General features: G+C 38.0%; 3 protein-coding genes and 1 long non-coding RNA gene across 12 annotated transcripts in view; 2 read left to right on the forward strand and 2 right to left on the reverse strand.

Moving 5' to 3' along the window:
- Nucleotides 1–4,340: 4,340 nt before the first annotated feature.
- On the reverse strand, nucleotides 4,341–90,525 carry cep170aa (centrosomal protein 170Aa). 7 transcript variants are annotated; one of them, XM_049481357.1, is made up of 21 exons: nucleotides 90,377–90,525; nucleotides 67,623–67,767; nucleotides 62,704–62,793; nucleotides 57,341–57,422; nucleotides 56,698–56,753; nucleotides 56,255–56,432; nucleotides 44,326–44,463; nucleotides 38,771–39,226; nucleotides 31,399–31,949; nucleotides 27,251–27,346; nucleotides 24,724–24,859; nucleotides 22,102–23,198; nucleotides 21,301–21,715; nucleotides 17,447–17,512; nucleotides 13,752–13,992; nucleotides 11,298–11,457; nucleotides 9,911–10,087; nucleotides 9,617–9,705; nucleotides 9,440–9,533; nucleotides 9,267–9,318; nucleotides 4,341–8,634 (listed from the first exon to the last, which is right to left on the reverse strand). In XM_049481357.1, exons 2-21 carry the CDS (start codon nucleotides 67,725–67,727, stop codon nucleotides 8,405–8,407), a joined length of 4,509 nt encoding a protein of 1,502 aa, XP_049337314.1. In that variant the 5' UTR covers nucleotides 67,728–67,767; nucleotides 90,377–90,525; the 3' UTR covers nucleotides 4,341–8,404. The 7 variants fall into 7 exon arrangements, with proteins under 7 accessions (XP_049337314.1, XP_049337313.1, XP_049337312.1 ...); XM_049481356.1 differs by having other exon boundaries at nucleotides 9,920–10,087; nucleotides 11,298–11,478; XM_049481355.1 differs by having other exon boundaries at nucleotides 11,298–11,478.
- LOC111196016 (uncharacterized) lies at nucleotides 75,025–77,103 on the forward strand. The gene is made up of 2 exons (XR_002651958.2): nucleotides 75,025–75,337; nucleotides 76,381–77,103. It is a non-coding gene; the product is annotated as an uncharacterized LOC111196016 (long non-coding RNA).
- Nucleotides 90,526–92,438: 1,913 nt separating the features above from the next.
- On the forward strand, nucleotides 92,439–194,437 carry sdccag8 (SHH signaling and ciliogenesis regulator sdccag8). Of its 2 annotated transcripts, none has more exons than XM_022684945.2 (18): nucleotides 92,439–92,752; nucleotides 93,765–93,902; nucleotides 94,400–94,488; nucleotides 95,623–95,739; nucleotides 95,873–95,998; nucleotides 96,531–96,635; nucleotides 98,203–98,267; nucleotides 98,413–98,604; nucleotides 99,840–99,978; nucleotides 101,702–101,854; nucleotides 104,654–104,788; nucleotides 106,326–106,442; nucleotides 109,282–109,424; nucleotides 144,787–144,914; nucleotides 147,737–147,845; nucleotides 153,640–153,771; nucleotides 185,503–185,629; nucleotides 193,050–194,437. In XM_022684945.2, the coding sequence occupies exons 1-18, from the start codon at nucleotides 92,689–92,691 to the stop codon at nucleotides 193,083–193,085; spliced, it is 2,115 nt and encodes a 704-aa protein (XP_022540666.1). In that variant the 5' UTR covers nucleotides 92,439–92,688; the 3' UTR covers nucleotides 193,086–194,437. The 2 variants fall into 2 exon arrangements, with proteins under 2 accessions (XP_022540666.1, XP_049337507.1); XM_049481550.1 differs by having other exon boundaries at nucleotides 92,441–92,752; nucleotides 95,626–95,739.
- Nucleotides 194,438–201,915: 7,478 nt separating this feature from the next.
- The window catches only part of akt3a (v-akt murine thymoma viral oncogene homolog 3a), a 179,187-nt gene continuing 92,744 nt past the window's right edge, over nucleotides 201,916–288,358 (reverse strand). For both annotated transcript variants that reach the window (XM_007234678.4, XM_049481156.1), the window contains exons 3-14: nucleotides 245,411–245,536; nucleotides 235,212–235,323; nucleotides 230,577–230,721; nucleotides 229,667–229,798; nucleotides 227,381–227,446; nucleotides 226,723–226,791; nucleotides 221,263–221,385; nucleotides 220,593–220,721; nucleotides 208,359–208,573; nucleotides 207,285–207,372; nucleotides 205,681–205,783; nucleotides 201,916–204,064 (exon numbers count right to left, since the gene is read on the reverse strand). In XM_007234678.4, the coding sequence (XP_007234740.1) occupies nucleotides 203,979–204,064; nucleotides 205,681–205,783; nucleotides 207,285–207,372; nucleotides 208,359–208,573; nucleotides 220,593–220,721; nucleotides 221,263–221,385; nucleotides 226,723–226,791; nucleotides 227,381–227,446; nucleotides 229,667–229,798; nucleotides 230,577–230,721; nucleotides 235,212–235,323; nucleotides 245,411–245,536 (1,394 nt within the window). In that variant the 3' untranslated portion in view covers nucleotides 201,916–203,978. The remainder of the gene's footprint in view (nucleotides 204,065–205,680; nucleotides 205,784–207,284; nucleotides 207,373–208,358; nucleotides 208,574–220,592; nucleotides 220,722–221,262; nucleotides 221,386–226,722; nucleotides 226,792–227,380; nucleotides 227,447–229,666; nucleotides 229,799–230,576; nucleotides 230,722–235,211; nucleotides 235,324–245,410; nucleotides 245,537–288,358) is intronic.

Consider the following 288,358-nt stretch of genomic DNA (forward strand, 5'->3'; position numbering starts at 1 on the left):
TTTATTCTTATTAAAATATTATAATTATACAGTATAATTATAATATATTATATATATATTATATTATATAAAATTATATATTATAATTATATATTATTATTATTATTATTATTATTATTATTATTATTATTATTATTATTATTATTATAAGATGTAAATTATTCTTAATTTACTATGAATATTATTGTTTTGTTTTTGTTTAAGCATAATATTATTAATATTAGTTTTTATGCTTCGGCAGATCCGGTAATTTTTCTATTTCCATAAGGAAACAAGTAATGTCATTTACAGACATAGACTTACAAGTTACATATTTATTATATTTATATTTATTATTATATTATATTTACTTCAGTCGCTTAGAAACCTTCAAATTTTCTTCAAAAATTTAATTATTAATCTGGCTCTTTACTTTGGAAAATCTATTCAATATCCAAACTCATTGGCAAGCCCCACGCACATTATGAGTGTCAACTTATCTCATCATATTCTATTATTATGTAACATCAATTAGCTGATACACATACAGGCAGTACAATACACTGTATTTATTATAAACACACAAACTGACCAACAGCACCACAGCTAGCCTAACTCACTCCAGTCTAAATGCTGGACAGCCTGGATCATTAGCTTAAAAAAGCGCTGTTTAATTTTGCGTGCGTGTATGCATTTTTCTTGACGCGGCTCCGAGACAAAGTGGATCAGATCTTTCGCGCTGCGTGGGGAGATTGATTTTGTTACTAAAATTCTTTAATTGTAGTATACTTTAAGATTTGAATATTTTTAACATATTAGAGAGACACTTCTGTAAAAACAATTAAAACATCCCTAAAAAGGGGCTATAGCGACGTTCCTGTGTATAGACACCTATTCACGGTTTGCGGATGTCTTATCAAGTCTTGTCATTTATTTGCCCTAAAAAAGGCCTTTAAATCTTACTGTAAATCCTTTGAATTTAACATTGTTGTTGTGTACTTTTTGCAATTTTCATATTTTCATAATTTTGTCTCTGGTGGTCATTTATTTGCACAAACAGGGGCAAATCAGCCTGGCATTGATTATATATATATATATATATATATATATATATATATATATATATATATATATATATATATATATATATATATTTTTATTCTTATTAATTCTATTTTCTTACTCAATGTTGTCAGTCCCTTTTAAATTGTAAATGCTCGGCTACACTGGAAATTATGTACTCCCGAGAGGAAAAAAAGGTTTATTGATTGAATGATTGAATGATCGGTAAGTTGAGCTATCCAGTGATTGAGAGTTTTCTTCGTGGAGTATAAATTTAGCCGTCATCCTTCTCTCTACCAACACCTCCGTGTCCTTGAATATTCAGCTGTCGGGGTGTTTTTTTTTAAAGTGTTTTTTGGTTTATCACTGTATATCTTATAAACATTTACGTTTCCTTACATTTTATGATTACTAACACTCCTGTTATTTAGATCCTTCAAATAATATAAATACTGATACAGTACCTGGCCAAATATTTAAGAGCTAATAAACCAAGAAACTCTTGTAATACAGCAGAATGACCCTATTCGCTATCATTTACCAAACGTAGCCTAAAAAGAAACACACTATTAATTAATAAAATTCATGGGGCGTCCCTACTACTATTAATTTTATTTAAAATACATTGAACAGCATAAATATTAGACTAATAAAAGGCATGAGCACCAGCGGGAATGTCTTAAGAAGGTATATTGTAAATTTGTATTTAAAAACTGAAGAGCTCTGGTTCAGGAGCTCGGATCTGCAGTGAATTGCTTTAGACTGAGTCTCTCTGTAAGAGCATTGGCTGAACAGAGTTTAAATGTATTGGTTTTCAAAACTGGAAGGTGGAGCTCATTATCTTATTATTAAACGCCGCTTTTTACGCCGCTTATTACGGCGTCAAGAGAGACACTAAAACGCCGCTTTTTACGGCGTCTCATTGCACTGAGACGGCGCTCTGTACGGCGCGCCAAAAGGGTCGAAAAACGCCGTGGGAAACGGCGTCTTCTGTGCTTTTAGCGGCGTTTTTAACGCCGTTGTGAAATCATACGGCGTATATTATGGCGTCTTGAAATCATACGGCGTATATTATGGCGTCTTGAAATCATACGGCGTATATTACGGTGTAAAACCCACACAGAACGGCGTATTTTACGCCGTTCTTTTCTATAAAAGGCGTCTGGTCCCGGTGTTTTTTGGGCCTTTTGGCGTTCCATATTCTTTTCGATAAAAGGCGTCTGGTCCAGGCGTTTTTTGGGCCTTTTGGCGTTCCATAAACAAGCCTTGTTCTTGGTCTGTTATTGGTCCCGCCCATAACCAGCCCTTTTATAATAACCACACCTTTTTTTAATAGAGCTGAATAACGTTTTTAAAAACGAATTCTGTGGGAATATAAAAATTAACAATATAAGTAGAGGTTACACTAGCTGTTACATTTAAATAAAGGAGGTAGAATTATAGTATATTAAAAAAAATCGTTGTCTGTTTTGCCATTGAAACCTATGGGAATGGGTGGGGTTACACAGCTTTCTGAAACCGAATAGCAGGGGGCGCCCGACCTGTGACCTGTGGTGGCTTCACTTTTGAGAGGAAGCTCTGTCCAGCTATGCACAGTCTATGGCTGTGACCGAAATGGTTCCCTATTTACTAGCTAGGGCACTATAAAGTATGTCATACATTTTTCTTTGAGTGTCCGAATCATAAGGGGGAATTGTAACATGATTTTGAGGGCACTAAAAACTCCCATAATGCATCATGATTTATAGTAAACATCGCTGCTTACTAAGCCAGCTAAATGTGTCCCAAAATGCATTGCGGGTCTCGCTACTAAGCAACAGACAGCCGAACAAACGGAGCGGACAGCGAGCCATCAGGGTTGCCAGATTGTTACAGTGGGATTCAGATAAAACCAATTCACTGGGTAAAACATGTTTCAAATCCGCCAGAAAACTGAGAAAACCACCCAAACAGCTGATGTTCATCATATTAACAATATTACAGGGTTTATTCCAACATGAGCTTAAATAGAATAACTTAAATATTTTAAATATCACTAATTGCAAAAACAATATTCAAATAAATGTATTTTCATGTTTGTATTGTGTTTTGTGCATTGTATTATAGGACACACAAACCAAAGAAAAGTAAATACAGTACATAAAAAAGCTGGTAAGCAATGAAAGAAAGAAATACTCATATCCAATAACAAAGAAAAACACAGCTTATTCAAGTTTCCATCAACAGGTCTAAAATCTCTGTATCTCCCAGGTTAGATATCTAACTACAACACTGATGAGTTCAATTTCCAAACTCCTAACACATAGTTTTGTTCACCCGTCAAATCACAGCGTTTCCTCCAGACAATTTCAGACACAACTTGATATTTGGCATGAAACCACACAATCTGGCAAAACTGTGAGCCGGTGTACGCTGTTAATATCAGGTTTTCTTCATGCAGTTCAATAATGTGAGGATTATCTTTTAAACAGTGTAAATATACAGGCAGAGAAATTACTCCTGATCAGCTCAGAGCTTCACTAACTGTAATTCAGAGATCAGTTCAGTGTGTTTATGGAGTTTTAAACACGGCTCAAACCTCTCACCCGTATGTGTTTATGCGACCGGTGCTGGCGCATGATAATGATGAGTGAGTGTACTAAATAATATCTACCTACATAGCGCAACACTAATGAGGGAGTAGGGAGCCATTTCGGTCACAGCCTATGATTAAACATCACTGAGAGGCGCTGCATTCAATGGACCCTTGTAATTCCGCAGGTCTCGCCGCTGGGGGGCGCCGAAGTAAACAAAACTTTAATTCTTAAAAAAAACATTGGATGATTTATTGTGCAACGGCTCCCCCCTGTGGACTGTGATGTAACTGTGCCTCAAATATTGCAGACCAAAAGTTCACCTAATGCAAATATTACCATTTTATGTACCTTTGATCCTAAACTGAATAAAACACCTGATATCAGTGATTTTGAAATATGCCCCATATAGAATCTTTACATGTAAACTATTAATGAGACATACACTGGTACGATTCAGTATTGCAAAACAAAGTATCTCAAACCTATGTATGGCAGAGCTCAACATGATGTATCTTTCTTCAGTTATTCTGTTGAGGAATAGATTAACATTAAAATAAAACAGTAAAAATTAATATTCACCTAGAGATACAGAATGCTGGTGATTCTAATGTTTTTGAATATTGCACTCAGTATTACAGCCTGTTTCTTAAATTAAAAAAAATAATCAGTTGTTCTAACTGACTGTAGTATAAAGACAGAAATTAAAATCCAATAACGATCCAGAAATATTTCCTCTTTTATTGAGAGTACGGAAAAGATTCCATAAAAAAAGAGACAAGCAAAACTGTAATGCAACCATTCAATGCATTGAACAAAAAATAAATAAAAAGTAGTATTTATCAAAAACATAAAAATAAAAAAAATATGATACAGAAATGTCAAAAAATTAAAAAGACAAAAAGCTTAAACAAAACCAACAATCAAAACAAAAAACATAAAAAACTGTACCAAACACATTGCTGTTTTCCCATCCTGTAAAACATGTACAGTGTTAATGGGTCTGTTTTAGTGTATGAGGGGATCCTCTCAATGTATATGTGTCTTGTAATGAGAGAACGTTAGAATGTACTATTATGATTTTGGTATTTTGTCCTTTTATACCCTGTCTGGGCTTTAACACATGAAAAATCATTAACCTACATCAGTCCAGGATGTGCAAAATGACACTTCAGCACGCTACATTATGATTTCCGTTCCTAACAGGCCCAAGAACTACGTTTTCCATTACCGGGCACTTAGTGACATCATACATTTACCAAACATGAAAAAAGAAAAGGGTGTTTAGTCCTGTACCTATCTTTACTATTGGTTTACTATTGAACTTATACTCTCTACGACACACAGGTTCACAAAGAAAGGCCAGGTAGGTTAAGTGGTTCAGCTACACCCCCCTCCCTCCCCATTAACGTAAATACAGCCAAGCAGCAAGAGGAAACGGGATTAAGATAATACAGTACACACATTGTATGCTGGAACACTTTCTTTCATAAAAAAAAAAAGACTTTCAGAATATTTTGGAAATGTTGACAGGCTGACCAACAGTAAATACGGGGTCTCTTTTTACCCCTAAGCGTACATTACTTCACTTCTGAAGTCCTGCTGTCATTCTGTAGTCGACACTTTGTCCATGTAAGGAACTTGGATTTTTCTCCAAGTGAAAATTAATGGTGTTTTTGGAAATCAAAAGGAGCTGAAAGCACTCCCTGTGTTACACAATACCGTTCTAAACTGAATATACAGTTCTGGAAAAAATAAGAGACCACTTAAAAATTATGAGTTTCTTTTAAAATTTTACCAAATTGGAAACCTCTGTAATATAATCAAGAAGAAGGTGGAGGATCACAAGCCATCAAACCAAAATGAACTGCTTGAATTTTTGCACCAGGAGTGGCATAAAGTTATCCAAAAGCAGTGTGTAAGACTGGTGAAGGAGAACATGCCAAGATGCATGAAAACTGTAATTAAAAAACAGTTATCCACCAAATATTGATTTCAGCCATTTCTTATTTTCTGCAAACAAATGCTTTAAAAAAAGTTTTGCTTTTGACAAAAATTTTATTTGGGAGAAATGTTTTTAGTAGTTTATAGAATAAAACAACAATATTCATTTTACTCAAACATATACCTATAAATAGCAAAATCAGAGAAACTGATTCAGAAACTGAAGTGTTCTCTTATTTTTTCTGTATGTGTTATACAGTATGTGAGCTGTATGTGTTATACATTTTCCCCTGACTTTCACTGGATCCTCGGAATTACAGGCTCATTTATGTAGCGTTAAACATTATAATCAACATTACTTCACGCAAACTAATGCTGCTCTGTCTCAGTCTGATCCCATACAAACACTCACTGAAAGATGCAGCAAGTGCTATGGTTAATTAAAGCTAACTAAGCTAACTCTGGCAGTTTTAAGCTACAGTTTGAGGTGCTGCTGTTCTTACATCTTTATCAAAATGCACAAACTAGCATTGTATCTTAAGGCTAAAATGTTAACCTGTGGCTAGATTGTTAGATCAGGAAACCATAAAATACAGTTTTTTTTTTTTTTTTATCATTGTACTTTTGTAATGCTGGATTTTTGAATAAACTGTTAGCATTAGTATTAGCTTTAGCATAAGGCACATTTTCAGGCACCTATTCTTAAAGTTGTATTTAAATATGAAGCTTTCGGATCAAATAAGTGTTCTGTATGAATAACATATGAATTTTACCAACCAATAGAACTCTGTACTTGAATAAAAATAACCATTGACTTACTTTTATTTATCATTTCGACAAAAGGAGTGCATTGCTGCGTTCCATTTGAAAGTTTTTATTGATATGCCCCTAGAATCTAAAATATCACGGCTGAGTAGCGCTGCTAACCGGGGCTTGCTAATAACAATGCTAACCTGATACAACTCTAAACTGGAACAATGCTAACCTGAAACATTGCTAACCTGGCACAATTCTATCCTGGCACAATTCTAAACTGGAACAATGCTAACCTGGAACTATTCTAAAATGGAACAGTGCTAACCTGGCACAATGCTAATTTGGAACAATGCTAATCTGGATTTGAAAAGTGAGTTATATTTTGTCTTGATTCACCACAAAGCAATGATAAATATTTATTACTCAGCTGTGGTAAACTTTTAAGTCTTTATCTAACTATGTTGTGAAAATGTTTTAGAATAGTCTAACACATTCTGAAACATTCTCTGCTCTCATATTCTTCTTCTTAACTTCTGAGGTAAATGGAAAACAGCATTAACTTGTTGTAGCATGAATGTATATATCATCTGTAATTCAGAGGAACCCATTGACATTAGAAGAAGAAAATATAAAAATGTATACCACACAAAGTGTTTCAGGTTTAGAATAATTTTGTTTACACAGGCTGTGATTGCAGCAAATGTAAAAAAGTGGCATTCTGCATTTTTCCCACAGTAAAAAAAGTATTTCCTTATGCCGACTACAGAGAGACACTCGATTTCAGATGCCTATTACAGAGAATGTTAGTTTACTGAGTTTCTGTTGTTAAAAAAAGCTTCATTTATGTATATTTGAAAGACTGCAACTTTTTTAAACATATGCAAGCATAATGTGAAAGCCTGCTCGTCATAAGGCTCAGGTAAGGTCTCAACAGCATAAACCAGAGAGAACTTAGATCATTAGTGAACACAGCTGTAGAACATTTCACCAATGCCTTGTCTAATACTGCTTCTTCTTCTGAATACCTTCTCCTTAAACATGAGAGAAAACTGAACGTGATATGATATGTGCTCTATCATTAGCAAACTTTAATTGATATTAAAACCTTTTGACATCTTTGTACTCTAGAACTGTACCTATATTTTAGTCCAAAAGGTTCAACTTATTCAGTGTATGCAGATCGAGGGATTTTTGTATAGTCATTTTTTGCTATAGCCGAAATCTCTGAGTAGATGTATGCTAACTTTCATAGTGTAAATGCACTTTGTGTAATCAAGAAAATGGCAATCAGAATCCTCACTGGATATAATTTAAAGTTACTCTGTTTTGCCATAGTGATGTTCTTGCTTTGGTAAACTGGTTCATGTTTAGCTTCACAATCTTTTCAACACTTTTATAGTTGAAAAGTAAAATAGTATTTTACTTTTGCTTTTATGAACCATTTTTGATCTCATATTTTTTTTAACGCTCATTTTTAATTTTTCAACATCTAAACAGTAATTCTCCCACATGGTTGCAACGCCTTAGTCTTGGTCTTTGGTCTCTAGGACTTTTTAATGGGACAAGACCAACCTTACACAGACATCAGACTCAGTATGTGAAGAACGCACCCCCTCCCTTCCAACATGTCTGAGGCAGAAATCACGATCATTTTATAAGTACATGACATTAGTAGAAGGGTTTGCTTACAGGGGAGAGCAGACAGGCACTGGAGTTGCTTTATTGTGAAAGTTGAAAGTTGAGTTCACGACAAAGTCAGACTTGCATGTCGGCATGCCTCGACAGGAGCATTCACACTTGCAGCACGCACAGTTGCTTCTGACACCAAGGATGATGTGTAGTGGCAGCTCCAGGACCTCTCGCCTCCTGTCGCCAGCAGCTGTGTCTGCGTCTGCTTGCTTTGCTGCCCTCTTTGTTGAGGTCCGAATCCACAGGTCTGACCTTCACTGTGCACTTGAGGATGGAAAAATGGACTTTTTCCATGTTGCAATCTTGGAGGGCACAGAGAGTAAAATACATACAGTATGTACAAGCAAAGGTCGGTCCGTTTAAGGACAGTCAGGTATCAGGCATTAGAAGTTCATTTCCATTCATTTGTTGGTGACGGCGCCCCCCTCCGCCCTGGGCTGGGTTTGGCTCAGGTCCAGTCCTAGGCTGGGTAGCTCTCGGCTGGGTGAGGTGGTGGAGGTGGGTTTGGAAGCTCCGTTACCAGTCTGAGGCTCCCAGGGGCTGCTCTTGGGTTTGGCTGTGGTGGGGCTGCCCAGGCCAAGGCTGGTCAGAGCGTCTAGGGTTCCGTCAGGGTCCACCATGACATTTATAACTGCAGGACAAAAAGAAAAGATTAAAATGCTTGTGCCAAGTGTGTTTGTGCCATGAAACATTCCTATCTGGCTTTAAAAATGTGAAAAATTTAAATTTTACATCAGCATTCAGCTTTTGATTTGGAGTTTTACTTTTTGATTGTTAGCTTTATTGGTATTTCTATATGTTAATGTTTATATGATCAATTATATTAGGTTAAACTTTGTTGTCATTAACACAATATGAAACACGTCTATTGTGTTTATTTGTTTGTGTATGTTTGTTCACATATATAACAGTGAACAGTATTTCAGCCACTCATCCTCCAATACCTGTGACTCCATACACACAGTGTGGACTAAAGCAGGTGAAAAAAAAGTATATAATTCTTGTTATATATAATATAGTATAATTATAATAAATGATTAATTCAAAATTTGTCATCTTTAAAAAGTGTATAATTGTTTTTTATGTTATGCTGTTTTCATTATGCCAGTGGCATTTAATAGTCTTAAAATGACAAAAATATTGTGTATCGCAATCATTTTTGGGGCAAAATATATCTTCCACAAAAAAATTCTTATCGTGACAGGCCTAAAGAGTATTCTTTTAAATGTATTCATTTAAATCTGTTTTACAGTCAGTCTTTACCTTGAAGCTGCTTTTCCACCCTCTTCAGCTCTGTTAGAATTAATGATATTTCCTAGAGAAGATTAAAATATTATTAGTAAATGCCTCATGCTTTGATTGATTGGAATAAATAATATAAATAACACCACTTAAAAAAACACTTAGGTTGAGATGGTTACAATTATCAAACATACCTTGTTAGTGGTTTTGAGAAGTGGCACATCAGTTTCTGAACTAAGTTTGGTCTCAATGTCGTCCCAGTTCCTGTCCTTGTCTTTAAACAATATCCTTGAAGATGAACAATAACCATTAGAACTTTATTGCTATACCATATTTAAAAAAACGTCTCACATTAAAGAAATTTGACTCACCTGATTTTTCCCACTGTTTTGTCCATAGAGTGGCGAATTTTAGAGGACAACTGAGAGACTGAAGTCAACAGCAAAGTGTCCAACACCGCCTGCAAGAACACACATAAAAATCAGCAGGCTTGTCAGCATTTCACAAATAGTAAGATCTGATTTAAAGTGTGGACCACATGCATCCAGTTTCAGGGGTTAATACACTTACAGAGTGCTTCACACACATCTACATGCATACATGCATATGAGAGTGATTTATTTCAGCGTGTATATCTAATCTGCAAAAGGGGATCAGGCTCATACCGGCCTAACCTCGTCTCGGTTCCATGTGCGCCTGCGCAGTGCAGCCTGGGGATCCATACTGTCAGGAGCTCGAGGTCGGAGCTCTACCGAGCGCCCGTTTATCTCTGGAGCCTTCGTCTGCACCACTGGAGGGATCTTACGAAAGTTCAGACCTCCATCAAAGACTTGATCTACCAGCTGCAACAACAATGACAAAACAAAGAAAGAAGTCAAGGGAAAGAATGCATGATAAAAAGCCATAATTGCAATAATGAGTCTCTTATAATGAAACTAAGTAAGAAAACTGTTTTTGTTCTTATTGAACTGTTACACTGAAATAAATTCAGATAAACATAACTACAGAACAAATTAGCATGATTTGTTTTTCACGGGCTACTGATTTTAATATAAACAGAATGCACAATAAACAAAAAATAGTTATATATAGTCCTGAAATTGTTCTTTATATGTATTGTTTTATATATACTCATAGCAATTGTTAAACTAGTTTATTGTTTTAAAGAACACTTATTTGAAATGCTTTATAAATAACCAATCAACAATAGGCTTTTCTAGTATATGAAGAACTAGGCAACCATTTAGCCATTAAATGGGTTTTGAATGATCATGGTTGTAAACCAATTGCCTTACTAAGGAACCATTGAAGAACACCCTCAAAGTCTCCAGAAGAACTGATTGGATCACCCTCTTCTCCTTTAATTAACATATTAACTTCTGGTTGCCTTGAAAAAGGGTAAAGGTGGGTCTCTGAATATGTCTGTCATTTGCTAACCCAATGGTGGATGTTGACAAAAAATTATGTTTTAGAGGTGGCCAAAAATCGTAACACACTTTGAAGATGGCCAAAAATAAGTAGATGTTTGAGAGGTGGTGGAAAATCTGAAGACATTTTTAATAGGTATCCAAAAATCAGATGTTTTAGAGATGACCAAAAACCAATGTTTCAGAGCTGTCCAAAAATTAGAGATTTTATAGATGTTTAAAAATCTGATGTTTTAGAGATGACCAAAAATCAGATATTTTAGAGATGACCAAAAATCTGAAGTTTTAAATGTGACCAAAAAAATTTGATGTTTTAGAGGTGTCCAAAGATTATTGTCGGGTCATTATAAGTCAGGTCTCACTAAAATATGATATAATTTAATGGAAAAAATACATCTTCTGTAATATTTTATTAAAATTTTATGCATTTTGGTCACCTCTAAAGCATCTGGTTTGAGGCCACCTCTGAAACCTCTGATTTTTGGACACTTATAAAACACCAGAAGTAAACTTGCATCAACATTACCAATAACAGCAGAAATAACTCTTGAATGTACAGCAGATTTTTTCGAGCTGCCTGCACAGCAGCAGTGTGGTGTGAGATGTTCAGTGAAGCGTACTGTACCTCCTCCCTTGTGTCGATGGCAGAGCCGGGCGTGGTGGCCGCTGTGCTGACTGTGGTGCTTGGCGCCGTGCCAGAGGAGCTGACCGAGTCGATCTCGCCCGCCACGTCATGGATCTCCCGCGCCAGGATAGCCAGGTCCTTGGCCAGGTCCTGACTGATCCTGCGCACACAGGGAAATAACCTATTAACCATCAGACGGGTGTCGGGAACTAGGGGGGGTTCACATACATGCAAAACAGCAAATAATAATAAAACAAAAACACAAACATTAGGTGGGCCCTACAGCACATGGCTCAAGCACATGCACACAAACACAGTGCCAAACACAGTCACACGATTACATAAAAGAACAGAATGGTTTCCTGAGCACCAGTTAAACTCAGTCACTGCCCAAAAAGAATGAAGAATGACTATTAATATTGTTTTTGAGTACTATAATAGGCAAATCTGTGCCTGAGATCATGTATTCAAAAATTTTACTTTTAATAACAAAATTACATATCATGATATGGTACTGAGATGGCACGCCTCTCATAAAGTGCCCTCAAGAATTACTGGTGCCCACATTAAAACATAAAGTAATCATACATGTTCAGTGAATTTTATTACAAAAATGATAAATCTGCATCTAACTCTGTTTACCCAAACATTTTATGGTTTTTGGACTCTTCAGCTAAGGACACATGTTCAGTGGGAACTGGTTGACTGAGGCTGGCATAGGTACTCAATCACTGAAACATTACAGCTTTAAAACGTGCATCATTTTCAGTGTAGAAATAAAGTTTAACAACATAGTTATAACATAAATATTTTTGGCTTTTTATCAAAAGTGCCAGTAATTCTGGAGGGCACAGTACATCCTATTCCCAGACTCTGCATTAGTCAAGCATATACTCCCTACTCTGATTTTAAATCAATATGTCCCACTCCACTCTGTTCTAAAGTACATTCAGCAAACTTCATGTTCAATTAATCATAACAACTACAGCAAGTATTTCTGTCTTTCTGTAGAGAAAAGTGGGATCTAAAAAGGAGTGCTACTCTGAGGGCACTGGTGAGTTAAAGCAAAAATCCTACATATTTACTTTTGTTGAAGTAATAGTAAATAGTAGAGTCTTTGGAGCATTGCTCCGAGGATCTGATTGCATTCAGCAACCCCATGAGCATCAGTGAGGTCAGGATATTAAATGATCACTACCTCACTCCACCTAATCCCCAACTCCCCATCTCATACCGAAAACATAAAATGAATCACCAGCATTCCAGACAACACAATTCCCCTGCTCCACCCCTCAGTGCTTTGGTCTCAAAGCATGATAAGCATGATTCCAGAAGGTTAGGTTCATGTTTATATATCTGCTCCAGAGAGTCCTGTTTTATTTACTGTATTTCTCTACAGGGAGGCTACATGCATTTGTAGGTAAGGGTGTGCACAAACATATAGGACATATAGGGTCAGTTTCCCAGGCAAATATCTGAGCTCAGATTTTGGAATTTCCTAGTTTCAAGTTAGAAATTTTGACTGAAATGCTTATACAGGTTGGATTATTCCAGTGTTCAGATAAAATGCACATATACAGCTCTGAAAAAATAAGAGATCACTTCTGTTTCTAAATCAGTTTCTCTGATTTTGCTATTTATAGGTATATTTTTGAGTAAAATGAACATTGTTGTTTTATTCTCTAAACTACGCACAACATTTCTCCCAAATTCCAAATAAAAATATTGTCATTTAGAGCATTTTTTTGCAGAAAATGAGAAATGGCTGAAATAACAAAAAACCTCAGACCTCAAATAATGCAAAGAAAACAAGTTTATATTCATAAAGTTTCAAGAGAAATCACAGTTTTCTTGCATCTTGGCATGTTCTCCTCCACCAGGCCACCACACTGCTTTTGGAAAAAATTATGCCACTCCTGGTGCAAAAATTTAAGCAGTTCAGCTTAATTTGATGGTTGTGATCATCCATCTTACTCTTGATTTTATTTCAGAGGTTTTCAATTTAGTAAAATAAAAAAAACTCATAACTGTTAAGTGGTCTCTTTTTTTTTTCCAGAGCTGTATAAAATTAATTAGCACTTCTAAGAGATTGTGTCTCATAAAATCAGTCATACACAAAGCATTGCCCAACTTTTATCTATGGACATTGTATCCATGATGTTGGGATACACTAAATACTGCATAATGTATTAATGTATTGTTATCAACTGAAATTTGCATGATTACTGGAATGCAGCCAACTTAGTGTGACATCATTCCCAGCTACGACATCGGAGGTACATGAAATGCAGTAAAAGCTTTGTTGTAGACTATATTTTCTTTTCAATGAAAAATCTCCATTCAAAACGCTTAGAAATCCAAGACTAGGCTTAATCCCTGTCTGGGAAACTGTCCCATATGTATTTGTGTGTGTGTGTGTGTTACTGACTTTATAAACACAGATTTGATTGGTACCTGGCAATCTCTTCACTGTGGGCGGTCCAGTCTCGGATGTACTCCTCCTGCTCCCTCATCCTGTGCTTCATGGCGATGCCACCAGGGCTGGTTGTGGCTGTGAGCGTAGCGCTCACCTTGCTGGTGCGCAGTGCGGTGCCCGGCCGCAGACGCCCGTGTTTGGGGGAGTTCCGGTTGGAGCCAAATTCGTCCTCAGAGGTTGAGGCATATTCTGGAGGCAGGCGTCTCCACCTGCTTGAGGCTGCAGAGAGACAGTGGCTTGTGGTTAGTGGTTGGTACAGAGCATACAGTATAAGCTTATTTTATCCTTCTATTTCAACCTCAGAGCCAGCCAGTCCTATGTCATCTACTGCAAGCAGCTGCATGGGATTATGGGATATTGGGGTTGTGTGCTAGGAAATAAAACTGGGTTCTAATGGGGAAAAAAATAAAAAAGCAGGGGGAGGAGATGAGTGTTGAGAAATGGGGTCAGAAGCCTTAGGGATTTGTTGTCAATACTTGAGCACCAGACTCTTGTCAGTATTGGACACAGACACAGGAAGATCTTAGAGGATGTTGTTAGAGGATGAGAAAAACACCAAACCCGCACACCAGATTCACCAAACACTGTAATTGCAGCCCTTTTCCATCAAAGATACAAGGTTTGAATGATGTACAATTTGTGTTTATTTCTATTAATAAATGAATCAGTAGTATTTATATTATTATTTAATATACATTAAAGCAGTGGTTCTCAAACTGTGGTACGTGTAGAACACCAAGGTGGCACATCACCAAATAAATGGTTAACTAATTCTCTTAATTAATCATGGGGGTGTTTTGGGTGTAACATGAAATAAACCAGCAAGTGATCAGCATGTCACTTGCCATTCCCTTTAAGAACCAGGTGCACTCTGACCTCTGACCTACAGTGCATTGTGCTTCTGCTCTTCGCAGCAGAGGAAACTGACCTGCGTGTTGACACTGTAAAGGTGCATGGTAAAGGTTGTCATTTACAGGAACAACAATATTATTTTATTAAGTATTCTGTTTATTGTTGGTGTAAAAGTTTGATTTGCACACTGCGGCGTGTCCATGTGTGTGTTTAACGAGCGGTGGTCTACGCTTGCTAAGAGGTTGGAGCACCTGCATAGCTAAAATAGGCATGTATATCTGATGGTTGTCAGGGTTTTAATCAGTCAGTGGCTCATCTTTGTTTTTCTCCGCCAAGATAGCAACACGCTAGAAATTTACCTGAACACCCCTCACTTCTAGACCACCGTACTAATTGGCATAGATATATTCACCGTTTTAGCAGCGCAAGGTGTGAAAATAAACTGATGGCAGGGTGTAAGTATCGCAATGTGCCTTGCGCATGACTTTTTCACCAAATTTTTGCTGTGGTTTAGCAGCATTTCTATTGAGAATTGAAGTATACATTTCTATATAATTAATTAATTGTGTTTCACAGTGACATCAGGATATGCACATAGTTACTACACATTGCATTTTTTTGACCATATCGTTCACCCCTAGTTAGCTTGCATATATTTTTATGGATAACGTTTAGGTGGCACTTGGACTTTTTAACTTAAGTTGGGGTGGTAGACGGTCTAAAATGTTTTGCGAACCACTGCATTAAAGCATTAAAGAATAGTAATCCAAAATTTAAAAAATGATATTGTTACTATAAAAACAAACCTTGTTTCAAATGGTTACAGGGAATATTTACAAAAGTTTCCATAAAATGTCATGTGGGAAGCACGCAAAAGATTCCAAAAAGCAAATATATGAATAAATAAATCAATTACGGCTCAAAGGCAATGCGCTGTAGCTTCCACCAAGCAGAAACCAAACCACCAGACCTGATTACTATAAATGGGTCACAGTCATAACCATCATAACAGTAACTTCTAAGACACAACATATTCTTCAGATCAGTAAAATGTGCTAAAAATTAAGTTTTCTAACAGAATAATTTCAATTCCTGCTTCTCTCTCCTGCAAAAAAATAATGCATATCTAACTGCATAGTTTCATAGTTTCTAGTATCTTTGCTCTTGTGTATTTGTATATTTAGACAAATGTAAAACTATATGTCCTAATACTTGTGTCATGTCCTTTACAAACTTCCCCACTGTTATAAATTATATATATAATTATATAATATTGTTTTATTATTATTTTTTTTACCTGTGATTTAAAAAAAAGCCCAGCTAAAATCACTTTTTTAAATTTAGTACTGAAGTCAGTAGAAACGTATAAGCTTTACAGAGCTACTGAAGCTGTAATTACTCTTCAGCCAGTAGAAAGAAGATGGCATGGTTTTAGTAAGCCTGTTCAGATTGATGCTATGACTCACTGCCATCATCAGGGGGAGCCTATGCAGCGTCAGCTGTGGGCCTATTTGAACTGAAGCTTTTGACATTAATTGCTGAGTGCTTGCATCAGCAAAATAGCTAATCTGGAGCCTATTCCTATTGAAAAATCTGTCTTAAGTGCTACAAACTGCAACCTCACTGATGTAAATCAACTAAAAATAAAATTTTTAAATCTTTTTTTATATATTGTAGCTGTCAAGCAAAGAAAAAAATACAATATACAGGAGACGAAAAAGGAGATGAAAAAACTATTTCAGATTTTTTTTTTAAGAAGCCAATTTAAATAGATTTTAGCCTTTTGGAGCATTTCTATTGGTCATTTCATCATGCATTTTTAAAACAATGTAAAGAATTTAAATATGCCAAATTTAATAAAAAATGTGAAAAACAGCAAAAAATTGGTAAATTTAAAATATATTATGGTAAAAAAAAATATGTTTTTACTCTGTTTACAAATGAATAAATGTATTTTTATGAGTTACTTAAGTAAAACCTTTACAAACACATTTTATAGAAGTACCGAAATAATAAGTTGTATATTGTGATAATGTTACTGTAAGTGTATGTATCTAGTTGACCTACTTGGTTTCACTGATCTATTTTTAGGCATGTATTTCACTGCCTAAAATAAATATTTTCACTGCCTGAACGTACATAGTTGCATTTATTTGTTAGATTTTTTTTTTAAATTCTAATATTGATCTAAGGGAGAATTTGAATTTCACACAGGGTTCTTGCACTATTTTAAAGCTAGCTCACCCAAGTAACATTAGTGAACATTATCTGCTATCTGCCAGTAACATTAGTTAACTCGTTGCTAAAGTTAGTATGTTAGCTATCTCTTCACTAATGTTAGCTAGCTCATTGCTAACCTTAGTTATCTCCACAGATTAGATGTTTACACTGGGGCACTGTTTTACCACAGACATTAAACTCAAATTTAATACCTATAGCAAATTTACAGGGCAAAAGACAGCTGAGATTATTTTTTGCTTGCCAGTGACAATAAATATCATTATTTTTGAATGCCTATTAATGCTAATAAAACGGGCTACCTAATAGCTATTGTTACAACACAATTCTTACTATTATTAAAGACTGAACTGAAACAGAATCACTATGCACAAAAAAGGAGCCCAATTACGTCTACATTTGCAGAATTCAAGGCCTTTTTTCAGGGACTATTAAATGTTCTTTTTTTTTTATTACATTCTTTAGAACTTCAACTGCATATGCGAAGGAGGTCCGACATGCACCAGATAGCTGAACAATGACACAGACACACACACACACACACACAATGAAAGGCACACACAGCCCAAAGGTGGTACAGTACCCATGGGCTCCTCGTCTGCTAGGCCATCTTCAGGTTCTGGAAGAGTCATCTCTGCATAAAAGCTCTCTTTATAAACAATACGAGCATGCGGGGACACCAGAACACGAACAGTCAAACCACAGATACAGACGGCAGACAATGAAAATAAGGCACAGTGAGACAGTGAGACAAAACTGAAATACAGATAACTGAATGATGATAAAGGCTGAATTATTCTCTACATGAGAAACGTAAAAAATGACAGACTGATAGTTATTGAGATGTCCAGCTGCATTTTTGTTTAGCTGAAGCTACAGAAAACGTTTTCTCTGTTGATAAATATTTGACTGCTTATAAACTTATTGTGACGTATATTAGGCAACCCACATTATTTGGCTGAAAATAGCAAAAAAAAATGCAAAATTGCTAATAATTGGTATGTCTACTATGAAATTTTCAGTCGTTAATAAATACACGTGAATAGTAGTTTTGTAAATGCAAAAATATATTTTCGCTATTTCATTTATGCAGTTGAGAAAAAAGTGTCAAAATTACTTCAAATGTATTTAGAATAAAATATATTTTGTTGCATCCCTAGTAATTAAGCATCACTTAGATCACCAGTTGGGACATTTTATAGTGCTAATAAAAACAAGAAACTGTGATTAGTTCTTGAAAGGTTTATTTTGCATTTAAGACGAGACGTAATAAGAATAAAAAATTCATAATAAGTAGATTAATTAGTAGCAGGAGAAGCTATCAAGGCTGGGTATTAAAGAAAGATCCACCCAAAGGGTCAGTCTAGGGCAAGATGGTTTGTTGCTCAAAACTTTGTGAGGGAAGTGTCACTCAGTTCACAGCCTGCGTTATATAATACTGTATTGCTGTAAAAAGTTTTAGGGAGTCCAAAAAATCTCAGTTCACGCAGACCAAGGCCGGAAGCCACAGTTAAATGTGCATGACCTTCAGCCCTCAGACAGCTCTGCATGAGAAACTGTCATGCTACTGTGACCAAAATAGCCGCAAGCGCTTCAGAGCACTGTGAAAAAAAAGGCTGTCACTTAATGAAGTCCTCCCTGCTTTAAGAAACTCTGTCAAGAAAGGAGAAAGCCATTCATAATTTCTATACTATATAACATAAAACATACCAATATTTCTGATCCTAGCTTTACCCTCCTGGTGTTGGGGCATCATTAGTGATAGGAGGAGTCTTAATAAGTGGGTTGGGTAATTGGCAAAGTATGCTGCATCATGAAGAAAAGAATCAACCAGCAAAAATTCAACCAGCAAAACCGCACCAATTAGTTTCCCCAGCTCCTTCAGAAAAAGTCAAGTAGCACAGCAGTAAACATACCTCTGTCACACTATGGGTCTTGCAGGAATCAAATTCTACATTTTATTATATTTACAAAACAAAAATCTGTTGTTCAGATAAAACACTACAACTTTTGTGACAAAGGTTCAAGAGAACAAAACCTGTTTTTTGCAGCATCTTAGAAAATGTCCCAACATTTCAGAAAAGGGAGTTTGTAGCATTTATTAAAATATCACAGGTAATAAAAGACAAATCAATCAATCGTGTCAGGTGTGTACTGGAAGTACATCACAGAAGACATTACGACTCACAGTAAAAAGCACTGTGGGTGATAATGATCTTTACCAGCAGAGTTTAGCAAAATTGTTCGTTTGAACAGGTAAGTTATTAACGTAAAAAAAATATGCTGGCCCCATGCAGGGTATAAGACCTATTTTGTATGTAGGTTTATGGCTAAATATATTAAAATATTTTGATGATATAAGCATAGCATATCAAACGTTTGGAGACTTTTGAGGGCATAATATTTAAGTATACTATAAGTTTGGAGACAAGACTTACAGTTGTGGTCAAAAGTTTACATACACTTGTAAAAAAACATAATGTTATGGCTGTCTTGAGTTTTCAATAAGTTCTACAACTCTTATTTTTCTGTGATAGAGTGATCGGAACACATACATGTTTGTCACAAAAAACAGTCATAAAATTTGGTTCTTTCATAAATTTATTATGGGTCTGCTGAAAATGTCACCAAATCTGCTGGGTCAAAAATATACAAACAGCAACAAAATTTGTCAATTTTGGTGATGTAGCGAGTTGTGTCAATCAAATTAGCTTCATGTCATGGCCTCTTCACTTCTTGTAAGTGATTCTGATTGACTACAGCTGTTGACTTCTCATGAGCCCATTTAAATAGGGCTCATTTGACCCAGTGATTAGACTCAGCTACAAAAGCTACAATGGGAAAGTCAAAGGAACTCAGTGTGGATCTGAAAAAGCGAATTATTGACTTGAACAAGTCAGGGAAGTCACTTGGAGCCATTTCAAAGCAGCTACAGGTCCCAAGAGCAACTGTGCAGACAATTATACGCAAGTATAAAGTGCATGGAACAGTTGTGCCACTGCCACGATCAGGAAGAAAACGCAAGCTATCACATGCTGCCGAGAGGAGATTGGTCAGGATGGTCAAGAGTCAACCAAGAATCACCAAGAAGCAGGTCTGCAAGGATTTGGAAGCTGATGGAACACAGGTGTCAGTCTCCACAGTCAAGCGTGTTTTACATCGCCATGGACTGAGAGGCTGCCGTGCAAGAAAGAAGCCCTTGCTCCAGAAAAGGCACCTTAAGACTCGGCTGAAGTTTGCTGCTGATCACATGGACAAAGATAAAACCTTCTGGAGGAAAGTTCTCTGGTCAGACGAAACAAAAATTGAGCTGTTTGGCCACAACACCCAGCAATATGTTTGGAGGAGAAAAGGTGAGGCCTTTAATCCCAGGAACACCATGCCTACTGTCAAGCATGGTGGTGGTAGTATTATGCTCTGGGGATGTTTTGCTGCCAGTGGAACTGGTTCTTTGCAGAAAGTAAATGGGATAATGAAGAAGGAGGATTACCTCCAAATTCTGCAGGAAAACTTAAAACCATCAGCCCGAAGGTGGGGTCTTGGGCGCAGTTGGGTGTTCCAACAAGACAATGACCCAAAACACACATCAAAAGTGGTAAAGGAATGGCTAAACCAGGCTAGAATTAAGGTTTTAGAATGGCCTTCCCAAAGTCCTGACTTAAACCCCATTGAGAACATGTGGACAGTGCTAAAGAAACGGGTTCATGCAAGAAAACCATCACATTTAGCTGAACTGCACCAATTCTGTCAAGAAGAGTGGTCAAACATTCGACCTGAAGCTTGCCAGGAGCTTGTGGATGGCTACCAAAAGCGCCTAGTTGCCGTGAAAATGGCCAAGGGACATGTAACCAAATACTAATGTTGCTGTATGTATATTTTTGACCCAGCAGATTTGGTGACATTTTCAGCAGACCCATAATAAATTTATGAAAGAACCAAATTTTATGACTGTTTTTTGTGACAAACATGTATGTGTTCCGATCACTCTATCACAGAAAAATAAGAGTTGTAGAACTTATTGAAAACTCAAGACAGCCATAACATTATGTTTTTTTACAAGTGTATGTAAACTTTTGACCACAACTGTATATATTATAAACTTTTTTTATTTATTTTGTAACACTCAACTTAAGGCTCATTAAATATCTTTCTTTATTTTTGAAATGCAGGCTTTGTTTAACTATGCTTAAAAGCACATAATCCTTTGACCCTTGTTTGTTATTTAAACAAAAAAAGGTAGAGTATAGATAAGTGCTAACATTAAAACAAAGATTAATAAAAATAGTGCATGCTAATTAATAATAACTATTTGAAAATGATGCATCTCCTAAGTTCTTTTGTTTATAATCCAGTCATTATCCATTTTAACATATTAAAATGTGCTACAGATACAGAACAGACAGTAGAACAGTGAGGTAAAGAGTGCTGTGTACTCACCTGCAGGGGATCCAGAGACAGGGGGTGCCACTTTTGTCTTGGTGTCTGTTAGCTTGGAGACGCTGTTGGCCCGCATGCGTGGGTTCAGCTTGCTGTCCGCTGGGTTGGTGGCGCGCAGACCCAGACGCAGGGCCGTCTCAGCTGACACCCGTGACGCTGTGCTGCGACTGACCGTGGCCTCTGAGTCGCTGCGTGCTGAGATGGAGCCCAGTCTGGTGCGTCTGGGCTGGGCCAGCATGTCGATGCGGGACGGGGCTTTTCTGCCTGACGGGGGCTTGGAGGTTGAGCTGGTAGTGGAGACTTCAGAGGCTACAGACACTCTGTCTGCGTCCGCAAGGTCAGTGTCCGATGTGTCGCCGAGCCGAGCGCGTCGTAGCAAGGATGCTCTGGTGGGTCGAGGCTGAGGAAGCCCTGCCTGTTGTTGACCAAGAGACAAATAAATAAATAAAAACCATATTTGACCCACTTTCACATGGCCGCTGCCGAGTCTCTTCTAATGCTGCCATATATCATCCGAACTTGGGTCAATAGGTAAGCACAAAAATAGGATTTTTAAATTAACAACCAAGATTTACAACTAATCATCAATGATCATTCAATCAATAAAGAGACCAGTGGCTAACACAGATACCAATAACTAAAAGTTGATCAAAAACATTTGCTGCCTCCTATCCCTTAGAGCCATATTCTCAATGTAGGGTTCAGGAATCCCGAGAGGTCCAGGTTTTCCTACATGAGGAAAATAATAAAGCAATAACTGAATTATTTTCTGAAAAGATAGACAATTAACAACGGGTTTACCTGTTTCCCCACAGGTGGAGCGCTGGCCTGGGAAGTCCTGCTGGACTTGCTGGTGTGCTTGGTGCCTTTGGAGGAGTCCAGCTTGGACAGTAAAAGGTCGTCAGTAGATGTGAAAGGCCCACGACCGCCATGAGAGCGGCTAGAGTAGGTCTCCTGGTCAGAGGAGAGCACGTCTGAGATGGGCAGTGAAGATGTCTGTTCGTCATCTGTCAGGTCCATCGAGGGCTGACGGGCTCGTGAGATAGTTTGGGTGGTGCGGCGGACGTCTGCACGGCCGTCTGGAGCCTTTGTCTTGGCTTTTCTCTCCAGGCGTTCTCGTGCGCTTGCTGCACTCTTGCCAGCAGAGCTCAGGTTGCTCTTCTCTTTGTGCAGGCTGCTCAGGGAGCGCCGCTTCTGTACACCCTTGCGCTCTGCCTCGCTGACCGCGCTGGCTGTGTCCACATCCGACTCTGGGGACAGGGATCGCCCTGTAGCTTGGGTAGGGGACGTTGTAGTGTCCAGCTTTTTCTCGTCACGGAGCTTGGCCTCCAGAAAAGCCATAACGGCCTCTGTGTCTTTCAGCAGGGTGGCTGTGTCCATGCTTCCCGCAGAGTCGCTGCGCTCTCGGCCTCCCACCTGCCGGTTGATGCGCGGGATGAGTTCAATGGGAACGTTCCCGCTTGGCTTCTCGATGGTGAAGCTTCCCTGACGCACCAGGGGCTTCCCACTCCTTTCCCCATCGCTACTTTTGCTCTTGTCCTCAGTGCGCCTCCTGCGGGACTCCTCACTCTGCTTCTCTGAGGGACGTGTGGGAGGCTTGGAAGAGGATGTCTGCATTCCACCTGTCCTGCCCTGTTGGGAGCTTTTTCCGCTTACGGTGTCCTGTGTAGAAGGGGCACATTCACCATCCCCTTTGTGCTCACTGTGGCGTTCCTTCTCCTGGGGCTCAGTGTCCTGTTTTTCGCCGATCTCAGATCGCAGGCCAAGGGTGGAGGAGGTCTTGCCTGGTTTACTTTTGTCGTCAATGGGGAGCTGAGGCAGAGTCCTTCTCTTCCGTTCACACTGGCTGGAGGTGGCAGAGCCTGAACTTTTTAAAGATGGGTCCAAGGCATCAACATCTAAAAGACACATGCTTTGTTTGATTTGGGTTGATTTGGGACTTTAGGAAGCTAACGTAATACAAAAAAGTTTAAAATACATGCTTAAAATCACAATTTGCATTATAACATTTAACATTGCAAATATTATAGACCAAACGTGCCCATGTCTAACCCTGGATAATCAAATGGCACCAAAGTTCAGTTAATGTCAGTTAATGGGACATTAGCTAGTATTGTGATCCATATCTTCTGCCATGTCCCATCAAAGCTGAAAAACACTGCATTGGCCTGTGGGTACTGCAGTGAATGTGGATATGAGCTCTGCTGTTTGCACAGACAATTCTAGGCAGACACCTCCAGACACTATCGTTAACACCCACTGCACTGTCCAATGTTGTAATGAATTTTATGACATATTCTTGTTTATATTACACTGTGAATCAAGGAAAGTTAAATGTTTGTACAGGCAGGCCTTGCTTAATTTTACAACGCCTTGCCATGAGCACACTGGCAATGAGCACATCAATGTTCAACCTCTCTCACAAGATAACATGTAGAAACTAACACGACTAATGATTAATTAACATACTGCTATCCCATGACTTTTACATGCAAGAAACCTTTAAATTGGTGAATAACATTTTCCTTGATTCCGAATCTAAAAATGATTCTTTATGGAAAGAAGAATGGTTCTCCTATGGCACCATTCAATGAACCCTTTGTAGCACATTTATTTTAAAGGGCATATCCCTTAGTAGGGCACTTTGTGTGTCACAAAATATAATTTAATGCACAATCTGGGTGTTAAACCCACAATTTCCTGAAAAATGTTGTGCACTATAAAGGTAGTAGGAAACTGTATGACTCTCATCCAACAATTTAAGCATTTAAATGGTTCACAAGTTCCTAAACTAGCAATTTGGTTTAAATTGCCATGGGTTCATTTAGACAGAAGTACCATTTACAAACTAGACACACAGAAATTCAGACTAAATTATCTCTCCTCTTCTACTTTTGAGATGGCGACAAAAAATGTTAGCATCAATATCACCTTATTTTGTGAGTTTATTAGCTGGTTGCATAGCAAAAATCTGATAACTGATCAATTTATGTAAGCTTACGCGTTTTCCAATTATGTAATTACCTACGTTTATGTAAACTAATTTACTTAAACAGATTACTGACAAACTCTGTTGTTCTACAGTAACTGGATTATGAAGTGCATGTAAATGCACTAAGTTATTATGTGTATCAAATTTGTTTTTGTTTGCTCCAGGAATAAACATACTTTCAAAGGGTTTACTGAGGAGTTTAAAGTGTTTAAATACGCAATTTTCTCAACTGGACTTTGCCCTCCCTCCCAGGACCCCCAGGGACACTCTTGATGTACAAAAACAAACTCATTAATTAAGCATACATTCCACATTAGCATTGCCTGGTTTTCACATCAGAAGTTTTTTTAACACAAAATGTACCACATCAGTTCAGAGAGAGAGAGAGAGAGAAACAGTACTACAGTATTCAGTGACATGAAGATATGTACCTCGTTCCTGATGGACAAAGACTGTGGGTTCTGCCCCGGAACCCTCGGGATCAGTTCTAGTGTGATTAGCTGCTAAACTGGCCCACTGGGAAACCCATCGCGGGCTGCCGATGGCGACAGACTCGTCCACAAGGCCCTACAAATGAAGCACATGTGTTAGGCTCAATAGTAGTCAATAAATACACTCGTACTAGTGACTCAGATGGTGTGATGACCAAGATGTCCACTGAGACCGATGAGTAATTATGAGTGGATAATGTAGCAAGACACTCATCTGATGAGAAAAAAATAATTTCTTTAATTAAATGTGCCTCTTTTTATATATTCACAATGGATATGGCATTAATTTTGAGAAAATCCAACTTGAAACACATTTTTTGAACTCCAATTGTGTGCATAATCTAGTTTTTGGCTTTGGGTTTGACTTAGCATATTCAGTTTCAAAAGGTTTATTGAAATGTTTATTGTTCTTAAACACAAGACCACTACTCTACGAAGACTCAGCACAATGGCTGCATGGTTCCATTAAATTTGTCCCTGTGTGTGTATATGTGTGTGTGTGTTTGAGTGTGTGTGTGCCTTGAGGGGAGAGGGAGCACTACTCCTCCTTTTCATTCTAAACTGGGTCAGTCAGTGAGTGGCCTACTCTGTGTGTAACAAGGAAGTGGTCAAATAAGGGAATGCCTGACATTGATTAAAAGCTACTGAAGTATGCCTTTAAAAACAGTAATTTGCATGCAGCAGAACGCTGCACTATTCATCACATGATCTGGGAGCACTTTTAAACAACCTAGTTTTTACTCCAAAGCAAAATTACCATTATAGGGGAAGTGTGGGGGAGTTGTGCTCCTTAAGTAGAGTGTTCATTTACTGTACAGCTAAACATGTCTGTGCATGGGTTCAGCATATATAGGATGACAATGATGCATAAACCTATGGGAAATAAACTGGAACAGCAGATATGTTTGTGTTTATAGCACAATTAACAGTATATATATTTAATATACAGCATACGTACAACACATTTGTCACATGTCTAAATGTATTTGTGAGTTGTGTGTTAAAACTAAAAGAGCCTAAACTGTAAAAATACTATATGGATTTATTTTTTCATGTGAAAAAAAATAAATGGGGGAGGGGATCTCTTCCCTCATGCTACTGTGCTACAATGCTTCCCTCATGTTACTATGTGGGACAAAATACTTTGAATCTCCAAAAAGACACTTTATATATGTGTTTAAACAGATTGACTGATCACTTTATTAAAATCTCCTTCTTTTAAATACCCATCCAACACCCATTTGTTCTTTTAGCTCCACTTGCCATACAGAAGGACTTTGTAATTCTATAATCACGCACTGTGGTCCATCTGTTTGTTATTTGGATGGTGGGTCATTCTCAGCACTGCAGTGGCACTGACATAGTGTGGATGTGTTGGTGCACTGGTACAAATAGATTAGAAACTGCTGAAGGTTTTAAACACCTTAGTGTAACTGATAGACTAAGAATAATCCACTAACCATGAATACTCAGTCAACAGTGTCCTGTGTTCAGCATCCTGTGTGCTCTGATGAAGGACTGGATAGTGAACAACACATTTTTGTTTTGTGCCCTATTTTAGCAGTCTAGGTGAGCTTGATTTAGGGTGTGTCAGTGTGTCTTTGCTATCATAACAATGAAAAAAGTATGCCTTGCCCGAGTGTGTTTTGGGCATAAAGTGAAATAGACCAAACAGCAAGACACTTGCCATTCCCTTTAAGAGACATTTGCGTACAGACTTTGGTGGATTGTTTTTTTTAACGGTGCAGTCCTTATGCAGCAGAAACTGACATACACGTTCACGATGAAAAGGAGCGTGAGCAGGTCGTTTACAGGAACAGCAATTTTACTTTATTGTGTATTCTGTTTATTGATGATGTAAATCAATGTGTCTTTAGCCCTATCCGGATGGTATTAGTTTCTCAGGGGGACGTCTGAAGCAGCTAGGAACGACCGTCTAACAGAGTGGACAGTGAGTGGATACAGTGTTTAAAAACTCCAGCAGCACTGCTGTTTCTGATCCACATATCTCACTGCCAGTATCACTGCAGTGCTATGGTTGTGACTGTTGAGAAACAGGGCAAATGGAGGATAATGAAGTATACAGAAAAAGATAAAAAAGAGAGAAGGACTACAATCAGTTATTATAGAACTACAAAGTGCTCCTATATGGTGTGCGCAGTGAATACAGTTTAATGATCGAACAACACATTCTAATCACTATTATTTTACACTGTAAATAGCATTATATATATATTTATTTCATTTTTTTACAGGGATAAGCACACAGATTTCAATTAATTTCACTTTTATTGTAAAAAATCAAATATTTATTTATCAACCTGGATTACATTAACATCAGTCGCACTCAAAATCCCCTGAATAGCTATATCACTGTAAAAAACCCACTCACATAATTTACATGATCATTGAGTGTGCTGTAAATAGTCATACAATCAACAATAAAGCTGTGAGATCTTGACATTACCTCAGCTTTAGTGGTGCTGGTCTTCTTACTGTCTTTTCCAACACCTTGCTTCTTCTCAGGGCAGCCGGGTTCCTGAGAGTTCTCCACCCCAAACACCTACGCAAATACACAAAGCAGCACAGAAAACCAGGAGGAATGAGACCAGAGAGCTGCGAGACACCTGACAGCAGCTTAAAGCTCGGAGACTGCAGAGCACATGTGCAGAAACCTCAGCTCCATGGCAACCGTTTGAGAAAACGAGGCCTAAAACAAGTGAAGCATGAAAAGGAGAGTGTTAATTAGAGCGGCTGCTTAATGCACACACCTCCAAAAACTGTGAAGCCTGAAGAAACCTTGAGCTCTTGCTGATGCTAATGATGGTTAGCATATGCAAGCTGATCTTTTCGTTTATTCATATGTTCATGCAGTTTTATTTTTTTGTTTTAGCAAGGATAAAATTGTATTATTTTCAGGATATATATGAGATTTAACGATACATTTATTAAGAGAATTGTCACAATATGCAACGAATAACATCAAACCTAAATTGCTTAATCCACATGCAGAAACAGAGGGAGCTCTTTGTGCTGCACATTGTAATTATGTGACATAACTAAACTGGAGGCAGAGCGAGGCAGTGTGATGTTGAGTGTGGCTTGCAAAATATTCATACCCCTTGAACTTTTTAAAATTTTGTCACTGTACAACCACAAACTTAAGTGAGAATTCTATTCTATTGAGAATTTAAGTGATAGACCAACACAAGCAGCACATAATTGTGAAGTGGAAAGAAAATGATACATGGTTTTCAAATTCTAATCAAATACAAATATAAAAAGTATTCAGCCCCTTTTTATCTGAAACCCCTAAATAAAATCCAGTGCAATAAATTATTTTCAGAATCACATAATTAGTTAAGAGTCCAGCTGTGTGTAATTTAGTCTCAGTATAAATATACCTGTTCTGTGAAGGCCTCAGTGTTTTGTTTGAGAACCATAGTGAACAAACAGCATCACGATGACCAAGGAACTCTGACCAGACAGGTCAGAGATAAAGTTGTGGAGAAGTTTAAACTAGGTTATAAAGACATATCCCAAGCTTTAAGCATCTGCAGGATCACTGTCCAATCCATAATCCAAAAATGGAAAAATAATTTTACAACTGTATATCTACTAAGACATGGCCATGGTCCAAACTGACAGATGAAGCAAGGAAAGAACTGCTCACAGAAGCAGCCAAGAGGCCCATGGTCACTCTGGATGAGCTGCAAAAATGCACAGCTCCACAGGACAACTATAAGCCGTGCACTCCATGAATCTGGCCTTTACAGAAAAGTAGCAATAAACATGCTACTGTTGAAAGAAAGACATAAGAAGTGCAGTTTGCAGTTTTCCACAAGCCATGTAGGGACAAAGCAAACATATGGAACAAGGTTCTGTGGTCAGATGACACCAAAGTTGAACTTTTTGACTGCAAAGTGCTTTGTGTGGCAGAAAAGTAATATTGCTCATCACTCTAAACACACCATCCCCACTGTGAAACATGGTGGTGGCAGTATCATGTTCTGGTGATTATTTTTTACAGCAGCAACAGGGAAGCTGGTCAGAGTTATACACATAGAAATCATGAAAGAAATTTCACTCCACTTTCATTCCATTTCAAAATGATGTGCTGATATATATTACTATCTATCAGTCTATCACTTTAAATCTCATTTAAATACATTTAAGTTAAAGGTTGTAAGATGACAAAATGTAAAAAAAATGGAAGGACTATAAATAATTTTGAAATCTACTATACTTTTTAGCCTGGGACAATTAGTGCAGCTAAGCCATGTGCCAAAAACCCTTTTAGGAGCTTTAAATTAATTAAATTAATCTTTATTTTCAAATCAAAATCAGGATATCCAGCAATATTATTACACATCAGAATATTTTGCCTATATCATACAGCCCTTAGTGGGCAAAAAGACAGAATAAGTAGCAGGGTTACCATCCAGTGTAAAACAAACACTTCCAGTGTGAAGAGTTGCTGTGTGATTGACTGTACAGACAGCTTCAGAAAAAATCTGAGCAATCCTTTTACAGACTTCTGAAAGCCACCAAAGTGTGCTTAAGTTTTAGGTTTTGCTTAGAGCAGTAGTTCTCAGTCCTGGCCCTGAGGTACCACTACCCTGTCTGTTTAGAATAAGTATAAACTCTAAAACCTGAGGAGGTGTGGTCCCAGGATCAGGATTAAAAAACGTCTGACTTTGCAATCAGGTATATAAAAACGTCAGCAGGCATGATTTCTGTCCACAAATAAACATCAATTGATCATTTTGTTCTTGGTAATAAATAAAATGGATAGCTGTTAAGCCAAATTGCCTTTAATTTCATCTTTTAATCACTTATTTCATTTATGGTTTGGCTGTTTTCTCTAAGAAACAAAGCTATGTATTCGTTCACTACACAGCTTTTTCCCTCTAAATGATAGAACCACTATGAAAATGGAAGCAAGCAAAAGAACACAGCAGATGTGAAGTTAAAACACAAAGCTTTAGTGCTCCCTGAAGGTAAAGATAATAAAGCACCACAACTGCATGGTTAGACACAGAAGACCATTACAAACCCATTAGATATACATTCACAGTGTGGAGGCACCCGCAATTCAGGCAGATCTCCAGGCAAAGCAAGCACCATGCAAAATTGCATGAAAATAGTCCTGTCCTTTTAATCTGTTATAAATCTTGACAATAATTCATCGCCTATTACGGAAGTGAACAAACTGAAGTGTCAATTCAGGAATTGCTATTTTAATGTGGCAAGAATGAAAATAACTGTCGATAAGATTAAACATATTTCCATATACAGCTCTGAAAAAAAACTAAGAGAACACTTCAGTTTCTAAATCAGTTTCTCTGATTTTGCTATTTATAGGTATATGTTTAAATATAATTAACACTATTGTTTTATTCTATAAACTATAGACAACATTTTTCCCAAATTCCAAATAAAAAAATTGTCATTTACAGCATTTATTTGCAGAAAATGAGAAATGGCTGAAAAAAACGATGCAGAGCTTTCAGACCTCAAATAATGCAAAGAAAACAAGTTCATATTCATACAGTTTTAAGAGTTCAGAAATCAATATTTGGTGGAATAACCCTGTTTTTTAATTACAATTTTCTGCATCTTGGCATATTCTCCTCCACCAGTCTTACACACTGCTTTCAGATAACTTTATGCCACTCCTGGTGCAAAAATTCAAGGAGTTCAGATGGTTTGTGATCATCCATCTTCCTCTTGATTATATTCCAGAGGTTTTCAATTTGGTAAAATCAAAGAAACCCATAAATCTTAAGGGGTCTCTTATTTTTTATCCAGAGTTGTATATTGCCAGCTTCTGCTACACGATCTAATTTAATGCTATATGATGTGTGATAATCAACTACCCCTAAAGTTGTGGTCATATTCAATGTCGATGGATGAACATTAGCTCAGTAATACACTAAAGCAGATCTCCACACAAAGGGACCAATGAGGGATTTCCCATCCAGCCCCCTGACCCTCATCTGCTCACAGCTAAACAGCAATCTGACAGACTCTTTTTGTTGAAGGGCGGGACTTTATGACACTGACTTCATGTTGAATGTTAAACAAATTCCCAGTCCCAATGCAACCAGGAGCAGGTCTCCTCCTTAATAATGCCCCAAAATGTATAACACCAATGCATTATAGGTATTACAAAATTATTTACATGCATGCAATTTATATATATTGCATATGCTTAATAGGCTGATAACTTTCATTATTGTGATACTTACTTTAATTAAGTATTAATAATTAATTAATAATGTTAAGAATAAATGGCTAAAACGATCACACAATCGTTTCCCCTTGCTTCAAACTATAAATGTTTGCATCTTTTGGTTTGCACTGGAGCTATTATGCTAAATAAAGCACTGGTCAAACTGGATGTTATCATGAAATCTGATTTACACACAAAAATTCTCCTGCGTTTTGCTACACCTCATTACATGCTATAACATAAATATCTATCAAATAAACTATTGTCTTTACCTTTATTTGATTTTTATAAATGTATTGTTACTTATAAAAAAATACTTTAGATTAGATTAGTTCAGAAATTTTACCAATTTAAAACATACAACACCACATTTTGCGTACCTTATCAATCATGCGGCGGGCCTCCTCCTCCTCAGGGTTGCGGTTTTCCAGCTCGATGGTATAAGTGCCTTTGTCGCTCTGGTCATCGTCTTGCTTCTGCGGCTCATCTCCTGGGCTGGGCTGTCCCGTGCTGACAGAGCTACGCACCAGGCCGGGGTCCTCAGACCTCTGCTTCTGCAGCAGCCGCGCTGCCGTGGGGGCCACTGCCGCCAGCGCTGAACCCACTGCCCTGCTTCCGTCTCCAGTCGCAGACGTGACCTTAGGACGGGAGGGCGGAGCCGGGCAAAGCCCTTCCCCTGCCAAGCCTGCCAACAGGGGCGCGGTCTGAGAGAAGGAGTAGGAACGGCGTTTGCGTGGGTTGTCCTCGTCGAAGAACTCGATCATGAAGGCAGTGCGGCTGCTGCCAGATGCACCCTCGGCCCCGTTGGCTTTGGCACGGGCCAGTCCGGCCGCTTTCAGGCGCTCCTCCAGGGCTGCATGGCGTCTGCTGCCGAAGCGCAGGCCCAGGCCGTTCTCCGAGTCACTCTGGGTACCGTCCTCATGCTTGCTGCCTGTGGAGAAAATAAAGGAAAGAAAGAAATTATCAGTTTAGAGTTTTATGGTTAAAAACTATTGTTTAAGCTAGGCTAGCTATAACTACAGCACAGTGTATTAAATGTGTAAATGTGCTCATTTAGGTTAAAACAATAGCTTTTAAACTCCGAATAACACCCAGAAAAATAGTTTATGATAAAATGCACAAAATAAGATGTACAAGACTTTGAATTTTTTATTCTATTGTAGTACATATTGTGTGCCATTTGCATTTTAAATTTATTTATTTATTTTCCCAAAATTTTTCCCATTTTCTCCCCAATTTACACAGCCAATTACCAAACCCACTCGTTAGCACATCCCCTATGACTAGTAATGCCCCAGCACCAGGAAGGTGAAGACTAGCACATGCCTACTCCAATAAATGTGAATTTAGACACCGCCTCTTTTAGAACTGCTGCTGATTCAGCATTGCCGAGTAGCATCGGAGGACAGAGCAGTGACTCAGTTCCGATACATCAGCTCACAGAGGCCTCGTGCTGATCGACATCCCCATGGGAGTGATGAGGGGAGAGAGTGCCATCTACCCACCCAGAGAGAGCTCTTTAGCCCGCTGGACAACTTGGAGCCACTGCCATTTGCATTTTAACCCCTTATACCTTTACACTTATAACTACATCATTATAATGTTTAACATCAATTTCATTAACCCTAAAATACAACCCTGTGGAATTAAACAAGCTATTTAAACCACACAATTACCAAATAATTCACAAACGTTTCTGAATTATATTTTCATTTACCAATAAATTCTAGACTGATTAATTACATTTCAAACTATGTCACTATGTCAAGCTATGTAACGAGACAATTGCATTTAAACAGCACAACAAAAAACAGCAATAACTCGCCTACTATGGGTTAACTCTGGCATTAATATTAATATGCAGTATTGCAGGCTTGCCCAGCTTGGCTCCTGAAGGGCTGGACTCCAGCACAGTTATCCTCTCTCAAAACACACCTAGTACACTTGGCCCGTTACTGCAGGTCCAGCAGGAGAAGAGCACGTTAGCAGCCAACAAGTGTGCAGCCTCCAAGACACACCTGAGCACAGCTAGAACAAAATCCCCCATAAGAGCCTCATTGTGTAGAGGGCGAGCAGAGAGAGACTGGCGGCTCGGGTTGCAGGGGGGCTGCACACCAGTGATTCGGTATAAAAACGAACTGCTAGAGGGGAAGAAAATCAAAAAGGAGTGCAGGAGGAGGAGGAGGAGCTGGAGGAGGAGGAGTAGGGGGGTGCCTATTCTTCAGCTCCTGCAGCTCAGGAAATAGCATGCAGCCAGAGCTGACAGCCAGGCTCTAGGAGGCAGGGAGAGCCACCCCACACTAGACACTAGCCTCGCATGCATCAGCCTGCAGACAAAGAGGCTCTTCTGTGCCACACAGCACACTCTTTCAGCCATCAGAGCTGGCCTCATCAGTCCTCTATGAGTCATGTACTCCATCTAGTATAACCACACACAAACAAACAAAACAATCGAGAACGCCCACTTTTCAGACAACAAATAGACAGAGGTGTATAAAATGTACACGCTTTCGGTATTATTCAGTGGAGTGTAAACTAATTATTATTAGTAGACAGAAACTAAATTAAAGCTGAATCAACTTAATCCATGTTAAAAGCTTTATAAATGCACTCTTTAAGTCCTAAACACCTAAAAATAAGGAAAGTCCTCACAGCAGGGGAAAGGTTGTTACCAGATAGACAAATATTCACAGTTTGCTGTTTCTATGACAGTTCAGAGGATCTGAGAGAAATGCTAGTAAGCTGGTAAGACCGGCAAATCAAAAACCTAGGTATATCACTAAACACATCACAACCATAAAATGTATGCTTTGAGGAAAATGGAACTGTATTTCATGAAAAGAATACCATGCCAACTATGCTTTTAAGAGTCGTATGAGTTACTGCCAGTGACACTAACCATGTTGTACAAGTGAAAAATAAGAATAAAACAGGATATTGATCCAAAATATATCATAATCCATCATAGACAACATCAAAAAAGGCAAACAAAGGCTTATAGAATGGCTTGTACTTTGAACATCATAGAAAATTGGTAAATAAACCTTAAACACGCAGGGCATCTACAGTTTTCTGCTGAAAATAATAAACTGCAATAATTAGTAGAATGAGGCAGCCACTTGTAAATTCCTATTAACTCATTTATGCTTATTACATAAATGGTTAAATTGCGTTTTTTTTTTTACACTGTTTACACTGCATTGTTTACACCACTGGCTTTTCAATATTTTTTCCAATGGTAAGAACATTATTATAACCTTCTCCACTGGCATGTTTGCTGTTGTCCCAAAGTTTTGACAATGAACTGGCTTCATAAGTATAAATGGCCCAGTTGGCACACAACCGAACGTTGAAATATACGTTGTTTAATGTTAAAGAAAATTTTGACGTTGAGTCGACATAATGTCCTTACCCTTCTCCCTTTTGAATTAGCATTTTATATTTTATCGTCATACAATTTAAAAAAACAGTTAGACAGAGGGATGAAAAGTGGTTTTACTTACATTGCAGTACTTGCTTTTTAATTTGCTGTATCTCTTAGAACCCTAGGCCAATTCTTAGTAGTTGTTGTAGCTTTATTCACTTCAAAATGACAAAGAATCAACTGAAGTGGGTCACACATGCCAGAAGTTATTCTCAGGCGATTCTAGGCTACTCAAATATGTCTTAACGTGTAACTAAGACATTTTTTTTTACAATAATAGCGAAATATATTGCGCTGTCATAATAAATTATAACTCTGCATAAAATGACTACAAATTAGATTAACAGATTATTAACAGAATTTTGATTTGCTCGAAGGTTTCCGTCGATTGGATGTCCAAATGAGATAAAATAGCTCAAAGAAAATTAAGAACTGGATGTTTTTTTTTTTTTTTTTAGTTTACAGTACTTTTCATTTACACAATCTTGCCTGAGGACTCAAGACTCTTATTATGACGCAAAAGTGACAATTAGCAACAACTGAGCAGCCTAACAGCGAACGAACATGCTAACTGTTTTCTGAGCTGAATTAAACACTGATTTTGATAACAGATTGATATAACCATGCTATTTAAAATAGTTTGTTCTATGGTTTGATTTGATATGTATATTGTGGTTATAGTTCATTCAAGTCCTTAGTAATTACCCTCAAAACCCCAGCGTGTATGTATCAGTTCAATTCTAGCTAACAGCCAAACTCAGTAGTAGGCTTGGAGTGTGTTAGCCATGATGCTAACTGTTTTCAGAACTGAATTATTAACAAGAAGGTGCTAGTTCTGATCCAGCATTTCAGTATTGGTACATCCTTACAGCTTCATGATATACAGCTCTGAAAAAAGTAGAGACCACTTGAAAATGAGGATGTTTGTTTGATTTTACCAATCTGAAAACCTCTGGAATATAATCAAGAGGAAGATGGATGATCACAAACCATCAAACCAAGCTGAACTGCTTGAATTTTTGCACCAGGTGTAGCATAAATTTATCCAAAAGCAGTGTGTAAGACTGGTGGAGGAGAACATGCCAAGTTGCCTGAAAACTATGATTAAAAACCAGGGTTATTTCACAAATATTGATTTCTGATCTCTTAACTTTATAAACTTGTTTTTTCTCATTTTTTGCAAATAATTTTTTTATTTGGTATTTGGGAGAAATGTTGTCCGTAGTTTATAGAATAAAACAACAATGTTCATTTTACTCAAACATATACCTATAAATAGCAAAATCAGAGAAACAGATTCAGAAACTGAAGTGGTCCCTTAATTTTTTCCAGAGTTGTATATTCTATACAAGCATCCTGCTAAACACTCACCTGAGCTCATCAATATTAACGCACCGATCCTGAATTCACTTCTGCAGTCTTCTTATCTCCCAGCTCTGCTCATCTCACACTTCAAACACACGCGAGTGTCCAAACAAATCGAGGAAGAAAAAGCCTGAATCTCCAGCCTTGTTAGCATGACTGCAACCTTGAATCAGAGAGTCTTATGTAACAAAACACATAAGAGCGAACTGACACACCACGTCCACCACGAGAAACACTGAGCCACGCCTAGTACTGGATTGACTGCAGAGACTCACAGCCCTCATCAATCACCTGCCCTCTACACACAATCACACACACCCACCCACACACACCACCCCCTCAGAGCTCCACTGGCCCCAAAAGCACACGGTCATCATAAATTAGCACCCATTTAATTAGGAAAGCCTGCTGAATGAGAGGGCTGTACTGTCACAAAGCATGAGCCTGCAGTAGCTGAGAGTAAAGAGACACGAAAGAACAATCCTACCAGACAGAAGCATTCCAAAAGATCCACTGATCAGAAAGATGCTGTAACTGCTCCTTTTCTATATATACCGTACTGTACATCCTAACACGAGGAGTTGCTCACCAGCAATGCCACTGATGCACTGCAGCATGCTACTGCATGTGCAGCATAATATGACTGCCTTTAGCGAGGAAACTGCAGAATGTACACTGCTAAACCAAGCTTCATTGCCAAGCTCTGTCAATGAGTGCTATAAGAGGAAGATTTAGAAAGTGCTAGGTAGCAGCAAATCCCTGGAAATCTGACATTTCATGGTTTCACAGTTGCAGACTAGGCTTCTGCTATAATAATGACTGTATTCCTCTGACAGCAAGTCAGAAATGCTCAAGCAGAACAGCAATTTTAACTATCTGAACAAGATACAGCATATCAAAACTGTATATTCTTTTTCTATCCCTGAATTTAGAATACACATATAACTGCAAATGCGACACAGCTACCAGCACATACAGCACATTCCAATTACCTAACCTTTCAATATGCAAAATATTCAATTAAACAGTACTGCAAATATTGCTGCAACCAGAGCTTTAGCCCCTGGAGAGCAGTCTTCCACGGTTTATTCTGAATACTGCTAAAGTAAGCACTACACACAATAGGCTTTATCTTACACCCTGTGCACAAGTAGCGTCGCAATGCTCATTGCTATCTTACACCCCGCCAACATTTTGTGCATTTTTTAGGCCTTTTGCCTGTGTCGTTTAAATAGGAAATAAGGTGCTTGTGAATATATCTACGCCGATGGGCGTGGTGGTCTCGAAATGAGGTATGGTCAAGTAAGTCTGGTGTATAGCTATCTTGGCAACACAAACACAAGTGCACCACTGACTGAAAGCCCAAAATATTTAGACAATAGTCAACAGTAAGATGTTCATTGCTACCTTGACAGTTCATTTTTTTGCTTGTTACGCACACATGGACACGCAGCAGTGCACAAACTCATAGTGTTTTCCAGTTGCCAGCTACACAAACCTTTCATCAACAATAAACAGAGCAATGAACAAGAGAGCAAAAAAGCAGACAGTGAGCAGAGAAAAGGAAAGCAAGCCTCAAGACATCAACAGCAGATACTGCAAAGTGTGAGGTAGAGCCACAGGAGCTTAGACATGTGTTACAGTTCTAGCACATCCCACTAATGTTCAATTGGATTTGTATCTATCTGGAGAACCTAACATCACAGCCATTGGGGAGTGCAGTGTATTCCTCCATTCCTAAGTGAATAATGCCACATGCCTGTGGCATGCCTGAGAGTATCATACTCTCTGCACTGTACTGTCTTCTACCCACAACGCATCCTGTTAGTCCACACACATCCCTGACCATCCATGTGAAATTAAACAAGTCTCACTGCTTCTCCAAGGCCCGATTCCAATACTCCCATGCCCGTTTTAGGCACTTTCCATACACTAGTGTACACTGGTCAGCTTGGGAAAAGCAGCACTAATGAGCTTTTGCTGTCCAATATCATTTGGAACACCAAAGCCAACCAACCATATGTCTTGCTGTAAAGATTTGGTCCTAGTCAAAGTCACTCAGGTTTTCACACCTGTCCACTTCTTTAGTATCATCATTGTTAAAAACAGTAACCAGCATCTTGCTCACCAAGATGTAGGCCAATATCCTGTTGTTATAAGAAATCCACATTATTTATACTTCATGTGTGGTCATGCTGTTTTGGCTCATGGATGAATACATATTAGTTAATATTAGTTAATTAGTTAGCTTAGTAGTTTAGAAGAAATTATAGGGTCATTGGTATTAGTATTGGTCAGTAGTTAGCAGGTTTTAGCCTCATAGTTGGAATTAGAAAAATAAACGTTGGTATTGTACAACAACTACAGGGGTTGGACAATGAAACTAAAACACCTGGTTTTAGAGCGCAATAATTTATTGTCCCGACAGACTTGAGGTGCACATTGAATTCTGCCGTGATTTGGGCAGCCGTGGTTTTATGTTTTTTGGATACTATCCGGGTTGGCACCGGAACATCACTTTCAGACAGCTTTCTCCTGCGTCCACAGTTAATCCTGTTGGATGTGGTTTGTGCTTCTTGGTGGTATGCTGACATTACCCTGGATACTGTGGTTCTTGAAACATCACAAAGACTTGCTGTCTTGGTCACAGATGCTCCAGCAAGACGTGCACCAACAATTTGTCCTCTTTTGAACTCTGGTATGTCACCTATAATGTTGTGTGCATTGCAATATTTTGAGCAAACCAGTGCTCTTACCCTGCTAAGTGAACCTTTACACTCTGCTCTTACTGGTGCAATGTGCAATTAATGAAGATTGGCCACCAGGTTGGTCCAATTTAGCCATGAAACCTCCCACACTAAAATGACAGGTGTTTCAGTTTCATTGTCCAACCCCTGTACTTGCAATATCTACATATTTACTGATCCATTCATAAGCAAAACATCTAGAATGTGCCAACTCACCTTTCAACCTCTTGAGGTGGACAGGCACGTCACTCTTAATACTCTTGCTGTCTTCTTCAGTGGACTCGCGCCTCACCAGAGGAGGGTCATTCTGGGCAAGCCAGTCGGCCACCTTGGTCTCCGAGGCCATGATAGCAGCCTGCAGGGTGCTGAGCTCTTTGCCACCTTGCTGAGATTTCTTGGGCCTCAGACGGGACACGTGATCCTTAATGGTCACCTTCCCCGGGGAGGTGTTGTCAAACTCGATGGTGAACGAGGTGTTGGCCTGTGCGGTAGCACTGCCCGCTGCGGACTTTGCGGCTGCATCGCCCTCTGTGTCCTTGGTCGGGACCTCGTGGATGCTGTTCTCTGCCATTTGGCCCTCTTTACTGGGGATCTCAAAGTAGCTAGGCTCAGGCCCCAAAGAGCTCAGGCCATTCTCCTTGGACTTCTCCGTCCTCTTGGCCTCTTTGCTCTCTGTGGGGCCACAGAAAAGGGGACATGGAAAATTAGCATCTCAGGGGTAGGGGGTCATGACCTCATGCAGAAGAGTCAACACAGCAGGATTTCAGCATCTGAGCATTCCATCTGCGGGAGGCACTTTATGATAAATGGGGCAGGGCTCTAAGTGTGCAGTCATAACTTGATTTGTCACATCTGCCATGAATTAGCGGGACAGCTAATGACAGCCAGTTAAGCTATTCCATTATTAATGATTATGTAACTAAATTTGCTGATAACAGATGCTCGAGGGGTCGAGGCCCACTGTTACTGCCAGGCGGCAAATTGTGCAAATGTGGTAAGACACATGCGTTCCACTGATTCCCAATCCAAATATCTGCGATCTATGTTTTGCATATTCCATAACATAAGAATAAATGAGCGTAACATACAGTATTTCTCAGTGGCAAGATAACACTATTCTTAGAAGGGTGAAAAAAAGTTCACCCTTTAGAGTCTCAGGGCCCCATTTTAGCGATCTACAGGCGAGCCATCAGCCATAAACCATACAGATTGATTTTTGGCAGTAATTGCACACATACTTGTGTGTGTGTGTAATGAGCGGGGGTGTACATGCACTGAGCATGCGCAACACACATTGCCAAGATAGCAATGAACAGATGACAATTGACTGTTTTAAGGTTTCTAATCACTCAGTGGTGCAGCTGTGTTTTCTGCTGCAAAGATTGCAATACAGCAGAAATTTCCATACCACCACAGCGCAAGCGCAAGACGTGAATGGCAATCCCTGGCCAAAACAAAGACGTAAACTCAACATGAGTAGTTGCATGAATGTTATAGTTAAATCACTTTGTAATCAGATGATACAGGACAAATCCGAGCATCTGTAAACAGAATAGGGTTATCCCCATAACAGTTTACTGGATAAAAGCATGTGGGCTATACAAGAGAACTTGGCTATCGCTGCAGGGCCCGTTGTAGCGATGTTCACAATGCAGATTATGTTCACGATGCATTATGAAATGCATTTTGACACATTTTTGAACGCTGCTATGTGTAAAAAATATGACCTGTGCAGCATTACGTATGATTTGGGCCTCAGGCTTAACCACTGTGTTACTAACATTTGCATCTGACCGAAATACGTAGTATATTTGTAAAAGCCAATGAAATACACAGTAACAGTCAAAGGTTTGGGCACACCTCTGTTTTCTTTTTTTTTATGATTTTTTTAAACAGGAAATTTAAAATTTAATTTAGAAGACATTAAGGCTATACAGGAACACATGCTGATTTATTTTGTAAACAAAAAGTGTTAAACACTCTTGGTATTTTCTCAGTAGAGGGTTACCACTGAGAATAATAGCATCTGACTGACACGTAAAAAAGAAAAAGGGAAGTGATTAAAACTGAAAGCAATTTAAATTTTAATTCCCAGTGCTAGATGGAGAATTTGTCTCTAACATGCTGAACCTGATTCTATTTAATCTATTACACTTCATATTTATTATTTGGCTACTACTATGTGAGGATTAATGTCCAGCTAAAACACTATTATGTAACATAAACTTCTTAAAATAAAAGTTTCAGAATCATTTTGACAGATTTATTCACATCTGAATAAATATGACTGCAACTGCATTTCAGACAACCAACAAAAATGTAAAAATGCTAAACTTTTTTTTTTGTCCAGACTACCAAACCTTATTCATCTGAATGAATTAGATTTGGGCTATGAAATAGCCCAAGGTAATCCAATACAGGCCCTGAAGGACCTGCTGTCATACATTGTGCCCTCAAATCAACATGAGTTAAACATTAATGTTAGATTTTTATCTTTATTAAAAGACATCCTTAAACTTTTCTAGAGCTTCTGAAATTAGAATCTAGTCATAACGGTGATGACACTTCCTGTTCAAAGAATATTCTTGTACTTCCTCTGAAACCAAGCATACAGCTCAAAGTTAAAAAACTGAAAAAATACCTAACTCTCCAACATTGTAATGATCTTCCTATTTCTCATAAACAACTTGATTACTGTAATAACTAAGCATGGCACTAGAGAGGATTTGCAAAGCAATTGTTGAAAATTCTTTTAAACGTAGTAAAACACTAAAACAGATTTGATTTGAAGTCCTAGTTGGTCTATTAATCATAAAGTTGGTCCACTGATCACATTAAAATGTTCTTGTGAAAAAATGTAAAGTGAATCATTTTTTCATGTGATCAATAAAAATAACTGCAACTACAACAGCAACAACATGCACCAACAAACTATAGGACAAACTGAATACATGTATTCAGTTAGTGCACTAACAACCTCTTCTGACCAAAGTCAACAATGTCTACATGATAGCCACTAAAATTGACATTTAAAACATTAAATACACAAAACTCAACAGCAATACTCACAAAAAGCAAATCATCTAAGACTTCATCTGTAAGAGGTGCGGCAGTTTGATGACACAGAGTCAAATGCAGAAACTCTTTGGTGACAATACCCAGCAAGGGGGTTGGGCCTGGCCACAAACAAGCCTATTCACAGCTCCTCTCCATTCCGTCCCTCTTCCCCTCCTAGATACACTAGAGCTGCTACCTTTTACTGAGGCAGAGCAGACTTCACCACACACTATAAATAGCAGAGGTGCTTTGATGTGGGGAGCTGCAGCATGAAGGTTTGCCTCTGGTTTTCTCTGGCACAACTGTGATAATATGTGTTTAAAGAAAACAGTACTGATTCATAAAGAGCTACTGGACCTGAGTCACACCCACTCTTTGAGGTGGTGAAAGAATGTAAGATCTATCTAAATCATGTCCTTGAGTGTCCTCTGTTTCCCCTGAAGAGGACATTTGCTGGGCATTAGCTCAGTAAGGTGCAGGGCTGTTGGACTGAGGCTATATTTGCTCCTTCCTTAACAGAGATGATTCTGTATTGAATTTAGATGCAGCCACAGGCATGAACGCCTTCACATTTCTGGGCCTTGAATGAAAGAACAGTCAGTCTGTACTGTGTGACCTGAACTATGGTATAATCCTCTAAACGTATCCTTATCTTTAGCCACAATTATCAAAAGCAATATCATTGCTATCTTATGAAAAACATGCATCTCCAAAAAAGCAACTTAACAGGAGAGAGATGCTGTAAAATCTTCTTAACTTTCAATGGAGTTTGTTTCTGGTCATTTTAATAAAAGTTTTCACTTTTAATAAAGTTATCATCCCATACGAACTCATTCTGCACCCTGCACTTTATTCATTGTTACAACGCACCTAGTAAACTGCCCTATACACACACCTGTAAATAGCAATATAACATCTATATATTCACAGCTATGTACAGTATTATACCTCTATGTTCATCAGTGCAATATTATATTTTCATAGTGTAAATTAACGTGTATAGCGTAAGTTAAGTGTGTATTTTCTATTTTTATTTTATGCTGTACATTTTGTATTTTTTTGCATACTAAATGAGATTGTATACATTTTCAAGTTTTTATACTCAAGTGTATTACGTTATGTGACAATAAACCTGATTTAATTTGATTTGTCTGTGATTTGATTTGATTTTGTCAGTAATCCTGTGTTAATCGCTGCTTGCATATTTTCAATACTGTGGTTAAATGATTTTTAGACTTTACAGTGATCTAAGAAATCGGGAGAATGCAGTTCATGATTACTTGAACAATCTGATCAAATCAAGCAGCAGTAATTTGATTTTGAACTAAGTGTAAACTCACTCATTGTTTCCTCTAGGAATTTTAAAGGCAGTGGCAAAAGTCCCACATTTTTAAAACCAAAAATCAACCAAAACTATTATTAAAATTGATTATAGTAGGTCTAAAATGAATCTAATAAAAAAAATGCTGACACACAATTTTTAATAATAAAATGTGTGTCAGATTCTTAGAGCTCCATTGTGTCAGGCTAAATTACTGAATTAACTCTGTGCTGAGGTATTTGTTAGCTCAAAATAGATTTTCTCAGTCGATAAACAAAAACACAAAGATTTGTAGACAAAATTGCCATGAGTTTTCCAAACCTTTCTGGGTACTTTTATTTTTTAAAAACTTGTCCAGGCCTGGACATTGCTATCTTCATCACTGTACAAACCCTGCAATACAAACCTAAAGTCAATGTCGTGTAAATGTATGGATTGCTGCTCTCTTTCTCTATTGCAGTGCCTTCTAGTGTGGGTTCCCTTTGTCCAGTATCTGTAGCTCACACACAGTGAAGCATCCTGCTGCTTGGTAATCTCAATCCTATTAATCCTGCATGGCACAAGTTAATGGGATTGCAGACCCCTAGACCAAACACATCACAACCAAGTGCGTCTAGTTCGGTGCCTGCTCTCCTTGGATTACTCTAGCAGCATTAAATCTTCTTTTTGACCAATGTACCCAGTTTTATAGATTTATGCTTGTCATTTTCCCCTTCAAGCAAATAGTACGATTTATTTATACATTCTTATAAGCCTCATATTCATCTTTGTTTCACGTCAGAGAGTCAGGTAGATATGCTGCTGCCTCAAATCAGGAAATACAGCAGGACATATCTGAACATATCTGGTTTTAATGTAAATTTTTACTGTTCAACAAAAAATCATCCTTTACTTCGTCTGCAGTGTAAAAATACATTACTGGATGGTTAAGACCTTCGAACAAATTGCAAGAAGTTTAGGCTGGCTATTCTCATGTACACATATAATGCAGCAGTATGGGTGTAAAAGCTTACGCTTGTGAATCCTCTATCTACCGTAACTGTAGAACAAGAAAAATACATTATACACCTGCATGAAGCACATGCTCGAATAAGGAGTCGGATTTAGCACAACACCTGAAAAAGAAGCTCTGTAAAAACTCAACATTCTACAGCCCAATCAGTGTTGAGACAGCCCACATAGATGAGGATGACAGAATGTTAAATTCTTTAAACCGCTCACTAAACTGCAGTGTAAAACCAACACTAACTGGACTATAACAAACACAAGAACCTTGGTTTGCACTGGACTTTCATGTGAGAAAACACCTTTAAAAACAAATATTTTAACCACATAACAAATAACATAATATAATAACAAGTGAATTTTAAGAAAACTGAAGAGTTAGTATTACCTGTCCCAGAAGTTTCCTGTTTTTTCCCAGATGCTTTATTCTCCTGTTTAAACGAATTCTCGTCGTCCGCATCTCCATCACCCCACCAGGATGGCTGTCCATACAAAGGAGTTCCCCTGTGCAGTGCTGCAACGTCTCCTACAACAAATAAGAGAAAGATTAGTTTACCACTCATTCAGTACTGGCTTGGCTCTCTATAACTTTTAATACACTTCAGTTGGCTTAAAATAAACCTTTTTTTTTCTCCTGCTTTTTATTTATGGTTGTAACTGACCTCTATCTGGCCACCAAAATAAAAGGTTTGCTGTGCCAGACAGAGAAAAGCAGGCCATTCATCAATCGTGAATCTTAATGCCATAAACGACTAACAAGATAATCTTAATTTCTATTACCGTATATTTTTGTCCTGCAGGGAGGTGGACTCATGCCATTTCCCGTTGGTGATTAGCACTTCAAAGCAGCTGTAGTGGAATTCAGGTTTGTTTTTGTTATTTTGATTTTCTAGTACAGTTACTATGGAAGGTAAATCTCGCCAAAAACACGTGTGAAAATATTATAACAAAATTTAAAATAAAATTAAATAACTTAATTTGCAATTTAATTTTTCACTTAAGCATGGGTCATATATGACAAAAACAAAAATTTTATTTAAAAAAAACTTTTTGCCATTTCATTTTCATTATCATACAGGTATTTTACAGTCAAATCTAAAATGAAAAAGCTAATTGTGAAATTAAAAATAAAAGCTTCATTTTGGTCTCGCATTTTCTTGATGAACTGCATAATAAATGTCAAAAATAAAATAAAAATGAAAAGATAATGTTGTTATTTATTAGTCCTTGCAATGTGCTGCATGTCTGACAAAATAAAAATGAAAAACAAAATGGAAAAATTTATAGCAAAGTGACAGTTTGTGATTCAGTGTTTGGCGACGACGGCGGTTTAAAGGTACATTCTGTAGGAACTGAGAGCGAGTGTGTGAAATGGCTACAGCAGTCCAATTTCAAAACATCACCGAGAGTAGTCCCCGCCCACGAAGCTTATTTGGGTTGCCAAATTCAGGAGGCTGAATCTACACAAAGTTCAGAGTAGTAGGAGAGGCAGACAACTTAGAGTACGAGCTCGAAATACAGCAATTCCAAAACTCTTCTAAAACCCGTATCTAGCGTTATATTGACTGTATGTTACACGAGGGAGAGCTAAATGTGCTCCGCGATGTGCTGGACAGCGCGAGCAAAAGTAACGTTACCTGACTAAATTAGCTAGCCAGTTAACGTTAGCTTACCTGTTCAGGAGAAAAGTAGCAGCTCTGGGTCAGTCTTGTAGTCTATTTGAGCTTTCAGTATTCAACTTTCAAAATCACTGTCAATATTAATCCGTGTATCATTCGTTCATTTGATATTCAATTGAGAATCAAAATCGGAAAATTAAAAAAACAATTCGTTTTTTCGTTTTTGAATATAATACCAAAAAACGAATAACGGCTTGTATTTTGTATTTTTATTTGGTTATCCAAACAAAAATTGGAAATTTAAAAAACGGACCAGGAGCCGAATTTGATTTTGATTTTGAACTTGACCCATTTGTGTGCCCCGGAAGTTACTGATTTGTTTATTCTTGGTGGGTTTCTGTTGCGCGGGAGTTCACTGCAGTGTTATCTACACAGTCTGTATTGCTGTAGGCTTTGGATGGAGTTGAGGATGGAGAGTTTTATCTTGTTCAGAGGAACTAAACGCGTTGCAGTGAAAGAAGACGATATGACAACAGAAAAAATCGGCAGGATCTTTCAGGTGTTTGTCTAACGTTCCGTAGCTAAATGTCATATTTAGTTAATGTTATTCTGTGAATTGCCGCCTACTAAATATGACATTTAGCTACGGAACGTTAGACAAACACCTGAAAGATCCTGCCGATTTTTTCTGTTGTCATATCGTCTTCTTTCACTGCAACGCGTTTAGTTCCTCTGAACAAGATAAAACTCTCCATCCTCAACGGCCCTCTCCAATTCTGTGTTCGATACATGTCTTTTTCGCTTAAGGTCGTGTTGAACACAGAACCTTCTAACACTCATTGCAGAACATCGCTGGATCCCCATTTGCTGCAACGTGCACGAAATCTCTTCATGCGTCTTACCACCTTCAAAAAGATCTTTAATTAGGCCAGAATGTGGTTCCAGTCCGGCCATGCTGCCTACAGCAATACAGACTGTGTAGATAACACTGCAGTGAACTCCCGCGCAACAGAAACCCACCAAGAATAAACAAATCAGTAACTTCCGGGGCACACAAATGGGTCAAGTTCAAAATCAAAATCAAATTCGGCTCCTGGTCCATTTTTTAAATTTCCAATTTTTGTTTGGATAACCAAATAAAAATACAAAATACAAGCCGTTATTCGTTTTTTGGTATTATATTCAAAAACGAAAAAACGAAAAAACGAATTGGTTTTTTAATTTTCCGATTTTGATTCTCAATTGAATATCAAATGAACGAATGATACACGGATTAATATTCACTCTTGTTATATTCCTTCTTTGGTTTTTGGTTTTGCATTTTTTGAGACATGCTGAGGCTTTTTAAGCTGTGTAGCACCTGGGGTTTAACTGAACCAGCTCTGCTAGCACCTTTGCTGTGCTGCAATCGCTGTATGTGCTGGCAATCTCGGGGGGTGGAGTTAGTGTTGGGGAACGAGCAGCAGGCGGAGTCAGAGGACAAAACTGACACAAACCCCGGGATGGAGTGCACATTTAAAGGAACGTACTGCTGAAGCCCTGCTGACAAGAGCTGCCAGTACTTTCACTCAACCTGTTTCCTTAATATCTGATGATGCATCCTGATTATTGTATCATTTACTACTGAAAATTAGTTACAAAATTGTCATTTAAGTACCAAAATTAAAATGCAAACGCAAAGTGAGATTAGCTCACTCTGCTGGTGTTTTATTTTTCCACTTCGCTTTTTCATTTTTAACTTCACCAGCATGCAAATACATGTAAATTAACAGTAGGCGGGGCTACAACTACTGACCCTCCCGCGAGGCTCCTGGCTAGTGGGCTGCAGCGAGCAGTGCCACAGATTGAACCGCGGCCTCAACAGCTCCCAGCCGCGTTCGGGAGCCTCGCAGCTCCAAGAACCTCCGAACCGTGGGTACTTGACTCCGGTGCAAGACACTAGGCTACAGCAGCCTCTGGGGCGAGAGAGACTGTTTGGGAATAGGTGGCTTGTTAGTTAGTTAGCTAAGCTAGCTAGCACCGGCTAACTAACAGCCGATCTACTGTGATCGGTCTCTCTCGCCACGGAAGCGGCTGCAGTTCAACTGCTGTAGCCTAGTGCCTTACACCGGAGTCAAGCCCCCGCGGTTCAGATATTCACGGTCAAGTATTCACGCTGTAAATTTAGATGCCTGTATACTCACGATGTTACCGTAAACAGACGCGCAGGCTGATAGCACACTAAAATAGCCCAGAAAAGGGGAGACGGACACGTTTCAATCGCTTATATTATTTACACGTACATTGCTCCCAAAAACAAGAAGAAATCAGAATAAAATCACTCACCGCAATGTAGATTTTGTTCAGTACAATATCTATTTGATAACAATCCCACCAGTGTGTGAAAGATTATTTTTTTATATTACCAGTGCATTCAGAAGTGCAATTTAATTTATTTAATTACTCAGCATTTTCTTATAATGCCAAAAGACTTAGTGTTTTTAGATAAGAGATGTTGTCCTTGGCATTCACTAGTGCCTTTTTGTTTTTCATGTTTATTAGCAATTTTATAAATCCATGCCTAGCACTTGTGTGGTGTTGATACCTTTGTCCCTCAATAGGTGTTTGTGGGTTTGATAGGCCTGCTGCATTTTGTTAATTGAAAATGTGTTCAGATATATGTTCTTAGAAGAAGATACATGTTCTTAATTATTCTATACAATTAAATATATATATATATACTTGGTACAAAATGAAACAGACCCATAGACCCAAACACCATACAAAAGTTAAAATTAAATTTGGCATGATTTTTCCATAAGGCCACAACAGATCCACTATAATGTGAAAGAGGTAGGCTGGCCTATTTTAGAGTACTATTATCCTGCACGTCTGTTTACGGTAATATCGTGCGTATACGGGCATCTAAATTTACAGCGTGGATGACCTGACCGTGAACATCTGAACCGCGGGTACTTGACTCCGGTGCCAGGCGCTGGGCTACAATAGTGAACCGCAGCCGCTTCCGTGGAGAGAGAGACTGTTTAGAGCAGGGGTCTCAAACTCATTTTTGCCGAGGGCCACATTGGCATATTGGCTGTCCTCTGAGGGCCAGATGTAACTTATAAATATAAGAAAATGTAACCAGATGTAATACAAAATGAATGTAATTACTCCTTAATGTTAAATAACTCTCAATATACTATTTATTCAATCAAATATTACAGTTGCATGGAAAAATGGTTGCTTGTTGCTCTATTAACATAAATCCTTTTAATTTATAAGTTATATTAACTTTGATCAAAACGTTTGATACTGAAATAAGGCTTAATAAATATAAAATCAAAAATTGTGAGCTGTGACAGATTTAGCATTTCCTCAGATTTAGCAGTTCCTCATCCAACCACTAGTCGGAGCTGCAGCTGCAGCACCACAAGCCCGCAGTCTTTGCTTAGTCAGAGCTACAGCCCAGCCACGGGCTACAGGAGCGTTTTTAAAAAATTGTAAGTTCTTCTGTGTATGAAATAAAATAACCCCACTAACCGGATAATACAGCTCTCTACAGTTCATCTTTCAGCCCAAGCAGCTAACAGCAGCAGTTTAGAGCAGCGTCACGGAGGCACTGCTCGGATTACATTATAAACAGGTCAGTTAGCGCGCTGCTAAACTCATGATGTTTATAACTACGGAGTTTAGTGGACACACCACGGCTGCAGGGTTAGACTGTTGAAGGCTACTGAAGACTACTAAAGCAGGCAACGCAGCGTAAGCAAAAAAAAAAAAAAAAAACCACACACACACACCAAAATACAAGTTAAGATAAAATATGAAAACGAACATAATAAAGCATAAATAATTAAATTGAATTGCGGGCCAGATGTATGTTTATTTTGTTAACCCGTGAGGGGCCGTATGAAACCGCGTCGCGGGCCGCATGTGGCCCGCGGGCCGCTACTTTGAGACCCCTGGTTTAGAGCATAGACTGTGTATAGCTGGACAGAGCATCGTCTCTTAAAAGTGAAGCCACCACAGGTCGGGCGCCCCCTGCTGTTCGGCTGCAGAAAGCTGTGTAACTCCACCCATCCCCATAGGTTTCAATGGCAAAACAGACAACTCTCAATCACGTTTTTTTCTAATATACTGTAATTCTACCTCCATTATTTAAATGCAACAGCTAGTGTAACCTCTGTTATATTGTCAAATTTTTATATCCCCACAGAATTCGTTTTTTAAAAATTTATTCGGCTCTATTCAAAAAAGGTGTGGTTATTGTAAAAGAGCTGGTTACAGCAGTCTGTGACCGCGAGGCAGCCCTCAGGGGCGGGGTTATTTAAATGAGTAGGCGGTCTCTTCACAGCCTTTCTCCCTCCTCTGGTCTCTACTGTGCAGACTCTGGTCTCTGAATCGCCAAAATGGCGGAAGATTTTGGCTTCATTTTCATCCCGGAGTCAGGTTCGGTTCGGAGATGCTTGGCTCGAGCCGCGAGGCTCCCGAACGCGACTGGGGCTGTTGAGGCCGCGGTCCAGCAGCAGTGAGCCTCGGTTTAATCTGTAGCCCAGAGCCTCGCTCTCGCTCACGGGAGGGTCAGTAGTTGTAGCCCCGCCTACTGTTAATTTACATGTATTTTGCATGCTGGTGAAGTTGAAAATGAAAAGTGGAAAAAGAAAATAATTTAAATCACCAGCAGAGAGCGCTAATCTTCCTTTGCGTTAGCATTTTAATTTTGGTACTTAAAGCGCCGTCCTTGCCAAACACTGAATCACAAACTGTCACTTTGCTATTGATTGTTCCATTTTCATTTTGTCAGACATGCAGCCCATTGCAAGGACCAATAAATAAATAAATATATATATATATATATATATATATATATATATATATTTGTTATATATATATATAACAAATATAAGGACTAATAATTATTTTTCTTTTCACAATTAGCTTTTTCATTTTAGATTTAAGTGTAAAATACCTGTATGGTAACGAAAATAAAATGGCAAAAAGCCTTTTTGTCACATATGAACTGTGCTTAAGTGAAAAATTTAATTGCAATTTAATTGATTTTTTTTTATTTTGTCATAATATTTTTACACATGTTTAAAAAAAATAAAGTGCAAAACAGTATTTGCATTTTCAATTCAGTGTTTTCATTCCCGTTTTATTTTTGTCAGGATTTACCTCCCATACAGTTACAATATTGATGTGGTAAATTCTAATCACTGGGCCTTTACTGCAGAAATCCATATGTACCACATCATTTGAGCTTAAAATGCTGTTACCACCATATAATGATCATACTGTATATTTTATAAATTTTGTTTCTTTTTAGAAAAATAAGTAAAAAATTATCCAAGCTGAAATGATCAACTGATTACAGAAATTTACCCAAAAGTTTAAATTCTGTATCTATTAGGTCAACTGAAAAGCTCAAAAACATTGGCAAATGTGATTAAGCTAAAATCACACAATTAATGTGGGTTTTATTCTGTGTTCCTCCTCCTCTGTGTTTTTTTTTACTGTAATTTAGAACTTCTCCTATCTCCTATAACATGGGTGCAGGGTTTCCCAGAACACGGAGAGCTGTGGTGATGACAGGATTTAAACTTATGATCTCCAGTCATGTGAAAAGCAGGCAGTTAGACAGTGTGTGCCACTCAAAATATATGAAGCCCTGGTCATTTCTGTGAAAACTGTATTATTTAGTGTTTAATTTTACAACTCTACAGTGGTCTAGACAACAGGCTGCTCAATAAATATGAGGAGATCATAAGTTCAGATCTCAGCAAGAGCCCAGTGCCCCATTCTCAAATGTTTCAATGAGTCAACAATTATTTTAATTTTCCTATGTTTTAAGGTTTATTGTAATGCGTATTGTTGACCAAACTGACATGAAGAACTAAAGGAATGTTGACCTACATATTTTACGTATTATAAGGTGCACTGATCAATGAACTTCCATTTCTTATTATAAGGTGCAGTGAATTATAAGGCATTTTATGCAAGAATAGTGAGGAACAATGGTGAAGCCTTGTTTCCCCTGTAACTGAGCAGGTTTTGCCACTTGGGAAACAAAACTGTTTAATTAAAAAAAACATCTTTCTTCTCCATTTTTCTCAAAAAGTCAAAACGTGCTGGATGTTAATTTACACAGATGTCTCTCCTAAAAAGTTTATTTAGGTAAGTAAAGCACTTCCATTTATTTAAAGTAAGCTTAGATTTCCAGTATTTTAGCATGTGTAGCATCAGCATTAGCATGTGGTTAGCAACGCTTAGCGCTAGTAACTGCTGCCCCCCCCGCACTACATTGAGAAACCCTGAGTGTTACGGAAAGACAGGGCGATGTTAGCTATCCGGTTCACCCCACATAGCTTGTTTTAACACGGTAAACACACAGACTACAGTCCAATATACTAATCTTTGTACGAAGAGCTAGTGCTGCAGTTTGCGGCTAATGCTAATACTGCCTTGGTGCTTGAAACTTTACTGAGACTCCTGTATAAAGCTGTACTTCAGTATAGGATTATAAGGCACACTGTCGATTTTTCGGTAAATTATATGACTTAAGTTAACACAAAAACACCATAATTTAGGTTGTCCTGACTTTGGCCTGACTTTTTTGTGCAGTTTATACTGCATCATTTTATAAAACTCATTGGGGTGTGGCCATATATATATATATATCTTATATCTTCTATCGTCAAACAAATTTAAACATTTGGCGAAGGCTGAATACTAAGCATGTTTTTTGACACAGAATAAATATATTTTTGTCACAGAATATGCAATTATAAAACTACACAATATAAGCATGAAGCCACCATAAGCACATTTTAACTAATACTAATACACTTTATGTCTGCGATGGGATTAAAATGGGATTTAATTGCACATAATGGGTGGATTTTATCTGATATTTCAAGTTGGATTACTCGCTGATATTTGACAACAGGTTGAGATCACCATGCTGGTTAGATAGTGTAATTATTGCTGTTGGATATGAAATGTGTATCACATCTACTGTATATGTTACTCTGAACCTGAGTGTGAAATCAGGCATCTGCCTGTTCAAACGAATGAGTCACTGTCAGGTATAAAATAATTGGGTTTTGTTTTCATTTTCAGCTGAATAGTTTCCATTGCTGATAATTTGGTGCATCCATTGCTTTATAATTTTGAAATAATACGTTTCTCAGTGTACATTTCATGAGTAAGGGAACTCAGTTCAGGGGTTCTGCTTTGAGCTAGAAGGACAAAACCTCCTTTTACAAAAGAAGCCAAGTGTAAATTATAAGTGACTAAAAAAAGAAAAAGAGAGTAAAAAGAAGAAATTGTGTGACTGAAGGGTGTAGAACTTTAGCATGGGATGTTTAAATGATCTTAGCTTGAGAGAAGTTTGAAACTAAGATGCCCAAGTACATTTTCAGCAAAGACAGTGTAAAAAAAAATAAATCCATGCCCTCCAATGTACGGTAAAATGTAAATCATAGTGCAGAACATACCGTGTGAAACTGAAAGTTATCTCATTTTCAGGGGTGTAAACAGAGGTAAACGTTTATGCCAGTGTGGATTGCATAACTCTGTTACATGTCTACAAGCTGCTACAATTTTCTCATTAATCTAGTGAGCATTTAAGCCTTTTTAGGATAGATTTAGAGCACTGTAAGCATGGAGGATGCTGCTGGAGCACTGGGAGCACTCAGAGCACTCGGAGCATTCTAGCATGAGACTCACAATTATCCGGATAAAATAAGCAGGTGGCAACGAGATAAGAACGCATGGAAAACACTAACTGCCTTTTCCTTTCTGATGACCGGAAAAAAACTGAGCTCTGGGTGTGGGGTCTGTCACTCCCCTATAATTACAAAGCCAGCGCTTTACTGCAGACCCATGCTATGCTCATAATTACACACAGTTCAGCATAAAGTGCTGGTTAATGAAACTAGATGAGCAGGATATGGTCAGAAGTAGCTCAGCTACAGCTGCGTGAAATGATGTACACTACTGTTACACACTAGGTTTGCCCCCTCATTTGCATTTGACGCTTTTAAGCGTGAAAAAAAACAGCACTACATACATTATTACATATGTCAACCCAGTTTACACGCTCCCCAGTTTCCTGGAGTGGGATTATACCTAGCCCTTCACTGCAGTGCATTTGAAAACTTTTGATTTTCTATTGAAAAAAAAAAAATACATAGTCCTATACTTGGCTTAATTTCAGGAAGCCAATCTGAATAGGTTCAACTTAAACCCAATTAAAACAGGAAAAAATTGAGATGCTCAGATGCTTCTTATCTGATGTGACACTCCAATTTCAGTTCTTAATGGGATTTAAATGTCATCAATGTTCTGCAAGCCAAACCTCTGCTTGTTGTTAGAGAGTGTCACATATCACACATCGTGTCACATATCAGGGCTAAGAACTGCCTACTTTGAATGGTTTGACAGGAAAGGTTGTGCCAAATGTCTCTTGCTGCAACGATAACGTGCACTTGTAGAATGTAAAATCAGATCCCATCTTGTCACACTAGGGATGCATTTTATTGACAAGATCCAGATACTAGGGGTTGGCATTATGGCTCTAAAGTAATATCACAATATTTCATGGTATTTATGTCATAACAATTCTCTTGGCGATGTGACAAAACACTGAATAAAAAAATAAAAAAAACTAAGAAGACACTACTGCAACAAAATGAAAATTACATTTTATTATTGCCTACGTTATGAAATGGCACACCCCTAACTGAGATATTAAAAAATACAAGAATTTTATCAGATTTGTAACAGAGGTCAATGACACAGAATGTCATGATATTAATAATGCACTCCAACTATCTCCTTATATCCAGGATTAAAGTAAAATAAATGATACTGGACAGATATAATCTGTCTCTAGTAGATATATAATGGGTATATCCAGATACACAACATATGTTAAAACCCTGGCCTCTATTTAGCAATCTATAGACAAGCCATCAATTGTGGACCATACAGCTTGATTTAGGGCGTGTAAGTATGTCTTCGCTATCGTAACAACAGGAAATGTATGCCTCGACACAAGCAAAAGGCATGTACGAATCCTCGTACTAAATTATGAATGTGCATTGGATGTAACTTGAAATAAACTAATCAGCGCGCCTTTGAGTGTTTATTTCTGTTAAGACTGAACATAAACACTAGAACACACAGACATTGAAATAAAGATGTTTTCTGGTCTCAAAAAAATATTTAAAATTATTTAGTTTAATACAGCTCTGAAAAAAATAAGAGACCACTTTAAATGACGAGTTTATTCGTTACCAAATTGAAACCTCTGGAATATAATTAAGAGGAAGATAGATGATCACAAGCCATCAAACCAAGATGAACTACTTGAATTTTGACAATAGGAATGGTAGAAAGTAACCCAAAAGCAGTGTGTAAGACTGGTGGAAGAGAACATGCCAAGATGCATGAAAACTGTGATTAAAAAACAGGGTTTTTCCACCAAATATTGATTTAAGAACTCTATGAAACTCTATGAAACTTGAATATGAACTATTTTTCTTTGCATTATTTGAGGCCTGAAAGCTCTGCATCTTTTTTGTTATAGCAAATATGCAGTAAAAATGTCCCTTGTTTTTACTGTAATATGGACTGAACTGTCTCTGTAGATGCTCTGTAGATACACAAGATTTTAATGCATAATATATTACACACTACATCATTTAGAACTGTGGTCAGATATTTTAAGTTTAAAGATGTCTAGTATGGGATGGCAGAGGGTCACATATAGTTGCCACTGGTCAGTGTTGTAGTTTAATATAGATCATAATGATCACTCCCAAGCTTTGCTGACAGAGAGGAAACTCCTAGTCAGACCACAAGCATTCATGAGTGGATACAGCAGCTCTAATTCAGCTCAATTTCAGTAATTATTATAATGACCTTCTAACATACGCTACAAGCAAAATGTGAGGATGCACGGAAAATCCAGACAGGGGAACATGTATGAAATTAGGAAATTGATTTAAAATTAAATAGATTTAAAAGAAATTTATGGATTGCTTTTTTTTGTGCTAAAATGTGTGACACCTTTTTTGCAGAACAAGTGGAAGAAATCCAATCTGCATTAGGAGCACAGTATGTAAGAGGTGCAGATTGGTGCTATTAGAAAGTTAGAACATTGCTGAATCTCCCTTTACCAATACAATTTCATGGTACATTTGTTAAATGGTAATCAGTTGAATGCAAAGAGTTTGCGAAACAAAACAGCAGTAAGAACAAACAGAGAAGTGCACTTTAACTGAAATTACTGGTAGAGAGGGTGAACGTAAGTGTGGAAATGTTATAACGAGAGATATACTGTTAGTGCTTTCTAGGTCTTTATAGCCTACTGTAGGAGGTTGTTTTCACTAAAAGTTGCAGTTTGTGACACTATAGCAATTTGCAAATTGTACACATGGGTATTCGCCGATTTATTTTACATCCAGTAGTAAACACTAACAATTATTATTAAAATATTAATTCTATATCTGCTAATAAATCTATTTGACAATACTTCTTTATGTGCTCATTTTAATTTTATGTGTTCGTTTGTGGCTTTGCCCCCTCATTATCTGTCCATTATTTGTACCTGGCGTGTCTGCAGCATACAAATAATTTAAATGCCTAGAACCATCTTTTGATCTCTAATACACACAATATAACAAGTAAAAAAAAATGTATTCTATTTACCTGGCATTTTCTCATCTGCTTTGCTGGGTTCTGCAGGTTTGACAGAAGGTTCTGCGACAGGCTCTGCTGCCTTGCTCTCTGCACCTTTGGCTGGAGGAGACTTGGGTGTCTTGTGGCTTGGTGGCTCTGCACAGGCGGGCTTCTTTCCCAGCTGGAGCTGGCTGGTGAACTTCTCATGCTGACAGAGAGACAGAAGAATGAACGTGGTCAGAGACAGAAAATGTCACCTGTCATCAGATGTTAAAGTGCAAACAAAAGAGCTGTTTTTTTTTCTCAAGTGTGAGAAGAACACCAGTAATGTGACCCTCAGCCTAATTTGAAGGACAGATGTAGCAGCTTAATGCTCAAATGTTATCATATGCCTTATAATAAGACATTTTCACAGTAAACGCAGCTGTTGCATTTTTACATATTTACATGAAAACAGAGTTAGTGTATATTACCTTCAGAGCTTCCTCTGGAACATGAAGCTCTCCTCGGACCACCGTAAACAAGTTGGTATGTGAGACAGGTTAAGGAGGGAGAGGGACAACACACTGGTCTGTACAACATGTTAAATCAATGCCTAAAGAGCACAGATACTGTACAAACAAATTGTACAATAAAAAAGGGACACTAATATTAGCAATAACACCATTACATATAGAATTGTGAATGTGAGACACCTCTCGAAATGTTATGTTAACAATAAAAATAATCAACAATGCAACAAACTATCATAACTGTCATAAATATATTTGCAAAAAAAAAAAAACATAAAAAAGAATGTCCTATATCTATAATGTCCTGTTCTATATCTTAATTTGCTTAAATTAAATCAGTCAGTAATATTTCATTAACAATTTTGTTTTAAATACATATAATATATGTATTTATATAATATATATTATATAATATATAATTATATATTATTATATAATATATAATTAAATAAGTATATTCCAATCCCTTCAATGATCTCCATGGGCTGCTTCTACAAACATTAGTGAAAGCGAGCCCCTTGTGATACACATAAAAGCTGTACAAGACATCATTAACTGTGACACATAATGCGGACAAGGAGTGACATCAGGTCTTATGAAAGGATATCATATCCAAACCTCAGCTTGTCATCAATCTTCAGAGTGATGTACATCTGCTCCTGGATGCGGACATCATTCACAAATGTCTGAAAGCAAATATTATTATTATTATTATATATTATCTTATCAACCATATATAATGCCTACGAGTTCTTAATGAGATCGTGATGAAAGGAACTTTCAGAGAGGTCACATAAAGCATGGAATGTCTTAGGATATGAGGAGACGTATTTGCAGGATTACACTCTGAGGATGTTTACTGAATTCATTTCAATATCCCTGGATTCTGGCTTCTTTAATCTGATGTAAAACCAAATCCACTACCTTACAGCACAAGTTTGGAAATAATCGTTTGTGTTGTTGGGGCTTACAGCTCCAAATCTCTGAGCACAGAGGGAGTCTAACTCTGAATCCCATTACTGCAGAGCAGTCCTCCTTCAGCTTCTCTTCATGGCTCATAAAACACACCGTTCCATCATTAAATTCAACTTCAAATGGATACTCCTTCTGCAGGGCATTTATAGACCTGCTGTCACAACGAGCACGACCTCATAAAGTCATTGATCCTTCTGAAAGTGTATCATTGTGTGTTTCTGTCACGCTCTCAAGCCTCCTCTCTCCACTCCATAAACCCCATAGACTCCACTTCCCATAATACACCTCTGACTCAGGACACTGTTATATGACCATCATTAGCCAATCAGGAACTGTTCTCAAGATCCACATCGTTTAAGTTTTAAGAATCACTCTCACCTGCATGTATGTACAGTACATATTTCCCTTTAGTTTGGATCTATCTTTGCCAAGTATTGCCAACACTGCTGATTTAGCATCCAAAGCAATCTTTGTCTTGTTCTCCTAGCTGTTACTAATCTCTTCTTGCCTTCCATTTACTTTTGTTATTTGCACCTTTTGGATCTGTTACCTGTTTGTTATTGTTAATATTATTGTTCTGTATTTGACTTGGATTATGTCCACCGTTTTTGCCTCTCTCCTGCCCAGGTCTGCATTGCTCGATCTTGGCTTGTTAATTTGTTACCTTCTATCTTTGCAAAGTAATGCCAACACTACTGACGTTGCATATCAAGTGTTCTTTGTATTGTTCTCCCAGCTGTTAGCGATCTCTGCTTGCATTCCGTTTTTCTCTTGTCGTCTGCAACTTTTGGGTTTGTTTGTTAATAGTCTTGCTGTTCTGGTTTTGATCTGGTTATGTACATCGTTTTTCCCCCTGTCCTGCCCTGGTCTACTTTGTTTGGGTTTGGGTTGCCACGAAGAGACAACAGCACGCATACTGTAAGCTACAGCTATAGAAAAGGGTGAGGTGTCTATTTTTCTACTGAACAGGTAATCACCAAGCTTCAGTAAGGTTGCTAACCATAGCGGGGTAATTTATCACCAACACTAGCCTAGTAGTGACGAGCATTTTGGACGCTGAAATGAATATATTTATAGATTAGCTACAAAGTATGACTCATTGACTCTTGCCACTCCATGTTAATCTAGCAGTTTGTGTGAGCTTTGCATATGGGGAGGAGTGGGAGGGGCAGAAAACTCTCTCCAATGTTTGGAATTTGGACTCCTGTAGCTACTTTACACACTAGCACCTTTAGAGTTTAGAGTTAAGTTTTGGATATTATCATTACCTGTAATCTGTAAATATCTACACTATTTGCACAAAAGTGTTGGGACACACCTCTTAATTACTGATTTCAGGTGTTTCACTTAGTCCCACTGCAACTGCCATATAAAATCAAGCACAATGCCTTGCAACTTGCCTTTATAAACATAAGTGACAGAATGGGTGGGATATTGTTCGCTCCTAGGTATTCCACAATTAACTTTGAAGACCAAAATAAGTCTCACTACATTAAGCACTAGTCAGTGTTAAGGAGTGCAGAAAAGTCTCTAGCACACTCCTGATAATAACTGCAGAACTCCACACATGTTAAACCTGCAAAGATGGTCTCACCCTATACTAATGTCTGTAGATTTAGAATGAATGTCATAAAAGCACCTCTAGGTGTAATAAGTAGGTGTCTCAGTACTTACACATTACCCAACACTGTGTCCTGAGTCTGACAATGTATAAAAACATTCATGTCTCTGTATGTGTTAGCCATCTGAATACTGAGGTCTCAAATATCACAGGCTTCCTCAGGAGCTGGAGAAAGGACAGGGAGCTGACCTCACTGACAAAGCATTTCCACATCAGTTTAAAGTTTCCTATCCAAATAGCTGAGCGTCTGCTTCATTATTTCATATTTATGGATAAAAACAGCATGCTGCAATGCGGCTGTTCTCACAGCGGACCCCAAGAAAGTCCCTAATCTTGCTCTTGATGATCTGTTTTTGGGTGAAAAGGCAAAAATCAGGGCCTCCCAGAAGAGTGGTTAAAATGCCACTGATGTATATTACGCTTTGCTGATTCGTGAAATCTCAAACATAGTGGTGGGCAATATGGCACAAAGAAAGCATTGTTTTTACATTGCAAATTATTATCCTAAATAATACAATTATTAATATCACTCCTGTTCCATTTCAATGTAATTTTTTAATGAAACGTAGTTCACAAATCGCCTTTATTATTATTTCTTCTAATTCAAGCTCATCATGTTAAAAGCACAAATGTAAAAAGCTAAATAAGTATATTTTTTTATTCATAGTCCATTAATACTAAAGCCATCCTAACTATGAATTATTTAGTGAACAAAAAAAGTGTTGAAACAAACCAGAATATATTTTATACCTTTGTTATTATTCAAAGTAGCACCTTTTGCTAAGATGACAGATTTGTACATATTGGCTGGATTTTCTCAGTAACTAAGTAAACTATCCATAAAATTACAAGAATTTTTGGAAGTATCCTCAAGTTCAGTCGCAAAGACCATAAAAAATTATATGATGAAACTGGCTCTCATCAGAACTGCCCCAGGAAAGGAAGACCAAGAGTGACCTATGTTGCACAGGATAAGCTACCAGCCTCAGAAACCGAAAGTAAACAGCACCTCAGATCAGAGCCACCTAAAATAAAAAGTATTTTGTTTGTTTAACACTTTTAAGTTATGTTGCTTCAGAGTCTGGATGACGTTAGTGTTCATTTACAATGTAGGAAAAATAAAAAAAAGAAAAACATTGAATGACAAGGTGTGTCCAAACAGTTGATCAGATTTGTATGTGAAACTTTGCTTTTTAATAATCTGATTTGTTCTAAATGTACTATTTGCAATTAAATATAAAAAATATTAAATCATTTTCTATTTTACTTTATTTTATTTTGTTACATATATAGTCCTTTATCAGTTTAATTTTAATCTATATAACCAGGACTAATTATGCTATATAGGACTAATTCAATATAAAAATATTAATTATTTTTCTATTTTACTTTATTTTATTATGTTACATATATAGTCCTTTATCAGTTTAATTTTAACTTATATAACCAGGTCTAATTATGCTCTCAGACATCTATCCAGTCAGTAATCTTGAAGCGCTGTCAATATCCACAATACATGCATTCTAACACAGCCCACTGAAACATGTAATGAAAAACTGCAAATCAAATAAAAACATTCTTTCCTTTAAATTATGTGTTAAAAATCACAGCTACAGAAAATAGACACTGTTCACTCTGCTGTTTTGTACTGGTGAATCAGCAGAAAGCACGGCGAGGAAAAGACGGGCAGACAGTTAATAAAACGCAGACAGTACAGAAGAGGAGGAGGAAGGAGGGTGGAGGCGGCTGTGCAGTCAGGATTTAATTTGTCCAGCAGCAGCAGAGATTTTCCTGCCACAACTGGGCAGGAAGAGGAATACCAAAGCATGACTCAACGGGAAGAGCTCTGAGTCGCACTTCCTGTTTTAGAAACTGTATCACACGGAGCTGCTTCTACTGACCTCAATCAGAGGAGCTGCACTAACAATAACACATGACTCAAAACCAAGCAGCACTGACCACTGCCCTCAAAACAGCACTGACCACTGTACTGAACACTGCACTGAACACTGCCCTCAAAACAGTACTGAACACTGCCCTCAAAACAGTACTGAACACTGTACTGAACACTGCCCTCAAAACAGTACTGAACACTGCACAGAACACTGCATCTATAACAGCACTGAACACTGTACTGAACACTGCACTAAACACTGCCCTCAAAACAGTACTGAACACTGCACTGAACACTGTACTGAACACTGCATTGAACACTGCATCTATAACAGCACTGAAGTTTGCTCTCAACACAGCACTCACCCTCACCACAACACTCACCACAGCACTCAACACAACACTGAACACTGCACTCAACACAACACTCAACACAGCACTCAACACAACACTCAACACATTACTGAACACTGCACAGAACACTGCATCTATAACAGCACTGAACACTGTACTGAACACTGCCCTCAAAACAGTACCGAACACTGTACTGAACACTGCACAGAACACTGCATCTATAACAGCACTGAACACTGTACTGAACACTGCACTAAACACTGCCCTCAAAACAGTACTGAACACTGCACTGAACACTGCATCTATAACAGCACTGAAGTTTGCACTCAACACAGCACTCACCCTCACCACAACACTCACCACAGCACTCAACACAACACTGAACACTGCACTCAACACAACACTCAACACAGCACTCAACACAACACTGAACACATTACTGAACACTGCACTCAACACAACACTCAACACAACACTGAACACAGCACTCAACACAAAACTGAACATAGCATTGAACACTGCACTCAATGCAACACTGAACACAACACTAAACACATCACTGACCAATGTCTTCAAAACAACACTGAACACTGCATTGATCACTGTGCTGACCACTGCACTGAATATAGCACTGACCACTGCAGTTAACACAGTACTCACCACAGCACTCAACACGGCACTAACCACTGCACTGAATATCGCACTAACCACTGCACTCAAAACAGCACGGAACACTGCAACACTATGCTAAAAGTGTTTCTTCATAAAGCACTAAAGCCATGTATACATCTATAAACAGCTTGCATAAACGATGGGCATACAATTAAATTCCATAATAGGCTGATGTAAAACATAATATGATTGTGTGCTAGGCTACAAGTAAAAAAAAAATAACAGTATTAACGCAGTAACAGATTTTAAATGAGCAGATCAGAATAGCTCTGAACTGGACGCAAGCTCTCGGTTCAGAGCCCTGATCAAAATCACCATAAATACTATAATAACACGGGCTATTTTGTATTAATACGTAGGCTTTAATAATACAGAAACAGGCTGCTTCAGAGGGACAAGTGCATTAGCACTGGGCTGGTGGATTAGTGCTAGACTAGTGGTCACATACTCACCCCATTAAGACTCCCCAGGTCCTTCACTTTGTGCTCATCACTGGTGGCTTCGTAGTTGATCACAGCATGCTGCTTGTCAACGCTGCGAGACTGCAAACACACACACACACAGACACACACACACACAGAGACACACACCAAGAATATCAGAAGAGCTATCAAAGAAGTCTTTTATCTCTGCTCATCATCAGTTATACGAATTCTCATGCTATTTCGGGCAGCAGCTTCATTGCCAGGACAAATGAATTCAACATTCAGCCTCGCATTGTTTAAAGTAGAGATTATCTACATTCACCAAGTGTCTGACGTGATTATGAAGTGAAGATCTGAAGGCTATAAAACTGATCTCATCTTCTGCATTGCTCCACATTATAAATAATCTTGTGGATTTGACAGCAGGAGATTTTTATTGCTGGAGGGTGAATTGTAGGGAATAGAACGGTTGATCTGAAGCTAGTCTTTGGGAACGCACATATGCTTTCTGAGCAACACGCTGAAGTTTCCCTGCTGATTAAGTTAGTGATTTAACCAAGACTTCCAAACTAGATAAACCCTCCCCCATAGACATGAGGCACCATCAGAGACTGTGAAAGAACTAAGCAATATCACCGGAGAAAGGGAGACGAGCAGTGTAAGTGCTGCTGGGAGTTTTTCTGGGCTATTTTATATTGTTTCTGAATGTAATCTTGTTCTCATGAGGTACACTTAAAAGGTTTGTGTGGTTTTTTTGCACCAAAAAACAGCTCATCTCTTTTCACCTCCCTTTATTTCGTAAGATTAAAGAGGCTGTGGATGACAGCTGTGGCTGTGTCTTTAATACCGAGCACATTGTAGCTCTATAGTTACAGTCCATGTTGTGCTGATATGAGTAGATCAGACACAGCACTGCTGCTGGAGTTTTTAAACACTGAGTAGCTGTAAAGTCAGAGACAGAAACTATGTTGCTGGAAAGTTTGTGTTGATCACCAACCATCTAGTCCTATTCTTAGTCCAGCAGTGACAATGAAATTTTTAAAAACTCCAGCAGCACAGCTGTGTCTGAATCACTAAACACACCATCCTGTGTAACTGCAGTGCTGAGAATGACCCCCCAACCCAAATAATAGCTGCTCTGTCATGGTCCTGTGGGATCCTGACCACTGATTAACAGAGTGTAAGATGGCTAATAGAATATGCAGAAAAACAGATGGACTACAAGCTGTAATTATAGAACTACAAAGTGTCCTGTATGGTCAATGAAGTTTATACAGTTCTGGAAAAAAAAAACTTCCATTAAGAAATACTTTTAAAAATACAAAACAAAAATTCAGCTTTTTGTGAAACTGTCAATCAGATAGTTCATTAGCAAATCTTTGCAAATTCATTAGGATTCATAATATTTTAAATGTAATACTATCCTGAGCATGACAGACATTTTTGTGCTTTTTTTAAGCTCCCACATAAATAAAATGTATTACACTGAATAAAGATTGGGCAGAAGATATTAATTTGGGCAGAAGCTTCATTAAACTTCATTAGCCACGGGTTAATGTTCTTTTCAGTTAAGAGCATTCTTACACACAGGCATTTCATTCTAGTCTAAATCATGTGATAATTATATTCTAAGTGTTTTGTAACAGCCATCATCACATGAGCGATCAACTGTTGTTTAAAGCTATCAGCCCCCTGACCAAAACCAGCCTCTGTTCCTCCAAATATCCCCAGGCCTTTACAGGACGGCTTAAAACGGGGGAAGTACGACTTTTCTTACAAAACACAGCCTTGTTTATTCCTCCCACAGAACCACGCCTGAAACTCAAGACCTAGTGTAGAATTACTGAAGACATATGTACAATTACTAAAGAAACAATAGTAGTGGAATTACGTTTAAAATAAACAAACTGTACCACAACTATGATGGAAAATGTAATGTGATGTATAAAATGCTTTACAACTTCAGATATTTCATATAATTGAAGCTGTAAGTAGTAAAAAAACATTAAAATGTGCAAATAGCAAGTCTACCGCCATATTTTACGGATTTAAAGGCGCACCATAATATAAGGCACTCTATCAATAAATTATATCTATTTTCTGGTCTGTATTCTTAGATAATGCGCACAGGATTACAAGGCAAATTTTTTGTGACACTAGTAAGGAACAAGGGTGTCGCCATGTATCCCCAGCAACAGCGCTAGTCGCAGTTAGCAGCACTTAGTGCTAGTTAATTCCACCCGGCGGTGCTACACTGAGGAACCCTGAGTGTTCTGGTAATCCAAGGCACTATTAGTTTTTTTTACTGGCAATTTTTTGGGAAAATTAAATTATTTTAAATGCACCTTATAGTGTGATATATATGGTACAACTGAGAAATTTTTTAGAATGTGAAAAACGTGAGCCAGTGGTCAATTTTCTTGACAGAAAATGTGGTAAATATATAATACAGTAGATTACTAATTACTTATATCCAACAGCACCTTGACCACTCATTCCAAACTTTTGAATTGTACTCTGTACTGTGAATCACTTATATTATTACTGATAATTAAATAATCCTTCCCAGAAGAAATAAATACAACAAATACAACATTTCTGGATAATAATAACAGTTCAAAAACATCTTATTTTTAGATGCATACTGCTGCTAATGTGTATTTTTATTACCATTTATTGCTTTTATGTTACATTATATTTTATCTTTAATTGTTTATAACTATATTTTTCGCACTATAAAGGTGCATCGGACTCTAAGGCGAACTATCAATAAACATCTATTTTTATAGTGGCAGTGCTAGCTGGGGTTAGCAGCAGGCTACAGGCCGATAATTCTCACTCTCAATGGAGAAAGAGCTGGTGCTTAGCATGGTTAGCGGCTAATGCTAATACTGCGCCAGCCTCAAAGTATAAATAAGTATAAATAAAAAATATTTTCCGTCAAATTTATACTATAAATACTATTTAAAAATCATTAAGTAACATACATTACTAAACTTGAATAAAAAGTGAATAAATTACTAATCATTACAGACAGTCAGCCAACGCAATTTTATTACTTTCCTATTTAATTTAGCTGTGGTGCAACTGCCATAATAGGCAAGTGAGCAGGTCAGTGGTGTTATCCACTGCACTGTACAGATAAAATAATATTCTAACATTAATAAATTGATCTGTTGTAATTATTTGCCATAATTCAATGTCAACAATACAAAAAAAAAACAATAAATAACTGTTTGCTTTTGTGTCGTAGTTCTGTCCGTGGTAAAATCTCATGTAAACTGCTACTGTGTGTAAAAGCTATTTGTAGATGTATTACTGTACTGCTTTGCTTGCACTGACTGCAATCTCTACTATTTCACTGGAGCGATACTACGATCATATATCAGGGTTTGTGTCAAAGTTGTGTTTCGTTCCTTTAACCCTGTTACAGTGCTGGCACTCCTCTCTGCAATGTTTGGCAGAGTAGCAGTTTTGCCTACTCATAGAAGAGGCCCTCTCCAGTATCTAAAAGTAACCCGTGAGCTATTTGTCCCACTTTCTATTAATATAACACCATGAATAACATGCACACTTCGATAACATCAGAACTGAAGCTGGTTTGGCTGGTTATTAACCACACAATCCTTACTGTGAGCTGATTAAAGCTTAAAATTAATTAATAAATTTGATGTTGATGAGCTGGATAATTCTGTCAGTTATAAGTAGTGCTGGGCGATATGAATAAATTTATATATTTATATCATTTATTATATTATTATTATTATTATTATTGTTATTATTATTGATGAATATTACCTGCATTTTGTTATGCTTAAGTTCTAATTTAGACATACAGTTTTGGAAAAAAATAAGAGACCACTTAAAAATGATGAGTTTCTTTGATTTTACCAAATTGAAAACCTCTGTAATATAATCAAGCGGAAGATGGATGATCACAAGCCATCAAACCAAACTGAACTGCTTACATTTTTGCACCAGAAGTGGCATAAAGTTATCCAAAAGAAGTGTGTAAGACTAGTGGAGGAGAACATGTCAAGATGCATGAAAACTAATTAAAAAAAAGGTATATTTCACCAAATATTGACTCTTAAAACTTAATTAATATGAACTTGTTTTCTTTGTATTATTTCCCCTTTTCTGCAAACAAATGCTATAAATGACAATATTTTTATTTGGAATTTAGGAGAAATGTTGTCTGTAGTTTACATAATAAAACAAGAATGTTCATTTTACTCAAACATATATCTATAAATAGCACAATCAGAGAAACTGATTCAGAAACTGAAGTGGTCTCTTTATTTCCTCCAGAGCTGTATATTAAGAATGTGGTCAATGCTGAACATATAAGAAAGTGTAAATAAACAATCTGTATACAAATCTAAAATCATTCAATATCCAACATGCAAAACCAATAAAAATACGAAAATACAACAATAAAATTAGGGACGTATGAATAACCAAAAATATTCTGGCAAAAATAAAAAAAATATTGTGGCTGTTCAGCCAAAAAATGTAAAAGACAGATTATATTCTATATACTAAACAATTACTAATTTGTTTAAAGTCATAATGCAGTGTTCCCTCTAAAGTTTGCAAAGAACTGACCAGAAAATATTTTTTCTCCAAAAAAAAAAATTCATAACATACGTAAGATTTATATAAGTGCATAGAGGCATGTTTACTGTTTTTGAGAAAAAATACATTCTACAACAGCACTACTTTTACATTCACTAGTACTAAAGTTTGTGCACATAATACAAGCTCGGCATGTCTTTCTAAAAACAAGAGGTGAATTTGTGGATGTGATTGAAGGCCGGAACATTCTGCAGGGATTCAGTTTCCCAGCGGGAGCTCGCAGCTGTCAGAGGATTAACCTGTGTTGAAACACTGAACGTGTGGAGGCTGAACACAGATAGAGAAAGTGACAGCAGTCATTAGCTGACCTGCAGCATGAGCTCGCAGTCGTCTCGTCCCACAAAGATCATCTCGCGGGGCAACCGGTGGCGCGTGCCCCCACTGCTCACCAGGAACCAGGACGTGAGGCTCATCTCTGCTCTCTCTCCTCCAGCCTCCAAACCCTACGTCATCCTGAAGGAAAGGAACAGAGAGAGAAAATGTTAAAAACATAAATTTGATTAAAACAGGAAACAAAGTTGTATTTAAAACTTCTAGGTTATACACTGGCTTGAAATATGCCTTCATACCATGTGTTTTTAATGATTTAAAATGTACATTTATTGAAAAGTTGTGTGTATTATGAAAGTGAAAACATGCTTCAGACTAGAGTCTGCTTTTGCTATTTTATGACATCAAAACAAAAACACATCAAACAATGCAATTACACTGACACAAACGAAAACACGGAATTCAGCAGAATTCGGCATGCAGACATTTAGGGTGTGTTTGTGTCTTTAGTATCGTGAGGGCGCAATGTGATTTGGGCATGACGTGAAATAAACCAATCAGTGTGTCACTTGTAATTCTTTTTAATGAATGTGCGCTCTGACATTTGTGCATTCATATCTTAATAGCGCAGCAATTTTTGCATCTTAGCAGAGGACACTGATTTGCGTGTTTACACTGAATGTATGCCAGCAGCTCATTTAAGGGAACAGAAGTGTTATTTTATTCTTTATTCTGTCTATTCAGGAGATAAAAGTCGGATTTGTGCGTTACAGTGGGTACGTGTGTGTGTGTGTGTGTGTTTAATGAGCGGAGGTGTGGCGCATCTATGGGAATTGACTTTGAGGAATGAGTGTTGTCTAGGTTTATTTTAGTCAGTGAAATGAACCACCGCATACATCAGTGTAGATTTATTTCTAAACTCTGACACTTTTTTAACGGCACGGGTGCAAGGTGTGGAAAAAGGCTGTTGACGGGGTGAAAGGTAGCAAAGAGCATCGGGACGTGCCTTGTGCAGGGTGTATAATAGGCCCTAGGTCTTGCCACAAGAGATTGCTTCCCTTGTTGCCTCTCAGAGCTTACTTTTGGGTACCTCTTGGCGAGAGACTGTTAACTCTACGACACCCTATAAATACATTTTGACTTTAAGGGAGGAACTTTACTGAACTGAGACAAGCATAATGGTTGTTCTGACGAATTGCCCACTATCTAGGCCACCCATTGGCCAGTCACTGTTGCATTCATTGCAGAGGTATTGTGAATGTGAAACCTGAAGTGCCAGGTTCTGATGGGGTTTTTGACTTAAACTTGACACACTGCCCCAACTAATGGTGTACACAGCTGTTAATCCCTAGTAGTATAATGCCTTTGTCTCTCAGATGGCAAAACTTCCTTGACTTGCCTGGTCGCTTGATTTATTGCTAAACATTTCTCCATGTTTAACTGTATCTCGTCTTGTTCCCAGGCTAGAAGTGGCCCACTCGGCCTCCAATCAACTGTACATTTTCCCCAACAAACTTTCCTTTATCCTCACCCTCTAACACTGCTCCATATCCTCACTATGCACATTATTATACTGCATCGGTAAAGCACTGTCCTGTTTTTTTATTGTATCGACTTTTGTATTTATTGTATTTATTGTAGTGCTATAGTTTTATGTTGCACTATCGTTACTCTTGCACTTTATGTTGTCTATTGCTATTGTTGCCCCATGTTGCACCATGGTTCTGGAGGAACGTAATTTCACTACACTGTGCACCTGTATTCAGATCAGATGTAATGACAATAAAAGCCTCTTTAAAGCCTCGACTTGACTGTAATCATCATTACATTCATATTTATTAAGTCTCAATCAATTCCAGCAACTCTTTTATGGTGCCTTATGGTCACATAAAATAAAGTGTTTTCCAAAGGGGTGGACGATATGGACCTAAAATAATATCATGATATTTCTTGGTATTTTCTCGATAACGATACTCTTGGCGATATGACAAAACACTGAATTGAAAAATTATTGAAAAAAAAAATATATATATTTTTTTTAAAGAATACACTGCAGCACTGTGCTAAAAATGCACCTCAAATATTCAAATGATTCAAGTGATTCAAAGACTTTATTGTCATGTGCACAGTAAGAAACAAGTTTCCTCGTACAATTAAATTCTTTCTTTGTTTCTCTCCTCTCCAAGTATGCAGCATAAAAAGATAAAAGTAGAAAATATACAATAAAGAAAGAAATAAAGTAACTAAATATAAATATTAAATTGGTGTTTAATTTACATCCAGGATGGAAATATATACATTAAAACAGTAATGTTTTAGGGATATTATTTACAAGTAAGTACATGTTATCTACAGCAGGTAGGACTGAAGCAAAATAAATGATACTGGACAGATATCATCTGTCTCTAGTAGATATATAATGGGAAATGAGAACAGTGTGATTTTTTTTTTTTTGCTAAAAACAGTAAAAAAAAGTGGTACCCTTATATGATAATTAGGGGTGGGTGATATGGCACGATATTTCAGGATATAATATAGTTCATGATATTCAAAAATGTTGTCGATATTATTGCGTACAATATGATATGTCACCCCCCTAGTTCTCCGCTGATATGTATAACTAATAAGTATTAGTGTCTGATTGATCCAATGCATTGATTTAGGCAATATCAACAAGACAAAACAAATAATATAACAGCTCTATATGTATTCTATAAACAGGGGAAGGTGGGTCAAAATCTTTAATAAACAAAATTATTTTTCATGATATGAGCTCATTAAAACAGCTTAATTTAAACCTGGTAGTTTGGATTGGTATCTGAAAAGAAAAGGTAGCAATGTACAACTCCTGTACCGCAAAACAGCAAAAACTATACATGTTATTTTAGATTTTTTTTAAATGTATGTCTATATTCTCTTTAGTCTTTGATCAGAAATATGGAGATTCCAGCTCCCAGTCAGGAGTTGTCTGCTGTCCTACCAGAGAATCCTGTTTAAGTTTGAAAGTTCAGCGCGGCGGAGCAGGCGGGGCAGTCCGGCAGAGCCGTTAGACGGAGCTCAGATTTGCAACATTCCAATGTTTTCTGCAGCGGCAGCGACAGCAGAGCTGCTTCCTCCTCTTCTGCTCTGATCACTGCCAGATGCTGCAGGAAGTGATGTAGACTCCATGCTTACCGTCTGACTGGCCTGTTTTCTCTCTCTCTCTCTCTCTCTCTCCCTCTCTCTCTTTCTCTCAGGAAAGGAGGCCACACTCAGCTGCTCAAATCTACAGCTGTGAAAGTGAAAATAATTAAGACCAGCTTCCCGACCCTCAAGCTGAAAGCTGTCCAGCTACATGACCTAGGCGTTCATGCCAAAGCACTATTGTGAAATAGAAGATCATTTCTGTAAAGTCATCCACTTTTCGATATTTCTACAAAGACGTAACAAACTGGGGGTTAACCAAGGAGCAGAATAACAAAGCAACACAATATGCTGGAGTAAAACCTTCCCTCTGGCCATGGGCCAATCAAAATAACTGTCTCATTCCTCACTAGACGGACAAACACCTCAGCTCGCCCTGAGCAGGAGGGTTTTCAAGAAGAAGCAAACCTGACACAAGCTGACACAATCACACAGATACTTATTTTATTTTTTTTTTTAATGTTTTTTGGTATTTAGCCTTCAGCCAAATATTTTAGTTTGTTCGGTTTTAGTCAAAGTTCTTACATTTTTTCTTACTTCAAGTAAGGCTCAGCTTATCCCACCATATTTCAGGACACATGAAAATGTTTAAATAGCAAAATCACTGATGATTAGGGCTGGGCAATATGACTATTGTATGTACTGTAATCATTTGCTATTGTAATAAATAATATACATATGAAAGTGCACCATATATTTCGCACCATAAAGCGCACTGGATTATATGGCGCAATATCAATAAACGTCTGTTTTCAGGTCTCTTTTCATACAGAAAGCACACTGAATTATACAACACTAGTAAAAAACAGGGGTGTCGCCATGTTTTCCTTCTTATTCAGCAGGACCTGCTAAGCTAAGCTAAGTTAAGTAAATAAAACGTAATTCTTAAAAAACAAACTATTTTTTTTTAAAGTCAAACAAGCTCTGGATGTTAATCTACACAGATTTCTCCCCTGAAAACTGATTTAAACTCTTCCCTTTATTGACAGTAAGCTTAGATTTGCAGATTTCAACTTATGCTAATGCGGTTATCGGCTAATGCCGCCCAACAGTGCTACACTGAGGAACCCTGAATGTTCCAGTAAGCCAGGGTGATATTAACAAGTGGTTTGTCCCACATAGCTTGTTTTAACACGATAAACACGCAGACTGCAGTCTGATATACCTCCTGAGTATATCTGAGTGTGCGGTCAGCAGGTAATGCTAATACTGCTCCAGCAGTGCTACCTGGGATTAGCAGTAGGCTACAGGCAATAACACTTGCCTCTGAACGGCAAAAGGGCTAGCGTTTAGCACGGTTAGAGGCTAAGGGTGCAGGAGAAGCTAAACTGAAACTCCTGTACAACAGCTCCTTACAACCTGACTGGTAAAATTCATACGCAAGGTGCAACGGATTATAAGACGATTTTTGAAAAAAATTAAAAGTGCGCCTTATAGTGCAAAAAATATGGTAAGTACTCCTGCTAAATTGAATGAAGTATAGAATACTTAAACAAAAATCTTTGAATTTAAATATAAAGGTAGTATATATATATATATATATATATATTAAGAATCTGCTGCTACTAATGCATCTTGTCTGTATGTGATATTGTGGAAAATTAGGAAAATTTCTGTAAAAATCATGATACAATAGTATTTATTTTGCCATGTTCTATTTAAGACCCCCCTCTTTGTGAGCACTTATGGCACTGATAATATTGCTCTTACTATGTCCTGTTTTTGGTTTTCGCCACAGGTTCTTGCACAGTTTAGCAATTTTCTTTGCTCAGACTGTAAGTACTGTGTATCTCTAGCAACATAATTATTGTGTGGCTCATTTCTTATAGTATCGGAGCTCCAAGTGTTTAGAATTTGGGATCTATTGATACTATCCTATCATCTTTGGATAATGTAAGTGAGTGACTAACAACTTTGGCTTTGGATAAAAACGTCTGGTTTACAATAAATGTAATGTAAATGTAAGAAGCGGTGTAAACAAACTGTGTATGAAACAAGGCTGCTCTCCAGAAATTACCCTGAGGCTGCATATCTATCTCTTACCCACCATCTGAGATCCTTAGTTAGGACAGCGCTCCCTACCCCTCCCCTCCCCCACTCTCTCTGTCTGTCACACACACACACACAGACCCCACTCAAAAAACTCCTTTTCATACTGACTACAATGCAGCACTCAGAGGAAGCCATGAACGATTAACATTTGGTGAGATTATACCCGCCGCTCTTAATGGGCTATTGCTATGACAACATCTTCCCCCATACTGAGGGAGAATTTGATTTATGAGCCTCACGTTTGTGCAGAACACGAACCCAGATTATGCGAGAGTGAGACTCAATGAGAAAGTGTAAGTGATACACCCCCCCTCGACTGATCCACTACCCATCTTTAGCATTTCATCCACATACTTCATTCAACTAAACTCATCAAATGACAGTAAAAACATTGCACTAAAATGTATATCAATCACCAAATTTGGGGTCATGCAAGGCTAAAATAGCTAACAAGTAGGGATGCACGTTATATCGGAATTATATTGGTATCAGCTGATAATCTTTTTTTTTTAATCATATGGCCAATATTTCAAACCGAAACTTGCTGAAGTACTTTACACACTACTACAGTTGACTGACACTGGAAACGGTACTGTATTTTTCGCACTATATTGCACACTTAAAATCCTTTAATTTTCCCAAAAATCATCAGTGCACCTTATGTATGAATTCTACCATTCAGGTTATAAGGAGCACTAAAACCATTCCAGTGAAGTGCAGCATTATAAATTAGTATCAGTGAAGTTTCTCCGGCACAGAAGCTGGAGCAGAATTAGCATTAGCTGCTAAATGCAGCGCTAGCTCTTTCGCCGTCCAGAGGCGAGTATATCGGATTATAGCCTGCATTTACCATGCTAAAACAAGATACGTGAGCTGAAACGCTAGCTGATAGCGAATAGTGTTACCGGAACACTCAGGGTTCCTCAGAAAGAGGTTTGACTTCGAAAAATATTTTTTCAAGGATTAAAGTCTGTTGAAGGGCTCAACAATTAGCACCGCCTTCAAAATCATTACAGTGTTAGGTAGAAGATACACATACTGTAAAAACCAGGCATGCACTGATACCACATTTTCCTTTTTTAATTCCGTTACAGATGCCAGAATCTAAAGTGTCTGCTGATACTAAGTACTAGTACAAATTCTAACTACTATTTTTAAAAATTAAACTTTCACAAAAAAAAACAAAAAAAACTCCCAAAGTGCAAGTAGGGAAGCATAATAATCTGTCACGGCAGACAGACAAAAATACAGAAAACTACATTTTTAGCCACACCACACAAAATAGTATCTCTGGTCTTAAATTGTAGATGATAAAAAATGCCCGCTTTCAAAAACAGTAGTCACTGACAACAGAATACCTTTCTCTAAATGGTTTAAATAAATTAATTAATTAAACCCACTAGCTCACTCTGTAATGTTTTACTTTTTATGATGTAAATTAGAGAACTTGCCATTAAAGCAACTATTTGTTGCATTTACACTTGAACTACGCATTACACTAGCCCACACTTAACAAACCAATTGAAAGCAGTATAGTTTCCATGATTTGGAATGATGATCAAGTACTATAATAAGCTTTTTAATTTTTTTACAATACCACACAATTAGAGATGCACCGATGTGGGAATTCTGGGCCGATGCCAATATCTGATATTGAACACGTCAATGTCTATGCCGATATACAGTACATATTTAAAACTTATAGAAAGACTAGACACCTCGCTATAACTTTAGAAAAAAAAAACATTTATTTTATATTTAATTAACATTTATTTGCCTTACATTTTAGCTTTTAACCAACTGTATGCAAACAATAAAATAAAAGGTGTCTGAAAAATTAGTTTTCACATTTTTTTGGTCAGTGTCTGCCAATTGTAGAAGTTTGGCCAGCTTCAATTGGTCCTTTTCAGACATTCAATAAATAAATCAGCAAATATTGGTTTAAAATATCGACCAAATTTAAAAAAAGCAATTATCATCCGATACCGATATATTATTGTGCTCCCCTCCACACAACATGTATGATTAAACATACAGTGCTAATGATCACTTAGAGACGACATGAATTAAGTTGGTTATCTTGTAAGAAGGCTGCATGTCAGGATCTAGGATATCTGTACAGATGATTCTCTTACTCAATGTGTTGGATGTGAAGGGAGTAAAAACATGAGAGACCCTGACAAGGCCAAAGCATCACTAAAACAGAAAAGCTTAAGGCGATGAAGGACATGAAGGATCTGCTGTTAACATCTTGGTGCCAGACACTATAAGACACCTTCAGAGGTCTTAAATAAATGTGACGTCAGATTTAACCCCTTGTGCTCTACGACTTAAGTCATGTAAAGCAAGTAGTAGCTATAATATCCAATTTTGTTACAAGCTTTTGCAATGACACTACATTCATTTCTGTTCAGAGTTGCAGAAAAGTTTCCTCCAAGATATTGAACTTCTGATGGGAGATTTGGATCACTGCGCAAAGTTATCTCCAGCACATTCCTGAGATTCTCAATGGGTTCAGGTCTGGACTCTGTGGTGGCCAATGCATGTGTAAAAATGATGTCTCAGGCTCCTTGAACCCTGCACTCATTCACAATCTGAGACAGATTATTACTCCTATTGTCGTCTTGGAATATGGTGGGTTAGTATTTTCAGGAAGTCGTAACGATGCTGAACCTAGCCCTGACCAACTGCATCAATGTGACCTGCTTTCATTGCTCCAGAGTCCACTTTATGCTCCCTGGCATATTGAAGCTGTTTTTGCCAGTTTGCCTCACTGATAAATGGTTTTCTTAAGGCTACACAGCTGTTTAGTACCAATCCCTTGAGTTCCTTTGATAGTTGTGCAGGTTGAAATGCTCTTACTTTCACTATTAAACATATCTTCATTTTCTACGATTTGATTTCACCAAAAGTTTCATTCAAGATTTTCATCTGACCACGATCCTCCTTCAAACATGATGTTCTCCACTGTCCTTTCACTTTTTATTAATGTGTTGGACAGTTCTTAACCCAATTTTTAGTTAGAAAAAAATGGTAATATTGGGTGCCCACATTAAGACATTAATTTACATTGATAAACAGCTCATTCCCTTGTCATATTTATAGCATTTGACTATCCCAAACACGATTCAAACATTAGTGTAAATGCATTCTTTGCAAGATTCCAAAGCATATTGTCTACTAAAGTCAGTGGCTTCAGCACAGTGTTTCAAATACGCCCAGAAACTCAACTTTGTTCAACAGAAATCTGAATAAAGTACAGTGGCTTTGAGGAATAGGGGGTTTGGCAGGACATGGCTGCTGAGATGCCTTAGCTAGACGGCTGAATTTTCTTCTTTCTAGAGCCTCGGCTTTCACTGCATAACCACAAGAAAGTCATTAAAGTCGGCACCCACCCGCACAACTCGGGAATAAGCACAACGTGGCAGAGAAGCCTTGGTGCAGTGCCCAGCCGTACCCAGTGCCTCTTTTTCTCTTTTCATTGAATATGAAAGAGTTTAGACCACTAGGGAACTGTACGGAGGAACTAGATGAGGGTATAACCTCTTCTCTGACACACAGGTTGTCCTGACATGACTCCTCTGTCATCTACACCACCACCAGCTCTGTGCCTTTGTTATCTCTGAGGATGTCTGCACGAGACTAGATGCTGTGGAAGGATGTATTAAAGCCTCATTTGGAAGAATTAAAGAAAGCATGTGAACATGAAGACCTTATCCCTGAGCTTAAGCCACAACTGGAGAGTCTTATGTCTTGATGGAGTTCCTCTCTTGATGCCAAAAGAAGCACAAAAAGTTTGTCTGTATTTTTTTTTTTCTTGTTGGCTGTGCCATCTCCATCCTGCTGCTTTCCCTGCCAGTGGAGGAACATGCTTTTTCAGTGGGTGAAAGGGTGATTTCTCCATGCTGGCTCTGAGTGCATCCTCCCCCTCGCAGGGCCTGAAGAGTTGGATTGTTTTAGGATGACTGCATGTACTTTGTGGGGGAACAGGAAGTGTGGCTAAGACTTCCTCCCATCTGCCTCGACTCATCCTTCCATCTCGAGCCACGTTTCACAGGAACCAAGCACTGACTCACCTACTCTACAAACAGATATATCTCCAAAAATCTAGTTCTGATTAGGTCCATATTACTGTCATATTACTGCTTATAATTACCTTACTAACCCACTGAAGTTGAAAGTTGAGGACTACACTCAGCAACAAATGTAAAACACCAGTAAGCATCTGCTGATAAAGTATGTCATGTGGTTTAATTAACATAAAAGCTTATCATAGAGCTGCAATGACTTGACAGTATTATTTGGTGCACCACAATTAATAATCAAATATATTTCATGTGTACTACATTACAGCACACAGATTGCAGGCCCTGTTTAAATTCCTCAGTGCACCACAATGCACCACATCGTGGAGTACTACATTCAATTTTATTGGTGATAAATAAGAAATCTGGTGTAAAATGGAATTGGGGTGTAGTGAAACCTGATAATGAGTACAAACCTTTGTTGAATAGCCCACTTCCTTTTGCCCCCAACATTCTGAAATACAGAGCTTACAATGCTATCAATAGGGTCATAGCATTGCCCATGAAAAGAAATCGCTGGTGTTTTATTCTTCAATTAGTTCTCCAGGCTCCACCATTTTGAAATTAAGTCAACAAACGAAAACAAATGAATAGGTAGGAAAGGGAAAAAAATAGCAAAATTAATTTTGTGGTAATGGATGATAAAATAGATACATTTTAAAAACTGCTAAAATGTATGCGGTTTGGAGCTACTGGTATAAAAATAGCAACTTCTCTGCACGTGCAGCCCTATGCCTGTTGGGAGCTTCGGCTAAAAGCACTGTATTTTGGAATGCTGGGGGCAAATGGGGGTGGGCTATTCAACAAAAATTTGTACTCATGATCAAGTATTATGTAACTACACCCCAAAACTATTTCACACCAGAGTTCTCCTTTAAGGCCATAGAAACCCACAAAATGTAATGTGTGACTTGAAATTTCCACAACAAACAAATGCTAAAGGTAAAGCCGTCCACACAATGAAAGTGTGTGGCACAGATCGTCTAGAGCCCTCAGAAAATTTGAAACCATTATTCTGCAGATACACACACATTGGTGCTGAAAATTCCAATATATGGAAAAAATCCCGTAATTAAAAGAAGATTTTCACTGGGAGGACACTGATTTAGCTTGTTACTCTGACACACTGTGTTTCGTAAGTTTTCTTTAAGTTTTCTTTAAGATTTCTTAAAGTTGCTCTTACTATAACCAGTAGTGACATGTATGGCATTCTGGATTTACTCTCTTTTAGATCAACTCTTCTCACTCTCTATATATACTTACTGTCAATAGAACATAACGGTAATAATAGCTGCGGGTATGTGTTTCCTACAGCAGGTTCCTCGTATTTGAATGTGCTCCTCTCCAGAGAACTGTAGCCAGATGATGCAACAGCTGTACATGTCCACCCCTCTGCCCCATGACCTCACACCATACTCCACGATTACTCCCACTACTGCAGCCAAACCCAGCTAACCTCCCAGTAAACACACTTCCTGAAGAGATCAGATTCTGAAAGAGGGAAGTTTAACAAGTTATAGTTCCTCAGTTCTCTGTAACTTCCTAACCCGACTTAAAAAATGAGAGAGTTAAGATGAGAGATTGGAAAATGCCTGAAAATACTGATTAAAAAAATATTATGTGGATTTAGTTTTCATGTCCAAACAACAGACAAGTACAAACAACAACAAAAGACTGAAGGTTAATCAAGATCCCAGAAGAGAGAACAACACCAAGAACTATCACAATTATACACTTCTACACTACAATTCTACACAGTTAAAAATAAAAAGTAAAAATACTGTCTGAAGGCTGATAGCTGATTGTCTTAACATGACCGAATTCAATGTTTTTGATAAAATGTAATTAATGTCTCTCTAAAAAAAGTCTATTTTTCTACTCTTTTTCACACCAAAGATTTCATAAATGTATCTTTTAAATGTAAAAACATTAGAATTACACTTTATATAAAAAGAAAGGCAAACAATCAAATAAATTTGGGTTGTCCTGATTTGATCCAGTAAATCAGGATCAGGCCTAAGTCAGGGATACTTAAATGGATTGGTATTAGGGCTGCACAATATTGAAAAAAGTTTTTCTGGGATTAAAAGTGTGAATTCAGCTGTAACTTGGAATATCGCAAAACAGTGATGGATAGAGGTGCACAGCTTCCGACATGTGTTTACAAGCACGTGCCTAACCGTGTGGATGGAGGCTTGCGGTTACCTCATGTTTACTCAAGTTCAACTGGTTCATCTGGCTGCTAATCAATATTAGATGATAGTGAGAATTATTGAAATGATCAGATAACAGGCAAAAAAATAATGACAATAATAAAACACTATGGTGGACAAATATCACACTGTAATTGTTTAAGAATAAACTACTGCAACAAATGTATATTATTATTATATGTTTTATTTGGCAATATTATTGCAAACAATACACACCTAATTAAGATTTTTTACCAAATTGTAAGTGAATTATCTAACCTGAATCTATGATATAAACTATGAATAATAATGCACGCCATATATCCAGCATTAAAGTAAAACAAATTATAGTGGACTGATAGAATCTGTCTCTGTTAGATATTTAATGTGAAAAAAGAACAGTGTACATTTTACTTTTGCTACAAACAGCAAAAAAAGTTATACACTAAATGTTTACCCTTCTTTGGTATTTTTATGATAACGATATTGTACAATTTTGGTGATATCACTGAGTATGATACGATATTGCACACCCCTACTGAACAATCATGACCTCTTGAATGACAGTGTTAATTTAACAGTGTTAATTTTTTCCTGCATCACTTTAACAAAGGCAAGGCAAAGTCAATGATCTTCAATACTGCTGTCGGTACCTCTTACAGTCCGTTGAGAGCTCAAATCTCAGAGGCCTGACAATGTGCTAAACTACATTTCTTTGTTTTTTTGCACTCTTTCGCAGTCTTTTCAGCAGACTGAGCACCTAGTCTTGCTTTTCTTGCACTCCAAGTCTCTGTGCACCTTTAATGCTCTTCCAGAAATTAGCTTAAAGTAAATGGGCCTCGGAGTGGCTTTGCTTCCAGCAGCTCTGCTCAGCTCTGATTATGATTACCGCCCTGTCCGGTCACCACACAATCATTATTCTATTTTAGAAGCATCTTTATATCCTAATGCAGGAGGAGAGGCTGATCCGATCGATAAGCAGGAGTCTAACTAAAAGGCTGCAAGCCAGATAAAAACCAGGAGCTGAACTCGACGACTCCTGCTTTCAGCCTGAGCTCAGACGATTCAAACTGACATGTACACTAGTATGGCCTAGATTCAGGGACAACGCCTATGAAAAATATAGTGAGGTGCCACTCACTTTACTTCATGCACCGTGGCCACACTACACACCGGCCATGAATGAAGTCATGCTATTTCTACAGTTTAGACACAAAATCAAGTGGACATCTAAGTCTAATGACTAGACTAAACTGTGATCTTCAGTGACTGTTGTTATATAATGTCCAGTACTAAAAATTACAGCCAACCAAGTACAAAAATTACACTTATAGCACTCAAAGGAAGTGTCAGATTTTAACTCTATTTGGAAAAAAGATAAAAGTTACTAAGAACAATAAATGATTCATAATTTAGACTGATATAAACAATATTAATTGAGCTTATTAACACAACATGTAAAATGTCCCAATATGGAGTTCTAGAAGAACCTAATGGTGTCCAATTCAGTAATATTTTAATGCATCGGATATCGGGTATTTATTATCCAAATCCTGTGTTTTCACCATTCTAGGTGCCCCTAACAGAGATTATTTACCACCCAGAGTAGAGGAGAGAGAGAGAGTTCTTAGAAGAAACTTTTTATAGTCTGCAGTTTGAATTTCTTTCACAGTGTCCTAAATGTAATAAATGATTCAAAATTTAATATGATATGAGCAATATTTATTGAGCTTATTAACACAACATGTAAGCTGATATGTCTGCAGATTTTGTAGATAGGGGTTTAAAAGTGAGCTTTAGTGCATCAAATAGCCCATTTTCAATCAGGGATATGTCTGGGGATAAAGCTGGTCATGGCATAGAATCTGTGTTTCCAAGGCAAGCTATTAAGATGGCAGCAGCAGTATGTGGACGAGCATTGTCCTGTTGGAATAGTGCACTACAGTGTGTGTTCAGAAACGGTCGGGCCACTGGTTGCAGGACCTTATTAATGTAATGTTTTGTTGGAAGAATTCTGAGGGCCCTGACATTTCAAATGAACCACTCGTTATCATGTTTCACTATCCTTTAAAGGTCTTATTCTATCGTTTTTTCATTCATCTGATTTGCCAACAGCACTGCGAGTCAATGTAAAATGTGAAATCACCTGGAGATCCTATGTAAACCTATGTAAGAAGGTAAAAATCAACCCCAGGGTTTTGTTGGCTGATCCGCAGCAGAGCCGCCCAGGCAGTTGGAACTAAACCCCTGGGTGGACTTTTAACTTTTAACTAGTGTAAACAAAGCTGTTTTAAACATACACATATACCTATCTCAATTGTATTTCACTGGTGGTGTTCCATAAACACATTCTAACCATTTGTCCTTTAGCTCTAAATTACTGAACAAAGTTTATAACACGGATTAGTTATTTGCACAAACAACACAGGAACGAACTGCCATGTTGTTCCTATCATTGTTAGCGCCTATCTGACGAGACTGCGTCGCTGTGTGGCTTTAGCTCTGCCTGTGGGCGGTCGCGATACAAGGTGGGCGAGGTCATGAATACGAATTCACGGGTTTAGGTAGACACTGTGCTTTTCCTAATTGACTCGTTTTTTTCCTGAATATTTTCTTTTACTAGCTACTGCATGCAATTGACGTTGAAGAACAGTTTTATGTGCAGCATAAATATACAACTGTAAAACAAGAGACCTACTGTATTACACAAAAAAAAAAACAAGAAAAAGTGAATTTTAGCAGAAGGAATCTCAGTATCTGGTGATTCCCAAGAGTTCCAGATTTTAGTTATTCAGTTAAATATTATTTTTATATTCACAATTATGTTAGTTTGTCCAAATACCTCTAAACCTTTAGCAATGGACAAACTAGGAAAAATTACACAGCAATACACTGTTCAAATATGATGGCCCATACCACAGCTAAAGCAGTTTTATTTAAATGCACATAAATAATGCAGTTTTTCTATTCTTTAATCTTTCATCCATATGGGCTGCTGGGGAAATTGGGTGGCACTACAGAACAATGACTGACCTGTGGTCAAGGATTTCTTTCTTTTGTTAGCTGTGAGTGTGCACACTGAGAGGAGAGGCCTGAAAGACTGCTTTAAAAAAAATGCACGCACACCAAAATGGAACACTGCTATGGTCTGCTGAATCCCCCCCAGCCTTGACTTATAGTACTCTTTCAATAAACATAAAAAATAACAATAAACCTAACAAATACCTTCCATATCTGACTGAATATGGCATAATTTGATCCAATAGAGTCATATCCATGGTGTGCTATACAATGTAAATGTGAACACATAATTGACAAACGATATTACAGGTTTGTTTTGTTTTTTCACACTTCAGGGTTGACAAATCACCAAATCTAACCGTGACTGAATGATAATATTGTGAACAAGAAAAGATAAAAATATTCTGAACAATGTTGTGAAACAAAGCCCATATTTATGTCTCACAGATAATCAAATCAAGACGGTTCCAGTCCAGCGAAACAAGCTGAGAAAGCACATTTGGAGCTGATGCAAAAATACCATATGGCTGTAAAAACAGCACAGCATATTCACATCTTCATTAATCCAAACACAGCAGATACAACACTACATCTTACTGCTCAGAACAAAGCTGCTCACAACCACAACACTGCGCATATGTAATGAATCACACAATGCCTGAAGACACATGAGTGGAAATGAAGTCTAAATGTGTGTCTACAGCCAGAGGACTGTGAGCACAGCAGCAATTCTCTGCTGCTTTTAGGGGTGAAATAAAAGTCATGACTAGAATATCTTCCCAGTATATCATTACATTACAACATCAGATGATATTAAAGCTGATTCTAATATTGTTTAAAATGTGCCATGCCAGTAGTCCATGAACTCACGGCCCTTAATTGCTAGCACTGTGTAAGCATAAACATAAAGCTAATTTGATAAAAAAAATATATATAATTGGAAGCACTTACATAAACTAATGTATTAATAAACTAATTATTATTTACACTGGTTAAGACATTATTAATCATTACATTTTAAACAATATTTCAATTCATCATCAAGTACAGAATTCTTAAGCATTAAAATTCAATAATGTTCAATAATGTTTAAACTAGTATTTGTTGTTTGTGACCCTAATTGTAAAGTATTACCAAATAATTACTAAATACATTGATTACAATATGTTATTTCACAACAAAAAAACTAAAATGTCACCATTATTTAAAAAAGCTCAAAACATTCTAAGCTAATATTATGGTATGTCAATAGCACAGGACACTAATATTCTTGATCATTTGTTTAGCAGTAGTTTTTATTAGTTTTTTTTCTCATTTGAGAGGTATACTAATAAAGATATACAGCTATGGATTAATTTTGCTAAATTGAAAACCTCTGGAATATAATCAAGAGAAAGATTGGTAATCACAAGCCACCAAACCAAGCTAAACTGCTTGAATTTGTGCACCAGGAGTGGCATAAAGTTATCCAAAAGCAGTATGTAAGACTGGTGGAGGAAAACATGCCAAGATGCATTAAAACTGTGATTAAAAAACAGGGTTATTCCATCAACCTGAAGCTGAGTTTCAGTCCAAGCCACCCTGTCTGACAGTCGCGAGGCCTGTGATGCTGCCATCATGAAAGAGCTTCACAGTGTTTTTCAGAATCGACAAAAGAGACGTCTGTCTGATACTGAACACTGCAGACACACCCTGCAGCACTAAATCATCAACTAAACTAAACAACAGAGACTAATAATGGAGCACAAGTGAAGAACAGCACTCGTTAAGTGGACTGTACTTATAGCCAGTGGGCAAAGACAAGCCAGACTGACCTTCATCTGACCCAAAAATGTGGTCAAATGAGGTGAATAGATTAGGAATGCAGTGTCTGTGGAATGAAAATGAAAAAAGATTTTAATGACCTTTTTTATGTAATCTTTATCTAATTCTTATTTACTATAAGAAATGTGCACCATTGCTCTGTGCACCCCTAAAGAAGAGTAAAACACTAAGAACTGGTACTGCAAGATATTGAACAAAAATGGAACTGTGATATTATGTTGTTCTGCGAACAACTAAAAACCTTTTTACCAGATTTCACTAAAAGTAGGGATGAGAATATTTGGCAACCAGAAATACTCTGTCAAAAATGACAGCAGGTTATTTTTTACACTCTTCTTGCGTAAACTAAATTAAATAAAGTAAGTTTCAGTTACATGCCAAACTTTGAATCTACAAAGATTTTCTGCTGAAAGTTTTCTGCTAATTTATCCTTAGCATCTGTTTACTTACCAAAAGACTACGTGTACAGTCTAGATAGGTAGATAGCTAGCTAGCTAAACGTATGTTTAAATAGCTGCTGCTGAAATTATTATATGATTAGAATAGCAGAACTGTCGATCTTAGAATATCTGTTATAGCTTTGTTGGTTGATCAGCTTTGATATTAGACATAAATGTTGAATTTTTACATTGTACTTTTGTAATAACAAAAACCTCTGGAATATAATCAAGTGTAAGATGGATGATCACAAGCATCAGAAGTGGCATAAAGATATCCAAAAGCAGTGTGTAAGACTGGTGGAGGGGAACATGCCAAGATAAATGAAAACTGTGATTAAAAACCAGGGTTATTTCACCATATAATGATTTCTGAACTATTTATGAATATGAACTTGTTTTCTTTGCATTATTATTATTATTATTATTATTATTATTATTATTATTATTTTCTGCAAATTAAAGCTCTAAATGACAATATTTTTATTTGGAATTTGGGAGAAACGTTGTCCGTAGTTCATAGAATGAAACAACAATGCATATTTTACTCAAACATATACCTATAAATAGCTAAATCAGAGAAACTGATTCAGAAACTGAAGTGGTCTCTTAATTTTATTCCAGAGCCGTATTTTGTGCAGCCCTACTCAGAAGTGCTTATGAGAAGCTGCAAGAGGCTGCCTAAAAAGAGTAATCAAAATTAGGGAGAATGTTCAGTGTATCAGTAGTTTCACATTAGTTTGAGAATGTTTAAAAAATGCATTCAGTCACTCGCTCACAGATGCGCCTCAGAGAATTTCAACAAGGTGTATTTGATGAATAGAATTTTATGCATTCAACATTTTGATTGATGGGTTTTGTGACATTGTGAGACTACTGTCAGAGTCTTGGACAAGATAAAGACTGTCTAGACTGTATAACCTTCAGTTTCTTTTCTTTATTAGAAACAGTAATTTCTGTCAGCATCAATGCTTTACTCTAAGCTTTCCAATAAAGATGTCATAAAGATGTTGTAGCCTGAACGTTTTTATAGGATCTTTTTGAATTCAGAATAATTCACTACAGTTCCTCTCTGTGTATTATTCAGCATGAAATTTCTGCTTTATAACAGGAAATGCATGGATGGAGGCACAGCACATGACTCCTCACAGGAAGTTGCACTGCATCATAAAGAACAAATCACATTGAGCCAGTAGTCTGGGAGCACATGTGCTGCCTCGTAAATCCTGAAGCTTCATTCATAATGCTTCTGCTCTAGATTTCCCTTTCACTTTTACTCCTTTTCTTCCAAACATTGTTGAATTTTGAGCTTTTTGATCACATCAACTCTCCACATTGTAAAATGTATGCCCATGCCCATCGTTTTAGGGTGTAATAATTTACAAGATCCAACTCTGATAGGGTACTACATGGTGGTGTCTAAATTTTATATATTTTTTGTACAACACAAATATACTGTCAATGTCACGGATTAAAAATATTATAAATTATATTATTTTAAAAAAATTAATTCCTTTTTGGTTCATTACTTTTGGTTCTTTCTTTAATCTGGATGCAAAATATTTATGCTAAAGTTAACACACACTAACTAAGACAAAGCGGAGGTACAATACAGTAAGATGCAATTTACATCTGGATACTTCATGCATCTTAAGTATCAAGATTATATCTGAATTTATCATGCCACATAAAAAAATACAGCTGTGAACTCATGCTAGACTAATTTAAAACAGACACGTATTTGATCACTCAAACACTTCAGGAGGTGATTTAAGACTCTGTTTATATCTGGACAATTCAAACCAAGCCACATAAAAGTCCCATAAAAACTAAAGTGTAAACGTGGTCTAAGATATCATGTTTCACTTTTAAATAAGTCATTGTATTGTAACATCCCTAACTAGTATACAGCAAAGGAAAGTTCACAACACTTAAGGCCAGTTTAAACTTTTGAGTTGATCCTATGCCTTATGCTGTGAACAACACATTGACTTGATGTGTATAAAGCAGCTTTAACTAACACTGATTAAACTACATTACTATATAATGGAGTTTACACCTACAGGAATGACGCTCTCCAGGAGGAGGTATGGAGGCCACTGTGTTACAGTTTACGAGGCCTAATTCAGTGCAATAAGCACTGTAGATAAATTTATGTGTGTATACCATATATCATAGTCTGGCTTATGAAATAGTAGAAGGAAAATCAATCTGTACAATCTGTACACACCAGAGGAAACATCTCAGCTAATAGCAACAACACCCAAACCAGATGTGGATGGAGAGAGCGTGGACGCACCCACAGTCAATTATTTTTGCATTACTCTGTCTCTGTCGGTGTCTGACATCACTTCTACCCTTGGATGAAACTCATGATGTTAAAACAACAAACAGCACAGAGTTTCCCAAAAGCATTTAAGCACAATGATGACTCGTAAATAGTTAAGCGAGCATCAGACTGAATACTCTCTTTACCAGTTAAGTAAAGTAAAGATTTTAACGTTAAGAATGCTTTTGGGAAACTGGGCCAGAGCAGTATTCTATCTGATGGCCACATAAATTAATCTGACATACCTGATTTGATTTTATCCTAACCTTTGGGCTTCCAGCAATTGCATGGTTTGCAAATGTGGTCACTTTGTGATTCATCTATTGCTTGAGAGTAACACATCAAATAGTTACTGTATGAATGAGATTGATTGGTCTATTACAGTATTTAGTTTTTAAAAAGCAAAAGTTAATCTCCACTCATAAATGCCTGATACATAAAGTCATGCACCAACAAACCACAATCAAAGAGAGATCCAAACTGGCAAATAACAAAGAACTCTTAAAGAACCCCTTGTAGTGGATTTGCCTAACAATACACTTTTTCCAGGAGAATCTGCAGTATCATCACTAGGGATGCACAGTGATATCAGAATCATATCAAGGATTTCCACAAATGAGAACAATGATTCATGATTCACAACTGCTAATAGTAAAAAGCTTTTCAGGGCTTCATTAACATGCTCTGCATTGAATCACACTGAATTACACATAAGTCTAAATCAAGTAAGGTAGCAGAATCTACTTTCTAACCTTGTTAAAACATCCAGCTCAAGACCAGCTGGTCATCCTGAAAAAAATCCCTTTGCTGGTAGGCTAGCTCATTAACTAGCATTGACGACCAGGATCTTACAATTTTGTGTATAATAATAGGTTTCACTGATATTTTTGACACTATGAACTATGAACATCAGAATCCTGTAGAATGTATAAGTTAGGCTTAGTTACACACATGCTGTACATTTAAACTGCATAGGACTTTAATTATTACATTGTAACAATTATTTTCAGTTAATGGAACAATATTTTTTTCTGCTACTCAGTGATATTAAGCCCATTAATTAAACCTTATTTACACTAATTAACACAGAGAGACAGTTTACTGCAAAATGCTGTTTGAAAGTAGGCTATATTTTCCAAATTGGACTTAACTATAACACTGACAAAATTATTTTCAGTTAATGGAACCATATTTATTTCTGCTAATCAGTGTAATTCAAACATTACAATGATTACATTTTGATTTTGATTACATTGTATTTTGTAGCATCTGACAGCTTCAGGTTTACTGATTACTGATTAACTAGTGTTAGCTTTAAACTAATCATAATATTTCATTTCTGTGGATGTATTTTGGTGTTTGGGGTTCACTAAAACCTCTTTCATAAACACTAATAATTCTAAGCAGAATCCACCAGCAGCTCCTATTATTGTTAGAGTAATGTAATTTAAGTTTAATCTAGCCATTTTGACTATCATAGAAGACAAAGGCCTAAACTCATTTTTCAGAGGCACACTCAAAACAGAGGGCCTGTAGTACCAGGTCTGCCTTGAAGCAAAGATAAATAGGCCACATTTTACAAGCACAACATTTAAAAAATCTAAAACTTGTTGCTAATCTAAATTACAAGGACCCTCATAGTGTCATCTAATAGCCCAATGCTGCGGCCCAGTAAAGCACAGTTTCAGTTTGAGAGAGGAGAGCATCTGGCCATGGGAGAAAGCATGGCTCCTGTCCAAATATTCCAGTTTGAGCAGTAGGAGGGAAAGGAGAAGGTAGTCTGTCCCCCATTGCTTTGCTTTGTTAGACGTGTTAAACGTTGACGTCCTGTAGCTAACTGTTATCAGGTTTATATGTTCCAGTTTTCCGATGTTTCTTACTGTACCTATATTGTTCGTATTATGTTTATTTTTTACCAATACTCTTAGCTTAGCTAGTTAAATATATATGGAGAAATTAATGTGAGCGTAGCTACAGCCTGTCTAGTCTAACTCAAAATAGGTAGAACTGAGAGAAAGGAACTGAAATAAATAAATGTATACAGCACGAGTCCCACCGGGATCCCCCCTTTATCCAGCAGCACTCAGCTAACCTAGCTGTAGCCCTGTGGACATGATCAGCAAAGTCGAACCGGGGTTTGCTTTGTTATCGCCGGTTATAGCTGCGTGTAACCTACAGTGTACTACAGTGTATTAACACTAGTTAGGTTACCGTTTAGTAACATATTAATAACTAAGGGAGCGATGTTGTGTAAAGAGCGGAAGCTATCCAGCGGGTTCACTGAGGCTGAATGGAAATATTCAGGCCAGATGTAGCCAGGCAAAAAGACAGACAGACAGAGAGAGAGAGAGAGAGAGAGAGAGAGAGAGAGAGAGAGAGAGAGAGAGAGAGAGAACACAAAGGGAACTCGACCAATGCTTTAAATTGTGTCCTTTAACACTGGTATTCTTAGGACATCTCTGTAGGGCATGAGCAGCTAATAATATAATACACATTTTAAAAATACGATATCTAGGTTAGGTAGCTATACTTCTTAACGCCCTGTTACCATTAAATGAGAATTCGCATTAACCACATTAAACCTACCCAGCTGACACACAACCGACCTTTAACATTAAAATGTGGTTGAAATATGATTGAAGTAATGTCTGTTGTTGTTTCAACGTTGAAACAACATTTAATGCTAAATGGTTGTGCAAACGTTAACATTTTTTACGTTGAATCAACATAATGTCCTTAACCTTCTGCCTTTTGAATGAACATTTTACATTTCATCACCATACAATTAAAAAACGGTTGGATAGAGGGAGGACAAAGTAGTTTTACTTCCATTTGCAGGAAATTCTTAAAAATTTGGCACCAATTCTTCACCATATCTGGGGGTATATTAATGTTCAGTTTGTTTTACTGTGTTTATTAACACTCTTAACCAAAGTATTTTCTAGTTTAAGTGTGCTATGGTTTATTAAAGGTTAAACGTACAACGTTGAAACAACGTTGCCATATCAACGATAGTTCACTTTTCAAAATCAACACCAAATCCAACGCTGATTCAACCATAACATAAATGTTGATTCAACGTTGAAATGCCAGCTGGGTAGGATTGATGGATGCCTGAATGATACTGAAAGACTGATCTTATAATTTAGCTAGCAATCCATAGTTAAATAAATTACTGAAATCCACTACACATACGTAAACGCGTGTTTTTCATTATTACAAACATATTCCAGATGTTTGAAACGTTTTGCACATATTCAAAACCCACGAATAACGTTACCCACAATCAAATCAGGATCTCTGAGCCATGATGCTGCCACAGCTCTGAAAAACACAGATCTGGCATGCTGATTGCACACGTTGTGATGCTGCTTGAAGTTCTGCCGGCCGAAACGCGTCTCTGCAGCGAATTTTACACCATTAATCTAAAATAGAACTGAATTCATCACATATTGCTCTATGAAGAACATCCGATACGGCCTCGAGTCAGTAACGTTAGCGTTGCTAACCTAGGTTATAGGAAAGGCAAGAAAAACGTTTTTTAGACACGCCAACAATAAGCTAGCGTTAACGTTGCCCTTGCTGCCGATGCACCATTAAACATCCATCCATCATTCCGAAAAATATAACTAGCAATATAATATTGATTGACATATTACTGTTACTCACCCCTTTCTGTTCCCCTTTTTGTGCAAAGATCCAATTCAGAAGCAGCCCAACGGTTTTCAGTGCCCTGCCCAGTATGTGCTCCTACGTCTCAGTTGCTCAGCAATAACGTTATTCCTAACAAATAGCGGCGACCTACGGCAGGCTGGAATCAGGCAGGCAGGACATCATAGCCAGAGCCGGGTTATTAAGAGCCCGCCCACTTTCTATTCTCTCCGTTATTTCAGTCAACGACTGCTAACCTCTAGAGGGAGCGCGTGAGTGAGTCTTTAATAAATGAAGGAGAATGGAGCTAAACGGCTTAAAACTCAAATTAACAATAGAAACGAAATACTTATCCGGATTTTCCTTTAATTCCCTGAAGATTTTTTTTTCTCTGCAAAAACTAGAAAAAGTATCTGTATGTTTCCAATTTTCTACATCAAACAGTTTTTAGGCAGTAAAGATGCTAGCGTTACTGCTAAACAATGCTAAATAGCACATTTAAAAGGCTTATACGCTTTAAAATGATTTCTGTGGCACTGAAACATTTAATATTTTTCCATATTAAAGAAAATAACTACATTTGTCAGGATAAAAATAATAAAATATTTATAAATTTAACATCTTTGATCGCAAGACCCTACAGCCAATAGTGAGGAGAGCTTAGAAGACCAGTCTCTCTGCCCTCTATCACCGACATCTACACCACACGCTGCATTCACAAAGCCACCAGCATTGTGGACGAACACACACATCCCTCATGTGGACTCTTCGAAGATACCGGAGCATCCGTGCCTCCGCTAACAGACTGTGCAACAGCTTCATCCACCAGGCAGTCAGACCTCTCAACACACAGAGACGGAGCTAAACCCGCTCATCACACATCCAACACACTCAAGCCCAATTTATACTTCTGCGTGAAAACTACGCCATAGCCTACGTGTATCCAGGGAGAGTGTGCTATGCGGAGTGCGCTTATACTTCTGCGTGCACATATCAGCAACTCTGTGTTGCTCTGCCCTTAGTCCTTAGCCCTTAGTTAAACCACGAAGGCAGGAATGTGTGGGAGGAGATGCGAGATGTCCTCGTCACACGACGCGTAGTTACATTTGCAGAGAGATGCGAATCGAGCTATGGCGTAGGCAACGCCGTAGGGCACACAGTGAAGCTTAGGCTACGGCGTAGGGTATGGGGTGACGCATAGGCTACACCGTAGGTTCGACTCAAAAGTATAAATTGGCCTTAACACAGAACTAAACTGAACCCCCCCACCTCTCTTCACGCACAAACACACACACACACCGAAATGTCTATATCCCTATTAGCAATATTTGCTGCTTCATTTCACAAAAACTAGAAACTCTCTATCTCAGTTACTGCTGTGATCATGTATGTTCTATATGTTACAGTATGTTACATATCTCAGCATATTATTCTTAGTATTGGTACTGCACTGTCCTGTCTGGTAAACTGTCTGTTGTCTTGTCTTGTCTGTTGTTTTTATTGCATTTATTGTAGTGTTATAGTTTTATGTTACACTTTTGCACTTTATGTTGTCTATTGTTTTGTTGTTCCATTTTGCACCATGGTTCCAGAGTAACATAAATTCAATACACTGTGTACTCAGGTGTGATGACAATTAAAGCCTGTTGACTTGACTTGACATGATAAACTATGATTTTGCCCAATTGCTCCATATAAAACCATATAATTTATGCACATAATCAAAACAAATACATATACAGCGCCCTCTAGTATCTGAATTTAAAAGTGACAAACTGGGGGAATACATTCTCGAGTGGGTCTTCTCCTCGCTACAGGCTCTCTGATATTACAGCAGCGCCAGCGTCTGCAGTTCCAACACAGTCCAGTGGGCGTGGCCTCAGCGATGTTGTCATCGCGCACAAAGACGCGTACCATGTTTTAAAAACTGTATTTTAAATATAGATACGGCGATTTTATTGTAATACATACATGTTTGTGATTTTAGACAATGATTTACGCGAAAATATGATTGCGTTTTTTGTCTTCATCGTTCATTAAAATATTAGCATCTTCCAATGTGTAGTTTTTACCCTCGTTATCCCCGTTCTCAGTATCAGGGAGGAGGTCACCGTGGGACTACAGTTCCCAGCAACCTTTGCGGGGACGTTGACGGAAGTTTGACCTGTGATTCGAGTGTTGACGGTTAGGGACTCAGTCACAGGTTGTAGTTCTGCAGAGCGTTGGGTTATTTTAATAATATTATAGATTTTTTAGACGGGACTGATTAGAGTTTGTAGCAGGTGATTAGGCACACATGTTCTGACGAGCTTCAGTTAATCCAGGCTAAAATGAAGCCGTCGCTGGACTCGGACGAGGAGGAGGAACTGGGAGCTTATCAGAAGAAACTGAGAGGTGATGCTGCTTAACGTTAATTAACTAAAATTAACGTTACGTTGCGTTGAACAGAAAATAAACATGCCCTTAAAATCCCGTGCGGTAGACGTTTTAGACCGTTTTTAATTATTTGCATGTTCGACTGCTAAACTAACTAACCTAGCTTTGCAGAAAAGTAGCGAATTATTAGGTCAAATCTAGTGTTGTGGTTTAATATAACTTAAAATAGTTGTTAAATAAAGTAGTTTTTAAATAAAGGCATTTCATATGCTGCCTCAAATGCCCAGTGAATATACATATGTTCTTTGAGTTAAACCGAAATTTTAAATGAATCTTAATTTTATCTGAATGCTGTCTTTTCTTACAAAATATTGTATATATAAAAATACATAAATATATGCAGTACCGGTTAGAAGTTTGTATACGCCTTCTCATTCAGTGGTCTTATTTTTACTACACTGTGAATAAATACTAAAGTCATCCAGACTATGATGAACACATAAAGAATCATGCAGTAAGAAACAAAGTTGAAAAAAGATTTGAAACTTGAAATATTTTTTTAAAAACTGCTACTGTGGTTTTATTTGTAAAATTGTTTGTTTTTTACTAAAAACAAAGGTACATAGTATGATAACCAACAATTGACACTGTGTTATTCTTACCTGATACGTTTCTCTACAATGCCTGATTTTACACCAAATACACTTGTTTTTTTTTCTTTATTCATTTTTGTCATTAAATAGTCCCAAAATTTATATTGTTTTTATTATTATTTAAGCTGTGTAGGGTGGAGTCAGCTAAAACTCTTTAAACCCCAAATCACCACTGGCATATCAATTATGCATGCTCCCCTGACATTTTCATAGCATAATAAAAAGAGTAGCCGATATGCTTTGTAGCTTTACACAGACTCAGATGTTCGAAACAGTGTAAAGGGTTGCAGTACAAAACTCTGTTGTTGCTTTGTTTCTTGTAATCTTGAGTGTGAGACACTTCAGCAGTTTAATCTGTATTTTATATATTGCCCCAGAGCAAGCCAACCGCAGTATTCAGCAGCTGAGCAGCATGCTGGCAAACCAGAGCTCTGAATCCGAGGCCTTGGAACAGGGAAGCAGTGATAACAGCATGCAGGACAGCTCACAGCAGCATGTGCAGCAGAGTGAAGCAGGTATGCCTCCGATCCATAGACAGTTAATGCGAAATATGATAAAATGTATGTATATCAGAATATACCATAATCAAGCATTTATTTATTTCAGACACATTATTTACACCCATCTTTTCAGCTTTACTGAGCATATAGGACATTTTGTAGAGCTACAATTACAGGTTGTAGTTCTTCTATTTCAGTGATGAGCTTCTGTCTCTGACTTTACATTTACACGCTGGAGCAGCAGGGTAGGACTGTATAATAGATTGGACATTTGTGTGTTTAAAAACTCCAGCAGCACAGCTGTGTCTGATCTACTCCTACCAGCATAACATATATTAACACACCACCACCATGTCAGTGTTAAACAACAGGGTGAAACGAGAAAAATCACGTATGCAGAGAAACAGAGGGCAACATTCTGAAATTATATATATATATATATATATATATATATATAGTTGTCAGTTGTCAGTTATCAGTTGTCAGTTAAGTTCTCTGCTTTTATTTTTCAGCCAATCAGCTGCGTTCTTTGCTTCAGAAACAGCCCCGAGAATCACAAGTTCCGTCTCTTTCTCCTTCAAAAAGGAAATGTGCTCTCAAGGTAGGTTACATGATTTAGGTAATAAAGCATGAACCAAGAAGACTAGTAAGTAATAGCTCTCTTGTAATTTTGCATATTTACACACACACACACACACACACACACACACACACACACACACACACACACACACACATATATATATATATATATATATATATATATATATATATATATATATGTATTGTCTAGGAAAGCACAATACAATTAAATTGTTGTTTCTTAAGGTACATACAATAAATAGGTATGCCTCTTTTACTTTCCAGGAAGAAAAACTGAAAAAATGCATAAAAAACAAACATGTAAATATGCCATTCTAGTGCTAAATGCAAGAGTAAAATGTAAAGAAATATAAAATACCTTATTGTAGTTTTAAATTGGAATCACTTAATCTGCTGAGTTTTAGTAAACTTTTCTTCAGCACTATACAGTATTACCATTAGCCACTAACCGCAGCGCTAGGTCTTTTGCCGTTCAGAGGTGAGTATATTGGTCTACGTAGGACGAACCGTTAGCTGATAACGCTCGGTCTTACTGGATCACTCAGGGTTCCTCAGTGTAGCTCTGTCAGCCCACATTTACTAGTGCTAAGTGTTGCTGACCACGGCTAGCGCTGCTGCTAACCATCTTAAAATACCCGAAATCTAAGCTTTCTGTGAGTAAAAAGAAGCACTTTGCTCACCCATCTTTCAGAAGATAAATCTGTTACTTACTAGTGTCACTTAAAATACACCTTATAATCTGTTGTGCTTTATGTTTGAAAAATATCAGAACATAGACATTTGTTGATAGTGCGCCTTGTAATATGGTGCCCCTTATAGTCCATAAAATACAGACTAAATGATTTCAGTATTGTAGCCTACCAGCAGTTGAGTCCATCACTCTTTTAGTACAAATTCAGGTTGTTGTTTAGTTAGTTAATTAGTACCTCCTGCAGTGTCATTTCGATTTTATTGATTTATCACAGCATGGTCTTAGTAGCCTGCAGTAATCAGTAACGATTAGTAGTTGCTTTTGTCTCAAGGTGACATGCCAAAATGTGATATACTTTCAGTTATGTGCTTCATACACTTGTCCTTGTATTTATTACTATGTGTTACTGATTTAATACACATTTCTCCACTCTGGGTCCAGCAGAAGCACACAGATGAGGTTAGTGGGAGTTTGCCTGCAGTTCGAGATCTGGTTCCTATCATTCACAACCAGTCAGAATACATCCAGCATCTTGAAGCAGAGGTCAAGTTCTGCAAGGTCAGTCTTTTGAAGGAATGATGGTAGGATTTTTCCATGCAGAGCTAATATTCTCTTACGTAAAGCAATCTTTATTTTTTGTAATGTAAACACATTATATACAGTTGTTATTGTGCTTGTACGTTCAAAAAAGGAGGAGCTCCTGTCAATGAAGCAGAGGGTCAGAGTGGTGGTTGTGGAGAATGAGAAACTTCATGAGGAACTCAAGGCAAAGATGGTGGAGGACACTTTAAAGGAGTACACGCTCTTGGATGGAACGGTATTTGCTATATTTTTTGTATATTTTGTAGGAATTGCTTTATTTTTAATAACAAATTCTATAATGAGACATTCTGGACCGATATTTTACTGATTTATTTGTTTAGTAATGATTTTTATAGTGTCTTTAATAAGTTATAATCAGGTGTAACTGACCTACCTGACAATTCAGCTTCCACTTCCCCTAAAGCATTGCATTGTCTCTGTAGTTTGTTGAGAATTAATGATTTATAGTGAGGTAAATATACTACAATTTGTGATTGAGCACTCCTGCAGATTGCCATAATTGTTTTACATAGTTTCGGATATATATATATTTTTTTGGTCTTCTGTCTTGGTCTTCTTATAAATACTTTTACACTGCAGACTCTAACTTTACATTATGAGAACTCTCCTCAATGTTGCTGACTAGAAAATAGATTTTACTAACAGTAACTTGATGAAACCAGATGTTCAACAAAGTGGTTAAAATTTAAATTAATTCTGCTGTTAAATAGGTCTTTATTCATGTCTCTTTGGTGAAACATTTTTAGGTAAATGGAGAAACCGCTGTGGATAAAATCACCTTAACACCAGCAGCAACACCAAGACAGTCTTCTGTGCATCAAATAGAGGATAACAAGTGGAAAAAAGAGCTGGTATGTGCATATATATACCTCAGGATTAGTTATGTACAGTACCAGTTAAATGTTTGAACACACATTCTCATTGTAAATTAATAGCAAGGTCATCTAGGCAATGAAAAAACACATAAGGAATTATGTAGTAACTTAAAATATTAAACAACTTTGTGAAGTATTTAGGTGCTCTTATCTGGGTTAACTAGCGGTTTCTGAGGCTGGTAACTCTGATAAACCTTTCCTGTACAACAGAGGAAACTCTGTGTCTTCGTTTTCTCAGACAGACATGAGCATGAGATGTTTGATGGTCTTTGCAACTGCACTTGAGGATACTTTTCATATTGACTGACCGTCATTCTATTCTCATTTTATTTGTTTTCCTTAGATGAGTGGTTTTTGATAATATGGATTAACACATTACTTAAATAGGGAAATAAACTGTCGGTGTGTGACAAAAAAACAGCATATTTTTTATGTTATTTTGCTTTATACAAATGTTTATAAAAGGCCTATACGTATATTACTAGCCTGCACTTCTTAAAAATATTAATAATTGTTACTAAATATGCTAATGGTACAAAATATTTGTTCACAGAATATACATTAACATAGTATATATTGAAAAAAACAAAAACGTTAACATCACCAGTGCAAATATCACAGAGTGCACCAGATTTTCTTAAGGTTTTAATAATGAGTATATATATATATATATATATTGTATGTGTAAAAATAATGTAACTTATAACACTACGTGACTACATGACTGTAGAACTTTTAGCGTTTATTGTAAAAATAAGTAAATAAAGATATAAATTAAATATAGAACATATGGCTTTCACTTTTATCTGATTGGCAAATATTTCCTAGAATTTTAGAAATTTAGTATTTTCTCTGCGATTAGCATGAGGTTAATCATCCACATTTAACACACAAACCACAAAAAAAAAAAAAAAGGATGGTCGGATCTGTGATTGGCTGGGCAGTTTTAATCTAAAAGATGAGCTGAAAGGGAGCACCGTGATTGGTTCAGTTCATCAGTAGTCAACATCCTATTAAAGGAGCTCAGCTGTCCCATTTCCCCCAATTATAAAATTATATAAATCAAATACAAATACAAAAAGATTCAGTTGTTTTCTGACATTGAGAGATCAGGGGGTTTTTTTGTTTGTTTAAAGCAACATAGCATTTTTATCCTAAAATTTCAGCTTTAAACTCTTATTGATGTACAATGACCTCTAATAAGGAAACTAAGGACCCTTTTGTTGCTACTCAGTGTTCAGCATGCAGCTAACTTTACTTTGACACTATGTTATTTTGGTAAGGCAGTCAGGACAATGCTCACTAAATATGTGGAATGCTTTGTAAAGTCTTGTAATATTCCTCTACCATGTCAGTCCACATGCTTCTTTCACTTGCAGTGATGGGTATGTTTTCCACAGTTCAGAAATTCACATCCTCCACAGGTTGAATTCCGTTCATTTTAGGGGAAGCCCAGGAGCAAGAAATACCAATTTTCACACAGTGTTTTATTGTGTGTTTTAACCCCCACAATGTTTTAACCTCCACATTCTGACTGTTTCAGGAGCAGCTGAAGTGTCTGTACCAAGCCCAGACTGAGACCCTAGAAACTCAGGTTGTTTCCCTTAAGTAAGTGTGCGCCAACTGCTGATGCACTAGGTTTCCTTTTATAAGATTTAACTCTTTAAAATAGTACATCACACTTAGCCCATATAGAAGCTGTTCTCTATTTCCAGATTCATTTTCATGTGTTTGTGTGTGTGTTTCTATTTAGAAAGGACTTGGTAAGCTCTCAGAAGGAGTGTGAGGAGGTGAAGGAGCGTCTGAGACATAAGGAAACAACGGCAGCCCTGGTGGGCACTGGTCAGCGTGTTGGGGGGCTGTGCATAAAATGTGCTCAACACGAAGCTGTTCTGGCAGAAACACACTCCAATGTTCACGTCCAGGCCATTGAGAGGCTCACCAAGTGAGTGGGTTGTTATTGTAGAAACAAATTACATCATCTGGAAGCGTTTTGTGTGCTTTCACAGCGTGATGGGGTAAAGAATGACTATATGTTGGTATTGAAGAGGATGGGAGCACATTTAATTTCCATTCCCAGATTTATTCTATATTCTATTTTTATTGGATTGTGTAATTTTAACACGTTTTGAATGTTTCAACTAATTTTAAAGAGAACATAAATAAGCACAAAATAAAATTCATTTTAAGATGAAGATTTATTTAAAACATACATTTATCTTTCATATGAAAAAGTCATTGCCCTCAAACCTAGGGCAAACTGGTTGTGCCACTTTTAGCAGTCATTTCAATCAAACATTAATCACTTTTTTGCTCATTTTTACATTTAACAACATTTGAGAGTTTGTCAGCGTGAATTGTCTTTCCACAGCATCTCAATGTGTTGTCAAAACTTAATCTTAAATTATTTTTGTAATACCTCTTCACAGCACTGTAGATGGCACTTACGTTTAGAGAGATGCAACCCACATAGCTGATAACGACATGATGTAGTAAATTACACTAAACTTTGGTTTGAAACCTACACAATGTAACAGAGACAATAACTTTGGTGCAGACTCTGGTCTGGACTTTCAGAAAGAAAGAAATATGTCTTTCAAATAGCTACTTAGTATTTAAGGCCTTGTATTAAATACTAAAAATCAATATTTCACAGATTTATTTGAGTTATTTTACATTTAAAAAAACATGAATGTTAATTTTATTTTTCTCTCTTAAACAGCTAACCCATGCACACCCCCAGTCTACATTTCAGACACATTCTTCATGCAAATGGAAAGATTACAGATTACTATTTACAGCTTCTATTGATTTAATGATTGCCTCAAAGCTGTAGTTAACACTAGAAGGTTCATTAACAGCATTGTTTACATTATCTCTTAGCTTATTGCTTAAGGTTCATCTATTGATTACTCAACCTTGCAGCAAGATTGAAGCATTATCTGGTATTGACATTGATCACAGAGCAGATCAATGGTAGAATAACTGGAAAAGAATGAAGAATTGCTTGTCCAAACAAAATGTAAAATGTATGACTGTATAAATAAAGCATGCAAAGTTATTTCTGTGTTAAAATACAGGACTTATGGTGTTAAGAACGATGTATGCAAAATTATGCTTATTTGTATCATAAAGGTGTAATAATTAGTTTTGCATGCGTTTCTGTATTTTTTTCTTTAGGGAGCGAGATGAGTTGATGACTGCGCTGTGTTCCCTGAGGGCCAATCAGAATGAGGTTCAGCAGAGGGAATGGGCTGCCTATCAGCAGGTCAAACAGGCCGTGGAGATGGCAGAGGAGGCCAACCTGGAGAAGACCAAGGTTCACCTTCACTCCCCTTAATTTAAGCATCTCTTTTAAAAGTATTCAACCTGTTCAATGATTTCTCATTTTAATGCTTTTGTGAATGGATATGTGAGCAATATAGTTTGGCCAAAATTTGCAAACAAACCCGTTAGTGTCAAAGTGAAACCAATATTCTACAAAGTAATGCCAATTATACCTAAATATATATTGTAAAAAATGACTTCCTTTAAAGTGACTGACCTAATTCAACAGTGTTCCAGGCAATTGATGCTTGTAGCTTTACAGTTGGTGCAGAAAATGTTAGTATAAATTGTAGTATTGTTCGCATGGGGGATGGTGTGTTTGTGGCGATGTGCAGTGTTTGGTATCTGCCAAACATATCATCAACTCTACCGGCCAAAAAGCTACATTTTGGTCTGATCAGACCAAAGTTGCAGAAGAATCTGTGTACAGTTTGCACAGTCTCTGCTATCTAAGCTTCTGGGAGTTTTAACTCAGCCAGAGTACTCATAGGTGTCTAAGTGACCTCCCTCACTAATGTCCATGTTGCACTCAGTCACTCAGTGCGGATGGTTCTGCTCATGGCAGATTTACATTGGCCATATTTCTTAATGACAGATTTGACTGAACTGAAGGGAATGTTAGGTAATTTTTTTTTTTTTGTATCCATCCTGAATCCAGAAGAAAGCTTTGTTCTCCAAGTCTGTTCTCAAGATGTCAACAACATGATATGATAAATAATAAAAAGATAAAGTTCCTGTTCTGGTGTTTACAAGCAGAAACCTGCTACCTGCCGTGATAGATGTTTTTTTTTTATTTGCTAAAAAACTCCCGCACAGTACTTTGTATAAAAACAAAACTTTGAAAAATACTTATTTGTCAGTCAAAATCCATTGAAAACATTTAGTGCTATACTGGTCATGCTGACTGATAAGTGAATGGTTGCAAACATACATAAATGTTCAGAATTTAGTAATTCTAACAGATATATCACTTTTTTTTATATGTATAATTTTATTTTTAAATTGTCCCCTTTTCTCCCCAATTTACACGGCCAATTACCCAACCGACTTATTAGGACTCCCCTTATCACTAGTAATGCCCCAACACACCAGGAGGGTGAAGACTAACACGTGCTTCCTCCGATACATGTGAAGTCAGCCACCGCTTCTTTTCGAGAAGCTGCTGATGCAGCATTGCTTAGTAACCAGCGCGCTTGGAGGAAAGCACAGCGGCTCGGCTCCGGTACATCAGCTCACAGACGCCCTGTGCTGCAGACATCACCGTAGGAGTGATGTGGGGAGAGAGCGCCATCTACCCACCCAGAGGGAGCAGGGCCAATTTTGCTCCCTCTGAGCACCGGCAGCTTGATGGCAAAGCTGCATGAGCTGGGGTTCGAACCTGCGACCTCCTGCTCATAGTGGCTAGATATAGAACTTTGAGCCTACAGCTTTTCTGTTATTTTAGAAAACAGGGAAATGTATAGGAATTGTTGTACATTGACAAATTCTAAAGATATAGAGATGTAAAGATTTGCTTAAACATACAATATTTTGAGTGAAAAGGGCTGATCTTTTATCTGTGATTGAAATAAATAAATAAAATAAATGCTGTAGTGTCCCTAACAGCACATCTATACATTTTAAAATTGTCTACTTTTAACATTTTAGATCTGAAGGTAATTCCATAGTAATTTTTGTATACCCACTCCCTCTCTCTGCTTGTTGTTATCTTCCAGGCTCTGGTGCAGTGTGAGAATGTGCTTGCTGAGCTGGCCAGGCAGAGGGAGAGACTGGAGAAGGAGCTGGCCTCTGAGCAACAGAAGATCTCACAAGCCAAGGAGTCTGCTCGCTCCGAGAGCAAGAGAGAGAAAGAGGAGCTCGCTCTGACGGTCAGTTTTTTTTTTTTTTACCATACCAGTTTATCATAATAAAGTATTAGGATTTATATTATGAAGTAAATCACATTTAGAAGTCATATACATGTAGATGCAAAAAAAACTTCTTAGAACATTTTGTTGCCCTCTAGTGGCCAAGAGAGAAAGCCAAGAGATCATTTAGAATTAACCTCATTTCCAGTTATGCACTTTGTTCTCTTTATAGTACTGTAATTTTTATTTGTAATTTTTTTTCAATTCTATGCATTACTCAGTAGTAGATGTGTTACAGTACCAGGAAGGCACAATATTTAGTAGTAACAGTAGTAAAAAATAAAGAAAGAAAATAAAAACAAAGGCTATAATTTCCAACCACTGCAGTATTCACAATGGTTGGTAATGCCCATAATTTCTTGATACACACGTAACACTGGGGATCTCAAAACTTTATAAATAGGTTGTCTTATTCTTTTGGCACATCAATGACTTTTTCCACATCAGTGTATATGTGTTAGGAAATAAAATATAAAAGCAATTTATTCTAAACTGTTTTTGCTTTTCAAAAAAAAAAAAAAAAAATTCGAAAATGTAACAAAAATAGCATAAAAAATCTAACCTTAAAATATCTGTAGAAATAAAATTCTAAAACATATTTGGGTTTAAGATGATTGCCAGGATACTTTTTTGTTTCATTCAAAACTGAGTAGGCAGTTTTTTATTTTGTGTTAAAAAAACATAGGCTTCCATTATTTTTTTCACCTTCATTAGCTTCAAAGATCCATTGTAAAACTAAAAAAAAAACACTTCTGACATCACACACATAGCTAATCAGCATTGTGGGGTAAGTGTAAATATGTAAATTTTCTTTAAGTGCTTCTTAAACTATTCTTTATGTTTTCTGAACAAAGTGCTGCTCACAAGCTGTGGCTGGAAACTTCTTCTGTTTCTACTCCATTGTTTTAAAAGTTTCTCATGAATTTAGTATTGTGACAGGGAAAAATATCTCAAATAAATGTAGAGATTTCTAGTAGTAAAGATTCTCTCACCATGAGGTACGCTACCCAAAAGAAGCTTTTAATAGCATTTTATAAGGCAGTGGAGAAAGCAATTTAGTGACGCTAACTTTAAATCATTGCAGAATATTGATAGATTGTCTTCATATGTAAGAGAGTGTCAGATTTTCTGAGATTTTTTAGAATAGTGTATGGTTGGCATAGGTTAATGGCTAGCTCTAGATATGCTGAACAGACTTTTCCACACACAGCATACATAAACTAAATAATTTTATACACGTTGGAATACTCTTTAACAATAATTATTTAACAGTAATTTCTGTTTGTGTTTTAAAACAGTTAAGGATCAGCATGGTTTGGAGCCCTTATATGTTTATATCTTTCAGTAAACAGACAAATTGCTGTTCACAGGTTCTAATGATGTGAATAATGAATGCCTTGAAGGGACTGTTAACACTAGAAGATTTATTATCTCTCTTGATTACTTTAAGCTCTTCCATCAATTATTCAGCCTCATGGCAAGGTGGAAGATATATCTGATATTGACCTTGATCACAAAGCATATCAGCTGATCTATAGGTTATAGGTCACGGCAACCAAGGCAGTCATTAAATTTATGAATGTTTCACAGAGGAAAAGTTAATTTACACATTTCTCTTCATTCTTATCCCAAATAGCTCTTCAGCCAACACAGAACTGGTTTTCCATAGTTTGCTTCATAGACTGTGCATAGCTGGACAGAGCATCGTCTCCCAAAAGTGAAGCCACCGCCATTTAAACCAAACAAGTTACTTAACTTAGCTAGTTGAAAATATCGTAACTTTTTCATAGAGAACAATGCGAGGCGAAGCGGAAAATGCTTCCCGTCTCTGCAAGGTAAACCCTTCGTAAAATTGAGCCGGATCCTCTTTTAGAGGCTGTACATGTGACGTAAGCACGTAAAGACGTGTGACATGGCCAGAAGAACTCTGGCGAAAAGCAACCCAAAACCCCAGGTTTTAGAATTAATATATTGGGTTTAGCAGGGGTGGGGTCGTTTCAGCACACTGGTACCATTAAACACAATATTTTATCCGTTCTCCACTAAGAAATGTTTTTGCTTTTAGTCTAGAAACAAAACTGTCAGAACTGTCAGAATAGTGTATTGCAGTTTGTATAACAGAGGAACAATTTTGTGCCTCTACTACAATCTGTGTTCGTAAAGTCATGAAAAAAGTTATTTAACTAAATTGAGAATAGTAGGCCTGTAAAAATTTTGGAAAAAAATATTCAAATTTTTGGAAAGGTCATGGATATCTACAAATATTTGTTTTCGTTTATGGACTGAGAAAAGCTGTTTTGGATAAAAAAATATATATATTGTTTGGGCAAATCCATAACGTAGGGTAATATTCCGATTGGAGGGCTGTTACTGTAAATTCACACAGTAGGAGAAACATGCTGATTTAATGCTGTCTGTCTTCATTCAGACAAATATAAGGCATAGACACAAAGGTCAAAACATGCAAAATATGCAGAAATGTGTGATATTTCTACTCTAATTTATTATTAGCTTGCTAAACTATTCGCTTGCCGTGGGAACTCTTAACTCATCCCCGGTATTTTGGTGTACAGCGCAGTGCCTCCTGCCCCCTGTCGTGTGTCCTCTCCCCACCATAAGACTAAAGACCTTGACCTTTTCTCAATCTGCTTTCTTGTCTTCTTTTTGTTTGTGCCACGAAAGCATGTAATCAGATTTTGATGAGATTTGGAGATTTGAAGTTAAATAAAAAAAAATATATATATATTTTTTCTTGTCCAGGTGACCTCTTTGACCCGGAGAGTGGCAGAACTAGAGGGACTTTTGGACCGAGGAGAGAGAGAGAAGAATTCTCTTAACACTCAGCTGGAGGAGGCCTTTAAGAAGCTCACCTCACAGGAGAGCGACAGCAGCAAGGTACAGCACATCACACTGACCGCTATACAGAGATTAATAATGTTTTAATCTGAACTTCACTGTAGACAGAGCAAGAAATTCATTTATACAACAGGGACGAAACAATAATCTACATTATTATTTCACAATTATTATTATTATTATTATTATTTGCTTGATGGTTATATAAAGCTAACAATTCTTTCTGCTTGGACAAAAAAAATCACACAAATACATTTATTTTAAACAACAAGATCTATAAAAGAAAAAAAAAAGAATAATAAAAACAAATAATAAAAAAATCATATTTTTTTAAATATAGCATCCTAATATGCTCTGCATTAAAGCTTTAACGTTTTGAAACAAATAAGTGTCATATTTTTATATTTTAATAAAGTGTTTAGAGTGGACTTTAAACAAGAATGTTCAGTGCAGTGTGAAGAGCCACTTTTGCTGCTATCATACAGTACCAGTCAAAAGTATGGAGACACCTTCTCATTCAATGGGTTTTCTTTCTTTTACATTGTGAATCTAACACAAAAGACATTAAAGCTATACAGGAATACATGTAATTATTTAGTAAACCATTTAAACATTTAATAAAAATCTTAAACAAACCAGAATATGTTTTATATTTTAGATTCTACCTCATTCAGCTTTTAGGACAGATCTGCACACTCTTGGTATTTTGATCTCAGTGTCTTCATGAGGGAGAGTCACCTGGAATAGTTTTCTCAGCGTCTTAAAGGAGTTTGTGGAGGTGCTGAACAATAGCTGCTGCTTTTCCTTCACACCCACCTCAGTTGGGTTTAGGGCAGGGGATTGTTTACGGGCAACATTGTTCCCAAATTTTAAATAACAATATTGTAATTTAGAGCATTGAAGAATGGCTGAAATAACAAAAAAGATGCAGAGCTTTCAGACCTTAAATAATACAAAGAAAACAAGTTCAAATTCATAAAGTTTTAAGAGTTCAGAAATCAATATTGGGTGGAATAACCCTGATTTTTATTCACAGTTTTCATGCATCGTTGCATGTTCTCCTCCACCAGTTTTACACACTGCTTTTGGATAGCTTTTTGCCACTCCTGGTGCAAGCAGATAAGCTTGGTTTTATGGCTTGTCTTCCTTTTGATTATATTTCAGAGGTTTTCAGTTTGGTAAAATCAAAGAAACTCATCATTATTAAGTGATCACTTATTTTTATATATATATATTGAAGAATGTATCTTTAGTAACTGTAATTCTCTTTCTACCACATATTTAATATTGTTTTGCTTTTATATCTAGTGAATTTGTAATGGAAATAAATGAGCACTAGATGGCAGTAGAGCTGTACAGATAGTAGGGTTTAGTTACTGGACTTATCCAGCAGGATTCTATGGAGTGGATGAAACGATAAGCTTACTCATTTGATACTTCAGCTTGTAGAGGTTTAGACTTGTGTTTTGCAAAACTGACAAGTTTGATGTAAAGTGACAGTGACTGTGACAGTGATGGTGACAGTGACAGCGCATGCCAGTGTGTTAACTGAAGTCTGTAGCTCTGTGTGTTCTAGGCGTGTGGAGAGCTGCGCTACCAGCTGAGCCAGGCCAATCTTAAGAGAGAAGAGGCCGAGAGGGAGCTGAGAGACACCAGCTCCAAACTGAGCCGTCAGCTCGAGCTGGCTGAACAGGTGAGAGAGGCTGGAGGGGTCAGTATGACTGTATGATTATTTAATGGGAATGGTGCAGTGGATTCTGAAGAATGCGCTGTGCTAAAATACCAAACATTTCATTAGGGGTGGGAAGTATGTCCCAAAATGATATCACGATATTTCAGGTATTGTTTCGTATAAAGATATTATTGGCAATATGACAAAACTGACAAATGTTTTATTAATGTGTTATGAATATGCTAATGCAGCAAAATGCATATTTTGCAGAATTATGTAACAGAACGCTAAAGTACAGACTTTTTAGTGCATGCATATGATATTAATATTAAAATACCATTAAAGCTTTCAAGCCACAATACTGCTCTCTTCACAATATGTTTTTTCTTTTTAGTTGTTTTAGTTGTTTTTCATTTTAAAAGTTATAACGTTGCTATTCGTACATGTATAACTCAGAATGGCCACTGCTCAAGCACCACTGGAACTGGAAGAGTTTATTACAGTAACTTCTGTGAGTTTGTAAGTTTGTAAGGGGTTCTACTGGCTCATGTGAAATGAATGAAATATCAGCGTAATCTATGTTTTAAATATAAAGCTCTGGGAAAAATTAAGAGATCACTTCAGTTTCTGAATCAGTTTTTCAGATTTTGCTATTTATAGATAAATGTTTGAATAAAATAACAATTGTTGTTTTATTATTTAAAATACAGACAACATTTCTCCTAAATTCCAAATTAAAATATTGTCATTTAGAACATTTATTTTCAGAACATGAGAAATGGCTGAAATAAGAAAAAAGATGCAGAACTTTCACACCTCAAATAATGCAAAAATAAATGAGTTTATATTTATAAAGTTTTAAGAGTTCAGAAAACAACATTTGGTGGAAGAACCCTAATTTTTATTTACAGTTGTCCTGCATCTTGGCATGTTCTTCTCCACCAGTTTTACACACTGCTTTTGGGTAACTTTATGCCACTCCTGGTGCAACTATTCAAGCAGTTCAGCTTAGTTTAATGGTTTGTGATCATCCATTTTTCTCTTGATTATATTCCAGAGGTTTTCAATTTGTTAAAATCAAAGAAACTCTTCATTTATAAGTTTTATTTTTTTCCAGAGCTGTATATTTTAAGTACCATAACCTTTAAAATAAATAACCTTGATGTACAGACATGTTTAGATAGCATTATCTGTTTATTATGTAACAGCATTATGCTGATTATTATGTTTATATAATCATTATATTAATTCTAAAATATATAGCTGCTACAAAAGTTTATTTAAGCAAAGCCGTAGAAGAACCTTTAAAAACATAGGATTTGAAGTTTTTAAAGTGCTGTATGCTTAAAGAACAGGTGGTTATAAATATTATTTACCAGTATAAAGGTTCTTCAATCTTAAAAAAAGTTTTAGGAATAGATAAATAGCACAGAAGATGCTTAGTAATAATATCAACATATCAACAGAGTCTAATACTAGATTTAGTTATGGCTTTGCTATAATGTCAGTTTGAACAGAACTGATTTTACAGAATTCAGGAAGCACTCAGCTGTATTCTTTATGGGTGAAAGCACTATTATGCATTAGGTAGTACGGAAAGCACTCCTCTCTATTCTGTAATACGGAACGCACATGATATTTTTTACTTATCAGACATAGAACTACAGGATTCAAAGAGTGGGTGAAGGAAGGATATGTTTAGGAAAAATAACAACTATAAAAAAATTAAGATATATACTGGATAGAATTTAAGGCTCTTATTATAGTCTGTACTATAATATAAACCTATCCACCTCAAATTATCTTTATAATGATGGTGCCACACAAAAACTTGGTGTCTTATTTATTTTGTTCATGTCTCATATTTTGATTATAGGACCATCTAATCATAGGACCAGTAAAACTGCCACAGAAAGATGTATAATATGTATATGTATAAATAAAACAGTAAAAAAACATAGAATGTAAAAATGATTGGTATGTGTAGAATAAATATCAACTGTAAATATCAAATATTTGTACTGATTGAATTTACGGCTTCTTACTAGGTAAAGATAATCTACCTCAATTCCAGCTTTATAAAAATAGCTTTTTCACAAAACTTTGTTTTATTTATTTTGTTCATGTCTCGCTTTTTGACATCATGGAAATCTTGTTAAACTTTACGTCTGTGTAAAAAAAATCATGATTACATGATCAATAAGAATGCCCCAAAATGATATTTAACATTAACTTTCACAACATGTAAAAAAAAAAAAAAATCTTACTAATTTGCCACACACAAACCTTTGTCTCCTTGCCACACACAAACCTGTGTCTCCTTTTTTGTCCATTTGTTACTTTTAGACGTAATGTAAAAATCTATTAGTTGTCCATTACATTGTGTTTTTATGCTTCAGTTGGAGATTAAGTTGTTGTTTTTTTTGTCTAGGTGAAGTAGAGATATGTGTAGGATAAATAACCTATAAAAATCTTGATTACAGGACCAATAAAAATGCCCCGAAAGTACATTTTACATTGACTTTCATTACAAGTTAAGAAGTTTTTTTCTTGCAATTATTAGATTACTAATTTGCTGCACACCAAGCTTGTCTCCTTTTTGTCCATTTGTCACTTTTAGGCATAAAGTAATGTATCTGTCAGTTGTTCTTTACATTCTTTTTTACATTGACTTACGTTAAAAATTAAGACATTTTTTTCTAATGTAACTTTGCTTTTTTTGTAGAAGCAAAGTTTTTGTCGAACAGCAGAAAATAGTGAACTAAAGTTAAAGTTAGGACAAATAACAACAGTTGACCAACGCAGCAGACCCTGCTTGCTATCAGCCCTTGGATCTCTCTCTCTCTCTCTCCGGGTTCAGGAAGTGCAGAAGCTGGGTGTGGAGTTGAGCGGCAGCCGGCAGCGTTTGGAGGAGGCCCAGAGGGCGGAGGGCCGAGCACGGGCGGAGGCAGCCGGCCTGGCCGAGGGGCTGAGCCGCGCCCAGCGCCAACTGCACCTCACCAGGTAACCCCCTTAATCCTATTACATGCCACAACACTGCGCCCGTCCGCTGGCCCCTGTGCACTGCCAGCAGCCTGGCGGGAAGGCCCATGCGCTTTATTAAAACGCCGCCAGCCACCGGCTGCCGCCGCCACAGTCCACCGTGCACCAGGGGAACAGGGCTGGAGCAAAGGGACGGACACACGCACAAGCACGCACACACACACACACATACACACACGCACACTGTCGCCCTCTATAACGTCACTAACCCGAGCACACTGCAGTTCCCGAGGTCAGCGCCCGGATTGTAGTGTTTTAAAGCAGTTTTATGTCTCTGTGATGCTGATTGTTTAACGTGAAGGAAATGTTTTGTGTGGCTTTTCTGAATCAGCCTCAGATTTGACAAAATCCTCACAGTTCTGCAAGGAGTTTGGGGGATTTGCTGAAAGTGTGCTAGAGAATAATCGTGTTTGGAAGAGCATTGTTTATTAGAAGGTTACTGTCTGTGACTCAGTAAAGAACACTTGCACAGAATATTTAATCAGTTAGTCTAAACTCTTCTGACAAGGGTCCTGTTTTAACCCTTTATTGTTGAGCTCAAATGTTTGGTAGAGCAGATTTGAGACACTAAATCATATTAAAGAAGGCTTTAAATCTAACCTAGAGTTTAGATTCTCTGCTTGAACCCACAACTTTTCCACAGAAATCCCTCAACTTTTATCCAGTTGGGTTTAAGAAAATAGTCTGCGACATAGGCGTCTGTTTTTTTATGTTATTTTTTTATTTTATATACAGCTATGGCGTGATAATCACAGTATAGCAAAGTACCAAATCAAACAGTGTTTTTAAAAAATTTATATAAATTCAGCGTTGAAAATTGGTTTGTTTAAAAATGATTTTCTATTCTGAAACCATGTTAAATTATATTAAATCAGAGGACTCAAAATGACAGTGTATGGGGAGGGTCCGATCTAAGCTCTAACCTAACCTAACCTGATTGTGCCACCTCTATCAGTCAGCTAGTATTATACTAGGCTGAAACTTCAACTGGAAGTCACTCTGTCTTTCAGAAGTATGTAAAGCTTCTCATTTCATAAATCACTCCACACATGAGGATTGTTTTAGTGGAATTTTCAAAGAAGCATGTTGTTTTCAGCATATTATAGTTTAAGAGGTTTCGATAAACAGAATTTATGAATAAATGTATGCAACATATAGTACCACTCAAAAGACGGACACACCTATTCTCATTAATATGAGAATTTTTTATGACTTGTAACATCGTAAATTTAATATTAAAGACATTAAAGCTGTACAGGAACACATGCAGAATTTTTTTGTAAACAAAGAGTGCTAAACAAACCAGAATATGTTTTATATTTTAGCCACATTCAGTTTTAAGGACAGATATGCACACTCTTGGTATTTTAATCTTAGTGTCTTCATGAGGGAGAGTCACCTGGAATAGTTTTCTAGGAGTTTCTGGAGGTGCTGAACAAAAGCTGCTGCTTTTCCTTCACACTGTGAAGCTCCAGCTCATCCCAAATCACCTTAAATCACCATCTCAACTGGGTTTCTGTCAGGGAATTATGAAAGCCACATTTTTTTTTGGTTTACCACATAATTCCATACGTATACATTTTACGCATCATGTCTCTAATATTAATCTACATTGTAGAAAGTAAATTAAATACATTAAAATGTTTTAAAAAAACATTGAATAAAAAGAATAAAAAGTGTCCTTTTGACTGTACTATGTACAGTACTTTTATATAATCTTTATATGCTTGTGGTTGTGTTATAATTTAGCCGTAAAACGTCATCCCAAACATTTAAAAGAACTGTATGATAAAAAAAAAGAACTGGGATCTTCAAGAAGTAAAAATACAATTGTTCCAAAAACACAAAAAGACAAATATATTTCATTGCTTTTGTTTTGGTAAAGACAATAAAGGGTTAAAGAGAAGGTCTCCAATTTTGCCTTAGTTTGTTCACACATTAACACAACCACAAACTCATTTAACCCTTTCAGGCACATGCAGATAATTTCTTACAAAATGTCAAATTTACTGATCTAGACAAATTAAAAAACGTTAAATTAAACCCAAGTGATTTGTGTTTTTAATTTTTTAGGTACAGGGCCAAGGTTGTTGACTATATGACTAAATGTTTTTTATTTAATTAATACATGTTTTAATAGCAGGAGTCTAATTTTTGCTGTACAAGTTGGTTTATGTGCTCCAAAATATCCTTATCAAATAAGCACCTTAACTGTCCACCGGGCTGCTAAAACCATTAGTTTTAGCAGGGCCAGGCCTAGCTTTGCATAAAAACTACAGTTCTTATATCACTTCCTCTGTTCTACTAAGAATTACCTACAGAAATCATTCAAAAAGTTTTCTTAAAGTGATCACCATACACATTAACACTTTAACAAAACCACAGTTTACTCACAACTCGTTGAACTCATTTAAGCTCCACAAAGTTTCGAGTCTGCATAGCTCAAGGCAGTGTGTTCTATCTTTGTGTTTCACTGACGAGCAGCTTTCTAAGAGATTTTTTTTGGTAAGTGGAACATATTGTAGGGCTGTACGTGTTTCTGACATCTTGCCAGCTCTGTTTTGAGCTTCTTCCTGACGATCTGAAACCTGTGACTTCTTTTGGAAATGCTGCTGGAATGCTTCTCTAAAAACTGAGCTGATAGAGAGTTGGTAGATTTTTATTTGCGTGTTTGGGTGTGTGTGGTTTTGTAGTTTTGTTGAGGATTATGTAAAGCATAAAGTCAAGTACAGGATGGTGCAAAAGTTTTAACACCCTTAGCCACATGATATGTATTAATTTAGAAGTAGTAAACACAGTCACTGTCGATCTGTTGATCAAATGTAAAACAACACAGTTACACTTCCAGGACTAGCTTGCAAACACTTTTTAGAAATAAATGTTTTGATGTTGTAGTTGGAATTTGTTTGTCTCTCTTGTTTGCAGAAGTTCTATAAATATATTTTTGGGTCATTGGGCTGTACAGATATTTACAAATTTCATGATGATTAGATCGAAGGAAGGTGAGGGCAATTGTAAAAGCTTATCGTTAGTTTGTACATCTTCAGGTAGTCTATGGTGGACTGTAACATATACCTTTTGGTCATTATTCTGTTTGTAGAAGCTGTCCAGCTTAAGCCTTTTTACAGGTAGGTTGATGTTTATATATGGGATTCAGGAATCAATTTTGAATATGTGACTGCATTTACACAACATCATAACATCAAAACACTTGATGCTTAATAAACCTGAATAAAATGTTCTTTTCTGGACTATAAGTGTTTAACCTCCTAAGATCTGAACTCTTGCATGGCATGCATTTTTATTTATCTTTGCTATTTTGTGCTAATTTGTTATTTGGGCTAATTGGTACCTGATTAGTGTAAACACAAAGAATGATCTTTTTACATGATGTCGTTTCTGAGAAACATGGTGTCCACATATGAGGACTTTAGTTTTGTATTTTGATAGAACACAATCAAGTCACAGTTAGTAATGTGCACAACATTTGTGCCTGAATACAGCAGCATTTTTTGCCCGAGTGCAAAACAAAAGTAGAAACAACAATTGTGCTCCTTTAAGCAGTACGGCATATTTAAAGTGCTGATTCAGCATGAAAATGTAACAAAGTTAAAAACAAACATTTACTGTATTTACTGTTCATTTATATTTCTGAACAAAATATAAACTGTAACGTGTTAAACTCTTCTGCCTTCACTAGGTGACAGAAAAAGGCCCTTGTAGAGCAAAATTTAGTGTTGTGGTTTAGGCAACCCAAAATGTGATGTCCACACGTGGACGCCAGGTTCGAGGAGGTTAATGTGGAAAAGATTTTGCATGATTGAGATTTTTGCCACTTGTCTGTTTGCATGGACAGCTTTAGCCAGACACCGTTGGTCACAGTCATTGCCACCCAATGTCCGCTATACCAGTATTACATCATAGAAGGCATTACCACTCACAGTGGACAGCACAGTGGGTGGTAATGCTTTCTGTGATGTATTCCCATTACACATGTTAAAATTAGTAATAGGTTGATGCACTTTTTTCAGCTCCGATCCGATGCCGATATAAAATTGAGATAAAATTGCAGATACCGATACAAATACTTTTGTACAAATAATTTAAGTTTATTCATATTACTATGTTTAAGGTTACATAATGAGGCTAAAACAGACCACACAGGCCTTTGAAGAGTATACACAAGTGCATTTATTGCAAATGCATTCAAAAGTAATTTATTTGACATAGTTTATATGCAAATACACAATAGTTTACTTTCAAATGAAATGTCTTAATTTTTATTATTTTATTTTATTTATTTTTAAGTTAAATATTAAATACTTTAAAAATAAAATTAGGGGCATTTTTGCAACGGTTGCGCAGGAGACTTTTATTTTGACAGGTAGCGTAGAGGATTAACTGCAATAGCTAACGGCTTTACCGTTGCTGCTAACTGTATTTCTGAGCTGAATTAATCAGTTTTTAATAACAGATTGATTTCTTAGTGCTGGTTAGGGTTGGTAGGATATGTGGTTTGATATTAGACGTGGATTATGGCTGTAGTTCACTCAAAATAGTTATGTATTACATTCACAATGCCGGAATGCATTTGCTAGCTAGGCTAACAGACCGCAGATCTTAATAGAGATGGTTAACGGCTAACTGGCGATGCTAACTGTATTTCCGAACTAAATAAATGACTGTTTTTTTTTTTTAACAGATGGGTCTGTTTGTACTGGTTAGTGTTTGTAGATCCTGTGGTTTTATAGGATATGTGAATTATGACTATAGTTTACTCCAGTCTGTAGTTTATACCTTTACAACACCGGAATGCAGCTGCTGTCAGTTCAGTGCTAGCTAGGCTAACAGACTGCTGGTGTTAATCTTTTTACCTCTCGGACGCTGACTTTACGTGTACGGTTCTGCTGTACAGCGTTTGCAAAGTTAAAACTCTCCAGATAATTTTTTTTTTTTTTGTAGACAAACAGCTAAAGTTTACTCAGTCAGCTGCAGACTGAAGCTGCTGGAGGTTCAGGGTAAACTGTTAAACTGGAATCCGGATCAGTGATGAGTTTCTTGTCAACGTTTTGGCGGGTTTATTGTCCAGCTCAAACTGTGGACTTGAATATGGATCGGTAACGTTAAGTGGATCGGCCATGCTCGCCCGATATCCGATTCGCCGAATTACGACGATATCGGCCCGATACCGATATTGTATCGGATCGGTCCCATCTCTAGTTAAAATGTGGCTCAAGGAATATAAAATGTCCCCACAATTTAGGAAAAGGAATACATTTGATTTTGATAAATCACATTGCCTTGCCATGAACAAACTTGTACAGATGTGGGAGATAACACCTTGCTATCAATTTGCTTATTTGCACTGTGGTGTTATTGAGCATCCATAGCCACTTTCATGTCACGATGGGTCATTTTTACAAAATAACCTCTGATAGCACTGATATCTTTGGCTCATCAGAAAGCTGCAGCAGTCTGCTGTTAGTCATGCTGAAGTCATAATGTGGGCAGATGAGTGTGTCTCTGCTCTGTTCTGTGGACAGGCTGTGTGAGCATCTGCCTGGCAGGAATCCCCTCACTACTCTTCCGGTTTTGGGCAGAGGCAGCAGAGCTGTATCTGACACCTCCATTTGTGCTGGCACAGATGTGGCACTTTGGCCTGCGGAGGAGAGGAAGGTCATGGGGTTGTAGCAGCTAATGGTGCACTGTCACCTGTTAGCTTTCTCTGACACTCTGTTTCTGTTGAAAAAGGGAAGACTTTTATAAAGGTTGTTTTGGATGCCAAAGAAAAATCACTTTCAGTGAATTTTTAAAGGAATGTTTTTAACCAAAAATATGCTAGAATTTCAAAATTTTGTTCTGCATTTTTAGTGATCTGAACAGTTTACCAAACCACAGACTATAAGACATACATAAACTCCTTTAATTTTCTCAAAAATCGACAGTGCGCCTTAATATGTATGATTTCTACCAGTCAGGTTGGAAGAAAAAGTAAAGCCCAACCACTGAAGTACAGCGTTATAAGGGTGAGAGTTCAGTGAAGTTTCTCTAGCACCAAGCAGCATTAGCATTAGCCGCTAACCGCAGCACTAGCTCTTTTGCTGTTCAGAGGTGAGTTTATCAGACTGTAGTCAGTGTGTTTGCCGTGTTAAAACAAGCTATGTGGGATGAATTGCTAGCTGATAGTGCCCTGGGTTACTGAAACATAACTGGTCCATTTAACGCTGCGGTTAGTGGCTAATGCTACTGCTTTTGCACATGTGTTTTTAGTGGAAAAAGCGGATTCTAAAGTGGATTTTAGCGGAAGGACACCTTCAAGTGAAAGTTTAAATACAGACATATGTAAAAGGTTAAGTTTGAGCAAGTCAGTGTCATTATTAAGGAATATTTAATATTTTAAATTAACAGTTGTTTTAATGAATGACAGAAGCAGTGTTACATTGTTTTTTTTTTGTACAAGCTTCTTTAGGTACTTTGTGTTGGCTTGGTGTTTTGAGATTTCGTAATGTTGCTTTCAATTCACAGACTGGTCGGAACAGGGTCACAGGACTACACATGCGGTAGTAGTAGTTTTTAAAGGGACAGTACATAAACACACAGTCTCGTTCTCATGTCTTGGTGCCAGACATGACAGAATACCTTCAGAAGTCTTGTAAATGTAATGTGTTATTGCCTCAACAGATTAGAGCTGTTTTGGTGGCGCAAGTGTTTTGGTGTACAGTAATCAGCAGTTGGTTTAATGTTTACTGGTGTATAAAAATGTTGCTGACTTGTTGTTTGGGCACAGGGGTTACAGGTTACTGAGGTGTTCTGGTCTGGGCTTTAGGTCAGCACAGTTTGTAGGCATAAGGATTGTGTAACAGCAGTAAAATCACATAACTGAGCTGGACACTGACCCTCCAGGAACACATTTGGATGAAAAAATTTGCCATTGTGTGTTTGATCCTCAGCTCTCCTTGACCTGCTACATTTCCACACCCAGCACCTGTCCTGTAGTGCCTCACAGCGAGCCGTTCTCCTCCCCCATCTCTCTGTGAGCGTTCCATTCTGCAGCAGTAAAGCGAGGCGATGTGGCAGCCTCAGTGGGTTTGGATGGCACGCTGGGTCCCGTCCCTGTGGAGGTAACATGCTTCTTGCAGCATCTGAGACAGAGCTGCACAGCTGCAGAGGAGGGACAGCATCTGTTCAGCAGAGAGAGGAGGCCGAGTATTACAGCGCAGTCATATATTGTTTATGAGGCATTATGAAGGACCATGCTGTTCAGGAAACATTAGTGAATAATTTGGGCCATTTGTTTACATTTGCTAAAGTCAGTTTGTACTTGAAGATCACATGTTTCATCTAGACTCAGCATACATTATTTGTATCTGTTAAAAGCCACATATGTTTTATTATAAGTGTGATGTCAGTCATCAGGACTGCTTTTTGAGTGTTGTAGTCTTTATATATGGTAATGCAGTTATGTTGAATGGTGTATGTTTAGTATTTAAAAGTGTAAAAACAGAACATTTGATCACCCCTATTTAAAATGACTTACTATGATATCAGACAGTATCAGACAACTTAGTGCAGCTGCTGTTGACTAATTTACACAAGTGTTGATTATAAATATACGTGTGCAAAGTCAAGCAACTGGTGTTGGAGTAACAGAAAGGCTAACGTACACGTTTTCACATCTTTTCACACCTTTTTACACATTTTCATCTCGTTCATCCAGGTTTGCTTGCTTTTTCTTTTATTAAAGCTCAGCCCACATCATGCTTAACTGCAGCTACTGTGGGCCTGGTTGTTTCCTACCAATTTCCTACCAACATAGCATGACATCACAGGCACAGAGCAAAAATTTGATTTGAAGTAACAAAAATCATAAATGCTAAATTGTTTGTTATGCGGTATCACTGTTGTTGCCAAAATTATGACTTTCAATGCAATATCTACATAAATGTCATATTTGAGCAGGTCACGTGCAGATGCAAATCAAAGAATACTTTATTAAAGTATAAAGTAAAAGACAAAGGGGTGGTCAGACAAAGCAAGGTCAATACTGGTTAATACAAATGCAAGGTCAAAACAAGAGAGCAACAAAGTCAATTGGCAAATTCAACAAAACATAAAAATAAAGAAAATACTTGATGTCCATTGTAATGAACACAGGGTCTGAAAGGGTTAACTGTTATACTGCCCAAATCTAATTGGGCAACTTCCAGGGATCCATAAATTGCACACCTAGAATAAAGTGACAGTGGTGTTTTGTTGTGATATGCATACTTATTGGACTTTACACACACTTCCCACCTACTGGTCAGTGTGATATTTTTTTTCTGGTATTTATGGTAGATCACTATCAAAGTTCCAATCTGTATAAATGACGCAAACAAAAAATCTGAACAAAAAATCAGTAAATGTCAGATAACTCAATTTAACATTGGCTAGGACCACAGTCAGGGTTAGGTTTATGTTTTAGGTTTAAGTTAAGATTAAAGTAGAGCATGTTTCATTACAAAGAGCATGATTAGTTAGTCCTGGTCAACTGGATTTGGAGTTATCATCAGACAGGTCTCCATGATAAATATAACATATTATTTTAACTGCTGTCATAGATGATTGTTCATCATAGATGAATAATTAATGAGAGCTGAATTGAGGTTTGTTTGAGCAGCAGGTAGCTCGTGCAGGAGCAGTGTTGTTTACTCACTTTTGCTCAGGCGACAAAATGGCCTGCTGAAGATCACAGAGGTTAAGCCGCTGACCGGCCTGGCCGTTGGCAGTGGCAAGCTTTTTAGCTGCACTGTGCACATGTGTGTGTGTTAGTGAGTGTGTGTGTGTGTGTGTGTGTGTGCTGTGTGGTGTAGTGTGGATAGGAAGCGGCGTGGCAGGTTCTCTGAGCCAGCCACAGCGCACAGATGCAGTAGACATCTGTCCATTCTCTCTCTTCCTTGGGGCTAAACTGTGTCTTTCCCAGCTTTTGCTTGCCTTATACCAACTCCACACATGTGCATGCTCACACACACACACACACTCACACAAAACTGCACACACACACAGAGTTGCACACAACTACACAGATCAGCTGTAGCTCACGTCGGACACCCTGCTGGTAGCCCGGGGAGCAGCAGTGGCTTTGTGACAGGGATGGGCTCTCTGTGTGTCGTCCAGAGGAAGTGGCCGGTGGGCGGGCGTGCGAGCCGGGCCTGTGAAGCCGCCCTTTGATTCTGCTCTCTCTCCATTCTCATCTCACAGCCTGAATGATCACAGCTCCCTCAAACGGGCGCTCATGAAGCAGTTGCCTTTTGTTGGCTTTTTTCTCTCTCTTTCTCACTCTCTTAATCTCTCCCTCTCTCTTTTGCTCTGTCTTTTTTTGGGCCCTTTCCCCCTGCCTGCCCCCCCCCAGCGCATGTTTGGGGAGACAGGCAGGGCCGGCGGCTCCAGCATCGGATCATCAGCCAGCTGTGCGGTGGGCAGCCCAGGATCCGTCCTAATCCTCCCGCTCTGTTCTCCGCCTTCTGACGGCTTTCAGCCCAGACTTTATTCCATTTGTTTGTTTGTTTTTTGTTTGCTCGTGCCTTTTTGTCCCCCCCCTCCACCCCCTTATTACTTACACACCCTCCCCCACCCCCCGCTCTCCCAACATTTGGCGCACCCCATAGGGCATCAAGTGAAAAAATGGAAATATAAAAAAAAAAAAAAAACACACAGAACAGAACAGTGCGAGGAATACAGAGAGCTGTGTACTTTTGCTGTGGCTCCAGCCATCTGATTCCCCACCTCGACAAATTCCCCGCACTGCTGCCGCCACGCTATGTTTGCTGGAGTTGGCCGAGGTTTGGACAGGGACAGAGGCCTCGCCTCAAACACCTCCCTCCCACACACCCGCACCGTCCACACGAACCAAAAGCATCCATTTTAATGACCAAACGCACAAGAAAACCAAAACCTGGCGGTCAGGGCCAGAGTTCTGATCCAATGGCCGCAGCGTCACGGTCTGAAAAGGAGAACCTTCAGGCGTAAACATGCGTATCGAACCTGGAAATATTAATGACCATTCTCTGAACTAGAGCAAGTCAGCAAAGCAGCACACTGGATGCAGAATGCTGGCTGTTTAGAGCGGCGTATGCCTGGCCCACAATACAGGATTTAAAAAGTCTTAACTGATGTAGAAAATGTAAAAGATCTCTTCACCAATTCACCCAAAATATAGGATCTGACCAGAATGAAGCATATTACACTTTAAGATTATACATGCCCAGCTGCCAGCGCAGTTGACAGCAAAACCATTGCAATGCAAATTTGTGTTAAGTACACACATACAGGGGTTGGACAGTGAAACTGAAACACCTGGTTTTAGACCACAATAATTTATTGTCTCGACGGATAGTTCTGGTGGAAACAGGAGAGTTGAGGTGCACATTGAATTCTGCCGTGATTTGGGCAGCTGTGGTTTTAGTTTTTTTTTATGGATACATCCCTTTCAGACAGCTTCCTCTTGCATCCACAGTTAATCCTGTTGGATGTGGTTCGTCCTTCTTGGTGGTATGCTGACATTAACCTGGATACCGTGGCTCTTGATACATCAAAAAGACTTGCTGTCTTGGTCAAAGATGCACCAGCAAGACGTGCACCAAAAATTTGTCCTCTTTTGAACTCTGGTATGTCACCCATAATGTTGTGTGCATTGCAATATTTTGAGCAAAACTGTGCTCTTACCCTGCTAATTGAAACTTATCACCTTCATGCTCTTACTGGTGCAATGTGCAGTTAATGAAGATTAAACACTTTTTTCACATAGGGCCAGACTGGTTTAGATAGTTATTTTTCCTTGAATGAAATCATCATGTAAAAAGTCATTTTTATATTTACTCAGGTACTATTTGTCTGATATTAAAGTTTGTTAGATAATCTGAAAAATGTAAGTAGGACACAAATTAAAATAAAAAGAAATCTGTAAGTGGGCACATACATTTTCACACCACTGTACATCATGTGTCAAAATCTCGTTTCCCACCAAATAATTTAAGATTGAAGGACTAAAAGTTAAATTATATACACCACACACTTCAGAATAATGTGTGACCATTATAATTTACGATCACCTTGAAGTTAAGAGACTTTGTGCCATCGTCGGGAAGAGCAAATCACCCTCAAAATCACCCATATTATACTGTAGTGTGGACCAGGCATAAGCCACCCATCAAGCCCTGCTTTCAGGAAAATGAAATTACAGGAGTTAAAAGCCTGTTATACATGGATAAAAATACCTGGCTGACCTGAGGCCTGGCTGCTTTTATATGAAAAAGGCATTACTAAAGAAAGAGCAGTGAAATGAGCATGTCACAAAGCTGAGATTTTGAACCATGTTACTGACTGGCATGTGCATGGCCTGGTTCAGTCCAACCTCTTCCCTGAAGCACGAGAGTTCAGTGTGAACCCGAACAGACTAGATGAAGAGTGCATCCTCCTACACTAGTGCTTTTTGTCAGCGCGAGGCTCCAGTTGTAGAAAGCCATGCATTTTGTTCATAAAGCTGCATACAGCTGAATGCAATTGCTGTTCGTCCTATGTTTGAAAAATAATTTAGATTGATGGGTGGATATGAATATGGTGGTCAGATAAGTGAGATCTTGAAATTCGTTTTTGTCCCCTGCGGTGGCCATAGGTCTTGGACCTTTAAGTCAAGCACAATTTATGCAGTCTGTGTGAATCTACTGTATTGGACATCCTGGGCTGAAGCCTTAGTTGTGGGAGTCTGCACAACAGAGCACAAGGACTGTGTTTTCAATTTGGTGGTCATTGCAATTTTCACGTTATCACAAATGATATATATAAATATATATATTTTTTTCAGATATTTGGTTACAGAGATTCTTAAAGGACCATCAATGATTATATTTTCTGTAGTAACTCATAACACGATCAGGATGTATCATCAGATATAAAGGAAACATGCTAAGTTTAAGCACAGACAGCTCTTGACAGCAGATACTCAGCCAGTATTTTATTTATTTTTTTAACTGTGCAGTACGTCACGAAAATCAGGATATAGGATGTAGCCTCTGAATCTGCATACCTCCAATCCCCCAGGCCCATCTCCACACTCAAGGATGCCATCATGCAAACTGTGTATTGCAGTCATGGAAAAGGTTGAGCTGGCTATTTTTACGCTGAACAAGTAATCACTGTACTTCGGTAAGGTTGCTAACCATAGTTGGTTAACTTATTACCACCAATAGTTTAGTAGAGACAGGCATTTTGAACATTTAATCCTATATATTCACAGATCAGCTACAGAGTGTCAGTGTCAATCATTCAATCCACGTGAGTTTTGCGCCTGGGAAGCAGCAGATGGGGCAAAAAACTTTCTCCAGTGTTTGGAAATCAGACTGTTGTAGCTATTTCACACATTCACTTGCGTTTATTACTGATTGTTAGTTAAATTCAAATTAGAAAGATTTTAGAAAGAAACAACATTTTACTCCTTTTGTGTTCCAAAGTACAATTTGAAAGGAATATGGTCTTGTCCTCTTTTTGTCGAAAATCAAAGCAGAACTTTTCAGAACTGACCATTGTTTGACCTCTTTGAATGTGTTGTGGTGTCTGAAATCTCAGTGCATAACTACTAATAATGCCCTTTAGTGTGTTTTTATTGTTTTATTCTGTATTAAGTTCTGTCTGTATTGCTGTCGTAGAATGACTCCAGTTTTATTCCTGCATACTAACTTGCAAAACATATCATACTAACTAAATGCAAGTTGGCCTCATCCAACATTGCTACTAGTAGCATAGCATTAGCACACCAACTGCAGACTTTGACCAGCAGTACTAGGATCCTTGTCCCGTATTGCTAGGACAACATTAGCACGGCCTGGCTAGCCTATAGGCAGATCTTTCTGTCTTTATACCCTCCTACTGAACTTTCTAGTTTGTGATCCATATTAGACTTAAACTATGGTTCTCGGCTTTTCAGGTGTGCAAATGCCCTTTATTGGTTTCCCCAGTGATACAAATGTCTAAGGTTGAGGTTTAATCTTGAAGTTGATACATTCTGAAAAGTCTGAATAAACACATCTGTGGTTTTGTTTCTGACTGTTTCTGATAGATAGGATCAAACAACTAATATATTGTGTATTGGTTGTGCCTACTGTACAGTATACATACTTAAAATAGGACAGTTCAAATTCTCCCACAGCATCCCAACTACATTTCAACATTTGAAACCTCAGTGATGTTGAGGTCTCCCATTCTTTACCTCTAATGTCATTGACTTGTCCTTCAACAAAGTTCTTGTTCCTAGAGGCCGTAAAGACCAACTGTGGTGATGGCGCTAAAGAGTGGCTCATCTCGCCCCAGAATTCCATTAAACTTTTGCATGCCTCTCTGCCTTTCCTCAGCCTGACACGAGCGCGGGAGGGAGGGAGGTGTGGACCACAATCCCCCGAAAGGGCGGGAAATGGAAAATGAATAAAAGAGTGAGCAGATGCAGCTCCACGCCAGAGGGAGGCTGCCGCCGTGCGCAAGGTCTGCTGCCGAGCGCAAGGTTCTGCCGAACCACCAAACTGCTGCGGACCAAGTCGACGGGAGGCACGTGTACCAATCCGGCAGCAAACAAAAGAGCGGAGCTCTGCGCCCCGCGGCAAAAGTAGTTGTAGTAGCCAGTGGAGAAAAGTAAATGGTGGGAGAGGGGCGGTGGGGTACGGAGGGACAAGGCAGGGGGGTGCAGGCAGCCGCGAGGAGCCGTGTTAGTGCTTTGGGGCGAGCGTGGGCGCGGGCACTGGCAGGTAGGAGGGCGGTTGCGCGCGGTTCTGGGAGGTAGCCATCTTGTTGGGGGAGCAGATGGCGGCGGGGCTGGGAGAGGAGGGGCTGCTTAGCAGAACTAATCAGACAGTAACGGATGGGGCAGCTGGGACCGCTGCCGGCCAGGCGGGAGAGCGCCGGCGAGCCGCCCACTGAGCGCCATGATGTTGACAGTGGTGTGCCCGTTGGCCTAGGATGAGACCTTGCCACGTCTTCACGCCTCGCTGTCAAAGCTGATGGACCCTAACTCCTCCTCCTCTTCCTCTTTTTTCCCTTTTCCCTTCTACATCAGTTTTGTCATCCTTCATTGTCAACCTTGTAGAACATGTTGGCGCTTAACCTTTCACTTGACTTAGGTTGACCCAGTGTTGTCTTTAGAGATGTCTGCAGAGTTGGAGCATCCTGTGGAACTTGTGAGGTTTTGGCCTTTAACTGGTTGTTGCACCTCAGTAGTTGGTCTAATGTGGTGGTTATCAAGCTATGGTACATGTATATAAAATCAATATATGTGTATAATGTGCAATTTTCATAACTTTAAAATTGTTGGCGCTCAGATAGACCATGTATGCAAGCCCACAGTTAAGTTCTTTAGTCTCTCAAGTACAGTACTTATTTATCAGCAGTTTCATAGGCCCTACAGTAGAACCCTGTGGATCTCCACAATTCACTGTTTATAGCTGAATAATTCATCTACCCTTTAAGTGGTTGCCATGTCCACACTAAACTTCACTACACTGACACTTCAATCATTTCCCCTGAAAAGATTTCTTAGTATGCCTGATGCATTAACCAGAAACAGTAAGAGATCAATAATTTGCTAAATGCAAAAGCAGCCAAGCTTGGAAGAGTTGGAGAACCACTGGTCAATCGAAATGTTTCTACTTTATTAATAAGCTGATCCTCTTATTTAGCTACACTCAATCGCCCAATCCAATTTAACTCACTACAAATGTAGGGGAAGTGTGTCCTGATTCATGTTGGGAAGAAAAGTGGGGTGAAGTGTTATGGCTAAATGAATGAGATTTTTCATAGTTTCACTTCAAACGGAGGGTTAGGAGAAATGACTATGAAGATGGCAGTACAACACTCAAAGAAAACTACAAATGTAATATTTTCTTTGTTAAAAAATTATGTTATGCATTACATTATCTTTTCGTCATGACGAGCATAAAAAATACTGGAAGTACATTTTGCTAGCTAGCTGAAATTCCTTTATTGCCCCACTGATCTCACATCAAACTGACAGGGTTACCTATAGAGCATTGCTGGTAACCTGTTAATGAAGCAGTTTCTTCTTAATTTTTTCTTAATTTTTTCGACGTATTGAGTTCTTGAAGCATTGTTCCATTTCTTAGAAGGATTTCAACCTCTTCCCCCTGGAACAGAGTTACAAAACAAGAGGTAGGGGAATTGGCCCTTATAAAGCTTTCATGGTTGGGATTGGTGCTGATCTGTTATATCACTCCTTTGCATGGACAGATCTACATACATAATATTGGTTGGGTCCTTTAGTAAATTCAACAACACGTGACTGTAGACTGACACCAGCTTATATCAGCTACACCAAGAAAAGAAACCATATTCTGAAGTGCATGAAATTCTAACATTTAATAGAAATATATATATATTTTTGTTGTTGCTGTTAATGCCAACAGCTCATGTTTAGAGCCAAAAGACATTTTTAGATCAACACTATGTTTTGGAAGCAACATGGAATGTCTAACGAGGAAAAATGTACTTGGTAAGCAGGAACAGAAAGGCCAGTCAATGTGGCAATATACTAGCATCACTATATTTTACGTATAGTAAACAGTGGCATTGAAAAAGACTGCAAGTCAATGGTTTAAACCAAAACTACACAGCATGAGTCTATTAAAGTGGCTATTTACTTTGGGCAGATTCACATTTTTTCCACCACAAGTAATTGCATGGATTCGGGTTTGATGTGAGACAGTCAGGTGTAACTGTACTGTATTTTTATTTGTTATTTAAGGGGTTTAACAAAACTATTTTTTCAACTTTTTAGGAATTACAGCCATTTTTACATACTTCCTCCACTTTAACAGACTCAATTAACTGGTCTATTAATAGGTGAGCATGGCCACATTTGACCTGTTCCCTCTAGATTTCATAGCAAATTAACAAGAAAAATGTCTAGAGTTGGTTACAGTTGTTGAATTTGTATTTGGGAAGGAAATATTCATGGGAACTCTCAATATGAGGTTCAAAAAATTGTCAATACAAGGGAAGGAGACCAATATTAGACTCAAACCTCATCAGGAGCCCTGAGAGAGCACAATTGACCTTGCTCTCTCTGGGTGGGTAGATTGTGCTCTCTCTCCCCACATCACTCAAAAAGGTGATGTCGATCAGCACAAGGCGTCTGTGAGCTGATGCATCGAAACCAAGTTGCTGCGCTTTCCTCCGAGTGTGCTGTGATGCTACTCGGCAGTGCTGCATCAGCAGCAAAAGTTTTAAAAGAGGCGGTGTCTGACTTCACATCTATCGTAGGAGGCATGCGTTAGCCTTCACCTTCCTGGTGTGTTGGGACATCACTAGTGATAGGGGGAGTCCTAATGAGTGGGTTGGGTAATTGGACGTGTAAATTGGGGAGAAAATGGGATTAAATAAAGAAAAAAAAAGAAAACTATCAGAGAAATAACAGACACTTCGGTAGTGGTTAAATCAACAATTTAGTTCCTGTTTAAAAGAAGGAATGGACTGGCTAATTTGTCAACCCTAAACACTCTTAAATAGGTAGGTGTCTAGTCAGCAATCAGAAGAGGTCTACATGAACTTAAATACAAACCACTGGTAACACTCAGACAGGCAGACAAGTTAGATATAATTACTAGAGAAAAACATTGTTTTTTTGGAAAGATGAAAGATGAATACATTCTGAAGCTAAAAGATGTTTTTTCTGCTCTTATTTATATATGTTTAATGCAAGAGATATTATCCATCTGTACTTCACAGTACAGATGGATAATGAACCAAAATACAACACAAAAGCAATCCAAAAGGTTCTTATGATGCACTTTCTTTACTTACTAAAGAGAAAACTGAAGGCAGAAAGACCCACAAAAACAAAGCAACTGAAGGCGGCTGCAGTAAAGGCCTGACGATGCATCTCAGCATTTGGTGATGCCCATGGGTTCTAGCTGTCAAGCAGTCATTGATTTGTATCCAAGTATAAAACATAACCATGCTATTTATAATGATTAATTTTCTACCTTTGAGCCTGTGAAAATGGGTGGATTCTGTGATGTAAAAATGTCTGTAATTTCCAAACATTTAATGCAATGTTTTAATTTAATTGTTTCAAAAGCCAAATGTTTGCACTTTATTTATAATTTATTGTGGTGACATATGGAGACAAATGAAACAAAACATTTTATGAAAATTATTATTTTCTTGGATGACGACAATTGTTTTTTAAAAAATTGGGCCATGATATGATTTGGAGATTTTGGAATGAACAGAAGTATACACATACTCTGAAATAAAAGATTTTAGAGATGGTATTAAATGCTTTTTCTGTTCTGTTCAGTGTAGTAGGATATGATCCTTGGAGTTTTAAGTTCTCTTCAGTTACTTTCTCTCAATTTAAGTTAAAATTTACTTTGTCATTGTTACTATCAGACCCAGATCTTGTTTCCTAAGGATGTTTGTTTTCAGAAGCATTAGTTAATAATTTATATTAATATTAGATTGTTTTTTTTATCTGCATTTTAACATCTTGTACTCACAAAACCAGTGTTTAGGTGATACTGAAAAGTGTGTTGGCATCACAAATAAGATTTCATACAGATCATGTTACAGGGGTGTACCACTTCTGAGTCAGCTTATAATCTATGTACCTGCAGTGTCAGATAATTTTCAATATAATGCTTGTTTTTGCCAGTGAGGATTCTGGTCATGTGGTCTGCTTTGCCTTTTTAGCCAGCACAAGAACAATTGTATCTGAGGGGTTTTCTTGACCATCCAGATCTTGCCTTGACTTCCACAGTTCCCCTTAACTGAGATTTGTTGAAGACATGTCAGAAAACAGATTTTTTGGCTTGTGCTTATTAATCAGTTTAGCTTTGATGAGTTAATGTTTTTACAGCAAAAGGTTTTCCAAACTTAAATTAATATGTTTCAGTGCATTGATAATATCGAAAAAAAGATTTGCTTACACCTGTACACAAATAAACCAAACTCTTAAGGGCTACATAGATCCAGAGGTTCACAATTCTTTACGCACAACAATGTGCATTCCATTAAATTGTTTAATGTTTCTGTCCAAGCTTATCACAATTAGAAATATAGAGAATTATGAAGAGAAAGTATAAGAAGTTTACGATGGGCTTCTAATAATATAGTTGTTCTTAAACTTGTTTTGAGTATAAATTTTCTTTTAATATTCAGAATTCATCCCAAATCACAAAAAAGAAACAGTTTTACACAAGCAGGTGAGCTTATGAGCTTTTTAATCACATGCGCTCACATTTGTCTTATACATTCATGCAGCATATTGTCCATAGGCTGTAACAAACTGAATTTCCTCTTTTACTTTGTGCAGTGCTTGCATACATTAGTGGTGATTTCCCTTCTTCCTCTTCCATGCATTGTGCTTCTCTGCTGGCCTATAAGACCAGATGCAATGCCAGAGGCTATGCCCCTCAACTGAGCTAGACCTCAACTCATTTGCCAGCCATTTACTCCATTATTTAATGCCCCAACCAAGTTCAAGGCAATTACATGTGTGGCGTTCATTTGCGGCCGTGTATGGGGAGCGTGTAGTATACACAGGAGAGCGTGGCCCTGAATCTGATTTCCCTCACACAGTGCCAGTATTCCCCTAATCTGTCAATAACAGAATGCATCATGTTGCTGTTGCTTCAGGGCACATATGTAGCCATGGCCACATTTTGTATGTGGTTTGTAGCTTTTAAAAAATATGTTCTAGGACATAAAAGTACAACCACACATCCACAAAAGTTAGTAAATTGTATAAAATATTGAGTACCAGTCAAAGATTTGGGCACACTTATTCTCAATCAGTGTGTTTTTATTTTTTCAAAATTTATTTTTTAATATATTGTAAATTGATTAATGAAGACGTTAAAGTGGCAGTCCATATTATTTTGTGGAGTGGAGAAGGGATAAAATATTGTGTTTAATGGTACCAGTGTGCTGAAACGACCATCCCTGCTAAGCCTAATATATTCATTCTGAAAACTGAGTTGTCAGATCACTTTTCGCGAGAGTTCTTCTGGCCACGTCACGTGTCTTTATGTACTTACGCCACACATACAGCCTCTGAAAGAGGATCCAACTTAGTTTTACTAAATGTGAGCGGCTGGTGGAGCAATGGAGACCTCAGAGGGGGAAACTCAGACCTCAGTAGCTCATTCACTCGTAGTAAAACCAAAGAAGTGATGTTTCTGACTGAGTTCTCTCTCTGTCTCTCTCTCTCTCTCTCTCTGAAATAACATAACCTGGACTTGCATTTATCCGCTCTAAAAGGAGACCGCATCACACCCGCCCAGTTTAAAATGCTTCCTCCACATGCTCGTTGCAATTACCCGTTCTCACCAGAAAGGGCCCTAAATCCCAAAACTTACGGACATCAGCTTTAAAGCTAAACAGAAACGTGTTAAAATAATCTAAAATCTAAATTGTTACACAAACCAGATTATGTTTTATACTTTAGATTCTTCTAATTATCAAATTTAGCTTTGATGACAGATTTCCTTTATGCTGTAAAGCTCCAGCTCCTCTCAAAACACCCATCTCAGTTGGGTTAAGGTTACTTACTTACTTACTTAGAACTTGATGTCAGCAACACATCTCAGAAAAGTTTGGTTGGAGTACTTATAACAAAAAGTTGGAGGAACATTTGGCAAATAACTCATGTAACTTGGTAAGACTCTTAAAACCAAAGATGAGCAGAGGTTCAAAAAACTGCATCTATACATTTTGATACATTTTCTGAAAGATGTTCCTTATTGTAAAATTTTGAGAACTTGCAATCCAATGTAACATTCAAAGAAGAAGCCATAAAATGAAGAAATATCAATCAATCAACCCTTATTTTTACTCGGGAATACATCGCGGATGACCCTTATTTACAGTGCTTAATTTATATAACTAATATATATCTAATAAGAAATTAGATATAGTAGTAAAAAAATAGTAAAAATTAAAGAAATAAAAAAAATACAAAATTAAAATCAACATTTAATATAGATGAATAAAATATGTATGTGAAAAGGATATAAAATAGGAAATTCCTAAAAAAAAAGCATAAAGATTTTACACAAAAAAAGAATTTATCGAATATAAAATGAAGAAATGATTATAATAGTAAAAGTAAATAAGAATGTTAAGAATAATAAGAATATAAAATGAATAATAATGAATTAAGAACATATAAATCAAAATAAAAATATAAGAATAAAAAAATCCCTGAATAAATAAATAAATAAAACTATTTTAAAAAATAAAGATAAACTTGTTTTAAAAACTCATTTAAAACAATCACAGGCTTGTTGCCATATGTCTCCGGGCTGAAACTCTTTTTTTTTTAATTGTTTTGTGTACAAATTGATCAAATTGTACAATTCTGTTTGGAAACCATAGATGCTGTGTCGCTATTTATTTGCATTTTACACAACATCCCAATTTAGTTTTTTTTTTTTAGAATTGGGATTGTAGTGACCAGATTTCAATATATTCTCTTTTTGTTTTGTTGCCTATGCATAATGTTTAACAATATTATTGCTAACGACATGTATGACCAATCATGGGCAATGTTTGGCCTTATGTACTGTTTAAAAGTTAAATAAACTTAACATCCAATGTTTATATCAGTACATAACTGTCCCGGTGTCTTAATTTGATCTGCTAAAGCAAACAGCTGCTTAAGTGTATAATTTTAGATTAAAATACTTTACTATAACTGTTATTAGTTTCCTATTCTAAATACACTCATAATATCAGTATGTAACTTTATACCAAAATATTGTACAACAATAAAATTGTGTGAAAATCTTGTAGACTGTTTTTCAGTCCTAGTAATGACTTTGAGGAGGAAGGAGTGCGGTAGAGGAGTGCTGGAGTGCCGTGGCCCATCTCTCCATCAGGCGCACTGGTATAGGGCAGAATGTTGCGAGTCCCCAGGCAAAGTGAAGGCAAATCTGTCGGGTGCAACTGTTCTCACTTGGGCCAGCTCTGCCCAGAGAAAGTGGCCTACTTACTGTTTCTGGAAGCTGGGTTGCTCTCCTTCCCGTTTCTCTGCCCATGACACCCTTTTCTTGGTCACCATAAGTTTTGCTTCAGTATAGACAGTGGATTTAATATCAAAGTCTGGCTGATAGTGAGCAGCGATCATTGATTTTTGATTTTGCTGAGTGGATAGGCTTGCTTCAGTAGAAAAGAGGAAAAGAAAGATGAGTTAAAGGAATTTAAGCTTTGTGGAGTTTAGTATGCCTTGTTTATGTGTTAGTAGCTAGCTCTAGCACTAGCTCTTTCACCATTCAGAGGGGAGTATATCCCTGTATATCACTGTAGCCTGCGTGTTTACTGTGTTAAAACAATTTAAGTGGGACGAACCGCTAGCTAATATTGCCCTGGCTTACTAGAACACTCAGGATTCCTCAGTGTAGTGCTGTCGGGCAGCATAAACCGCTAACCGTTAGCAACCTTCCGCTAATTATAATGCTCCAGCCTTAGTGCTGGAGAAATTTGGGAATCTATGCTTACTGTAAATAAACAGAAGAGTTTTACTTACCCAAATATACAGTTTTCAGGAGAGAAATCTTTGTAGATTAACATCCAGTTCTTGTTTGACTTGTTTGAGAAAAAAAAAAAAGTATTTTTGTATTACTGATTTGTTTACTTAGCTTTACTTTATTTAACTTAGTTAGCTACCCTCCCAACACCACCACCACCCAGCGGTGAGACCTGCTGAATTAGAAGATCCTTAATGTCTCTGTAAAACGCGTCTTATACTCCAGTGGACCTTATGTATGAAAATAGACCAGAAAATATATGTTCATTGGTAGTGCACCTTATAATACGGTGCACTTTATAGTGCGATAAATACAATACATTTACATTTGTGGCATTTGACTGATGCTCTTATCCAAGGCGATTTATAAGGTTTTCCTATTACAGAGTTGGGCCAGTGTAGTGTTAGGAGTCTTGCCCAAGGACTCTTGTTGGATTTTGTATTGAAGGAAAAAACTACAAATACTACAACAGTCTTTATTATTTTGTCTATATTTTCCTTGTGAACGTTTTAATAGGCATTGTGTCTTTGATTTCACTTAGCTAATTTTTTTCTGGACAAGAAGTAGGCTCATCAAGTATAAAAGAACACTTTAAATCAGTAATGTGCTTAAGCAGCTGGACAAATATCAAATTAGCAATGAAATCACAGTGTGATAGTGTAGCACATAGACTGTATATAGCTGGACAGAGCATCGTCTCTTAAAAGTGAAGCCACCACAGGTCGGGTGCCCCCTGCTGTTCGGCTGCAGAAAGCTGTGTAACTCCACCCATCCCCATAGATTTCAATGGCAAAACAGAAAACTTTCAATCACGTTTTTTTCTAATATACTGTAATTCTACTTCCATTATTTAAATGCAGCAGCTAGTGTAACCTCTGCTTATATTGTCAAATTTTTATATTCCCACAGAATTCGGTTTTTAAAACTTTATTCGGCTCTATTCAAAAAAGGTGTGGTTATGGTAAAAGGGCTGCTTATGGGCGGGACCAATAACAGACCGTCAGCTCCGCTCCGCCCCGCTCTGCAGCCTGTGACCGCGAGGCAGCCCTCAGGGGCGGGGTTATTTAAATGAGTAGGCGGTCTCTCCACAGCCTTTCTCCCTCCTCTGGTCTCTACTGCGCAGACTCTGGTCTCTGACTCGCCAAAATGGAGGAAGATTTTGGCTTCATTTTCATTGAATGAATGGGAACGGCGACACGGCGTCCATCTTTATATACAGTCTATGGTGTAGCAAGGGAACTACAGTGCTGTATAAACTACAGTACAGTATGGACTGTAATTTGTTAATGTAGTGTAATGTAAATTATGATATTATTGCCTCAATAAGTTTCCCTCAAGAGTGATGGAGGTAAGAAATATCTGATCAGTTAATTCCATTTATATTCATTAGGCTACAGTGTAGAGTATACACAACAGTGAGCTCTTTTAAAACTTGTGTCAAACATATTTTCACTACCCTATACTCCACACAGTTTACAAGCAAGCAGCCTGTATAAAGTAATGATGATTCTCTTAACCTTTGACACGGTTGGCCAGTCACTATATAAAAGTGACTGTAATGATCATGCTATAGAGCAGGGGTCACCAATCTTGTCCACATTGGGCCGGTGTGGGTGCAGGCTTTCATTACAACAAAGCTGTGGCACACCTGATTCCACCTGTTCAATCAGCCTCAGTCTCAGTCCCCAAACAGGTGGCCACCCATAGAGGGTGTGCCCGTGCCTGGTTGGAATGAAAACCCGCAACCACAGCGGCCCTTTCTGGACTGGATTGGTGACCCCTGCTATAGAGCTTGATTTAAACATTCTGAAATGCTAAACCTAAAGCTCGTGGCTAAGCTTAGCAGATAGCTAGCTAACATTAGCTGCGAACTAGCTAAAGATACTGGGGAGAGAACTAAGTTTAGTGTAGAGCTAGCCAACATTAGCAGCAAGCTAGCTAATGTTACCAGGGAGAGAAATAAGGTTAGCACAGTTAATTTTAGCAGCGAGTAATTACATTACTCAGGAGAGAACTAAATTTAGCAGAGAGCTATCGAACATTAGCGTCGAGCTAGTTAACATGCTAACATTCAGCATTACAATGAAACAAAATTGAAAAAAATATATATAAAAAATGGCCCGCGTTAAGTTTTTTTTTCAATACAATAAATTATTTTCTACTAAAGAAATTATGACTACATTTTTGGGCCTTAAATTATATTTATTGGGGTCTTAAATTTTACTTTTAAAATGGAGCAAGAACCCTGGTGAAGTTTCTCAACTTCATTGACATTTGAAATAAAGCTGATATTCCGGAAGCTGTTCTTACAACCATATTTGTGGCTTTGCAGCAGCAGCAACAATGTTGTACATACTGTATGTAAAGAGGCTAAATTCCGAAATTTAACACTCAGCTTTTTCTCTTTTTCTGATGCTTGCGAGTGCCTGCACTGCCCCTACTGTTTGTCTGTGTGCACTGCATCTTGTATACATGTAGCATTCATTTGTGAATACTTTGGAGCACAAACAATGCACCAAAACGATGCAGGGGATTTCAGGACAAAGCAACCAGCATGTGTAAAAATAAATGTAAGTGTATCTCTAGTACAAATGGACAAAACGGACTAAAAAGAGTAAAAGTAAACCACTTGTATCTGTGCTTTTACGTCTTCACTAAAGTGTGCTTTAGTAAAATTTTAATTCAATTTTAATTCAAATTTAATTCAATCTGATGAACAGTTTGTGCTTTCTGAGATGACAAACCGGAGTTAGTCATTTATTTCTGCAGCCACACGACATTTGATGCTGTTGAATCCATTGTCGTGTGCCATGCTGTCCTAAACGTTTGATTGCTTCATACGGCCCGCTTCTTTGTGAGGCATTACTGAGCCCCGTCGTCACACGCCTGTACGTACAGTACATAAAAGGCCCAGTGGCCAGTGGCTCTCATCATGTGGGACGGCTCTTTCTCTCTCTCCCTCTTTCCTGTCCTCCCTCTCTTTCCTCTTCACCACTCTCCAGATGGCAGAAGGAGTCCATCACAAAGCGGGCGTCCCCTCACAAAAGCCCGTGGTGAGGGAGCGGAGCGGAAGGGCTGGGCGCAACCTCCAGCCCCGCCAGCCTGACACCCTGTTGGGTTAAAAGCAGCGTTTGTTATGGTCCTCAGTGGCCGCGCCGCTTTTTTCTGCCTGGGTTTGATTCTGTACCATGGGTGCGCGGGGGCTTTGGGGCGGGCGCGTTTGGTGATGAAGGCAGCGAGGAGAGGTGGATCAGGTGGGGGGTCTGGCGCGAGGCCCCTGCAGGTCGGCCCGCGGCTCCGGCCATGTGTCGCACGCCCAGAGCACGAGCATCAGCGCTGTCTCTGGCACGGCCTGTTTTATCCAGGGAGATCACTGTTTCTTTCTCATTCTCTCGCTCGCTCATCCCTACCCCCCTATCACCCCTTTCACCCCCTCTCTTTTTTGCACCTTTAGTCCCATGCTGTCAACCTGCTTTCGCAAAGTCGCAGTCGCAAAGTTGTTGAACTTTGCTTCGCGAAGCCATCAGTGATGGCTGCTTCCAACAAATACCATCACATATTATAAGCACACTTCTTCAGGTATATTCTTCAACCCTTGCAGATGAGAGGAGGGAAAGTTTCTTCTTCAGAAGAAAGAAGTGAGGCTTTTCTCGCCATCGTTTTGCTCCACGGCTTACGTTAATGCTAATAGCACTCAGGCACAACATCTTATGCTTTCCACCAGCTGACATATTGGAATCCAGAGAGTTTCTTTAAAGAGATGCATACTCTCAAAGGGAAAAAAAGGAGAAAAAAAAGAAAACACCCAGGAAAGTTTAGTTATACAGTATGTTTCCCGCTCCAGAACGCGCAGCATTAGCGCCGTATTTCGTTCGCCGATGAACGGAGGGGGTCTTTGAGTGAGGGAGGGAGTTGTTTGTAAATCCGTGGCAACTGCAATTCGTTTTGCCGCTGACCTTGAGGGGGCTTTGCGTTTCTTGAAGAAGAAAGCAGAAGCTGGTGGTAAACAAAGTTCACTTCTGACAGATGGATTGAATGACAGAGAGGTTGCGGGTGCCAGAATAGCCCTGGCAGCGGAGGAAATGTTCAATGCGGTCCAACAGGAGAGGAGGTGTGAACAGGTGCGGGGCTGCTGAAGGAAAGGGGACCAGATGGAGGAAGCCAGAGCCAGTTTAGTTAAAGGAAAAAGGGTGGGAGGGAGCAGCAAACGGAGGGAGGAGGGGGGCATGCGGGGAGGGAGAGAGTGAGTGAGTGAGCGAGCGCACACGAGAGAGGGAGAGCGAGGATAGATGATAGAAGGAGGGGATAGAGAGATAGAGGGGGATAGGATGAGATGAGGATGAGTAGGGCTGATAGGAGCAGGATTAGGAGCAGTTAGGATGTAGCAGCGTAAATAGTGTTTGTTTGTGCGTTGGGCGTGTGTGTGCGAGAGAGAGAGTGTGTGTATGTGTGTGTGTGACAGAGAGAGAGAGAGAGAGAGAGGGAGAGAGAGAAACATACTGGGGGGGCAGGTTGGACTCCTTCATCTCTGTGTTTTTCGGAGGGTTGGGGCAGTGTGTATCAGTGGGAAACGGAAGACAAGCGTGATTGACACTAAGCGCCGTTCAATAAATGCTGTAAAACATCTGAGGTTTGGGGTGTGTGAGAGTGTGTGTGTGTTGATTGGTGTGTGTGTGTGTGTTGATAACATATTACTTTGGGCAGAGACGTGTGTGCCACAAGGATACACACATTGATTAACGATGACTTCAATGGCCAAAAAAAATCATGCCTGTTTGTTTCTTTTCATTAAATCTTTGATTCATTAAGCTTTTGATAGATTTTTACATTTTACAAAAATGCTAAAACATGTCTGGCATCATTGTGAGTAAGGTATGAAATTTGTTAACCAATTTATAATCCTTAAATTTCGTAGTATGCAAATGTAATAATTTGGGAGGTGTCAAAAATTACAGCTTTTGTCAGTTTATTAGCACATATTTAATATTTTCATGAGGGATGGAATGCGTTATGGGTAGGTTATCGAATGGATATTTCCTTTTAGGCCCTGATATTCATATAGCATCATTTTATTAACAGCATCACTTTATTAGCATGGTGGAACTTGATTCCGATATAAAACTTCCTTCACATTACTCTTGATTGTTCGTCTGAAGTCTGTCCTTCTGCTTGTATTCTTTTGTATCTCGACCAAAGGCCTTTGACATTCAAAGATGTTCAATCTGAATTAATCATATGGCAAAATAATCTGATTGAAGGCCTTCCATAAAAAAAGAACTAAATGCCAGGTGCCATCTCTCCCGTTAAGTTTCTCCCCTCCTCCATGCTGCGCAAGCTGTACTTTGTAAAGTTTTTCCGTGCACATGTATTACCATACAAACGGTGGCAAGTCTGCTCGCGTACTGTCGAGCGCTGATGAAGCCAACCGGCTGACTCCAATTTGTGCACATTTTAGGAACGGTAGCATTTGGTCATTTCTGGCGTGGGATCACGGTGCACCGCAGGGTGCTGCAAACTGTGTGCTCGAGCGGTCTGTGGTATTCCAAATCAAATGGGCAACAGCTTGAATAGTGCCCACTTAGGCAGCCCCCAGCCCTCTCCCCTCAGCAGCACCCAGCCGCGGAGCCGGTTCGGGCCGCTCCGCGCTGCTCCCGACCGGGCGTGCCCGCCCGACCCAAATCCGCCTCCCGACCACAGGACATTAGGCCTTGCTCACATCATTACCGCCAGTGAGCAAACACGCTCCGAAACACACGGCGACCCGCCGCCGAACACGAGCGCCACAGGGTGTCAGGGGTGGCCCTCTGCCTGGCCTGAGTTCACCGCACCAAACTGCACCTCCTGAAGCGGGACGGCCATAACAGTAAGCCATTTTGCTTCTGGTACAGGCCTGTGTTCTGTCCTTTTGACCCCATTTTGTTGTTGTTTTGTTTTGTTTTGTATATATTTTTTAGTGATTTTTTTCCTCAAAAACCCGCTAGGGTTATCTTTTGGAGTGCTGCTTGGAACTGAGAATTAGTATTAAATATTAGTGCCATTGTTTGTAGCTTTTTATCTGTCCGCTTTTAGTGGCACAGTACTTTTGCTTTAGATTAGTAAATGTTTTTATGTCATTAGATACAGTATTTTAAATATCCACTAAATGTAGCTTTCCTTCATTTTAGAAAGTGTGTTAATGGTTAATGATTGATATTGGTTCACTTCACAGTAATAAAACACTACGTACAGCTCTGGAAAAAAATTAAGAGACCACTTAAAAAAAAACAGAGTTTCTTTGATTTTACCAAATTGAAAACCTCTGGAATATAATCACCAGGAGTGGTATAAAGTTATCCAAAATCAGTGTGTAGGACTGGTGGATGGGAACATGCCAAGATACATAAAAACTGTGATTAAAAACCAGAATTATTCCACCAAATATTGGTTTCTGAACTCTTAAAACTTTATGAATATGAACTTGTTTTATTTGGGAGACCTAAAAATAGCAAAATCAGAGGAACTGATTCAGAAAGTGGTCTCTTAATTAATTTCCAGATCTGTACATTACAGATGATCTTTAGTTCATTTAGTTAGGACTATCATGATGATTACATTATCAACTCAGTGTACAATAAAAGGAAATTACCTCAATAATAATGTTTCTGACTGAGATATCACTCATTATTTTTTTTCTTGGCAAGTAGAACCTATAAATGTATAAAAGTACATTTATAGTGGTTTACATTTATATACAATTTGTTTGTTCATATTTAAAAAATATTTTAATCACAATGTCAGTTGAAGTAAAAGTTAGTTGCTCTTAAGAGAGGCTTTTCATTAGTTAAAATGACAGTTTTTTTAGTTTAGAACAATTATTTGTGTCACATTAAATCATCTAAACAAAAATAGTTTGCCAGGCCTGGTTTCAGTGGTTCTTTGTAAGTGCACTCTGCCTGTACATTAATAAACTGTGTTGTTACCTATGTAACTAATATCCATTACTTAGGGCTGAAATTCAAATACTGCAATAGAAAGTGTTTACAGAAAAATTATATGTGTGTATAAAAATGTGTACTTGTATAAAACTTGTATACATTATTTAGATCTATCACTGTCACTGACTGATGTTCATTACAGGGTGCAGCACATAAACTGCCCAATTCTATATGTTTTAGACACATAGATATAATAAACAGATTGTCTAAATGTAACGGTGAAAACAGAATAGCTTCATTTTGATTTTACAATAAATCTATTTAGCCAAGACAGCCAAAACGATTGACTTTCTTAGGGTGTTGGTAAAACTTCTGAGGTTCTGCAAGATGTTCTCACATACAATTCTGTATTTAACTTTTTATTATTGATATTATTAATAATGTTGATAAGATATTGTATAAAACGTGTATACATTATTTAGATCTGCCACTGGATGATGTTTATTACAGGGTGCATCACATGAACTAATCAGTTCTGTATATTTTTAGAAGTTTGTAGGTACAGACCTGTTGTGGGCATTCTTCACACTTTTTCCATGTAGATATCACAGTTATATTGTTTTGACTAAAATTGAAAATATGTAATATGTAAGTGTTGGAATATCATTTATCCATACCCTCCTCATCTCTTTATCTATTTTAGGGTCTCGTTTGCCTCTGTCAGAGATTCAGCTTTAGACAAAAACGATCACTATTTAAATACACAAGGTCTCATAGGCTTTTATTGTAAAATCAAGTTTTAGGGCTGCTATAAAATATTTTTTTTTCTATCCTGGATGAAATAGACATGTATGTTTCAGGTTCATATTTAACATAGACTTATTTATTTTTGTACCATGTTCATCCAATCATTTTTGCTTTTAAAAGCAGTGTTATATAATTTATCTTTTGATCAATTATTGTGTTTTATCACCCAATTTTAGCCTTACCAAAAATACTCTTATCATATGATGTTATACACATACAAACGCCTTCTCTGCATCTAAACTCACTAGCACTGCTTCAAGTTTATTTTGTTTAATGTACCGCATTATTTGTAGGGTTCTTCTTATGTTATCCTGTGTTTGTCGTTGCTGTATAAATCCGGTCTGGTCCAAATGGATAAGGTTAGACAAAAACTGCTCAATTCGTCTTGCTAGAATAGATGTAAATAGTTTATAATCTAAATTAAGTACACTGATTGGCCTATAGTTACCACATTCTGATTTGACTTTTCCTTCTTTGGATATAACTGAAATAATTGCTTCCTTCCACAAAGGTGGGATTTCACCATTTTCTAAAATCATTTTGATTTTACAATAAATGCATTCAGCCAGGGATCAAGTCAGGGATCATTTTTTAGGCAAATAAAAAAAAAATAGCTTCTGACTATGGATGACTGTTGTTAAAGTGTAAAAAGGTGAATTTTATGAAAGATGCTCTCACATACAATTCCTTGTTTTACTTTTTATTATTTTATTATTATTTTATTAATGATGTTGATTAGATATTGTAGCCCTAGATATATCAGTATCTTTGTGTTAGTTAGGGCTGTGTACACTGTTTCAGCATTAACATTGCAATGGGCACATGTGCAGTAGTTACACTGCAGATTGTGTAACAAGGCAAATCTAATTAAATTAAATATATATATTTTTGCTTGATACATTAAGAAAATAAGTACTGTTCTCATTTTCCTTGACATATCTAACAGTGACAGATTATCAGCCAGAAGCTCAGTGTCATCAATACTCTAATACTCAATACACAGAGTGCATTATTTTACTATTAGAACATATTACAGCAATGACTTTTTATTCAGAACATTGATGATTTATTTTTTGAAAAGCAAAACAAAATTAGTTTAGTCAGGTAAATTAATGCAGCGATTGAAAAAAAGGGTTTGTTAACAGGAATGAATACCTTTGAAACAAATTTTAGATTTTGTTTGGCCAAAAAAATTGTTTTGGTGCATTCCTAGTTTGGACGATTTTGATGGTGGTGATTAACTCTTTCTAAATGAATTCTGTTAGTGGAAATCTCACTGCTAGGTGTCTCATGATGGTTTACAGGAGTGTCTAGGTCCGTGCTGTAGGTGGTGGAGAATAATTCAGCTCTTCATCTTTATAAAATAAAAAAATGAACAAAGACTGCTACCTCCATTGTTAAGCCATGATGGAAATCAGATGGTTGATTCAAAAAAAGAATTTCTCTTGTGTAATATCACTCTGTAGATCAGGTCTGGAGCCAGTTGCATGATTAATCAGTTACATTATCTGTGCCCTTAACTTCCAGCAAGAGCCAAATATAGGACAGGAAACTAAATTTACAGATTTGAATACCTGGGTTCTAGACCAATAACTAATACTTAATTGCCTTATTGTGCCTAAAAAGCTCTGATCCATTGAGGCATGGACTGATTCAGTAGGTTGTGCTTCAGTAGCTCTCTGGACTCTCTAAGTTCATGGAAGTTCCTTGGAAGTTCATGATCTTGTTACTGATTTACCGGGTGTATATATATATATATATATATATATATATATATATATATATATATATTTATATAAAGGTTTGTCACTTGCTTTTCTGTTAGGAGTACATATAATATCAAACATTAAGGCATTGATTACTTTGGGGTTTAATTTGTCCCCGTCATGATGAGCACAGAATAGCAGACAAGTGCAGATACTGATAAAAACAATGTACGTTTATTATAAGAATAAACAGATGTAGACAGAGTCGATACAGAGAAGTGGGTGATAACCAGTAAACGGAGCAATGTAGGCAAGACTATACCAGAAACGATAACCAGTCCAGAGTTCATACACGAGTAATCCAGTATCAGAGGTAATCCAAGAGGCAGTAGTGAAAACACAGTCCAAGTCATACACAAACAATCCAGTATCAGAGGCAAAGGCAATAATCGGCGTCGAGAAAACAAAAGCAAGGTAATACACAAAGTAAACTGAGATAAGGGATAAGTAACGCTTTGTAAAGAGGTGAACCTACAATACGCGGCCTGGTAGTCTGTTTGGCGTGCACCTTTATAGTGCCAGTAATCAGTATTCGGGACTTCCAGGAGGAAGCAGGTGAGGTGTCACGTGATCAGGTGAGTGCGTGATGTCAGCGGGTGGTGCATTCTGGGTAGTGTAGTTGTTGACCTGAGAACCTCCGTTAGAGCTTGGTGTGGAAGGGACAGAGGAGCTAACAGTACCAGACGTGACAGTCCCACAAAATGACACTGTATATGAAGAAATCAGACTTCATTAGCAGAAAAGCAACAGCTGAAGAATGTAAACAATAGAACTAAGAAAAAGATATGCCAACAACTTTAACACAGCTTCCTTTTTAAATAGTTCCATAAACACTATAAATGGAACTAAAATACTCAATGTTTAAGTATTTAAAATATATATTTTTTAAAAGCTTTATTACCCAAGTCAGACCCACATTTAATATCAATTTATAATGTTTTCTATAGATATTAGAGACATTAACTTAGAGTATTAAAATCAGCCTTAGTTCCCTTATTTCTCCAGTTAATAAATAAATTCAGTTCAGTGTGCATTAAAATTATCCTTCAAGCTACAGTATTAATGTATTTAAAAGGGCTATAGTTACTTCCTCGTATCCAGAGTTTTAGGGAGTTTAATCTCTTGTGCTGAGTAAAGGGCCGTTTCTGGGCTCATCTGGGGCACAAGAGGAACATTTATCCAAGCTGTGGCTCGATTGCACAATTCCAGTCCGTTTTCAGTCTATGCTACCGTAACCGTTAACTCCAGTATGTTAGCTCATTATGCTAACTGGTCAGCGTTATCTAACAAGCTATGTGTCTTCTACACTGTGTGCTTCTGCACAGCGCTCTGCAGCGCCTCTAGTGGTGTGGCGGTATGGGAAAAATGTATACCGGTTCAGAAGTCTCCTCCAGTATACCGTATGAAACGCTATGCTGCCCAGCACTAGTGTTGACTACTGGATTCTAGAAACTTCTTCAAAAGTCCTGCTAGAGATGTTCTGCTCCAGTAGTCTGTACCTCAAAATTTGGCTTTTGTCACAGTTGTTCAGATCTTCTGTACAAAAGAACACAATTCAAGAACTAACAATTGATTAGCTATTATATTATTGTTAGCTAGTGTATTCCACCCTTTGACAGCTGACCTTGTAAACCAGATGTTACAATCAAGATCAGTGCTATTCATTTTACATCAGTGGTTTTAATGTTATGGCTGTTTATGGCAGTAATGACTGTTCTTTAATCATTCAACAATAGAGAAACCAATTATTTGATGCAAATAAAATGGCATGTAACATATAATGTATACAGTTTGTTTATGCAACATATTTAGTAATACTGGGTATGTTCACAGGACTGACAAAAAAAGCGTTAAAGTTTTAATAGTGATGTTCTTGTTAATATCTAATGTATTGGCAGATGGTACTTAAGTAGAGAGCGATCTTAGGAATGGCATCCATTATCTCTCTCTCTTTCTCTCTCTCTCTCTCTCTCTCTTAGTGGAAAGATAGCAGCTTCAGGTGTGCAGCATCTTCAGTTCTAAAGGACATCTCCCATATCATACCCTTGTATCTCCCTCACCTGTTCCATCCCGCACACACAAAGCTGAAAGCTCAACAATGGTCCACCTCTTGCTCTCTGGTGTCCAGACACTCGCGCTGCAGAGCTCACCAGCCAACTTTTCTCCCCCCGAAGTGTTCGGCGGAACTTTCTGGCGGTCTGTCTCATGCTAATTGGTCGACAAACACCCCCCCTCCCTCCGCCACCCCCGCACCCCGGCGAGTGGCTGGGCCCCCTGGAAAGCCGCGGTAACAAATGGCTGGCTGCGAGGCCTTTGTGAGCCCCTGCTGAGCGCTGGTGTGGATGGTGTTTTAGGCCGCTGTTCAAGCACAGCGGGGGCCCACCGCTTTCCCCTGCTCTCTCTCTCTCACAGCTCTCGCGGGCGGAGCGCCTTCACACTCCAGACGACAGCAGGCCTGCAGAGACGGTCACTTCTCCAGCTACGTTCCAAACCCAGTGTGCGAGAAAAGTTTTGGGCTTCGCTGTTAATTAATGCACTTTGACTTTGTGCGGTTTGTTTCTTGTTTTTTTTTTCCTTTTTCTTTTTTTCCTCCTTTCAGCGTCTGTCCTTCTTTGGCCGCCGTTATGTCTTAAAGAGAGGAGCGTAGAGGCTTTTGATGACAGTTCTGCAGATCATGATGACTTTTAGTAGGACTTTGTATGCTTATGAAAGTTGGCTTTGTTTGAACAGTTAAGGAACTTCATTGGCATTAATTCACTTTATTTGTAATGTTTGTTGTTCACTTGAAATAAGCTGTATTTCCAAATATGCAGCTTTACAGGAAAAGCAAAGAAAGGGGAATCCTTCTTAACTTTTAATGGTTGTCAGCATTTACATTGGTCCATTCATTGTGAAATAATCATAATGGAAATTTAAGGTTTGTGCATAACAGTGACTATACTTCTTAAACTTTAAAGAAGAGCTAAGCAGTGGATTCAGAAGTTAACCAAAACCAGCAATTAGAACCTCTAACCAGTATAATCTTCTCCATGTCAGTAATTATAAATTAATTAATTTATTTTATTACTGGTAATACATTTCCACCGTGTGTTAATTTACTATCGCGTTACTTTTACACGTAAACACATATTAATACAAGTGCTGACACATGACTCCACTAAATCCTGACTGTGATATGGAAGCAACATGGACAAGAACTGAAACACAGAGCCAACCAAGCAACCTGTGCTAAAACAAATCCTGAAAAAGTGTTTGTTGCTTATTAAGATTATTGTTTATTAATGTTTATTGATACCAAATTCAGTTTTTAAAAATCCTGATGTAACAAATGACACCTCAGCAATTTCATAACTTGTATTAAACCACAGTTAGTTCCGACCCTGCAGTGTGATTGGCTGAGGGGCGTTCTATGAGTGCCGTTATCAGCCGGTAATGCAGCTCTCCGTGTTTTACTCTGCCACATAACCTAGCAACAATGCAGCGCTTACAAGCCACACAGTGCAGATACAAACAGAGCAGCTATAAACAGAGCAGCAATGGAACTATTTTACTGTAAAAGTTTTTATAAGCAAACAGATCGTATTTTCTTGTCCTCTGTAACTCAAGATCATTTAATAAACAGCTATAATCAAACTGTGGTATAATCGCAATAATACACTCGAGGTCCGTGCTATAACGTAATATTGGCACTGCTGTGCTGCGGCCGTAGGCACGAGGCTGCAGAGGGAGTGCTATTACACATAGCATTCTCTCTTGTGTATTATTGCTTAATAAAGCGCGAGGGGGAGGGGTAGCGTGAGGGGGGGCAGGAGTAAACGCATGGCCTCCATCCACATGGTTGGGCACGTGCTTGTAAACATACGTGTCAAATGCTGTGCACCTCAGTCCAGCACAGTTTTGTGCAGATATTTCCAGTTACAACACTCTTATTTACATTTTAAAAAGCCACTTGAATGCCTGATTGCTAATGTTTTGCAGTTTTCCTCGGGTTTTGAGTGCTCGGCACTGACTCAGCTCTTGATCGGTCCGGACGCGAGACAGTGTGCGGGTGGGGGCGGAGAGCTGGTGACGTCATGGGCTCTGCATTGTTTAATATTGCTATATATATAGTCGAAAAAAGAACATTTGCAATGTAAAATTTTTCAAATATTGTGCAGCCATAACTACTATGTAGTATTTGTATTTGTGTGTGAGAATATTATACAGTATGTGATACATCTGCCTCTCTCTCTCTCTCTCTCTCGCTCTCTCTCGCTCTGTCTCTCTGCAGGCAGGAGAAGGAGGCAGTGGAGCGCTGTTGTGCAGAGGACATGGCTGCTCTGACCTTCCAGGCACAGCGGCGCGAGCACGAGCTGAGACACACACTCCAGCAAATGGATGCGCAGCACGATCGTAGTGGTGGGTGTCGGCCGGTGCGCTGCTACCCCTTGCCAAAACAACCGCCTCCCCTCTCCCCCGCCTCCCCCGCCCCACCGGCGGCCCGTGCCTTGCTGCGCGGGGCGGCATCAGGAACACCTGTAACCTTTGGCTGGCCGAAGGGAGCAGATGCTCGACACTCCAGAGTGTCGGCGCCACGTATTAGTTAGCGTTTAAAAATGTTGGGTTGTGGGGGGAGCGGAGGAGTGGAGGAGGGTGGCGGTGGGGAAGTGGGCAGCGCTGCCCACTGTCTGTTGATTTCAGAGTGCTGCTCTCACAGCTGTTGCACCATCTGGATCGGCGAGTTTATTTACCTGTGTTTCGAGAAACTTGAGGCATGCTGATTGCCAGAACAAAGCGCGGGGAAAACAAAGGGCTTCTTTTTGGCGCGGCTGCGCAGCACACATGTTGTCTAAAGAGAAATGGCATCAGAGGCTCAGCAGGAAGCTCTCTGGGCTTATGGAATTAGTCCTTTTAATACCACAGACCACTTCCCTCTCTAAGCATATAATGGCCACTCTCACAAGCTAATTATTTTTTACCCTCCCTGCTCCCTCCCCTACTCGCCCTGTCTGTCTGTCCAAAACGAACTGGTTTTCAGTAGTTATTTAAGACAGAATCGCCTCTAGATGATATCATGTTTTTTTTTTTTTAACTCGGTCCCCTGTTTGTTTTGACTCCAGTTTGTTTGTCTTTTTATCTTTGTCTGTGTCTGTTTTTTTTTTCCTCTTTCCTCTATGGCCTACGCAGGCCCAGCCGTTTTCAAAGCCCTGCAACTCATTAAGATTCCTTTTGTGAACTTTTTCAACAGCATCAACTTTTCGGAGTTGATATGAAACTGTAAAAGTGTGCAAAAATGTGGCTTCCTCTCAAAACTTCCCCATTTACCACCACGTTGACCTACCATCATACATGTCACACTTGCAGCTCTAAAACCTACAGTATATGATGCCTTAAACACTTTAACCAAATTGCCATGTGAAGAATGTTTAACTGAAGTACTCAATAAATAAATTCCTATTCTAATATTCAATCAAATTAGTATAATATGCTGTTTGTACACAATTGGTCTTTTAATTTAGTTGTTTTTATTACTTGCACTGTAAGGCATTCCAGCACAGCGATCCATAACTCTTTTTAACCTAACATGGCAATGTGTTTTCTCTTTTCTGATTCCCTAACCAAGCATGTTCAGTATATATCTTTCTATTTACTGTTCATCCACCCATACATCCATTATCCATCTGTCGTTCTGCATTGAGAATCATTTAAAGTCTGTTTAATGCATATTATTTAATTGATATCAACAAAAAAACAGCACACATTGCGTATACAAAGCATTCAATATTTTCCACTTTTATTGCTTTTATAAATGGAATTGCTTCCAATATAAGTTGGCATTTTGACAGGTATCACCACTGAGCCACCACTGCCTTAAATACTTAATAGTGAGAGTGAAAATATAATTTACTGTATACATTATTTTGTCTAATCTGGAACTTTTGAATGTGGGGAAAATGGAGACTGTATGAAAAAGGTTCTTCTTCCTGAACAGTTACTGGATTATACAATGTTTTTACATTGTAAATTACTACAATTACTAGTCATCCAGACTATGAAGGAACACATAAAAGTTTTAAACCAACCAAAATACTCTACTAAAATACTTGATTAAGGTGGGCTCTTTTTGAGCTGCTGTTAACTCTCAGTTTGTGAGACTGGTAACACTAAAGAAAATATCCTGTGCAACAGAGGTAACTCTTGGTCTGGGTCATTACCTGGTGTGGTCCTGATGAGAGCCAGTTTCATTGTAATGTTGAAACGTTTTTCCGATTGACTGACGTTCATTTCTTAAAGTATTTTATTTTTTATTTGTTGAGTAGTTCTTGACATGATAGAGATTAAAACATTTCTCAAACAGGGCTATTTACTGTATGCCAACTCTACTTCTTTACAACTTTACAACTGATGCTCTCAAACACATTTAGAGACAGGAAATTCAAATAATTAACTCATGACAAATGACAATTTCAGCATAGCTGTTTACTGAAAGCCAAACCTCATACAACTGACTAAGAAAATAGCAAGATGTACAAATAGTTTTTTTTTTTATTAATAAACAGTCCTATATGTTCTGTATAGTTTTGGTGACTTTAGTATTAACCTACAATGCAGAAAATGTAAAAATAATGAAAAAATCACTAATTTAAGGTCATATTTCCCACTACAGAACAAGACATTGGAAGACTGTCTTATGAATTCTTATTAAATCAACGGGACTAAGCAGTGAATCAGAGATGACTGAGTTTCTGGAGTGTGTTGTGAATCCAGGCAACATCAAAAGCAGAATTCCTTCATGATTTGCGTGGGGACAGAACAGTAGACTGTAGAATAACAGTGACTCCAAAACGGCACAGCCGAATCGGACATATGCTTGGAACAACAGCATGCGAGGTTTCAAAGGCTTATCAAAGCTTTCTGTCCTCAGGCTTTCAAAAGGCAGAGTCACTCCTTAAGCAGAAAATAATCAAGGACAACAAGCTCAGTGCTGTATGGAGCTCAAACAAGAAGCTTGCTCTGAACTCCTTGCTAGAAATGGTGGATTATTTTTTTGGTCTTCTCCAGACACAATGAGTAGCATTCATAGCCGTGATTACAGGTACAGAAACGACGTGTGAACATGAGTCACTTTGTTGCTTTGACAGAAGAAAGCTAAGAAACTAGGAAAGCTTATATTTATTTATTTTTGTTGATGTTGTTAGGTGTTTGCTCTGTTGTTCATACAGTGCCTTATTGTCTTATAGTCGGAGAAACGGATGCTTTGCTGAGCTCTCAGAACGGCCTCATAGTGAAGCTGAAGGAGGAGTGTCGGACTCTCTGTGAAAAGCTGGAGGAGCTGACCCAGACTAGCAGGCAAGTGGTTCCACTTCCACAGGTAATAGTGAACAGTACATTGGGTGGTAATGATCATGACTGGTGGCATCTGGCTAGACTTGTTAGTGTGAACAGATAAGTGACTCTGGCAGAAATCACATCAAGATTCGATGCAGCACACTTCACATGCATATCCTATAGATCAGAACAGCATTCTTTAGCATGCATGGGAAATAGCAAAAGTCATGTGACATGACAGCTTGTTCCCATTCCATGACATCTGGCATGTCAATGTATGAGCAAAACAACACATCGAGCACCCCTCAGAAAACAAAGTGCAGTTAGAAGGAACCTAAAATGTGAAACTGTGTTTACTTTGGAATAGTTGAAAATTGTGAATTTTGTACAAAGAGGTGACAAACCATTAACCTTAAACAGTGTTGTGTTCTTCACAAAAAATCTGACATAAATTAAATAGATCTGAAGGGCAAATGAAAGTCAAATGTCAACACCTGCAAACTGTAACTGTTTTGGAACAGTGATTATATGTACACCCCCAAACTTTACATACATACAACCCACCCTCTATCCTGGGGCCGGCAGCACAAAAGCTTACCCAAAGGTTACAAAGTAATTTCTAAGTAATTTCTATCATTCACAAATGGAGATATTATGGAACATTAGTGAACCTTTCCTGGCGTGACTGGCCTATCTAAATTACCCCAGTAAGGTATGGACAACTCATTCAGGAGGTCACATAAGAACCCAGTACAACATTTCAAGAGCTGGAGGTCTCACTCACCTCATTTATGATCACTGTTCTTGATTCGATAATAAGAAATATACTGTGCAAAAATGGTCTCTATGGTAGAGTTCCAAGGCAAAAAAAACACTGCTGACCAAAAAATAAACATAAAGGTCCTTCTGACATTAAATTATTTTTTGGACTGACGAGACAATAAATCTGGCATAAAATCAACACCTAATTTCAGAAAAAAAGAACAGCATACCAAAAGTCAAACATGGTGGTGGAAGTAGTGTGACAGTCTGGTCCTACTTTGCTGCTTAAGCACCTTATTTTAGAAAAAATGCTGTAATAGATAGAACCATGATTTCTGCTCTCTACCAGAAAATCCAGAAGGAGAATGTCCGGTCATCAGTTTGTGACCTTAAACTCAGGGGTAGTTGGGTTCTGCAGCAGGGCTGCAATCAAGCAAATGCTTGTTGTTGCTACCAAGGGTTCCACAATCAAGTTATGAGGTTTAGGAGGCAAATACTTTTTTACACAGGATCTGGATAATTTATTAAATGATTTTTATGATTTTAGATAATTATGATTAAAATATTGCTTTTTATATTTGCTCAGGTTATTTTTGTCTGATATTGTAATAAATTGATAATGTAAGCAAAAACAAAAGAAATGTGTTCCTCCAGTGACAGAACAGTTTGCTGCTGCCACAGAGCAGAGAAAAAAGCAGTGCCTTTCCACACCCATAACCACACCTCTACCCCGCAATTGCGCACGGGCCAGCAACTAATATTAACGATTAGTGAATCCCCGGAGCTGTACAACACTTCTCTACACCAGGGCTGCACGATATATCGTTTACACATAGTCATCACGATGTGCGCATGCACAATAGTCACAATTACATCAATCTCTCTAATATTTGTCTAGCTCGCTAACTTTCCTGCTCCACCTTAAATGTTGCAACATACGGCAGGGGCTGGAGCATTTAAGGTGGAACAATAAAATAAAATAAAAGCTAATCAAGGCTAATTTTAGCTCCCCTTTACAGAGAAATTAAGAAATGCATAATAATAATCAGTTAATATTTTATTTCTGCACCATCTCCCTCCTTCCTGAAGACATACAGTAAAGCCCTAAAGGTACCTAGTTAACCAGCAGCTAGGTTACTGAAGGGGTAGGGGTAAGTGGTAGGCCCAAAGGGTGAAATTAAATTGGTCCTTAGAGATACATAGATAGATAGATAGATAGATAGATACCTTAATGATCCCCGAGGGGAAATTTTGGACATCCAGCAGCGGGTATACACAGTACACAAAAGTTTCTAAGGAAGGACAAGAAAAAACAAGATAAAACAATACTTTTATATAAAAAATACAATAAAATATAATGTATAGAGAACAGTCTGTAGTGTGTAATGGAGGTAGTGCAGTTGAACACAGTAGACACTGAACATCTGTTGATGTGCATATTATGAGGGAACATCTACGGAGGCAGTAGCTAACTCAAAACTCCAAAACGCTGGAAACTCTGCCTTTTATCAGCAGACACCACTCGGCATCAGCAGCAGCACAACACAACCACAACTGCCCAGCATCCAGCAGAGCGGCAAGCAGAACAGAGAGCACCTTAACAAAAGTCACATACACTCTATTTATACAATAAATAACAAGTTAAACGCTCAAGAAGTGCAATCTTCAGCATATTTGGCACACCAGCATTTGGTCTTCCATTATAAGCAGGTTATCACCCACTACTATCCCTAGGTTTGCCCCACAAGTAACTTCAGGTTTGCCTCCCCCATTTTACGCTCATGCTGACTCGTGCCATCCTCAGTGGCTTCATATGGCATGGCAGAATGTGGGGATGATATATAGCACCGTGGAGCTGTGTGCAGTTTGTTATCCAGAGCATAGCATCCTGTCCGTGCCCTCCTGCTCCAGCCCGCGCCCCAGTCAGGGATCTGTCGCTGTACGCTGGCACATGGCAGCCTGTCCTGTGTCCTGGCTCCGCTCTGTGCCCATCACATGCGCCTCTCACCTCAGGCCTCTGGGGTAGTCAGCTGTTAAAACAGCGTAAAGCGCATTACTCACATCGCAGCCTGCAATCTGCCACGGTCAGCCGGCCCAGCTTAGGGAAGGTACAGACCACTGCTGCTCGGCCTGTCCTTCCCCCCCCCATCCCCCTCTTATGAGCCGGCAACTCAAGGAGACAGTCAAGAAGACACCCAGATACAACTTCCTCTCAGCATATCTATACGCATGTTTAATTATATGTATATTTCAGTAATACTATATGTCCTCAAGCACAATCAAGCAAATTATAAGCAGATTATAAAGAGGATACAAGATGTTAGACAACTGCACTCTGCTTTCATCACTGAGCTTTGCAATGTGGCAGATGGCAAGATGGCACCCTGTGAAGACTATACAGTATGACAATTACAGTAGAAGTTATATCAACTTACTGACCTCATCTAAATATCCGTCACTGTTATTAGATATATACTAGATCTAAATATTCTGAATTAACTTTAGAACTTAACAGTTGTGAGTGATTCATGAAGTTCAATATAACAATATATATATTTTTTTTCTTTTCCCATATCAGATGTTGTTATTGTGATAAACAGTAGCTTTTAAAAAAATGAGGAGTTTCTTTGATTTTACCAAATTAAAAAACAATCAAGAGGAAGATGGATGATCACAAGCCATCAAACCAAGCTGAACTGCCAGATTTTTTGCACCAGGAGTGACATAAAGTTATCCAAAAGCAGTGTGTAAGACTGGTGGAGGAGGCATGCCAAACTGCATAAAAATTGTAATAAAAAAAACAGGGTTATTCCACCAAAGATTGATTTCTAAACTCTTACAAAAGGAGCAAGAGTCTAATACAATGTTATAGAGCCAACCCTTAAACTTAGAACCAACACCTAAAAGTCCCTGAAATTTCTGCTTTTTATTCGATAAGTAAAATAAAATAAATCTCACATTGCACTGATGTGATATATTGCATATGATGCATGATATAATATACCTAAGTTATATACAAAATACAGATGCTGCAAACATTTTGTAATGAGAAATACTACAGAATTACTTTTGGTTACAAAAAGAACTTTCAGTTTTTTTTTTCACTCCATTATTTTAAAAAATAAGTGAATAAATAAAATAGTTTGGAATTCAAAACGCAAGTTTTGTTCATTTTTATTTTTTTTAAATCTCAAATAACCTCTTTGGATATTATTATTACTGTAATTAGTTTATTTATGTTTTATTTTAGTTTATTTCTCACTTCCAGTACACATCTCTAAATCAAATTAAAGTAAACAGTGTTTCAAAGTAGTAGTATTTAAACTGACAACTGATAATACAAGGTGTTATATTGTACAATTTGAAAGACTTATTATTAAGCAGCAGGGTTTTTTGTTTGTTTGTTTAGGGGGGTGGGGGGTGGTGTTTGGGGGTGTCTGAGTCTGAGGTATGATTCGGATAAGCAGGGCAGTTCACCGAATCCACCAAGTGTTTCTTGAAGAGGTTTTTGAAGTTAACCCAGGTTGTGTGACCACATGTTATTATCAGATAAATCACACATCAGAGGAAGTCCTGCCCACTGTCCCAGCAGTACAGAGAACTCCAGTAGATCCAGTAAGCTGTTCGTCTTTCTGCCAGCCCACTGAACGTCTGCTCTTCCACTGCTCTTACGTTCATAGTTCTACAGCACGTTCCGTTCTCACAGTCCTTTACTGAGTGATGTCTTACATCAGCTACATATAGTCTGCTCACATAGACATTCAGTCTGGATTGAAGGTGTTAATACAAAATCAGGTGTCTGTTAGACCATATTTGGAGCATAACATAAATCATGTATTCTCGTTTTACTATTGATTTATTGTAAAATGTATTGACATAACCTAAATCATATGTGGGTGACTTCAGTATTGCCCATTATGTTTTTCTTAGCAAGTATAGACCATGAATGTGAATGAGCACTGGTATGTTGGCTTTTTTACGTTATTTATTTGAATGTTATTTATTTAGGATATTTACAGTTTTGTATTCCAATTCCAATTTCTGAATAGTCTTATTAATCTAAAATTCCCCGCGCATTAAAAGGTTTTCACACATTTCTGTACAATACCTTTTACATACCATACATTTTAAACATTTACTTACTTCTTTATTTATTTATTCATTTATTTATTTATTTATTTATGTATTTCATTATTTATACAGTGAAGTCTACAAGTCAATAATAAAAAAATATGTGCAAGAATACGTATATTTGGCTGTTTATATCTTACTACACTCTTTATGTTTGTTGTAAACTTCTAAATGAAATCAGTGTTTTCATTTGTTGTCTTGGTCAGATTTTGTTAGACCACTTTTTGTTCATTAGATTAATCATAATGAAACAGTGGTTCTCATGTTTTTGGTGCTTCCTTGCCCTAAATCACCTGATTCAATTTATCAGCTTATCAAAATTCAAATGTTTGCTATTTGCTCAAATTTAAGTTAGCAAAAAGAAAAAAATTCATGCCATAGAGGATTAATTGCCCTGTTACATTGTCATACTGTCATTTTGTCTGTTGCATTAAATGGTTTTAAAATTACAATAATATTGTTTATTTTTTTCCTGGAAATAAATAATCCAAACAAAGAGTTATTGTGACATGCCATAAATGACTGAGGTAATGGCAGATAGTAGCTGTTACTAAGCAGTTATTGGTTGACCAAGAATATAAAGGGGGTTAAATTAGACTAGGTCTAATTGTAGTAAAAAATTGTTTATAAATAAATATGAATAAACAATTATAGCAAACATAAGGAAAAAGGCATGTACTTCAGTGCCCAGCCCCTGATAGTTCTTATGTATCCTGGCTACAGGTTTATATTTAACTATAGAAAGTTGGAATTGTAATTTTAGCTTTTTAAAAAGTGCATTGCTCTCAGTGACAGAGTTCAGTTCTGAACACTAATCTTTAATGAAGTGACCCTGTTTTCACTGAACATTTACAAAAGCATTATTACTGCTGTGTAAGTGCTTGAAGTAATTTGGTGTGTGTGTGTGTGTGTGTGTCTGCAGGGCGGAGGTGGAGCAGCTGTCCCTAGAGAAAGAGCACCTGCAGGAGAGTGTGGAGAAGCTTCGAGGTCGCTGTCAAGAAATGGAGGAGCAGTGTGTGCAGCATGGAAGAATGCACCAGCGCATGAAACACAGGTAGGTATACATACATACATATACACACACACACTTTCACACACACTCACACACACACTTACACACATATTTCTTTTGAAAGTTTAATTCAGTCTGAAAAAGAAAGAGGGTCAATCCCAAATAGAACACACTCAGTCTATAGATATATGGGGAGAAATGTGGTACAGATTGAGTGACCCAGCGGTGTGTGTGTGTGTGGAGTGTCCTGGGAACACAGGAACAAGGCCTCCTTAAGAACATTTTTGTTATATACTGTAAAATTAAAGTATAATGTAGCATTAATATCTTGTAGCACAAAACTAAAAATCTAATTGGGACTAGGCCTCTCATGACAACAATATATTACCTCAGGAATAATAGTGATTAATTCTAAATAAAGCCTAAGTCATTAAAAATAGAAGTTGTTTTATTAGAGCTGTCAACAATAAAGCGTTAACTCATGCATTTTTTCTTTGGTATCTTTAGTGATTTATACAATGATTAATACAGTAATTTTTATGGGATTGGCACCTCTTTTTAAGATGCTGCTGATGCAGCATTGTCGAGTAGCAGCACAGTGCACTCGGTTCTGATACATCAGCTCACAGATGCCTTGTGTTGCGGACATCACCCTTTGGAGTGATGCAGGGAGAGAGCGCCATCTACCCACCCAGAGAGAGCAAGGCCAATTGTGATCTCTCAGGGCTCCGGTAGCCGATGGCAAGCCACATGAACAAGATTCAAACCAGCGATCTCCTAGCGATAATAGTGGCAGCGCTTAGCCCACTGGACCCTAATATACGTCTCAGAGGGTGTGGCAGAGTTGTCCTAGGATATCCGGTGATCTGATGTTCTTAGTTCAGAAGTCAAGAAAGGTTGATAGACCCTCTTTGGAACCTGATGCTTGTACCCTAAAAACAGGAATTGAAAGTTGCAAACACAGGCAAAATAAGTTAGAAATAATAGTACAGAGAAGTACATCCCATTCAAAGATGGGAGATAGGTTATCTTTTAGGATGTTGCAATCAAGAGAATTCCACTAATTTACGGACAATAAACAGACAATATTAAACTCAGCAAAAATGATTGAGGTCATGTCCAAATATTGTGTGATAAGTTGATAATACAGTTACCATGACGGGACTAATTGGAACATCTTGTCTCACTGTTGGTTCATATGTGGGGCAGTGGTAGCTCAGTGGTTAGAGCACCGGGTTATTGATGGCAGGGTTGTGGGTTCGATGCCCTGGGTTGGCAAGCTGCCACAGTTGAGCAAGAATCTTAACCCTCGCTGCTCCCCAGGCGCTACAGCAATGGCTGCCCATCTGTGTCCAACATGAGTACGGTAAACAAGATTTTCTTGTCTGTTTTATGGTAAATCCTATCTTATCTATATAATCTTCAGAAAATGTGTTAGCGCTCTGGATTACAACACGAAAGCTCCTGTTTTAATATTAAAGGTCCTTGAAATAATAATGATTAATAAATAAGCATGAATGAATAATAAAAGTAATTAAAATAATAATCATAATGTTGCCTTAAGGTTAAATTAATTTCATTTTTAAATAATATTTTTCAATTTGTAATAATAAGCATTGCAATAAGCAAATATTCCTGTAATGTAGTAATGTACTTGTTTTAGAGCATGTCTCTGTTGCCATGGACAACCATGGACCACTGACAGGGGGACCCCTGTGAACTTTACATTTTTGACACATAAAATTGAAAACATCAAAATAGTCTTGTGATTCATGTGGAAACTACTAAATTATATATTTTTTGCTAATCAAAATACCCCTTCTATATTAGTGCTATAAAAGGGTGTTAATGCAATTTTAAGTGTTGGTTTGCATTGTTAGCAGTGTTTCAGGTCCCTTTTCCCATACTGGGTCATCATCTAAAACTTCCTACCTTTTATCCATTCTGCTCTGTGTTGACATGACTGTGCAGTTTCTTGCAGATTTGTGCGTGTTGCTTATCACCGTCATGTTCATGATACCAGTTTGATGGGTCATGAAGATGTGTAAAGTGTGTCGATAAAACTATGCACATGGTCAGCAACAAAACTTTTTTTTGCACCAAACATTACTTGCACTTAAAGTCCTTTAATGTTCCCAAAAATCGACAGTACGCCTTTTAATCTAGTGTGCCTTATGTATGAATTCTACCACTCAGGTTGGAAGAAGCAGTAAAGCTCTCCGCTGAAGTACAGCTTTATAAAGGAGTTTCAGTTTAGTTTTCCAGCCATATTAGCATTAGCTGCTAACCACACAAAGCGCTAGCTCTTATTATTGGCCTGTAGCCTGCTGCTAACCCTGGATAGCACTGCTTGAGCAGTATTAGCATTAGCCGCTAACCAACTCTGAGCCCTAGCTCTTTTGCTGTTCAGAGGAGAGTATATTGAACTGTAGCCTGCGCATTTACCATGTTAAAACAAGCTACATGAAACGAACCACAAGTTAATGTCTCTCTGGCTTACCGGAACACTCAGGTTCCTTAGTGTAGCGCTGTCAGGTGGCATTAGCTTCTAATCGCTAGTGGTTAGCCGCTAATGCTCCAGCTTTAATGTCTGAAATCTGTAAATCTAAGCTTATGTAAATACATGGAAGCGATTTACTCACCCGAATAAACAGAAATCTGTGTAGATTAACATCCAGCACTCGTTTGACTTTCTTTTTAAGAATTACACTTGTTTACTTAACTTAGCTTAGCTTCACAGGTAAATGCTAAATTTGGAAAGAAAACATGGCGACACCCCTGTTCTTACTACTAGTCACAAGTGTATGAAATACATGTATGAAAATAGACCACAAAATAGATGTTTATTGATAGCGCGACTTATAATCCGGTGTGCAAAAATATGGTTCTCAAATAGACTGGGGCATTCAAATAGGAATGCACAATAGTTTATATTTATACTATATATTATTTAATATAGTAATATTGGTATCCAGATATCAAAGTCCAAATATTTTAAACCGATACTTGCTGATGTATTTATTGTATACTGGAAATGTACCAAAGCAACGATGTCAGTGCTACTGTAAAGGGTAAACACTCATTAATTTAACCTAAATTTTTATTTTTTTGCATTAGATTTGGTTTTTCCGGGTTTTCTAGTCTCTCTGTAAGTTTTAAATTTGTAGATCGGATATCAACATCTACAACAGCCAGGACTATTGAACCAAGGAAGTTTGGGTTGGTAGATTAATTCTGTTGGTGCCAAATTTAGACCCTACCATCTAAATCATCAAATCATACTCTGTTTTCATCTAGATTTCATGTATATGAAATCTTTATTTTTCTAGTTTTGATTGTGAGTATGTGTTCTCTGCATCCTCTGCTTTTTGTTCTAGACTGACACAAGTAGAATATGTCACAGATCTGCCTCAACATTCAACGTTCTCTTAACTTCTTGCCCTCTTTCATCAGTTAAGGTGTTTTTATCTGCAAAACTTACATTTTACAAAAATTACATTTTACTTCTTACTGATCATTAATGTGAAGATTGTCTGAAGCTGCTGACCCATAACTGCATCTTTTAACACCTCTGTCTTTTCTACCTGCAAATCTACATGCAACCTTTTTTTTTACTAATCAAACCAAATTTCTTAGCAGTACTAATGATACCCTTAGCTAGCCAGTGAGACCGCAATGATCCAAGCTGGTTGTTTTATAATGACAATACAACTAAATATCTTTAAGGGCAGTATAGTCCTACTTACTTCAAAAGTCTAGGTTTCCGTAAATACAAGATAAGATAAGGTATGATGAGGTAAGATCTGTAAGACAATCGTAAGATAAGGTTAAAAGCTTAAAGCTTCTTTTAAATTGAAAGCAGAAGTACATAATTTCACACACATGAGTTTATTCACAATAACCTGCATTAAAAGTACTCTTCACATGTTCTGTGCAATTACACACTTTCACCAGAGGGGTCTCTAAAACCCCCCAAATCACTAAAACTTACTGCCTGTCACTTCTTGGAGACCACTGGTTGTTCCGGATTTGTATTCTGCATTACTATTACTAATAAGAATAACTTTGCTGCTTGTTATGTAGTGTTTAATGTAATTGTTAAATTAAATGAACACATCAAACTTAAAGAGGTTAAAACCACGTAACCAAGTTACGTCAGAAAAAAATGATCTCTTATCTCTTATTCCACTCCCTGATTAAGAAGAAATCCGCTCACAGATGACAGTTCAGAATTTGAAGGAAGGGTATTTTAGTATCTAAAATGTACAGAAATAGCATGAAATATGTTTTTCTTCACTCTGACATCACCTGCATCCCTCCTTATACTGTTTTTTCTAGAGTTAATGATGAAAGTGAAGCATATGAGGTGTTTTCTATGAGAGGGGCATGCCAGGGACAGCAGCATGCAGCAGTGTGTGTGTATGGGTGCGTGTGTGAGATGCAGCAGGTCTGAATGCTCAGGGCGCACGTGGCTTTCGATGCAGGGCGACAGGGGCGTCTGGCACACGGTCCGAGTCAGCACGTGGGCGAGAGAAGGAGCGTGGGCGTATGCACGGCAACTTCAGCCTGAGCTGAGCTTCTGCTGGGAGCACAACATCCGTCTGCTTGCAGCATAACCCTACATATTGTTCAACACCCACTGCCTTAACCCAGCACCCAGCAAAACACGAACGCATGAATAAATACAGAAACACCACAGAGTGAGAGAAAGAGAGAGAGAGGAGGGGAGCATAAAAAACTAGTTTAGAGAGAGATTCACACCTGTTTTACTTAAACGTTCTGGCTCACACTGTAAAGAAAAACTGGATTGACAGTGTTTGCACAGCATCTTAAACAAGCTCTTTTGGGGTGTTATAGTATATGTAATAGTACATAAATACATAGATTACTTCTGCTTTTTTAGTTATATATAGAGCCTACGTGCATAATTTTACACCTTTCTTTTTTTGTATGTGAATTAAACAAAAGAAAAGAAAAATCCACCTTTATCTCTTCAGCCACTGTAGACATAGTCTTAAGTTATAAATATTTAGGTTTATTTATATACAGTGTTAAGAATAAAGGGGCTTCAGCGATGCCATAGAAGAACCACAATTGATTCTGTAAAGTACCCTGCTTGTATTAAAGATCCACAAGGATGAATAAGGTAAAAAAGGAGGTTAAAATATCTTAACTTACAGGTGCACAGGTGTATAGTGGGCTTTTCCAATTGTACCTTTATTTTTAGGACTGTAAATAAATGCAGACTTTACTAAAAAAATCTTTATGAATTATATAAAAAGTATGTTTCTCCGCAAAAGCATCATAAATTAAACACATTAGCCTTTTAAAGAGAATATCAGAGGTCAGAAGCACAAATATATATAGTATATAGAGTATATAGACCTTCCACTGAATGCAAACCTTGCAGTTTGGTTTCTATTAAAAATAAGAAATTTGTCAAACTGGTACCACCTTAAAATAAGTAAAGGAGTTTATTAATGTTATTAATAAGGTTGTAAATACTTTATAAACACTTTTAAAGCAATTACAACACATTTTAAAGCAATTACAACACATCTTTCTGAATGCTCATTTTACTTTGTCTGTTCCATCAATCAGCAGTCATTAACATATCTGTTAATAACAAATCTGTTATTACATTTAACCACCCAGATTAATCATTTATCCATTCTTAACATATTGTATATTAACATAAAATAACATTAAAAAACTAAACTGACTTTCCATATTATTATTTTATTAGATATGTTAATGCTAGGATATATTTTATGTTTTGTAAATACATAGTAATGGTTTATAAAGTATGTACAACCTAATTAATAACATAATAATAATAAACCTCCTCATATACTATTTATAAACCCTGTATAAAGGAGCCATATTTTTAAGAGGTTCCGTCAATCTTATAGTCTTATATAGTGGAAAACTGCAGAGGTTACTAATCTTTAGTCTGTGATCAACAAGTAGTGCGAAAGATCCAGCATTTAGTTGATTAAGGCAAATTAAGCTACTTTGAATGTGACCACCAGAGGGCAGGGTCAGTATTTACAGTTTGTAGAAATTCTTCTTTTATTTATTTATTTATTTATTTAATTATTTAATTAATTAATTTATTTATTTGGAGGAGTTGGATCTCAAAACCGTGCCATCTTTAGACATCAGCAGAGGTTAATAAGAAGGCGTTTGTTGCCAGTAACAGAGTTTACAATACAGGCAGTGAGCTGATTTATTATTTAAATATGAGAAAACGTTTTAATATGGACACATTAATGTACATAACGGTGTTAAAACATTACAGAATGCATAGCGTTACTTTGGGTCAGGATCTTACAATATTGGAGGTAAATAATATTAAGTTGAATATGGACACAATTCTAAAAATATTGCAGATACAAATAATGTAATTATTTGTAATGTAATTTGACCAGCTTTTTAATTATAGTATTTAGATATTACCAGATTTCTGTTCAACATGATGAGATAATCTTAACTAGTATTTCCTTTTTGTATTTAAGTGTGCTGTTACTTAGTCAAATATATACCTTGTTATATGACATATAATATTCCTTGTATCTGTCAAACACACACTACTGAGGCGCAACTCATGTTGAATATGGACACAATAAAAAAAAATAATAATCAGATACAAATAAACAAACTTTTTTCTCATTTGAATTCCTGTAATTTGACCAGCGTTTTTTCCTTGTAGTATTAAAATATTACCAGGTCTCTGTTCAACATGATAAAAAAAAAATCTTTAATAGTGTTTCATTTTTGTATTTAAGTATAATGTTTTCTAGTCAAATAAATTACAAATGTAATATTACAGCATCTAGTAAACAGATATTACTGTCATTTTAGTAGTATTTAATTTATAGAATATAAAAAAATATGGAGTTTCTTAACTTTTTTACGTATTGCAATATTTGTTTAACTGTTTAGAACTTTAGAAGAATGTCTGTAGAAACGACATTAGCTTGCAATCTTTATTTGTGTACAGATTTTTTTTTATTTTGTTTTATAGAAGGTAATACTGCCATAAAATGAAACAGTGACTACTCACTTTTTTCAGTTTAATAATTTTGGATTATTATCAAATGGTACTGTTAATGTTAATTTAATCGTTTATTTTGTTTGTTTTTGGTTAAATAGACACGCTTGCAGTTGTAACTGCTGCACTTCTCAATTGTTGAAATTAGCCCGCTTTAGAGCTTTGAATGCAAATGAATCTTCTCACACTGTTTGGTGTGTTAGGAAATGTCATTGCAGAGACGTGTAGAAGTCAAACTGCAGGCCGTGTTGAGTGAGAGGTCTGGTGCCTCCTGCTTGCTCAGCGCAGCGGGTGTCTCGCTCTGTAGGGTACTTCTCCCTGCTGCCCGTGGGTTAAGGTGTTCGCGTTAATAAGCTGGTGCAAATGGCTCCGGCATACATGCAAATAGCCGGGGCCCCACCTCAGATATTCTTGAACGGGCACACAATCTGTGCTGCGAAGAGCCGCAACAGCATGGCACGCATGCAACATTTGGAAAATCAGCTTGATTTATTTTTACCATTCGAGAGCCAACGCCAAGCAACACAGGGGTTTTCGGCACACAATGTTTCACTCCTGCATGTTATTTATTTATTTCCCCCACAGTATTTACGTTTTTTTTCTTCTTCTTTTTTTTTTTTTTGCCCAGAGATTGGGGGGTGAGATATCATAGAAAGGCAGCCAGTGAAATATGAAAGGCTGATTGTGTTGGCCAATGGATTTTCTTCTGTGTAATAGCAGCGCCTTTATAGAGGACATCAATAACACATATGTGTATCCTTCCGTATTTATTTCATAAATGTATTCTGGGCATGAGTTCACTTTACAGCGATGGTGGGCATTTTCTGGGTGAAAGCAGATTCAGAGAATTAACCACTATATGAATCTAAAGAGCCGTTTCTTCACAACAGCCATCCGGTCAATTTACTATAGTAATAATTCTGCATTTATTTTCATTTCTTTCTAGGAGAGAAAGTGGAAAACTGCAGCCAGCTATCATACCAGAAAATGTACTAAACTGCCGTGATAGACCTTTATAGTGTTTATAATTTATTTATAAGACATTATTTTCAAATTCTTTTCTTTGTTTTTTTCAGGAACTTTTCATACTTATGTAGAGAAATCAGTAGCATGGACAGTTGTATTCAAAAGTTTGGGCACCCCTGGTCAAATTACATGTTGTACTGTTGTGACCTCATACAGATCACACTGCTATGTTAATATGTTTACTGTGTACATGGACTTTATCTATTAATTTGTAATTGCTGTTCTTCTTCTTCTTCTTATTATTATTATTCGTTTTATTATTATAACCATTAACCATCCTCATTACTTTTATTCTGCTCTTACCACTTATGACAATATGAGGCACATCTGAGCTTCACGGCTGGCTTATATGAAGGAACAGATGCTTTTTTCCCCCCAATAATTGATCAGCATTGAATAGAGGAGGATGAGCCCCTCCAGTATTAAAAAAAGTTTTTTTTTTCTTTCTGCTTTGGCTTTTTCACTGTAATTATATTAATGCAAATAAATTTGACTGCACAGTTACTGTTTATATTCTTAGTTTAAAATATTAAGGTTTTATAGGTAATGCTTGTGTTTCATTTCAAATAACTTATTAGGGTACGTGAATAACTTAATAGGTTATTTGTGGTTTTGTTGTTTGCATTACATTTTGTAAAGATTTGTAATCAAACTTACTTTGACTTTTGTTTTTAGACTAATTGTTTTAATTTTTTAATGCCATGGAGCTTTTATTTAATTTGCTGTATAGCATTTATTCGTATATACAGCTCTGGAAAAAATAAGAAACAATCTTTTAATTTCTGAATCAGTTTTTTCTGATTTTGCTATTTATTGGTACAAGTTTGAGTAAAATGAGCATTTGTGTTTTATTCTATAAACTACACACAACATAACAATATTGTCATTCAGAGGATTTATTTGCAGAAAATGAGAAATGGCTGAAATAACAAAAAGATGCAGAGCTTTTAGACTTCAAGTAATGCAAAGAAAACAAGTTCATATTCATAAAGATTTAAGAGTTCAGAAATCAATATTTGGTGGGAAGAACTCTGGTTTTTAATCACAGTTTTCATGCATCTTGGCATGTTCACCTCCACCAGTCTTACACACTGCTTTTGGATAACTTTGTCACTCCTGGTGCAAAAATTCAAGCAGTTCAGCTTGGTTTGATGGCTTGTGATCATCCATCTTCCTCTTGATTATATTCCGGTAGTGACAAATGAAAGCCAGAAAAGTTTGATGTTTTACCTATTACCAATTTAAAGCAGAAATGTGATCATATTATAGTCAGTTTAGCAAATATTTACCTTTTTTACACTTTAAGATTCGTTTTCCTCTGTAAATTCTATGCTTTGCTCTGCAAACAGGCATTTTTCTGCCGCGAATAGACCCGGAATAGCAGGAGCTCATCGTTTCCTGCGTTTCTGCTCTGGCTTCGTGAAGCGCCTGTACATCATTTCCACATATGAGGGGTAAAGTTGTGGAAGATGGAAATGATCAGATCTTTGGCAATTCACCCTTTCACATATCTCACCCACGTAGCTCTCGATCCCTGTGCACACAAGCAGCACAACCAACCCTCACACACACACACACACACACACACACACACACACACACACACAGGCACAGATCACATCTGCCAACGTGCTCTTTTACCAATTATCACCCTGTCTCATCAGCGTACCATATACACACACACGCTAACAGACGCAAACACTCCCCTGTCCCTTAAAGGAGTGTGGTAATGTATACGCAGATGTGTGGTTAAATCTACAGGCTTCCGAGAGCCATATGGCAGCATAAAGAAAGATGGTCGCGGCGTCTGGATGCACGTGTAGTGGAGAGCCGGGATAGGGGGCCATGTGCTGCGCTAGCTGGAGCACTGCTGAATAGACTGGAGGAGATGGAGATGGTGTAATGGAACAAATGGGCGGCTGCGTTGGGGCAGTGAACAGGCGCGCCGCTGCCGGGGAGACGGCAGGGCCCCGGGCGAAAGCTGCTTCATCTGGTTCCCTGCCACCCACCCCCAGACCACCCCCTCCTCCCTCTCTCTTACCCCCTTACAAGAGAGCGTGTGTGTGTGCAGCTAAGAGGGAGAAAGAGGACACACACACACACACACACACACACATTGCCTCTCCTACCATCATTCCGCCAAGAGCAAGACAGCTCAGTAAACTTTTCACTTGCAAATGAAGTTGGCAAGGAAAGGATAAGATGCGGCATGTGTGATGTGGTGTATACTCTCTCGTCAGTGGTTGTTTAGTGGTTGTTGTCTTTGTAGCCTATTTTTATACATTCTGCAACCATACAGGAATGCTGTAGTTAGATTCACTATAGCTGTATTTCTGTTCCGACATTGTTTTTTTGATATTTCAAAAAAGTTTGTCAGTGGTGGTGGTTATGGAACAGTAATATTTCCTGAATGTCACATGGTTTTTACTTTGTAAGCTACTTGGTAGATTGGATGCATGTTTGTGGTGAAAAACTGTATTTATGCATAAATGTAGTGTCATGTGACAGATTTTCCTCACAGGCTTCTCGCGACAAACACAAACAGCATGTTGGAGAGGTGTTACTGGATAGAGTAGAGACAATAGTGTTTTAAAAGGATTCCGAATACTTTCCGTTCTTCTAGAAAGACATTTCTAGAAACCTTACAGTCTTTCTAAATGGAAAGAGTTTGATTTGTTGCATCTTGACCTGTTCTACTTTGATCTGTTTACATTGATCTGTTCTATTTTGATCTGTTCTACTTTAATTTGTTCTACTTTAATCTGTTCTACTTTTATCTGTTCTACTTTAATCTGTTCTACTTATATCTGTTCTACTTTTATCTGTTCTACCTTGATCTGTTCTACTTTGACCTGTTCTACCTTGATCTGTTCTACTTTGATCTGTTTTTATTTTGGCCTGTTCTACCTTGATCTGTTCTACCTTGATCTGTTCTACCTTGATCTGTTCTACCTTGATCTGTTCTACCTTAATCTGTTCTATCTTGATCTGTTCTATCTTTATCTTTTCTATTTTGATCTGTTCTATCTTGATCTGTTCTACCTTGATCTGTTCTATCTTTATCTTTTCTATTTTGATCTGTTCTATCTTGATCTGTTCCACCTTGATCTGTTCCACCTTGATCTGTTCTATCTTGATCTGTTCTATCTTGATCTGTTCTGTTTTGATCTGTTCTACCTTGATCTGTTCTATCTTGATCTGTTCTGTTTTGATCTGTTCTGTCTTGATCTATTTTACAGTGACTTGTTCTAACTTGACCTGTTCCAACTTGATCTGTTCTACCTTGATCTCTTTTACAGTGACCTGTTCTAACTTAATCGGTTCTACCTTGATCTGTTCTACCTTGACCTGTTCTATCTTGATCTGATTTATCTTTATCTATTTTATCTTGATCTGTCCTATCTTTACCTGTTCTGCCCTGATCTGTTCTATCTTGAACATTCATTGTTTCTTCTTAAATTAGGGGTTTTAAGTATAGGTTATCCTGCTTTTTTTGGGGTAAATGTCTTCATTGTCCAGGCAAGGCTTTTGGAACATTTCTGGGAAGATTTGACTACATACAGCAACAATAGCATAAGTGAAGTCAGGATGTTTAATCCCAAAAGTACTCAACTTGAACCCCATCATTCAAGAGAACACAGTTGCACTTATTACCCCTCTAGTCAACACCTGACATTAGGTACGCTGCCAAAAGTGTTCATGTTTATCTTCTATTCTATTGACAATGCTAGACAAGTTATCTTTATGCATTTGCACAATTGCAACCTGGACAGAACCAAAAGTATGTAAATGCATTCATTAGGAGGGATGTCTGTAAACTTTGCATATTATTTATTCATATTCAGAATATCTCCCACTCGTGTCAGAATGTCAGCTTAAATCCAGGCTTAAGACCTCCTGATGTGCTGTGAACTTGGACGTTTGAGTGCGTTCTTCTTGCCACCTTTAGCCCATCTAACTCTAACCTCTGAGCTCTGGTCTTGCTTTCAGAACTGCAGTCTGTGTCTCTTGTTTCCTCACTTTGATTTTGTGCTCGACCCTACAGCTTTCTTCAAAGCCAGGGATCCTCAACCAGCAGACTCTGGTCTGTGTTGGAACCTAAATAAATAGTTTAGTGGACATATAAATCTAGGAGTATAAATCTATTTCAAAGTCTAAACTGCTTTTCTACGTTTGTTTCCTGTGATCCAATCACTGAGAGATAAATACTAAAACGAACTAACTGTAAATTCACACTACTGCAAAGCAACAGCAAAGGGAATTGCATCCACTGCCATCCACCTGTCCATTTAGGCCATGTTACATCATTGTCCACCCCAAGCAAGTGTGTGTAAAGAGTTGGTCACATTCTGTGTCCAAGTGTGACACTGTTATTTTTATCTACTGACTTCAAACAATGTTTTATTATTTTAATCTAACTATTTAATTAGTGTAGTGAATTGGTTGATTTGGAAGATATATTACCTTGGATGATACCCTGCTTTACAGGCACTGGAGATGGCAATGTTAGTAGCTTAAACATAAAATTTAAATAGCCAATTTAAACATAAGTTAAAATAATTATAGTAGAGTTAATAGTCTTAACAGTATCATTAACAATTACCTCTACTTTTATCCATGCTTTGTTTTTAAAATATGTTGTACATAAGTAAAGAAAGCCTGAACTAACTTAGCTTTAACAGCTTCTCCATTTGTTTCCTGTATGTGATGCTGCTTCCAGTCTTAAAAAACAAGAAAACAATGGGAGGTGATACGTAAACTTCTTTGCTTCGCTGCAGTGCAGTGTGAATGTACTGTACCATAAGGGTATGTTCAGACCACAAGCAAATCATATTTTTACCCAATCAGATGTGTTTAATGCCCACACTGTTATTTGTACGTAATCAGATACATGAGCTTTTTATGAGCTTTTTTTGGCAGACGCTTTGGTATAAAGCGACTTACAATAATGATGTACATAGAGTAATAGAAGTTCAAGGTAAAAGACATTTAGGACAGGGCCTAAAGATGTTCAAATGGAAATAGTGGGATAGAGGAGTGAAGGAGGGGAAGAAGGAAATGAGGTTAGAAGTAGTTAGTTTGTTAGAGGTGTTAGGAGAGTAAGTGCTCTTTGAAGAGCTCTGTCTTCAGGAGTTTCTTAAAGATAGCGAGAGATTCTCCTGATCTGGTAGTGGACGGTAGTTTGTTCCACCATTGGGGAACAATGTGTGAATGTTTGTTTGGTAAAGCGAGGCGACGTTCATTGGAGGAGTACAGCGGCCGGGAGGTAGCGTAAGCCTTCAGGAGTAAACGCAGGTAGGAAGGAGCTGTTCTGTCATCACCTTGAATTTTTTATTTTGTTTTTTTTTTCATCGAAATCCCGACGTATCTTTCATAGGTTTTCTGGCTGTTAAAAATCTATCTAGGTACACAATCAATAGGTTGGGACACACCTTCTCACTGTGTTTTTCTTTATTTCTTCATTTAATTTATTTTCTACATTGTAGATCAATATTAAAGACAGATATTAGGAACACATATGGTATTATGTAGTAAACTGGTTTTGCTCTCCACAATCCCCTGATCTAAACCTGATCAACTGAGATGGTGATTTGAGGTGATTTGGGATGAGCTGGAGCTTCACAGTGTAAACAACTTTTGCTATATAAGGGATGCATGGTATTTGTATCACTCAGTCTTCTCTCTATGCCTGTCAACCAGTGAAAAACTTGTAGTTGGACCCATAAGATACATATAGCTCTGGGAAAAAAAATAAGAGACCACTTAAAAATGACAAGTTTCTTTGATTTTACCCAATTAAAAACCTCTGGAATATAATCAAGAGGAAGATGGATGATCACAAGCCATCAAACCAAGCTGAACTGCTTGACTTTTTGCAGCAGGAGTGACATAAAGTTAACAAAAAGCAGTGTGTAAGCCTGGTGGAGGAGAACATGCCTAGATGCATGAAAACTGTGATTAAAACCAGGGTTATTCCACCAAATATTAGTTTTTAAACTCTTAAAACTATGAATATGAGCTTATTTTCTTTGCATTATTTGGAGTCTGAAAGCTCTACATTGGGTTTTTTTTTTCAGCCATTTCTCATTTTTTGCAAATAAATGACAATTTTCATTTGGAATTTAGGAGGAATGTTGTCCATAGTTTATAGAATAAAACAACAATATTCAGTTTACTCAAATATACATCTAGAAACTGATTCAGAGACTGAAGTGGTCTCTTAATTTTTTTCCAGAGCTGTACTTGAAAAGTTGTCAAACTTTTTTTGCTTTATGACTTTAGTTTGCAGATATCCCATGCATGTGTCCCATCCCAGCTAGGGGGCAGCAGTGGTCCTCTTAGCCCCCCTCCCTCTCTCTTTGCAGCCCCTCATGGAGCAGCTGTCCCCGTGCTGCCGGAGGTGCAGCTCTGCGGCCTGCTGGAAGAGCGTGGCTGTGGAGCGCTGGCCGTCCCGGCACTGCCCGTGTGCTCGCCACTTCCCAAGGCAAGCTGTAAAACGTGGTGCAGCGCATCCACACGCTCCTCGACCGGCACTAGGCCCTTGTTTACGACACCAAAAAGTGCTCACCAGGCTCTTTTAAAAGTCCCTTTGTGCGGGTTTTTAGTGGGAGAACAGCTGACCATGGTGAAATGGCTTAACTTGGGTTTATTACAGGGCAGATGGTATTGGATATACAGTTACGCACCTACACACAGCAGCCTGTTACTGAAAGGCAATTCTTTTATTTCTTTAACAAGGTGTTGAGAGTTGAGAATTGTGGAAGGCTTGTGTGAAGGTTGTTTATTTTCTCAGAGATGGAAATTTTACAAGGACGTGCCCTCACAATGCAATATGTTCCAGTTTTAGGATCTGACTGATTTTAAGGGTCAGTTCGGAGGTGTTTATAGACTGCACCTTGTGCTTGCCAGTTGCAGAAGCAGAACGTTTTTGAATGAAAAGCAAACAGACTTATCTTCAGGTTGGAAGCATTTTTTTCTTTTGGAAATCTGAATGTTTGAGTGGATTGTGACGATGCATTAGGTAGGTCTTTTGTTTGAACAGTTTTTAACACTTCCTAGCTCATTTTCTTTAGACATTAATCATTTGAGTTTCAACCACTCTTTATTATAGCTGGTTTAAAAGTAAAATGTTACTCTGTGACATTTAATAAACATGAATAGTAAAGCTAAAATACTGTAATATATGAATAAACATGAGAAAAAGTCTTTAAATGGCCCGGTGGTTTGATGGTTAGCCCATTCGCCTCTCAACACTGGGGTCTTGGGTTCAAGTCCCTATCTAGTTAAAGCTTCCATGCTCTTCACTAGCGATGCCCCAACACCAGGAGGGTGAAGACTAGCACATGCCTCCTCCGACACATGTGCAGTCAGCCTTCGCCTCTTTCTGAACTGCTACTGATGCAGTATTGACAAGTAACCAGCGCTCGGAGGAAGCGCAGCGACTCGATTCCTATACATCAGCTTGTGCTGATTAACGTCACCCTCTGGAGTGATGTGGGGAAAGAGCGCCATCTACCCACCCAGAGAGAACAAGACCAATTATGCTCTCTCGGGGCTCTGGCAGCAGATGCCAAGCTACATGAACGGGATTCGAACCAGCGGTCTTCTGATCATAGTGTCAGCGCTTAGCCGGGAACTGTTTTTTCTAAATCAGCACTGGTTACGGATTGAAACATCCTGGGTCAATGCCCCTAGTACTTGATGCAGGTCATTTCTGGTTGAGAGTAGGTTGCACTCTATAGGCTGCAGTTTCTTCACTGTGTGTGTTTAAGTGCTAAGTGTGCAGTATTGAATGTAAAAGTGCTAAAAGTATGTAATCTATCTTATTGTATTCTTACATTCTTGTAATCAAGTTTTTTATAAATTGCTGCCTTGTGCAGCTAGATGCCTTTTGTTAGATTAATCATGATGAGGCAGGGATTCTCATCTCTGGTCTTGGAGACCTCCTCCTTCCCTGCATGTTTTAGGTGCTTCCTTGCATAAAACATCTAATTAAAGCTTTGTATCAAAAGTCAGAATCTAAAATTGCTATAACCACATGGACTTCCACATGATTCACTGCATCACCTTTAGCTTTGATTGTGGCACACATTCACTGTGGCCTTGTTTCAATAAGCTTCTGCAATGTTACAAGATTTATTACAATCCAGTGTTGCATTCATTTTTCACGATTTTCAAGATCTTGCATCATTGATGATGGGAGAGTCTGACCGCTGCACATAGCCCCCTTCAGCACATTCCAAATATTCTCAATGAGGTTAAGATCAAGCACCATGAATCCTGGCATTGTCATCCTGGAATATGCCTGTGCCATCAGGGAAGAAAAAATCCATTGATGGAATAACCTGGTCTATATTTAGTATATTCAGGTAGTCAGCTGACCTCATTCTTTCAGTACATACTGTTGCTGAACCTTGACCTGACCAACTGCAGCTTTAACCCCACATCATTAACTTACTTAAATCCAGGTGGCCAGGCAGTGTATAAGTCATGCCATGGAGGGTTAACTAAGTTTGTTTGATTCCAGAATGTCAACTAATCAGTTTCTCAGTTGAGCTGTATTATTGTAAAGAAGTTATAAGAAATGTTGGAAAACATGGCAGCGGATTTGTGGACCTCTGAATTTTTGAGTATTTTAATATTTGAGTATTTCCATGACCACCTACTGCTGGCAAGTTCTAAGTTGCAGTGTTTAAATCAAGGCTTGCATTAAATCGTAAGTATGGAATGATAATTTTGTCAATCAATCAATTTAAGTTGTAATTATTACAAAATGTATTAATAATAATTTAACATTTTTTGTAACATTCTTATAGTTCTTAAACACATCAGGTTAAGTTGGCACTTAAGTTGTTTTTATTTAAATAATAATAAAAAAGAGTCTGCACTTTTATATTCAAATATTATAAAAATAATATTTTAAATAGTGTTTGCATAAGTTTTCTTTTTTGGCAGATAAGAAAAAATAATCCTCATTGGTTCAGGATTTACATCTGAATAGACTGTTCTCTGGACTGATGTGGTGGCCAGATCTTGTCCAAGCTTGCCAACTCCTTTCATCACTAATGTATGGATAGCTGCCTGACATTGCATTCTTTTGGGGAAAAGGGCGACCATGTGGGGTCAACCCATCTGCCTCTGGCCAGGTTATCTCTCAGTGTAGCTCCCAGCAGCCTTTCTCAGTGGCTCAGCTTTGTGTTTGAGATCCTGTTTGCTGAATGGTGAGGTTTCTCCTATTTCTTTTAATCTCAACGTTTTTGAGTACATTGATGCAGTTTGCTTTACAGTCTCTCCCAGCATTTTTCTTATCATCCATTCATCCTTTGGTTTCAGCAAGATGCTGAGTCCTTACTGTAGAAAAGCATCTCCAAAACATGATGATGCCACCCACATAGTTCACTTTTGGAATAATATTAGTTGAGAAACAGGCAGTAATGCATTTGGACCACACATTTACTTTTAAATACTGTAGCTTGTTCCTTCTGATGCTCTATATCTGGCGATTACCAATTATGATCTATTTTGGGTTGTTTTCTTTTGTCATATCATGCACTATTGCACCTTGCACCATTCCAGTGTCAGCCATTGAGCTCTGCAGCTCCTCACAAGTGATTGTTGGCCTGTCTGTATCTGAAGATGAATGTTTTAGAGATGGCCTAGTTTAGAGACTGTCTGTTGACCTTTTTGGAGGTTAAATACGGTCAAAGTTGAAAGGATATTAAAACAAACTTAAAATCTAGGTGCTGTATGTAAGGAACCACTGGCCCTGTTATCTCCTCAGCTCACTGTCGGAGCTTCCTCTGCATTCCTGTTTCCTCTGCATTCCATACGCAGACCCTGGCTTCCTCACGCTCGGGTGGAATAGAAGCCAATTTTCATAAACACAGATGGAGCAATACACTGAAGGATATCTTTAGATTTATGTAAATGCCATATTCTGATGCTGTGTGTTGAATTGCAGAATAGGACGTGTCAGCTCAGATATACATCCACCATTAAATTATTTTGTTTTAGTAGCTGGAAGGCCAGCAGTTCTCTATACTTGCCAAGTTTTTCTTTTCCATCATTTGAGACTGAATTAAAAGGCACTCCTGCAAAACTAGCAAAGACTCCACATGCAGCACTAGCTGCTTACATTGTTTAACAGGTTGGGGGGTGTGAGCTTTGGGGCCTAAGCTGCCCACCCTAAAGTGTGTGTGGCAGTGCCATGTCTAGCTCAGTCGTGCTGGGGTGGGCTTAAGGGGATTGGGCCGAGCAGCTGCAGCCGGGCGGCCTCTGGCAAGCCAAGATTGCCTGCTTACATTCTATAGAAATGATCCTGCCTCCAAGCCTCTTCTACAGTAAACCCCCCACCCCTGCCGAGGGCATCTGCTCCCGGTCAGTGAGGAGTGACCTAAGAGTGCTGCCTCTTTCATAAACTGCTGCTGATCTACAGTAATTGCTGTTTAAAGGAGAACTCTGGTGCAAAATTGACTTGTGGTGTAGTAAAACATGATAAAGAGTACTAACCATTGTTGAATAGCCCACCTCCGCTTTCCCATAGCTTTCCAAGATCCAGTCATTTTTGTCAGTTTCTTAAACAAAACATGCTTTAGAATGAATAAATCACTTTTTACACCGTTATCTAGGTTCAAGGTAGCTCCACACCTTATTGGTAAAATCTGGAGAGCCCTGACATTTAAAACGAGGCATTAAGAACTTTAAAAGTGCACCAGAGAGTAGGTGCCAGTACATGTTGTAAAGAGTGGTTTTTAATAAACATTTTAAGCACTTTTAAAGTTCCTAATGCCTCGTTTTAAATGTCAGGGCTCTCTGGATTCTGGAAATTAAGTAAGTAGCCACAAAGTGCTTTTTAATAAAATAATGTGATCAAATAAATAAAACCACAAAAATAGGCACATTTCCCATGATCACACTCGAAAGCCAAAAAGTAAATTTGTGTTTTTAAACATTTTTTTAAAGGATGCTGTAGATTCAGCGAGTCTGATATCTAAAGTTAGACTGTTTCATAATTTAGGAGCACACGCAGCAAAGTCTCCCTTTCTTTTTCAGTTTAGTTCTAGATACAACAAAAATTCCCTTATTAGAGGATCTCAGAGACCCGTTGGAAATAAGGGGAAATAGCAATTCACTAATGTATTCAGGTGCATTGCCATGTAGAGCCTTATGAGTAAGAATTAACAACTTAAAATCAATCCTAAATTTCACTGGCAGCCAGTGAAGAGAGGCTAGCACTGGGCTAATAAGATACCTTCTTCGCTACTAAAAAGCGATTTATCTGCAGGGGCAAGAATATGCCCTATATCATCCATTCTAAAGCATTTTTGGAGAAATTGTTGAATCTCAGAAAGCTACAGGAGAGCGGAGGTGGGCTATTAAACAAAGGTTAGTACTCTTTATCATGTTTTACTACTCCCAATATCAATTTTCACCGAAGTTCTCTTTTAAGGTGGATGATTGTCATGTGCAGAAAGACACATGTACGGGTGGGGTGTCGTTGCTGAAGCTCTGACAAGGATGCTTTTTAAGGAGTTTGTATTCACTTTACATGTCATTGAAAACACATTCCACATTTTTTAGACATTGAATGATCTAATGTCTGATTGATCAATCTGATTGTGTGTTTCGGGACTTGCAGTTAGAACGGACATACGTTTTATGAAATGCACCCTTCTTATGTAATGGTGATACAAATACGCTGGTAACACAAGCACCAACCACATAGGGCAGCACTGCAAACCAATTTGAAGCACCTGAGCCATCTCATTAGGTACTTAACTAACCTCTTGGGATACAATAGAAACTGCCAATCAGTCACTTGATTGGCATACTGTAGGTGCCACCTGGAATACCATAACATCCAACCTTGCAACAATACAATAGTAAACCTTTTTAAACCCACTTTTTAAATTTACTACTTAGTTAACACCATAAGAACTACCTGTGATACCATAATAACAGCCTAATGACATCATAGCAACCATTAAAGGAGAACTTCAGTGTGAAATGGACTTTGAATGTATTAAAAGTTAACGTGATAAAAGTGCATATCTTTGTTGAATAGCCCAACCTCTGTTCTTCTACTGTTTTCTGAGATTTTGTAGTATTTTGTGAACTTTGCCCAAACAGGGGCATTGCTTGAGCCTGCAGATAAATAGCTTTTTACACCGTTATCCAGGCTCAAAGTAGCTCCATACTTAATTGGTACAGTCCAGAAAGCACTGATATTTAAAAATAAGGCATTTAAAACATTGAAAACTGCACAAGAAGGTTATTAAAAGCCACCCATAGCGTAGGTAAATCTGCTGCCACTGCCAAATGTTTCTTACTATTGTCGCTTATAAAAATAGACCAGAAAATAGACATTCATTTCGGTAGTGTGCCTTATAATATGGTGTGCCTTATAGTCCGAAAAATACAGTAAAACAAATTGAATAGATGCACAAGAACTTTTCAGGACATTTTTGGTGTGAAATAAAATAACTAACACTTTAAAACAGCCAAGTGCTGAACTAACAGGACAAAAAGATTACCCTCCAAAAGAAAAACATGTAAAATGCACTCAGATCTGATCAGGAACCAGTGGTTACAAACCCACCTCTTCTTATTGCTATAATTAGGCTTGTGAGCGAACTCCTGTAGCGGGGTTTGACATGTTTGATCCCTGTAGGTCTCTTTGGCCTAAGTGGTACAAGCTGAGCTGCATAATTCTGTATGTTTTATTCACTCATGCATGCGGGGAGTGTAATTCCGAGCCTCTGCTGCTGCTTCCCAATTCACACGGGCAAGGGTAAACAGATGCTTAGCACCAAAACATCACCAAACAAAACCACACATCCTGGAGCCACAGCAGAGTCTGCACAGGCCCAGTGCGCTCCTGCTTCTCCAGCTCCTGCAGCTCCTCCAGCTCCTGCAGCTCCTCCAGCTCCTCCAGCTTCAGCTTCTCTGCGCAGGGACAGGCCAGCATAGCTGCAGGCCACACACACGTGTGCACACACACACACACACACACACACACACACTCTCTCTGTGAGAGTATCAGCACTCAGCATTTTACTATACAAACCAAGAGAGCCCCACAGTCTCCCTCGCCACCTGTAAACAAACCACATCGTCTGGAAAAGTACACTCAGGCTCTAGGCTAGGACTGCTCTCTGCTGTGAACTGACTGTCTGATGTGTGTGTGTATGTGTGTGTGTAGTTATCTGTACTGTAGGAGCAAATGAACTCTTGAGTAAAACTGGTAATTACATTAATTAGATGAAATGTAAGAAGTGCTCTTATAAAGTAGCTTTATCCAGAAAAGGCTTCCAAGTGTATCGTAACTGCTCACATTAGACAGAGGAGCTGTTAAAGGTGCTGAAAATAACTGCCTCCACTATTTACTGTGAATAAAAGTAGAGGGTAGTGTCTCTCATTTTTAGAGGTGAAAAAAGTACAAAAATATTGTAATTAAGTAAAAGTACCTTTACTTTGTTAAAATTCTACTCAAGTAAAAGTAAAAGTACCCATCTAAAAATCTACTCGAGTAAAAGTAAAAAAGTACTCAATTTAAAATTTACTTTGAGTAAAAGTTACATAGTTGATGTAAAAAGTACAAATCATAAATGAAATAATTATTACATTAAATCATTTGTTCAGACCACCCCATAAAACATTTTCAAGAACAAGTGGCATAGGTTTTTATGATCCATTTTTTTTCTTTACTGTTAAAAAGTTAAAAAGTTTGGTCATATAGATGACTGTAAACTGTATTTTTGTAGTTTTACAGTAATTTTTTTGAGGAATTATCATGAAAAACATGAAAAAAAATGTTGGTTGGTGCATGTGGTGCTGTAAAGAAGCACATATCGATTGGTAGTATAACTCGCCTGCACAGCTCATTCAGACAGCGTCTCTCCTGCTAACCATGATAAACACTGCATGAAGAAGTTCAGCTGCGCTTTTTTTTATTCAGACAATTTGTTTTTGCATTTTATTTTTTACTCAGTAATGAGAAGTTTTCAGTTTCAGCAAAGTAAATTACTTGTGTCAGAATGTACTTGCATAAAAGTAAAATTACCTATTTTAAAAACTACTTTAAAAATGACAAATTACTCATAAAATCTACTCAATTACAGTAATGTGAGTAAATGTAATTAGTTACTTTCCACCTCTGCTCATTTCATCCCTTCCCCACACAACTTCACCCTAAAAATCTGTTCGTCTAGATGTAGGGTGTCCCAATTTTTGATGGGATACAGGAATAGAGGAAATTGTTAGAGCTACATGGCCATCTAAACTGAAACTTAAGTGAGAACTTGTGTGGACAGGTTTGTGTATGCAGAAGCTTCTTATGGGTAGTAACCAAGATGAAAATATCACTATATTTTAATAAGTATTATGATATTGTGTTCTTCATGTATCGCAAAGTGCTTGCAAATACACAGCCCTAATGAGTAAATAAATCCACCTTAGAGTTTTCTGAACCTGAGCTTCAGTGGAAGGGATAATATTACATAATATACCTTATTCCTAATTTAATTTCTATATATCTATATTCTGTATTGAAATAAATGTAGAATTATTTTGCACAGAAACAAAGCAAAATTAATGTTTAATCATGGCATGATTTATGTGTTTATGTAACATATAGCTAACAACTTATTAATATGTATATGTAGGTTTAAATAAAAATATAGGTGCCACTAATGCTTTTCTGGTTTGGTCTAAAAATTGGGAAACATTTGTCAGTATTACATTATGTAAGAAATTATTATTATTATAATTAGAATTATTATTATTATTATTATTATTATTATTATTAATAATATTTTCTGTCAAATATACCTTACCAGAAGATGGAAAAAAGGTCTTAATAGAAGATTTTGGAGCATTTCTATTGGTGCATTCATCATTATATTTACTACAACTACCAGATTCACATTGCATCAAAAAAAAAAAAAAAATCAGTAATGGATAAATTATTATCTAGCTGTATTTATTTATTTGTTTATTGTGGGAAAATGTGATGATGTGTGAACCAACAGAAATGTCCCAAAATTAATTGGAATAGAATATTTATACATTCACTTTGTTTGAAGATTCTGAAGATTTTTTTTTTTTTTTCATCTCCAATAAAGCTGATGTTTTCCGGAGATACATTTTTAACAGGGATATATGCCATTTTGGTAATATATTCCTGATATTGGAAATATTTTATTTTATTTATTTTGGAGATATAAAATAATACAAAATTAAACTTAATTATTTTCTGAGCTGACTCTTTTGATCAGTGTAATTTCTTGTGTTTGTCTTGTGATTTTCAGTGTTGTTTGTTCTGAGAAGCTGTGAAGACTGTGATTGGGACGCGGCCGGTCCGTGGCCCCTCGGAGAGGGAGGCGAGGGGTTTACAGAGGCTGAAGCTGTGCTGGCTTCAGTTAGCCTGGGAGCCAGCAGATGGTGTCCTTTCACCAGGGTCAGCGGGGAAGCAGAGAGAGGGGGGGAAGCTTCTGCCCCGCAGATTCACCCACAAACCCTCCCTCTCTTTATGTCTCTCTCTCTCTCTCTCTCTCTCTCTCTTTCTCGAGCGCATGCCCAGCAGTGGGCAGAGGCAGCAGTGGCCAGGCAGGTCCAGCTCAGCCCGGCCCCATGCGCTAAGCTGTATTAAAAACCTAATTAAGTTGCGTGCCAGTAAATACGGGGAGGTTATTGGATTTGCTGCCTTAGCTGCTGGATGGCCTTCTAATTTAATCAGACCCCTGTCGCTCGTCCAGCTTCAGACAGAGCTAGAGTTCACCCCCTTTTTTCACATCTTTCTTTGGGTTTGGAGTCCGGTGCGCGCTAATATGCCGATTCACTGGGCAGACAGAGTGTGTGTGTGTGGTGTGTGTGTGTGTGTGTGTGTGAGGAAGGGTTTGACCTGCTCTTTTGCAGCACACTCACATGTCGCTGTGCAGTGTTTGATGGTGCAGATTAAGGGCAGTGTGATTGTGTAAGAGGTTAATGTGCTGGCTATGCCTCCAGAGGTGGAGATGTAAAGGTGCTCACTGTGTGTGGGTGTGTGTGTGTGGGTGTGTGTGTAGGGGAATTAGCTACTGAATTACACAACCTGCTTAACTGTGTTAGTACACTTGACCTCAGGCTCTGCCTTTGGCTGCCGTTCCTGACTACATATGTTCAGCAGGAGTTTCACTACTGTTAGCGCGGCCCAGAGTCCACCAGCCAGCCAGTGCAGCAGAGAGTCACATAGAAAAAATACATGTTTTAAATATAGTTTATAAGAAAGCAGAGGACATTATTAACCAATGATTCTTAGGAATATTTTTTTTGTTCCTAAAACTTACTTATTGTCACTTTCAGACAAATTACTTGCATTTAAAAAACATGATAGGGAAGGATCTTTACTGTATTCAGTAAAATTAAGTGTAAAAAGATTTTATTTAAAACCATTTCTATAGGTTATATAGAATAAATAAAAGTAAAACATAAATAAATACATTTTGATCTAAAACAGCTAAAAAAATCAATAAATCAATCAACCTTTATTTTAACTCAGAAGTACATTGAGGGCAACCCTCATTTTCAATGTAGCCGAGCATTTACAAATACAGGGACTGACATGATAAAGAAAATATTATCTACATTTAATCATTTTAAAATAACAGTAAATAAAAGAAAAAAATAGAAAAAGAATAAAAAAAGAATAAAACTTAGAAAAAAAAAGAATAAAACTCTTCAGAGGAGATTCAAATAGGAGAACAACTTGCAATTGGCCGCCTTAAATACCTTTTCTCATGATTGGATACACCTGGCTATGTAGTTCAAAGCTCACTGAGGTTGCCAAACCAATTTTGTGCTTCAGTAAGTCAGTAAAAAGTAGTTAGGAGTATTCAAATCAATAAAATGATAAGGGTGCCCATACTTTTGCCCCGGTTTTGGTTTAATGCATATTGCACATTTTCTGTTAGTACAATAAACCTCATTTCAATCCTGAAATATTACTGTGTCCATCAGTTATTAGATATATCAAACTGAAATGGCTGTTGCAAACACCCAAATATTTAGAACTAAAAATGATTAAGATTAATAGGGGTGCCCAAACTTTTTCATATGACTGTATATTAAATGGCTGCAGTGTTTTAGTCCAGCAGTGATGTTATTCAGCTTTCATAAAGATTCTGAATGTCGTTCTACAAATGCAAATAAAATCTATTTTTTTCCAGCTTAATTGTGCAAACTCTTCAAATTAGGTGAGAAACTTGGGCCATCTTGCGTGCATTTCTCTTTTTGCGGTCCACAGTTGTTTAGGATCATTATCCTGCTGTACAAGCCATCTTCTTTTTATTTCCTCTTTTAGTTCTTAGTTTAATATAGTTTTTTTCCTTTAACTAGTGAAATACACGTGCCACTGGCTACAACACAAATACAAAGCATTGCTGATAAACCTTTAGTGTTTACAGTTGAGTGGTTTTCTTTTCATGAAATTCTGTATCTTGAAAACTGCTTCTGTTGAATGTTGTGGTGAAGGTGCAGAAAAGGTTGTGCTAAAAGAATGCCTTTTACATTTAATCAGTGGTTTGAATTGACCTTTCTAGTATTCTTATCTGTAAATCTCTTAAAAACACTTAAAAACACTGTTTATCTTCCAATCAGTGTTTCTGTTAGCTACCATTTCTTCAAATGGAGGAAACATTTAGCTGAAAATAAGTTCTGTGCAGCTGCTTTCAGGAGCATGTGGTTGCTGAATGTTGGAACAGAGTTTAAGGAATCAGAGTCTGTATAAAGTCTTGAAATTGGCATCACCAGTTTTTTCCTTATGATGATTGTGAACAAGCCATAATCCTAAAAAAAACTTTCATCTTCTAGGGTATGTTCACATTACCAGGTGAACGTGCCAAATACAATCAGATTTTTTTAAATCAGATTTGAGTCTTTTTTTAATATGTGGTCCTAAATTGGATTCGTATTTTTTATTTTACGCATGCTCTATGTGCAAAAACAGCAAAAGCAAACCGTCTGGCCTTTTTTCACCTCATCAACCTGAGCATGAACTTCAGACCAGCTGTTTACTCCAGCAAAAGAAGCTCCACATATGAGCTGCTAACAAACACATCCATTTCCCTTTATAAAGCTACGAGTCGTCTCTCAAATATGACGTATTTTGTCTTTAGTGAAGAAGCAACGTTTATACACGTATCAATGTGCGCATGTGAGACATTTCAGAAACAGATTCATTCACATTGCACACTTACATTTGTGCCTGTCAACAATCAAGATAGCTAAATCTGATCTGAGCAAAAAATTGGATTTGATCAGTGTGGCTTGTAATGTGAACATAGGCTTAAAGTTTAAAAAAAAAAATACACTTATGTTGCTAAAAGGTCGAAAAGAATGTTTCATCTTTAACATCATTGCATTTGGAGATCAGTTTATCTGCTACTCACATAACTATTTGCTATATCAGACATTTTGACTAATTGTGTCCAAACATTTGCATGCAACTGCAGTTGTCCTGCCTTCATGTGTGGAGTGCATGCCTCAATACATAGCAAGCTCATCTTCTCAAAACTCAAAACTTGTTTTTGTGGGTTCAAACTCTGACTTACCGGAGTATTGGAGTTTGCATATATGGAATAACCAGCAGAGATGCCACCTGTTACTCCAAACACTAGATGTTTATATTTCCGCATTGAAATGCCTTACCAGTATACAGTACGCTGACTGCATTGTCTTCTTGGGTCAAGAAACTGTTTTCAGAAAACCAGGTGGTGTACTTATAAAAACGTTGCTCCAAACGAATGAAATAAATAATAGTTATCATCTCAAAACTTCCATTTTTGCATTTATGCCACCTGTCTTGGTAAACAAAAATACCATTTTTACTTTCTTTGACCTTCTTTTGAGAATTGAAGCTCTTAAACAGAAGTGAATATTGTATAGTACGTTAAGTTGTAGATGGCTAAGTAAAGTAAGTCAAATAAGGTTGTTGTTTTAAAAGAAATTGTAAGCACATAAGCAAGAGGTTTAAAACACGCAGCATGCAGTTTTTAGTAAGTACCAAATATCCAAAGAAAATACAACCAGTGAACAGGGTAACAAGGTCATAGACACCTAAAGGTAGACACCATTGTTGTGACCATAGACACCATTGTTGTGACCATGGAGGCGCAACCTTACAACATACATGACTAAATAATCTGCTGCTAACATCTTATTGCCAGATACAGTGGAGTCTATGCCTTAAATGCTCAGATCTGTTGATCTGAGGCACAAGGGGGACCTGCTCTTTTCCCTGTGGGACAATTTTCCTAGTCATTACATAAATTTGTTTAATTTCATCACCAGTACAAGTACCAGCAGCTGTGGCAGCTCATGTGAATTAACATAATAAAGCCTAAATAGCTCTGAAAAAAATGAATATTTACACTTCATGACAAAAAAATAAAGCATCATAGATCAATCAATTCAGTTATGTCACAGGCAGATTCATGCTCATGCTCAGTAATACAGTATTACAGGACATACAGCAGTCACATGTTCTTGGCAGGACTTTCAACTGACATATTTCATATTTTTAGGAGTGTCTTTACCAGATTTCCACACTTCCGTGGTCTGCCAGGTCCCCATAGTCATCCAGACTATATAGGAACACATAATAAGAAATTATCTATTAACTTTAAAAGTGCTAAACAAACCAAAATACTCTGTAAAGCATTAAGGTGCTCTTATATGGGGTTCTGTTAACTTGTGGTTTCTGAGGCTGGTAACTTTTAGAACGTATCCTGTTCAACAGCTGTAACTCTTAGTTCTCTATTCCTGGGGCGCTCCTGATGAGTTTCATAATGTTTTTGATTGTCTTGCCAACTGCACTTGAGGATACATTTAAAGATCTTAAAGTTTTCGGATTGGCTGACCTTTCCTAAAGTATATTTTTCTTAACTTAGTTGAGTAGTTCTTGTCATAATGTGGATTAGAACATTACTCAAATTGGGCTTTTCACTGTATTCCAACTCTACCTATACACAACTTTACAACTGATGCTCTCAAACACATTAAAAGGACAAGAAATTCAAGTTATTAACTCTTGACCAGTTCAGCACCGCTGTTAACTGTATTTTCCAGGAGATTCCAGTAGTTTTTGGTGTCAATACATGTCTACTTTGAATAATTTAAAACATGTTCTGGTTTGTATACCCTTTTTCTACTAAATAATTCCACTGATTTTTCTTTGTAGTAACTTGAGTATTAATCTGAAAACAGTTAAATTTAAAATAATTAAAAAACACTTTTAAGTTTAAGGTGTGTCCAAACTTTTAACTGGTACTTTATATTATCATTTCATTCCCATGTATAAAGTTTTCATTCAATTTCAACAACTTTTTGGTGTGTTGTTTTTTGTTTGTCATTCAGTGTTTCTTCAAATAATACTTAGAGAAAAAGGTTTAACAAAACATTGACCTAAAAAAACATACTACTTTTATATTCATGTTATTTTTATTTAGTCTGAAGTCCTGTCTGGATGGGATTAGTTTCTCAGGGAGACATCTGTGTGAAAAAATATTTTACACTTCTACTCAGTGATAAAAACTCTTGCATCCGAAATGCAATTGAAAAAACAGGAGGACCAACCAGTGAGTTTTTAGGCTTTCTCTTGCATTCAGTAGCTCCTCCGTTTCCACTCGCTGTTGTGTGTTTACATGGATCTCTGTGGAAACACGCACCCAAAGTGTAATTATGGTGTGTGGCAGTAGACAAATAGCTATTTGATTAAACACGAGCTGACGAAACTCAGAGATATGCGTCCGGACAGAACTAAGAAAAAGAGTTTAGCGAAAAACAGTAGATAATTCAGCCTATAATTAAATACATACATGGTCTTTCTGGACGGGAATAAAATCACAGAGGATCCCCCATAAAAGAGAAAATCACCCCAGTCCGAATAAAGCTTAAGATTGTTAAAGAAAATGTTTCTTTTCTTTGCAACCTAAATGAAGCAATAATATTTTGAGAAAATAATATAAAATGAGCTTTTCTTCATAATAAAGATGAAAGTTAAGTGGTGCTGAACTCAGTACAGGACAGTAGTGGTGTGTGTGTATGTGTGTGTGTGGTAGACGGATGGAGTCTTGTATTGGTGTTTTGGGTGTGGAGGGGTAAAGGGGCTGATGCATGGCAGAGTTTGCTCGGCGCCAGGCTCTGGAGGTGGGGAGCAGCAGTGGCGCCAGCCCCCCACACAGCAGGGTCTTAGCCTGGGACAAGCTGCCCACCACAGCCCTGCTAACAGCTCTGTCCAGCTCACCACGGGGGTCCTGAGAGAGAGACAGAGAGGACAGTAGGAAATTAAGGAAGGTGAGAGAGATGGATAAAAAGAGAGAGAGAGAGATACGATTCCTGCAGAAGCCAGTCTGAGCAGCCTGTTTTAACTCTTGCACAAAGCAGGGATAAGAGAGAGAGAGAGAGAGAGAGAGGGGGGGTGAAGAAGAAAGAGGGAGAAGAATTCCAGTGAAAGGCAGATCATTGTCGGGCGAGAGGGACCCAAACTTGGAGCGCTCGCCCACCGCAGCCGGCCTAAGCAGTCTGCTCCAGTTCCCACAGGAACGAGCGAGGGATAAGTGGAAGGGTGGGGGAGCGGAGAGAGAAAGAAAGAGAGAGAGAGAGAGAAAGAACAGGGCCTGCACAGACGGCAGTGGCCCCAGCCAGCAGGAGCAGGGCATCTGTCTTCCCCCCCTCAGCAACAGCTAGAGGCCTCCCCTCTCCCCTCTCTCTCTTCTTCTTTTCTTTCTCTCTCTCCCTCTCTTCTTCTTCTCTCACTCTGGCACGCTGCTATGGAGGGAGATCTGGGACATGCTGGGACGTGGGCTCTGAGGGCAGGACCACAGTGGGACGGAAGAGTTGTAGCTGCAGGAATCTGAGATTTTAACCACATCACTGTCATTAAAAGCGATGGCTCTGGCCAAAGATCTAATTTTACTTCAATTACTCCAGCTAAACTCATCCCATCACATTTGCTGTCGAACGTTTGTTATACTGTACCATAAATCAGCTAAAAACACCTGAAAAAATAGCTGAAAACCAAAAGTAGCTATTTTATCACTGTATGTGCAACTTTCTTAACTATCAATTGAATAATAAAAGAAATTTCGTCTCTGTCCAATAAAAAACAAGTATCTCCAAAACAGCATCTTTACAGTAGAGAGAGAAAAAACCTTCTGAACTTTTAATAGAAGTCAATGTAAAAAGAGTTTATTTCAGGTCGTTTTGAAGTTTTTCTGTTGGTCCATTCATCAAGAATTATTGGCACACTGTGAGGAACAGAAAATGAGACAAAAATGGAAATACTTTTTTTCATTAGACACTACAATATTTTTCAAGTCATTTTTAACATTTATATTGGTCCATCATCAACAAATGTAGATGCAATGTAAAATGTTAGTAATTAAGATACAAGATTTTAGCATGACAGCAAACTATTTAATCTATGGAATTAGTAATTTTATCTATATTAATTAGTAACTTTCCATAAAAAAAGTCGCAAAAAGTCTCAAATACATCTGGTAGCACAAATCCACTAGAAGGTTCTGGGAGAGCAGTGCAGTGCCATCGTTAGATGAGCTTGAGCTTTAGATTGAGCATTTCAGAGCGTCTACAGCAAGCTCAAACTAGCTAGACACTTGTGTGGAGGATAATGTAGTGAAGAAAGAAGAATCTAAAGTATCTAAAATATATTCTTGTTTGTTTAACACTTTTTATTTATAAAATAATTCAGCATGTGTTCCAGTATAGCTTTGATTCAGTCTTCAATATTAAATTTACATTTTTTCTGCCATGTCCTCCGTCTCTAAAAACAACAGAAAAACAGCTAAACATGAGATTTAAAAGCAAGTGAAATGTCCAGATGATGTTTAAACATGGAAAGTACTGAATATTTAGTGATTAATTATGTAATCTGTTAAATCGACTTATCATTGCAGCCCTAGTGGCAGTGTAGCATGCTTTAGTATCTTTGCTATATTAACAAGATGAAGGACGAAGAAACTCTGGCAGAAAAGAAACTTATGCCACAGCCAGCCATGTCTGCAAGTCCTAAAGAGCAATATTAGCCCTGGTCTCTTATTTTCATTTAAATTACTCAACAGAACTAGCTGAAAAAGTAGCATGAATTTGCAGTGGATGTGGTGGGCATGCTAACTGAACTTAGAAATGGCTAATTGCTGTTTTTCTGCAAATAGTTTACTTAATAGAGAACTTCTGTGCTGGTCAGTATTTTGTCTTTTTGTCTTAAAAGCTAATAATGATCAGTTATGAATCTGTGATATAACAGCAGTAATACACTGGAGGCTGCGCTGTACCATGAGAGTCTAATATCTCCCAATATAGCACTGCCTCTAGTGTATTATTGCATAATTAAATGTAGGCAGATGCCTACTGTGCTCTGACATACGCATGAAGACCTGCATTCTGAATCCTTCTGTGTACACACACACTGTCTCTGACACACAAAACACATGCACACACGCACACACACACACACACAAAGTGTTTGCAAACTGTTTAGTATAAAGTGTGGTACTCAGAAGTGAACACACGCTGAATGGAAAGAGTGTAGAAGACGGTGCAGACAGTAATGACTGGTATGTATTAATTGTTGGTGAGTGTTTGTGGTGTTGTGATAATTGAGTTATGTGTGTGTGTGTGTGTGTGTGTTTCTGCAGGCTGCAGCAGCTGGATCAGCATTGTCAGTGCAGCGCTCAGCAGGTGCTGGATCTGCTCAACAGACAGAAGCAGCTTGTGCAGGAGAGGCAGCTCCTCAGTGAAGAAATGCAGAACCTGCGCATCCAGGTCAGACTCTCACTCTCATTTATACTCTATTAAATCTCTATTAATACTCTATAGTCCAAGATTAGGTTTGTTTCCTGTTTTGGAAACGTCCCTGTTAAGAAAAAAATGTATCTTTAAAATGGCATCTTTACGGGTGAAGGTAGGGCTGGGAGTTAATTCAATTAATTTTAATGTGATTTTCAAACTGGAATAATTGAGATTGTATACCCTGCCAGAGGGGTATTATTATTCACACTGTAAGGTGCACTTAAAACCTTTAATTTTTTCCAAAATCATGAGTGCACTTTATAATCCGGTGATATAAAACTGAAACAGTTTAGTCATCCAGTGCCAAGGCTGCTAAGTGCCATACACAGGTGAGTATTATCAGCCTGTAGCCTGCTGCTAACCCCGGCTAGCACTGCTGGAGCAGCATTAGCATTAGCCACTAACTGCAGTGCTATCTCTTTTGCCATTCAGAGGTGAGTAATATCGGCCTGTAGCCTGCGTGTTTACCGTGTTAAAACAAGCTACACTAGCTAATATCACTTTGGCTTACCGGTAAACTCAGGGTTCCTCAGAATACCACTATCGTTGGTGCTAACTGCTAGCGTTAGTGGTTAGCTGCTAATGTTAATCTAAGCTTGCTGTAAATAAACAGAATGCCTTTACTAACCAAATAAACAGTTTTCAGGAGAGAAATCTGTGTAGATTAACATTCAGCGCTCGTTTGACTTCACTTTCATTGGCAGTCAACTCAAAATATTTTTTAACCCATAACATTTTAGGAACATTTCTAACAAGTCCATTCATCATGATTTTTCAAATCAATAAAATTATATATATATTATTTATATAAAATATATTATATTTAATAAACATGTCAAAAACAGAGAAAGACTAGAAAAACACAGGGTTGCAAGTTGGAAGCCTACAGTAAATTAGCAGTTATATAGCTGCTCACCATGCTCACCATACCCTAATATTGCACGACTGCATTTGTCCTGTCCACATAAAGGAACAAAACCACAACAAATGGCTGAGAAGTGCTGATAAACACTATAAACTCTTACTGTACACTTTCTAGAGTCTATCAGCACTTTGTAGCTCGTCCTCACACTGAGATCTCTTACTTTCCTAAAGTGTTTTCTTGGCAGTCTGCTCCATCTTGCATTGCCTTGTTGGAACATCCATCATTTGCTGTGGTTTTGCTCCTTACACTCTTACAAATGAAGGAGCTACAGAGGCATCTTTAAGTGATACCATAGGAGAACCACCATTGGTTCCATAAAAAATGTGTGTTTAAAGAAGAGATGAGGGGCTCCGAGTAGTCCAGCGGTCTAAAGCGCTGCCACTATGAGCAGGAGGTCACAGGTTCGAACCCCCGCTCCTGCAACTTTGCCATTAAGCTGCCGGCACTCAGGGGGAGCAAAATTGGAAAACACCCCTGCTCCCTCTGGGTGGGTAGATGGCGCTCTCTCCCAACATCACTCCTAGGGTGATGTCTGCAGCATAGGGCGTCTGTGAGCTGATGTTGCTGAACCGAGTCGCTGGGCTTTCCTCCAAGCGCGCTGGCTGCTCTGCGATACTGCATCAAAATGGGAAAAAAATTAAATTATATTATAAAAAAAAGAAGACATGAAATGTGAAGAGGACCAAACAGCTCTAAACTTGTTAAAAAGCCATTTACCAAAATTACAAACAATATTCAGTTTTTATTTACAAACCATTACAAACAGTATTCTGTTTTTATTTACTAAAACTTTTTTTCTGTTGGATTACATTACTATTTGAAGCACCATTATTACACATCATAGATCAAAGCTGATAGCACAGGTCTGCACTGAACCAGTTATTTTTGTCTCCATTTATAATACTGTATAAAGCATATACCCACTCTTTAATAAAATAAAAATGAATGAAGATTTATTTCTGTTTTAATATGTTTTTTTTTTTTTTTTTTACGTAGCAGCTTTTTACTTTTACTGTATAAAAATGTTTTGATAAATAAAATTAGGCCTTTTTTTACCAAATTTCTCAAAAAAAAAGAAAAAATTAACGTTTTTTTTTTTTTTGTTTTTTTTTGCCAAATTCGATTTTTGTTACATTTCTTGCAGCCATGTTCTCGGAACACAGGGAAATCTAATGAACTAATATAAATGCTCCATGCACTATTTAGGAGACTGGTGGAGACCAGCGATTTAATTCTAATAATTTCATAAAAATTGTTTTTTTTCTATTATTAACTAATTTTAAGTGCTTATACTTTACATTATGTCACAGTATGTGCAAAGCCTTATTACTGGAACATGTTAAAAAGACACAATATCCGATGATGCTAAAACCATGTAACTTTCAAACTATAAACAAACAGAGTAAATTATCAAGGCACAGTCAGAACAAAGCAAGTCCAGTGTTTAAGAGAATTAAAAGAAGTCAGTTAGTAAATAAATAGATTTGTTTATTAGGTAATTAGGTTTTAGTAACAGGTTACTGAACTGTGGAACATAACTACTGTATAATAATTACTTTAATGTTATAATTCTAAATCAATGCAAAATTGTGATCAATAATCATACAATATATAAAGCAAAAGAAAGAACATCGGTACACTTTAAACGGTGCTATTAGTGAATATTGAGTGTATTTACTGAATGAGGGACGCTTGTTTATTTGTGGAGTGTTTGTCAGTCAGCAGCACATTCTGTACAGCTCTGGCATGTGGGAGTTTTACTCAGGATCCCGTGTTCAGATCTACAGGAACAGTTTAGCAGCAGTTGGTGCGCTTAGAGAAACTGATAACTTACCACCCACAGGCCTGTTGTAGGAACTCTCCATGGTGCTGAACGTCATCTGCTAGTCTAGTGCTGAGCGTGATTATTACTGAGATTCAGAATCATAATAGTGTTCAGATATTATTTCACATTATCACCACACGCAGGAATAAAAGTAATGATCTGTTCTTACACAGTTTTACACACCTGATAAAAGCTAGTCTGCTTTACTTAAAACTATATGCAGTATTGTAAGAAGATTGTAACAATATTTCAGAAAAGAAATTAGTACAATTGTCATAGCAAATATATATTTTACCACATTTGCTGCTATTTACATTTATTCTGCAGGAATAAAGGTAATGACCTATGCTTACACAGTTTTACACACCTGATAAAAGCTATTTTGCTTTACTTAAACCATATTCATTGCTGTAAGATATAAAAACAATATTTCAGAAAAGATAGTTTTCGTACAATTGTCATTTAAAATATATATTTTTCCACATGAGCTGCTATTTACATTTATTCTGCAGGAATAAAGGTAATGATCTGTGCTTACACAGTTTTACACACCTGATAAAAGTTTATCTGCTTTACTTAAACTATATGCAGTGTTTTAAGATGTAAAAACAATATTTCAGAAAAAAAAAATTAATACAATCATCATCAAAATATATATGTTGGACCACATGAGCTGCTATTTACATTCATTGTACAGGAATAAAGGTAATGATCTGTGCTCTTACAGTTTTACACATCTGATAAAAGCTAGTCTGCTTTACTTCAACTATATTCATTGTTGTAAGATGTAAAAATAATATTTAGAAAAGACTTTTCTAAAAAAGTACAATTATCATAAAAAAATATATATTTAAAAAATATTGTTGTACCCAGAAGGAATCAACGAACAGGAATGTATGACCTATAATGTAATCTTTAATGAGAGGTAGGGGTGTGCCATATCGTACTGTATGCAATAATATCACCAACATTTTTCAATATATATTATACCTTGATATATTGTGCCATTACACCCACCTTATCACATCAGGGAACTACTTATTTGCTGTTTCCAGCAAAATAAATTTTCACACTGTTCTTGTTTCCCATTATATATCTACGAGATACAGATTATATCTGTCCAGTATCATTTATGTTACTTTAATCCTGGATATATGGAGATATTTGGAGTCTATTATTAGTATCATGACATTCTGGATCATTAACTTCTGTTACAAATTTGATTAAATTATTGTATTTTTTAATATCTCAGTAAGGGTGTGCCATAACATATCGTATACAATAACAAAATGTAATTTTCATTTTGTTGCAATAGTGTATTCTTTAAATATATTAATTTTGTGTTTTGTCATATCACCCACTCCTAATGAGAAGTCCTGTTTTTTTTCTTGGTGGAGACGACCAATGAACCTGTGTGTGGAGGCCCTGTAGAACAGTAGAAGGCCGGTGCATAATTCTGATTCTTGAACATTGTTCTCAAAATTCTGCTGATATTGACTGGAATCCAAGAGACCCTCAACTTTAACAAGATTCCCAGTACCTCACTGATCACACAGCTCCACAGCATGATGAACCACCACCTAATTTTACTGTGTGTAGCAGTAAAGTGTTTGTCTTGGAATGCTGTGTTCTTTTTCCTCCATGCATACCTCACTCTAAAAAACTTGAAGCTGGCTTATCCAAATGTACTTTAGCATACCTCAAACAACTCTGTTTGTGGCGTGTGCTCAGAAAAGGCTTCTTCTGCATTAATTACTCTCCCATACAGCCTCTCCTGTGCTGAAAAGTTAAACGACTATAACTATTCACACCATCCTTTGCCTCTGCTTATCTGAGATTTTGCTTGGCCTGCACCTTAACTAGAACTGTGCCCCTAAACCATGCATGTAGAACAATCTTTGTTTTCAGGTCATTTGAGAGTTGTGTTTTGAGGCTCGTGTGTTGCCACTCTTCAGAGAAAATGCAAAGAGGAGAAAAACTTGCAATTGGCTCCTTAACCCTTTCTCATAATTAGATTGACAAACTAATTTTGTGATCCTGTAATTAGTGCTAAAGTTATTCGAATCAATAAAACGACAAGGGCGCCCAAATGTATGCACCTGCCTAATTTAGTTTGAAGAATTATTGAGAACTTTCTGTAAATCCTATAAACTGTACTTCTCTTCTCAAATATCACTGTGTTCTTTTGCTATATGATATATTTAACTGAAATTGCTGATTTGAACAACCAACGATTTATAAAGAATAATCATGAAAATAATCGAGGGGTGCCCAAACTTTTTAATACCACTGCACCATATACAACTTTTTTATTTCTTTAGATATGACTAATTACATTGTTGTAACCTTAAAACTTTATATTCTAAAAACTTCCCGTCTGTCAGACAGGCTGGTTTTTATCGTGTCCGAAACACGTCGGAAAATGATGGAAGTCGTAAGTTTTGATCGTTTAATTCCAACTGTGCTGAGAACAGGTTTAAACTACTTCCACGTCAGCTGAAATACAGCGAGTTGGGGGGCTGTGGGTGGGGGGTGTGAGGGAGAGAGACAGAGAGAGAAATAGAGAGAGAGCACAAGCAGCACAGCAGCTGGTAGCCATGGCTGCACATCACGCAAGACTAGGCGCCCACAGATGCTCATCCAGATTGCTGCTAGAGGCGCGTCAGCAACAGACAGTGACTAGCCGCACGCTGACATCCGTAGGAGATTATGGCAAACAGAGCGCCTCTCCACAAAGCGCCCGCACTCATGCCTCCGTTAATACTGCCATGCTGTTGTTTTGTTAGGAGACGGAGAGGAAGAGAGAGTTAGCGTCTCTGGCCGAGCTTTTCTTTAAGAACATCCACATGCTCAGCGCAGCCACTTTTCAGAGGAGTTCAGACTGCTTATGCAGAAAACTGAGAGGCACGTTTTTTTGTGGAGTGCTTTTGAGGTGCTTTATAGCAGAAGGAACAGTGTTCTAAGAACTGACGAGAGAGGAAGACAGAATTGTAGACAAAAAAATGTTTTAAAGGAATACTTCTTTAACTTGAATCTGTTCCTGCTGCATCTGTACTCTCTTCACTCTATCAAAAAACAGTAAGGAACTATTGCAGTAGATGGTTTAAAACTGTCTCTAAACCCCTTTATCTAGCTTCAGAATTAGTTCTGTCCAGTCACAATATTATGACCACCTCCCTGATTCTACACTCGCTGTCCATTATCTTATCAGCTCCACTGAGCGTATAGAGTAGAAGCACTTTATAGTTCTACTAGTGCATCTCAAAAAATGTTTATATTATTAAAAAAGTCATATATTATATAGATGTATTACATACAGAGTGATCTATTTTATTTTCTTTTATTGTTGATCATTATGGCTTACATCAAATTATAATCAAATCAAATTTATTTATATAGTGCTTTTTACAACTGATGTTGTCACAAAGCAGCTTTACAGAACAAACAATCAGACAAAAAAGCAAATGTAAACCCAAAATCTGAAAAATATTATATAAAAACAATTAGTAGTAGAGCAGAGTTTGGCAGTGTGCCAAGTCCTGCTGGAAAATGAAATCTGCATCTCCATAAAAGTCCTCAGCAGAGGGAATCATGAAGTGCTGTAAGATTTTAAGGAAAAAAAATGACACAGTGGACCAACATCAGCCCCCAGAACTCTGCCGCCAGGACACTTCCCACAGGACGCTGGATATTTCTGGAATCACTTGTACAAGTTGAAAAATAATTTTCGTATATATTTTTTTTTGCACCAAAAGGGTCACATATGTATATATAAAAATGACACATCTCATTTTATTGTACCGTATCGGTACTGCACTGTCCTGTCTGTTAAATTGTCTCATCTGTTGTATTTATTGTAATGTTATTGTTTTATGTTACACTATTTTTACACTTTTGCACTTTATGGTTGTCTCTTGTATTGTTGTTCCATGTTGCACCAGGGTTCAGCTACTTTATGTGGTCAACCCTGATACATGCTTTTTACTTAGCATATAGCTTCTCTGAAATGATTTTTGCTATGTGCCTAGAGAAGTACGACAAAAAAAAAAATCTGCCAAAATACTGGTACACCAAAACTAGTGTACCAACCAAGTTTTAGAAAAGTTAGTAGGAAAAGAAGAAAAGTTGGTGGAGTGAACACATTATGGTTTCTGATAAATTTTGATTCCAGAAATATTTTTTCAACTGATTAAAGTATGTTGTACATGCAGAAGAAAATGTGTGAAACTTAGGAATGTACAATAAAAAATGTTTTCATATTTCCCTTAAGGCTTCTATACACTTGTGGAGGAGTTGCAGTTAAAATGTTCTATTTGGAACTTGGAACTTTTATTTAACTTGGACATCCAAGTAAAAATATAGTCCAGCATTACTATTTATATATCAAAACTATTCTAAACATTGAATAAATCCATCATTTTGTGCTTATTTAAACTCTGCATTGGGGCATATGCTACAGATATTGGTTATATTAAGATTTGAAATATTCCATCCCACTAAATAAGGCAGGCCATGTTTTTGGATCCCATTTCAAACCATAATCAGGTTTATCAGGAAGTGGCGCTCTCTTCACTTCTCATTCTGTCCCTCTGTTAAAACAGGAGGATGAACTGAAGTGTCTGTGTTTCTTCCTGTTTCTTCAGCAACCGGTCGAGAGGAGAGATTTCCCCTCGGTGTGAGAGTGAGTGTCTCTCTCTCTCTCTCTCTCTCTCTCTCTCTCTCTCTCCTGTGAGCTGATCTGATCACCGGCGCTCCGGCCGCTCGCTGTCCGTTATCTCGGGGAGATGGTGGTGATTCTGCTGGAGGGGTGAAGGAGGAGTTCAGTGCGAGTTTGTGCGTGTGAGACCTGCAGGGGTCCGAGTGACATCACAGAGCATGCTGAGAGCACAGCAGCAATGCTGGCTCCTCGTCACTGACACTGTCAAACACACACACACACACACACACACCTTCTGCGCTCCCTGGTTGCTGCACACGGGTTTCTTATATTACTTCCACGACCGCAACACACTTTCTTATTTCTGTTTCTCTGAATCTGTTGATTTTGATGGTGCTAATTTTTGATGTGATTATTTAGTAAAGTATTATTTAATATAGTATGTTTTATAGTTTTATACAGCTTTTTATTTGTGTGTTTTGTAAACATATCTGTTTTCTGGTTGTCAAGAAATGAGTCTTTTAAACCAAGAGCTACTTAATTTATTTTTAATAACTTCATATTAATCATCAAACTTTTAATCAGGGTATGTCTTCACTTTATAAACAAAAGGATTAAGACTCTTTTTCATGTATTGTTCCTTTTGAAATCAGTTGTATTAAAAAAATAATACTGCTTTTGATTGGAGTAACTGTCTCTATTTTATATGGCAAGCAAATATTTTTTATTGAGTATTGCTGTGAGGATTTGATTGCAGCAGCAACATAAGATTAAGCAAAGTCAGGATGTTGAATGATCCCCGCTCTGACTAATCCACATCTCCCCGAAACATCTCAAAAAACTCCATTGTTCCAGAGAACACAGTCTCTCTGCTCACAGCTCAATACTGTGGTCTTTATATACCACCAGCCCACGACTGGTAGGTACACATTTATCAACTCCAAAGAAAATCTGTGCTGGCAACCGGCGCAACCTATAGTAGCTGAATGCAAACATCTGGACCACTTAAAAAATGAAGAGTTTCTTAGATTTTACCAAATTGGAATATAATCAAGAAGAAGATGGATGTTCACAAGCCACCAAACCAAGCTGAACTGCTTGAATTTCTGTACCAGGAGTAAAGGCATAATGTTATCCAAAAGCAGTGTGTAAGACTGGTGGAGGAGAACATGCCAAGATTATATGTATTATTTGAGGTCTGAAAGCTCTGCATCTTTTTTTTTGTTATTTCAGGCATTTCCCATTTTCTGCAAATAAATGTTCTAAATGACAATATTTTTATTTGGAATTTGGAAGAAATGTCTGTAGTTTATAAAATAAAATAATGATAAAGCTATAAAAAGCAAAATCTAATAAAATGATTGAGAAACTGAAGTGATCTCAATTATTTCCAGAGCTGTATGTCCTAACATGAATCATTTTAATAGCAGTAATGTGCTGATGATTTTACATGTTGAGTGTTTTTGTCTTCTGGTCTAAGTGAGTGGAGCGGTACAGTGGTGCACAGTGGCAGAGACCTAAGGTTATGGGTTCAGTCCTCATTCTGCTCTGTGGAAAGGTTTTTTTTTTTTTTTTTTTTAACACCCATGAGGGCTTTTCACCCACCTCCTATAAACACCACATGAATTTGTCAGTGTTAAATTCCCTCTATGCATGAGGAAATATAGGCTGCTACTCTACAATAGACTTGAACTTGAACAGTGTGGATAGAATTCTGAAAGATACTGGACTCACTCGACTTACCCAGAAGAAGCAGGTAAAAAAAAAAATAATGATTAATTTTTCCATCTATCCTTGGAGTTCTGTAAAACCTGGAATATTACAGACCCTTTTTCAGGCATGGGAATTTTTTTTTTGAAAATGAAAAAATTTCCAAAAATATGTTCTGGAGATTTTACTGCACAATCTACTGATGCTCCATTTAATGAAGTGAGACTGACAGATTCACCACCATCATGTTTTACAGTGTTACTACTCATTATTCACTAATGAATGCATCTAGCCTCTTTTAGTTGCTCACCCACAGATGTGCAAACACACGCAGCTTGTAACAGATGCACATGCGGATGTTCGGCAGTATTTATCTGTGTTTATCACTAATGAATGGGAATAATAGGCCGTTTTCACACCTGTAGTTCTTTTCTCTGATCCGAATCAGTTAACGATTCTGTTAATTTGGAGCGTTTTCTTGCTTGGTTTGATTTGATTTCACACAAGAAAAAAAAACACAAGCGCAACAAAACAGCGTCACAACAAAACCTCACAACAAACGAAGTGAGCATGTTCTCTCTGGGGTTGAGCAAGAAAGTAAATACAGGAAGAAGGTCCGGTATAAGCATGCAGTAGCAGCAGCAACAGAGATGGTATTTGTAAAATGTAAGTAATAAATCAGGTTAAACTGCACCTGAAAATCCTTTGCGCTCAAACATAAAGAGTATATTTGATGGGTCAAATCTATGTTGGATCATGTTCTCTCCAGAAACAGGTCTTGGGGGTCTCTGTGTGGTTGATATGATCTGTATCAGAGTGTGATTACTGTTTTTAGATCTGCTGAAATGAACCACACCAAAAAATGCAAATGAACAAGAGTCCGTTGTGTACACTTTCTGTCCAACCTGCAACTCAACCTCCTTTCTACAGTCGTTATTTAACTTTCTACTAGAATTATACCAAACCTTTTAGCTCTGTTTCATAGCAACTCTGAAATCAGTGAGAATTTACAGGGATTTGTGTCTTATGAAAAATGTCTCTTTAATTAATTAAAACAAAATCCTAGAAAATTATTATTATTATTTTTTAAGACCTCTAGAATGTCTTCTATTATGGCTCTTTTTGTAACACATCCCAGTTGTTGTTTTTTTATTTTTTGGAGATCAGTTAATCAGATCATCACTAATTTCCCTGTAGGTTTGCTTTTAGAAAATCATATTCCAAATGGTACAAAAAAATCTTATTGAAAACAAAAATTCAATAAAGAATTTCTGTTAGTCAATTTACCACCAACTTTTGACAAGGTGAAAAATCACATATTTGATTGGTTAGTTTTTGCACAGCATTTGCTGTGTTCTAAAATCTAGGCTGCAGATGAAACGGGCTGCTTCGTATAAAGGATTCTTAATATACAGAAGAGACATGCAGTTGAAATTTGGATTGATTTTGAGGACACGACTGATGTATCCTTCCAAGCCTTTTCGGTGCATCTACAGCACGGAAAGGGACTATCAAAGTATATTTTGTTTTAAAAATGTTTTTTTTTTTTTGCCACACATGGTTTTATCTTTAGTATTAAGTAAAGTATAGAATTGTAAGTATTTATCCATAAAAAAAATAACTTTAATCAGTGTACAGATACTGCATTCACTATTTGGCATAATAGCTGCCTACTAGTGTTGTAGTAAAGACCAATACTTTTTATATTTGAGTGTGAGTCAAGACCGAGACCAGAATATATTTCTTGTGTAATAATAATAATAATAATAATGATTAATTGGTGACTCATTGTACAGTAATTTCCATTTTGTTTCTGTTTGTGTTAGACGTGACCGTTATTCCAAATTTGCTCAAGTTTGAGACTGAGACCAAGACAGAGACTGGACCGAGTACTTCAACACTACTGGCTACAACAGAAAAATCCTAATCAAGCTAATCAACCATGATCATACATTTTAGTTAATGCAGTGCGTTTATTGACTGTCGATAAAAAAAATCCTCTTCCACCATTCCCAAAACTCATTCAGAGACAGATAATCAGAGTCAGAGACAGAAGCAGATTGACATAGTGCTTTATTTAAGCAGTCTGTAAGAAGGAAAATAATGTGCATCCCTATCATATACATTTACATGTAAAAATACTAAGGATGTTCAGTGTACAAAAACAATTTCTCGCAGATCGGCAATTTCACATCCCTGTGGGCCAAAGCTTCAGAAATAAACGTTCTGCTTCAGTCATTAAACATGACGACCGGTAATGCAGTCCTTCCTCTCGCTCTCCTTCTCCTTCTGTTTGTTTGGGTCTTGAATCCCTTCTGCATAAAACTCTTAACGACATGACTAGATCTTAACATGGATCTAATGACAGAGCTAGCAAGGTCAAGAAGTGTCACAAACTCTAAAGCTACATGGACGTAAAATTAATTATACAAGTGACTGATTTCTTTTCTTTTTTTTTGTTCTTTTTTTGTACAGGTTTTGTCTGTTTTGTTTTTAAATAAATACTTTACAATTCATGCTTGTTCATAATACACTACCAGGAGAAGTCTGTTGTAGACAGTACAAACAGTAGCAGCAAAGAGTACGTTGAGGTGTAAAATATTTATTATAGACCCTGCAGTAAGTAAGAATGGAACCCATATGTTTGGGTGACCAGGCGTGTGTGTGTATATATATATGTGTGTACTGTATTTGTATGTGTACGTACATATGTGTGTGTTTTTGTGTGTAGGTTTGTTACTCGCGCTGTTTTACAGCTCCTTTTGGGTCTTTTCCACACACACGCATACACACACACACACACACACAAAGATACACACCACTTGAACCTTTCAGTTTGAGGCCTGCAGTGCAAGACTGTGATCAGTAGACTCGCTCTGTGGCCGTCACTAGTACCGGAGTTGTGTGTCGTCATCAGGTGCAGAGTGTGTAGGTTGTTTTTAGTTTGTTTGTTTGTTTTTGTGTTTGTTTGAAAGTTAACTGTTGAGGCGGTGACTTCGGATCAGGCCGACTTTTCCCAGAAAGCTCTAAAAGCACAGGGAATCTGAGAGGGAGGATGAGGAGGATGGGAAAAGTGGGCCTGTCTGAATGTCACCAGAGTGAACCCTTTTTTTGTTTAGTTTTTTTGTTGTTTTTGATTTTTTTTTTTGGTCTCCTGGCAGCGTTCTCACCACATTCACACCATTACACTTTACAAAGCAAAAATTACATTATTACAAAAAAAGAAAAATAGCGTGGGCAGGGAATGTGTGCTTTCAAGTACTTCTTTTTTCTTTTCTCTTTTTAAAGCAGGGACCTTCATTTCATATCAGAACTAGAAAAAGGGCAATGGGCATGAAAGTGCATATATATATATATATATATATATATATATATATATATATATATATATATATATATTTACAGCTCTGGAAAGAAATAAGAAAATAAAGAGATCACTTAAATTTTTTTCGAGTTTCTTTGATTTTACCAAATTGAAAACCTCTGCAATCTAATCAAGAAGAAGATAGATGATCACAAGCCATCAAACCAAGCTGAACTGCTTGAATTTTTGCACCAGGAGTGGCATAAAGTTATCCAAAAGCAGTGTGTAAGACTGGTGGAGGAGAACATGCCAAAATGCATGAAAACTGTGATTAAAAACCAGGGTATTACACCAAATATTGATTTCTGAACTCTTAAAACTTTCTGAATATGAACTTGTTTTTTTTATTTGCATTATTTGAGGTCTGAAAGCTCTACATCTTTTTTTGTTATTTCAGCCATTTCTCATTTTCTGCAAATAAATGCTCTAAACGACTATTTTTTATTAGGAATTTAGGAGAAATGTTGTCTGTAGTTTATAGAATAAAACAACAATGTTCATTTTACTCAATCATATAGCTATAAATAGCGAAATCAGAGAAACTGATTCAGAAACTGAAGTGGTCTCTTAATTTTTTCCAGAGCTGTATGTATATAGTTAAAAAGATTTTGACTACAGAATTTCTGAAAAGTGTATGTTGGTTGGTTTGTATGTTTTTTGTTTATTTTTTGGCCTGTAGTGCCAAAGGCCCTTTTGCAGCTTCAATAAGAGTGCATGGTTTTATCAGCTACGACCTTCGCATGCAAGGTACCAACACACACACACACACACACACACGCGTTTGTTTTGCTAGCCTTGTGAGGACCATTATGACTTGCCACTATGCTTGTGGGGACCTATCTTTGCGAGGTCCTCACAAAGGTAGCAAACCGTGCACGCACACACACAAACACACACACACAGTGTCTCCCTCTTTCAGAGTTTCATTCATTCCTCGTCAGACTCGACACGCGTGCGTATCCTAATGGAGGAACAGCGTCACAGTAGGATTCAGTGCCAGTGAGGCAACAAGACAGTCATTTATAGCTCGAGCGATCCGTAATCAACCGCTTCATTTTACACAGAACAAACAAAAATAACTAACAAACAAAAATCAGCATAAATGGTGCTTAACTCAAACTGACTAAACTGATATTAATTTAACAAAACCTAGTAAACAAGGGAGAAAAAAAACACCCTGACATCATCGAAGAAAAAAAAAGCAAAAAAACAAGTTCTGTTTTTAAGTAATTCACGATAAATAAAAAGAAATAATCAAAAATTATAACGAACTAATAAAATAAAAGGAAATACGAGTACGAGTTGGAAGACAGAAGCTTTGTGATTGCAGTTCCTCGATACTTTCAGTAAAGCTCCACAGCATCATCATCATCATCATCATCATCAGTACAGAACACACAGAGCTGACCTCTCTTACTCACTTAACTCCAACTTTCTCTCTCCAACATTCTAAATCTCAATTCATCATTTCTTTTTTTTTTTTTGCTTATCAAAACACATCCTTTCTTCCTTCCTCTTTTCTCCATCATTCATCCCATAACAGTCCTGCTGCTGGAATCCACTCACACTCCAAATACAAATACCCTGCCTCAACATGTCCTACTCTACAACACACAGAAACACACACCAACGTACTCTTCCTCTCTCAACAAACACAGTGCTGTTAAAAAAACACCCTCCGCTCATCACCCCCCCCCCCCCCCCCAACACTGACCCAGCGTGCCTCAAAACTCCCCTCCCCTCACAAACCCACACCAGCAGCCCTGTTAAATGCTGCAGTAAATACACTGCAGAATTAAGTGCATTTCTAATGTATTACACATGTCTGCATGGGACCCCTCAGCTCTGAATGCTAAACCTGATATCTCACAGGCTCTCTGGAAGACCCTCTCAGCACTCAGCGGTCTCTGGAAGCCAGCATGTCTAGAAGAAGCCGGACTACGTGTTTTAACCATCTCTGGAGTTTAAACAGGGTTAGATTTTATTGCTAGACACTGTTAAATAAAGTAGAGGAGAGGAGGGCACAATCTGACTGATGAACTATTCTGATGAATTTGTCAGAAGCACTATTTAGAACATTTGAGCTTTTGCTCATCTTCTTTTCTCATAGTAATCTACTGTCTGATTTTTGGCCATATTTTGACCAGATACTTCTAAAGATTCAAAAATACAATGGGAATTATTTGAGGCTACATTCACATTAACAGACTGAAGTGCATTAAATCAGATTTTTGGCCATAATGTGACAAATAATTCTTATTTTTTTCATAGCGTCGCTGTCCAATAAAAAACACTTATCTCCATTTTTAAACACAAACTGTCCCTGACACTGTGCCAACATTTCTTGATGAACGGACCAATAGAAACTCTTCAAAATAACCTGAAATAAACTCTTTTTTACATTGACTTCCATTGAAAGTTTACAAGGTTTTTTCTGTTTCCAATAAAGTTGCTATTTTGGAGATAAGTGTTTTTCATTGGACAGCGACGATATATTGTTTTAGATTATCGTGTAGCATGTTAACAAATCACATCGAAAGCCAGTCAAGATAAAGTACGGCCTCCACATGGTAGGGTTAGTTTTAACAGTGTTATAATTTATTTAAATATTTAAGCATTTTTAATATAAATTATATAAACATTCTTTATGCACCAGGGATATATACTTAATATGTTTTCTAGCGTATTCATTTATTTGTATTTATATTTTTTGTACTTACATTGGAAAGAAGAATTGTATTGCATGCAATTTGTGCTTGTATTAATTTGCCAGATTTTTAGGACAACTGATTTTACCAGTGGGATAAGTGGTAACTTTGCTTTCACACACTTTTGCTTTTGCTGAGCTGTTTATAAAGGACAGGATGGTACTGGAAAAGGTTTTACAATTTAATTAGACATTGGTAATTAAATGATATCATATAACTTAATTAACCAAAAAGTGAGAGTTGTGCCCCATGCTCCCCCAGTACACCAGTGTCACCTAACCTAACCTCCACTACTACAGACAAAAGTGTCTGTACCCTAAAACAGCACAGAATCATTTCCTTTTATTTCTTTTTTATAAAGAGCAGAAAAATCCTGTGTGGGAATCGATCATATGCACTAGATGCCAAAAATACGGAACTACTTTAGTTTAGAGATGTTGTTTGTTGTTTTGTGTTTTTTTTAGTGATTGAGGAATGTACCGTATATTTTAAGGAATGACATTTTAAAGGAATTACTTCAGACTTGGTAAAACTCTGACCAGCACAGTTTACTCTGAAGCATTGCTTTATAACAGCGTGTCACTCAAACATGAGCTTTTCTATCGGCTCTAAATCTAAATCTCCTCAACTTCTACAACAAGCCTCATCTGACCGTATTACCATGTAAAATTTCACAGGAGTCATGTCTAAACGGTTTGTTTTGTCCACTAGTGAAAATTCTAATTTGTCTAGTTTAGATGCGAGAAAAAGTTTGAGCCTCACACTGTAGATTTAATGCATTTCTGCACTTCTTAGGCCAGACTGGACCACAAGAAATCAGGATACAGGAATGTGAGGATGTATGATGAAATCTGCTGCTACAGGACTGAACATACCAAAACAGAAGCTCAGCTCGGTTTAAGAGTCCGCTCCTGACACGACCAAAAATAAAGCAAAAACTGAACCGTACAGATCGACTCACTCTTACCACACTTCCAGATCCAGCTCTTCACCTCAGACAATGCCTTCCAGCTCGCTTAAAGTAACCGGCCCATGAGAGGAAGCCGTGGAAAAGGCCAGAACCAGCAGCGCCGTGGCCAGCCGTGGGAAATTGCCAGAAGAAAGCACATTGTTAAGTCTCACTAGACAGAGCTGCTCAGTGCCATGCTCTTGTATTTACATACGCTAGTGAAAGCCACACTTTCCCCACTGCCAGAGCATCGCAGCGGCTTTGTGTTTTTGAGAGGACCAGGTTGTGCAGCCCTTTGTATGGGGACAGAGGACACGATTCAGCAACACTCAAAACAACTCATTACGCAGAAAACGGGTGAAGGGGAAAACTGATAATAATTATAATAATAATAAATAAAAAAGCAGAGAAAGCAGCCATGCTACAATGGTGTGAAAGGGACTCTCACAAGCTGTTTTCACCATGACTTGTTCACAAAAATAAAGAAACAGACACCACAATTCCTAATAAAAAGGAAGAAGAAGAAAACAAAATAAAGTGAAGGCCTTTGCATTGCCCAATTTACATTCTTAAGCCATTTGTAGGTGCATTTGTGTCCAACGAGGAACATCCGGACAACACTTTTTTTTTAAAGACGAGGACAAACAGACAACAGACGAAAATAATAAATAAATGATCAGAACCCCGGTTTTATAAACCGTATTCCCTATTGTAAAACAACACGACAGTGCATCTGCCCTCCATCAGCTAAAGCAGGCTTTACTCAGCCCCAGCGGTTGCATTACTGACTACTCAGAGGAAGTGGAGTCAGAACATCTGTTTGGCTGTTTGAACAGGATGCTGATCCTTAAGCCCAATTAGAGAGTTTTCTTATGAGTGAGCCGGGAACTGTGCAGAGACTCCTCAGATCTCCTCAGATCCACTGATTATCAGTAACTATTAGAATTTCTCCATTAAATGGAATGACAGAAGATTTATCTCAGTGAATGATGGAATGATGTGTGGAACAGAAAGCCCTCGTACTTGGAATGAGGATCATGTGATCAGTAAGTGTGGGTCATATATATATATATATATATATATATATATATATATATATATATATGTGTGAATATATATATATATATAAGCGTACCTAAAGGTAATGTGAGAAAGAAATAAAGAATGTAAAAGGGAACAAAATGGAGAAACTAATGAAAGAAACAGAGAATGATGTAAATAAACAAAAAAAAATGAGACTGAGACCCTGTGAATGACAGAAAGAAAATAGGTAAAAAGTGAGAGAGAGAAAGTGAACCACAGAGACAGAGAGTGAGTGAGTGAGGGAGCTAGGGAAAAGGAGAGAGAGAAACAGAGAGAGAGAGAGAGAGAGGGAGAGCTGCAGTGCTGTCTGAATTGTAATATTATCAGTGGTGTTCCCTGGGCGACAGAGAGACTGAAATAAAGCTAATCCTGTTACTGAGTTGAGCACAGATGTGACCTGTCCAGCAGAGTGTGTGTGTGTGTGTGTGTGTGTGGGTACCCTGTGTGTGTATGTGTGTACAGAACTGGGGGACAGTCCACTGTACTAGATATTGAATACAGTATTATATAAGCAGCAGTTCAGTCTGAACGCTGATGTGAATCTGGAGCCATGCTGGTTCTCTGATCTGAAATGGAATAGTGTGAACAGTTTGAAAGGTGTGTGAAGGAGTGAAAGTTGTGTGAAGGAGTGAAAGGTGTGTGAAGGAGTGAAGGGTGTGTGAAGGAGTGAAGGGTGTGTGCAGCTTCAGTGCTTTTTGCTCCCACTGAAGGAGACATTTAAACATCACAAAGCAAAAAAAACAACAACAAAAAACTAATCCACACACAAAAGAAAATAAACAGCACAGTTCTTCCCCACCTGGCAGCCCACCCGAAGGGGCTGAAGCTGCCGGGGACGTTGTTTAAGCGGGCCGGACCCCGGGCCAGCCCAACGTGCAAAAACTAAATCTACCCCATTACCCTAAAACTCAACCCGGTCCCGTCCTGGTGCCCTCTGCTGCCTGCTGAGAGAGAGCGATGAGGGAGTACCCCGTGGAGGAGGAGGAGGAGGGGGAGGGGCTTAGGCTAAGTCTGAGTGTGGAGAAGCAGAGGACGCAGTAGTCCGTGTTCCAGTGGTAAAGCGTGAGGATGAGGATGAGGCAGTGCTGGCTGTGAGGGGCTTCACTCTCTCCCACTGGCCGAGTAAGAAAACTGAGGGAAGTGCGGCCGCCGCTCGTTATCCATACAGTCCATTCCGTCTTCATCAACTGCACAGGAAACACACACACAACAGCGCTGGGTCACATGACTTTACCAAAGTGCTCAGAGTAGACAGTCAAACACAACAGAAGTTTGGGCTTCACTGTCTAAATGTGCTGATTTTTTTCCTGTTAAATGTAAGCCAGTAGTTGGGAGGTGACAACAATTTAAATGGTATTAATGATATCAATGATATATCAATTGGATTTAAATTTGTTAATTTAACATGAAAATGTAACGAACAAAGTAAAGAACAACTAACAGACTGAAAGCAGAAAAACTCAAAAATGACATTAAATGACGTTAAATGAATCCCTGCTTAATGCTGACCGACAGATGCAATTTTTGAGCAGTTTTTTTCACTAATATTCAGTTTTACTATCACTTGGTTCTCCTGAAAAATGGTTAAAATACAGTCAACATTTCAATGTTTTAAAGATTCACTTAATGTTTTTGCTTTATTTCTTAATCTAGTTTTAAAGAAAAGAAAACTATTAAAGGACACATATGGAATTGCACAAATCTGACCTAAACCTGATCACCTGAGATGGTCATTTGAGGTGATTTGGGATGAGCTGGAGCTTCACTGCAGGAAGAAAAAGCAGCAGCTATTGTTCAGCACCTCCAGAAACTCCTTCAAGATGCTGAGAAAACTATTCCAGGTGACTCTCCCTCATGAAGACACAGATTAAAATACTAAAATGTGGCTACTAAGAAGAATATAAGTATAAAACATATTCTGGTTTATTTATTATTAATAATTCTGTTTCTGTATAGCTTTAATGCAGTCTTCAATATTAACATTTAATTTACAATGTAAAAAAAATCATAAAAAGAAAGAAAACACATTGAAGGAGATGTAGAAAAGGGTTTGTGCAAACTTTTGACTTGAACTGTATATGCCTTTACACGAGACCATCAAATATAATATTTCCAAAAATAAAAGATAAAAACATAAAATGTAGAAACATGTTGTATGTAAGTAAATAAAGAACAGCCAAATGCTTGATGTCTCCCTTTATAATCAGTTCTTGATTAGAACTTTAGCTGCCTCAGCTTCTCTTCAACAGACACACTAATACTAATACATACTAATCATAATTCTGTATGATTGTATGTTTTATGCAATGTGTTTATGTGTAATGTGTGTAAAGTGTGTAGCTGCACATTATAAATAAACAAACAGAATCATGTTACAACGAGTAATTAAAGTCTGCTTGGCAGTGAATTAGATCAAGCTGAGCTGCAAATAAATCCTTGCTCCTGATTTCAGCTTGCAGTTGTGATTTGTAATTAAGAGCTTTGAGAAGTGAGAGGAGGGTATATGATCAGAGCTGCTGTATAATGCGATTGCAGGAGTATAGCAGCATCCACATGGCAGCGCATGCCTGCACAGCTGTAAGCATGTGGAAAAAAGCAACAGCCACATTCATCAGACCATCGCAGCAGTTATTTATTCTCAGGTCTGAGAACAGCTTCCATCCCTATGGTCTGCATGTGTCAATACAGGCCGGTACACTACGGCAGGGGCAGTCAATATGCGTGTGTGTGTGTATATGTGTGTGTGTGTGTGTGTGCAGAAAAGAGAGAGCGCGAGGGATAACAATGTCAGGGGTGCGCTCACATTTTTCAGGGGGGGTTATTGTAATCGTCTGAGCCGTGAACTCCTCGTCGAAATATCTGGTATCCGTCTCTGACGACACCTGAGGCTTGAAGGGAGGTATCAGCTGAGGAAGGAAGTGAAGAACAGGAGAGCGATGAAAAACAGAGAACACCTGTTTTAGTGCAGGTGTAAGACAGCATGCAGTACGGGAAGCTGGAGGGCCCAATCTTACACCTCTGACTTTTACACAGCACCTGCTCTGCCAGTCATTGTGGTTATTGTGCCTTTGGGGGTGATTTCAGTTTTGGGGGGGAGCAGACAGCGTATCAGCGTATCTGACTAATGCAACAGAACCATTCACTGACAATCCACACAAGAACATTACAGTATATGCGATATAATATGTTTATTTAACAAATGAATGATGAATGTGGAATTACTATCATTTAATTAGGATTATTCCTTATTTTAACATTGTCTAATGTTATAATGGTGGGACAGATATGATGAAAATGGTCAAAACTAAATCTTACACCTCTTCCTTACAAGTTTAGTAGCATTTGGTTAAAAGTAACTTTTTTTTAAAGTAAAACTAATTTAACTTAAACGTAAAATTGCATGTGAATAAAATAAAAAAATGAAATATAGACATAATCTGCTCCTGCTAGAGTACAGTTCATTTCTACATAAACTACAGCAAAACTGATATACAGTACAGAAGAATAGATGACAGTTTTTTACACTTTTTTTCTTTGTTCAAGATTCTGCTACACTTATTTCCTTGGTTACACTACACCTAATTCTATGGTGAAAATACAGTTATATAGTGTTGTATTGCACCTATTTTATAGTAATCAAAATACCCATTTATAAAGTGACACTGGCATTATTATACTATATACCGTGGCTATTTATGTTTTAATAATAATAAAACATCCATTTCCAGAGGGACAAAGTGGGACAAAGTATTGATATTGCAATATATAGTTTCTTTTTTTTATTTGCTATACATTATCAATACATGGCGTCAAATATGGATATTTTTATTGAAACACAGGCGCTCCCCCAGACTCACCCCCCCCCAATTAAATGCACAGCTTTATTCCTCCACGTGGTGGCACTAATCAAATTAATAATATAAACCTGCATTTACGTATATTGGTTGTTAAATTTTGTGAAACTGACGCCAATAAATTCATAATTCCTGGTATTTGTTTATTCTATTGTGTATTTATAAATTACCAGTAATGATGCAATAATACAAGCATAAGTATATTCTCTAAAAATAATGGGAATTGCATTATTTGAACTTATTTACATGTAATTTACAAGAAATCTATTTTTTATTCATTATAAATTTCTATTTGGCACAAAATATGGACACAATGTAAAAAAAAAAAGAAATAAGATAAGATAAATAAGATTAAAAATATAAGATTAAAAAGAAATAAGATAAGATAAATAAGATTAAAAATATAAGATTAAAAAGAAATAAGATAAGGTTTTGATATGCAAGCATATGAAATCAATGATATGAGAAAAGCTAGAAATAGACAAATAGACAACTAGACAAATAGCAAAACGACTTTTTAAAGCATATGAAATTCTCAAAAATGTACTTTTACCTTTTTATCATAAACATCTTGCCAGTCGACTCCAACAAAGAAACTGTGTCGCATAATTTCTTTAGCATCATCTGGACCTCCGCCAAGTCTGTTACACACACAAAATAATAAAAAAAAAACAGCCTTTAGGAAGAGACGTCTGCTTTTTTTCTTAAAACTGCATATGTATCTGTGAACAGTGGGTGGTATGAGATTTATTTGGATTAAAAAGTAAAGTAAAAAAAAAACTACTGTATTCCCATCAGAACAGGAAACAGACAGTGAAGCTTTTTACACCTGACTTTATTATTTGTTCATACTGCTAAACATGGTTAATCTGTTCTATATTAAAACTAATAAAATCTGCAATATTGTGAAAAAATATATTTAAATATAATTATAATACACTTAAACTACATGCAAAATAATTAAAGAATACCTTTTTCCTTATACTTACATTTTTATCCACTTAATCTATATTTAAATATACTTTATTTGGCTGTGCTAATTTTGTACTGATGATGTACTTAATATTGTACAGTTAATGTATTTCATATAAAATATAATTTTACAAAACTATACTTTTACTCAATGTGTCCTAGACGCCTATATTTCTGTAATAAAACTGTACTTCAATTAAATTTGCAAGCAAAACCTTAACTTTGTGTTGCTTGTAAAAATGAAACCTGTCCTGATTAACTTTTTCTTAAAACTCTGTGATAAAACAGACTTAAACATTTTACTTCAGTTGTATGTATGTAAGTGTAAGTGTTTTTGATGTTCAGTTGGACAGCTCACAAATATACTTAAATTGTATTAAATAGTGGCAAAAATAACAATTAGTATACTCAGTAAATATTAAGTGCAAATTCTATTTAATTTTAATTACAAACAAGTAGTAATTAAGAACAAATTAGTGGTTCCAACATTATTTAAGTATACCTTTTTTCCAATGGTCAGGTTAAAAAATTACATTTATATTTTTCTAGATTGTAGTACATGCAGTATTCTGTTCAATTTCATGTTAGCAGTATCAGGATCGGTGAGGTTAAGTGTGTTGAGGTCGGTGTGTGTTGAGGTGGGTTCAGCTGGCACCTCTTGTTGGGGTCTTTGATTAGCAGGCCTGAAAGCAGAGATTTAGCATCAGCCGACAGCGTCCGCGGGAACTTGATGTCCTCCATGAGGATCAACTCAAACAACTTCTCATGGTCCTGATTGTAGAAGGGCAGCCTGCCACACATCATCTCATACATGACCACGCCCAGACCCCACCAGTCTACTGCCCGGCCATAATCATTATCTTCCAGCACCTGTTAACAAACACACACAAAAAAACACGCAATTATACCCATCTGTCTCGTCTGTAAGCAATTTTTTTAAATATATATATTGGCCCACATTGTAGGTCCACCTTGCTTGTGTACAACTGGAAACTGTAGTCAATTTACTGCCACAGTGTTTGTGTTACTGATCCTCTAGTTCTTGATCTAGAGGCCCACAGAACATCTTTCATAGAAGAGCTGCTCTGATCTTGGTCAGATATTTTGGTGGTGAGTGGGTGGTGGTACACCCTCAACTAGCAGTGGGTTGCATGAATAAAATACACACAGTATAATTCACATTTCTGACTGTTTTCAGCTGTTTATATTAAATCATTTTACATGTTCTAAGAAACACAATCTGTTTTAAAAAGTGTTTTAAAATGCTCACAGTCAAGAAAGTGGAATTTCCTGCTTTGAGACACAAGTAAAGGAAATGCTGTTCACATGCATTCCTGGACAAGCTGAGAGATACATCTCTTTGGTATCTAAAAGTGAACTGATGTGGACTGATTATACATTTCACATGAACACTATACTGCCTGCTTTACCAGAATTAGATGAGAAGCTCAAAAACAATAGAAAAGACAGACAACAGTTCTTCCTTTTACAGGTCCCAATGTCATCACAGTGAGAGCGTTTACATGTACTTAACTGATAACTGCAGAAAGTTATATTTTGGGTTATTTTGGGTAATCCGATCATAGCATAGCATAGACTCTGGGTCAGGCTTACAGTAATCAGATGTATACTTTTTATACTTCTTTACTTTTTTTACCTTATTGTGGTTTTCTCTTTTTTTTTTTTTTTGCTAAAGACAGATACATGCTTTTTTGAAGGAGCATAAACTGAAAAAATGAATTAGCTACTCTACAAATGTCAGTGTGTCTGTGCTCTTTGAGCATTCTGTAATCTGTGATTATTTGGTGACCAGTCAGGGATGGAATGGCCATTGGGAAGACTAGACCAGTTCCCTATTGGCCACTGAGTATCCTCAAGACAGCATGGAAGAAATATTAAAAACATGACAATATTTCAACACAGAGAAATGATAAAAACTCTACATTTCAGAGGGAGGAGCCACAGGCCCAAAGTACAGAAGGCTTAAGCTGAAAATCCAGAATACATGTCTGCTATCCCTAAGCCTCGCCTGCAGCCGAAAAAGGCTGCACTACTCAGCCGTTACATCCCTGAAGGCTGTTCCATTTTGTTGGATCTTTCAAACAGGGCTGCATCCGGAAACCCTAAAGAACGCGACGGATACGAGGGGAGGAGGGGAACAGAAGGAACGGGGAGAACAAGCAGTAATCGGGAAAATCGGGACAGCTGATCCACTTCAGCATCAAGAGATTTGACGTCTATAACTGATGAGTTTAGCCAATCATAGAGCTCCCTCGAAAGCACACCCCAAGGCAGAAGATTAGCCAATCAGAGTCACTGCACAGGTCCTGCCTACTTACAGTACATCTCTTTAAGGCTGGACCTATTCACTGAGATGTAAATATGAAAGCATTACAGTGTAATATATTGCCCCTCCTTGTCGTCATTTATCATTTCTGGTTGTATTCCTCCTGGAGAAGTGTTGGTCTACACCCCTGTTTCTCTTTTGCTTCTGTTGTCAAATAAAATACTTTTTTTTTTAGATCACTAAAAATGCTCCACTGACATGTAACAGGGAGAGTAACACCACTATTGCTGCATCTCTTGGCTCAACATGCCAGAAACTGCACTATGTAGTTTTGGGGAAGTGGGCAGCACAAGTTTCGTGAGAACTGCGGAATGTTGAACTACATTTATACCTGGTAACTTCATGTGATTTTAATGGTAAAAAAGTGAATGGTAGAGGAGTTCAGAAGTAAAAAGTAAAAAAAAAAAAAAAAAAATTAAGATTCCTGGCTTCTATGGAGGTGCACACACACTTTGTGCAATGTGGAAGAAGTGAGTAAAGATACAAAGTCACAATTCTATCTTACTAATACAGTCCAACATTTACCTGTACATTTAGCTCATCGTCCTGCACAGAGAACTTCAGCTCAGCATGCATGTAAACCTTACTTACTTACAATTACACTTATATAGCTTTTTGCCTTTCTAGGCACCCAAGGACACACCAGTAAGAAGAGACAGCCAATTGTGAACAGCGTACTCTTCACCAGAAACAACCGTCCACCTGTAGAACTGCATTGGCAACTGAGGACTTGACCCAGCACATGCATATTTGGCCATGCATGCATACATACATGCATATTTATGCCCACCCATACATACACCAGTTTTTCTGATCTTTAAGGAGAAAAGGTTCTCCAGGGAAGGAAACCCATGTAGACATAGAAACTAGAGACATGAACCCAGGACCCCAGCGCTGGGAGGCAAATGTTCAGACTGTTTTTTTTTCAAAATGATTTACACTTGGTTGACATGTGAATCTCCAGTCAGATCAGACAGAAATCTGATTAATGTGTCGGACATAATTTGTACAATAATTATGACTATTGCCAGGCATTAATTGCTAGTGTTCCTAGTTTTGTGACTAGTTGTTGAGTTTCAGTCGTTTTTGGAGCTTGTACACATTCAATTTTATGTGGCTTGAAATTGTACAGAAATAAAACAGATAAATCAGATATTGTCAAGTAGTTGACTATTTTTGGTACAATGTTTATTATGAGCTGACAGGAAAGCAACACTGCTGTACTTGATACACTTGCACCAGTGCAATATACACACATACACACACTATCATATGTACCCTACCATCTTTGTTCTATTGTATGTATTCAGTCTGCACACTTTTATAGTAAATGGTAGGTGAGGTAGGTGGAGCTGCTGTTGTTGTCAGGGAGTGGAAACACTGTTTATCTGATATAAAAGCAGATCTCTGCACAATGTGATAAAAAAATAAAACAACTTGTCCTGCATTCCAACAAGAACCAGCTTTTGTTTCTTATGGCAAATTTAATCCACTGCACACACAGACACAAACCCACACACACACACACACAAGCACGCACAGCTGAGTGATTACTGTTAATGAATGCATAATGACAGGAAGCTGCAGGTACTGGTTACAGTACTTCACAGACCCGTTCAAAACACATTACATCTGTGAAAGAGCCAAAAAGCTGCTCGCTGATAAAAGCTGCTGAAGTGTCCGCTGTGCTCACAGCCTGGGTCAGTGGTCACTCCATCTGAACGTGCTGGAAGCTGCAGACAGCGGCACAAACCTCCACACCGCTGGATCAAAGCTCTGCTGATGGGCCAGTATCCCAGTATCCATCACTCACACACACACACACACACACACACACCTTGTTGGTTTGGGGTGGCGAGGCAGGCGTAGGACAGAGAGGCTGCTCTTCAGAGGGAGCTTCCTGATTAATATGTCTGACTAATGACAAGCCTGGCTGGCTGGGAGCCAGTTAAGCATATGCTGCGAGTCGAGTGATAATGATGTCTCTTCTCTGATCTTTAAGAACAGGTAGACCCGTGCGAGTCAACATCGGCCTCCGTCTCTCGCAGGCTGATTAGGGGAGCAGGACGTGCTCGTGCGCTCTGGCACTCAATGTAGAGCCACAGCCTTCTGGGCGACATCTGACAAACACAACTCCAAATGTAATTATGCACAAAACTGCAGCCGCTTCCTCGAGTTCTCCCACAAGCTGCACAATGTAATATCAATTATTCTCACTAATAGAATGACTTACTAAATATATTATATTTAAACTGTACACATACACAGATATCTGCACAAAGGCATTCTTAAAAATATTCTGGAAAATATTCAGTTTCTGAATTCTGAAAAAAAACATTTAGTTTCTGCATTTTGGAAAATATTATGTTTATGAATTCTGGAAAAAATGTAGTTTCTGCATTCTGGAAAATATTCAGTTTCTGCATTCTGGAAAATATTTTGTTTCTGCGTTTTTGCAAATATTCTATTTATAAATTCTGGAAAATATTTTGCTTCTTATTTCTGGAAAATATTCTGTTTTTGAATTCTGGAAAATATTTAGTTTCTAAAATCTGGAAAAAATTTAGTTTTTGGAGATCATTCCATTTTGGATTCTTGATAATAAATAGTTTTGAAGAAAAATTAAAAGCTGGAAACTAGTTTTACAAGAAGGTTATCAGTTTCTGGAAAAGATGTAGTTTCTTGAAAAATACGCACAGACACTACTAACACTATTAAAAGGGTGTCAGCACACACCTGAAGCAGAGAGCAGCTACCTCAGCATCCGAGGAGCAAAGGTAGCTCTGATGTGACTGTCGACGTGCTTCTCCTGCCCTCACTTCCTGCCCATCAAGGGAATTTAACCAATAACCTTCCGGTCCCAACCCTGCTTCACTGACCATTAGGCCACTGTATACCAACAATTACTTAAGAGAAGCAGTGTCCATCAAATAAAACAATACAGTAAATATAATGGCAAAAGACAGGCTTCCATTTCAGCATAGTGGAGAACACCACTGTCACACAGAATACAGCTTCTGTACTAGTGATGGATGGAAATAATTATAATTTTCCACTATCACTGCAGAGTCTATTCGCTAAGTTCTAATAAACAGCAAAATAAACTATCAGGAAAAAGTTCTCACCAGAAATATTTAAGATAGTAATATTAATACATTCTATATGCCTGATTGGAAACGACTGTCATTAAATCATAGGTTTGAGTTGGTCCCATAATGGTTGACAGTGATATAATTATCACCAAATATCTTTTTTTTTTTTATATGCACATCTGTCCAGCATGGACATCCAGTGCTGGGCTATTAATCTGGTTTGCTCTGGTCTGTTATGAGTTTATCCAGAGGTGCAAGTGTCCTCACTAACCTAATCTTTAGTGCGGCCTGGGGCATACGTCCTCTCTAAGCTAATCTTCAGTGTAGTCTGCATATAGAGCCGTAAGTACTTTGTAGTTTTTTTTTTAAATACCCTTAATTAACTTCCAATGATATATTTTATTAACGAAAACTGTCTTACTAGTAGAACTTATCTTTATTGACACTTATATTACATATGCTTAAAGCTGCAAAATATGACATTTTTAATGTAAAACTAAGAAAACATATACATTTTAAACTGGTGTCATCTGTGAGCATTTACACATTCACCTCTAAACTTGTTTTACATTTTGACACTTGTGTCAAATCACATCAAATAATATATATGTATATATACATATATATATATATATATGTATATATACAGCTCTGGAAAAAAATAGGTTTCAGTTTCTGAATCAGTTTCTCTGATTTCGCTATTTATAGGTATATGTTTGAGTAAAATGAACATTGTTGTTTTATTCTATAAATTACAGACAACATTTCTCCCAAAACCAAATAAAAATATTGTAATTTAAATAATTTATTTGCAGAAAATGAGAAATGGTTAAAATAACAGAAAATATTCAAAGCTTTCAGACTCCACCAGTCTTACACACTGCTTTGGAATAAATTAATGCCACTCCTGGTGAAACAGTTCAGCTTGGTTTGTTGGCTTGTAATCATCCATCTTTTTCTTGATTATAATCCAGAGGCTTTCAACTTGGTAAAATCTAAGAAACGTATTGTTTTTAAGTGAGACAGATCAAGCTTTTAGTTATGGTTTACACAGGAATCACACTGTATCACTATTTAAATCTATGTGTAAATGAAAAGCATGAAGACTGCTGTGTGTGTGTGTGTGCACACGCATGTTTGTAGGGAGGAACGGGGCTGTTTGTCCCGGGAGCGTGTGTGAGCAGCTCGGCTGCAGGCAGGGATGCGATTAATACACACAGAGCCAGTTGGGGTCCCCCCTGTTCCAGAGCCGCAGGCGGGGAGGAGGTGGAACAGGCCCCCGCTCGGACGGCCATGTGGCACGGCTGCTGCGCCCAGGACCGGGCCCTTGGCAAGGCCGGCTGCAGAGGGAGCGGACAGAGAGCCTGCGGCTCCACCAGCACAGCTCCCCAGCAGGGCAGTGGAACACACAGCCTCCATCAGCTTATCCCATCTTGGCCGGGCAACCATCTCTTTCTCTCTCTCTCACACACACTCACATGCACACACACTCACATATGCACACACTATGTGAGAAAGAAAACACCACCACAATTATCCTGCATTCATCTACATAGTCTCTTTTCAATATTTAGCCATTGAAGACAAATGACAAGACAAAAAATATAATATCACAATGTAATACCATAATGCACTACAAAAAGACCCGATATTATTATCTTTGGGAAATAAATGATTTAAGATGGACGACAAACAATAAAAAATAATAACTTAAATGTCAAATCTGCTACACAGCCAATATATATATAAATATTGCCCATAATGTTCTAATAATTACTGACCTATGGCTGTGGCATCACAAGAAAACAGATTCATATCAGGCTTATGATTAAGGGAAAATTTGGCAGCTTGACAAAACAAAGCACATCACTTTTATTTTTTCACATTTACTTTCAAAGCCTTATAAATCTGTATCTGCATATTCATCACTGGTTAAAATTCTCTGATTCTGATTCTGATGTAAAGGAGATCTGCGTAAGCGCAGCTACCCGAACAATACAGAAAAATGATTCAGGTATTTATTACAATTTAAAATGTTTTGAAACAGTTAATTGACCCCTAGTTTAGACTATTTTGGTCTCTTCCCATTCATAGAGATTAGAGCCTGACCTTGTTTAACTAGAGAAAATTATTGCCTGGCGGAATTACAAAGATTGCAGCAGAGTGAGACACATGAAAACTGTTCTGACTGTTTATATTTATGATGTTTTCAAGATGAAATTGACTAAAATCTGAAATTTGAAAAGATCGAATTTGACCTGTTCACACAGCCCATAAGTCACTTAAGCTTAGTAACGTGAACACAGCATTAACAACATTACGCTGCGACTGTGTTTGATGCATTTCTGCTGCATTTCACTGTATTTTCTAAATCTGAAGTGTTTATATGAATCCTCTAGAGGTTGTGCTCCTGCATTTGAACACATATATTAAAGGCATATAACCATACATAAACTAAATATGCCTTTGCAGTTTCATTCACGAATGTTTATGCTTCAGGCTACATGTGGACAATGAATCACATACATAGCCTGTTTTAGTGTGTTGTCATTTTTTTTCAATTGTACTAAAAATGATGCAATTTTACTCAGTAAAACTTTAGTCACATTTCTTTGTGATGCATAAACATTTAAAACAATTAAGATGCAGGAGACATCTTAACCGGCTTGAGCTCAGTCAGATGAAACAAACTGTCATTAATGGAGCACAATGCAGAGTGAAGCTGACGTGACTCATTCACTCTCATTTACACACTCGAGAAGATCCAACGAAGGCCAAAATATTTCAGTTAGTAAAACTCTTCAATTTTTTTTTCCACTTTTGTAACCCTAAAGAAAAAAGAAATCTTCTTCTACTCATCCTCCACTCTTTCTCTCTTTCTCTCTCTTTCTCTCTCTCTCTCTGCCTCTCTCTTTAATCCCCCTCTACTTTGCATCTCTGGAACTTGGCTCGCTGGCTCAGGCTGTGCTCTGTTATTTTTACACCAGTACGGCAGTATAGATTTCCAGGTTTCCCAGCCACCTTCTTCCAACCTCCCCCATCTGCCACCATCTGCCTCTGTTTAGCGTCTACTTTTTTGTGCAATCACATACTCTTGTGAAAAATAACCAACACTCAAATCATCTCCTGGCACAGCGGCCAGGCTGAGCAAAACAAAATGCCGCGCCAAATTGTCTTCTGTACTTTTTCGAGTAGAATCTATACCCCCTCCTCCCCATCTCCACACACACACACACATCACCACCACCAGCAGCACCAGCGCCACTACCTCCTCCTCCACCTTCCTCTCCCTCTGCCACCCCCTGCCCATTCTCCCTCTCATCTGCATAAATATGGATTTAGTCGCTGCACTCAGGGCACTCTGGGCAACCTGTGCACGGCTGGGTGAGGAGAAAGACCTGAGAGTGCAGACTACTGTTCCAGAGACGTGGAGGAAGCGCAGCAGATCAGCGTGATTCACCGAGGAGCCGCTCAGCACGAGGGCTGCACCCAACCGAGGCGTCTGAAATTCTATTATTAGCTCAAAGACAAACTTACAAGCAGCTTTTTTGCGAGTTGTGAGTTGTGTGTGTCTTTAAACTCGATTTTCAATCAGACCAAATATCTTTCAATCAAGACTAACACATTAAAACTCAATAGATCACAATGATCAATTCTGTTGCATTGTCCCAAAAATAACTGTGATAAAATATACTACTGTATTTTCACAGTAGTATACTACTGTATTTTCACTAGTATATATTTAAAAAAAGCAAATGCACACTTTTAAAGTGCAACAAGGTTTTATAATCATTCTGAAATGGTGTCAATCGATTAAAATAACAGATAGAGTAGAATTCTGTGATAAATCTCAATTAATCATGATTTATCATACTTGTTCTTTCTTAAGACTAAGCTTTAGATAATGTGTATTTAAATGTGAATAATAGAATCAGTGTTAAAAATCACTTAGATATGTATTATTGGTGCCTTAAACAAAAAAAATAATAATTTGTATTAATCACAACAATATTCTGTGACTAAATTATGGATAAAATTTTGATTATTTGCTGGTATTTAACTGTATAAAAAAAAAGGGGGACAGTAATAACGGTGTAGATTTGATGCTATTTAAAGTAGAATATTGTAAAGTGCAGCTTTAAAAGAGGAAACGTACCATCAGCCATATGTGTGTGTGTGTTTGTGTGTGCATGACCACATGAGAGAAAAAGAGAGAATGAGTGTGTGAGAGAGAGAGAGAGAGAGAGAGAGAGAAAGAGAGCACAAACTTAAGCATAAATAAAAAGTAATCTATCTTCTGAACTTAACAGCAAGCACTGTTGTGTTTTATCACTAAATTAAGTTGCTGATGCTTCACCAGGCTCTGTCAATTTTGTCACACGATTAATTTGCGCAAAAAAAATGAACAAGGTAAAGTTTCCAGATTGACTGCATGGTTTCATGAGTTTATGTTGACAGCCCTAAAAAATACTTAATACTAAATACTTAAAACTAAACATAAATCAAATAAAAGGACTGTGTTTAAGCAGAGCTGACATACCAGTACAACCAGGTTAATATATCAACCCACAGACTCTTGCTAAAAAATGAATGGTAGATAATATCAGGGTCAGAAAAAATAATTGAGGTTTTGTAAATCATGTAATAATCGTGACCTATATTGGCCTATAACTTAGATACTATATAACAAGACCTTCTTCTGAAGGGTTTCTGGGAGCCCAGTCAAATTCTCATATACAACATCTACAGCCCAAGAGTATGCTCTGTACTGGTTCTGGTAATTCCTGCTTTTTCACAAATTAAATTGCTTTTAGTGTTCAGTGTTTTGTGTTTGATATGCTTTCTATCTGTACACTCATATGTATATGTATGTATGTTTGTATGTATGTTTATGTGAGTGTGTGTGTGTGTGTCAGAGATGTGAGTGGACAGTCCTGGACTGCACACGCATGCTGAGTCACAGCACTGTCATGGAAGCAGCTGATCTGTTGTGAAAACGAGGAATCGCTGCTGTCAAATTGTACACCTCCCTACTCGTCCATTACAGTAAACAGATATCACTGCAATTATGTATCGAGCTATTTACACTATTTACACCTAATTTAGGCTCTTATAATAATGACTATAAGTGATCTGTATGCTCATAAACATGAAGAAACATAATCACGAGCCAGTCATCTAGACATCCATAAAAAAAAAAAAAAACACGGCTAACTAATGATTAAATGAAAGCAGTAACTAATTTTAGTTCAGCTTATTGTTGCTTTAATTTTAGTCAATCATTTTACTCATTTCGAAAGCACAGCATTGCTCTTTTTATATATTTTTATATAGATTTTCTGATGAATGGACAAATAGAAATGTTGGAAAACATTAAAAAATTAACAGTTTGGAACACTTGACCACTAAACTTTCAGAGATCAATAAATGCTTCATGGAATATTATCAAAATTGCTCTAAGAGCACTTTCAGATTCCAAAATGATTTAGATTTATATATTTTTTAACCTATTTATTAATCAATATACAAATTCTACTGCTGTACTAATCAATATTGTTTTTTCACTGACTATTCTAACTATTTTGTGTTTTTGACACTAAAAATAACTATAAAAATAAAAAATATATATTTCTATGACTATTTATGTATAATTTTTTTTATGATATCATTCTGAACATTTTAAGCAATTCAGGCCATTATTTTACAACAAAAAATCAACCATTTATCTGAAATGGAGTATTGATATTTTGACTTGTATATACATATAAATGCAATATATATTTTATCACTATGGTAATGTGCACTTCATCACCTGCAAATAAATTTTGAATCAATGTAAAAAAAAAAAAAAGATTAAAATGCTTTACAGGCTGTTAATTATAATCCGTTCTCTCAGTAGAAATATTACTTTAAACCTGAGGTGATAAGAGACGCAGCATAGCATTACTGTTAAGTTGACGGCTTGACACAGCGCTCCTGGATTCTTGCTCTTTAAGCGCTAAACTGAACAGCAGTTGTAGTGCAGATCACTCTCCTGAGAAGTTCCTGCATCCTGCATCCCAAACTGCACACTTTAATACTTTACTTACTACAATAATTAATACGTTTCTATTAGTAGTACGTAGGGGTGGGCGATATGGCTCTAAAATAATATCACGATATTTCAGGGTATTTTTGTGATAACGATATACTTGGCGATATAGGAAAACTAAAATAATTCATTCATTTCAGGAACATAGTATAATAGTATAACAGAATAATCATAATGTGGCAAAATAAATAATATAGCATAAAATAATATAATGCAGCAAATAATATTGCAGAATATTTAGTGCATGCATATAAACTGCAAACTAAAACAATTAAACAATAAATACACCTAAAGCTTCACAGTAAATAATAGACTACTTTTAAGACAGAACAGCTCTATTATCACGATATGGATTTTTAATATCATGATATTTCTGTGTCACGATATATTGTATACGATACAATATTGCCCACCCCTAATAGTACACTACTGTAAACATACTATTTATTGTAGTATTCACAGCCATCTTTCCAATGTGTTGAAGCAAGTTATGTACGGTGGCTTGGCAAACGTATTCATACTCCTTGAACTCACATTTCAAACTTACATGTATTTTATTGAGCTTTTAAGTGATCAGACCAACACAAAGTAGCACATCATTGTGAAGTGGAACGAAAATGATACAGGGTTTTTAAAAGTGTCATTTATTCTCAGTATAAATATAAACACCTGTTCTGTTCTGTTCTGTATAGGCCTCAGTGGTTTGTTAGAAAACACTAGTGAACAAACAGCATCATGAAGACCAAGGAGCTCACCAGACAGCTCAGAGATAAAGTTGTGGAGAAGAATTCTAAAGTGGGGTTAGAATATAAAAACCCATCCCAAGCTTTGAGCATCCCAAGGAGTACTGTTCTATTCATCATCCAAAAATGCAGCGAAAGGTGGCTCTACTAAATATTGATATAGGGGGGCTAAATACTTTTGCATGTTAGACTTTTCAGATTTTTATATGATTAAAATCCTTCTGATTCTACTTCACTTCAATTATGTGCTGCTTTGTGTTGGTCTATCACTTAAAATCTCAATAAAATACATTAACGTTTGTGGTTGTACAGTGAGAAAACATGAATAAGCTCAAGGGGTATGAATACTTTTGAAAGCCACTGTAAATCATCGTACAAATCTAACATATCAGTATCATTATAAATATTACAGTAATTCAAAAACTCTTTGAAAACATCACTGAATGGTACAACCGTTCCCACCATTACACTTGCAATGGAAAGCACAAGGTTTTTCACTATTCCTTCAGAACTATTATTCCTTAAGGCATCCTGTATCTCATTGGACTGAGTGGTAGAGTGTATTGTGCTGTATATTTAGCTGTAAAGCAGAGATACGGAGGAGAGATGGAGTTACCTCAGGAGCCAGGTACTCTGGCGTTCCACAGAAGGTCTTCATGGTTGCAGCATCAGTGATTCCTTCTTTACAAAGCCCAAAGTCTGTGATTTTAATGTGTCCGTCCTTATCGAGCATGAGGTTCTCCAACTGAAGAGAGAGAAAAGAGGTAAAAAAAGAAGTAAAAAAAAAGAAAAGAAAAAAAGAGTTTGTTAGAGAATTTAGAGAATATGATTTTTCTTTTATTAACTTTAGATATAGATTTATCACTTCTGATTCACCGTTGTATAAGAGAACATGTTGACGGTCTGGATGAATAAAGCATTTCCTGCATCTACATTTCTTATGGCATGGCAGGGAAGAGGAACTTCCAGCTATTCAACCTTTCAATTTTAATGGCGAAGCCTTTTTTCAAGTTTCTTGGCGCCTCCACTGCCGGCTCCGTCCAAGGCTGCGAGCAAAACACTGTGTCATCTTCCACAGCCGCCAGAGTTTGATATCGCCCAAAAAAAGAGCTTCAAACTCTAGAGCTTTTAATTACATTTTCCATGTCCCGTGCCACATGCCAGAATAAAAGCAGTGCACGGGAACTGAACCGGCTTTCCAGAACGGAGCGGTGTGATTGCCTGCCTCTTTCCTCTTTCTCTTTTTGGAATTTACTTATTTATTTATATATTTATTGGCTGTTTACCTTGAGATCCCGGTACACTATCTTGGCGGAGTGCAGGTAGTCGAGGGCGGAGACGATCTCGGCGCCGTAGAAGCGCGTGCGGTCCTCCGAGAACACCCGTTCTCTCGACAAATGGAAAAACAGCTGCAGGATAAACAGCAGGGACAGGATTGCAATAATTACTGATTTATTGGAGGAAATTAACACAACACAAACTGCCTCCCATCGCCATATTGAGATGATAGATGGCGGGGCCCTTGGAGGACGCCCTGCGAACCCAGACAGCAGCTGGCGCATCATCCCCGGCTTTCCAGAGAGAGGCCGGCGCGGCCTGTTAAATCAGCATTTTAATCAATACACCAATCTTGTTAAAGGCAGCGCTAGCGCGCTCACAGGCTAACGTCCCATCAAAGTGGCAGGAGCACACCTTCCCTCACAATCATCCCCCTCCCTCCTTTTTTTTCCTCTTTTTTTTTAAGGAGTATTCCCTGCTCTCCTGTCACTTCCCCCAGTCAGATGTCAAGGGTTTCTGTCAAACTGCTTGGCCCTGGTTCTTGCTCAAGCTCGTCTTCGAACAATTACCCAGGAGCCTGGCTGGGAGTCTTTGCTGTTTAATTGCTGTGGAAGGGGGTTGAATATGGCTGTCCGGGGAGTGCTAACAGGGCCCGCTGATCAGCCGGGGAAAGAGGGAGTGGAGCGGTGCGGAGTGGAGCGGCGTGGGCGAGGACAGGTGCGCCTTCATCAGCGCACTGGCAGCTGTGAATGCGGCAGGGCTGAAAGGGGGACAGACTGCGCTGGGCTGGTGGCGTGGAGGTGAGGCGCTCTGGCTGGACCAGGCTGGGGGAGCAGGTGACACTACAAGCTGAGGGAATGAGAGCGAGATTGCCGCCTCCCTGATTAAACAGCACCGCTGATGCTGGAATTTCATTTATCAAAGACCGAGCACTAGAAGATGCTAGCCCTGAGCTCTGACTTCTGCCAATAAAGTCACAGACCCGAAACTTTCTCCAGGAGGAGCAGATTAAAAACAAGATTTTTCAAGAAAAACGGTTTTCAACAGCCAAGGTCAAAGTTTTTCAACAGCCACCATAAACTGCAATGTTAAACTTTAAGAAAACACAGATAATCAACAGTAAAAGTTATTTTTCCTTAGTTTTTCACATGCAGATTTAGTGAAAAGTCCACAATTGTGTTTAAAAGCAGAGAAGGATATGCTTTTTGCTTTATGATATGACATTTTTAACCCGTTATTCCAAAATATAATATGTTTGGAAACCTCTGGTCAAATGATACAGCTAAATGATACAGTAAAATAAACATTGTTGTTTTATTCCATAAATTACGGACAATAAAAATCTTGTCATTTAGAGCATTTATTTGCAGAAAATTAGAAATGGCTGAAATAACAAAACAGATGCAGAACTTTAAGACCTCGAATGATGCAAAGAAAACAAGTTCATATTCATAAAGTTTTAAAAGTTCAGAAATCAATATTTGGTGGAATAACCCTGTTTTTTTTTATCACAGTTTTCATGCATCTTGGCATTTTCTCCTCCACCAGTCTTACACACTGCTTTTGGATGACTTTATGCCACTCCTGGTGCATCGATTCAAGCAGTTCAGCTTGGTTTGATGGCTTGTGATAATCATTTTGGTAAAATCAAAGAATCTCTTCATTTTTTTTCGTGGTCTCTTTATTTTTTTTCCAGAGCTGTATGTCTGATGATCTCTTATTTCATCATCTTCTACAGAGAAGATGCACTATTTGCACTACCATGGACTATTCTTTTTTGTCATTATCAAGTTCTTTCGGCATTCTGAAGGCAGCAAAATGTCGATATATCAAATCCTGTAGAGAAGAAGTTGTTTTAACAACTGATTATTTATTTTTTTTGAATTTCTGAACTTTTTCTGAGCTGCTTTTAAAGCCACAACATTTTTAATATAAAAGACATGGAATCCCCACCTGTACACTGACTAGATACATCTGCACCTTAAACTTATAAACCTTTAACTCATATAGCTCATATACATGGGGTTAAGGCCAGTAAAGTAAAGGGATGGTATAGTGCTTTTGCTAAAGTAAAGCCACTTATTTTCCCCTCAGTAATCATGAATGTCTTCACTAGAGTGCATACAATTATTATTTCTATTATTTTTACACGTCAAATATATACAATAATAAATGTTTTATCAAAGAAATAAAGACAATACCCTTTCATTTATGTTTAGAATAACTGCTTATTTGTGGAATCTAACATAAAAAGAAATAAAAACATAAACTGTCACACACGCCAAAGTAAAGGCTTTTAAAATATGTTTTTAAATGTTTTTTTTTTCTTCTTCTGTTAATTAATGTCAAATTATTTTTCACTTAGAAAGAACAAAACAACGTCTAATTTCAGCAGATATGTCCAAATTAAACATTAAACTGCACATAATTCTATTTAAGAACTGACTAATCTTACTATTCCTACAGAATGACAAAACACAAGATATTACTCTATACTTCTAAAGGAAGGCACACAAAAATTAAATTAAAAATATATTTAGTTACACTACATGGGCAAAAGTACTGGGACAGCTAAAATAAAAGATATTAGCCTGCTTTTGTTGGAGTAACTGTCTCTACTCTCCAGGAAAGACTTTCTACTAAATTTTGGAGCTTTGGATTGCTATGATTATCTGACTAGAGAACATGAGTGAGGTCAGGATGTTGGATGATCACCACCTCATCTCATCTCATCTCATCTCACCTTATCCATTAACTCCTCAACTCCTCTCAAATGTTATGGAATAAGAGTCATCCTTCCAGAGAACACAGTTCCTCAGCTCCAGAGTTCAATGTTGTGGCGCTTTATAGCCCTTTAGCTCATGCTTGTCTTTAGGCATGGTGCCAATAGCTTCATGATTATCTGCTTCAGAGGGTTATATTTTATGTGCTATTGCGATCTACAGGTCATAGAGAATGCATTTACACATCAATGTCAGCAATGGGCGCAACTTACAGTAGCTAAATTCATTCTTTAAAAGGGTGTCCACAAATATTTGGACACATAAGAGAAATCTCTTTTTGAGAGAAGTTATTCATAAAAAAGACATTAACATAAAAATGATGTATATCATACCACAGTTAGTTCCGACCCTGCAATGTGATTGGCTGAGAGGCGTTTTAGGAGTGACATTATTAGCCGATAATGCACTGTAACCGAAGCTCTCCTTGTATTACTAGCAACGAAGCAGCAATGGAACTATTTTAACTTGTGGAGTGTTTATAATCAAACAGATCGTATATTCCCCTCCTCGTAAAATTAAAATCTTTTAAAAAACAGCGATAATGGAACTGTAGTATAAGCGCGTATAAGGTTCGTGCTATAGTGTGTAATATTGGCACTGCTGTGCTGCGGTCGTAGATCAGCACAGCAGTGCCAATATTACACATAATAGCACGAACCTCGAGTGTTATAGCACTCCTTCTCTTGTATTATTGCTTATATATACTGTATGAATGTAAGCAGTGTTCATTTTAACAAGCGATTTAGATTTAGTTTTAGTCGTTTGACTACACTGTATAATAGTTTTAGTCACGTTAGTCAATAAGTTATTATTTTTAGTTAACGAAAACAAAACTTTTTTTTCTAATTTTAGTCAAATATATTTTAGTCAAATAAAAAGTATTACATGATTACATGAAGGTTTGGTACATTTAAATTATGCTAACATTAAAGGCAACTGACCTATAAAAATAGTTAAATAAAGCCAAGTTTCTGAAATGATACACTTCTACTGCAGTACAGATTTATACTAACACAACTGGCTTTCTGCAGGCTAGCCTTTCATTACTTTACAACCGTATTCCTGAAACTCCTCTAAAAATTTAACCCCACTAACTTGATAATACCTTTCTTCAGAGTCAATCTTCAGCAAATTCAGTGAGTAGCAGAGCTAACTAACCACACACAACACCAGGCGCTGCAGAAGAGCAGCAGCTGCAGCCGTCAGAAAGCTAAAGAACTCTTATGGGTAATCACAGACTGGCTCAGCTGGAGTTGATTCAGAGTGTTAGATTATTGTTGTTATTATGAATTAATAATGTGGTTATATATATTTTAACAGTAAATATAACCTGTTTTAAGCAGTAAAATCAGGAATAAAGTGTGTCACCTTTTTTTTATTTTGATTAAATATTCATTTAATTTAGTTCTCGTCTTGTTTTCACCATGAAAAATAGGTTGTGAAGATTTTTTTTTTGTCATAGTTTTCATTTACGAAATGAACACTGGGTGTTACATAAATAATGTTTTCATTATTGCAGTATAATATAGCAATAATAACAGCAAACTCAAACTGCATTATATTCATGCAGCAACAGAGGGAGCTCTTTACACTTCAGACTGTGTTCATGTTACATAACCAGGCTGGAGGTAGAGTGAGGCATACCGAGGTACACAGAAAACCTAGAGTAACCCTTTTTAGTACAGCCAACTGAACTGCTAAAAAAAAAACCTTAAAGGAAGTTTATGGTTGTTTTTGTTCTGTTATCTCTTCGGGTTGGCTAGAGGAGGACCAGTTCTTTTTACTGAGTCTTGGTTTCTTTAAGGGTTTCTTCCTCTTAGTATAAGAACGTTTTGTCACTGTTGCCACTATTTCTGCGGTGCTTATGCATTAGAGGCTTGGACCCATATCTCTGTAAAACTGCTTTGTGACAACATTTGTTGTAAAAATTGACATATAAATAAAATGTAATTAAATTGAAATAATATCCAATGTTTTCTGTTTCACATACTGTGAATCCCTGCTACATACATAACTCAAAATAACTGATTTCTGCCAGAGAGAGAAAATTGTGTGTAAAATGATGAGTTTCTTTGATTTTAACAATTTGAAAATCATTAAGAGGAAGATGGATGATCACAAGCCATCAAACCAAGCTGAATTGCTTGGTGTAAAGTTATTTAAAAGCAGTGTGTAAGACTGGTGGAGGAGAACATGCCAAGATGCATGAAAACTTGTTTTCTTTGCATTATTTGAGGTCTGAAAGCTCTGCATCTTTTTAGTTTTTTCATCCATTTCTCATTTTCTGCAAATAAATGCTCTAAATGACAATATTTTTATTTGGAATTTGGAGAATATTGTCCGTAGTTTATAGAATAAAACAACCATGTTCACTTCATTCAAACATATACCTATAAATAGCAAAATCAGAGAAACTGATTCAGAAACTGAAGTGGCCTTATTCCAGAGTTGTATGGTTAATTATTGGATGGGACTGTATAGTGTAAACAGAGTACTATATGTAGGAACCCTCTTAAACCCTGAGGCTACAACCTGATAGACCCAACACTGCTAAATGGAGGAGATAAGTCACTCCAACTGTTATTTACTATTACTGAGCAACTTACAGAAATCACAAACCACCTGAGCTCACTATAAAGAGATCTGTGCCAAAACACAGACATGCAGAACCAACAGCACACTTACCTCTCCTCCATTGACGTACTCCATCACAAAGCAGAGGCGGTCTTTTGTTTGGAATGAGTACTTCAAAGACTAAAACAGCAGGCAGAGACGCGCCATTAGAAAAAGCACCCAACGACTTAGCATATGTCTTTGCATACGCAACACACAAAAACACACACACACACACACACACACACGTACGCTGAGAAGAAAAGTCTGTACAAGACGTACTCTAAAAAGCTAAAAGCAGCATTGTTCTCCCCAGAGCAAATTAAAAGGGAAAACACTCAGAGCAGAAGCGCTGCTCTTTATCGCAGGCCTTGATGCTAACTTTGAAATCAGGTGAAGGTGGAGAGAGAACAGCATCTTGCGCCATGCAAATTGTTTTGTTTTGTTGGGGTTTTTTTTCTCTCTCCTCTCTCTGAACCTGCTGTGTATCAAATGTCGCACACAACAGCATCTGGAGTGTCAGTGAAATTACCTCTCGCTGGCGACTTCTCAACAGATGCACGGCTACATTTGGGCTGCTAATTTATAACAGTTTATTCTCTGCATTATAATTAGGCTCTGGGGAGAACACAATCATATATTAGATGAGCACTGTGAAGCTTAAAGGTGTCGACGACTACTGCATGTGTGGGTGCTCTACTCTAAGTCATTAGGGAGCAGGTGTACTCACAGTTAGGAAAGGGTGTCTGGTGTTTTTCAGCACTCGGCTCTCGGTGAGCGTGTGAGCCACTTCGTCCTGTCAGAGCAGAGGGAGAAACAAAAGGACAGTGTGTCTCGTTATTTTTTTAGCTCACACTTTATATATACACGCATATAATATATATATACATACAGTAGCGTGAAAAAGTATTTGACCCCAAACAGATTTGTGTTTTTGTCATACTTACATTTGTCAGATTATTAAACAAACTTCAATATCAGACAAATACAACCTGAATAAATACTTAAACACTTTTTGAATTATGATTTCATTTATTAAGGAAAAACTATCCCTTTGTGGGAAAAAGTGTTTTTCCCCTCATAAACTGGTTTGTTTAAGTTAATATAAGGACTGGACCTATTATTTTATGTATAAATGTATTATTTATATAAATTTTCTTTTTTGACTACTGCTCTGGGTTTTCTAATATGCAAATATATTCCCTGGATGTATGTGAATCATTCACAGATAAGGAAACAAAGTCACTGATCGTCTATCAGTCTGGAAAAGGTTACAAGGCTTTGCAAGCGGACCACAGTGAGAGCTATTACTTCAAACATGGAGAAGAAACGGAACACTCTTAAGCTTCCCAAAAATGGCCGGCCAACCGACATTTTTACAAAAGGGCATGGACAACTCATCCAAGAGGTCACAAAAGAACCTAGAATACCATTTATAGAACTGTAGGTCTCACTTGACTCAGTTAAGATCAGTGTAAATGATTTAATAATAAGAAAGCGACTGGGTGAAAATGGTCTCCATGGGAGAGATACAAGGCAAAAAACCCTGCTGACCAAAAAGAACACAAGCCCATTTCACATATAATATTTATATATTTACACATATTCACTGTGTGCTCAGGACTGGGTACTGGGGGGTATTTTTGCGATAACGATATACTTGGCGATATAGGAAAACTAAAATAATTCATTCATTTCAGGAATATAGTATAATAGTATAACAGAATAATCATAATGTGGCAAAATAAATAATATAGCTTAAAATAATATAATGCAGCAAATAATATTGCAGAATATTTTTATGCATATAAACTTTAAATATTACTATAAATATTAACCATAATTAAAACAATTATACAATAAATACACCTAAAGCTTCACTGTAAATAATAGACTACTTTTAAGACAGAACAGCCCTATTATCACGATATGGATTTTTAATATCATGATATTTCTGTGTCACGATATATTGTATACGATATAATATTGCCCACCCCTACTGGGTACATCAGGTGTAATTTAAATTGTCTAACCAGCCAATTGTTTGGTAGCAGAAGAGCAGCTTCAGATAATGTTCACATAAACTATCAGAATAAAGTTAAAATAAATATCTCAGTCGTTTTAAATGTTACATGACTGATGGTACCAGACAGGGTGGTTTTTCTTAACTGACAATGTCCTGAATTGTCATGCATAACTTCTAGTGTCCTAGAGTGGTAATTAACATTAATAAATAATTGTGGGCGAGCGGCATTTCTGATGATTTCAGATGAGCAAGGTCAACTAAAAATTTTAATGTCCTCTCTCATCAAGCACCATGTCTTAAAATAGAAATCATCTTAAACTGGTTTCATGAACATGACAATAATTTAAGTGTTTTTCAGTGGTGTTTTTTTTTCAGTCACTGGTTTTGAATACAATAAAACACCTTTGGAATGTGGTAGGATATGAGATTTGCAGTATGAAAGTTCTCAGAGTGAAAGAACTCTGTGAGGCAATTATATCAACACGTATAAGAACATCTTGTGGAATCCATACCATGAAGACTATATGCTGTTTTGAGATTAAAAAAAAGAGTTATCTACTCAGTATTAATAGTGTTCCTAATAAAGTGCTCAATGAGTCAATGAGCATATAAAATGACATGCCAAAAGCCATGGGATAGCAGTATGTAAATTGATAATGAAGAATTATCTCAGGGGAGAGCTCAAGAGTGCACTCTGTATAAGTTGTGAGGTGTTATCTTGTGAGTGAGGCTAAACACTGGTGATGTGAGTTCAAGTAAGGACTGATTGAGGGTGCCAGATTTTCTTATGTGGAAATATCTTTGTGTCACATGTGTTTCAGGAACCATTTACCACAGGAGGCCCCCCATGCATAAACCACAGGTCATTAAAGCATTCCTTAGCTTCCATAGGACATGGCAAAACATACTCACTCCTGTCCCATGACCTGTGGCATGTCCGTTTACAGAAAAATAAAATAATGGTCCAAATACGAAACTTATTTAGTTTACCTTTGCTATAATGACTTCTTTCTTCAAAATCTTCATTGCGTAGTATTTCCCACTCGCCTTCTCTCTTACAAGAATGACTTTACCAAAAGTGCCTTTTCCCAGGAGTTTTAAATAATCAAAGTCATTCATTGTCTGTAAAAAGAATGGGAATGTGTGTTGTTATCATCTGAATAGAGTAAGAGCTGTATAAAGAAAACAGTCACTGGAATACATTACACATTACACAATGACAACACTTATACTACTCCAGGTTATCTGCAGGTATTAAATAAATCTAATTAAATGTAGCATTTTTAATATCACTCACAGATAACTACTGTACTCATAATAATACTCACAATAATAAATACAGACAGCACCAATATTAAGTTTATAGACTTTGCAGTAAACTTGTGATTATTGACAATTGTCTGACAATAAACTAAAATTTAAACAAAGATAAATTAACAGTGTAGCAAAAAACTAAAACCAAACTATTTGTACACTGACAACAGGGTCCATCACTGGGGTTATACAACCAGTTTTCTTAAAATCAAGTTTAATTTAGATTAAAAAAACATAGTGCACCTTGAGCCATTGATAATGCTGTTGTATCAATTTAGTTCAGTCTACTGTTAAATAAGCTGACTTGCATATGAAATTTGGAAATTTTATATACTCTTGACCAATCTGCAGTATTTTTCGGACCTCAGGATGATGCATTTAATACATTTAAGACAAATTAGGGCCTTTTTTATTAGATAAACTAATTTAAGTCCTCATATTGCATTACACTCAATTGTGAGTTTGACAATATCCCATCAGTGTGTTTTCTATAAACCCTATAAACTACCATCCTGAGCAATCTCCAGTCTCACATCTCCTACTGCTCATCTAGGTCATCGAGCGCGAGCAGATGGTGTGATGGTACCTTGCGTTTGTGGTGACTGATGGAAATGTCCATCTCCTCCTCGCCGATGTTGTCTATCTGGGACGTGGGACTGCACTGGATCCGCTCTTCTTCCTGTCTTTGGAGTTTATCTGCCACCATCTGGATCGCTTCTGTCCACTCATCTCTTAAAGAACACACACATATAAAGGAATGCACAGTTTCACAACCCAGAACTAAAACACGCAAGCTGCATCCAAGAAACAGCATGTGCTGGAAAAGCTGAGTTTTTTTTTTTTTTTTTTTTTTTTAGATTTGAGATTTACATAAGTTTTCAACAGGAACTTTTAAACTACAGAAAAATAAGAGTCCTCTCTTATTTTACTCTTGGAGGTCTGGACAGATTAGCCCAGGATTTTTGTTGGATGCCACACTGTGAGTGGAAGCAGACTCTTTAGCAGGATAATGTAAAGTGACTGGGCCAGCCCGTCCCTCTCCGCTAACAGTGTCTCCCTCCATTGAGTTTTCATTTGTTGTGCAGCACATCTGCTGTGGAGAATCAGCGGTGCATTCACACAGTCGAGCATGTGTGTGTTTAATAATGATGAATTCATTTGAAAGAGGCTCGCTGTATGTCACTGTTTTATCAGCGGCTTGAGTTGGTCTGGTTTTGGCAGGCGTCTGAAGTTTGCGAAAAATAATGCTGTTTTAAAAGTTGCCACCCACTCATTCTCAGTCCCTGTTTACACCCGGTCAATACATTTGATTATAGGTCTGTCATACTAACTAACACATTCTCAAGGGACAATATATTGTTCTAGAATAATTGCGATAAATTAGCTAACTGTTATTTTGGAATGATTTGATGCTGCTTATATAATACGATAATGATAATAAGTAGGGGTGTGATGAGATCTCGTTGCACGAGATTAAAACAGACGATATTTCTCGTCAGGCTTAAACCTGTCTTGCGGGGCAAAAAAAACTGTGGAGTGTGGAGTTTTTAAGAGGGATCTGGCAACCCAGGCATTTGCATAGAAGATGCTTCTGCTACTTTTAAGTTGTTTATCTGGCTGCATTTTGGCTCCAGTTGAAACAATAAACGGGAACAGAGTGACCAACAAGACAAACCATATATAAATACTGTAAGTAAATCCTACACGTGACTGTTCCATAGGCAGCTGTACTAATCCCTCTGTACTGTATTAAAAAAAGTTCTGTCTCTGTTTGCACTTCAAGCATAGTCTTAATATGACTGGTTATGTTTATGCATAGTTAAATTAAAAGAGATTTAGAAGAAAAAAACACAAACCACAGGCTTAATATGACTGGTGTGGTTTGCACTTATTGTTTGCTCTATATAAGACCTAGAAAAGTTTTATTTTTATTTTTAATTCTTATTTCTATTTCTTATAAAATCAATGTGTGAGAGAAACCAGTCTGTTAAGTTTGCGTTATATGATTTTGTCAAATAAAACTCTAGTTTTCAAGCCATTTTTCATTTTTGACGTTTTCTTTAAAATTTTATTTTTACATCTTGTCTCGTCTCGTTCTCGTGAACCCAATATCGTGTCTCATCTCGTCTCGTGATATTAGTGTCTTGTCACACCCCTAATAATAAGATATATAAGCATGTGTGACTACCCCAAAGTGTCCCATTCTCCTGTTAATAGTGCCAAAATGTGCAAATCAGCCACATTCACAATTGGAGAAACACTTTTTTGGACCATGTTCATAAGGCAGACCAGATTATAAGGAACATTAAGCAATGCTAGTAAGCATGCATACTTAAAGTGAACAAGGGTGTCACCATGTTTCCTTTCTAATTCAGCAGGTGTCAACACTGGGGGTGCCTAAGTAAACAAAACTTAAAACGTAATTCTCAAAAAAACATTTTCTTTTAAAGTCAGATGAGCGCTGGATGTTTATCTACACAGACTTCTCTCCTGAAAACTGTTTATTTGGGTGAGTAAAGCTCCTCCGTTTATCTACAGTAAGCTTAGATTTTCAGTATTTTGTCTAAGGATGTGTGCTAGCCGTGGTTAGCAAGCGCTTAGCCAGCTCTGATTAGCAGTGCTTTCCAGCCCTGATTAACAACTCTAGCCCGCTGTGGTTAGCAACGCTAGCCAGTCGTGGTTAGGGCTAGTAAATGGCGCCTAAAATCAGTAGACTGAGGAACCCTGAGTGTCCCGCTAAGCCAGGGCAATGTTAGCTAGCGGTTCGTCCCATGTAGCTTGTTTTAACACAGTAAACAGGCACACCACAGTTTGATGTACTCACTTCTGAACGTTGAAAGAGCTAGCACTGCGGTTAGCTGTAGCTTTACTGCTCCTTACAACCTGACTGGTAGAATTTATACATAAAGTACACTGCCAATTTTTTTTAATGCATCTTATAGCCTGAAAAAATCAGTATATTTTGCTGTTTTATAGTGGAACCTTAAAACTAGTGGAGCCTTAAAATTTTCATTTCACTATTCTATGCTTAAAAATAAAAGGGTAGGGATAAAATGAATGATAAAGGTATTGGGACAAAAACAAGCCTTGTGTCTTTTAACTTCTGCCATGTCCTATGGAAGCTTAATATTGCTTTCCAAAAGTAATGGGACTTCCATGTATCATGGAACATAATTAACTGCATGATGTGTGAGCAGGACCTCCTGCCTTGGATGTGGATGTGATTTCTGCCAGAATCTTTTGTCTGTTGCACTGGCAATTCTAGTTAAACATAACCAATCGTGATTCTTATAATTCACTACACTGTCCACTCTGGGTTGTAATGCCTTCTGCCACTTAATTCTGGTACACATAATACTGTGGATCGAGAATTGTTCAATTCCTGCACCAATTCACACAGACCTCACTTGAACTGCAAGAACCGCGTCATCTTGCCACAAGTAAGCTGAGCAGAATTCAGCCTCACTCACAAGATAACACCTCACAACCTACACAGATGTGGACAATTCCAAGATGTTCCCTGAAGTAATACTTCATAACTCATTTTTAATATTGCTTTCCCAAGATTCCTCTTTAGCCAGAGCACGTCTAACTTGACGGCCACAAAGTAAAGTTGTGATGCCCTGAGAGCAGCAAAAGTCATATCAGGCAGTTCTTCTGTTAACTTGTTGTTTTTCTTCTTTTTTAGTTTTGTTGTGACTCCTACCACCACAGAGAGAGAGAGAGAGATTAAGAGAGAGAGATAGAGAGAGATATATATAGAGAGAGAGAGTACACAGGAGCCTTAACTATGTCAGTCCAGTGTTTCCCAACACGTAGACGAGACGTGATTAACGAAAAGAAATGTGAGCAAACAGAGTGGAGGGAATTTGCACACCTCCCTCAGACTGAGGGAGAACCCGGGGACAGCCTGAGGCAGACCGAGTCCTTCCCCCTGGTGGTCCACTTTTACTGTCAAACACAAAGGTCTGCTGCCTAGATACTGTACTGACAAGAGCATGTAGGTAAAGTTCATTAGAGCGCGTGGTCTTTATATGGTTTCCAGCAGAGATGGCACCAGAGCTGCTAAATGAGGAAAAGAGTACAGTCTACAGAATCCAATCTTGTTTGAGAATTCCTCAGCATCTACTGTAGCTTTCTGTATCTTCTTTCAGTTTCTCTGCTCATTGTCCGCTTTGCGTGCTCATTAGCATTGGACACTGGATTAGCAGATAGTTCGGTTCTTTGTGAACATGAACAAAATCAGCATGTTCTGTCAAATCTGTGTGCTGTGTTTTGATTTGAACAATATCTGCTGTACTGCTGCTGCCATCCTCATGTTCATTTGTTTGGTCCGAAACCATGATAACAGAACTATGTTGCTTATGTGAGCTCAGCTCTGATTGGCCAACAGCAAAGAATAGGGCTGCAAGATATTGTAAAAAAGTTTCCAAGACAACAGTAATCGGTCCTTTAATCAGACATTTAAATGGCTTTTTAAAAGGTAAATAAGAGCATTTTTCTAGGAATAAAAGTGAATTGAGCTGTGACTGGAAATATCTGCACAAAACTGTGCTGGATTGAGGTGCACAGCTTCCACACGTGCGTTTACAAGCACATGCCCAACCATGTGGATGGAGGCCATGCAGTTACCTCCTGTTCACTCCTGCGATGTGACTATTGCACACATCACGATGACGATGCTTAAAAGATATATCGTGAAGCCCAAGCACAGGACATTGAACAGGCTCAGACTAAATCATCTACAGCATCTACTGAAGCATCTAGGTAATCCTGTAGGAACTTCCAAAGCCATATGTGTTCTCTTGGAAGAATAAGGGAAGGGCTGTATGCAGTATAATGAGCGTTTTCTTCTTGTTTCTGGCATAAAATGTTCTTTATTTTTTTATTTTTTTTTACACCTCTCATTTCAAACACTGGATGGACAGCAGTCAGCGTGGGCTTTCCTACCTCCCTACATCCCATCCAGCCAGCACACATCGCTTCTGCTGTTTGTTTGCATTTCTATCTACTCATGGCTCCTGCTGAGAAAGGAAGGAACAGCTGGGGGATGCAGGCCAGTGCGTCTTTAACGCTCGCTTTTCAAACGATGATAGAATAATCATCCTGTTTAAGTTTGCGTTTTCCACACAAAGCTCTTCTCCGTGAAGCGGCAAGCTGTGCTGCTCAGAACCGAGGACGTCTGCTGCGATTACCAAACTGCAGAAGAGACTGGGCTCACCTTTCTTCTGGAGTGTCTACGTGGAAGGTTCTTTCGATGACTGTGGTCCACTGGAGACATCTGATGATGAACGTGTTGGGCTTTGGCCGTTCTGTTTTCATCAACTGGCATTCTGAAATACAGAGAATGAAAGAGTGGGTGGGAGGTGAAGCAGAGAGATGTTTAGGCACTGATTTTTATGGACTTTAAAAAGTAGATACTATATACTATGTTTAACAATGTGGAACTTTCACACTGAGTCTGTCACATGTTTGCCTTCTGTGTTTTTTCAACAAGGCTAACAAACACTCCAAAGCTTTCATACATCAATCAAGCACAGCATTATGAGTGTCTAACAGAGTGTAAAAACTCCAGCAGCACTGCTGTGTCTGATCCACTCATACCAGCACAACACACACTACTGACACACCACCGCCATGTCAGCATCACTGCAGTGCTGATAATGACCCACTAACTACCCAAACCATATCTGCTCTGTGGTGAACCTGTGTTCTTCATTATTCTGACTATTGATGAACTGAGTAAATGTAGGATAATAAAGCATGCAGATAAGCAAGGCTACAGGACTACAGCCTGTAATTATAGAACTGTAAAGTGGTCCCTCAGTGGAGCTTAACAACAAGCAGAATATGATATAGAAACAATAAGGTTATAATAATAACAATGTTATGTTATTATATGTTTGATCAAACATGTCCATTACTTTGTTTTCTCCGATCATTGTCTGTGTGCTTTGTTGTCATGAATAAACTTTACAAATGTAGAGTTGCGTGAAAAAGTATTTCCCCCTTTACAGATTTGTTTTTGTTTTTGCATTTTTGTCATACTTTCATTTTTCAGATTATCAAACAAACTTTAATATCAGACAAATACAACCAGAATTAATATAAAAAGCCCTTTTTAAAAGATGATTTCATTTATTAAGGGAAAAAAACTATCCAAACCAATCTAGGCCTTTTAAAAAAAGCATTTTAATAAATTAACTGCAATTAATCACAATCCACAGTTCAATTTCACAATCCACAACCAGGCCACACTACTGCCAGACCAGTAGAATCAAAAAATCACTTAAATACAACCTGTCTGACAACATGAAGCAGCTAAGTAATCTCAAAAACAACACATTACGCTGTGATAAGAAGAAATAAAAAAAAGAAAACAAACTCACTAATCATCTATCAGTATGGATAAAGTGGACCACAGTGAGAACTGTTATTCACAAAAGAAAAAATCCATGAAACACTGGTGAACCTTCTCAGGAGTGGCCATCCAAACAAATTTATCCCAAAAGGATATGGACAACTCATCCAGGAGGCCACACAAAGAACAGCATCTAAAAAAAACACAGCAGGTCTCAATTGCCTCATCACTAACATGGGCTTGTGTTTGTGTTTTTATTTTTTGTCTGACAGTGTAAAAGGGGATGAAAGCTTGTACTCTGCAGTTATTGGCTAAAATCTAAACTGGGAACGCTGACCTACAATCTAGAGCACGCTCTGTATGTTTACAGAGGTCAGTTCGGCCAGCTGCAGGCGACTGTAGTGCTCTCTGCGTGATAAACAGGGGCGCAGGGACACGTGCGGTAAAACAAATGGAGGTTAGCAGAGGGGAGGCTGAAGGGGCGAGAGAGAGACGCTCAACACCACAGAGAGACGAATGAGAAGGAAGCAGAGACAGGGAGAAGAGCCGAGCGGGAACGTGGAGGGCCAGAGCGCTCAGGTCTGCCGTGCCAGCTGTTTCTCCACGAGTGGACACTCATTTGTGTCACTAATGCATCTGTGCTCGTGGGGAGTGAAGGTGATCTCTGAGTCCGGATCATTGTTACTGCAGCGGGGACAACGAGCGGACGGCAGGTGAAGCGCTGCCGCCAGTCTGTCACGAGGGCCCTCAGCTGGCCGGTTCCAGCCGCCTCCGAGCGCCACCGTGGCCTAAATTTGGTCCCGAAGGTTAATGGCGACGGCGCGGAGGTCGTGAAGCCACACGCCGCTCTGCAACTCCTACCTGGGCAGCAGGAGAAAATTGGAGGCGCCCGCTGCGAGGCAGAAAAACAAGGTCACAGCAGCCAGAATGTGACACCTCAGGAGGAGCCGAGCAAGCCGACAGCATTGTTTGCTTTGCCGCGCAGGATCGCAGATGACGAGCTTCGCTCGGAGCAAGAGTCGCAGAGGAGAGCGAGCACGCCAATTAAACAGCCGCAGAAGCTGCGATTTCCACCGATCGCGCCGCGCTTTAGCTTTTTAAGGCGTTCTCAAGTCCAAAATACGGCTGAGAGTATGCCAAGCACACAAAACATCAGGAGACAAACATGGCATCTGCTCTACTGCAAATTAGGACCAACCATATTCTCATTCTTGGATAGTTCTTGGATAGAATTTCTTTTTTTATTAACACGGGAATAATAAACTTCAGAGTGTGTTACAATATAAAAATGTATGAAACTCTAAAAACTCTAGATGGCCCTTTTCTAACCTGAACTGAAAAAGACAAGAAAATAACGGAGGTGCGACACTGAAACACTCTCTGATGCACTGAATTAAGCACATACAAGTGTGCCAAAGTGTTTTTTGACATGTAAAAAAAATACTGTTTCTTAAAAAGTATTTTTTTAAACTATTTTTAATCCTTTTACTTGAATGCAGACATTTTCAGACCTTGATGTTTGAAAATCAAAAATATTACCAAATAAAAAAAGTGTATACGCAATTATGTATGCACCCGTTTGCAATACATGTATTGATTTACAATAAAATCCATACTTTTTGTAAAGAAAGTATATAATGTGTGCGTCCCACAGTTGAATTCACACAAACCTTTTTAGCCAGGAACAAAAAAGCAAATTCTAATGTGATTTTACTTTGTTCATGTATTGCTTTTCCATGTCAGACAGTCAGTAAAGTCTCAATCCAACCACCCTGTTGCACAAAAACACAGAAAATAATTGTACACTATTAATGCAAAGAGAAAAGTATTTTAAATTTGATTGCATTTTAAGATGAAATTTACCACCCAGTCACATTTTCATTGTGAACATAATCCTCACCAAATGTGTCAAAAGTATTTACCTTCATTACTCAGGTAGAAGTATAGATACTAGGGTTTAAAATACTTCTGTAAAAGTGTAAGCATTTACTCAAGTGTAAAAGTACTGATTTGATACGTACTTAAAGTATAAAAGTAAAAGTAATGTAATGGGCAAAAATGCAATTAGGGACAAAAGCTTAGGCCACTCAACAGAGTCCTATAGTGCACTATACCTCCTCCCCAAAGCACATTTTTCTAAAAGCCATAATGACTATATTATTATAATAAATGTTAATGTTGAAACATTTGGGATGCACTAGGCTTCCTGTTTCAGTTGCATATAAGCCCATTGAAAATTAATGTATTTTAGTGCAATGTAGATATTTTAGAAGAAGAAGTTTAGCTGGGACATTTCAAACTCGAGTTCTCTTGAGTCTCTGCTACAGATCATCTTCATACTAGAATACATACATCTGCTGTGTTCTTGCTGGAGTGTGACGTAACGTCTGCAGAAGTGATGGATTGAGTATAAACCAATAGGGTTTCAGAACGGTATTGTTACGCCCTCGCTATGTTTACCTCTGTTTCCCCGTCTCCTAGTGTGTTACTCCTGTAATTTTCCATCACGTGTGTCTAATTTGTAGCTCCGCCCCTTCCCCAGGTGTTCATTGTTTCATGTTTAGTATAAATAGTACCTGTTAGTTTACGTTTGCTGTCGGTCTTTGCACCTTCCCACGTTTGTTTGTCTCGTCACGCTATTTCCTATTGTTTTGCCACGCCACGTCACGTTTGTTTATTTCATGTTTCTGTATTTACTTGTTCTTGTTTATTTCCTGTTTGTTTCTTTGTTTATTTTGTATATATATATTTACGTAGTTATCCCTGTAAATATCCCTAGCCCTGTTTCTTTATCTGTTTAGCTTAGCTCACTGTTTGTTTGTTTATGTACATATATTTATTCGTTATTCCCTTGTTTGTTTATTTGTTTATTTATTATTTATTAAAAGTCATGTCTTACCCGTTTAAACGTCCGCCTCCCTTCTCATCACGCCTTACAGAAAGACCGACCGCCAAGGACGTTTATTCGGGAAACCCTTGGGTTGGATCCGGGCTGGCCATCCGTCATGCCCCCTTTGGGACCTCGGCGCAGGAAAATCCGAGGCCTCGAGGCCGGAGAAGGCCTCGGGCTGGGCGTTCTAAGAGGTCCCAAAAATCGGAGGATTTTCTTGGGGGGGGGCTAACGGTTGGGGCCATCGGCCTCGCTCCAGACCGCGAGGTAGGCAAGGCGGGCAGAAACGCGGACTGTGAGGACTATTTCTGGGATTACGTGGACCTCCTCGCAGCCGCGTCCAGTTCGGAGGACGAGTTCTACCCTCCAACGAGAGCCCGCTTGCCGCCGCTTGCGGAGGCTATCCGCCACCCGCCTCCCAGGGCGCGCTCCACCTCGGCGGCTCCGCAGCTAGCCTCTGAGGCTAACCAGCTAGCTCCTCCAGCGGCTGCAGCTCCAGGCATCCCCACGGCTCATGCTTCTTCGGCTGCCACGGCTCATGTTTCTCTGGCTGCAGCGGCGCCTGCTTCTCCGACGGCGGCAGATTCCGTCTTCACGGCGGCCGCCCAGCCACGCTCCGATGCGCTGGAATCTTCCGGCGAATCAGCTACTCCAGTCCGGGTTTTCGAGGCTCCGAGGGCGACAGCAGATCTCCGCTCCAAGGTCGCCATGGCAACGGCGCTACACTCTACTGCTCCTGCCGCCCCGGAACCTGAATACGCTGAGGTAAAATCAAGTCAAGTCTCCGTGCTCTCTTCAGCAGCCCAAGCCTCCACTCAGACACCTACAGCCCAAGGGTCCAAGTCGGTTCATGTGAATGTTCCTGTGCCAGCGGTGCCCACCGCCAATGTTCCTGTGCTAGCGGTGCCCACCGCCAATGTTCCTGTGCCAGCGGTGCCCACCGCCAATGTTCCTGTGCCAGCGGTGCCCACCGCCAATGCTCCAAGGTCAGCGGTGCCCACCGCCAATGTTCCTGTGCCAGCGGTGCCCACCGCCAATGTTCCTGTGCCAGCGGTGCCCACCGCCAATGTTCCTGTGCCAGCGGTGCCCACCGCCAATGTTCCTGTGCCAGCGGTGCCCACCGCCTATGTTCCTGTGCCAGCTATGCCCACCGCCAATGTTCCTGTGCCAGCGGTGCCCACCGCCAATGTTCCTGTGCCAGCGGTGCCCACCGCCCATGCTACGATGCCAGCGGTGCCAGACACCGTCCATGTTCCTGTGCCAGCGGTGCCCACCGCCCATGTGCCGATGCCAGCGGTGCCCACCGCCCATGTTCCTATGCCAGCGGTGTCCACTGCCCATGTGCCGAAGCCAGCAGTGCCCACCGTCCATGTCCCTGTGCCAGCGGTGCCTACCGCTCCAGCGCCGACCACGCCGCCAGCCCCAGCTGCTCAAGTCGCCGCGCCGTCAGCTCCTGCTGCCCGAGATGCCGCACCGCCAGCTCCTGCTGCCCGAGTCGCCGCACCGCCAGCTCCTGCTGCCCGAGTCGCCGCGCCTCCAGCTTCTGCTGCCCAAGCCGTCGCGTCGCCAGCGAGGCCCGTCACCACACCTATGCCAGTCCCTGCACCCAGGACTAAGTTTTGCCCTAAGCCCCGTGTGCCCAGGTCTACCCCAAGGCCCCCGGATCCCAGCCCAAGAACTTTGCCCAGGCTGGCTCCACGAACTTTCTCACAGACTTTAGCCAGTCCTGGGCATCCCCAAGTGGTTTTGGTACCCATGTCACTTCCTGTTCTGGTCCCCGTGTCTGTCTATGTTCCGGTTCCTGTCTTGTCTGGTTTTTCTGTGCCTGTTCCTGTCACCGTCTTCGTGTCTGTTCCTGTCAATGTTTTGGTTCCCGTTCCCTTGTCTAGTCCTGTCCAGTCACCCGTCATGTCTCACGTCCAGTCATCGTCCCCTGTCCAGTTTCCTGTCCAGTCTCCTGTCTCTCCCAATGTCCAGTCTCCAGTCACGTCCCAGGTTCAGTCTCCTTTCTCTGTCCAGTCTCATGTCAGGTCTTCAGTCCAGTCTCCTGTTTTGTCTCAAGTCAAGTCCCCGGTCTCGTCTCTTGTGTTTCCCGGCCTCTCCCCGCCGCCGGCCCCCGGGGTTCGTTTTTACGCGCCTCGGGAGCTGCGCGTTTAGGGAGGGGCTTCTGTTACGCCCTCGCTATGTTTACCTCTGTTTCCCCGTCTCCTAGTGTGTTACTCCTGTAATTTTCCATCACGTGTGTCTAATTTGTAGCTCCGCCCCTTCCCCAGGTGTTCATTGTTTCATGTTTAGTATAAATAGTACCTGTTAGTTTACGTTTGCTGTCGGTCTTTGCACCTTCCCACGTTTGTTTGTCTCGTCACGCTATTTCCTATTGTTTTGCCACGCCACGTCACGTTTGTTTATTTCATGTTTCTGTATTTACTTGTTCTTGTTTATTTCCTGTTTGTTTCTTTGTTTATTTTGTATATATATATTTACGTAGTTATCCCTGTAAATATCCCTAGCCCTGTTTCTTTATCTGTTTAGCTTAGCTCACTGTTTGTTTGTTTATGTACATATATTTATTCGTTATTCCCTTGTTTGTTTATTTGTTTATTTATTATTTATTAAAAGTCATGTCTTACCCGTTTAAACGTCCGCCTCCCTTCTCATCACGCCTTACAGGTATATGTTTATACTTCTTTACATCCAACCACAATACGATACAAGCGGTCATGACATAAGAGTAACAAGACTTTTTTAAAATGTAAAGAGTAGAAATTTCAGGAAATTGTGCGAAAAATTAAGTACAAGTACAAGTAAAAAAAAGTGAAACTTAACTACTCCAGTAAAGAATAGATAACTAAAATTTCTTCAAAAAAGAACTTTTGATGACTGAGATGGTAAAAAGTTTTCTTTTTATATTGTGAATTTTTGTTTTAAAAATGTAAGCGCTCTAGATAAAAGTGTTACTTAGCCCTAGACGCATAGAATTACTTACATACTGCTTTAAAAAAAAATAAAAGAAGATTAAAAAGGAGGACGTGTCATATGTTGTGATCATTGTTAAAAAGACTAATTGGTGGATACTGATTGCGCTGCCCAGTGGGAAGTGCAGGCCTGGTCAGTGTGTGTGTGTGTGTGAGGGTATTGTAGTCAGCTGTAGCAGTCCGGGGGCGGATGGATGGACGGACGGACGGACGGTCGGGCGAGCGAGCGAGAGGCTAGCTGCAGCTCAGGCCGCTGGGGGAGAAAGGCATGCCATTTCACAGAGCACATTAGACTATCAGCCTCCCACAACCACCTGGCCTCCCAGCTTTCTGCAACAGATGTGGCAATCCTCTCCCCCTGCCAAAGCAGCCCGGGCCGGATGTATGGCCACCCCTCTCTCTTCCAGGCTTTAGATTAAAACCTGGCCGGGCCTCCTGACGGATGGAGGGCTGGAGAGAGAGTTGCTGGCTCCACGTGTCTGAGAGCCAGCTTCCAGGGCCGGATACCCAGCATGCAGTGCAGCAGCCTGCGCACAGGCGCTCTGCGCCGCGTCTATTTCTAGGCACGTGGCGGGGTCTGCATATGCTAGCGGCTTTCTTCCACCAGCTGCCCAAAGACAACGGCTGTATGATATAGACACGCCGAACCTTATTAAAGAACCAGTCTGGGTGACTATGCTATACTACACCAATAAGAGTCCTTAGGCAACACTCCTAACATTAGTCACTCTGGATAACACTCTGGATTTTTGTTAATTTTACATATATACATATAAGTGTTTGCAAAAAGATGAAGCTTCCTCAAGGTGAACAAAGATCGGTGAACGTTAAGTGGAACTAAATTTCCCAAGTGCAAGTTCCACCTGGACAACTTAAGCTGTAAACCTTTAGTAAATACAGTTAAATTTTTATGGCTTTGTGGGAACTATAACAGTGGACTCATACGTTTCTCTAAAGCCAGACTTTTCTTTCTTTATTCTTTATAACTCTGATCTGTTTAACATGTAATGAATGATTGGTCAGTGTGGCGCAGTGGATAACACTACTTCCTGCCAGTAAGCTACCCTATCATTTGGCAGACTGGGGTTCAATTCCTAGTCTAGGTGATTATCCTGCGCTACACCAATGTGAGTCTTTGGGCAAGACTTCTAGATTTTTTTGTATTTTATCGCCTAGTTTGACATGCTCCGCGTCATGCTCCCTGACTCTGACCAATAGGAAGACCGAGCGTTCTGTGGCGCACAGATGTAAACACGGGAAAAGAAAGCAGGATGGTGCTCCTGCAGTTCGCTGGACCAGAGAAACAGACGAATAATCTAAAAATCATCTTATAACGATGCAAAACAAAGATAACTGCTTAATCTGACAGTGAACATTGTGAGGTACAAAAATTTTGTAGTGTAGTCTGAGCTTGGCATAACACTATGCAGGCCTGCCTCTGTAACATGAATAACCTTGTCACTGTGGATAATAGCATCAGATAAATCTCTCTTCTCTCTTCTGTTTGCTGTGGAACTACCAAAAATCAACCCTGCATTGGACTTATTTCTGACATTCTGACATCACCTTTAATTTCAACTCAAAATCACGGTGGAGTGAACGGATGGTAGAAAGAACAGAAATACACTTAATTCAAGCTTAATACACTTTAGGCTGTAAGAAGGACTATATCACACACAATGTTAAACTGTAACTTAACAGAAGTCCGTAGTGCTGGATGATAATAAAGTTCTTACAGGCAAGTCAGTTCACTCTGCGGACATTTTTGTAACATGACCAGGTGCTTATTTCCAGTCATGCAAGACAAGCTTTCCATCTGTTTGAACGGGGAGAGACCAAAATACTAAAAAACAAATGCTGGATCACCATTTCAGAAACCATTTAATTTTAAATCACTGATAAAATCTTAAATAGTTTATAGTGTTTGATTCAATAATGCACATAAAAGTAGATTTTCTGGCGTGGTGTGACTACTGCGCCTGCGCACATCTCCACATCTATACATAGTGAGGGGAGCTTTCTTACTAGGCACTAGCTGATTGGCTGTTTTCGCTGAAGGGTGGGGCTTTGTCCTGGAAGGGCACCATGATTAGAGTTACGAGAAATCCCATTTTAATGAATGAAAGATTTTTTTTTTCTGGTACAAGATTTGAATTTGAGTTGTCCATGTTAGTAAGTAGTTTTTTATGGGAAAAGAACAGTATGGAAAGTATTAACAGAATAAAAATGTTTTAACAGAATGAAACAAAAAAAGGCTGCCATTATTTTAATGACAAGTTTCTAATGTCATTTTTATTCAACTTTAATTCAGACCTATTGAAGCTTAAGGTCCAAACTGTGGTGTAAATAGAACCATGATTTGTTTAATGTACAACCCTGGTAACACTTGAAGCGACACAAAGGACTGAAGGACCAGGTGACATAAATATAAACAGGCTTGTATCAAAATCTAGACTGGTGGCCGGCTGTGAACATGTTATTAACCTCAGCAGTCTTTTGAACAAATTGAATGTATACCTACATATTCATAGTACAGTATAATAGAGTCCCTCTTCATAACTCTACTAAACACAGCGCCTTTACTCCTACACCTACACTGCTCACAATGCTCTGCCTGGACCTTTTACAAAAAAAAATAAATAAATTTGCACTACAAACTGTCTAAAAACATAAAGATCTGATAAAAAAAAAACAGCTCAAACAGCATGCAGTTATCCTTTTGCTCAGACTGAGTTTAGTTTTTTTTACATATATAACTTCTTAAAAGGCTTTTAAAGCCGGTATCATTCATGAATTGTCAACAAAGACTGGAAGGCAGATACTGTAAGAATTTAGAAAGATGATACCCCGTCTTTATTTCCACTATCCTTTAATTACTCATTTATTTTTTTGCGCAGGTCCATCAGGTGGACAAACAATCAGAGCAAAATTGCCACAGCAAAAGATTCATGTTAGCACATTAACACCATGTAAGCAGACCCACTCTAAAAATTTAATTTGTCACTGAATCGCCAGATGTCCACTAATTAAAGTGCAAGATGTTCCTTCCCCTTATTTTCCTCTCAGCACCGTCAGAGAGAAAGAAAGAGAGAGAGAGAGAGAAAGAGAGAGAAAGACGAAAACAACCACTGTCACTGTAAATTACCATCACTGATAAAGTGCTGAAACTGTAATAAAGATATATAATAACTCACTAGCGACGGAGAAGTTATTGAGAGGGTAGGGAAGGTCTGCATCCTGCGGCTTCTCCTTGTACCCGATGAAGGATCCATCCGTCTTCAGCAGAAAGTAGCGCGGTCTCCAATTCTTAATATATTCACCTGTTGAGAAAAAAAAAATATGCTCAACACAAAAAAGTCTAAATTTACACAGTGCACGTTACTGCTGCTGACAAAAGAAATGATGTTCATTTTTACATAAATCACAAGCATTTGAGAGCAAAGCAATGTGTTAAGAATTTAGGTGTCATTTTTGATAATGAGCTCAGTTTTAAATTAAACATCATGCCTACATGCAGGGCCGCTTGTTTCCATCTTCAAAACATCGCTAAGCTCTGAGACATTCTTTCTCCTACAGATAATGAGAAGCTTGTTGATGATTTTAATATTTCGAGACTAGATTTTCGCAATGCTGTTTTATCTGCTCTCTCAAAAAGCTCTATCCCACATCTGCAGTGCTCAGAGTTCAGAACGCTTTCTCATAGGAGAAAGTGTGAAATCGTATTACACCTGCTTATTTATCTGCTTATTGCACTGGTAACCTGTTAGTTTTAGAATAGATTTTAAGGTACTAGAGATTTTATTGATATAAGTGTTAGGTATGATCTGGCCGGGGCTCTTAGGTCTTTCCAAAGTAATCTGATGGTGGTTTGAAACTTGGAGCTTTGGAACGCCCTTCATGAGGAGCAATTTTATCTCTGAACACATCAAAACATTTGTTTATTTAAATTTGCATTTTTTTAGGGCTATTTTTCGTTTTATTTTCTGTTCGCCTGTCTTTGATCCTTACTAAACATATTTAATTTGTAATTTTGCTTCTTTATTTTTATCTGTATTTTCATTTGTTCAAATGACTGCAAATGCTTAAATAATTGTATTAATTCTTGATTCATTTGTCTTGTTTTTTTAAGTTCATAAATTGATCTGTAAGTCACTTTCAGCTTATGTATGAAATATATGTGTTGTATAAATAAAAATTATCATTATATTGAGAATCTGAAAAGAAAATCCATGCACACTTGCAGCACATATTTAGCATGATAAATACTAATACAATCACATTTCTAACTAATAATACTAAACAATGGATAAAATATCACCTCAACCTTAATTCACACAATTACAAAAAGAGTGTACAGAGAGTAAATAACCATGTGTACAGTAAATAAGCATTATTACAGTTAAGGTAGAAATGAACCCACACCTGCCTGAAAGTGACTTTAAATCTAAATTTATAAATGAACTCATATAAATCTATAATGCCAGTCTATCACACATAGTAAAGCTTCGCTAAAACAAACAAACTAACAATTGTTGACATGCTTGGTGTAGCATAGTGGGTAACACCACTTTCCCCATGGCAGACTAGAATCAGAATCCCTTGCCAGTCAAGCCAAACATCTATGCTACACCAATAAGAATCCTAATAAAACTTTTATTCGAATGATGTTCTAATTTATATTATGGCAAGAACTACTTAAGTAAGTAAAGGAAAATAAACGTTATGATGAAACTGGCTCTCATCAGGATCGTCCCAGGAAAGGAGGAGCAAGTGTTTCCTCTGTTGCACAGGAGGCATTTTGGTTTGTTTAATATTTTTAAATTACTACATGATTCATTTTGTGTTCCTTCATAGTCTGGATGACTTTAGCATTCTTACACAATGTAAGAAAAAATCAAATGTAAAATAATAATTAAAAAAAAAGTAAAATAAATAAATAAATAAATCACTGGTACTGGTACACCCATAGACACGCCACTGTAAATGGTTTCTTCAAGCTGCAGGTTACACATGGATGTATTTTGTATGTGTTGTTTTACTGTCTTTTTTTTTTTACTATAAGGCGGACCAGTTTATAAGGCGCATTAAGCAACACTAGTAAGGATGCCTACATCGAAGTGAGCAAGAGCGTCGCCATGTTTCCCTTCTAATGGGAAAGTACCTAAATAAACAAAACTGTAATTCTGAAAAAAAAAAAGTCAAACTTAAACAAGCTCTGGATGTTATTTACACAGATTGCTCTTTTGAAAAACTGTTCGCAGTGCTAGGGTGAGCACTAGCCCGGTTTGCAGTGCTAGCCAGCACCGGTTAGCAGCGCTAGCCGGCGCTAAGGTGAGCGCTAGCCCCGGTTAGCAGCCCTAGCTAGTGCTAGGGTGAGCACTAGCCCCAGTTAGCAGCACTAGCCAATGCTAGGGTGAGCACTAGCCCCAGTTAGCTGCGCTAGCCAGCCCCGGAGTAGCTTACTACTCCTTACAACCTGAGTGGTAGAATTCATACATAAGGGGCACTGAATTATAAGGCGCACTGACAATTTTTGCCCTATAGTTCGAAAATAGGGCAGTAACTCTTATAAAATAAGTTATAAATACTGTAAATTATATGTCTTAATAATTTACTGATGTTCGACCCTGTAGTTCTCTAAAACATGTGCTAATCCATCAATCGGCCAAAATCATCTTTCTTAGTTACTTAGAAATATCGATGTTTACAAAATCATTTTTGCTAATTTGCACGAGTCAGCTGATTTCCTGTTGACACACTGGTAGCCGATCCCTGCAGACTCCACACACAGCAGCTCACACATTACTACAGTCACAGCCTGCAGTGGTTACACGCCCTCTGGCTATGAAAGCACAGATGTAGGCACAGATGTATCTGCAGCTTACGCTCTGACTTTCTGCCATATTTCTGATTATGGGAATTATTCTTATTTCATTTATAATTATGATTACGGACACATCCTGTTTATTGGGTGGTCTTAATATCAGTGACCAAACACCAGGATTACATCATTAACACAGCGAAAACATGTTTACCGCCTTTGAGCCGGATGTCAGATTGAACATCATCTGTCCAAATTCAGGGCCAGGTGTTGGAGTGGACAGAGCTCAGGCATGTGACAATAGGGTGGTAAAAAAAAGAAAGGCTTTAGTCAGAGTGTGTGTGGATGTGTGAGGGTGTGTGGGTGTCGGGGGAGGAGGAGGGTGCAGGGTGTTGGTCAGCAACTGCCTAGTGGGGGTAGTTAAGGAACCTTTAACCCTTATGGGCAAATGCTACAAAAAAACAACATCTGCTGAGCAGCTGGTCTCACTGTAATACCATTCAAAACTTCTGCTGCAACAGCCTGTGCTATGTAATAATCAACAGCAGGATTACAAGGGTGTCAACATCACCAGGAAAAGAGCTAGTCCTGCTGCACAACCCCTCCACACATATACACACACACACACAGGCATGACCCCAGACATTACAGGCAGGAATTAAAACATTTAAACCTGATCACACCCGCCTGCTGAGTGGAATAAACTAGGAATAATACATCATAGGTAATACAAAAGCCAGGGTCCTTTCACATTTACAGCATCTAACATTAACACAGTTTATCTGAACTGTGTTTACATTAAGCTGGAGATGAATGCTAAAATTCCACAACATATAAAATTAACATAGTTTATCTAAACTATGTTTACACTGTGTTTACAGTAAGCTAGAGATTAACTTGAAAATTACACAACATCTAACATTAACACAGTTTATCTGAACTGTGTTTACACTGTGTTTACAGTAAACTGGAGATCAACATAAAAATCCACACCATCTAACATTAACACAGTTTATCTGAACTGTGTTTACAGTAAGCTGGAGATTAACATTAAAATTCCACAACATCTAACACTAACATAGTTTATCTAAACTGTGTTTACACTGTGTTTACAGTAAGCTGGAGATTAACGTTAAAATACCACAAAATCTAACATTAACACAGTTTATCTGAACTGTGTTTACACTGTGTTTACAGTAAGCTGGAGATTAACGTTAAAATTCCACAACATCTAACATTAACACAGTTTATCTGAACTGTGTTTACACTGTGTTTACAGTAAGCTGGAGATTAACGTTAAAATACCACAACATCTAACATTAACACAGTTTATCTGAACTGTGTTTACAGTAAGCTGGAGATTAACGTTAAAATTCCACAACATCTAACACTAACATAGTTTATCTAAACTGTGTTAACACTGTGTTTACAGTAAGCTGGAGATTAACGTTAAAATACCACAAAATCTAACATTAACACAGTTTATCTAAACTGTGTTTACAGTAAACTGGAGATTAACTTTAAAAATTCCACAACATCTAACATTAACATAGTTATCTAAACTGTGTTTACACTGTGTTTACAGTAAGCTGGAGATTAACGTTAAAATTCCACAACATCTAACATTAACACAGTTTATCTGAACTGTGCTTAAGGTAAGATGGAGATTAATGTTAAAATTCCACAACATCTAACATTAACACAGTTTATCTAAACTGTGTTTACACTGTGTTTACAGTAAACTGGAGATTAACTTTAAAATTCCACAACATCTAACATTAACACAGTTTATCTGAACTGTGTTTACAGTAAGATGGAGATTAATGTTAAAATTCCACAACATCTAACATAAACACAGTTTATCTGAACTGTGTTTACAGTAAGATGGAGATTAATGTTAAAATTCCACAACATCTAACATTAACACAGTTTATCTAAACTGTGTTTACACTGTGTTTACACTAAGATGGAGATGAACGCTATAATTACACAACATCTAACATTAACATAGTTTATCTAATCTGTGTTTTCAGTAAACTGGAGATTAACTTAAAAATTCCACAACATCTAAAATTAACACAGTTTATCTAAACAAAATAAATCTGATAACTAAATATGATAAGTTTGCACTGTATAATTCAGAACCTGATCAGACATTTTATATCAGCTTATCATCTATACTGGCTAACCTGTGGTGCACCAAACACAAATAATACATTATTCCCTCTAGGGTGATGATAATACACTGTAACAGGAAAAAGACATTCAGAAATTAATTTAGCACAAACAAAATCATGCATTATTTAAAGTATTTATTAGTTTATTAGAGTATTTATTGATTTAAAGCTCAAGCCTAAAAAAAATGCACCCAACAGCTCACTTATTTTTATAACACTTATAACACAAATAAGTCTAATTTTTATTTAGCCTGGAACTTGCTACTTCAGTTCTATTAAGACTTATATTTTAATATTTTAACTCTGCACTGAAAACTCAATGTTTCTCTGTTCATAAGCTTCCTCTTGTCACTGAAAGTGTGTTTTATATGGTGATGCTTCTGGTAATGTAGTGTTTCATATTTTGTGGGGTATCATATTTTTTGGTATTAAATGGTATTAAAACTATATTGCCCTCCATAATGTTTTATGTTTTCAGGTTGTAAAGCATGGAAAGGACAGAAACACACTTACATGGTGTATTATAAGCACATTTTATACTGGATTTCAATAACGCCATTAACTGTGTACATAGTAGTGCTGTGCGGTATACCGGTTCATAGAGTATATCGGAGGGGAATTTAGAACCGGTATGCATTTTTCACATACCGCCACACCACTAGAGGCGCTGTGGAGTCCCGTGTAGAACAGCACCGCCAAAGAACCGTGTTTTTATCTGCGTAAAACAAAAAGTAACTATAGCTATAACTTTTAAATATATTAATACTGTAGCTTAAAGTATAAATTTAATGCACATTGAACTGAATGTTTTGGTTAACTGGAGAAAGAAGGGAATTGTGGCTGATTTTAACCCTTTTATGTCTCTAATGGTTTAATAATAACATATTGTAAACTAATAATAAACTTGTGTTTAACTTGTGGAATAGGGCATTTGAGAAATATTAAGTATTTTAGGTCTATTTCTAGAGTTTATTGAAATATTTAAAACTATTTAGTTTTGTAAAGGACCACAAGCATAAACTGATGACACTAGGTATGTTGGGTCCATGGATTCATGCTGTGGGTGCCAAGTACTGACCTTACAATCTGTGTGCCACAAATACAATATAGATTTATGAAAACAAGCCATTTTTAAATTGTCAAATGTCCAGCTTTCTGTTCTTTGCAGAAAAAGTTGAATCTGACACTTGGGTCTTTTGCTGTGGTAGCTGATGTGCCTTAATTATCTGACATGTACCGGTTTTGAAATGCTTTTCTGCTCACCACATTTGAAAAGATAAATAATTTGAGACATCATAGCCTTTATTTCAGCTTAAAACACACATTTTCCAAGCATTTCCATCTACAGAATTGCCATCATTCTGATGTCTAAAACTTTAGACTTTAAACTCTAAAATAAGTAAACCTGTCTGTCATGAACATTAATTTATCTTGCCATACTTACAATCATTGAGATCACATTTTACACATTTTTCTGATGGTTGATGTGAGCATTACCTCTGTAATGGTAAGTAAATGTTGGCAGAAAGGTATTCCACAAATAGTGGTTGCCAGAATTTCTAAGTTGTGAGAACATTTAACACTCCTTAATGCACATGGTCACATGTGTAGCAGGAATACATTATAGAAGGCACTACCGCCCCCAGTGAACAGTGCAGAGTGTGGTAGTTGGCAATACCTGGCTAGGATTGACTGAGTGAACAGAAAAGAAGCTCAAAAAGCAGAAATTACATCCACCTGCAGGTTACTACAGTGTTCTTTAGCTTTCATGGGACGTGGTCAAATTTATAGGACCCCATAACAGTTCTTGTCCCATGACATTCACAATGTCACCACTAGAACATATCTACTAAACCACAGAAACCGTTGTTTAAGATTCCCTTTTTTGACATTAGAAACTAACAGATAAAGTGTATACCTTATGATTAATGATTACAAGTTTATCAACAATGCATCAAAGACGATAATGACAGAGTTGAATTATACTCAGATGTAAAGTGTGTGCTGTTCTCTGATTGTTTTGCCCATTCAAGTAAGTAATGAAATTATCTTCTTCCACTGAGAAACAAATCGAGGGGAAAAAATCAGATCTTCTAGTCAATAAATCACTGAGTGGAACTAAGGCAAATGCTACTCGAGGTTCTGGGCAAAATGATGCTGCAGTGTGATAACAAACCTTCTCAAATGGGTCAGAACAACTCAGTGCCGCCATAGATTAAACACGGACAACAAGTTTTCCCTCATTGGAATGCATGTAGACCGTTCCTCCCATATGTAGGACCCAACCTCAGAACTATACCATTAGAAATCTTATCTATTAGGACAGACAATCTGGTAGAAGCATGAGAGCAGGAGCCGGAGAATTCCCAGACGTGTGCTTTCTGATTCCGAACTCCTGGTAATTAGTCGCTATCTCCAGCAAGTGACACGCGGGCCTTGGTGACAGCTCTGATCACTTTTTTTTCCATCAGAGGAGAAAATAAACAACATGTTCTATTTGTAACATCCACTTAAAGCATAATGACACCAGCTTCTCTTAATTAACACATCAGAGAAAAACACCTGCTCATGTTAATTTGAGGAGACGGAGGTCTTTGCCGCTATGCCTCGGTGAGGCGGTGGAGTCGATGGGTAGGAGGGAGCAGCTGAACACAGGCAGCCGCCTTCTCACAAAGAGAGAGAGAGAGAAAGAGAGAGGGGATGATGAGGGAAGACAGAGATAGAGATAGAAGCAGAGGGAAAGGAGCTGATGAAGGAAAGTGGTGTCTCTGCCTGGCAGCTTGCGGCAGGAACCTTGTCTATACCAGTAATAAATAATAGTGGTCATGAATGACTTAATTCAAATCATGCCAATCAAAAAACAACCTAGAAATATCTTAGAGTTGACAAAGTCAAGGTTTTTAAATCCAGTCTACGAAGTGAAGTTAGAAGTGATTAAAACAAACTTTCAGCTTCATCAGGCATTATGTCATAAGTCAGTACAGGAGAACTATCCTCAGCTAGGGACTTAAGCAATCAATCAGTCACAAAACCGGACTAAATGACAAGTTTTTAGCTTTAAATTAAGAAGATTAATACAGAGATTGCATGAATACTATTTTATTTAAAATAACACAATTGACATTTGCAGTCGTGCATGCCCATTCAATGACCCTTCCTCCACCACGTTTAACAGATTATGTGGCCTGTTTCGGTTATTGAGTGTGCTTAACTTATTCTCTTCCTGTCATTTTTGTTTAATCTAAGTACAGATTCATCTGCACAAACAAATATTGTTCCAGAACTTAAATAAATGAATGAATGAATGAAGTTACACTTATAAAATGCCTTTCTAGAACCCAAGGAAGCTTTACGCTCAATGCAGTCATTTACACTCAAATCTAAACCAACACACAACAAAGTGGCAGCCAATTCCACACAATGTACTCTCTACTGGAAATGACAGTCCACATGGAGCACTGCATAAATCACTAAGGATTCCTCTAGGACAGAGCCCCAATCCATATCTGCACAATCACCTATGCATAACACTAATAACCAATTTAACTGGGCTTTTGGATGGTGGGAAGAAACCGGACTCCCCATGAAAACTGATTCCAGACAGGGATTTGAACCAAAGAGCCCAGTGCTGAGAGGATGTGTGGATGTGTTTTATAGCAGTGTTAACTAGCTTTTCTGTTACCAGTGGCATGCAACATGAGGTAAACCCACTGTACCTCTACTTATTCAAGTGTTTTAGGCATGGTACAATATTATGAAGGGTTTTTATTCTCCCATAAAAGTAATATTTAACCAGATATCTGTGGTCTTCAAGTTTATTCTGCTGTTATTGTGTTTACCAGTGCATTACTTTAAGAACCAAATTATTAACTTCGCCACTCTAATCTCTCTTACAGGGTTGTTTTGTTTTTCAACTTAACCATAATGTTCATAATTCACCCTAATTTATCCCGACTAACAAAGGGACAGGGAGCAACAGAACATTAAATTTAATTATATTTGTGTCTGTGAAAACTCTTCATATAGATCAGGTTTTGATCATTGCCATCAGGGACTGATCCATTTTTTGCTTTTTTTAGTCTGCATCAGGGTTTTAAATCTAATGTGGGCTGTTACTAAAACCAGTAAAGAAAATACGATAAAGAAATGTCATGGCTGAACTTAGAAAGATTGAGGATGAATTGCGTCTCTTGGTTTTAGATCAGTTGCAAGGGCCTGATGGCAAACATTAGACTGAGCAGTTAGAAGGCAGTTGCTGTAGTCAAGCCTTGAGATGAGAGATGACTAGAGGAGAAACCTGCATGACTGAGTCAGGTTTACAACACGGGTAAAGGCTTTGTACCTTCTTTTGTACCTGGAATGAACAAGCAGCTGTTGATGGATATGGTAAGACCATGATCATGGTGATGACCTGTAGATCCAGGAACGTACAGTCTTGCTAGGGTTGGGCTTCATGTGATGGGCTGCTACCCATGATGAGATGACCTAGATGTCAGAAAGTGGCAAGCTGCAACAGTGGTAGTGGTAGGTGTAGTAGAAAATCCATGAGAATTTGACTGCACAAAGAAAGCAAGTGTAAAGCAAAAGCGAACCAAGCACAAAGCCTTGTGGGATACCGGTAAAAAGCCTGAAACATGTGGAACATCTCTGTACTGCATGATAGGTATGCCTCTGCAGGAACCAATGACATGTCATGCAAAAAGAAATTTGTATGAATGTATTTTCAATAAAACATCATTACAAAATGGAATACTGCTATTGCTTTGGTTAAAGTTATAGTTGTTGAAGTTTAGTCATGTTCTGCAATCGCTAAACTAGAAAGAGGTGCAACAGAAGGGGGTGCATTACCAAAGGCAAATGCAGTTCTGTTCAGTTATTTCCACTGGCTCCTACAAGCTGATGTTCCTCAAATTCAAACCAGGGGGAAGACAGTTGGTCTGGCAAGAAGAGAGGATGCTTCGTGCTTAGGTTTTCAGAACACTTGCGCAAATTGAAGACGGGTTTCTTATTGCAATTACAGAACACAATCGTACGATAATACAAACACGCTAATACGACCAGAACGCCAATAATACCTGGATTTGTGAATAAATTCTAATTTCCCGCAGCCGTTCTTCCACTCAGTTCCGAGTTCTAAACAGCTCCATTTGCACAATTAAAATATCATACTGGGTGCCATTCAATTACAAGCCCAGATTAATTGTTCATTTGTCTGTGGTGTGTGACAGCCGGACGCCTGTGGGACAGGGAGTTGGACGGGCCGCTTCCAGACAGACGCGTTCTTGAGCAAACTTTCCCTCAAAACATCCCCATCCGCTCCAGAGACTAGCGGACTGAAACTCTGTCCTCCTTCCGCGATGTTTTCTGACGCGATCGTGTTTCAGCAGGACAGGAGGAAGGGAGGGAAAAAAGAGAGGGAGAAAGAGAGAGAGAGAAAAAGACCACAGAACACGGAAAAAAACAAGGCCATTTGTTAATCAGCCCAAACAAGGATTTAATTTAATGCTTTGGCTGGGACTGCTCTGCTTTGCAGATGGCTTAAAGATGGGCATGTGATGGGTGCCCTGGGAGCGGCGGCCTGCCTCGTTCCAGCACACGCTGGCCACTCCAAAGCGGCACCAGCTCGCCTGGGCACGGGCGGGCACAGCCGCTCCAGCGCCGCCCGGGCTCCAGCACGCATCCGCCCGCGGACGTGGGCAGCATTAGAGCGGAGCTGTTCCTGCACTAGGTGCATTTGGTTGGGCGCGGACGGCAGCAGCTTGCTGAAGGAGAGCGTCTGGAGCCGCTTTAGCAGCCTGGCAGCACGGCCGTGTGGGCTTTCTCTCTCTCTGCTTTTTCTCTCTATCTGTGACTCATCCACACCCAAATGTAGAGTTTCTGCACACTTAGGGTGTTTTCATACGTAACATTCAACTTCTTGGCCAGGCTCCTCGGAACATTGCTGAGAATTCGAACGAGTTAATGTGGTGTTTCAATTCGAGCCATGGCTGTGAAAAAACACACATTCCGACATCAAATGATGCTGCTTAGCTCGATTATTTACCGTTTGCTAACGTTCTACAGACCTCTGACTATTACATCAAAGAGAACAGTGCTCTGGTCCAGAATGCTGGACATCTGTGTTTGTCGGTTTCTTCAATTCATTTATATTTTGCAAGATTTACAGAACAAATCACCACAGCACAAATATAAACCTGACAAGAAATTGATTAGGTATATATGTAAAATGTATATGCAATTATATACTATACATACTACTATACATAATGAATAAAAATGGTTAGAAAGAGAGAACAATTGCTTTCTATCAAATTCACAAATAATTGGATTGGAAAGCAAAACAGCAGGAACATCCTCTAATTAGAGCTCTCTATATATATTTTTTTAGACAGATATGAGACAGATATGTGGAGCAAACTTTTCCTGATTGTTGAAAGAGGCTAATAATATCCCCCTCTTCTTCACATGACTCAACTCCTTGCTTTACGTAACTGTTCTTTGCCAAATGTGACCAACACCAGGACAGAGAGAGACACAGACTCGCTAATCAGCTCTACTGGAAAGCGGCTGCAGCTGTGAAGTTGTCAAGTGCAATTTCAAGGCCTGGGTAAGATGAGGGGGCAAAGTAAAACTGACAATACTTAGTGTCTCGCAAAGCTCTGGGGATTTGCAGTATTTTTTTGCCTGAATTGCCAACAAAGACTTAAGCGTTGATCCCCTTATCCAGATGAAGGTCATGTCACCAGTTAAGGCAGCCAGACACAACAAGACAGACTGGACCCTGCTTTACTATTCTTGTGGAAACAAGCGGTAAACACTGAGGGGGGGTCTCTCCCCCAAAGAGACTTCTTGAGGGATGTAAGAGTATGCAAGAATGCCCTTTGGGTTGTTTAAGGCAACTGTTACCATTTCAGTATTTAAGCCAGAAATGCTCACACGATGAATACCACAAAATAATAATTATTTTTTATTTTTTTTATCAAATTCCGTTTATTATTAACAGCATTACTAAGAGGCAGACTTAGGAACAGAGTACACCTGCAACTGGGGCTGGCAATGCAAACACTAGACTGTATTGTGTGTTCTCTGCATGTCCTCTCTTGAGGGCGGCAGGGCAAGCCAGCGGCGCTGCAGCCGTGGACCAAACAAAAGGCTCTCAGACAACTTATGTGCAATCCAGGGTTGACTCAAGCCAATCCACTTAGCCTGTATTAGTGTCATTACCACACTGCAGCCGGGCGACTGTGTGTATTGCATGTGTAGGTTTGTGTGTGTTTACATGTGTAGAACTACATAAAACCCCTGGCGAATGGTCCCACCAGGCTACAGGCTTACAAGTGGGGCTTTCCAGCCTAACGAATCAACCCTTGGGACTGGGGCTGTTCAACAGTGCGTAAAACTCAACAGTGTGGAAAATAAGATCTTGTCTTTCTTTAAGCTGTGTTTAATCTACACTTTTCATCCTACCCTTTCAGAACATACTACAAAAAAATCTCACCTAAATTATATCACATATCTACTCAAATTATTTTTCTTAAAACCCATCCCAATGACGCCCATCAAAATACCAGTTGTCATGTTTAGCAGAGTTTTTATTCCTCCAGGGAATCAACCGTTTCACCCAAACACAGATGCCTGCTGTGGAGCCACGCATGACTGTGGTGAAGGCCACTGGTAGGATTGGGGAGGGGATTTAGGGTGGACATGAAGGCGTCTGGGGATGAAGAGCTCTCCCAGAGGCCTTGCACACACTTTAAGCTGCCAGCTGCATGCAGCTCAACCTCCTGGTGCTCATCCAGGCCTCCTGCTTGTGCAGGGAACCGCTGTACTAGGACCAACATACACAAATACACTGGGGATACACTGATATAGAATTTCTGGGCCAGTGAAGATACTCTATAACTGTGGTTTTGCATTTTAAAACACATTCAAACTAAAAAAAAAAACTGCTAATTTGTACTACATCTGGTTGATTTCTACATTTTACATAAAGGCTGACTGTAATGCTGAATGCTGATTGTAATGCAGAATACTGACTATGATGCGAAGTGCTGACTGTGACAATTCAATTTAAATGTATCTATACAGCGCTTTTTACAACAAAAGTCATCACAAAGAACCTTTGCAAAGATTAGAGTTGAGATCGGGTCCGAAAAATCCAGCCCAACCAACCCCATAAACTGTTATTATAGGAACAAGTCTGATTTAAACCAGACATTTTAATAAGTAGAGCATTAAAACTTTTTTTTTAACAATTTAGCCTGTTTCAATGAGCGAAACCTGTTCAGAATGATCTTAATTAACATTGCAACACTGAAGAAGCATAGACCTAATATTTAAGAAAAATATTTAATAAGAACAGCTACACACAGGGCTGCAACTCAAATACAGACGTGGAGAAGTGGAGGAGCTCACATGTGAGGATTAATACTGACCACAATGCTGAATAATGACTGTGACGCTGGATTCTGACTGAAACGCTGAATGCTGATTGTGATGCATAATACTGACTATGATGGCAAAGTGCTGACTGTGATGCTGAATGTTGCCTGTAATGGCAAAGGCTGACTGACTGCAATTGATTCTTAATGCTGACCACAATGCTAAATACCGACTGTCATGCTGGATGCTGACTGTAATGCTAGATGCTAAAAGTGATGCTGAACGCTAACTGTAATGTTAAATGCTGATTGTGATGGAGAATGCTGACTATGATATTAGACTGATGATTAGATGAATAGGATGATGAAATGACTATATGCCAAAATTTGGGTTTCCAAGTGTATGTGTCTGCAGATCTGATAAATATCTAGTCTAAGAATTACAACTGTCCAAAAAACTAAAAAAAAAAAAAAATTCTCTTTAGAATTGGCAAAAATCAAAAGCTTACAGTTGGTTATTGAAACCTGAAGTGAGCACAGTTGTCTACAAATTCCACTAAACAAAATAATTTAGTGTTACTATTATACATATCTGTGTCCACACATTTTAATAAATCACAATTTAATTCCATGAAATAAATGAAATAAAAATTGATTTATGAATTTAAAAAATGACAAAAATAGCAGGGATTAGGATTATAAAATAAGAGAAAAATAAACATACTCTTCCACCCCATTAAAACACACTCATACACTACAATCAGATCAGCCACTAGATGGCACTGGCTCACAATTACATTCAGCGTCCAGTTCAATATCTTGTTAAAGTAATGAGAGCTCCTGTGTGTGTGTGTGTGTGTGTGTGAGTGCGTGAGTGAGTGAGTGAGTGAGAGACAGATATATAGACAGGGAGTTATAGAGACAGACAGGGAGCGGCGGGGAGGGGGGGTTTTAGAGCATATTAAGTAAAAGAAAATAGGGGAAAAGAGAAAGAATAAGAGAGAGAGCAAAGCTATAAATAAGGTTATTATTCCTGCACTATTCAGGATCAAGGTTCTACAATAAGGACACAGTATTATTTTATCTATATCTATATTGGCATATTTATTACAGCCAACAGAGGGAAAAATTCTATTGAAATGCTGATTGTAAATATTGCACAAAGCACAAACTGGTGGGAGTGTAGATACATGTTGAGTCTTTTTTAAATATTGGGTTAAATCTAAATGCAGAACATAATAGTGTCATCTTTTTTTATTATTATTAACAGGTCTGTTTCCACTTTTGTTTTTCATTTGTGTGTTGCTGCACTTGTTGAATGATAAAAGAGTAGGGCAATATTGAGAGAAAAAATGAACTGAAAAGAAAAAATAAGTACATAAAAGTGAACCCCATATCACTCATTTCTCCTGCTCAGATTAACACATTTTAAGTGTTACGATAGGAGTAACTATCCATAATCACATTTTGATTAATTTAAACAGAAAACCCAACCTTCTGAGAACTTGGCCCATGACCTCAAACAGTAAAACCAGCCTAGTACAGCCAGAACAGTAAAAAAAAATGTAGTATCAGAGTTGTAACAAAAGATAAAACAAATGTGTAGAATTTGGACACATTAGTGCATCGAATAAAGTGAAGGCAGCAAATACCGTAATTTTTATTTTATTTTTTTACACTATAAGGTGCATTTAAAATCCTTTAGTTTTCCCAAATATTACCAGTGCACCTTTTAATCCAGTGTGCCTTATGTAGGTATTTTACAAGTCAGGTACTAAGGAGCAGTAAAGCCACTCCACTGTACAATGTTATACAGGAGTTTCAGTTTAGCTCTCAAGGACCAGGGCTGGAGTAACATTAGCATTAGCCGCTAACCGCTAATTTCCTGATCAGAGGAGAGTATTATAGGCCTGTAGCCTGCTCTTAACCCCAGCTAGCACTGCTGGAGCGGTTAGCCGCTAAAGCTAATGCTATTGTTTGACTTTTAAAATAAATATAAAATAAATACAGTTTTGTGTACATAGCTTAGATTTACTTAACTTAATTAGCTACCCCCCACCAACACTCAGCGACGAGACCTGTTGAATTAGAAGTTCCTTATAGTGTCTCTTAAAATGCGCCTTTTAATTTGTATGAAAATACACCAGAAAATAGACATTTATTGATAGTGCGCCTTATAGTACAGTGCGAAAAATAAGGTAGTCAGGAATAGAGAAGAGAGATGAGCTCACTGTTTTGAGTCTCATCTCTCTCTTAAATCATTAAAACAAAATCATTACACAAAGCGCTCTCTCCCTCTAATCGAAAGAAGGATTTCCTTGATATTCCCATAATGAACATTTTTGGGGTAACACAAACAACACTGAACACTGAAAAAGGCATAAGATGTGAAGAGAGTTGTGAAGTTTAATCCGTTATTAAACATGTAAAAGCTCTCATCACATTATTTTTGCTTCATTGGAGACTGTAAACCCCCCTAGAAAAGACAAAGTGGGGGAATAAAGCTTGAATGACAGCACCTAACTGAATTGGCAACAGATTTCAGAGCAGGCCCTTAATTAATGGACTAAATGATGGCGTCACTGCGGAGATAAATTTAGTTTTACCTGCTCTGTGTCTGTGATTATATTTGCCCATCTTACAAGCCTAATCAGAGGAACTGAGCTAATCGAATGTTGACAATTGCTCTTGTTCTGTCCGTCTGTTCGGCAATCTAATTTTTCCGTCATTCACGGCCACAACGAGCGAGTGTGTTCCCAAAGTAATCTTCACATACAGAGATCCGGCCACTTGTGGAGCATATCCAGAGAAACATGCAAAAACAACAAAATATCCAGTGCTGAATCACACAGTACAGCTAATACTCAGAAAACTCTATGGAACAGAGTGAGATCTATGGTGGTAATCAAAAAAATAGGGGGTGCAGGAGAAGCTGCAACCCATTAAATTAAAATATTTTTAAATAAAATAAACTAAACAGTAAAAATTTGTGTGTGCTTGTTTCTATAGTACAAATTATGTAGTCAAATATCTTTAAGTTATTCTTTTTCTAGCTGTAGGAACAGCTGCCTAAAATTAGTATTTAAGGAAAAAAAAATATAATTAAGTAATTGATGCTAATTTCTGATGTCTGCAAATACTGATAAACATTTAGAAAATACAGAAATTTAAACTACAACCTCATGGATTAAAAAAGGGCAGTGAAAAAAAATGCACTAAACTGCAGGTATTTCAGAACATCAGTCACTACATCATAACTTAAAATATTTCATTCAAATCTGAACACCCGCTTACTGTGTGCTGAACTGAACATTAATGCACAAAAATGTCAGTTGATTTCATATTGTTGTCTATAGAAGTGTTTTAGTCTATAAATTACAACTGTCCAAAATAAAAAATAATAAAAAAGATTTTTTTTTAGGATTAGCAAAAACCAAAAGCCTGCAGTTGGTTATTGAAAATCTAAGTTTGCTTAGTTGTCCACAAATTCCACTAAACAATATTTTTCTGTTAATATTATATAAATCTGTTAAGTTATTAATTTAAAGTTAGCTGTAATCTTGCTGTATTTCACTTTAGACCTGAGAAGTTTGAACACAAGCAAGTAACAGCTGCCTAAAATTAGTATTTAATCGTAAATATATAAAAAAATAAAATAAATAAATAAATAAAATAATAAAATTTGGACACATTAGTGCTAGGAATAAAGTAAAGGCAGCAAATACCATTTTTTTTTTGCTACACTATAAGGCACACTTAAAATCCTTTAATTTTCCCTAAAAATCGTCAGTGTCCCTTATGATCCGGTGCATCGTGAGTATGAATTTTATCAGTCACTTTAGACCTGAGAAGCTTGAACACAAGCAAGTAACAGCTGCCTAAAATTAGTATTTAATTGTAAATATAAATAAATAAAATAATTAAGTAATTCATCTTAATATTTTCTGATTTGTTTTGTAAAATTCACAAATGTTCCACCTATTTAAATCTGTTATATAACCTGCTTCTTTATGAAACCAAAAATGGCTTTTGCAGCACCTTTATTTTTATGTGAGTGTGGTGTGACTCTGGCTGTGATACCCTTGGTTACTGCACTTCATATCAGCAGTCTAATTTGCATAAAAATTTAGCCAGAAGGAAAGAGAGCAAAGTGAGATTTATAATTATTATAAATTATCCATAGTATGTAACTGAAATGATTTTACCTTAAAAAGTGGCAGAATATGATTAATATTAGAAATGATCCATTATATTAAATTTAACAGAATTTAACTCAACATGTGATTTTGTTTATTCAATACAATTTAATTATGTATTGAATTATCATAGCATGCAGGCATACATTTTACCAGTTATAAACACATCACCACTGTATAAACAGAGAGGAAGATATATATTTAGGTGTAGCAATGCAAATATTGATACAATAATGTATATATCTTAAATACACATTTTGAATAGATAAAAAAAAAACATATGTATGTGTATATATGTGTGGAAGCATATTTAGGTATGGGCATATAAAAAGAATGTTTGCGGTATGAGACTGATCATTAATAGTGATAGCAGCAAAATATGCAGGATTATATTTAACAGATAATTAATAATATAAAACAATTATTTTTTTAAGTAACCCCCTCAAGCCTCTGTAGAGTATAAAAAAAACATAGTAACACTTTTAAAAGCTTCTATATTTAATCATCCACAAACGTTTTTCCACAAATCAGAATGAACTTTAACTTTTGACTAAACAACCCTTAAAGAATCTGTTGTTTGATGGTGAACATGATACCCTTCTGCTGTTTGGTAAAAAGTCTGGTAGGTTGTGTCTCTTAATGAAGCCAATAACTGTCTACCTGGAGAAAAAAGGTGTAATTTGATGGCCATGCAGAAGGACCACCTACAGATAGGTGTTTTAGTGGGACGTGGAGAAGAGGTCAATTTTAATAAAACAGTGCTATAATAAAACTCTATTTGTGTGATTGGTAATGGACTAATTGGTCCAAACCTTCAGCAAGAACACTGTGATTTCCTTTACTAGCTACGAAATGCTTCAAACTAAACTCCTGATGAACTTCTGAAGAACTTTTGAAGACATTCTTTTGTACATTTCACTGTTTTTCAGTTTAAATATATACGTGTGCTCATAAAACTTGCTTTCCACTAAAAGTTGCAGGGAAATGCCTCCACAAGTCTAGTTTTGTGTTTGCTTGGCTACTTTGCATACTTTGGTATTTTTGTTGTTCTTCTGTGATCACAGGACGCTGCCCACAGGACGCTACCAACAAGACTCCTCCGGCAGGACAACACCCACAGGACGATACTCACAGGACTCTGCCCACAGGACAATACCCACAGAAAAAACGCACAGGATGCTACCAACAAGACTCTTCCGGCAGGACAACACCCACAGGACGATACTCGCAGGACTCTGCCCACAGGACAATACCCACAGAAAAAACGTACAGGATGCTACCAACAAGACTCTTCCGGCAGGACAATACCCACAGGACGATACTCACAGGACTCTGCCCACAGGACAATACCCACAGAAAAAACGCACAGGATGCTACCAACAAGACACTTCCCGCAGGACAATACCCACAGGACGATACCCACAGGACTCTGACCACAGAACAATACCCACAGGACTCTGACCACAGGACAATACCCACAGAAAAAACCCACAGGACGCTGCCCACAAAAAAACCCACAGGACGCTGCCCACAGGACATTACCTACAGGACAATACCCACAGGACACTTTCAACAGGAGGCTGCCCACAGGATACTACCCACATGACACTGCCCACAGGACAATATCCACAGGAAAAACCCACAGGACGCTACCAACAAGACACTTCCCGCAGGACAATACCCACAAAGTGCTTCCAACAGGACACTATCAACAGGAGGCTGCCCACAGGATGCTACCCACAGGACACTGCCCACAAGACATGGCCCACAGGACAATACCCACAGAACACAACCCACAGGACACTTCCCACAGGACACTACCAACAGGACATTTCCACATGATAGTACCTACAGGACACAGGAGTCTTAGTAGAGTCTTTATTACTGTCTAAAAAACAGATAAAAGTTTTTGTTGCAGTAGAATTTTCTTAAAATAAAATTTTTGTAGGGTGTTTTCCATTATCGCAAAGATACCCTGAAATATCGTAATATTGTTTTAAGGGTCATATCGTCTACCCCTAGCGCAGACAGCCAGTAAAAAAAAAGCCCTGAGAGTTGTGGCTATTACAGCTCATGATATACATGTATCAGCTGGTACGTATATCTCTGGGGTGGAGACCTGGGGGCACCTGATGATGACGGACAGATGGAACAATAGTAAGCAGAGGTAGATAGAGTAGATAGAGTGATCCACCTCCATGATCTATGTGGGTTATCTTACACTGGGTCTTACTGACAGAGCGAGAGCATGTGTGTGCTGCATGTGTGTGTATGTTACAGGACACCTCAGTGTGAGGCACTGAAATTCATTTCTCTTTTCCTGCTCTTCTTCCACACGAACTATAATGATCTGGCTTCACAGCATCACTCAACAACATGATCAAAGACCTCACACCAAACTTCATACGAGATCACAGAAATGCAAACGCTTTCTAAAACACACACACACACACTGCACAGTACAGAAGCGTGTTATCTGCTGGGATTGTCATCACAGTCTTGATTAATTCATGTCATTTGGGCAGTCTCATGGGATGACTTACACATGTTACTGTAGCCTCTGCTCCATGCATAATGTATACAGAGGCGGGAGAAACGGACTCCAGGAGCCTGAAACTAACAGCACTCCTTCCTCTTCACACAAAGATCCGCTTCTGATCTAAAAATACAGGCCAGTAAACTGGCCGGGTATTGATAAAGAATCCCAGCTGTGTCTCTGGCTGCTGCACAGAAGCGCAAACTCATCACCCTGTTCCAATCCAGATACAGTCTTCAAGTCCTTTAATGTACTGTCCTGTCCCTCTCCTGTAAAGTCCTGTTAAAAGCACTTCCTGTCCTGTTTGTGCCCTGTGGGAAAAATAAACGCTCAGTTCTCAACTATCTCTAAATCATTGCTCATCCTTATGCAACGTCTGACTTCAGATTTTCAACACAAAATTAAACTTTCCATACAGTTTAAAAAATATATATATTAGCAAAAACCACACAGGCATTTAAAAAATGAGATGCATATTTTAGCAAATTTTAATTAATATAACTTCTTAAATAAACGTCTTTTTTCTTTTTCGTAAAGGGAGTGTTTTATGGTGCCACTGTGTCACCATAAAAATTGGCATCTCTCTGGTGCTGCTCATAAGTTGCATGGACCTGTTTTTCTCTGTAAAGCTGCTTTGTGACAACCTTTTTGTAAAAAGCGCTATATAAATGAAATCAAATTTAATTTAATTGAATTCAAGTAAAACTCAAGAATCAAGTACTGATTTTATTATATAATCAAGTCCTATTAAAAGCACTTCCTATCCTATTTGTGCCCTAAAGGATAAAAAAATGCTCAGCTCTCAGCTATATCATTGATCATCAGTATATCTCACTACAGAGTTTTGTTTTTATTCATTTAGGAAATAAACACAAAATTAAACTTTTTTTGGCAGAAACAAGACAAACATAGAAAATTAAATGTATAGGATTCTAAGCAACTAATTCTGACAAAATATTTATTTGTAAGATTTCTAAAAAAAAAAAAACTTGAATAGAGTAAACATCACTGATTTTAAGCAAACTAATCTGGCAAAGCAATTTTTCTTAGTGAGATTTTCTAAAATTAAGTAAACATTCCTGATTATATTCAATGCCCTATTCCAGTCTATATACAGTTCCTAAGTTGTTTAATGTACTGTCTTCTCCTGTTAAAAGCACTTCCTGTCCTATTTTTTTGCTGTGAGGGCAAAATAAATAGCCAGTTCCCAACTATCCCTAAGTTACTCATCAATGCTCATCAGTATATCTCACTTTAGAGTTTATTTATTTATTTAGTTACTTATTTATTTATTTAGGAAAAAACACAAAAAACTTTGGCTAAAACAAGACAAAAATATAAAAATTGAGATGCATATTCTTATATTACGCAAATGTTACCTATTTGTTAAGTTCTTAAACGTGGAGACAATAATCAGGATAACTTGATTTAGTGACATTTTTTGCTTTCTGCATTTAAATTTAAATTCAAACGACTTAAAATAATTGATTAAGGTCACTTTTCCTATAATAAACAAAATAATCTAATATCTTCAAAGCTGTATTATGTTCAAAAATGATGAGCATGTATTTACACCTGCAAACTAAAAGTGGCGCATGCATTTACACATGACAGTCAAATGAGTCTCTGTTTAGACTGAAATTTGGTTGCAGTAATTGTTACTGGTGTTTTGAGTTTCAGTAGCTAATTCTCAGAGAGACAGATGTGTTTACACTGCTATAACATGTGTAAACACTAATGTGTCTCAGAACACCTCCTGAAATAGTCTGAGTGTGTGGATTTGTATCTGTTGTAAATGTGTTTAGGGTGTGTTTACACTTGTATTTTTTAAGTGGATTGGTCTCATCCAGAATCCTGATACATGAAACCAATGAAGTGAGCAGGTGTATAAAGGCTCTATGTATCACTATTTATGTTTTCATTTCATTTCATCATTTTCATTTTCTGTTTTTCGTTTCTTTGTTAAAAAATTACTTTCATGATTTTCCAATTTCTGATTTAATAGAAATGTTTCAAAACCAAAATAAACTCTTCTACATTGAGGTTACCATTAAAGAGTTAAAGTATTTAAAGATTTTGTATTTTGTATAACTAAAAAAAATCCAGTAAAATTTCAGCTTTGTAAGATCACGTCCAACAGCAGTTTAAATGTCAGAAACAAAGGACTTAACACAAATGCTATTTCTATAGCAACATCTTTACTATACAAGTAGATTATGGATAATTGCTGGGAGGATTTGACTGCATTTAGTGACACAAGGGTTACTGATGTCAGAATGTTGGATAATCACCTCCTCACCTCATCCCCACCTCATCTCTAACTCATCCCTAACTCATCCTTAACTCATCCCAAGAGTATTAGACAGATTACCACTATTCCAGAAAGCACAGCTCTTCCAGTGCTACAGATCTTTATACCCTTCTAGCCCACACTTGGCATTAGGCATGGTGCCAATATAGGTAATGTATATCATTATATGTATTTATCTGCTCCAGATTGTCATATTTAAATCTATTGGCAATATTCCACTACAGGGACTAGACAATATATATATATATATATATATATATATATATATATATATATATATATATATATATATATATATATATATATATATATATATATATGTGTGTGTGTGTGTGTGTGTGTGTGTGGTCACAGGCCACTGTACAGCAATATACCAGCAGTTTGCACTCTTTACTCTTAAGGGAGGGAATGAGCAGTAGGGGTCGCTCTCACTCCTCCAACATAAATACCTATTGATTATTAAAGGCAGCGACACTCCAAATTAATTTCCATGCAGCGTTTGGGTGCATACATTAGTGATTAGCATTCTCCTGCAAAGATGATGAGGCTCCTATAAGCACTGCACCGATACACAGATAAGGATAGAGTAAAGAGAGACACAAAACACACTTTAACACCAAAATCAATATTAAACAGTACATACGTTTACTCAAATTTAACGTTAAATGTTTCTGGTACAAGATGCTAATTTGGAGTTAATGCTATAATAATAATAATAATAATAATAATACTCAAGGTAAGCACTGCCTTTCATAATGGAGGTAATTGCTTTTTGCTGAAGCTTCTTGAGCAGCATTAGGAGGGTGCGGGAAGGCTGTGTGTGTGTGTGTGTTGTGTGTGTGTGTGTGTGTGTGTGTGTGTGTGTGTGCGGTCACAGGCCACTGCACAACCAGCGGTTTGCACTCTTTACTCTTAAGGAAGGGAATGAACAGTAGGGGTCACTCTCACTCCTCAACATAGAGACCAATTAATTGATTAAGGCAACGACACTCCAAATGCAGCGTTTTGGGTGCAATATATTAGTGATTAGCATTCTCCTGCAAAGATGATGAGGCTCCTATAAGCTCTGCACCAAAACACAGAATAAAGAAAGACCAAAATAACATTAAACACTGTGTACGTTATATGTTTCTGAAACAAGATGCTAATTTGGAGTTAACACAATTATAATAATAATACTCAAGGTAATCGCTGCCTTTCATAGTCTTTTTCATAGTGGAGGTAACTGCTTTTTGCTGAAGCTCCTTGAGCAGCAATAGGAGGGTGCGGGAAGGCTGTGTGTGTGTGTGTGTGTGTGGTCACAGGCCACTGTACAGCAATATACCAGCAGTTTGCACTCTTTACTCTTAAGGGAGGGAATGAACAGTAGGGGTCACTCTCACTCCTCGACATAGAGACCAATTAATTGATTGAGGCAACGACACTCCAAATCCAAATTCCAAATTTCCATGCAGCGTTTCGAGTGTAATACATTAGTGATTAGCATTCTCCTGCAAGGATGATGAGGCTCCTATAAACACTGCACCGATACACAGAGTAAAGAAAGACCAAAATAACATTAAACACTGTGTACATTAAATGTTTCTGGAACAAGATGCTAATTTGGAGTTAACGCTATAATAATAATACTCAAGGTAAGCACTGCCTTTCATAGTCTTTCATAGTGGAGGTAATTGCTTTTTGCTAAGGCTTCTTGAGCAGCATTAGGAGGGTGCGGGAAGGCTGTGTGTGTGTGTGGGAGGGTGGGTGTGTTTCTGCGAGGGTGAGGGTTTAGTGTGACTGGGGCTAAATATAGCCAGATCCAACTGTGAGTTCAACTCGGAGTTCATTAAAAGGGGAGTCGCATGGGAGCGGGTGGGTGGAGGGGGCTGGGTGGGCAACGAGCCCCAAACACTGAGGCTGAGTAAGGAGGGCTGAAACAACATTCAGCGGGGCTGAGGAGCACCATCAGGCCAGTGGTGAACAGGTGCAGTTCACTCCCAGCGCACTCTCTCTGGCCCCTTCTCAATGGCCATTATAGGCGAGGGGCAGGGGCCGCCATTATTATTTATTCAGCAGTGCGTCCAACGGGGCAGGCTGCTGTGCTGGGAGGCAGCTGGCGTCGGGGTGTGGAGGAGGAATTGGAGGCGGGGGTGGAAGAACCCCTCGTCCCTATTGTCCAAACTGCCCCCGACTTGCCCCCCCACACACATCCAGAGTGCACACGCTCTAATGTTTAATGTACTAGTAACCAAACAGCCCCAGATACACACACACACACACACACACAACCCTACACACACACTCTCACAGCTGAAGTAAACAACAGCAGTGGCTAATAATGTTAAATGCTTCCTCTTACACACACACACACACACACACACACACACACACACACACACACACACACACACACACTCTTACACACACTTACACAAACACACTCAAACACACACAGACCTGCACTTCATTATAATGACTTAAGGGTAGCACAGCCACCAGCTGGGTCAGCTTTATTCAAACCCTCCATTCATTAAGATCAATGGAGTCTGGACAGATATGGCACTTGAACTCACAAACTGCTGTCTGACACTTCCACTGAGCTGCTGTTTCTGATGTAGTGCTTCTGTACTTTCCTCAAGCCACCATCTGCACTTTACACGCTGCGCAACTGTTCAAACCGGAGTTTAACTGGTGAGAGACGGCCGACGAACCAATTTATATAGAATTAAAAGATTAGTCTGAATGCACATACTGTACTTTTACTGTATTTTTTTTTACTGTTTTGTTTAAAGATACTAATTATATTTCTTGAAAGTTCAAGTCTAGTCCATCTGCAGGTATGTGGAGATTAAATGTAAGATTAAAAAAAAAAAACATTTTTATACCATTCAGAGACAAACTAAGGCTTCTTTGGCAATAACAAAATAGCAAGAATATTGCTATTATATTTTTGTTATTGCCAAAAAAACAAACAAACAAAATAAAGTTTGTGATTCCTGTATTTTTAGATAACAATGTTTTAAACAGACAACACTGAAACTGAAAATGGGGGCCAATACAAAATTGGCAACATCCAACCGGTTTTTGCTAAATTTACACTTCCTTGTGATCAGTCTGTAGTTAAATCAGTAACCTAACCTATGTAAATAAGTTTACTTTACAGGAGAGCAATAACACCCTTCTTAACTTTCAGTGGGAGTCCATGTAAAAAGTTTTTTTCAGGTAATTTTGGAGAATTTCTATTGGTCCATTCTTCAAAAAAAATTGAGACAGAGTGTAAATGACAGTGTGTGTTCACATTAAGTAGTAAACTATAAATCAGCAGTGACATACATCATGATATACAGTCCTGATATATAGGTGTATATCTTGTATATATAGATATACAAGATATACGCCTTCTCATTCACTGTTTTCCATAATTTCCTTATTTAATTAATTTTTTACATTGTAGATTAATATTAAAAACATAAAAACAAAAAATCTCTATTTTCATACATACGGCAGAGTGGATAATAAGGCGCATTAAGCAACACTAGTAAGGATATCTACATCAGAATGAGCAAAGGTGTCACCATTTGTTTCTTCTAATAGGAAACAAAACTACAATAAAAAAAATAATAATAACAATAAAGTCAAACGAGCGCTGGATATTAATCTACCCAGATTTATCTCCTGAAAACTGTTTATTTGGGTGAGTGAAACGATTTCGTAAGCTTAGATTTCCAACATCTTGTCTAAGGGTGAGTTTTCAGTGAAGTTTCTCTAGTACTAAGGCTGGGTGCAACAGCATTAGCATTAGCCGCTAACCGCAGAGCTAGAGCTTGCCTTGGAACGGCGAGAGAGCTAGCACTGCGGTTAGCGGCTATTGCTAATACTGCTGCGCCCAGACTTAGAGCTGTAGAAACTTCACTAAAAACTCATCCTTATAATACTGTACTTTAGTGGAGTGGCTTTACTGCTCCCTAAGACCTGACTTATAGAATTCATATATAAGGCGTACCGGATTATAAGGCACACTGTCGATTTTTGGGAAAATGTAAGGATTTTAAGTGAGCCTTATAGGTATCTAAATACGGTATATAAAACATATTCTGGCTTATTTAACCCTTTTTGTTTACGAAATAATTCCACATGTGTTTCTGTATAGCTTTAATGTAGTCTTCAATATTAAATTTATAACATAAACAATCATAAAAAGAAAGAAAATACATTTTGACTTGTACAGACAAGTTAAACTAATTAATCATTGAATAAACACAACAGCAACATTTGACTTAGGAACAATTTTCCTGTTAATATACTCATTCTGTTTCATTGGTGTAATTTTCTGCATCATCTCTGCTACTTCATCTTTTCGCAAACGGAATTGTGCTGTAGAACAGAGTATCAATACCACTGTAGCAGTTTAACAAAATTGTTCTGGCAGAAGATGCTACTCTTTATTCCTTTTACTTTAATTGCAGTCAGCAAGTACCTCACACACACATAAACACACATAAAAGCAACAACTAGAAAACACCGGTGCGCAGTAATGTTCTTATTAGCTCAACTGCCTAAACAATGTCACTTTAATTCAGAAACGCATGAAAAATACTACAAACAAAACAAGGAGCTGTTCAGCTTGCTGGTGAATAATGAAAAATACATGGGATGCTAAAGAGCACTCATATTTTGCCTCTGTTGGCTGTAATGTGCATTAAGGAGGAAATGGAACTGGCAAACTCAATAAAGCCACGAGGGGGAAAAAAGCTCCAGTCATCAGTTACCATCCCTGCCATCATTTTATGGACGTTGATTAATAAGTTATTAAAGTCCTCATCTGACCCTGCAGAGATGTGTTTCTCAGGGGGGCACTCAGAACCCCCCTTCACTGGGTGGCACAGAGTGTGAGGACAAGAGAGTGAGAGAACAAGAGAGAAAGCAGGAGAGCCTTTCATTGCTGTCACACATTTTCATATGTGTTCTTTATACTGTGCCACAGGTGTGAGAACTTCATGATAAATTATAAAGAAAAATGCTCCAAAATAAAATTTAATTAGAAATGGGTGATATGGCCCTAAAATAATAATATCACAACATCTTAGCATATCGTTCGATACCGAGGTTCATGGTGATATTACTACACATTATTATTTTTTTATTTTATTATTAAATTAAGAATACAGCATTGCTACAAAATTAATATTAAAATGAAAGTATAGATGTATTTAAAATAATCTATTTTTGTAAATATTGCTTTTGTCACAATATGATTTTTTTGGTGTCACCATTATTTCATGATATTCTTGTGTGAAATCTATTTACACTGACTTCTGCTAATAGTTAAAAAGGTTTATTCCTGCAATTCTAAAATTGCTGTTCTAGAATGGATACATTTTTTGTCTGATATTAAGAATTTATTTTGGATCTTTCTAAGAACCGAGTCAATTTGGTCCAAAACAGAGGAAAAAAGAGAGAGATCCTCTTCAGTAACACAGAGTGCTGTGATGTATCGTAGAGAATTGTATTGCGATATAATGATTAGTCGCTGCGCTTTTTTCTAAGCGCGCTGGCTGCTCGGCAATGCTGCATTAGCAGCAGCTCGAAAAGAAGTGGAGTCTGACTTCACATGTATCGGAGGAAGCATGTGCCAGTCTTCACCCTCCTGGTGTGTTGGGGCATCACTAGTGATAGGGGGAGTCCTAATGAATGGGTTGGGTAATTGGCCATGTAAATTGAGGAGAAAATGGGAAAAAAACTGAAATACAATTATAAAGAAAACTGTACAAAATAAAAAAGGTCACAAAATTAGATATTTCATTTCTCTGCTTTTTTTCACCCAATATAAAAGACGAGTAAAAAATCAGATGAGCATTAATTATTACATTTTTATTTTTTAAGTATTTATTTTTTACAAGCTGTCCCAGAACGTGTCTGCGACCCACTTTTGGGGCTCACTAGCTGAGAATCGCTGGTGTAGAACATGTGTAGAATTTTTAGGTAAATTAGTAATTAGTAATTAGTAAATTAGTAGTAAATTAAGTTTTTGCTAATTTAAAATGATAGTTTTTATACATTTACGTCTTTATATCCGACAGTTATTTCTCACTTCTTCAATCCTGTCAATTTTATATGAATCGTGGAATTATTTTGCTCTTCTTTAGGTTCAGTTTTGATAGCTCTCTATCAGCTGAACCTTATTGTAGTTCAGAGACCACCTTGTGAATAAGGTTTAAATCACTTCCACTAACCTCCTGATAGGAACGTCACAACAAGAACCTTTTTATAACTGTTTTGTAATATTTTAAAAGTTCTGCCCATTGAATTTCAGCTTTAAATCACGCTTTTCTGGAAAAATAAATTGGGAAAAGGGGTAGATGGTGGAAAACCCACCACAGAGACAGAGAAGGGGGCTGAAATTAGTGTGTGAAAGGTACTAATGGGGTGTATACATCCTTATGATCTCTAGTTCAAAACACACTCTCTAGGCGCACACACACACACACACACACACCTTCTCCCCTCCCTTGTAGTAATGGAAGCAGTAGCGACAGCAGCCTGGCATTGAGTCTCAAGTTCCAGTCATTATGCTGAACGACATCTGCACATGTTTATGTCTCTCTCTCTCTCTCTCTCTCTCTTTCACTCTTTCCCTCCCACCTCTCCAATCCACCTAAAAAGCACTTTACCCAGCTATAGCTCACACACACATACACACACACACACACACACATATACACACACATACGCATACTCTTTTCTTGATGGCAGATGGCAAGTCAACAATCATCTCCAACAGCAGCGGTGCCTCATCACCCAATCAGTAGCCTCCTAATACACACACACACACACACACACACACACTCTTTCCCACTGCCCCTCAGCCTCACCCTCTCACAGCACCATCTCTTCGGCGACACAATAATAACCTCTTTGTTCGTCTCCGACAATACAGCTGCGTAAGCCATCACGGCCAGGGCCCCCCCACTGCTGAAACACATGTGTGTTAAACACACACTCACACACCCCTCCCGAGCAGGCCTGACAGAAGGGGTGTGTGTTGCAGAGGTGGTAGGGGCTGTTGCACAGCTGTGCAGCGAGGCAGACTCTCCAAGAGGAGGGGTGTGTGTGTGTGTGTGTGTGTGTGTAAGGAGAGATAAAAAGAGTGTACAGAAGAGGAAACTTTCTCTTCACTGCTTCAGTCCACTGATAGAGGGAGTAACACCGTCCTACTGCCATCAGACCAGCAGTCACTGAACGAGCCGCTACTCTGACTTTCAATTCCTTTCCTTTTTAATAGACCAACACAAACACCTATTAAGAATCCTGCCGAGGTGCCAATCAAATTCCACACACTAATTTAACCTGGGTGGGCTGAGAGACGTGTCTGAGTTTCCTTCATAACAACATACGTGACATATGTGAAGCCTTATGCTTCCTAAAAAACACCACACACACTATATATAAAGGTGCTTTTTGAATGATGTCATAGAACAAAAGGTTTGCATTTTAAATGCAATAAAAATAACTATTAAAAATGTGTTATTATTAAATATATTAATGTAACTCAACTTATAAAGCACCTTTCCCAAACCCAAGCACACTTTACATACAGGTGCATCTAAAAAAAATTACAATATTATTTAAAACATACTTTATTTCAGTAATTCAGTTGTGAAATGTGAAACCTATATATTATATAGATGTATCACACACAAAATGAAATATTTCAATAGTTTATTTATTTTATTGATGATGGTTGATTATGGTTTACAGCCAATAAACAACCCGAAAATCGGTATCTCATAAAATTTGAATATTACCGTATTTTTCGGACTATAAGGCGCACTTAAAAACTTTTAATTTTCACAAAAAATGACAGTGCGTCTTATAATACGGTGCGCCTTTTGTATGGATTTTACTCGTCAGGTTGTAAGGAGCAGTAAACACACACTCCGTGCAGCGTTATAGAGAGTTTCAGTGCTATACAGAGTCCAGAGCCGTGCAGCTCCGAGGCTGGAGCAGCAATAGCATTAGCTAGATGCTAACCGCTAAGCTAGCTAGCTTATTCACTGAGATCAGTATTATCTAAATTTTACTCGTCAGGTTGTAAGGAGCAGTAAACACACACTCCGTGCAGCGTTATACAGAGTTTCAGTGCTATACAGAGTCCAGAGCCGTGCAGCAAATAGCATTAGCTAGCTTATTCACTGTTCAGAGATCAGTATTATCTAAATTTTACCCGTCAGGTGTAAGGAGCAGTAAACACACACTCCGTGCAGAGCCGTGCCGCTCTGAGGCTGGAGCAGCAATAGCATTAGCTAGATGCTAACCGCTTAGCTAGCTAGCTTTTTCACTGTTCAGAGATCAGTATTTTCTAAATTTAGCACTTTTAATACTGCTGGAGCAGTATTATTAGAGTTAGATGCTAATCGCTAAGCGTTCACCGTTCAGAGGTGAGTTATCGGCCTGTAAGTCTGTGCTGCTTTGCCTGGCTAGCATTAGCTAGATGCTAAGCGCTAACTCTCTCAGAGGTGAGTTTTATCAGCCTGTAATCTGCTTGTTTACCGTGTTAAAACAAGCTACGGGGGACGAATCGCTAGCTAATATCTCACTGTCTTACCAGAACACGCAGGATTACTCAGTGTAACGCTGTCGTTTAAGTTTGGGTTAACTTTACTAGTTTAGGTGACTAGCTAGCGTGCTAGCGGATAGCTATGCTAACGCTGGTGCAGCAAGCCTTAGTGGACATCTGGAAATCTAAGCTTACTGTAAATAAACTGAAGCACGTTACTCACCCAAATAAACAGTTTTCAGGAGAGGAATCTGTGTAGATTAATATCCAGCACTCGTTTGACTTTGAAATAGCTAGATTTGTATACTGAGACGCTCCACCGGCAAGCGACCACCCCCCGGTGGGGGAAGGGAAACATGGCGCCACCCCTGTTCACTTTGATATAGGCACCCTTTCTAGTGTCACTTAACGCGCCTTATAATGCGATGCGCCCTATGTATGGAAAAATAGCAGAAAATAGGCGTTCTTTGATAGTGCGTCTTATAATACGGTGCGCCTTATAGTCCGAAAAATACGGTATATAAGGCCAATTGGTACTTTTGGCAGTGTGGGCAGTGTGCCAAGTCCTGCTGGAAAATGAAATCCACAACTCAATAAAAGTTGTCAGCAGAGGGAAGCATGAAGTGCTGCAATAACACTGCACTGATTTTGGACTTGGTATAACACAGTGGAACAACACCAGCAGATCACATGGCTCTCCAAACAGTCACTGATCATCAGTAAATTTTGCATTTCATTTGGAAATCAAGGGAACAGAGTCTGGAGGAAGAGTGGAGAGACACAGTTCAAACTGCTTGAGGTCTAGTGTGAAGTTTCCACAATCAGTGATGGTTTGGAGAAAAAACACATACTCTACATAAATGGTTGTTTCTCATTTTAAGTTAGCTTTAAAAATAATAAAAAAAATTTAATCAGACTTTATGTTCAATTTTTCCCTATACGTATTTTTTTTTTTGGAGATAAAAAAGGTGTGCTTTTGCATTTAACAAAAATAAAAAAAGGAAATATTAATGCTAATAAATGCATATCCAAATACCTTTAAAACAATCAATTGCAGGGGACAAAAAAATTGGGACCTATTATATCTCTTTTTACACAAGTTAAAAATAGACATACAGGGGTTGGACAATGACACTTAAACACCTGTCATTTTAGTGTGGGAGGTTTCATGGCTAATTGTAGCAGCCTGGTGGCCAATCTTCAGTAATTGCACATTGCACCAGTAAGAGCAGAGTGTGAAGGTTCAATTAGCAGGGTATGAGCACTAAATGCTCTAAATACTTAAAAGTTCAAAGAGGACAAATTGTTGGTGCACGTCTTGTTGGCGCATCTGTGACAAAGACAGCAAGTCTTTGTGATTTTGTATCAAGAGCCACAGTATCCAGGTTAATGTCAGCATACCACCAAGAAAGAAGGAACCACATCCAACAGGATTAACTGTGGACGCAAGAGAAGGAAGCTGTCTGAAATTGTATCCAAACAACATAAAACCACAGCTGCCCAAATCACGGCAGAATTCAATGTGCACCTTAACGCTCCTGTTTCCACCAGAACTGTCCGTCAGAACAATAAATTATTGTGGTCTAAAACCAGGTGTTTCAGTTTCATTGTCCAACCTCTGTATGTGGGCTATACAAAACATGTTCATGAAGTTCTTTGTCCAAATCACTTTCACATAAAGATATCACCAGCTTCAGTCCCTTTCAGAATGAGCCGCTTATAAGGGCTCTGTCATTTTATTCAAATAAGCGGTTGTTGGCCACACCCCATGAGCATATACCATGGTAGAGTTAGCTAATTCTAGTTCTGGTTAATGCTTGACTGTTACAGAAACACAAAACCCATTATTATTTAAAAGTTCTTACATTTCCCTCTTACATCTTCTGGCTTGCCACAGAGATTAGGTACAGTAGGTAGGTGTCAGGGTGGTTCTATGAGATGGATGGATGGATGGATTGACAGACAGACAGACAGACAGACAGACAGATAGATAGATAGATACTTTATTGATCCCAGAGAGATCAATGCACACTCTTATTGTGACATCACAATAATGGAGCATCTGAACAGATTACATATATATTATTATTATTTCGCCAAACTCTTTCAACCGATTTACAGAAAACGGATTAATGTTTTTTTTGTTTGTTTGTTTTTTTGCATGCTTGAATTGTTTATAGGGGGACTTGAGACCCAAGGGGAAATACAAAAACATGCAAAAAGTGAGTTTTTCATATTTCCCCTTTACCTTTTAATGTAGGTCAATGAACAAAGAATTTCTATTGGTCCATTCATCATGACATTCCACAAAAATGTAAAGCACTACTTACAGATTCACTTTGTCAAAAAAAGTAAATAACAAATAAAAGATGAATGGACGTAACTTGATGTAATTAAAGATAATTTTTTATATTTTACGGTTTATTATTGTTTCAGTACTGAGGGTTGTGACATTGCACACATCACAGTTATCACAGGTATCATTATCAAAGTCAATTATCATTACCATAATGACCTCAGTGACGTGTCATCAATCAGGACTTCATGATGCATTTCCAGTTACAGTACAGACTCCCCGGCTGCCAGCTCACCCGTGATCCTAATCTAAACATCACACACACTGAAACGGCCGCTTCTCTGCGTGCACTGCCTTCCATGTCCTATCCATCGTGCTGCAGCGGCAAGTGGTTGCAAGCTCCCAGCATGCCTCAGTGCCGGCGTGCTGAGGTGTTGATGGATGTGGCATTGGGGTGAGGAGTAAAGGAGAAGAGGTTAGAGCACGAGTTCTGGCTGCTGCACACCTCCACATGCACGTGGACACACACACACACACACACACACACACTGTTCCCTGCTCAAAGTGCATTGCGTTTGACACCACTGCACTGAGAATATACCCCAACTAAATGCTATGCTAAAGATCACTTTAGCACAAAGTCCTGAGCACAGAACAGGATGACAGTGCTGGAGAATCATCATCAAAATGCTGGTGCTATTGTCCCACTGTTTGTACGAGATCCCTCAGGTTTTTAGGATGGTGGTCTGTAAGGATGTCAGTGTTTCTGGGTGCCCTCGTGTCTATGTTACCTTCTGGCTAGGGCTGCACGATATATCGTTCAAGCATCATCATCGTGATGTGCACATGCGCAATAGTCACATTGCAGGACTTGCGATGTCACTTAAGGCAATATATCAAACACATCGTGTTGCAATGTTTTAATTTTTGACACAAAAAGTAATTACACAGCACTGTCTCTGTGTCAGTGTAAGTGACAGGCTGCTGCTGCCTGCGCAAGAAGCGCGAGAGGGAGGGGGAGCGCGAGGGGGGGCAGGAGTAAACACGAGGTAACCGCATGGCCACCATCCACATGGTTGGAAACATTCTTGGAAACGTATGTATGGAAAGCTGTGCACCTCAATCCAGCACAGTTTTGTGGCGCAGATATTTCCAGTTACAGCTGGATTCACGCTTTTAATCCCAGAAAAAAGCTCTTATTTAACTTTTAAAAAGCCATTGCTGTTGTTTTACAGTTTTCCTCAGGTTTTGAGTGCTCGCCCCTGACTCAGCTCTTGATTGGTCCGGATGAGAGACAGCGCGTGGGTGGGGGCGGGGCTGGTGATGTCATGGGCCTTGCATTGTTGAATATCATGATGTATATATAGTCGAAAAAAGAACTCTTCTGTCCACCCCCTTTAGTCAGGCTGTGATAGACAGAGCCACTAGAGACTGTGAAAAATTATTAATCAGAACTAATTTGATATCTTAACTGGTCTCTGAGTTAATATCTGCCCATATATATTCCAAATAAATGCTACGCTAAATACAGCCCTGAGCACACATACAGGATGACAAAGCTAAATTATTATTATTATCAAAACTCACTAGTTTAGTTTAGCTTTAATGGTTCCCTTTAGATAAACTGTGCAGATCCAGTGGTTCATGGATATAGGAGACGCTGGTACTGACTCACTTGTAGTGAATTATTTAACATCATATCATGCCCTTGTTTAATGATCTCTTTAACTGTGTGCTAATACAAGTGCCAGAGATGGTTTAAATCTCTTTCCTAGATCCATTTACTCCTTCTACTCATATACTGTATTTTCTGCCAGTCAACAAACTAAATCTAAATAAAAGTATTTATTTTTCTTTGCCCTTGAAATCCTCTTTCTGTGGCTAAGCTGATGTAATCTGGATGTTCAGTGGTCCGTATGGAGGGATTTAAGGAGCGATGGCTACTTTGTATAAGTTCAGATGGGTGCCAGAGATCACTGCCATTCGCCCACAGCGGTGTTCAAAAAATAGACCGTCCTCACATCCCATAAATCCGCACTCATTCAAAATCATGCAGCATTAATCCCCATTCATTTAAAGAGATCTGATCAGTGCTTTTGAGGTTTACTGCATCGAAATGCCACTATAAACTTTCTACAAACTTGTGCTGACTTTACAGAAACAGTTTACACCTGGTCACTGCATGGGCTCTGAGTGTCAGAATTATTTTGAAATGTTGAATATCGTGAACGATATTATACCCTGAAATATCGTGCCATATTACCCATCCCTAATTATTATAACAGGGCACCACTTTTTTTGCCGTTTTTAGCAAAAGAAAAATTCACACTGTTCTCATTTCCCATTATATATCTATTAGAGACAGATCATATAACTTTAATTCTGGATATATGGAGATATTTGGAGTGCATTTCTAGTATCATGACATTCTGAATCATTCTGTAACAAATCTGATAAAACTATTATTTTTTTAAATAACTCAGTTAGCCATATCATATTGCATGCAATAATAAAATTCTAAATAATTTTTCTAATTCAGTGTTTTGACATATCGCCAAAAGTATCTTATTGTGAAAATACCTTGAAATATTGCGATATTATTTTAGAGCCATATCGCCAACCCCTAATGAGCACAGCAATGCATCTCCCTCAGGGTGAAAGAAAGGCCCCATGTGTAAACATCAATGTTACCAATATATTCTATATTTAGTTGTTTTTTTTTAAGAATAACTACAGACATTTTCTATAAAGAATTATAGAAGAATTATATTTTAAAATTCTTATTCCGTTTTGTGTTTAAAACACAACAACTGATCTTGACTTCATACTTCATAAAATAAAATGTTTTTTTTTTTTCCCAGATGCTGGCTCTCTGTAAATCTGACTTTTATTCTGATAGATGAAAATCAAAATTCCCCAAAATTGCACTGCTTAAATTTTTTTTCTCTGATTCTGCCTCTATTGTAAGCACGTCTGATTAGAGTATCTGCTAAATTATGTACGGCATTTGCATAAAACAATATAAATATTTACAACAATTGTGAGGTCTGATTCAGCCTCAGTCGTGCCTCTGTGATATCAATCAATTATTCATTTTGAACCTGTGTTTTTTTTTTTTTTAGATCACTTGACTGTACCTACAGTTTACAGTGTGAAATAAACAAAACAATTGTTTTTTTTTTTTCAAGCAATAAAAAAATAGTAATAATACCATCAAATATAATGATACAACATAATGATTGGCAACAGCTGCAACATCTCTATATCTGTGTTTATGTTCACACCAGTCGACGAACACAACAAACACTCATGGACTAGATAAACACCACGCAGCTGGATGAAGATGCTTCTGAGGAAGACACCGGTGCACAGTAAACCAACACCCAATGTCTCTGTGTGTGTGTGTACACACATACACACACACACTCACACAGACAGAGAGAGAGCAATCTGGCAGCACATGAGTTTATCTGCCGTAATGAGCCAGAACACTACTGCCCCATTTCAGATGGAGCACCTCTTTTAAGGCTGCTTTAAGGAGTTGTTTAAGGCACGCCGGCAGGCCGGATACTGCCAGCTGCACACACTCTTTGGAGCTTCCAGCGTGAGCCGGAGCCAGGGCAGCTTATCTGGTAATTTATGGCTGCGCGCAGGCGGCTTGCTGTCTCAGAGAGCAGTCCAGTCATTAGGCTGCGAAGCGGCTGCCTCCACCTTAGCCGTGCGCTGGACGGCCCCCCTATTAGGAACAGCAGTAATGAGGGGGATGAGAGCCGCTAATTTGAAAACTTGGACACGGCCAGCGGACCATATGGCAAGCATTTATCCCTTCTGAAAGCCAAGCTAACCGTCACTTACATGATTAGGACAAGATTCTACAGTGGTTGGGCCCCCACCTCTACACCCCCCATCCCCCCCCCCCCCCCCCCCTAAATCTTTGTTTTCAGGAGGCAAATGAATAACTGTTTCTAACAGACTGGTAAAGGCTTATGTATGGGCTACTGTGTCTGGCTTTACTGGTTAATGCTAAAAAGATGAAAGGCATGAATTGGTTCTGAGTATTGATAGAATATATAAATGTACTATATCACAACATCACAGAATTTCTTTAATGAAGCCATGCTTCCTGACTAATGCAAAATGAAATAATAAATGTAAAAAAAAAAAAACAAACAGGGAAACAAGGGGTCTTTAGACTACAGGGGTCACTCAAAAATGAGTGAAACTTACATACAGATCATTATCCAATGCTCGTAGGCCACATGCCTTACAAATTACACATATTCCAGCACATTAGAGTTCATTTGCATCATCACGGATATACACAATTAAAACAATTATATCAGTAACTGAATACAAGTAAAACTGCACACTGATCACTGTGGTTAATTAGAAAATGTATATGTATACCTGACCCGCTCACTCAGTGTTTCTTCCACAATCAAGGATACTAAGAAAGAAAAAAAAAAAACGTTTATTCTGCTTTATTGTTCTGATTGAGAAACAGACGCTAATCTCCAAGGAAAGCTGGATGATTGCTGTAATGATTGACTGATTTAAGCAATAAGTAAAGTAATAGTAAAGTCAGCTTGTTAGATGATCACCACCTCGCCCTGCCTCATCCCCAACTCTCACCTAATCCCAAAAGTAGCATCATTCCAGAGAAGACTCAAACAAATACAAATGTTCCACCTTAAACCACACTACGCTACACTAAATACATATAGTATTTAAGAATAATGAAAAATGACATTTTCTGTAAAGAAAAGTTAAAGTCCATCAAACCAAGATGAACTGCTTACATTTTTGCACCAGGAGCAGCATAAAGTTATCCAAAAGCAGTGTGTAAGACTGGTGGAGGAGAACATGCATATGCCATGCATGCCATGCCATGCATAAAAACTGTGATTAAAAACCAGGGTTATTCCACCAAATATTGATTTCTGAACTCTTAAATCTTTATGAATATGAACTTGTTTTCTTTGCATTATTTGAGGACTGAAAGCTCTGCATCTTTTTTGTTATTTCAGCCATTTCTCCTCTAAATTTTGTAGTTTATAGAATAAAACAAAAAAAATATTTTACTCAAACATATACCTATAAATAACAAAATCCAAGAAACTAATTCAAAAACTGAAATGGTCTTTTTTTCAATAGCTGTATACATATATTTTTAAAAAAGTAGAGAGAAGAGCAGATTTAAAAAGACAGATATTGATGATGTATAGACATGAATACGTTCTGACACATCACTCAAAACAAAACTCTGAATTGAAATCACTGTGCTAGATCTACAGAACAGCTCCTTCATTGATCTGGACTGAGCGGATTTGGCCCGCTGCAGAAACGAGAGAACGGACTGAAGCTTTATGAGCTCAAACCCACCAAACTGTCATCTTCCCAGTGTGAGTTATTCTACCCACGTTCAGTGATGCAGCAGAAAATCCACTCCAGCCTGAGCGGTAGTGATGGAGGCAGAGTCACACAGTCCAGCAGAGTAAAGAGAGTGTGGAATGAGGTCAGAGTGACCGTGCGGATCACTCTGTTCTCACTGCCTGATGGGAAATGAGTGTGTGCTGCTGCTGCTGCTGCTGACGGAGCGAGAGGTTGGTGGATGAAGAGAAAGTGTGGGTGTGTGGAACAAAAATTGTTCTACTCTTGCATTTTAATGAACTGGTTGTGTGAATGTGTCTATCAGAAAGCTACAGGTTATAACTTCAATCATCTGTAGATTCTTTATATTCTGTATTTTTATTTCACACAGCTGCAGAAATACACAAGGAGTGGAAGTGTGACGGTATGGAATAACTGATTCCGAACAATGACATATTTGAGTTTAATTTATACTTGATGCACTGCAACTGACTCAAAAAGTTCTCTACCTGTGGTGTCAGTTGTACATTTTTAACTACATTTAAAATTGACGGATATTAAAGGATTAATGCACAGCAAACAGTGGCAAGTGGCAAGCGATGATGAGTCTTATTCAGTAGCTGATCAGTAAATATATACATTTCAGTGTCCAAACTTCCTGTCTCTACTATGCTAGTGGTGGTGATAAATTACCAAGCTATTGTCAGCAACCTTACTGAAGCCCAGTGATTACTTGTTCAGCAGAAAAACACTATTTGTGTGCTGCTGTCTTTACCTGACAACCCTAAATGTGGAAATAGGACTGAGGAAATGTCAGAGGGTAGGTTTGTAGGCTACATCCCAACACAGATAAAAGTGATGTACCACACAGTTTAAATAAACAAAAAAACTGCCTAAAGCTCTGCTGTGCTTAAACTCAGTATGTTTCCTTAATATATGATGCATCCTGATCATGATATAGTTATTACAGAAAATATAATCCTTAACGGTCCTTTAAATTCGGAAGCTACATTGGACAAAAAGCAATATTGTAGTTTATTCTATGACTGTATATTAGCAAAAACAGTTTTGCCTATTTACTGAAATACCTATTAAGATAGAGGTGTAACAGAGAGCTATGAGCTGTACAGTGAACCGGACACTTCTGCTCACCCTTCACCCAGTAAGCCTGTACAGTTACAAGACTTACAGTAACAGGTCCAGCTGTACAGCAGCTAGATCCTCTCACCTTTGACCCAGTTATCCATCTCTTAGGGGGCTGACCCAGGTGAAGACTGCCCATCCTCCAATCGAATTACAGCCCGCGCCGGTGTCTGAGAGAATTAGGGTCAGGTTGGGAGCGGGCAGTGTTAATCTGAGTGGTTAGGGTAAAGCGTTAGGGGCTCGTCTGGTTACTCCGGTCGCTTCGGGGACGGAGCGTATGTTGAGAGTGAGTGTGTTTCTGCTCGTAACAGAGACGTAATTGGAAAGGCTGTCTCATCCACTGATGACACATTTCCATTAGCGTCCACACACTGAGACAGCCTACATAACACTGCGTACGCTCAGACCAGAGCTGCACTGCTGATAATTGCATATTAATTGAAATTGCAATTCTGGCCTCTTGCATTTAGTTAATTGTGAAAGGACTCAATTAAATGCACTTAATTTGGTATCAAGGTACCACAGCAAAGCTCACTGACCTGAAAATTATGGAAGCGGTGTGTGTGGTGTGACTCAAATTAACTTTTCTGTTGTAAAAAGTGAATATATTGACCAATCATAGCAATTATTGTGGCCTAATCAAGTATTTCCAAAGCATGGGGTGTTGCAGATTAGCTATGTATGAATTATTTTTATTGCTAATAACTCAATGCAGAAATATGTGAGGTGGAACAAAAGGAGGTTGAGAGGTGCGCGTCAGGCTACGGCATAAGGTACATGGCGATGCATAGGGTACAGCATAGGGTACATGGCACCATGTTAAAGCATAAGAGATGCGGTGATGCGTAGGTTACGGTAAAGGGTACGTGGGGGCACATATGGTATGTGGCGACGAAAAGGGTACCGTATAGGGTATGTGGGGACGCATAGGGTACGGCTTAGGGTATGCGCTGATAAATAGGTTACGACATAGGGTACGTAGGGACGCACAGGGCACAGCATAGGGTGCGTGGTGACAAACAGATTACGGCATTTGGTAAGTATAGATGCATAGGGTATGTGGGGATGCATAGGGCAAGGCATAGGGTACATAGAGAAGCATAGGGCACATGGGACCCATAGGGCACGGCATAGGGTACGTAGAGAAGCATAGGGTACGTGGGACGCATAGGGCATGGCATAGGGTACATAGAGAAGCATAGGGCACATGGGACGCATAGGGCACATGGGATGCATAGGGCACGGCATAGGGTACGTAGAGAAGCATAGGGCACGGCATAGGGTACCTAGAGAAGCATAGGGAACGGCATAGGGTACGTAGAGAAGCATAGGGTACGTGGGAGGCATAGGGTACGGCATAGGGTAGGTAGTGAAGCATAGGGAACGGCATAGGTTGCGTAGAGAAGCATAGGGTACCTAGAGAAGCATAGGGAATGGCATAGGGTACGTAGAGAAGCATAGAGTACGTGGGAGGCATAGGGTACGGCATAGGGTACGTAGAGAAGCATAGTTTATGTAGAGAAGCATAGTTTATGTAGAGAAGCATAGGGTACGTGGGACGCATAGGGCACAGCATAGGGTAGGTAGTGAAGCATAGTTTATGTAGAGAAGCATAGGGTACGTGGGAGGCATAGGGCACGGCATAGGGTAGGTAGTGAAGCATAGGGAACGGCATAGGTTGCGTAGAGAAGCATAGGGTACGTAGAGAAGCATTGGGTACGTGGGATGCATAGGGCACGGCATAGGGTACGTAGAGAAGCATAGTTTATGTAGAGAAGCATAGTTTATGTACAGAAGCATAGGGTACGTGGGACGCATAGGGCACGGCATAGGGTATGTGAGGAGACATAGACACGGTATAGGGTATGTAGAGACGCATAAGATAGGGTGTAGAGTATGGCATAGGATACGTGGCAACACATAGGGTTCGGCATATGGTCACAAAGAATATGGCATAGGTCACGGCATTAGGTTACGGCATTAGGGTACATGGCGACGTACAGGCTACAGTGTAGATCTAATCAGTATACAGTATAAATGAACATTTAGTGTATATTACAGTGTGAAGTACTGTGACTGACCACCAGTGGAGCTCTCTACAAAATAGCCTGAAAAAAGGCTTGATGACCGGGAGAGATATTTAGGGTCCCTCCCTTTTAACGACCTGGAAGAACATCCTGCTCAGTTAAACACAGCAAGATACACTTTCTACTCTGTTAGCCTGTTAGCTTGTTAGCTCTCTTGCACTTTCTTGTTTGTATCTGTGTGGGGAAAAATAGAGGGCGAGTGCCGTTTTGTTGTAAATACCTTTAATACTTATACTGGATTATTATCTAAAACCCCCAGGTTAGCGACCAGATCCAGAGTAGTAAAAACACTACAACACACACACACACACACACACACACCCAGCAGACCCTCCTTCAGCTCCAGCAAGGCCCTGGCTGACAGTAATCCACATGCCCACCCACACTGTGGCTCTGAGATCAGTTACTGCCCTTCATTCTGCTGCTGGAATTAGCCTGCTCCAACTCAGGCTGGATTACGCAGCCCCTCTGTGCTCTTTGCGCCGGCCACTGTACTGAAGGTTAAAAACAGATTCCACTCTCCTAATCTAGCCTACACACACACACACACACACACACACACACAGAGTACCCTTTTAATCCCAAGGATTAGTCTAGCTTTTCCTCTCCAGACGTGTTCCACTGCCGGCGGCTCTCCCAGACATCAGCACGGCGAGCAGCAACAGAACGGAAACGCTGGTCACGCTCTACATCACAGAGCTGATCTGAGATCAGCCGTACCAACTTTACCACTAATCTCAGCCATTATGAAGCAAACAGCAAAGTTACCCTGGATCAGATGTTAAATGGACTGATATTAAGCAGCATGATCATTCAATGACTAGTGTATAAGCAGAAATCTACCATAGTGCCACAGTTTCCATTTTCTGTTCGCATGGACAATTTAAGCCAGATGCTGCCAGACACAATCACCGCCATCTACCATGCTGTCCACACTGGGTGGTAATGTCTTTGTGATGTTTTTCCATACACACATGATACTGTATGCTGAGAACTGTCCACATAATTCCAGGAATGGAGTGTGCCACCCACCTGCCCCCACTAACAGACCTCAATCAAACTCTAATCATTCACATCACCTTGCCATGAACACAATGACCAGTAGTCAGTCTTGTTCACAAGATAACACCTCGCAACTTGCATCAAGTCATAATAACAGGTCAGGAACAGACATTTCTATGCAGTTTATGTAGTGACTTTATACACAGACTTAAATATCTGTTGAAATAAAACTGTTAAAGTCACGCTATGTATCTGTGGAAACCCTGCAATCACATTTTCACAG

The sequence above is a fragment of the Astyanax mexicanus genome, chromosome 7, assembly GCF_023375975.1.
Source record: "Astyanax mexicanus isolate ESR-SI-001 chromosome 7, AstMex3_surface, whole genome shotgun sequence".
Taxonomy (NCBI): Eukaryota; Metazoa; Chordata; class Actinopteri; order Characiformes; family Acestrorhamphidae; genus Astyanax; species Astyanax mexicanus.

What these genes read in the sequence shown, in the direction of transcription:
- sdccag8 (XM_022684945.2), top strand. Translation starts at nt 92,689, where the DNA reads ATGAAGCCGTCGCTGGACTCGGACGAGGAGGAGGAACTGGGAGCTTAT. An exon ending in AAAGGAAATGTGCTCTCAAG is followed by an intron (nt 94,489 to 95,622) that starts GTAGGTTACATG and finishes CTCTGGGTCCAG; the next exon opens with CAGAAGCACACAGATGAGGT. An exon ending in CCAACCTGGAGAAGACCAAG is followed by an intron (nt 99,979 to 101,701) that starts GTTCACCTTCAC and finishes GTTATCTTCCAG; the next exon opens with GCTCTGGTGCAGTGTGAGAA.
- cep170aa (XM_049481355.1), bottom strand. Translation starts at nt 67,727, where the DNA reads ATGAGCCTCACGTCCTGGTTCCTGGTGAGCAGTGGGGGCACGCGCCAC. An exon ending in CCCGCCGCATGATTGATAAG is followed by an intron (nt 27,347 to 31,398) that starts GTACGCAAAATG and finishes GTATTTGCGTAG; the next exon opens with GTGTTTGGGGTGGAGAACTC. An exon ending in CCAGCACCACTAAAGCTGAG is followed by an intron (nt 24,860 to 27,250) that starts GTAATGTCAAGA and finishes CTTCATTTGTAG; the next exon opens with GGCCTTGTGGACGAGTCTGT.